The sequence below is a fragment of the Denticeps clupeoides genome, chromosome 14 (genome assembly GCF_900700375.1).
Source record: "Denticeps clupeoides chromosome 14, fDenClu1.1, whole genome shotgun sequence".
NCBI lineage: Eukaryota > Metazoa > Chordata > Actinopteri > Clupeiformes > Denticipitidae > Denticeps > Denticeps clupeoides.
In genome coordinates this window covers 2427150-2712534 of record NC_041720.1, presented here as the reverse complement: position 1 = coordinate 2712534, position 285385 = coordinate 2427150, and the positions used below count along the sequence as shown (strand labels likewise).

Sequence of the window (285385 nt, the reverse complement as noted above, 5' to 3'; positions counted from 1 at the left end):
ATATATTTTAGAGCAAATTAAAGGAGGAGAAATACTAGGTGAACTGGCGACTGAATTTTCCGTATGTGTGAGTCTGTGAGTGAGTGTAGCTATACATTGCCTATGTTGTTATATATTGCCTATATTGACTGCCTATATAGTGTAGTTAGTCTTTAAATCAACATATATTCTGTTCCTGTACGTAGGAGTTAGTACAGTTCACACTATGGTTGTATTTGTGCATTCAAAATGTACCAATCTGACAATTTAAGGCATAATATTTTTTAAGTGAAAGTGGGCCAATTTATTCACAAGAGGCATTGGCATAGTACATTTCAAATTAGTCTACTTACTGCACAAGATGTACTTGAACTGAAGGTCATTTCATTTCCAGGCTTATCAACCAGTCTCTGACACTTATGTGGATGGGGGTTTCATCATCACCCTGGAAAACCCACCAAGACAGAAACATTTCATCAATGAATAAACATCTTTTTATGAAAAAAAAAAAAAAAGGTTTTACTGCTCTTTTTCTCAAGTTCACCCATTTCTGCCCATGGCAATAACATGACTGACTATCTAATCTCACATTGGCCAAATAACATTATATTAATCGTGCCCTTTCAAACAAAATGAACCTATGATTCACTGATGTCCGCTACGTAATCAGAGAACGTGCCGTTGGTGAGATGAACGGTCCGGGACACCTTTGGGGTAAATGGATTACACAAATTTTTTGACACACAAAAAAAAGAAGCCTTCATTCCTGTTATAATGCACATTTTATCTTTCAAAAGCCATGGGAAGTGCGAACCAGGGGGAAAAAAAAGAAGATAGAACCAGATCGATAAAATGTGCAATGTTTGAACTCTGGCCCCGTTCCTCCTCCTGGGAAAAAATTGGAGTTGACGGAATTTCAACTCGCCCAGAGCCCGCAGCTGTTTTTGATACTCACTGCAGGTTAAAAATGCTAATGAGCTGGAATTCATGCAGGAAATAATTGATCCGGTGTCCACAGTGCAAAGAGCGTGGATATAAACGAATAACATTTAGTTTCTTGCGTAGATGAAAAACAGAATACCAATGCATTCTGCAGATGAATTATTTGCTGTACATGTTCTATACATAATGCACAGGACGATGAATAAACTATAGTGAATGTATCTAAATATAAGCCTAGCTGATCATGAAATATAATATAAAAAATATACATACGGTATATTCCTTTTTTCCGCTTGAAACCCAGACCCACCACTAGGAGATCAATAGAATCCTATAAACCAGTATGGATTTTTTCAAGTAATGAACGACAGGATTTATCCCATCTCCTGCTATCAGTGGCCCGAAAATCTTGATGGCTGTGTTTCTTAATGTTAACTTGTATTGCCTTGTTAAGAAGGTGCCGTTGTTTCTCAATCGCAAAAACATAACCACTCACCCAGACATAAAGCCGACTGTTTGGCCAATGACATTCGGTAAGATTGTATAAATGACTTTTATTGGCTGGCGTTTAAACAAATCCACTATTTTTAGCTTTCTGACTGTCTGCAAAGTGACAAACCCATAAATCGATATGGTGGCACATGACGTCAGTCCATTTAAAGTAAATGGGAAGTGCCTGCGTTGACATCTTCAGCACGAACGTTACAGCCTGAGCCTCTTTCCCACACTTGTCCCTGTGATCATTTTTAATATTTGTCCCAAACCTGAGTTTGTGGGGTGTTTCAGACCGGAGTTTTGTGTTTGTCTAATGTAGCCTAGGTGTCCTGATTGTGTTCAACTGTTGTTAAGTTTATAAATGTACCCGCATTGTGTCCAGTCCTTGTCAGGTCATTGTGTTTTTACCATGACCTGTGCGTCCCCTGTTTTTGTCATGCGAGTCATGCGAATGTTTTTTTTTTCCTACCTTGTCCTGCCATCATGACAATATTATAACAAGCTTAATTGCAAATAGTTGTGTTTTTTTCCCTTTTAATCACTGGACAAAACATTTTTGATCAATTTATATTCCTAATATGAATATGTTAAAAGTGTCTGACATGGCAGGATAGAGTGCAAAGGATAAAGGTTTTTTAAGGTATATTGAATGCACTAATGGGAATGCGCTATGCGGTTCCAGAACACGGCAGTGCTTGTTGATGGATAACTCACAGACACACACACAGAGTTCAAACTGGTTGCTGTTCCCTTTTTTGATAATTCAAAGCTTCTTGGAAACGCAACATACAGTATGCAGCCGGGTTTCTGGGTTTTTGGATCGCGCAGCTTAATCTCGGCGTGGTTCGAGTGGTGTGTTATTAGTTTCTTACTCACCATAACAAGAATGTGGCCCTTTTTACGAACGGACCGCTCACTTCTCCATTCTCTTTCATGTCTTTGAAATAAACGTATTGCTTTAATGCCGGTTTTGCAGATCGGACATTGATTCACGTCCCCCTCCGGCTCGTCAGGAAACATCAGATGGAGATGAAACGGCGGAGACGAGGACGCAGCTTTAAAAATGCACACGTCTGAACTCAGACATGGGCTAACAGACAAGAGTTCAAACAGGGGTCGCCACAGAACTCAGCGGTTGCCGGTCACGGGCAGCTGCTGACATCGGCGGAGGCTCTGCGGCTAAGGTGACCATAACGAGGCGCCATGCTGCGTCTGATAGAGCTGCGGAGCCCTGCGTAATCTTCAGCAAAACTAATAAATACCTGCTGGAGCATGTCAGCCTGGGCTTTTCTCCTTCGCATCTTCTCGTAATTGTTATCGGCCTCAGAATCTGCTGGTGCATTTCTACATTATCACTAATGAAAGCATGGGCATGCCAGTCCTTGCGCTGGTGAGAGGACAAGAACATTCCTGACCATGCACTACCTGGCAGACATCATTCTAATAAAATATAATAAAAATGATACCTCACGGACACATAGACAGTAGCACTGTCGATTGTTAAACGAGAGGATATAATCTCGTCTATTGCTTGTCAACGAAAATTTTTTTTATTTGGCAAAGCACATTCAGTTTTGTTTTTATTTGTCAACAATGTTATATATTTTGTTATAGTTATTGTCACATGACCAGCATCAACTTTTTTTTATCCCTTCATAAAGGTTTGTTGACGAAGATATTTCGTCCAAAATTTCGTTGACAAAAACAACACTAGGTGCAAGTGAGCATAAATATTTTGAATAAGCAGAAAATGCATTTTGAATAACCACTAAAAGGCCAAGAGAACATGCATTGCTCAATGAGATGCTCAGGCCTATGAAAAAAATCCTTCTCAGCAGCTGACCTGACCCAAAAATATAAATCTGTGCATTAAATTATGGTATAGAAAAATGTGTCAGCAAACCTGGCCAATGAACTTGGTTTGGATCCAAAATTGCTGTATTTCCTGTAATAAAGGGGCGGCATCTCTTGTGTGATGCCGGATGTCCTGCCATTCACTTAACATGCCACATCACATACGAAATGGCACACCGTGTAATATTTTCATTTAATGTGTCCCACTTTAGATACCATGCGGTCGAAAAGCAGGCTCATTGGGTTTGGTGCCGGACAGTTAATGTTACTCTGAATTGAAAAAATGAGCTGGCAATTCTCTCCCCGGAGGCGATACCTGGAATGCCAATACCAGCTGAAAAAGGCAGAACTTTCTCATTAATCCTCTCTGTGTGGCTGCCTGGGCTCCGGCCATTGGTCCTCGGCCAAGTCTCGGTGTTGGGTCCCTCGCCCCGCGTGTGGGGCCAAAGAATGAGCGGCTTGCGCGCATGTCCCTGGTCTCCTGTTGCCGCAAATTAGGACCTCACCTGGGATCCATCAGCGTCCAAGAAGGGGGGCACAAAAAAAAGTCAACTGTGTCAAACGCAGCCAAGTCCACCCAACATCAGTGCAGAGGGCTGCGACGCCCCGCGAGGGAGGCCTGAAAGGAAGTGTTGGCCAGGGCACTGGCAGTATGGAGGCTGGCACTGCATGGTAATCGTCCTGCTGGGGTTCCTCGTAGTCAACAGAACCCTCTTGAGAAACGATGGTCGCCCGATGGGAGCTCTTTCTAACTACTGTTAAACAACACAATTGCCCCTTTCCCTCTGTTACTACTAAAATACTGAGAACGCTGCGGAATAATTCCCACCAAATCCATAAAAAGAACACATTTGTCGAGCCTAACATGCATCGTTTGGACGTGGTTGACTTGTGCAGAGCTGTAGTTCGGGTTGTTGAAAGTGCGTGCTCCTTGTGCAAAACTGCGAAATTCGCAACATTTGTCTTTTTAATACTTCTTGTGTTGTTCTCTGGGGAAACTAACAAAAGGAATTCATGCCTCCCGGGTTTGTAAATTCCACAGAAAATCAGGCTTCCCGGGCACTCTGCCTCCTCGTCACAGGGGCTTTCTGAGAGTCGAGCGCCTTTTTTGTCACAAATGCAATACCAGCCTGTCCAGAATTATTGCTTTGTGATGTGCCATAAATTGTGCCATTTTCCGAGGACATCATGGGGACATTTGTCTTTTGCAAAAATGTATTAATTTGCAGCTGAGGGCGAAGCAAGGGCCGGGGAATCGATATCGCCTGCACAGGTTGCAATTAGGTAATAATTAATCAGAACCGCGGGGTCTGTGAGTCGTAAATAATCCTGGGGAGTCACCAGGGGAAACATGAATTTTTCAGATCAATCAAAATGCTTTTATTTTAAAGAGGGAAAAATAATTAGGAGCACTGACGCAATGGAGTGTGGCGGCGATCGATGCCTTTTGGGATGATTTATATCCGAGGGCTGGTTCTGGAAAATCTGCCAAGCTCCCATAGGCTTCGCACTATGATCATGTGCTCGTTCGGTCCTCTTCCACAGTCGCCGGAAGAGGCAGGAAACAATACTGTAACCCTGGGCAACAACCGGGATTTATTCTGTGTCTCATTTGTTTATCCACACCAAACCACAATCGATCTGTCAGTGGAAAAACTCAGTTAGGGCCTATTGATCACTAATGTTAATTTGATTCCTTGAAAACCATAATAGAACCACACAGAACGCAGGCATTATATGTGGTTGATTAACCCTCAAAATGAATATTACACACATTTGTAAATGTAAGAAAAAAGACTACTTGTAATATTACGTTTTGTTGGTACGGTTGTATCACCTAGCAGTAATATAGTCAAGGCAAGAGACGGTCTTGGTTACAGAAATATTGAATTAAAGTACATTTCAGTAGCTCAAATGAGTGAATTACACATATGGCTAATTACACGTTGTGAGTTGATTGATCTCTTCCAGCGAGGAGCCTGTAAGAATTACAATTTACAAGAAGCTATGATGTGAAGATATTTTCAGAGCACATCAATGTTCTACTTGGATTGTCAATATTTTGGAGTAGCACTAGATAGATTAAGCTAGCCTTTGTGCTAATTATATGTAGCATTAACTTAGCAAGGGATGCAATCTTGTTACATTAGTGGAGAGGGAAGTGACTCCTGGCGTGCAGATGAAGCAGAAATCCTTGGATTTAGAAGACATTCCCGAGATGTCAAAGGACTCGGAGTGCACGGGGTCCTTTGACATCTCGGGAATGTCTTCAGCCGAGTTCTTTGTAGTTCTTTGAGTTACCGGCAGTTTCATCACCGCTATGCTATGGCTGGTGGACGGGTGACAGGACAGTCTGGCCAGTTTGGCCTGATCTAACGAACATCAACCAATACTACAGAGAAAAAATACACTTTCTGTACCAGCAGAACATTTGTAACCTGGTTGGCTCCGACTCTTTAGGCGTTTTATTCACCGTAACATACAGACAGCAGCGTATCATGAACCAGGTCGTCACTCATGTTGACAGCGACATCTTCATATGGGGGTGAAACGTGACATCAGATAAGAAAAATGGCGGGTGTGCAGACATTTAATAGTATCGTAGGTGCCGTTGACAAGCAGAAATGACGGCTCCGTGTAAAAAAAAAAAAAAAAAAACGTGTCAAATCCGGACGCTTTGGTGGATAATGGTCTATGTTGTGAGCATTTTATTTCTTGGCAGCACAGGCTCTTGCCGCGTCACTTTTCCCCCCCCGTCATGTTAGCCCATGGCCAGACATATTTGGGCAGCCCTCCTTCCGTATTCAGCCAGGTCTCCGGAGGTCCTGGCGGGAAGGGCAGGTGTGACTCGGCAGAATCGTCCTTCACAAGAACTTCCTGTGTCAATCTGAGGTGAGGCTCCAGTCAAGGTGAGGCCCTCTGGATTTTTAATGCGGTTCGATCGGCTTTTCCTCCGCACAAGGCAGGAAGTTCTCCGCTCACCTTTCGCCTCTTCTCGCAGTTGACCTGGTCTACCGCCGCTCCCGTTATTTCCCTCGGACTCTTTGAAATTCAGCATATAACCCGGTGCGCGGCGGATTTCTTTTTCCTCGTGCTTGTTGCCTTTTTTGCGGATTCGGAGTGACAGGCGGTTTGTATAGGCCATTTAAAGAACCCTCATTTCCTACCACTGCCTTGGCGAGACCTCATTCTCCGCACCGGGTTCCTTGTTCCATGTCAGCGTCTGCCAAAATGAGTGGGCTTTAAATGGCTCTTTCTGCCACGTTCCAGAGGCTCGGCGCAATTTCATCCCCAACAAAACATTTGTCCTTTTCTCTCACGTCGGCTGCGGCGGATGTCGGCAGCTTTATCGCAGCTCCGCGCACACCCGAGGGAGCCTGCGGTGAATACAAATATCTCACTTAAACTCATCTGTTTTCCCAACACCTGCAAATCCTCGCCAAATGTTGGATGTCCACGGTCACAAATTCTTCGAGGGTTCTTGGAGAGAACGAAAGTTCTGTTGCATGAAAGTTGCAGAGGGAAAAATTCACCAGATATCTCGGGCCAACATTACTTTTTACGTGTGATTTCTATTTGCATCAGACATTAAAAGTTGGGCTGAAGCATATAATCAGTTTGTTGCATGCAAATAACAGCCGCTCCCACGGGTCAATCAGCATTGACATTAATAAAATGTAAGTAACAATGTAGATTTTGAAACATTCAAAGTTACATATTACTTGTCAATACTGTCAATTATAGCAATAACCCAGTTATTATAGCCCTAATATCAATGTTTGTGTTAGTTTTGTTGTCAGACATTATTTGCATCATGTCTCAACACAGGGAGAGAGAGACATTTGGAGGTAATGCTCAAGACAAAACAGGGTTTTCTGGACTGACCACTGCTCACTAAATACAGAGGACACATTTTGTTGCATCGCCACGTGCTGTGCTGCATTTCACAATGACAATCACTTTTCTAAATATTACGTGTGACATATGACCTAATTTGTTTAGCTTAAAGTAAAACATCTAGCTGCACTTGTGGAGCTAGAGCTGTGTGGTCTGGTTACAGTCATGGTGTCAAGATGGCAATGATCGCATGAGGCGCTCAACATGTTCACCATAAAAAGGGTTTTAATAATGAAACATAGAGCTCATTAGGATAAAGTTCAACAGGGAAGGGTGTGCTGAGCATGATATGGGACCCAACACGGATGGCTATCCTCTGGTGCTCCAGGAGCAGCTCCTCGTTGCAAAGCGAACGTTAACAGAGATGGAGGGAGGAGACAGTAATGTGTGCTTGGTGTTGCCTGATGCTTTTGAATTACTGAATAATTATGTGATACTTCTGTAAAAAATGCTTGACAAGAATGGGGTCTAGAGGAACCCAGTTATAATTTATGCATTATGTAGCTGTGGCACCTAAATACCAGATTTTGTTGTGTGTTTTTTGGTGCGTTGTGGCAGCTTTGGACTTAAACAACCAGGTATCTGGCAAGGTTTGGCCATGTTTGCCCCCGTGTGTTCCGCCGCATCTTCAGCACCGCAGCAGATTTCTGCCCCGTCTCCCAGCTCCCCTCAGTTCCCCCTCCAAGCACTTCTGCAGCCCCTGTCATCTCTGTCTGGGCTCATAACAAGTGGATGAGCGAGAAAGCCCACTGGTGATTGGAGAAGGTGTGGGTCTCCTCCGGAGCGCCGATCGTGCCTCCCGGGACACACGTGGCTTGCGGCCCACCAGCAGGCCGAACCCTTGCGTATCCTGACCAAGATTGGCCTCTGGCGACCAGGCGGGATGACAGGTTTCGCTTTGTGCTCGTGTTCTTGTGTATTGAGCTCCCTTGATGCCCTGGCAGATTTTGCGGTAAACGTATCGTCCAAACAACGAAAAAGAGGAAGGAAAGAAGCAAAGGGAACATCTGCAGATGACAGGCCGCCATTGTTGGCTGCCGGCTCTGTCGTTGGCGATAATTACGCGTGATCTGGGGCAACGATTCGACGCATTTCACCACTGACTCCTGCCCAGCCGTTGTGGCTTTAGCAGCAGTGCCCTTAATAAGGAAAAATTAAGCAAATTACCTGTGAAAAAAAACGGCTTCAGGGCCTGGGGCTGTTGGACACTCAGAATCGGCTGCGTTTCATGCACCAGCACATCGCATCGATTGGGATCTCCACAACCGGCACTAGATTGTTCATTAATGCTGCCAAACGCTAACAGTTGGCCATTTTCTTAATGCAACATCTACGATAATCATCATCTCTCACACATTCATAACCCGCAGCATGCCAGCGTACACAAACAGGGCTATCTGTGTTATCTGTTCCTGTCGACGCTGACAAATTGTTTAATGGCTTGTGGTCTGGCCACGGACCCACACTGACTGATACCTTTTATATTTCCTGCTTGGTGCACATGGTCCCGGCTCCTTCTGGGAACAGGGGAATCAGACGGGGGAGAGTCCAAACCAATGAGAGATCACAGGAGGGATGCATGCAGGAAGGCCTGTGCACCCCCCGCCAAAATCTGGCGAAGCCCACCCCTTTCCCGGTACCTGGCTCGCCTATCGCATACCTTGTGCACAGTGTGCCACCCATAGGACGGCCGTGGTACTGCGGCTCGTTGCACGGTGAGTTATGGGGCCACTTCAATTGGTCATAAAACTCGATTTTCGCCCAGATGTTAAGTCTGCTGTGTTGAATAGGATTCGCCCAGTTATGAGACAGCAGTCAGAGGGTAAGAAAAATCAATCAACCTTTTGGAATTTTCTTTATTTTTTTCGAATTCTTTTTTTCCCCGTCTCTCTCTGGCATGGGGAGAGAATACAGAGCAGCCCCGCAGCTATTGGCTTCAGACGTCGTGGGGATAATGCAAATGTTCACGTTTGTGATGGAGCACGCCCAGCACTGCAGGACCCATGTCTACGTCTGCCCGCTTTAAAGGTTATGCCGATAATAATGCGACCGAGATTGATAGAGATGCCAGCAGAATTGGCCTCAAGCAAACAAAAAAAATCTCTGAATAAATAGAATAAAATGTCACTTTTTAAAGTGGATACTGTCACTTTAGGAACAAATGCTGTGGAAAAAACGATCAATTTACGTAATAGACACAGGATCTGCTTAGCTGGCATGGTTTTACCTTCTTTTTTTTTTTTTGAGAGAGAGAGATGGGGGGGGGTTGCAATTATTTATTTCTTTTCCAGAGGAAATAACAAGAAATTCCCAGTGAGGAATGTATCAGCCATCCCCCGGAGTAATTGCTGTTGCCACCGATTGATCTGTCAGTCAGCCGGTGGAGAATATTTACATCTTTTTTACCTGTCGGCCTGATTCCCCTGTCGTGCCCCTCACCGCCATCATTTTACATTTCAATACCACCCAGAGCCACACACACACACACACACACACACACACACACACACACACCCACACTCGGCACATCGCCGCCCACTGCAACTTTGCGGCTCGTTGAGGGAAGGGAAGGGAGGGCCGTGCGCTGGGACTGATCCACCTGATATTAACTGTGAGAGCGACTCTATTTCTCTCTGTGATTGCATTAGCAGATTTCATTAGCAGTGTAATGGAATCAAATGGTCAGTAATTATCTCGTTTGCTTTGCTGAGGTTTTTTTTTTTTTTTTTTTTCCTTTTCAAAGCAAATGCTAAACAGAGTGAAAGTGCTATTCTACCACAGCGCTTCGGACCATGCAACAGCCTATAGTTCATTGTCATTTGTTCAGTTTCTTTATATATATAGCAATAAAGATAATAATATAATGTAATGGACTGGTCAATACAGTATTAATATAACTGAAATAATGTTGGCTATGGTGTATATTAGAGATGTAAATGTAAATGCGTTGATTATTTCTAACAATAAAGAGGAGCATTCGCCATTTCGGACGTGCTACGGTTGGTGGCTGCGTAATCAGCATCAACATTCAGAGGAGAAACCGGCAGCAGTCTATAATAACACCGCCCCTCTGCTACGTTCCCTCCACCGGCTCCCAGTAGCTGCACGCATCAGGTCCAAAATACTGATGCTGGCCTACAAAGCCAAACATGGAGTAACACCATCCTACCTCACAGCCCTTATTACACCTCTCACTGCACCTCGTATACTCCGAGCCTCCAGTACTGCTCGCCTGGTCCCTCCATCTCTGAAGGTAAAAGGAAGACGCTCATCTAGACTTTTCTCAGTCTTGCCCCCTCGGTGGTGGAATGAACTTCCCCTCGAGGTCAGAACAGCTCAGTCACTGAGCACCTTCACACGGCAGCTCAGGACCTTCCTCTTTAGAGAAGATTTAGATGAACTTGTAACTTTCTTGTTGTCGAACTTGTGTACAGAATCTACAACAGAGTGAATAAAAAGATTGTATTCATAGTTGGGGGTTCTAGTGAACCGGAATTGATCTCTTCATCCATGGTAACTTGAAAGCACGTTGTAAGTCGCTCTGGATAAGGGCGTAAATGTAAATGTACTCCCGTGACCATCCCGAACAAGCCCAGAGTCCAGTCGTCATTGTGTTTTGGGGCTTTCATTTTCTAATTATTTCGTTATGCACTGTAAATAGTCATCACCAAATACATGAGCATTGATCTGCTCATGTTGGCATTTGTCCGGGTTATTTGTGTACGTACTAGTTTAGTCCAACATTATGGCCACTTACACTGTCTCAGACCCCACATGGGGACATGACACATGTACATACGAAATAGCATGTCGGTGTGTTATTTTGGACACACAATCTTATCTGGAGCTTCATCTAGTGGCGATTCCTTAAATAACACTAAATGCTGGTATGTCTTTGCAGGTTTTTTTGCAAGTAATTCATGCATATTTATTTGTAATGTAAAACGTATAAATGCATGGAAAATTCTCCAAGTCTGGCATTTGTTGCAAGTCTGCCATTTGACAGGCGCCCGGGGAGCAGTGTGCGGGGACGGTGCTTTACTCAGTGGCACCTCAGTGGCACCTTGGCGGATCGGGATTCGAACCGGCAATTTCTGATTACAGGGCCGATTCCTTAATCGCTAGGCCACCACTGAAACTTAGTGAATAAAACTAAGAATTTAACAAGTGTAGGGTAAATTAAAAGTAAAAAGGAAATACATTTTTTGCATCATCTTTGCTTTTGCAATCGCTGTGTGTCTCTACCTGATGGCTACACTGAAAGGCTCTTGGCCACCGCACTGGGCAGTGCGGTGGGCAAGTGGTGGGGCAGTGGTGGCCTAGTGGTTAAGGAAGCGGCCCCGTAATCAGAAGGTTGCCGGTTCGAATCCTGATCTGCCAAGGTACCACTGAGGTGCCACTGAGTAAAGCACCGTCCCCACACACTGCTCCCCGGGCACCTGTCATGGCTGCCCACTGCTCACTCAGGGTGATGGGTTAAATGCAGAGGACAAATTTCACTGTGTGCTGTGCTGCTGTGTATCACGTGTGACAATCACTTCACTTTCACTTCACTTTCACTTTCACTGTGATTACATTCACATGGGCCGATGTCTTGAGGAAGCCCACAGGGTAGGGCCATAACCGCACTGTAATGGTTTTCCGAAACAGACCCCCCGGGACAAATTCTCTGTGTTTCGGGCAAATAATTTTCTTTCATTTCACTTTAAAAAGGATTCCGACATATTCAGACCATTTCGCCTTATTATGGCACTGCCTTGTCTGGAAAAACACCGCCCATTTGGACAGACCTGCCCTGCTGCCACCGCCTGAACCCTGGTAGATCCAATTAACACTATATCAGGGGCACAGAGAGCCGTCCCTCCACTGGGAGGAAAGTTTGGAAACTCGCCGCTAGTTATTAGGCAAGAGGACGAATTGTAATTGATCCTCCTCTCCCCTGGCTCGAGCTAGGCCACCTTTGCGATTTAGAGTATTGAGGAGCTACTTAGCCACTTATCTATCATTCCTGAAGGTCCAGAGTGTCGTTGGCTTAATGGGGGCATTATTGTCTAGACAATGAGCCAAAAGAGTTCAGTTATTCTCCTGGCAGCCGAGGTTCAGGCCTCACAACAGTGTTCTGTAATGGCAAGATGTAAAGGCTCGGCTTCATGCAGCCTTTACTCCTTGGTCTTGAAGACCTTATAGAGATCTGGAGGTCAGCACACACCATTCTAGTCACATTGCGCCAAAGCAGGGAGGAAACTTTGGGGTCAGTTTTCTTACAGCTTTTGCCTCATTTGGCCTGACTGGCGGCCAGCATGTAATCAGAATTCCTTTTAATTATTTCCAGTAGAGAGAGGAACGTTTCCAAACTGTGAACAATTGACACAGCGGGGCCTGCTAATCCTGTTTCCAAATGTGAGTCACTAGTCAAGGTCAGCCGCAAATCCGTTATTAATTTGTCCCGCGACAATAACTTCCTGGGGTATTCCCAGGCATCCTTCATCAAAAGGAGCCCAATCGCTCGGACTAACTGCTTTACAGAAATAGACGCCCGCAGACAGCCAATTGAATTCTTCGCCTGCCCCCCTTCCTCCCCACACCTCTCCAAATGAGTATGTTTTTTATTACGGACTGCAGCTCAGACACAATAAGACATTTCCGCTTGGAAACTGCTGAAGAAACCTAAGAGCGATAAAATACTCCAGCATTGTGACCATTATTAGAACATACATTTACGGCATTTACCAGACGCCCTTATCCAGAGCGACTTATATTTACATTTACGGCATTTGGCAGACGCCCTTATCCAGAGCGACTTACAACGTGCTTTCAAGTTCGACAACAAGAAAATTACAATTTAATCTAAATATTCTTTAAAGTGGAAGGTCTTGAGCTGTCGTTTGAAGGTGCTCAGTGACTGAGCTGTTCTGACCTCGAGGGGAAGTTCATTCCACCACCGAGGGGCCAAGACGGAGAAGAGTCTAGATGAAGCAATCAGTAGTTACAGGGACAGGAGACACTCAGGGTTAAGTGTCTTGCTCAGGGACACAATGGTAGTAAGTGGGGTTTGAACCTGGGTCTCCTGGTTCATAGTCGAGTGTCTTTCCCTCCAGGCTACTGCCATCCTCTATTTTGACTGTACATTGTGAAGAAGAAATGTATTTATCTGTTTTCTTTCTTTTTCACATAAAAATATAACGTTAATTGAACAATTTGCACAACCCAAGTGCTTTATGCAAGCAAAACCTTTATGGTTGCTTCTGCACTGTGGTCGCTTCTGAACACAGATGAATTTAAGTTCAAAGTTCAAAGTGAAGTGATTGTCACTTGTGATACACAGCAGCACAGCACACGGTGCACACAGTGAAATTTGTCCTCTGCATTTAACCATCACCCTGAGTGAGCAGTGGGCAGCCATGACAGGTGCCCGGGGAGCAGTGTGTGGGGACGGTGCTTTGCTCAGTGGCACCTCAGTGGCACCTTGGCAACCTTCTGATTACGGGGCCGCTTCCTTAACTGCTAGGCCACCACTGATCACTACACTACAAGTGTAGTGGCTAATTGAACATCGTGAATGGGAGTGAACATTAAATTGGGAAAATTTTACTTGACATTCTGGTCTGTTTAACATTGGAAACTTTTGTGTGAGAAATCACGCAGCCCAACACCCGGCGCTCCACAGCTGTCTGCGGCGTCGCCACTTTGTCCTCGAAGCCCATCAGGACAAATACTGCCATCCTGCACAGTTAGCAGGGCGGGTGACTCTGTGGTGAATCACGCCGCCAGATACTGAAGTCACTCTGGCCAAGAATTTTTGTCTGTAGGCTGGCTCGTTTCATTCAAGCAATCAAAAGCAGAATACCGGAGACCTGAAAAAGGCTCGTGCACAAACCACAGTCTCCATCATGCGGCGGAGTGACAGGGAGAAATCGCTCTTTTCATTTGCAGCGTTGTTACAGAGGAATAACCGTGGCACTCGTGATGCATTTCCACACCAACAAAGCCGCAATGTGGCTGCATTTTGCAGGCCTTGGAGGGAAAGGTACTACGTCTCACCAAGTTATTGCCACACTTTTCAGTTATTGAACACTGACAGAAGCAAAATACAATACAAAAAATCAAAGTAGGGCCACGCTGTGGTATGGCGGTTAGCGACGTGGCATACAAATGCATTTACACTAGGTGCAAAATGCGATTCTGAATATTCCATAAATGTGAGTGAATGGATGGTGTGTGTGTGTGTGTGTGTATTCTTCTAGCAGGTAGACTCATTTGAATTCATTACGTCCACCTGTAAATTGTACCATGTCAATAATTCCTGGAATTTCGTGAACTAAATGTACGGTGTGTTAATGTCCCCATTAAGCCAACGAGAGTCTGGATCCTCAGGAATGTATAGGAATAGTGTACATTATCACATCAAATAAATATACAAATACTGTACAGTAGCAGCTCAAACACAAACTACGGACTGTATTATAATAAGCAAGTGTCATAAAGGTAGGATGTGGAATTGTACAGAACATTGTACAGAAGAGCAGTGAATAACTCAACTGTCTGGAAGGTCAAAAGGAGATTAAACTCCTAAATTCCGCTAGATGTAGTTTAGCAAATATGAAACACTGCATTTTTTTTTTTTGTTTATGAAACATATTTTTTATTGTATTGAGTACATATAAGAATAATTTTTCATAAAACAATCATTAAATCAAGTTTGGGGATCTTTTAGATTCAATTGTCAAATAAAATGAAACTTGGTTTTATATTCGGGCCAATATGGTATATCAAAAATAAATGGTAAGCATAGTCACTTCTTGTAATAAATATATCAATAACAAGCATCTCAAGCTTAATTAATAAAGTTCAAGTTTTGCTTCAAAGCAGTTGTACCTCAGATATTAACATGCAGGAAATGTTGAGGGGTGAAAACATCATTAATTTTACTTAAATGCGTAAACTTCATAGTCTGGAAATCAATGGACATCAGTTGTTTCGGCGTCTCGTCTTCCCTCCCCAGAGATCTTTCAGAGAGCGCCGCCATTCGCCACGTCAATAAGACGAGGACATTCCATTCCAACTTTCCATTCGGCGGGGGTCCCGCCCAGCCATCAAATGGCCACTTTGCCTTAATAAATGGGCCGGTTCCTCTAATGTACTATCGAAGGATCCACCCGAGAGGGAGAGCTGGCTAAACGCGCGTGTTGTTTGCACATCGATTGCCACTCGGACCCGGCGGGCCCTGCGGCGGCACCACCTGATGCATATCTGCAGCCCCGCCCGCCCGGCCACGCTCGCACCCGCGCTGCCTGCCTGGAGGAAGGAGCTGCGGCATCAAAGGGAGCGGCGCAGGGCCCATTCCGAGCGGCCCGGTGTGCCGTGGTTTGATGCACCAGCCTGTTTTTTTGCTTGCTTTTATCGTGTTATGCAAATGGGGGTGATTTGTTTCTCACTATTTTCCTTTTTTTTTTTTATCCCCCAGACCCATCTTGACAAAAAAAAAAGGACACGGTGCCTCATGTGTAATGAACTCCAGTGTTTATCTAACACCGTGCCCCGGACAATGTGAGGACACGCTGCAATAATCAAACGGCTGTCTAAGCTTCGAATGAGTTATTACTCCACATCAGAATTAGGAGTGGAGAGGAAGATCCCTCCGGGTCCGGAGTGCTAATAAAAACCAACGTAACAAGCATCCCACAACACACTAGGGTAAGTGGCCAAGCTTGCGATGTGATTGGCTGGTGTCTTTTTGACATAGGACCGTAGATTTGACATTTACAGCGTTTTATAAATGCTGTAAATTTAGATTTAGTTTAATATTGCTGCAGACGCCACCCATAGAAACCTCTAAAAGTTAAAGTGATGAAGCGGCCAATCTGTACCCTCCGGTTTTGGCACGTTGTACTGATGCGCGGTACAGCACTCCCTCTTGTGTATTGTCGCTGAAACAAAACTCATTACAGTCCATCGTATCATCTTCTCTGGCTGAAAACCAAAGCAGACTTGTTACTCGACTCCTCTAGAACATAAAAATGAAAGAAGTGAAGATTTTGCAGAAAGCCCTGTGCGAGATTAAATTAAAATTGATCCAGTTTCGTTGAGATTGCAAGCACAGAACTGAAGTAATATGTGAATGTGTGTATATATAATGTATGTGAGGCAAATGTATCCATATCCACGCACAATACGTGTTCAAGTTTGTATAGGAAATATGGATACGGTTGCATTAATATGTTCAACGGCGAGCAATCAAAAGGTTGCCGGTTCGAATCCGGAACCACCAAGGTGGCACTGAGATGCCACTGAGCAAAGCACCGTCCCCACACACTGCTCCCCGGGCGCCTGTCATGGCTGCCCACTGCTCACCAAGGGTGATGGGTTACAGGCAGAGAACACGTTTCGTTGTGTTTCACAATGTCAATCACGTCACTTTCGCTCAACATGTTATTGACAATGTCTGCATATAAATTAGGATGGATTGTATTAAATTTACATTTACATTTACGGCATTTGGCAGACACCCTTATCCAGAGCGAAAATTTACATGAGTTATAAACATAGAGAGACCCTTCTTTGATAAGCATCAAAAGCAGCACAGAAGTGTGAACATGCTAATGAACCAATGCAAATCTAATGTGGAAGCCATAAGCTGCTGGGGGATACCTAAGGCTCCTGAAGGGGTCCCTGATGGGGGAAAAAGTTAAATTCAGGGTCATGAAGGGTCCCTGATGATGTTCTGCAGAGCCTTCCTGTCACCTATGGATGCCCACCACACAATGAATACAGAGACATCATGTTGAACCAGCTGATTTACCGGGAAATGCCCAAAATTACAAATGAATATGGTTTATGCAGTTAGTGAATGTTTTAGCAAATATTTTGATTCTTAAACATTTGCTATTTAACCTTACAATCAGATCAGATTTTACATATGTGAATAAGTAACGTACATGTGCAAATAAGGGTCCAGACAAACTGTCAAAAACAGCAGCAGAAAGGGCCAATTAGCGTGTAAAAAAGTGAAGAAAGGAAAAAGAGAAAAGCAGTACTGGTGGTTTGGTGGCTTCTAATGGACTTCGGGAATTCCTTTTAATTACATTGGAATTTGTAGCGCGCCGTATCGGATTGAAAATGCCGAATTGTTGCAGCCCATTCCGAGAGGCACATTAAAGCTCACACCATATATCAAGCGCCGGCAGTGGCGAGCCCAGTCTCAGGAGCTCAGGTCGTTAATGAGATAATGCCGTTGTAACTTCAAGGTGAAGACCACAGCGACACTGAATCCACCAAACCTCCTCGTCTCCGGTGGCGGCGAACCCTGGAGGCTCTGGCCGCCCTGTGCCGTGGAGATCTCAGCTGCCCCTGACTCCTGTCGAATTAATCAGTCGCTCCGCCAGAAAGCCATCTGAGGCTGAATTTAAGATGGCCTTTAACGTGCCCAGGTGGGACTGAGGGACGCTAGGGAGCGATGCGGCAGATACTCTCGCCGTGATGTAAATTGAAGTGCCGAGACGTAATAAAGAATTGATGCCGGAGCAGGAGTGTCATTAATCTGCGATCTCGTGGCCCTGAGTGTGGTGGAATATGTGATCAGGGGTCCTACCGGCACCGCCTTCGCCCCATCAAGCTCGAGAGTGGCCATTTTCAGTTGCCTGAAATGCCAAGCATCTGGCAAGATGCTCCTTGACGGCCCGGATTCTCGCACATCGGTTTCAACAGCTGATCCCCTCGATGGTCCTTTTAAAAAAAGCCCTCATCAGCTGTCACTATGTAGTGCACTGTACACTCCAAAATCCACACTATACATTTCATTCACTATGACATAATCTGCCACCATAGACCATCATGCACTGCAGTCTTCTGTGAGCTACAAAACCAGTATGTGACAACTTGCTTGTTCATTTTTAATAAAACTGTTACACCCACGCTACTTCAAGAGCAAATAATGTTAATTCACAATCAATTATGTACTGAGGATTGGTATTTAAAAGCAGTAACAGCTACAGCAATTCTAATATGTAAAAGAAAAGCATTATGTGTGGACTGTGGGTATAGGAGTTCCTCCAGAGTCGTGTTCTGCTGCAAAAAAAATTTCTTGTATTTGTCATCACTTCTGGCAACTACTACAACTATTCAACAATCTCAAATTGGTAACAATGTTTTATTTTCCAATTGTTTGGTTTCATACCTGCACGAATAACAATAACCCTTTATGCACTTTGTTGACAGTCCCTTACCACGCGCTGTACGGCCATGATTGGTGACACAATTAAACAGATTTTGACAAGACTTGTTTCATTTTTTATATCAATACAACAGAATTCATTTTTTCCATTTATTTTATGTTGATAAGGCCGAACTTGTCAAGAATAGAACATGCTAGGGAGTTAAGTGCTAGACGATTTTTTTTTTGTGCAGTGTGTGTGTGCGTGTGTTAGTGTTGGACTCGTTTGAAATATATTTTGAACAAGTGGGTTTTAAGATGTTTCTTAAAGGTGCTGGTAGTCTCGGCAAGTCGAATGGAGCAGGACAAGTCGTTCCACCAGCCAGGGACGGCAAAGGAGAACAGAGTCGATTGGGACCGGAGACCCCGTGAGGAGGGAATTTTTAGTCTCTTTTTAGTCTAGAATTTTTATGTGGTACACATTTAACTGCATTTTGACTTTCAAACAGTGTCCAAAATGTGTCAACATCTTTCAGCCCTTATTCCTTAACTTGTGCAAAAAATCCATGGATCTCTTGACTTGCCCACGTTTTTTACACCCTGCTCACCTGCAGAACCATTTTATCACTCCACCAAATGCCGCAGATCTACTGTGACCCTCGAGTTAGGCTGGCCAAGCCGGCGCGGTGACAGCTTTTGTGCTCCGCCCGTCCACTTGAACCGAGAGGCATGTTATTCTGTCCCTCCGCCGACTGCAGCAAGACAATGAGCTCACACCCAGCGGCGTCCCCGCAGGCCCCCGGGGGACCGGGGAGGGTGGCGCAACCGCCTCCAAATTACAGCAGCACTCCCTGCCGAGGCAGCCGACCCAGCTTCCCTTCACCGGGCGCCCACAAACCATTCGCTCCTCATTATTTTTTAAGCTTGACAACGATTGTCACTTTGGCTCTACAGAGTCAAAAATAAAATGCTTGTGGTGTTTTTTTTTTTTTTTTTTCCTCCTCCTCCTCCTCCTCTCGACACCAGTTCCCACAGTTTGGGTTGAGACGTCTTCATTATTCACCCAGAGCAGGTTCTCCGTGTGCATGAGGAGTAACTGCTCCTGACAGTCCAGGGGAGCAGCAATACCGAGAAATATTCCAACAAAAAAAAGGAGAAGATTAAAGACGCTCAAAACATACATTTTTAATAAAAAAAACGAGAAGTCGTGTGTTTCTCTCTTCCCCCGGGGTCACGGCGTCCTTGTTTGGCGTGGATGCTCGAGTTGTAATTAGCCGCCGCACCTCCTCCGCGCTCCTCTCCGGCGATCGATGCCTGAACAGGTGGAACGAGTCGCTCTGCGAGGACAGGACTGGGACTTGGAGGAGCGGCCGCTCCCACGGCGGGGCTGAAATTTTAATTAGCATCGCTTTCACTCTGGGTCACTAACACAGACATTCATCTGAGAGCACTCAATATTTAATTAAATGCTTCTTGCTTTACATCCACCGCCTCCCAACACACAATTCCCCACAACACCTTTTAACGCCCCTGCATCTCCATTAATCAGCGCAAACTGTATAACGAGGAATCCGGCTCCTCCATGTTGCTTTTTACCGTACTGACGGTATATCTGGTCCACGTACGCACGCCACGTAGGGCTCTGGTGCTTGCCGGCATCTTGCCAAGATTCCGCGGCACAAAACGCAACGTCTGACGGGACGCTAGCTACCCTGCATAATCCTTGTAGTCGTGTTGGTCACTAGCTACACGTTTTTTTTTTGGGGGGGGGGGGGGTTTGCATCTGTCAGTTACGTATCTGGATCTACGTGCACTGAGGACGCTCTCCTGACACTTGGTCCGCGCTGCAATGCTCTTCTAGTTTGTCCCTTTGGCTGATGGTAGGCTGGTGGGTAAGACACGTGCCAACTTCCTACGGCGACTGGTAAATGCCGCAGATGTAAATGTTGTTGTACATTTACAGCATTTACCAGACGCCCTTATCCAGAGCGACTTACAATCAGTAGTTACAGGGACAGTCCCCCCCTGGAGCAACTTAGGGTTAAGTGTCTTGCTCAGGGACACGATGGTAGTAAGTGGGATTTGAACCTGGATCTTCTGGTTCATAGGCGAGTGTGTTACCCACTAGGCTACTACCACCGATACATTCTGAGTGTACATTCTGAGTGAAACGTGGATCAGAGGGTAGTAGCGGCATAGCGGGTAACACACTCGCCTATGAACCAGAGGACCCAGGTTCAAACCCCAGTTACTACCATTGTGTCCCTGAGCAGGACACTTAACTCTGATTGTCTCCAGGGGGGGACTGTCCCTGTAACTACTGATGGTAAGTCACTCTGGATAAGGGCGTCTGGTAAATGCTGTAAATGTAAATGTCAAAACCACAGGGAACATAGCGTTTTGGTTCCCCAAATAAGATATAAGATACTCCAGCCGTAGAAGTTGGTCTTCCGTCACTATATACACAAAACACATTCCACTTTCCCGGGTTGTGACATAGAATTCTCCGAATAACGTCTTCGGAATAAAAAGGCATCGTTCAGAGAGCGCATTTAAAGGACATTAAGGGCAAGGAATTGAAAGAGTTGCCAAATGTTTGGTACATTTGCTATCTGGTACACTACTCAGCTTAAAGGATAGGTAAAGTGTTTTTACACCTAACAACCGAGTGCTTTCGTGTTTTTTAATGTTTGTGCAAATGCACATTGAGTAAATATAATGTAATGTGTGTATGCATGATCAGGCTGGTTGGTCCCCAACACAACTTTTTCAACGTAATGCTCGTGCTTCGTTCTGAGTGAAACATAAACTGAACACTCAGGTGAACGGTTCTCCGCATAACCCTCCCATCCTGCGCCTCAGAATAATAATGCAGCCACGGAGGCCAGTCTCCTGTCCCCACATTCGGCCTTAGTCGGCGTGGCCATTATATTTTTTAATAGACGTATTTCCGAGTGTTACACACCCCACGGACGACCGGGCCTTGACACGCTGGCGGGTCGCTGAACACTTTCCAGCGGCTCACGCGGCTTTGCAGGATGAAACGAGTTCATGAGAGGGGGGAGAGGGTTTCACCGGGCTCCCCTTGAGCCCGATCAGAAGAGAGCGGGACACAGGCCGACTTGCTCGGGTCCTTGTTATCTCCGTCGCACACACAAGAACTTTTGGCAGGGGTGCAGATTCCGGTGTTAAAAGCGGCCGTGCACGAGGACGCTATCAAAGCTCAAGCCGTTTAACTCGCGCCCCAGATAGCATCGGCATCTCAAGCGCAGGAATATCAAAGTGCGCCGCCGCAGACGAGACCAGTGTGGGCCCCGAACGTGAACGAAATCGCAGCGGAACGCTCGACGGACAAACGCACCTTTGTTGTCACCGGGCTCCATGAAAACGGCGTTGCAGCGAGACGGAGACTTTCATTAGTCTGATGTTTATTCGAACGCAGGGGTGGCCCTGCCATCGGCCAATATTCCCGGCGCCGAAAATCTAATTTGGAGGAAAAAATAAAGATGTGCAGCGCCGTGGCAACACGAAAGCGTTTCAGAACTTTTATTAAATGTCCGGCATTAACTGGCATAAACACCCTGCACTTCCTGTGCAGCGATATTAAACATTGACCCGCTCGCAGAGGCGAATATTTACTCTCTCGGAGGAAGCGACAGTCGGAAATATTGAGGGGGGGGGGGTGCAATGGGGAGAGGATATACAGTCCCGATAATGGAGCTATTAAAGGTCCCGGGGGGCATTCTTTACCTCATACCACTTGGTTCTTGGCGAGGACGAGCGTTTCATATGGCATGGGCTCCGAGTCATGATAAGCCTGTGAATTAATGTGGCACGGAACAATTCGGAAATGATGTCTGCGTTCCGACGATAAGGGAAGTGTATGTAAATAGAGTTATAGTCAAGCACTTGAAATGGACACGTTCAGGTGAAGAGGGCTTCTTGACATTTGGCGCGGTGACAGCTCAGAAATGGAATTTGGGATTTTATGCAGTCAAATGGCTGCTTCAGACACACAACGCGCAAACGCATACATAACACGCATGCGCTTTAGATCGTGGGATTGTCGAGACCAGAAGAGGCTGCAGGTTCCAGGCTGGAGGAAGAAGCATCAAATGAGCCGCGCAATGAATTAACCCTCGCGTTGCACAAACGCGTAGCTCGTAGTCTGGCCACGGCTAAAAGCGAAAAGCGTTTCACATCCCGCAGTGCCCGCCGGCTGAGTGCCAACCTCCCTCATGAGCAACAGTCATAAAACCCAAAGGTGACCCCTGGGACGGCTGCAAATCCTCGGAATGGCCCGGCCAATACGGGAAGGCCACAGGCCCGCAGCAGCCTTTATTAAATCGCGCCCACCTCCCTCAGCGTGTCTCCGCGCAGGTCCGCCTTATTTGTTACGAACGATATCCAGCGAGGGCCTTTTTCCGCCATGCCGGATGCTTCAGATGGGACATTAACGCATGGAGATGTCCTTGGCATGATGCACAGAGGCCGCTGAACATGGAAATCATTAATATTCATTTCCGTGGCCATGGATTATTACATTACAAGACTCGCGGTCCTGGCGGCGGTGCTGGCACATCATTAAACACGTTGGGGACCCGCCGGGGTCACCCATCAAACGTGTTGGTCATCCATCAGTGGTAAGATCCAACACTGGTTACCGGAATGGAGCGAAAGCGACAAGGGAGGGACGGTGGCGGCGGAAATGGAGCTTTCGACTCTTCCTCAATTACCACGAATGCGTCGTGAAGTGAGACGGAGGAAGTCGACTCGTTCGCGCTCGATCTCCTGCCGATCATCCTCTATTCAGAGCCTCAACATCTGCTCCAGCCGTCAGAGGAGAGGGGCGCTCTGCTTGTGTGTGTGTGTGTGTGTGTTTTTTTTTTTACTTCGTCTCCCGCGCCTCTGAATGAGATGAAGTCTCTCTTCGCTCTTTTGATTTTGTCAAAGCACTCTGTAATTACAGCGAAAGGAGCTCCGCGTAGCAGAAAAAGGACCTGATATTTGTTGCTATCTTTGAAACTCCCAGCTGCACTTGCAAAAAAAACACACACACACACTGCAGAAGAGTCATAAACTTGCATCAGCGATATCAGAGTGATGTCAGCAGCACTTGTCTTTTCCTGAGGGTTCAAAATTCTAATCTTTTATTCAGCCGCACAAGTTGCGTTTTGTTTTAAATCGGCTGCCCAGTGATGCCCAGTGACAAAATGTGTTTTCCCGGTTGCTGCTGCTGCTAATGCAGGGAGAATGCAATTCTACATACAAAGCTCATGAAAGTAGGTTTCTTAAAATGTCCAAATGTAAGTCTACTACACATCATGAAATATATTACATTATACATTATTACAGTAATCAAAATCATTCTGATTAAGACCGCCTGATTTTATTTTATGACAAATGAAATGTACTTAAATGGGAAATACACTTGACCAGCTGGTGAATTCATACTCAAATGTCAAATGGGGGGCAGTATATCACCAGGAACGTGCATAGACACGGTACACAGAGTGCAGACTCTTGACTCACTGCTGCCTCTTGTGGTACACAGTGGCATTACAAGACAAGCATGCTAACTTCACAAGCATGCTAACTGCACAATAAGCAGAGGTTTCAGGTTCATACGTGATGGTATTTAATGTTTTAATCTCACAAAATGCACATTTCAGATTTTGTATTTATGTTATTGGTTGCATTATTGTCTTGTGTGTAGCATATTGATGCAGAAACTAAACTTGTCGTGATTTACGCCTTTTCAAATGGTATTGGTATTATCCGCTGTTCGCTCAAAGTATTCTTTTCTTTATATAAGTGGGAAATATATTTGGCTTGTAGTTCTATGTTGACTAGTGTACAACTCACACCCTTTTATAAATATTTAAGCACAAATGTACTAATAGCATGAAAGAAATTAGAATACTTTTGCCATGTGGCTGAATTATACTTTTGTCCGACTGTAAATAAACACCGCTTGCAATATGAACTTGCTGAAACGTTTCGTATCACATCTCTAGTTTCACGTTGGTTTCTCTCCTAATCTTTTGCATCCAGACATTTGATGGATGGGTCTCCGCACACCCGCATTCTGCGCCTTTGACAGTGACTAAATCCAGACGAAGAGATTTCCTCCAGAAGACCTTGCCAATCATGTTGCCATGCAGCCATGTTATTTTTCACAGAGATGGTGTTTTGATTGTCCGGGTAGAAAATAGCACTATTTACCCTCAAATTGTCGCCTTCGATTCCCATTGGACGCTCCCGCATCTCCAGACTAAACACTGCGTGTCTCACATCCTCGCAGTGGATTTCAGGTAAGGTTCTGCCGACCAGCGAAAACAGCAGTCTTTAGAACTGAAGAACTCTCGGACGGATGGTTATGTCAAAGAGCTCAGGGAACGTTCACAACCAGCGGGTGTTAAGTCCATGGGTTCCGTAAAAAAAAAAAAAAAGCGCTGGACCAGGAGCATTATCTCTGACACCTGGACTTTGAAAAGCAATACAAATGCGTGCACACAACGGCGCATTGCGTGGCAACACAACGCCGCGTTCCCCGGCCCTCCATCCTGATTGCGCCGTTGCCGCTGTCAAAGGAGCATTCGTAATGACTAGAGAGAGGAAATAATGGGCCGTGTCTGATGATTGCACTTCTCCGTGGGAGTGGAGCCCGGTGCTGAGAGAGTGGGCCGCCTCGAACACTTAACTCAGTGACTCACACATGATTGGAGTGAAGTGGGCAACCCAGGAGCGCAAGCCAGCCAATTAAGTCGTTGGGAGAGGAAAGCAAATCAAAGAGCTTGCGATGCTCGGGGCACGTGAAGCTGGGTACGGTGGCACGTGAATGGCTGTGAACGGTTGAGTGAGCAGAACAGCACCTGAATGGGAGGATTTGTGTGTTTCTGTTTTGCTTAACTGCATTGTGACGAGTTGCATGGGAGCTACTAGAACTTTCCTGAACTACAACTTGTTGTATAAAAACCCTGACTGACAACAAGGGAGTCCCTAAAGTACTGAAGAATTAAATTATTGATGCCTTCACCGCACAGAGACGTCGACAAATAGATTGCAACGCATATTCTATTCGGTTAACTCTTCACAGTTTAGTGTTCCACCGTATAAGTACCCACGCGTGCAGACAAATGTCAAATTCAAGGTTAAAACAGAGTAAAAACCGAGAATTTTTGCAGGCATGGCAGGGGTCAGTGACTGAGCCGTTAGATCCCATGATGAAACATTCCTGATTGGAGTTCTGCAATGCTTGTACTTTTTAAAAGTCGAACTCATATGACCTTCGGTCAGATCAAGGCGTATGGGATTTTTTTGCTATGTGAAGAGGGATCACCGGAACAATGGTGCAACATTTAACGAAAAGTGCAGAGAACTGTCCAATGTAGGACAATATGACTCAATAGTCAGCTTGATCACAGCCAGTGCAGCCTAATTAATAGTGCAAAGAAATAGAACATTTATAGTGAATAGAGCTGAACAGAGAATGAAGAATGTGTGTCAAGGAGCAATGAAGAGCTCATAGTGACCCCCACATAGTGGTCTTTTTACATTATTATTTAATTTGCCTGTCTGTATCTCAATATGAACTTCTTAAATTGAGTTCAACGAGCCACTTTGATGCCTCGGAACATTTTTTCCAAGCCCAAGGCCGTTACCTGACTGAATGTGACAACTGAATCGGATTCAGTACAGGCAATATATTCCACCTTTAACATTTGTCCTCCTTTGCGTGCCACGTTTTCCCCTAACTACCGCCCAGATATAGGCTGAGGGACTGAGCAAATCTCCATGTTGTTTCTTCGCACTAGATTACCCATATTCAGCAATCAAACCGAAATTAGGGAGTTTGGAATATGGTCGCTTCAAGCAGGCAACAGACCAAAGGCCGATACCTGAGCTCACTCAGGAGGCTCCGGCAAGGCCATTCGTCTGGCCGTTACAAGGCAATTAGGCGGGGAGCTCGTTTGGCTCGTTTTCATGCAGGAACGAGACACGGCGGCAACTTTATGGGCGCAATTTGAGTGCATTATAACAAAATTGCATTCAGTGTTACGCGGGGCTCTTTCAAACGAAACCATTTCATTTCTGGTTCTTCGGCATATTAACCTCCTTATTTCACTGGAACGCGCTATAAATATGTAGCTTTAGTGCTCGTGCCATAAGCGCTAAATAATGAGCTTCCAGACATGTGAAGAGTTGTAAGTTCAAGTTAAATTAACTTCCAATCAGCCCTTTTAATGATCAATACAAGCAAAGCAGCAGTAATCCCTCTCTATTGGACCAACAAACCCATCGCGCCTGCTTAGCATTCCACCCGTGGAAATCAAGTGGCAATTAATTCCTAATAAGTTGTTCGAAATAGCGGAATTGCTTCTTGTGCCCCCTACGTCCCACTCAGCAGCCGCTCGTGACTGGGGACGAGTGAGAGACGCTCATGATGCCGGCTACAGCACAAAGCCGAGCCTCGGCACGGCCACTATCTGCTACACAGCCGTTGTGCTCAGCTCCAGTTCCGGGCCCCTGACAGCGTGTGGAATTCCCTCAGCGGCCAAATTAATTAAAACGTCGTGACCTACTTCGGCTGAGAAACTCAGAGAAACCGTCCCTTTAAAAACAAGCCGGTGTACGGTGGGAAATTCCAGGGCCACGACTTTAATGAAGACCCCCAATTAATCTCCAAGCTGTGACTTCTTGTTTGCGTCATCACCAGGCCAGCAAATGGCCTGAGGTGCCATGACAGAAGAGTCCACTATATGTTCTGATTGGACAAGTCAGAAACATCAGAGGACAGTCTGCTTGGTCTGTGGTGGCCTTTTTGTGATCCAAATGCTGAGTATAAAAGGGGTTCTCTCGAAGGCTATGGCCTCTCCCCCTGGGCCTTTTTCTCTCCATCCACCTCTCTCCTTTCCTTTCTCCTTTCTCTTTAATTTGGGTTTTTAATTTCAGTTACATGCAAATACAACATTTGCATGTAACTAAAGTAATAATATACCTGTGTAAACTGTTCATTCTGTATGCCCAGATAACATCAGATTAATGCTAACAATGAATGGAGTCAGATTAACAAGGTCAGTGCAATTCTCTGAGGTCTCCCCTTCATGGCTGGAAATATCCCTGTCCCCTGTGTTCACAGTGGCAACGATATCGTTTCGCGGCCAAAAATCAAGCGGCCACTTGAAAACACATATTGTATTTGTCACATACACGGTCATACACGATATGCAGTGAAATGCTTTAGCAACTGCTATAAACCACAGTATTGCAAATACTGCAAGTATACAGTGAACCAATATGCAAATATTAACATATAACATAACCAAATATTACACTTTTATGTTTTTAACATAAAATATGTGTAACGGGTAGGGTGAAGGTGTGCAAATGAGTAAAATGAAAGTAAAAGAGTCCAGAAGTGATTGAAAGTGAAAGTGGAGTAGAAAAAGCAGAGCAAAAAATACTACCTTCTCATGTAAACAATATGAAACAACTGGTTATTATTGGAGTGCTCCACTCAAGATAAAAAAAATGGCACGTATAACACAGTTTCTGAGAGTTTTAGGGCTATACCATTATGGTCATTAGATAGTCCCTTTTGGGTCAGGTCAGGTTAGGTCTGAAGGTCTTGAGTTTAGGCCCATACTGGACACTAGGCCTTGTCCCATCACCGTGGTGTGGGTAATGATTGTTACGTGAATACAGAGGTTAATATTATTCATGAGGATCTGCTGCCCTTTGAACCTCTCCTTCCTGGGAAGAGGAGGCAGATCCTCCATGGACATCAGAAATCCTACTTAAAGGCAGATGGGTAAAGGCTGCAAGCCACCAGCGGTCTTCTCAGTAAAACATGAACCGGATGGCATGCTTTTTGCAGGCACTCGGGTCATTGTGCCACTTTCGGGTGACTGGCTGTCTCCGTCTCTCTGTCTCCATCTCCCTCCCTGTCGTGCTCTTTGTGGTTGCATAATGTGAAGGGTCTCGGAAACCCTAGATGCTGCAAACAAAGGATCACAGGCTCACCCCCTCCGCCAGGCAACCGCAAGAAAAGGCAGGATTAAAGTTTCTGAAAGCTTTAATCCGCTGTGTTTCTCGGCCATATTTGATCTAATCCCTTCTTAGGTTTCCTCCTTTTCGAAGTGGCTTCAGTCAAGCCCAATGCTGAACTGTACCGTTTTCCCTCCATCCGCTCAAGTTCGTGCCGGGCTTTTAATGACGCTGCAGGTTTCACACTTGCCCACTTTTATGCAAATTGGCCTCTGCGTCTCATCGGCTCGAGGTACCCTTAAGGTTATTGTGTAATTAGTTGTAAAACTATTCAGAGGTCTGCCCGGAGTGTGTTACGCAACGGTTTATAAATATTAAACCCCAACATGGAAACGTTACGGTTATGCATGTACATGTATTATAAGTGTCAAGGGTTAAAAAATAAAGACACTATGCAAATTGGTGCCATACAGCGTGCACTGTGTGTTGGTAGGGTGCTCCTCATCGCAGGTTCTCCATGTTCATTTTGACGGCGGTAGGCATTAATTCACAACCTCTACACACTATACAGTAGATGTTGGGTTGATCTGAGATCTGGTGTAGACTCCAGTTCAATAAAAAGCAATAAAGTCATGTAGAGTGTGAATGCTGACAGATGTAGCGGACGTAGTGTTTTTTTTTTTTTTTGATGATAGAAAGGTCAGTTTTGTGAGTTTTTTTTTTTTTTTCATACTCAGCCATTCGGTGAATCTAATGTCCTGCGGATGGGCGGCATCATTTTCCCATAACATCCCATGAGGATGCAATAGCAGGATTGTTCATTTTTTTTTTTTTTTTTTACCTAAATCCTAAAGAACCACTTTGTTCGCTATTTATCAAGGTGTATTTTATAGTCTATAATAGACCTCAGGGCTATAATATCAAGAGTTTTCATGGATTTGGGTGCGGGACTCACCTCGGCCCACAGCGCATGAATACTCAAAGAGTAAAGGTATGCGGGATTGATTTGCTCGGTGCTGCCCTGTGTTTTTTCCGCGTTTTTGACAGGGAGGTGTAATTCTATCAGTGCTATATTGACTTTCCCACCAAATCCACCCCAGTGCGGCCTGACAGGTCTTCTTAAAAGTGCTGATTTATGACTTTTTGCTTGGGGAGCAAAACAAGATTTACTGTATGGCGGCCGCACAAGAGAACAATGCGTTTTTTCAGGGGAGGTGGGGGAACTCGGCTCGGGCCTTTTTTGCATCGGCCCTTCTACTCTGACCTTTGCTTGACAGATCTGCTGACTGCCTGCTGAGGCTGGAATGTATAAACGAATCTGAATTTCTTTTTGTATTAATTTTTCTTTGTCGTGACAAATTTGTTCTTAAAGATGCATGTCGGCTGAACAGAGCAAGAGGATGGTTTAATTAGCATTTCTACCTTTCTTCTGCATTCATGTTAGTCCTGTTAAAAATCCTTTATTTTGTTATGTATATTTTGTACCATTTACATTTACAGCATTTACCCAACGCCCTTATCCAGAGCGACTTACAATCAGTAGTTACAGGGACAGTCCCCCCCTGGAGACACTCAGGGTTAAGTGTCTTGCTCAGAGACACAATGGTAGTAAGTGGGGTTTGAACCTGGGTCTTCTGGTTCATAGGCGAGTGTGTTACCCACTAGGCTACTACCACCCTACCAATAAACTGAAACTGACTTGAATGTGTAATTATAAAATACCGTGCACTGGTCGTCAGTTGAACATATGGTGTCTCCACTTTACCTTGGCATGCAGAATTGGCATAAAATGCAGAAATGAGTTCTTCATCATGAACCTACCCTAGATTAATTTTCCACAAGGACCTAGATTGTGCTTCTCAATAAACTGAAACTGACTTGAATGTGAATATGAAATTATAAAGTAGAGCATTAACAACTTTCAAACTGACATCAACTTCGCATAAACAGCACACGGTGCACACAGTGAAATTTGTCTTCTGCATTTAACCCATCTCCCTGAATGAGCAGTGGGCAGCCATGTGTGGGGACAGTGCTTTGCTCAGTGTCACCTTGGCGGGTCGGGATTCGAACCAGCAACCTTCTGATTACGGGGTCGCTTCCTTAACCGTCAGGGACAGTCCCCCCTGGAGGCAGTGCGTGTTGCTCAGAGTGGTGTTTGAACCTGGTTCATAGGCGAGGATGTTACCCGCTAGGCGACTACCATTATATATCCCCATCTCCAACTGTCCTTTGTATGTCAAAAATATATAACATTTTATAATAAAAACAATAATACAGTAGCACACGCAATGGTAGTAGGTTGACAATTTTATTAGCAAGAGAACTGAATACTCACAACTGGGAAAAACAGGGATGACTTCCGGATCACTTCCGGTCATTTCCTTTTATTTTGTCCGCTTTGGTGTGCTGGGACAAAATAATCCATGCTGACCAGGTCCCTTTGGTAGGTGAAGAAAATGGGAGAAGGGTTTACGCACATCACCACAGGGAGTAATAATCCTAATAATCCTCCAGGACAGGTTCAGTTCTGCACCAGGCAGGGCGCACCAGGCTGCACACACCGCTGGAAGGGGTGGCCCACAACGCTGCACCTTTAGATGTTTAAAAAGACATCCAACCACTCAGTTTTGCACTGGTTAAACCAGAACTGCATATTTCCCCATAGTTTTCTGGTCCATAACCAAGGGTTCCAGTCACTCTTCCTTTTACAGTGATAAAGTGAAGTGATTGCCACTTGTGATACACAGCAGCACAGCACACGGTGCACACAGTAAAATTTGTCCTCTGCATTTAACCATCACCCTTGGTGAGCAGTGGGCAGCCATGACAGGCGCCCAGGGAGCAGTGAGTGGGGATGGTGCTTTGGTAAGTGGCGCCTCAGTGGCACCTTGGCGGATCGGGATTCGAACCGGCAACCTTCTGACTATGAGGGCCACTTCCTTAACCACTAGGCCACCACCAAGTTTAGTACCCATATGGCTGTGGAATGAGGTGAACCAACAACATTGAAAAGTGCTGATTGATAATCTGTTGAGAACCCTGGTGGTCTCAGAAGAAAGCATACGCCACTTCACCTTCTGCATGTTCCTTGTTGCACACATTTTCATCATTTCACATGATTTTGCATTCCCCAGTCACCGAAGAGCCTTCTGGATCTAGGCCACATCAGCGGTGTTGCAATATGTTGGCATTTCTAAGCTGCGGGGTTAAGAGTTCACACTGTTAAGTATGCACATACATCCGAGCGGAGGTCCTCGTCATTTTAATTCCGCCGCGCACCGAGCATAGCGTCTATTGTTCCCTTAAAAAATAAATAAAACGCTTTGCAGCAGCTCGGCACGTGATGGCCGCCGGTGGACAGGAATCAGTCCTGCCAAGAGCCGCTTCGCCCGGAGAGATGGAGGGAATAACTTTATTTGAGATATGATGGCAGCTGCCTCTCGGGCTGCAGGCTTCTCATTACAGGCACTTTCTTTGACTGGCCGCTCAGACGTCAGCTGTCATAGTTCATCAGACATGCCAAGGTAAAGGCAGAATAAACAGCTGCCAATTCGCCCGCGCCCCGGAAAACTGCTTAATTTACCACACGTGGTCCCGCTTCGATCGGGGACATGCGACGACCCGGTGTCACCGGGGTTTAATCGTGTCTGACAACTGTATCGCCAACCTGGGGTGAAGATCTGAGGATGTTCCTAAATTCAAAATCATTCATAAAGCTTAGCTTAGATTCCAGGTGCGATAATGCTTCAATAAATCGAAAGAAAAGACAGAAAATAGGATTAACTTTGTTGGGATTAATATATCAAGAGAATAATATTATCTGCATTAAGTAGAGTGCTTGTAGCTTGTAGCCAACTACGAACCAGACAACCACAACCACACTTACTGTGTCCCTGAGCAAGACACTTAACCCTGAGTGTCTCCAGGGTTAAGGGCATCTGGTAAATACCATGGATGTAAATTTAAATATATATGGAATAATATACCAGTTGCATCTTATTGAGGAATATGAAGTGATTGTCATGATCCGGTCCAGAAGGGGTTACTCGTTACTCCGGAGTTTCACGTTAGTCCTGTGTAATGTTTCCTCATCGTGTTCACCTGTGTCTGATGTATAAAGCTGCCCTTTTTGTGTCTGTTCACCGTCGGGTCATTGTTATGTTACATGTTAACCTGTTTGACTGTTACCAGATGTCTCCCCTGTCCTGTTCATCACAAATTAAACCCCTGTCTCGTGACGTCATGTGAATGTGTCCTTCTTCTTTGTCAAGTCTTGTCATCATTTCCGATTTTATTTTTCTGGAGAAACGCCGACAGGACTTCCTGTCCGCTTACTCCTATAGGCCGCTCTCCTCCTGGTCCCGCCTCTCTCCTCCTCGTTAGCATTTAAAGCTACAGACACAGAAACGGCACGTAGTGGAAAATCTCATTGTGGGACTGGATCAAAGTGGCTGTAATTCTGCTCCAAGAGACTTCAGATACAGAATTAGGAGACCAACAAGACCAAAATATATATAATCGGGAAGTTTTAATACACGCACCTACTTGTGTTTCTTTTATTATGAACTGTTTAGGTTATACACCATGTTAAAGGTGGGAAATTTTCTATTCGATCTGGCCATGTATCTAAATCCATGTGGACGGTGAAGCGTCTTTTTTTTTTTTTTTTTTTTTAATGAAAACGCTGACATATGAGCCCGACCTCCAATCTGACCTATGAGCCCAAATACATCCTACATACAGCAATGGTGGATAACCCGCTCAGGACGTTCTCTGCGTCTCTGTGTGGACGACGACATTTCAGAATAGGTTCCCGCGAGGACACAAGTTTTTAGAAACCTGAAACACGTTTTAGAAAAAAGCGTTCTCGTGTGGACGGGGCGTAAGAGATGTGGGTGACAAAAACCCACTGGCTTTTGGTGACTGTCCTCATTCCAAGGCTCAGTCCTCTCTCTCCACCTGACTACATTTTACATTTATATTTGCATCCTTTTTTCTGAGTGCCTATCAGTATTTACAGGGACAGTCCCCCCCTGGAGACACTCAGGGTTAAGTGTCTTGCTCAGGGACACAATGGTAGTAAGTGGGGCTCGAGCTTGGGGCTTCTTGTTTATAGGCGAGAGGGCCTATGAGGTAGGCTACTACCACCCTACTACATGTGACACCGCAGGCCCCCACCCACCCCGCCTACCGATGATCTTCCCAGCACATTCCACAAGCCCAGAGAGGAAAAGCTCCAGCTTTGCGCTGCCGTTTGCCGTTAAACTCAGTGGTCAGGTACCGAGCCGGAGCTAAGGGGTGGTCATGATCCCGCCAAATCCCCAAGAGCCTGTGGCCCCGAAAAAAAAAGAAATGACTTCCCAGGTCTATAAAGATTTTCTTCTGTCCCTTTTCTGTTCCGCCCAACTTAGTAGACGGCTGACGTATGGATCTCAGAAAGTCACAAATAGCAAGAGTGTCCTCTCCGGAATTGGCCTTGTTCTGCTGCCTCCTATCTGAAAGCTGTGGACATCATCCCATCCACCCTCAGCACATGCAAAGCTGGCCTTTTTGACTCACCCGATGGCTGCAGGACATTCGGGCCTCGTCACAGGGAAGGACCTTTGGCCTTGGACATAATGTGTGTGAGATAACGTCTGGACGGCAACCCGAGTGCTCAGGGCCTGTTGCACGAGACAAATGTCCCGGCGACAGATACGCTTCCCCCGACATCTCAGTACGTAAACCAGCAGCCCGTCAACATGATGAATTCAATCATTCACCCAAAACATGTAATCCAGACCACTGGCAAGAACTTTCTCATGATATAATCCTGCTTTTCTTTCCGTCTCTACTGGCCAAGCTCCTCCAATCCCCGTGGCGAATCGGTGTGCGCATATCAGTCTTTCTGCCGCCGACGCTGTGAGTAATTTGCTCCTGCAAAGGCCTTCGTAGGCCAAGATAACCAGAAAAAAAAAAAAAAAAAAGCAAAAGCGTTGACCCGTCTGCCCCGGACGGAGCAAGTGTTTACGAAAATGGATCCCCCGGGAGGGCTCCACAGAGCTAATCTCCAGCCCTGGACACTGTCCATGTGGCATAAATCATTGGGTGGGATGATTGATTCTCTTTGAATGGAGATATGGGTGCCCTGCAATAAGTGCAGCGGAGGGGGGAAGAGGGAAAAACGAGCAGATATTCCGCAGACGTGCTTCCTGGTGGGAGCTGATAATTGTGACGCCCTCTTCTCAGGTCACGTGATAATGGCTTCTCTGTACAGTGGCACGTTTTTTTTTTTTTTAAAGAAATGTTTCACATCACTACGCATGCTGCCACTAGGCTTCTGTACTACACTTCTCAATTTTTCATTTTATGTATTTCATTGTATTATATAACTTTACCATATATTTTCTTTATTATTAAATATTAAACTTTCTGAACGTTGGTGAGGCTGTCTGGTGTGATTTATCCGATTTTTTTCCTTTTTGCTGGATGCAATATGAATTAATATATGATTAATATATAAAAAAAAACAGTACTCCGTCCATTTGGAGCGAGAATAAATTACTTTCAATAGTTGGGGATCTTTTTCTGAACAGCCTTAAAGTTGAAAGAATGGGGAGAACCCCTGATCTGCAGCATTTACTGCATTTCACTTCATCTGCGCTGCGTCAAGACAGATCTTGAAAACGTCCTTCACAAAAATAATTTTATCAACCACCAATCTGATGAAAACTGGAAGGGCGATAAGAAAAAAGCTGCAGTTTGTGTTGCAAAAAGACAGAAAAGAAGTGGGGGGGAAGACGAGATATTTTTCATTGTAAACACTGAAATAATCGGTTTATAGGACCTGCTGAGCTGGAATTAGTCATACTGAAATATGACTTTATTCCGCCATTGCACACCCTTTATAACCCTCGCTGTAAAGAAGCAGCATTTTTATGCTAAAATAAGCGGTAAAGGAGGTTATTAAGACTGCTGTGTAATTAAAAAGTTATGAGGCATGCACAACAGAGGGCTTTATAAAGGATAAGCCCTTCTTGTCATGCATACTAAACACCATCCAGGGGGCAGAAACTATTTTTGTATGTCTGAAGTGTAAACCGTGGAATGAGGCGGCGCTCTGGTTGGACCGTCGAGAAAAATGAAAGGTCAGCCATGAGAACAATGCGGCCGCTATCGCGGGGATCTGGCGAAGGAAGGCCCGTGTGATGTTTCTGTTCCGGCTCCGGCCGCCTCGGCCCACACGCTCCGCGTCCCTTATCAAGCGCTGCTGTCTCCGAGCCCGGGGCGGAACGATCCGGAAAAGGTCACTCGCAGCTTGGGCCCCCTTCGCGCACCGGCCACCAGCTGTGCTGAGCGGCGGCGGCTTTGTCACCCGGCAACTTGTGAGGGGCGAAAGTGTATCGATGTCATCGCCGGATGCCCTAAAATGGAAAATTTGCAGGCTCACTGCATCCTTTCCAGCGATTTCCGGGAACAACTTCTGCATCTTTTTAAAATGGTGACGTGAGTCAGGACTCTTGAACCTGCTGCAGGCTTTATGAAATATGTCAGTATTTTTCATTACTATTGTACAAGGGCAGTAGTGGCCTAGTGGATAACACAACCAGAAGACCCGGGTTCAAACCCCACTTACTACCATCGTGTCCCCGAGCAAGACACTTAACCCTGAGTGTCTCCGGGGGGGGACTGTCCCTGTAACTACTGACTGTAAGTCGCTCTGGATAAGGGCGTCTGGTAAATGCAGTAAATGTAAATGTAATAATGCATCTACTGTGGAACTCTCCGAGATGACATATACAGCTCAGCACATATATGGTACTGCGGATTGATTATGAAACATCATTTGTTTCGATCAGGCCGGGGCGCTCCTCCGGTGGTACTAGCATTCTTTTGCCGCGTTGTTTTTTTTTCCAGCTGATTTATTTCGTCTGCAGGAGCCGAGCTCAGCACAAATGAACGGAGCGTTTAGATAAAGTTAAAATGATTAAGCAGAACGACGGCACGGCATTCCCCCGATGCCCGCCGTGTTTACTTGTCCACGGCAGGCCTGGGAATTGCTCTACTTTTATGCAAAATCCTTCACGTGAATTTTTTTGCGAGGAAGAAAGAAAGAACGTTTTCCCACTTGCTCCAAAGTAAACAGTCCGAGTCTTATTTTGGACGCTGGAGAGTTTGTGGCGACCGAAGGCCGTGAGCAAAAGGAGAGTAATGTTTGTCAGCTGCGTGCGCACCGCACAATCAATCTTGCGACTTATTAGAAAGGGACAAATAGTTTCCCTTTTTCAGAGAATGCTGATACTGGAATAAGGATATTAATGAATCCGGGCTAATTGCGGGAGAGCCGCGCCTGTACGTAAAAAAAAAAAAAAAAAAAAAAACAGCCCCGAAACGCCTCAGGCTTTTCACTCGTTACTTAATCATCAGGAGAGCAAGGCCGCGGTCCCAGAGGACGACTGAAGGAGACGTTCCGCAGACGAAAGTGCACCAGCATCACCCTGTGGTGACTAGAGGAACAGCAAGCACTCTGGGGACAATATTCTCCCAAGTCCAGAGATTTACTAGCTTTGTGTGTGTATATATGGGATATGTGTGTGTGTGTATATATATATATATAAATCTCTATATAAATCTCTCAGGATATAATGCAGATATTCATATTTATTTTTCTTCTTGGCATAATAATGAAAAATATCAAAAAAAATTTTAACGCAGGTTTAGTGCATGAATGAACAGCTCTGAAATGAAAAATATATGCATCTATGCCTGATGAGTGGGTCCCACACAGATGATTTGCAAGGTTTATGGGCCAGGCAGCACAGGGTAAACAAACGTTATCCACACCGAACACAGGTCCCCTACCATATGCCGGTTTCCAATACTCCCAGCAAACGGCCGTGGAAGAACATTTTAATGAGCCTTTCAGCTCAGCGATTAAAATAATTATTGCGCTGGGATTTAAACTGCCCGCGCATGCTAACAATGTGGCAGAACTGCGGCTTTTGTCAGGGACAGGTTTTTACCCACCTCTGGTGACTAATCCAGTCGGATGGGGAAAAACGTATTTGAAAGCAGTGTGATGACAGTGCAGATATGAGGTTCATAAGGAAGTTTTGTGGCCGCTGTTGTTTTCCTAATGCCATGGGGCCTTCTGAGTAATGGCCTCCGTAGCTGCTGTTGTCATTCGCTGCGCACTGCACACATAAGCATTTCGCACAAAGCACTCTGTCAAAGAACTGCACATCCGCCCTTCACATTACAGCCCAGCAAAGACACAATTTTGGACTTTTCTGGGGAGTCAGCTTGTCACAAAGTCAGTTTGAGTACCTATAGCCTTATTGTGCTCCAAGCGTACTGAAGAGAATAGGAGACAATTACATGGATGACAGGTCTAACATCTGTCCTCAGCTATACAAATTTTTTTTTTTATTTGGGATCATGCAAGTAAACTTAATATAACATTTTAAAGACAGAAAATGATATGAAATATTGCATATTGTTCATCATGCTATTTTTAATTGGTGTGTTGGAAATTGAATTATGAGACTTAATATGTGGATGATTTCCTCTTTGTTTAACGTAATCAAGGATAGTAACTTTCAGACCACAAGGGGGCAATATAAATTCTATTTGCCTCATTTGCTAACAGGTACAATCAGACAGTGCCATCTAGTGGTGCTTCCTTAAAACATCTACAGCATTTACCAGAAGCCCTTATCCAGAGCGACTTACAATCATTAGTTACAGGGACAGTCCCCCCCTGGAGCAACTTAGGGTTAAGTGTCTTGCTCAGGGAAACAATGGTAGTAAGCGGGATTTGAACCTGGGTCTTCTGGTTCATAGGCGAGTGTGTTACCCACTAGGCTACTACCTCCCTTAAAACTTCCAGCCTAGTACCCGTTGCAAAATATAGCCTGTCATCCAGTGCTCGAGTTGAGGGGGGATGAAAACAGTGAAAAGAGGAATACAGAGAGACTCAAAGTGCCAGGCTGGGTTGTACCATACCCCTGCTTTTCCCACTCCAGTCAACTACCACGCAACACTGCCTTTTTCCACCATATTCTGACAGGCAACCAATATGTCACATTTAACTCATTTTATATTATAGCTATTGCCAAAAACTGCAATTCTAGTTCAGACCACAAGACATCACATGGTACTATAGGACATTTTAATAATCAATCAGAGTAGTTTATCTATTAAGCTAATATATGAGTTAAGATAAGATCAACCTTTAATAGTCCCACAAGTTGGAAATTCCATTTGTTACAGCAGAAAGTGGATAGAAACAGAAGTAATAGCAGCAAAAACAGAGGTAAATAGCAGCATCAAAAAATAAATATGTATATGTATATATCTACAAATGTACAATTGAGATCTACACATGTGCAATGGGGAAAGTAATGGGTAAAATGGGTAAAGTGCAAAGGGTACACCTGAACAGTTGGTAAATTACCGTGATGTATTTGAAGTGTGTGTTTGTTTGTCTGTGTGTGTGGTCAACTGTGAGGTCTTTGTTATAGAGTCTGTCAGCAGTTGGAGGTGAAGACCTTCTGAACCTCTCCTTCCCACATCGTGGGTGCATTAGCCTGCCACTGAAGGAGCTGTTGGGAGATGTTGTCCAACAAGGACGACAGCTTAGCCACCATTCTCCTGTCACTCACCACCTCCACTGGGTCCAGAGGGCATCCTAGAACAGAGCCGGCCCTCCGGATCAGCCTGTTTAGTCTCTTTCTGTCCCAAGCGCTTCCCCAGCAGACCACATCGTAAAAGATGGCCGATGCCACTACAGAGTCATAAAAAGTCTTCAGGGGTGGCCCCTGTACTCCAAAAGACCTGAGCCTCCGCAGCAGGTACAGCCTGCTCTGCCCTTTTTTGTAGAGAGCATTTGTGTTATGAGTCCAGTCCAGTTTATTGTTCAGAGTCCCCACTTGAAAAAATACTGATTTATTGAGGCACGAAAAGCCTTGTGTTCCCAGTTCCCAATTGGTATTCCTAGCCTCCCTCATTGGCCGCGTTATATTTAAGCTTATCTCTGATTACTTTCCACAGCTTTTCTTTATTCACTTCTTCGGTTATTGGTTCTACCATCCTCCATCCATCCCACACTGTCAATTTGAGCAGCTCTTCATCTCTTATCTACTCTCTTCAGTTTATTCCCAAAGGTTTCCTTCATATCCATCTTTCTAGACATGGAATTACTATTCTTTTCTTCTGCTGCTTTGAGTGTCCATGTCTCAGCTCCATGTGTTGAGGTAACTGCCGTGTTCTTCGGGCAACATCCCTTCGGCCTTTACAATCAGCGGTTACAGGGACAGTCCCCTCCTAGGGACAGTCAGGGTTATGTGTCTTGCTCTTGGACACGATGGTAGTAAGTTGGGTTTGAACCTGGGACTTTGTGATCTTCTGGTTTGTAGGCAAGTATCTTACCCACTAGGCTACTAACACCCACATCTACATCTCTTTCTACTGATTCTGTCACAGCTCTTTACCATTTGAGGAGTCTTCTTTTTCTTCAAAATCCACATCATCTTTCCAGCGTTTTACTTGTTGCCACTCTGTGCATCATTATCCGAAGCCTGTGTGCTGCGTGCCAGAGTCATCAGCATGCCTGACATATTCCGGATCAGACTTTCTCCAACTCTTACTTCTGACATTCCTCCGGCGACTCCCCTCATGAGCATCTGAGTGTTCAGATTAAACGCAGGCGCTGCCTTTTTACCTTTTTTACAAGGTTCCGTGTTCCCCGCTGCTGTCTGAACTCTCTCTGTCTGATCCAGATTCAGTCTAGCTATCCCGATCCACCCCATCCCCCTGATCGTGCCCATCACCAGCCGTGTCAGAGGCCTTCACGTTGTCAGTGGTACACTTCTTCTCTCTCGACCTTCGTATACATACATCCTCTATTCCACCGCGAGCTCCTTTGTTCCCCCTGAATCCAATCCTCTCCACTTCCTTGCCGCCTTTGCTTCCCTTGCCTGTCTCACTGTGAGGCTGCCAGTATCTTCTCAAAACCCTCCTCCGCTCTTTAATATGATCTGACGTTGCTCATGCAATGCAGGTCGTTCGTTCGAGTTCGGCCATGAACTCCTCATTGACTTCATTCCTCAGTTCCGCAGTTGAATTGGTCTACCTCTCTTAATTACCTAGCATTTTCCATGTGCATTTGAGGTTCATATCGTCTCATAATGAACCAAGATAGGTGACCCATGGTCTGACTTGCAGATTATGTATGTCTGTCTTGGTGTTTTAATCACCAAGGGGATGGTTTTGGGGGTAACCAACATGTGTCCCAATGATCCCAATAGTAGGATCCATGAGAGAAATTTGTATAAGTTGTATAAGACCGTAGGGGGTTCATGTTCATTGCATGATTATAGGTTTGTATAGATTTTGTTTTATGCCATTGGTTCATAAGATAGTATTCCTTTCTTCTGCCTGTTGATGCAGGCATGAAAGCAGTAGTTCCTTTTTTACAGGTACTCCCATGTAGGTGATAGATTTTACAAACCAAGAAATGCTCATTTTGTTACAGGTAAGCCAATTTTAGGTGATGTAAAAAAAAAGGGCATTTCTTCAAGTTGCCCTAGGAACGCCTACAACCTAAAATGGCCATTCCTGTAACAAAATGGGCATTTCTTGTGTTGTAAAAAAAATGTCTATCACCTACATGGGAGTACCTGTAAAAAATGGGGGCGTTTCTTGTACTGTAAAAGAAACGCTTATCACCTAAATGGGTGTTCCTGTAAAAAACAAAATGGGCGTTTCTTGTACTGTAAAAGAAACACCTATCACCTAAAATGGGTGTTCCTGTAAAAAAGGGGGCGTTTCTTGTACTGTAAAAGAAATGCCTATCACCTCAAATGGGCGTTTCTCTAACAAAATAGGCGTTTCTTGTGCTGTAAAATAAATGCCTATCACCTAAAATGGGCGTTTCCCTAACAAGATGGGCGTTTCTTGTACTGTAAAAGAAATGCCTATCACCTAAATGGGTGTTCCTGTAAAAAAAGGGGGCGTTTCTTGTACTGTAAAAGAAATGCCTATCACCTCAAATGGGCGTTTCTCTAACAAAATAGGCGTTTCTTGTGCTGTAAAATAAAATGCCAATTACCTAAAATGGGCGTTTCTCTAACAAAATAGGCGTTTCTTGTGCTGTAAAATAAATGCCTATCACCTAAAATGGGCGTTTCTCTAACAAGATGGGCGTTTCTTGTACTGTAAAATAAATGCCTATCACCTAAAATGGGCGTTTCTCTAATAAAATAGGCGTTTCTTGTGCTGTAAAATAAATGCCTATCACCTAAAATGGGCGTTTCTCTAACAAGATGGGCGTTTCTTGTACTGTAAAAGAAACGCCTATCACCTAAAATGGGCGTTTCTTGTACTGTAAAAGAAACGCCTATCACCTAAAATGGGCGTTCCTCTAACAAAATGGGCGTTTCTTGGGCGCTATCTGAATTGCTGTGGTTTTCATCAATTAGTCGCCTTCGTGTTGTACTGGTCAAGTCGTCGTGTTTGCTGTGTCAGATGGAACCTCAGATTAATAAATGTTTTAATAAATTACGTGTCACTTGGCTTTTTCCTACGATAATAAATACATGAAGTAAATGGAGACCATGCGTCAGGCAGCCCGAGCCCGGAGGGCAGAGTTGAAGTGAACACGCACTTCCTGACGACGGCGGAAAGGCGCAGGCGAGCCGAGGAAGCCGTAACTTTAAAAGTGCCCAACACGGGAGGCCAGATGGGCCTGGGGAAAGTCGACTCGGACCCCGCGCCTGGGCTCTGCTCCGTCCGCCGCGCTGCTCTTCCCGCGGCCGAGTGAGGCCCATGTCCGACGGCGCCAGCGACAGCTGCCTGTGCCTGGGCTCTCCGGCGCCTTCACGTCGCGCCCCGGGTCGCGGGATGGCGGCGGCTTAAAGTCCCCGGCACCGGCCTTCGTTTCCTCGGACGCCCGGGATATGAGCGGCTTTCCCGCGGCGAGGCCGTAGCAGACCTGCTAGCATTAGCCGCCTAGCCACTTTATGCTAACTTTCCAAAGTACTTTTTTTTTTTTTTACGATCAAGCCGACACTCGCTGCGTTTTTCTAAACTTTATATTACTTTAGATTACATGTCGGCCTTTTATTTCCCACCATAATAACAAAAAAAACGTTGTGGGGTTTTTTTGTTTTGTTTTTTTTGCTCCGTTGTTAATGAGACGCTAGCAACTTCAGCTAGCCGGCTAGCAATGTCCGTCCCCTCCGCAGATATGCTGGAAACTCCGCCGGGGTATCCGTTCGAGGAGATCGACTACGCGGACATCGAGGTGGAGGAGGTAAGGCGGAAAAAAGGGTGAAGCGTTGCTCCGGTTGGTCGCGTTTCTAGCCGCCGTACGCGCAGCGGACGCCGCGGGTGTAAAGATCGCCCTTAACCGCCCCAAACTCGGGACAAATACGATCGTGTAAATGTCGCGTCGGAATTGTGGTGACGGTGGTGTTTTTTCCGTTTGTAGGTGGTCGGCAGAGGTGCCTTCGGGGTGGTTTGCAAAGCCAAATGGAAAGGCAAGGATGTCGCAATCAAAACCATAGAAAGCGAGTCTGAAAGGAAGGCGTTCTTGGTGGAGGTAAACCTCGATGTCAACGATTTTCAATCGTTATTCATTTTGTTACTGTGATTTTTATTATTCTCGGCAGGGCGACACGCCTGCTCCTGTATTTGGTTTGAGTTAGGTTTTTTTTTTTCTTTTCTCCTCCCCATCCTCTCAAGCCCCAACTACATTTTACATTTACATTTATGGCATTTACCAGACGCCCTTATCCAGAGCGACTTGAAATCAGTTGTTACAGGGACAGTCCCCCCCCCTGGAGACACTCAAGTGTCTTGTTCAGGGACGCGAAGGTAGTAAGTGGGATTTGAACCTGGGTCTTCTGGTTCGTAGGCGAGTGTGTTGCCCCACTAGGCTACTACCACCCAATGACGATTTGTCGGTAGTGATGAATTATTTTACATTTTTTACATTTACAAAAGTGACCCTAACCCTGCACTCCTCTGCCAGCTTCGGCAGCTCTCGCGCGTCAACCACCCCAACATCGTGAAGCTGTACGGCTCCTGCAGCAACCCGGTAAGGCCGGCATCATCCTCCCCACCAGACCTTTATCTTTATTTTTTTACTTTGTCATTATGGCGTCCGGCGTTGATCTGCCCTGTGACCCCCCCACTTCCAGGTGTGTCTGGTCATGGAGTACGCGGAGGGAGGATCCCTGTACAACGGTGAGTTTCTGGCCGAGCGCGGTGGATTATTTAATCACTCAGGCCGACGTTTCGTGTCATGATGTCAATATCCAGTCTGTTGCTCGGCGTACCTTCCTGCGGCCATTAAAAACCTGGAAAAGTAGTGGAATTTGGAAAGTTTTGGAATACGACATAAACATATGAAGTTCTGGAAAAGCCATTGAAATCTGTTTGACACACGAATGTATAATGACGTACCTAGTTCTCGTAAAACTGCGCGAGGAACTGTAGTGAGGTCTGTAGTATCTCTGCTGGCTTTACGTAGTGAGCCGCGTATTCCAGAACTGCTTTTTAAAAGTCGTGTGCATTACAGCTGATGGTCTGTTACTCGGGCTGTGCAAACTTGGAGGAAGAAACGCTGCTTTTCAGGGTTGCCATACGTTTAGTTTAACAATATTTTGGCAATTCTTTTCTTTCCCCCTTTCTTCCTTTCAAATTTGCAGACATGTCAGACAACGTATGGTCACAAAACTTAACTTAGAGTAAACGAGAGTAAAAGTCATGGAAATTGTGGAGAAAATGTGTAAGAACCCTGGTTCCTGTTACTTTCCCGCTCCCTGTCAAACGTTTACGTCCTAGTCTTGAGTGGAAAATGAGTTTGACTAGAACTGTTTGCTGAGCTAGTGGTCCAAGAAACAAATCGAACCAACTTTAACTGATCTTCCAGATACTCAACTAGTGTGAACGAATTTTAACTTTTTCTGTTGTACTAAGATCACTGCAAAAGGGTTTGGTGACAGACATTGCATTAGGGAACCCAGCATCGTCCCATTGGAGGTCAAGGCTAATTGTTCCATTCTACGCCATATTCCATCGTTTACGCCACCAGAGTCATTTATAACGCAAGCGTTTTGCGTTGTTTTTCGTCATCAAAATTTATGACTAAATATCTCTTTTTAACTCGATTGAGAAGTTTAGGTCTGTGCTGGGCGTGTAAAAGTGAAGTGATTGTCATTGTGATGCACAGCATACAGTGACACAGTGAAATGTGTCGTCTGCATTTAACCTTGATCAAGGGGACCTCGGTGGCACCTTGACAGTTCGGGATTCGAACCAATTACGAGTCCCCTTACTTAACAGCTCGGCAGCCACTGCCTCAATGTGACTAACCACAGCTTAATAAATCCTGAAATTTTATTGACTAATGAAAATGAGACTAAATATGGTTTACAAGATTAATTTTCGTTGATGAAAAAGAGACCTTTAATCACGCTATAATATCATGTTTTCATCTCCCAAGGTAACAATAATATAATATCCTTGTTTTTGGGGAAACCCACTTCATAATTGAAAGAAAATGTTCTACTAGGTATATGTACTGTATTGTCTGCGTTAAATAAAAAAAAAAAATCAGGTTAAAGTACAATTTTCATTGACTATTTTAGTCTAGTTTTAGTCATCAGTTCTCGTTGACTAAAACTAGACTTAAATATTATTGTTTCCTATCAGAACTGAGTGTTTCTAAATGACCGTAAACTTTTGAAAGGGTGCGTATGTGTATATTTTTGTTTAGCATTTGTGTGGTAGCCTCTGTGTGTGTGTGTGTGTGTGTGTGTGTGTGTGTGTGTGTGTGTCTGACTGTGTTCTCTGTTCACAGTGCTGCATGGTGCCGAACCCCTCCCCCATTACACGGCATCCCATGCCATGAGCTGGTGTTTACAGTGCTCCCAGGGAGTCTCCTATCTCCATGGCATGAAGCCGAAGGCTCTCATTCACAGGGACCTCAAGCCACCCAAGTACGCTCCTCCTGACGTTCTCCCCCTCGTCCTCCTCGACTGCTAAATTGCTAACCACGCCTCGTCCTGTGCCTTTTTTGTTTTTTTTTCCTGGATCATATCACTGTGTGTGTGCATGCTGGGTGTGAGTCTACACTGAGTGTTGTCATGCACAGCATCACCTGCTACTTGTCTACGTGTTTAGTGCGTGACCTCCCCGGCGTTATTTATTAGGCTCTGATGGTTAAGAGTCCCTGGCATGGCCAGCTGGTTCATTTCCTAGAGGCCTGAGTTCCTGGGAAGAGCCGGGTCACGATGACCGCTTGTGACCTTTTTATTCCTTTTATTTAATTATTTATTTATTTATTTAGATTATTGTTTATTTGTTTGTTTGTTTTTCTTGCTCAGCCTCCTCCTCGTAGCCCACGGCACGGTGCTGAAAATCTGCGACTTCGGGACGGCGTGCGACATCCAGACGCACATGACCAACAATAAAGGCAGCGCGGCGTGGATGGCGCCCGAGGTGTTCGAAGGCGAGTATGAAATCGCTTGGGGGGCACGGGCGCCAGACATTATCTCTCGGCCTGGACGGTGGCGCGAGAGCGTGCCAGCTGGACGCCGGTCTCCGCGCCACGCCAGCGGCGTAATTTACTGTCTCGCCACAGGTGACGCCGGCTATCGACAACATTTCACGGTTAGCTGATCGAATACGCGTGTCGCTTCTAGTGATGTGTTGGTCGCAAAAACCAAAACTCCTCCTGCCAGAGAGAGAGAGAGAGTTTTTATTTATTTATTTTTTTGGTGAAACTGCACAGAATTGGCCAACTTCATCGAGCAGGAGGGGAGGGGCTGCGCTTCGGCTTCTTTTAGTCTTTCTCTCGCGAGGATTTTGTACCATGTGGCGGCCGGTGACATTTTGAAGTGCCCGCTGATGTCGGAGGGCAAAAAAAAAAAAAAACGCACCCACAGACAAATACAGTAATCGCATGCGCAGAAACGGGACACGCGTGTTAAATAAGTGACTGCGGGCTCTACAAATAACCTCCATCGGCACATGACGACTATACACCCATCTGTGCAGTGGGTGGGAAAAAAAAAATAAAAATATTCAAAATTCCCAAATTGAGATGGTTTGGTTTTTGTACCTTAAAATTCATTAATCTTTACCATGCTACAAGCCATGTAATTAATACAAATTTGATGTAATGTAAACTTTGTATGTTTGTCACTCATTTCACTTTATTATTTTACATTTAAATTAATTATTTCCAAAAAAATAAGCAGTAAAATCCATTCAAAGTCCCTTCGTTGGCTAAATTCACGAGTCTGGCTTGTAAAGGTTTTATTTATAGTGTTTAAATGCTGCCCATCACTTGAGGGTTCTAGATTCTGTAGGTTCTCTGTAGGGTTACTGGCCCTGAGACCTTATTATTCTTAATATTTTCAGTGTAGTACATTGTAGCTGTGTTTGGTGTATGTCAGTGAACGACTGTCAATAATGCACAATTGTATATTGAATATGAAAAAATTCTCTCATGTAAACTAGTTTAAACTTGGTCTGTCGTAAATGATATATTTAGAGTTTTTCCAGTTTTGGGAAAATATATATATATATATATATTTATTTATTTATTTTTATTTATTTTTTTTTTTTTTTAAGGAATCATTTTCCAGGCATTCCAGAGTTTTGGTCTTTTTTTTTTTATTATTATTTCATTCTTTCGGGAGGAGCTCTGCTGTCTACGTTCATGTGAGCGCCGTTATTGCCTCATAATATCCAGCAACCATAACACAACATAGCAAATTCCACCGGTGACAAAGTTTTCCCCCCTTCAAGATAAATGAAAGCATTACGATTTAATGCTTCAATTCCCACAGCAACTAATGTACTTCATTGTACAGAACCAATTTAAAAGCACCCCCTCCATCGTGGGGTCAGGAGGAGCCGTAAATTAGGAATTAGTCATTATCTTGTTTGTTGAGGGAGCAACGCGACTCCCACGCAATTAAACAACTTTCCTCCCCGAGACCCCGGACTGCTCGGCGCTCATTTGCATCACTGACAAAACAAATTATCCGAAGGCCCCGGCGCTTCGGAGAGCACCTCCACCGCGCCACCGCGCGCAGCGCTAATTTAACGTCTTGGGAAAATCGCCTCCGTGGTTTACCCCTCCCTTCTTCCGTGTCCTGACGTGGTGCTGTTTTTGTGTGTGTGTGTGTGTGTGTGTTTGCAGGCAGCAACTACAGCGAGAAGTGCGACGTGTTCAGCTGGGGCATCATTCTCTGGGAGGTGATCACGCGCAGGAAGCCCTTCGACGAGATCGGCGGCCCCGCCTTCCGCATCATGTGGGCCGTGCACAACGGTGAGTCGGGCGCGGCGGCGCGCCGGGGCGCTGACCTGTCAGTCATGTCCCAGACTGCCGCCTCCTCCGCAACGGTTGCCTTCGCGGAATGAAAAAGGGGCGCCTGCGGGGAAACGAAATGAATTTACGGGCTAATGGAGCGGCAGCAATTAGCAGGCCTCACCTGTGCGCCGCGGTGGCTCCGGCTCTGAAAGCGTCGGGGCGGAATGTTCATTCGGGCGGACTTTAAATCTGGAGCGATGCGGTATTTATCAGACACCCTTATCCCGAGCGACTTACAGTCAGTAGTTACAGGGACAGTCCCCCCCTGGAGACACTCAGGGTTAAGTGTCCTGCTCAGGGACACGATGGTAGTAAGTGGGGTTTGAACCCGGGTCTTCTGGTTCATAGGTGAGTGTGTTACTCACTAGGCTACTACCACCTACCAATAAACTGAAACTGACTTGAATGTGAATATGAAATTATAAAAGACAACAGAAGACCATGGGCAAACACATCTCAAGTCGTCCCCACTTACAGATTGAACTTGGTTGTACTGAAAAGTCCATTAACCATGAAACTTGAGCATGTGTGTTGTCCTCAACGGAAAACTGAAACGGGCAAATCAAACGAAGACTCGTATACGGTCATCTGTGTGTTTTAAAGAAGTCTTACGGTCATTAAAAACCGGGAATTTTCCAGGATTTGAAACGTTTTGGAATGCGAAGTAAGCACGGTCGTTGTAATCTGATTGACACATGAATATTTAACGAAGTCCATAGTTTCCGTAAGACTGTGAGAACCACATCACGTAGTGAACCACATCACGTGGTGGTGCGTGCGTTGCTTCCATATTCCAGAACTTTCTCAGCCACGTGTCTCCTTTTCAAAGTCTAGTGAATTACAGCTGGTGATCTGATGCCCAAACATGATTGGTCCGTTTTACTCTGCTCGGGCTGCGCAAACTTGGAGGAAGAAACACTGTGGTTTAAGTTCCTTCACTTTGAAGGTCTGCTAGATGTGCAACAATTGAAAGTCATGTGATTGTCATTGTGAAACACAGCACAGCGAAACGTGTCCTCTGCATTTAACCATCACGCTTGGTGAGCAGTGGGCACCATGACAGGCGCCCGGGGACCAGTGTGTGGGGACGGTGCTTTGCTCGGTGGAACCATGGCAGTTTGGGATTTGACCCTCAATGCCTTCACCCTCAGGGACCCGCCCACCTCTCATCAAGAATCTGCCCAAGCCCATTGAGAGTCTGATGACCCGCTGCTGGTCCAAAGATCCTTCCCAACGTCCCTCCATGGAGGAGATTGTGAAGATCATGACCCACCTCATGAAGGTACTGGCCCGCGAGGGCCCTGCCGACGGACGTGATTGCGACGTCAGCCAAAATTGCCCCCCCCCCCCCCCCCCCCCCCCCCCCCCCCCCCCCCCCCTGCTCACGGCTCAATGTTTCCACAGTACTTTCCGGGTCACGAGGAGCCCCTGCAGTACCCCTACCAGTATACAGACGAAGGGCAGAGCAGCTCCGCCACCAGCACAGGTACGACTCCTCAGCGATGTGCGTCTTGCGCCTGGGGGTGGTGGGACAAACCCCCAAAAATCTCGTAACTGTAGTAACTGTGTGTTTATGTACTGGTCGGTCACTACAGAATTGTATTTTTTTGGAGTATTGTTGAGGCTTGAAATTGGTCTCTTGATAACTTTCCTTTAAAAATGAGTACATTTCAGTTTTTTTGTTTATTTTGCTGTGTAGTTATGTGAAAGTGGGAAATTAGTATTCTGGTTTTTGTATATCTGCGATGTAGGAGGCTCGTTCGCAGACTACACCAACAGGAGCGATGCCAACATGGAGCACGGCGACTCGCCGGGAAACAACGACACCATCAAGAGCATGGAGACGAAGTACACGCCGTTCAAGCCCAAGGTAGTTCAGCAGATTAAATGGGGACGAAGGGGACACCGTTTGAGCATCAGCGTCACAGCCGCCATTTCCCTCCGCTCCGTTGCCAGGCGGAGACTTTGCGACCCGGCCTGTCCAGACGGGGCAGCGTGGAGAGCTTGTCGGTGAGGAATCAGTGCCTGTCCTCCGCCGACGGCAAGCGAATGAGTGCAGACCTGAGCGAGCTGGAGCCCAAGATGGCCTTCGCTCCTCCAGGTAACACGCGCACACGACCTCGGCACAAGGCCGACTCCCTTAACGTCGTTGACGTGTCCTTGACACGAGGGCATTCCAGCAAATCCGAACCTCTGGCTTGGCCCGAAAGCCTTCGCTCAGGAAGAAGAAGCAAGGCTTCCATCCGTGTTTACGGGCCAAGGACCCTTCCAGGTCCTCCGCACAGATACAACAAACAAGTACATTTCCAGATAGCTTCTGTGCAGCTAGGCGTCTGCTGAGCGATAATTAAAGTGGGATTTTTCTTGTTTAATTCCCCCTTTTGTGTTTTTATGATTGTATTTTTTATTTATTTTTTTTTTTTTTTGTACGTTTCAATTGACCTCCCGTCCGTGCAAATCCATTGCAACTAATGTTGTTTCCTGTGTTCAGCGATCCGAACTGTGACTTTCTGCAGTCATTTTTAAACACGCTCACCCGTTCTCTGATTTGGTAACTCTCTTACTACGCTGCCCTGAGATCATTTGAGATCATGGCGTCCGTCACTTTCTGGGCACCTACACTTCACCTTCACGTGGTCCCATCACCTTCGTGAGCCAAGAGCGCATGTGCCACGCCCAGTTGCAACCCACCTGCTGCTGCTGCTGCTGCTACTACTGTGCATGTTTTTTTTTTGTCGTGCATGTCCATCAGAGTGCCAAAGAGAGGTGGAGGGAGGCAGAGGGCGGCAAGAGGGGTGGCCTTGCATGCTTGTCCACGTGGCAGTGCGTGTGTGTGCGTGCGTGGGGGTGTATGTGTGCGGGTATGTACGTGTATGTATGTGTGTTTTTGCAGCACGCCCCCAGTATAAACGAGGCCACCGTAAAACGGCGTCCTTTGGCACCATTCTGGATGTCCCCAAGATCGTCGTCACAGGTACCGGCAGCGCGCCGCCAGGCTTCTGGTGCCTGGCCATCTGGCTCTAACCCCCAAGCCCCCGGCCGAAGGGCTCCTCTGAGCCGGGTCTGCAGTGGCTGTTACTCCAGGCTGACGTTTTATTCAAATTAATTAAGTCAAATTGAGCTCAATGTGGTCATCATTTTAGTTACAGGATTACAGATGGTTCATTGTGTCAATATGGGAAATTAATTGAAGCTTTTAAAAATAAATTTTTGGAAAAGATCTGATTGACACATGAACGTTTAGCATTAAGCATGTGGTTCCCGTAAGACAGCGTAGGAAACTACGTTTAAAAATACAATGTTTAATATGGTGAGAAATTTGCCTTCGAGTAGAGCAAGTCATGGAAATTATTTTCTAAAAGGCGTAAGAACCATGTAAATTGAAGATTTCTGGCTCTAGGACTAATAATAATGATAAATTGCAGAATAAATTGAAAGTTTGCCTAATTGATAGGGAAAAATGTGCACACACACACAAAAAAAAAACAGAAAATGAAGTAAAACCAGCATTCATCTTCAGTCGAACCATGCAAATGAGATCAAAAACGTAAACATTTTTAACATGTCCATTCCACGTTAATCCCATATGTGGACATCTGAACGTAAACTTGGAGTAACCCCCCCACTCAAACTCGTTTCCTTTCCTTCCCTTGTGTGGTGGTAGAGAACTCGAGGCAGGCACATGAGTTACTGCGGCGCAAAACTGCGGCCACAAGGTGGCGGTAAAGAGACAGTAAATACATTTTAAAATATTCCAGTTTCATCACCAGACGCTGGTCATAATGAAGTGATGATCGTGTTCAATTGCCCTCTGGGCCCTGGTGGAGAGTTCAGCGTTCCTGTTTGTAACTCATGACCCTGCCTGCCAGCTTGTCTCTGGCTTTGCTGGAATTTCGAATAAACTGGAGGAATTAATTGGCTTGTTGCTCTGAATTTGTTTGTCCTTGTCTCTTGTTGCGTTTTTTTTTTCCCCCATTCATTTAAATAATTCTTTCAAATCCATTTTGATTCATTTCCTTTGCGTTGAGGGTCATTGCTACCATTACCTTGCTGAGAAAGAGGAAGGAATTGGGGTCGGTAAAGTTTAGGCAAGACAGAAGCCACTGCTCTTTCTGGAATGGATCTGCATGGAGTGTATTGGGAGTTTTAATAATATGGGTTTGTATTTATTAATTGTTTGTGCATGACCCCCCCCCCTTCAAATCTTTAAATCAAGGCGACTTTGCACAAAATTAGTGTCGGGTCTGGAATTTTTCTTTCTGATCTAATCTAATGTTGGAAGTTTGGGGGTTATTTCTGAATAAATGTATGCTTTATATAGTTGTTATACATATGCAAAAATCAGCCATAGCTTTAGAAACGCACAGGGGGATAATTCATCTATACTGGACACGTGTATTGCACCGCTTACGTTTTTTTACGTTTTGGTAAGTTAACATTTTTGAAGGAGGATTTAATGACTGCAAACAATCGAAGGATCAGCAGCAATGTGGTATTGTCGCTAAGGGCAACGCAGTCAGTCACATCTCAATTCCTGAAGTTCATGTGGAATAATAAGATGCTTATAGACACATGCAGAACACTGGTAGAACAGCATTCAGTTGATCAGCCTCTGCCTTCTAGAGCAGTCAGCCTTTTTTTTATTTTTTTTTACTCTATAAATATTCTAAAGTCCACAGAAAATGTAGAAACAGCTGATATTCAATGCTGTGTACGATCACATTATATTAATAATTCAATTTTGGTCAATTTAAATACAAATATATTGATGATGATTTATCAATACAGGGAAATATCACCACATAATATCACTATATATTGCTGTATCAATATTTTCTAACACCCCTACTTTCACTTTCTTTGTAAAAAAAATAAATAAATTACATTTTATAATTTACTGCGGTAAAAGAAGATAAATGTCTCTTAGCATAAGTGTGAAAAATGCTGCAGAAGGTCTGGAGCGTCGTGTGTCCATCAGCTCTTCATTTATGTTCCTCCGTGGCTCCGGAGGGCTTCTTCTCCCCAACCACCACCATCTGACTGTCCTGCTCCTCTCTCCCCTGCTCTCTGTCCCTCCTGTCCCCTGCTCAGCCTCCTGCGAGCCACAGAGACGCAGGTCTGTCCAGGACCTCCCGGCGGTGGGCGCCGAGTCCAGCCAGGTAAGGTTGATGGTGACGAGGACGACTCATTTATTCTTGTGACGTGGTGTGTTGTGCGCTGCGGGGAGAAGGGACGTCTCTCGTTGCGACTCTGAGACTCCGGCAATTGCTGGCAGGGTGACGGCCGATATTGACAGCTCTGTGAAGGGAGTTCCCATAGTTCTCAAACGTGTCCGCCGCTGTTTACACGAGTATGCGGGTCACCCCGCAGCAGGAGTCTCAACCGAGCCGACTTGCATGCTTGTTTTCTCAAACCTGATTGGCTCCCGCCAGGTTACGGTTCCGCCGATTATTCTGAGTCCCGTTTAGATGGAGCTCTCTGATTGGCTGTGCCGTCGATTAACCACGCTCTTGTCCAATTGCAGGGAAGCAGGAGCGGCAGCAGGTCTTCCAGCCCCAGCGTGAGGATGGTCACGTCAGACAAACCAGGCAAGAGCTTCTGTCCCGCTGTACACGGCACAAGAAATATTACCAAAGACAGTAACACTATCACTTTTTTTTATATAATCATGGTAACGTTCCCCTAAAATAGTGGTTTAAAAATGGGTGGCAGTGGCCTTGTGGTAAGACACTATAAACCAGATGGTTCAGGGAATTTCTGGAATATCAAGGAAATTCAGTAAAGGTATTCCCAGGCAGGGAAAGTCAGTGAAATTGATCATTTGGGTGTCAAGTGAGGGAATTTTCAGGGACTTTTGTTAATAGTTTGTTATAGTGTAGTAGCCAAAACCTGACTTAAGCGTCTTTGTTCCCACTGAGGGTTTTTTACAGCAGCTTACAATCAGTAGTTACAGGGACAGTCCCCCTCTAAGTGTCTTGCTCAGGGACACGATGGTAGTAAGTGGGGTTTGAACCTGGGTCTTCTGGTTCTGAGGCGAGTGTGTTACCCACACTTGCCAACTCTCCAAATATGCCAGGCAACTTTTAAATTTCAAGATATTGGGCTTGAAATTGAATAATTTAGAGACTGGCTCACCCAAGAGGATGTGAGAGATTGAGTTGAGGTTTTGGTTTGTTCCATTCAACACGCCGAGCTGCCGATATTCAACCGCAATGATGTGAATGCAGTTTTGATTTCTGTAACCACTTTTAAATGCCCTTTTCTGCCCAGCACCCAAACGTTAAATTGGACGTTTCTTTGGAAAAGTCAGGGAGTTTTATGTCTTGATTTAGAGCGGAACCCTGTATTACCATTTGTGTCTATTACCTGACCAAGACACTTAACCCTGAGTGTCTCCAGGGGGACTGTCCCTGTAACTACTTGATAATGGCTGGTAAATGCTGTAAATACACTGCTAATAAATAAATAAATAAAGGTAACAGTTCAACAACACAATGCAACTCCAAGTCAGTCGCACTTCTGTGAAATCAAACTGTTCACTTAGGAAGCAACTTCACATACTGTTGTGCAAGTGGCTCAAGTAGTGCAGCTCATCCAGGATGCCACATCAATGCAAGCTGTGGCAAGAAGTTTTGCTGTGTCTGTCATCGTAGTGTCCAGAACATGGAGGCTCTACCAGGAGACAGATCAGTATAACATCCTCCGGCATGACTGGTTTGTCAGTGGCCCAGTAATGGTGGGGGGGTGGCCATTCCTCCTAATACAAGACCTCATGTTGCCTGGAGTTTGTCTTGCTCCATCCACCAACAGACTGTTTTACCACAGACTGTCCAGGAGTTGGTGGTTGCTTCAGTTCAGGTCTGGGAGGAGATCCCTGAAGAGACCATCCACCCACCTCATCAGGATCATGCCCAGGCATTGTAGGGAGGTCATACAGCCACATGGAGGCCACATACACTGCTGAGCCTCATTTTGACTGGTTTTAAGGACATCAAAGTTGGATCCGCCTGTAATGTGATTTCCAACTTTAATGACGCAAAATCCAGACCTCCATGGATTGATTAATTTGATTTCCATTAATGTTTTGTGTGATTTTCTTGTCAGGATGTTCAAAAAACAAAGTATTTAATAGCAATATTTCATTCTTTCAGATCTAGGATGTCTTATTCTTGTGTTCCTATTATTATTTTTTTGGAGCAGTGTGTAAAATAATTGTTCTAAAGCATGCAATAATAAGAAAGTGAAGAATTTGTCAGACTTTTAGTAGAATAATTCAGATTTTGTCTTTTGTGGCAGGAGGCGGGACTTGAACTGGTTTCATTAGAGCATTTTTAAATGATCTTTCATCTCATGACACCCATTCCCCTCCTGCGATTTGACGACTACTGATCACTGTACTGTGTACATTATCATATTAATTGAAGGTCCCACGGTGAAGTGGTGTTTTAGCTCCTTTGTATGGTTGGAATGGAGCGCCACAATCATTAAAAAAAATTATAAATAAATAAATTTGACCATGTCTCCCCAGATACCAACGGCTCCGACAACTCCATACCCATGGCGTATCTCACGCTGGACCACCAACTGCAGGTACGAACCGGTCCCAGAGTTACACCAACTCCCTTAATTACGCTTTAATTGCCTGTTCATAGTACTACTATCTAATTCACCCATCAGAGCACTTCAAATAAAGCGCTGATAATACGTGTGCTGTTCTGAGTAGTGACATTAGCGAACATGCCCCTTTTTTGGCACCGGTAAGACATGGTCCCACAAATTTCTGATTTCCTTCTGTTTATTTATTTATTTATTTGCTTAATGGATTATGAATAATAACTAATACATTCTACAGCACATTAATTCATAGCTCATTCCCATCTGGGATGTTAACAGGCATTTAATCAACCATCAGCTGCCCTTGTGCTTATTTCCAGCCCCTCGCTCCCTGCCCCAACTCCAAAGAGTCCATGGCCGTGTTCGAGCAGCACTGCAAAATGGCCCAGGAATACCTGAAAGTGCAGACCGAAATCGCCTTGCTGATACAAAGGAAGTAAGTGAAGCTTTCTCTTTTTTTCATCTTTTTAGGCAACGTTCCTGCAGTGAATGGAGTGTAGTGTATATACAGTGTAATGGACAGTGTTTTGTGTTTTATCACACACTAGAAAAGCATAGCATTGCATCTTCAGATGAATTCACGAATTCAGCTCAGATATTTCAGCTCAACCATTCCATTCTAATTTCCATTATCATTCATTCATAATAGGCAATAATTACAGGTTTATGTACTTTTTTTGCATCTGTAATGAGTTCCAGATGTTGATGCTGTTACTACATGAGTTGAAATTCCTCTCAGCCAATCACAACGTGACTCATTGGCCGTCATTATTAGACATTAATAACCGAGACCTTAATCAATCAATTTTTTTTATCCTGTGCTGCATAGGATGTCAAGCTGTCATCAGATTTGCCCCCCAAGTGATTTCTAGTGATTTATAGAACATCTGACTGGTCCATGTGCTTTGTCCCATCTTGTATTTACAATTTTTTATTTTTTTTTATTTTTTTTTTTTTGGTCTTCCAGGAACGAGCTCATCGCCGAACTGGACCAGGATGAGAAAGATCAGCAGAACACATCCCGTCTGGTGCAGGAGCACAAGAAGCTGCTTGAGGAGAACAAGTCCCTGTCCACCTACTTCCAGAACTGCAAAAAGCAGCTGGATCTGATCCGAGCGCAGCAGCAGAAGAGGCAGGGAACCTCCTGATCTCAACATCCCAACGTCCTTCTCGCCAACCCCTGAAGAGCCCCGCCTGTCATCAAGCTGCTTTTAAAGAGTCACGTGAAACCCCGCGCCTGCTGCCCGCGTTGGTCCGGTCCAGAATCCCCAGTCCTTTCCCGCCACGCCACATGCCATTAGTCCTCAAGAATGTGAAACCGGATGGGCAGTGACCGCAAATCCTGACGTTCAGCCTTCGTCTCATCGCCATGGGACGCGTGTTTTAGTGTTTTAAACTGGGGACGTACCGGGGACATGTCTTGGTCCTCGGTCCCACTCTGTCCGGACGATGGGCCTGGTGGGAGTTCTGCTGGTCAAGTGCACGGACTGCCCATTATTTAGTCCCCCTTGTATCTTTTTACCGTTCCTGAGGTCATTTTCTTAAGCGAGTAGGTCAGTGGATGTGTTACCTGCTTAAGACAAATATGCTTTTATGGGTTTGTTTTTTGTGGGTTTGGAATTTTAATCTATTTCCCCCTAGTATTTTAATCATTTGTTTGTTATAATTCATTTTCATTGTACACCTTGTAGTTCCATCGGTTTTCTTCATGTATGTATGTCTGGATGGACTGATGTCGCGCCCTCTCCTGTATGTTTTATGTACTTTAGTTCACATGTTGCCTTAGATTTTAATTGTATTTACTTGATTGTATTTACTTTTTTTTATTTTATTTTTTTTCGCGCTTACACCTCATTTGACGTCTCATGACGTTTGTGAGGAATTGTGGGGATTTTTCTGTGCAAGTGATTTTTGATTTTTTTTTTTTTTTTTTTTTTTAGGAGGCAGGTTTCCAACAATGGTCTGTCCCTGCTGACCTTTCACCTTATATTTTCCCAGCCTAAAATCGTATTTCCGCATCATTTGACTTGTACTGATAAAAAGGTGTCAAATATTTTGCACAATCAGAGGGTTTCTCAGAATCCATCAGTGTTATCTGACCTTTTTTCATATTATTATTTTTATTTTATTTTTTTAAATGAAGCAGTCTATCAATTTTTTCTTTCTTTTTGGGGTGTACTGTATTGTGTACTGTATAAATATTTTTTCAGCTGATGATCCGGAGGAGACCACATCATTAAAATAAAAACGCAGTAACTGTTCTGTGTTTTTTTTTTTTTTTAAAAAAAAAAAAAACCCTGCTCCTCTCTTACCCTCAAGACGAGGTCTGTAATTTCCTACCTGGGAGAATGAAGTCTGCTGTGGTGACTGCAGTTAACTTAATACATAAACCCAGTGAACTTAGGCGTTAAAATGGCTCACAACTGTACAAGATCTGCTTTAATCAATCTTGTTTCACCTTTTAAATATATTCACATAAATAACTTAATGCAAAAGAATTATTGTCGTTTATGCGATCTCCTTGCTCTACCAGCAGGTGGCGCGGTTTCACCAGCTCTCCGTCATTGGAGGAGAAACTGAGCTGAGCGCTTTTTTTTTTTTTTCTTGTTTTCTACAGACAAAACACATTTTCCTTCACCTGCACCGTGCGCCTCAGACAAAGCTTCTCACAAATTATTACTTTGTGGGTTTTAATCGATAAAAGTTGCATTCGGGGTCCATGTGGCTCAGCTTATTTTTTTATTTACATTTTTTTTTAAGAGTCTGATGTACAGTAGTGTTCATGCTGATTTGACAGAGAACTAACCATCACCAGTCCGCACGAAGAATTCCGTCGATTGTGCAACGAACAGCCGGGCTGGATGAGTCTCTGTGTGGGATCGAGTCTCACACCTCCTCTACTTCGACAGACAGTTACGTAACGAATCTTCTTTATGTGCCGGTTATTGTTTCTTTCCTCCTCCTTTGTTCCTGTTTTTTTTTTTTTTACTCTACAATCTTGTGGAGGCAGGTGGCATCATCATTGCCTTTCTTCTTCTTCTTCTTCTTCTTTTTTTTTTTTTGCTGGAAAGAAAAGTTCTCTTGAAATTTGCATCGGACTCGTGTCTCTCTCCCGGTAACCATGGAAACTGCCTGGAAATAGGCTGGGAAGTGGCGGAGATGTTGCAGTTTTTAGCGGCGGGCAGAATTTGGGTCACGATATCTGCTCTATAAATTGCACGGCGCTCCAGTTACGTATTCCATTAATCAGAATGAGTCCCTGGCCGGGGCCGGTGCCGGAGCCGGAGGTGGCCCCGGGCTGTTATTTAAAAGCCGCCTCCGCTCCGGCCTGCTCCGGCGGCACCCGTCCGTTCCTCGCTCTGACATCCCGGCTGAGGGTGAGATGGGTGGCGGTGGCCTGGCGGGCCAGACACCCCGAGCGTCTCCGGGGGGACCGTAAACGGCGTAAAACGCAAACCTCCGCTCTTTATTCTGAAAAGTGAAAGGGAGAGCGTCTCGATTCCTAGATGTAATTACAGGGCTGCGGGACGCACAGACAGAGTGACAAAGACCAGCTGTCCCCACCCTGTCCTAGTGTAAGATGGTCCCAGTGGCAGTAGGTCCACAGGCCTCAATGGTTTCATTTTGCATTACATTTACATTTACAGCGTTTACCAGACGCCCTTATCCAGAGCGACTTACAATCAGTAGTTACAGGGACAGTCTCCCTGGAGCAATTTAGGGTTAAGTGTCTTGCTCAGGGACACAATGGTAGTAAGTGGGATTCGAACCCGGGTCTTCTGGTTCATAGGCGAGTGTGTTACCCGCTAGGCTACTACTACCCTATAAATTTTGCAATCAGAAGCGCGGGAACCGGGTGAGATTATTATCCGTTATTTACACCACAGGGCGTATGATTTTGGATTTTTTTGATTCCAGATCGGCGACGAATGTTTAAGCTGAAAAGACTGAAGCGGCTCGGAAACATCTTGCAGGAGGCCTGGTGGCCGGCCTGGATGTGACAGGCGTTTCCAGGCGGCGCGCGACGCGCCATCAGCCCATCCCTGGCACGTGGGCCGGTGGGGAAAGGTCATTTGCCTGCGGTGACGACGCCCTCGCTACGCCGGATGTGAGAACGCAGAACTGATGATTCATGTCACCGTGTCACTCGCTCTTTCTGTTTTTGTTTTTTTAACCGTGTCTGTCCCGGGTGCTGTGACACCAGGGTGACTACGGCTGAGGTTAATAATATGCGTAGAAGATGACCGGTTTCGCCGTCCGGTCTCTTCCTGTCCGGACTCATGTCAGCGGTTCGGTGGCCATTTTCCTTCCTTGGACCACTGCAGACTGGCAACTGGAGAAGCCATGACCCAAGCCATCCAGACGGCCAGATTTGGTCCTGGTCAAATTTGATCACTATTCAGTGTCCAACACATCAGCGTTGTTCTCTAATATATTCCACCTGCTGCCATGACATTTTAACAACACAATCCGTGATAATAAAGGTCCCCTGACATGAAAATGGGACTGTGAGATGATTTAATGTTAATAGGAGTTCCCCGAGTCTGTCTATGGTCCTGCAGTGGCTAGAAATGGTGATGGGTGTAAAGAGTGTTTGGTTATTCTGTCTCACCGTCCAGAGAGCGGCAGCCCAGACGGTCGGACCGGGAATTTGTCCCCTTATGATGTCATAAGGGGAAAGGCCCATGCTTTTTTTCTGCCCAGACAATTTCCCGCCCCTCCCCTAAAACATTGTCTCCACCAACCGTCATGGCTGTAAGCGTTGCAGTTGCCCGGTGATGGGATGTCAAAATTAACTTTTTTTTTTGGTTCCGTCATGTGAGACTCTGAAGACCCAGACACACCTTCCTGTCTGCACCAAACATTGTGGTTGGTGAATGGTGCTGATGACGCAAGTTCCACGAACGTCAGGTTCAAACCCCACTTACAAACCTCACCATCGCGTCCCTGAGCAGGACACTGAACCCTGAGTGTCTCCAGGGCGGGACTGTCCCAGTCACTACTGACTGTAGGTCGCTCTGGATAAGGGCGTCTGCTAAATAAGGTGAATGTAAAAATGTGAACTGTGTGTGTGTGTGTGTGTGTGCGTTACCTACCTGTCCTCATGGTAACCTGAGACGAGCTTCTGTTATGAATGGCGGTTAGGAGAGTCCCCGGAGTGCCGTTAGCGCCGCGGTAATTGACGTAATCAAGGCATTTGGCTTGGCGGGCCACGTCGGCTGGGAACGGCCTACCGGCGCTGCCGTTGCGTCTTTGCGCCCTGCCCGGACTTGCGATTCCTCCTTAGCCAGCAGAAATTGGCGGAGCTTCTCTTGGCAGGCGCGTCTGTCTTCGCCGCGACCGCGAAGGAGCAATTAATCACCGGCGGGGACGGAGAATGAGTCATCGGGCCCCGAAGGTGACGCCTTGATTGCGCAGGGACCTGTTTTGGCCGCCGCCGGTGTGAGTCGCGAGTCGTGCACCCGGGATGCGTTCATGAAGACGCACGCGGGTCTCCACCAAGAACCCGGGGCAGAAGGTGCAAGAGGCGCCGCAATTTCATTCCACGTGCGGAATCAGTTTTAATCAGTTCGTCCAGAGCAACATTTCAAAGTCGAGGCGTTTTCAGCAGAGACATTGTGCTTTTTGTAACGTTGCACGTTTATTTATTATTCTCCTTCTCGCAGACTCGGTTCTTTTAGCCCCACACATCCCAAAAAAGTCATAACCGAGACCGGTTTCGACCCGGGCGCAACAGCGCCACCTAACGCATTCACCCTTCCGGTGCATGCACACCAAAATTTACATGAAAGAAAGGAAGTGAAGCAATTGTCATTGTGAAACACTGCAGCACAGCAGACGGTGACACGGTGAAAGGTGTCCTTTTCATTTAACCATCACCCTTGGTGAGCGGTGGGCAGCCATGACAGGGGTCCGGGGAGCACTTAAACACCAGAGCGTCGCCTCCCCTTCTAGAAAATCGAACCCCAGTCTCCCGCGTGACACAAACAAGGAGATGGCATGTGTATCTCAATTTAGACAAACTTACGATACACTCAGACTAAATAGCTCCGCCCAACAGGAAGTGAGACAATCCTCGTTCTTTTTATTTTCTCATACAAAGGAACTAGACCCTTTGTCCGATTTACTCCGACTTTGACTTGCATGTCGCTTTTTCTGATAACTCGATAATGTATGTGTCACTTTTTGCGGAATAAAAAACTTCACGAATTACACTAAACACTGAGTAATCAAGATGAAACTCCATAGAAATGGTCAGTCTCACATCAGATGAATTGCTTGGTATGATTCCGTGGTATAAAGCCACCAACTGGCAAAAAAAGCAATTTTTTCTAATTGTCTAATTGTAAAAATAAAATTTGGTCAGTGTGTTGAGAACATGTTCCTTATGAAGTGTTTCGTTTTCTTGCCTACGCCATCTCAAATGCAGGCCACAAGTTACGGTTTTGGATAAAACCGTTTTTTGTATCCAGTGGGAATACAATGTAACTCCAAACGTGGTCAACGTGTGTGTCAATACAATATGAACAAATTTCCATTTTTACATTTTTTAACATTACATGCATTTTCTCACGTCGCAGGCTCAGCCAATTAACGCAACATCCAACTCACACCAAAAATTGCTGAGCATCAAGGCAACAAGTTCGACATTTCACGCGTTAACAAAAATCTTATTTCTATCTTTGACGGCGTTGCCGTGCGCCGGTGTTAAATTCACCTGTTACTAAGTCAGGCTGCTGTGCGGGTTCCTGTGCTCGGGTCTCTCCTCTAGGCTAAAAGGGGCGGGGCTTAGCTTGCTCCGAGAGAGAAAAGGGGGGCGGGACCTCTGTCACCGAAGCACAGGAATCAGACGGCTGACGGCTCCAATGAATACTGCATTTGGTAAAATCACTTTTTTTTTCAGTGACATCGGAGGGCGTGGCACCACGTTTGCGAGGGCCCGTTAATCACCGCCTCCGCTTGTATTTTAGCATTGTTTCACCTCAAAGGAAACGGAAAGTGTTACTGCACTGCAACAAACGCGTGATTACATAATAATGTATAAAAAAAGCAAGAGTTCATGCCAAGCCGCTGATTTAATGGGAAGAAATTTGACCTTTGACCTTTGCCCCCATAACTGTTGAAAGTGGCCAGGTGAGCCTGGAGTAGCGCTGGTGACGGAGATGCTCTGGGCGGAAGAACACGCTGTACTCGTGCAACTCGCGGCCCGTGCTTCTTTCAGCGGCGTGATTGACGGGAGGCCTCTGCGCCGTAACCGCGTGCGTGCCCCGGCGTGCCGGCCCGACTCCCATCCCGCTCCCTCCTTCTCCCCGTTTTCACCCGGCGAGGAAATACTTCCTCACTCCCGTGCGAGGGACAGCCGAGTGCGCACGGTAACGGGCGGCGGAGGTCCTCCTCCGCGGCCCCGACGGCAGACGCCGCACATGCTGTTTATACGCGCTCTAATTAGACTTCCCGCCGCATCGCGCCGGCCGCATCGCACCCTCCTTCCCAGGGCCTTGGGGCAAAGGTCACGGAGCACAAGAATGCGAGTGAAAGAGCTCCTACCCCCCGTGCGAAGTGAACACACCTCACGGGCGGGGGCTGATTTCCCGATCTTTCGGGGCGCAGGAAATTCCTGGCTGACAGGATATTCCAAACTCTGGGAGCTCGTTTCTTGACACGCGGAGCGGCGGGCGAGATGTGATGTCAAAGGTCAAGTTGGGCTTCAGCCCGGTGCCCCCCCCCCCATGTTGTGGACGTTGTTGTTGTGGTACGAGCTGCTAGGAGACGGCGAGGAGAGCGATAGGCTGATTATTACACGCTCGCCCGCCCCGGGGCGACGAATTCTGCTTGAGAAATGAATAATATTTCCAGCCCATCTGCATGAATAAAGATTGCATTCTTATTATGTTACAGATTTTTACATAGAAGTCATCAGGTCAATATTAGTATTATAAGTGTAAATAACACTTAGTAAGAATAAATAACAATTAACACAACAATAATATGTTTCAGATTACTATTAATATTAGTTGTAGTGTTATATGTTAATATGTTATTTGCATTGTTATTATTATTCATTTTTGCAGCAGTGGTGGAAGTATTGCTCCATTAATTAAGATGATTTGTTTAGAACATTTCGTAACAATAATGTTTGCGTAATGTTATCAATGTCAAATATCAACAACAACAACGTTATTTATTGTTGTTATACGACATTATTCTACAATATTAGTAATAGTACTAGAAACAAAAATTCCAGGGGGAAATTTTGATGGGTCTGTCCGGGCATTGGTCACAGCTGCGGGCATGTTATTTGTAAAATGGGAATTCTTTAATGTGGTACTGCCTTCGGACTGACCACTCCGTTGTTTCTTTACGTTTGACGGTCTTCGCGTGGCGGTCTTTAACGTAAGACATGTTCTTTTTTGCCATTCTCAGCACAATAATAAATGGTCTGTCTTTCTGACAGACCCAATTATACAACATTTTATGGTGGCATTATTAATATTTTAGTAGCAGAAAGATGTAGTGAGGTTACAGTGTACCTCAACTTTGTGTTAGTACTCTAATATAAGTATATAGCAGCATTATTGGTAGTAGCCTAGTGGGTAACACACTCGCGTATGAACCAGAGGACCCAGGTTCAAATCCCGCTTACTACCATTGTGTCCCTGAGCAGGACACTTAACCCTAAATTGCTCCAGGGGGGGGCTGTCCCTGTAACTACTGATTGTAAATCGCTCTGGATAAGGGCGTCTGATAAATGCTGTAAATGTAAATGTAAAATGTAAATTATTATTTTCTTCATGGTTGTGTTTGTTATTATGATGTTATTGTGTTATTACTCAGCTGTAATAATCAGAATCGCGTTTATAGGCCTATGAACCAGAAGACCCAGGTTCGAACCCCACTTACTACCATCGTGTCCCCGAGCAAGACACTCCAGGGGGGGACTGTCCCTGTAACTACTGATTGCAAGTCGCTCTGGATAAGGGCGTCTGGTAAATGCTGTAAATGTAAAACGACGACATTACACGAAATTAAAAAAAAAAATCTCATTTGTGGCGATTTTATCGTACTTTGCAGCGTTACATATTGACACCGTGAACGGTGACGTGTGCACATTTCCAGGACGCACGGCGATCACCATGACGCGCCCGCGCGCTCCCGCGCGATGTTGTGAATGGGGGCCCGGGGGGGTGGGAGGTGGGGTGGGGGGGGTGACGTCATCGCGCGAATGTCAACAGTGCGGCGCGCGCGCGCGAGCGAGTAGGCGTTCCGTCCGAGCGGAGCGAGCAGCGGAGAGACGCCGCGGAGGAGAAGAAGCAGAAGAAGAAGAAGAAGAAGAAGAAGGAGGCGGAGGAGGAGGAGAAGAAGAAGAGGAAGAGGAGCCCCCACGCGGACCCCCCCTGCAGCCCGGCGGCCTTTAAACTGCGGGGACGTCACCATGTGAAGAGAAAAGCTGGAGCGACGACAGCAGCAGAAGCGACGCGACGTTCGGCCGGATTACGGGCACCGAGAGGCGCGGCGTGAAGGTCGGTGGCGCGCTTTCCTGCTCCCGCTGCGGCTCGCGTCGTGCGTGGAGGAGCGGGGGTCTGTCACTTCCACGGACTTCGGCCGCGAGTGGGCAGGGCAGCGTGGCGTTCTGCGTCGCGTAGCAGTCCCACTCGTGCAGTTATCGAAGCGGCTTTATTGCAGTCGTTTGTTTTCTTTCTATTTTTTAACTGGAGCACACACACACACACACACACACACACACACAGGCAGCACAGTAGCCCCGTGCATCCTCCACCCCCTCCACTAATCCACGGGAAATCAGCAGAATATTTGCTGTGTAAGGGACCCGCGGTCCCGCCGCAGCGCCGGAATGTCACGCCGCTCCGTTTCCAACGAGAAGTCGGGGCTTTTGCACGATTTAAAACGACTTGCTTTAAATCTCCCGGTCCCTCTTTCTCTGTTCATACAGGAAATACAGAAAACAGACATATATACATACATATGTGTGTGTTTATGTATGTATATATATACACACATGCGCGTCTATATACGTTTATGTATATATGTGTGTGTGTGTGTGCATTTATATATGCGTGTATGTGTGTGCGTGTTTATGTGTGTATTTATATATATATGTGTGTGTGTATATGTATGCGTGTGTGCGTGTATATGTGTGTATTTATATATATGTGTGTGTGTGTGCGTGTATATGTATGCGTGTGTGTGTGTGTGTGTGTGTGTGTGTGTGTGTGCGGTGGATGACTCGGCGCCTTTTGTTTTCGCCGCTGCAGAAAACAGCCCACGCAGGACGTCTATCGTGGACGCGAACGCGGTCCAATCAGCAGCAGCAACAACAGCAGCAGTAATAAATAAACACCACTCCTTAGTAAATAGTAATAACATGTAAATAAAGGTCCGAGCGCGGCGGGTGATGCAGCACTTCTCCACATTCCTTTGTCTCCGCGCTTTCTCGCCGGTGATGAAATATGACGCGCGGCGCGGAGGGAAAACAGAAAAACAACCGCCGGCCATTGTCCCCGTTATGTCCCCCGAAATGTCCACTTTACACACGCGTGCTCGGTGCGGCTCCTTCGTCGCTCGTCAGCTCGCCGATAGTTTTTTTTTTTTTTTTTAATTATTTTTAATTTTTCGATCCGTTCCCGCCAAATAAAAACGAGCGCCGCACTTTTCGCGGGTTCTTTTTTTTTTTTTTTTTTTTTGGTTCTTATTGCTGCCGCAATGTTGGTTGAGCCCACTGGACCCCGTGTTCAGTGGCCGTGGGGTCGTGGGGGAGAACGAATTTGAGCTAAAAAAAAAAAATAAAAACCTCTTCTCCCCCCCCCCAGCACACACGTTCCCACAGCTCTCCCACGTCAGCAGATAGGCATGCTTGACATGGCTCCAGCTCCGGCTCCGGCTCCAGGCTCGGAGGGACGAGCCGGGCCTGGGACGGGAGGCCGAGGGGGGCTTTTGTTTCCCCGACTCTCGGCTCAGATGCTGAGAGCTGGCGTTGCCGCGTCCCACGGGCGGCAGAGAAAAGAAGGAGGCCACGCCACCGGAGAGGGACTGAAGACCGATTTCTGTCTGTCCCCTTGTCCCCTTGTTGTCGCCTTTCGGCGAAAGTCGGTGCGAGATCGCCCTCCGTCACCGCCGGTTTCAGGAAGGTCACGAAGGTTCTGCCGTCTCTGGGGGTCAACAACAACAGCGGCGGGAACCAGGAAGTCTCAGGGCGGGACTGGGGAAGCGTTACGTTACGAAGGAAAGGGAAACGCCGCCACGACGTAATGTTTCCACCTCTACAAAGGTCCAGAACTCCAGGTGGACGTACTGGGATTCCGTTGTGATGTTCGACTTGTCCATTTACCTTTACCTTATCCAGAGCGACTTACAACCAGTAGTTACAGGGACAGTCCCCCCTGGAGACACTCAGGCTTCAGTGTCTAGCTCAGGGACACAATGGTTGTAAGTGGGGTTTGAGCCTGGGTCTTCTGGTTCATAGACGAGTGTGTTACCCACCAGGCTACTAGAACCCCCGAAACGGCATATGGACCCTGCGGATTGAATTCTCGATTAATATCAGACTCTTCAGTGGACAAACAGACATCATGTGGACTATTTTTTGCGTAGAGAATGTCCTCGAAAGACGATTTCGCTGCGGCAATCTGGGCAAATTCCAATTTTCGCGTCGCCGTCTCGTGTTGTGTCGGCTCCAATTGTGCAAACTTTACCAAAACCCGACTGCATGTAAATATTCGGAAATAAAACGCTTCGCAGCGCTCATTTAATGGCGTGGCGGAACATTTCGGTGCTGCACCATATGTGAGCGAATTCGTTACGGGTTCATTGTGCAAAACCGATTGGCACAATACACGCTGCGCTATTTATAATTCAGATTGTCCCGAAAACAACATTCCGAAGAGGCGTTTTTACGAAACGGACGACCGACAAACTGCCCATTTAGATTGTCAGGGACTTTAAAAAGTCTGTCGAATGCAGTTAGTTAGGGTGGTAGTAACACGCTCTTTACCAAAAACACAACACTCGTCTGTGACCCAGAAGACCCGGGTTCGAATCCCGCTTTCTACCATCATGTCCCTGAGCAGGACACTTAACCCTGAGTGTCTCCAGGGGGGGACTGTCCCTGTAACTACTGACTGTAAGTCGCTCTGGATAAGGGCGTCTGGTAAATGCTGTAAATACCTGCCGTTGGCGCACGTTCGAGAAATTCCCTCCAGGTTTTCCCGAACGGTCCTCCATGGCCTAGTAGGCTGCTAGCCGGCGGTCAGCCTTTATCTCGATTGTGAAATTTGTGTTTATTTTACGCTTTTTGTCTCGTAAAAACCGGGAGCGATCTGGAAACACGCCGGCCCAAGCCCGAGAGAACACCGCGGAACATAAACCTCGCTCGGTCGACGATGACGGATCAAATGGCATAAATGCAAAACATGGCTTTTTATTCCCATTCGCTCATTTGTGCCTCGTTTCTTTTAGAACGGCGAAGGTAAATGTGCTGTTTTAGTAAGAATTTCTCTGCACCCTTAAGGGGCAGTGGTGTCCTAGCGGTCCCGTAATCAGAAGGTTGCCGATCCGGCAAGTTGCCACTGAGCAAAGCACCGTCCCCACACACTGCTCCCCGGGCGCCTGTCACGGCCGCCCACTGCTCACCGAGGGTGATGGGTTAAATACAGAGGACACATTTCACCGTGTGCACCGTGTGCTGTGCTGCTCTGTATCACAAGTGACAAATCACTTCACTCTTATTTTGATTTTATTCCAGCCGTTTTTCTCCTCTTAAATCGAATTTATTATGTAGTAAAGAGGAATGCGAATGAAAGGTGTTTTCTGCTCCAGCCGGCTGCGTCTGTGGGTGATTTGAATCCTTGTTTGCTGTTGCCTTGCTGCCTTGTTCAGCGGCCATGCATGTGACGGCCGTGTCGCACGTGAGTTAGCGAGATTGATCGTTTTAATCGTTGCCGTAGGAGGCAGGGCCGGGTTTGCCGAAGTTCTGCAGCAGCTCCCCGCTTTGTTAGTCTGGGACCTGTTGGAACAGCGGGCGGAACGCGTGCCGCTTGTGTTGATCTCGGGAGATAAGGGGGAGTCTGCGTCAGCGGCGGCGAAAGGGCTGAGGGACGCGGCCACCTGTCAGCGTTCCGCTGTACAGCTGCTGAGTCACATGTGGAGCTCGAGTAGAGAACCACACACACACACACACACACACACACACACACGTCGCTCATGCATGCATTCACACACATTCTCCCTCATATGCAAACGTATTAATTCACATTAGTCACAAGGTCCTAAACTTAAACAGGATAATACGACAGGTGGTATGTGCCAAAAACACTGTGTAAATAGCATAATAATATAATGATAGCTGTTAACTATTCAGAACATAACTATTTGTAGATTCTCACATACTAATTGATGCTGAAAACTGATACAAACATTTACATTTACGGCATTTACCAGGCGCCCTTATCAAGAGCGACTTACAATCAGTAGTTACAGGGACAGTCCCCCCCTGGAGACACTCAGGGTTAAGTGTCTTGCTCAGGGACACGATGGTAGTAAGTGGGAGTTGAACCTGGGTCTTCTGGTTCATAGGCGAGTGTGTTACCCCACTAGGCTACTGCCACCCTATTTAGCGATTAACATTGGTATCGATACTTAAGTTCCCGTTCTGCATCTGCCGGTACATTGAAATCTCTGACAGACAGTTTTCTTTTTTTTTTTTATTTAGTTTTTATTGACATTCTGTATCAATTGTTGTCTTAAGTATTAATCACAAAGTATCAACATGAATGTCTGTTTTCCAGAAATAAATAGATAAATAAAGCTAACAAAACAAAAACGAACAACTTGAACACTTAGGGAGTGAAGTATGGTTACTGCTACATATACAACATATTATTGTGACAGACAATTTTCAACAGGCGTTGCAGCGGGCAGCCCCCTCGCCCAACTACCTGGAGGACCCTACGTTTACATGAAAGACACTTTAAACATAATTCCGCAGCGCCATGCTTGTAAAAAGCAAGAGCGCTGTCTGAAAGTATTTCAGATGTTCAGATGTTTTCAGATGAAGGATGTGGACCAGTTTGCGAGAAGCGCTTCAAAGTTGTCGCCGTCAGAGCGAGCAGCACGACAAATTTAGTGCAGCACTTATGAATTATACATGTTTCGACAGGGGTAAAGTTGTTCAATGCGAATATTTTAATTGCCACTGTCAAGCAATTCTGTTGAAGTAAGTTAACTATAAGAATGGCTCTGTCTTCGTCTCTCTCTCCGCATTTTACACTTATTTTTCCCTCCCGCGGCATGAGAAGCGAGGAATGCTTTTTTGTTTGGCTCAGAAACATTACATTTTTTATTTTATTCATTTATTTATTCGTCCATTAATTTTTTATCTATTTATTTTTTCATTTTCTTTATACTACATTTCTTTATGTAGTGTGTGTGTGTGTGTGTGTGTGTGTGTGTGTGTGTGTGTGTGTGTGTGTGTGTGTGTATATATATATATATATATATATATATATATATATGTGGCGTTCTGGTTTTAAAAGTACCCCTGTAGCATCAAAAAAAGAGTTTGAAATTTCAGTATCATGGCAAACTTAGTCTATAGGCACCCTGATCAAGGATATTCAAACTAATGATGGTGTGTATCATTTCCACCTACATTGACTCTCTCGTTCATATCCATTCGCATTGAAGCACTCACTATGTCTCTTAGTTATGTGCCATATATTTCAGATTTACGATTGATTCAGTTTTGATGACCTTAGTCAGAGGTGGATTTAATTTTTTATTTTATTTTTTTTACTTTGCTACAGTTCATCAACGTTCGAGCGCCTAGACACTCCTCCGCCATCCCTCTTTCTCATATTAAATAAAGAACAAAGGTGGGGTGTCGTTAAATGGGACAGGCGATGTGCAGATTCATACGGCAGTAATATTTATAGACGGGTAAAGCATGGCTGCTGTTGACTGCGTTGTGTCCGCATTCCAACGGGTATTCCAATGGGGTTTAGCCGTCCATACTTTAGCGCCGTGCCATATTTTTCAGCCACGTTGCTTAGCCCACCGGCGCATACGCCCCGCATGCTGCATGCTGCATGCTGCGCTGCACCAAGATCTAGGAAACCTGTGAGGGAGGACAAGAGCGTCGCTGGCTTCTGGCGGCACAGATGAGCCACACACACCACATGTTAATATTAGAATCAGTCTAAATTTACCCGAAACAGTTTGCAGGGCAGTGAAGCGGAGATGGTCATCGGCCATGGTGGAAAATACTGTATTGTTGATAAAAGTGCAGTCAAAATGGCCCTTTTGTAACTTTAGCCATATATGATTTATTTGTTCCTACATTCGTTCTGAAATATTTTTAATTAGATTAGATTATTCCATTAATAAACACAACGGAATGTGCAAACTGAGCTATGAAATAGAGGAATTAAATTAGCAATACCAATTTGCAATTGGATATAATAAAATAACGAATACTTAAGTTAATAACGTTTTTTACTAAATGAAGTAGATAATGAACTAATTGCAAAATCAATATATATCCATTAGCAATGATTTGTCCGGCTTTAGTAGCTATAGGGCAGCAAATCTGTGTTATTTTTATTAGATTTTATTTTAAGTTTCTAAAAGAAAAAAACATTTTTTTTCGATGCAATCTCTGAGTGTTAGCGATAATGTTAGAATAATGATAGAATCACATTAATATGGAGAGAAACATAAACGTAGCAGGACATGACATGATTTGACATAGCACACGATGTAAAAAAGGAAATAACCTTTTATACATGCCACTTCATCACTTGCAGATAATACACCTTACGCAGGTTGGTCCTGAATATTTACTGCTGCCGAGCTGCCGCGTCTTTTCTCCTCCGCTCTGAGGACCCAGGCCAACGTACCAGCGTTTGCCCGGGCCTCGGCAGGAAATGAACGTCACCTCGGCGGAGTCCCGAGCTCAGGCCCTTCCTGGCAAGGTCCCTCCGACCCCTCCCATCTTTCCAGGACCGCTGGGAGCAGCAGTCACTCAAGTACACAAGAGTGGAAGGTATTTAAAACAATCAGCGGATTCCTGGTAAGAGGGTGAGGTCACTGCCTCGGAGCGAGGAGGGCGGGGGGATGGTCGCGCTGAGAGGCGTCGGCCGGAGCGATGGAGGGAGGGAGGGAGCGGGGACGACCCCTTGGCAGCCTGTTGTTGTTGTCCGGCTCCGGCCACCGCTCCTCCAGAGTGCCGTTTCCATCATGCTGGGCGCGGGACGTCAGGCGAAGGACAGAACGGAGGTTCTCCAGCACTCTACATTTCAGGATCAATCACTTTTCACGAAGGACTGAATGAAGATTGTGGCTTCTTTTTTCACAAATGTGAAAAACTGCCTCGTCAATACTGGATGATTTGGATGAACCCGATGATTTGTTGGGTTAACTTAATTCAATTATGACACCTATTTCCACACATTTAAATTGTGCTATTTGAAGGCAGGCAAATAGGACCCTTCAGTTTGGTCTATTTAGTTTCAAATAGCATCATTCAAATGTGTGGAAATAGGTGTCATAATTGAATTTAGTTAACCCAGCCAATCATTTTTTTGAGTGCACCATTATATTTATCACTCATGGATGCATCACAATAGATAGATAGATAGATAGATAGATAGATAGATAGATAGATAGATTGTCATTGTCACAACCAGCAACGTGGGATATTAGCTGATAAAGTGATTACTGTTCCCCCATCAGCTCAGGTTCAAGTGATTACAGGACGTAATATGAATTTGCGAAGCGGCTGTTCGGTATTTTAGAAGCAGTGGAGTGTAGAAGGTGCGGTTGTTATTCTGCAGCTGAAGATGCTGCCTGTCTCGCGCGTTAGAGTGTGTGTGTGTGTGTGTGTGTGTGTGTGCGCGCGCTTGCATCCTGTGAGACCAGCACAGGTGCTTGTGAGGAGAGTTGAAGGTGGGCGTGGAAGAGCAGAGGCGCGTTTGCCCACTTCCTGTGCCATGTAACCTGTTCCCGTCGGTTCTCATTGGTCCACGTTCGTTTCATGTGGCTCCCTCGCTTGTGCACGCGCTGCTTTTTCTGTGCAACAGGCAGCTTTTTACTGCAACGTCAAATTGCCCCGAGCTGCAGACAGACGTGTTTATGTGGCATTCTGTGCGTGTGGCAGATTTGGGGTTTTAGGGGTGAGTGTGTGTTAGTGGGAGTCCTCGGAATGCCGGCTCTCCTGCGCAGGATTGCTCGGTGTGCGGCCGAAAGTTCCCAAACCTGAGGTGGACCCCGGTGGAGGTGCGAGCGAAGCAGATCTGCCCCCTGTCCCCACCCCGGACAGCTTCATGTGCCGGCGGTCACGCGTGGACCATCAATCCAGCGCGCAAGAATTCATGAGGAATTCCCAACTTTCATCTCAGCTCTGCCATGTTGATTCAGCTCGCACGGTTTAAGTCTCCTTCAGGACTGACCTGAAATAACCCTTGGAAAGTTTACCAGCTTTTCCGTTCACGCTCAGAAATGTGGAGGCAGATTAAAACAGCAATTTTTTCCCCCTTTGTTTTAATCTAACTTTATCCACGTTACACATTTTACAGGAATAGGCATCAAACCACGACTATGCAGTTTTATTCATGAATAAAAAAAAGTACATATTCTAATACACTCCTTGTGTAATGCATGCAGCATGCAGTGCACTGGGGGAAAAAACGGATTTATGTATGTATGTATGTATTTATTTATTTGTTCTTTTGCATAAATTCTCAGGTCACCGAGCCTTTTCCTGTGTAATAAATGGGAGTCTTTAAGAACGCTTGCTCTCTTATGATGCATAAAAGGTCAAAGATAATGCACAAAGTTTATTTGACAACCAATATTGATAGAGAGAAGGGCAAGTCTCGAAATGCTGGAACTCGTGACCTTTGTTTGAGTTCCTCCAGGGCAAATATTGCTGTTTACTTTGAGTGCGAGCAGAAAAATGGCTACGTTGACGTAGTCCCGTTCCGTTCTTGTTGCTCAGCTTATATAATGCGAGTTATGCGTGGAGTTATTGGTTATAATACACCATTGTTGTTGTTCGCGTGGCGAGCACTTTCTTCGGTTTGCTCAAACTTTAATTCATCATTTCAAATGTATTAATCATAGTTCAATCAGCCCTTTTGTTCACAGTCCAATAATATACATGCCTTTTGGAAGAGCATAAACATATATTAAACTAATTATAAACTTCTAAACTAATTTAAAGAATAATTTGTATAAATGTAAGTTCTCTTACATTAGACAAATACTGAGGAAAAAATGCAATATATAGTGAAAATGTGCAGTGCTGTATGTGTAAAAGTTTAATATTAATTTCATATTAATTCATAGTAATAACCAATTTCATGTGATCACACTGTGATAGTCTAAATACAGAATCTCTTTGCGTTTTCGCCCTTTTTGTTGTCTATTCTAACATTTCTATTTAATAAGTACATCATACAGCATATTTTTCTCTTGTTATACTTATTAATTTTGTAACACAGTGGCTATTATAATAAAATGTGATATCGTTTGATGCAAATGACCTAATAGTTACTAGTAGTTAATTTTTTTGTAGTCAAGCTTTTACTGAGATGCACGGAACTGGTTCTTTATTGGGACTTTTCGCAGCACATTTCGGTCGTTTGTGGTAGGATTGATGCACCGTCACTGGTCGTTGCCGGTGGTGAACACGAGGCAGCGAGGAGGAAGTCGGGCTGAGAAGATCTGGCAGTGAGTGAGTGAGGGGCGGGGCAGAAGACGTTTGTGCCAATAACACCTTTCTTGAAGGAGGGTGGTGGCGGGTGGGTGTGTGTGTGTGTGGGGGGGGGGGGTCCGGCCATGTACCAATCAGCGCACCCCCACAGAGACACGACACAGAACCAAACGCCCGGAGCCGCCGGCTCCGAGGCTCAGACGTCAGTCAGCCCCGGCCCCGCGCACAATGCAGCAGACCAGTGTAAGTGTAACTTTCGCTTTTAACACCAACTTTCACTTTTTTTTTACCCCCCGCGCCTGCTTCACGTATTTAATGACGTATTTAATTACAATTTTTACACTTAGGAAAATTTGAACGTTTTCGAGCTGTGACTAAACAATAGGGTGGTCCCCATGTTTAACGTGCCGGCGTCAATGCGTAGCTAATGTGCATTTTCAAATATTGGACGAAGAAAAAAAAAGGGCTTCCTCTGTCACTTCCTCTGCAGGTGCTCTTATTTGCTGTCTTAATGCAGTTTGCGCTGGTGGAGAAAAGGTCGGCCTGCCTAGACGCCCCGAATTAGCGGCCCCCTTCCAACATTCAGCCCCTCGATTCTCTTCATTAATGGGTGTAGTGGGCGGGGTCGCGCGTGCAAAAGTCAAACTGGCGTCCTGGCGTCGTTAGTGGCCTTATTACGCGGCACAATGGGCCGCTCTGTGCGGCCCGCGTTTAGTCTCATGGTTCGCGGCGCAAGGCTTAAGGTTAATGCCGCAGTTAATGCCGCCGTGGCCGGTGCTGTGGGGCATGTGGCAGCTTAGCCCTGGCAGTCGGGCCGGCAGGAAGAAAGTCCTCAGTGTGGCGAAGGGTCAGGAGGGCACCGAGTCACCGGGAGGATGCCGGCTGTGTTCCTTTACTTATTTAGTTGCTGCATTTGCAGAGCAAGGAACTTGATAACTATGCAAAGTGGTGATTATACCGTATTTAATTGTTTATTGTCAGTTATTTATACCTTTATTTACACATTTGCACAAGTATGTTTTCGTATGTTTTATAGATACATTGGCTTGCCACATGAAATCAGGTTTACCCTACATATGTGTTCATTTCGTCTTCAGACTCGTGCACCAATTTTTTTACTTTTTACACTGACTTCACTCATTTGCACACCTCAACCCTACGTGTTACACATATTTTATGTTTTATGTTTAAAAACATAAAAGTGTAATATTTGGCTATGTTTGCAATATTTGCATATTGGTTCTTTGTATACTTGCAATATTTGCAATACTGTGGTCTGTAGCGGTCGCTAAAAGCATTTGACTGCATATCATACCGTGTATGACTGTGTACGTGACAAATGAAATTTTGAATTTGAATTTGAATTTGAATTTGAGAGGTGCCTCGAGGTCCGGTGTTGTATATTTTACCTTGAGGAACATTAATGGACGACAACGCCCCATTTTTGCCAGTGTGATTGCGAGTGAATGCATGCTAATGCTGAACGCAGTTGCCGTGTGGTCGTAAGGCCATCTGGGTTCTGCAGCATACGTTTCGGGAGGCGATGAAGCAGAAATGGTGGACGCATGGGTTCTGCGCCCCCAAAAACTGAACTACTGAGTCAACCCATGCGAGCGGCCGACCCTTTTATTGCCAGGGAAGCATGTGACTCGGCTGCAGATGTTCCGGCGTTTTAAGTGACAGCGCACTGTACCCACGGACTGGCCCGTCTGGCTCCCATGATGCACCTCTCTGCAGCGAGGGGCGGGGGGCTGGGTGAAAGAGGCCTTTGTTCCTTCCTCTCCGTGGCATGTTGCGTGCACTTAGAACGAGTGGGAAGGAACTCGGCCCATTCTGCATTTGGAATGCGTGTGAATGCGTGGATTGTGTGGAGTGGAGGGGCAGGGGGCTGCCTGCATCTTTTGTCTTCCCTCTGTGTCTTGCCTGCAAATTTTTACACCAGTTCAGCATCAACTTTAGGCTCAATTTTAATATCCGAAGATAAGGAGGGTCTGGAAATTATTGCAAAGTGTCAATAGGGTCAGTCATGTGAAGGAAAATTTTCTCAACGTTCGACACAGAATTTTGCATGCACACTGAGATGCGCAAACAAGGAGAAAAATAAAACTGTAATGGTCCCAATGTAATGAGAAAAATAAATCTGTAAAGTTTTTATTATGCATTGTGGAAAATGTTTTTAAAAATTACGCCTTTATAGTGTTACTTGCAGGCCACCGGAGATCTATATATGCTTTTTTATGGTTTGGGCACGGTGTTACTGATTCCAGTTCTGCTTATTGGTTCTCAGTCAGGATGTCAATATGGTTGCCCAAACATTTATGCCAATTCTGGGTCTGAACTGTCCACCTCTGTGTATTATAAAACTGGCACAAACTACACCAGAAAACCAGAACCGTGAACCAGTGGGCCGCATGGAGAAGGGAATGGGTGGCGGCAGGACATGCAAAGTTGAAGCCCCGCCCACTTCTTCTATTAGTCGTTGGGTCATATTTATATTTATATATTTAACAGTTTATTGTGAGCGTTCAGTTGTATTCCATCAGAAGTCTTTACAGATGACACAACTGAAAATGCAACTGATTGCAGAATCAAAATTTCAATTCTAGAACTGTGGGATTGTTTTTTTCCAAATTGTGAAGTGAAGTGATTGTCATTGTGATACACAGCAGCACAGCACACGGTGCACTCAGTGAAATTTGTCCTCTGCATTTAACCCATCACCCTTGGTGAGCAGTGGGCAGCCATGACAGGCGCCCGGGGAGCAGTGTGTGGGGACCTTCTGATTACGGGGCCGCTTCCTTAACCGCTAGGCCACCACTGGGGCTTTCCTTGGGAAAACCTTGTCTTGTAAAACTTTGTGAACCCCCTGCCTACAGCACTAATTTACAGTCATCTTTAGTAGGAAATTAAAGATTGCTGTGTGCTTCGCATTGGTAGCTGTGGATTAATTCCGTTTGAGTAAGTGTATATTTTATGTGACGGTAATCCGTAGTGGGTAAAGTCAGCACTGCAACGCAAACGCAGACGTCCCCGGTCCCCTATAAACTCAGAAGCGGGTAGATGTTCAGTATTCCTCACTTTTTCCCCACGTCAATGGCTCATTTTATAGCATGAGTCAGTGTTCCTTGTTTGCGGGCCTCAGAATGACTTGTGTGAGACCACCTCCGGAGTGTGAATCAGACGCCTGATCCATTGAACCCGGCACTCCGCTAAGTCCTGAAAAAACAGGCACATTCAGCTCTTTCTCTGCGCCGCGCGCATTCTTCCTGCTGAAAAGCCCTTGATTGATTAAGTCACACAGGGAAAGAGTTGCTCTCCTCCAGCGGAGATTCTCCACACATGATGTAATGTGTTGATGCTCTCAAACCAGCCAAATCTACATTTGAAGAAAGAAAGAAGGAAAGAAAGGAGGGAAAAAGAAAAAAAAAATGGTGCAAATAGGCATCCTGTAGTGCAACAATTACGGAAGGCATGCAGGTTCCCAGTTTTTCAAAAGTACACAATTATGTGTTGTTACAGCAAATCATTATTTCCATGCAAATTAGTTGTGGAAAATGTTTCCTTGGTTTTGGTTAAATTCGTTAAAAATCTTCTTTTTTTTTTTTTCAAACTAATGTCCATATGTTGGAAAAGCAAAATCTGAGCGAATGTCTGTTAAGCTGACTGACGACTCGATTAATAATCATACGGGCAATGTGAACAATGTGAAATACAGCTTTGCACGGGAGGGAGGGTGAATATTAACATTACGTTAATCGAATTCTTGTGCAATAGAGCTGGTTTTGGAACCAGTATAGAGTGATTTGATTAGAAAACACGTTTTTTCCCCAAACTGTTTTAAAGTGGACGTCGTTCTTTGATTTATCATCACTCAGTGACACAGATATCATGCTCGCATAACAGTGCACCGTCTCATCTGTTGCCCGTTTTGTGACGCCATGGCTATCGTGTGGCAGGATTCACTGCTCATCACAGGTGACTTTGATGATACGCCGTGATTAATTCTACTGAATTAAATTTTTATTTGAGAGAGGAACACTCAGCAGTGAGAAGCAGAACAAAACCGATTCAGTGTGCATGGATGGCTTCGGTTTTCCCAATTTTCTTGTAATCGGAGTATTGTGTAAAAAAGCAGCCATTAATTGAGCGCTTATAATTTTTTTGCATGATATAAACATATTTATTCACCTAAAAACGATCTAAGTATGTACTGGATGGGTGAAAAACAATGATACAATAGGGAAAACATTGCATGAATTGCATATTAAACTTTAAGAAAGTGCTTGGGTTCAAATGTAAACAAAAAAAAACATTTTTGTACAAAACAAAGATAATTATTTTACATTATAATAGTTATTACACTGCTTCACATTTAAGATCAACATTTTTAAAATGTATAAAATAAAACAAGATTGAGAAGACCCAAAATGTTGTGCCCGCTTGCGTAATTTTTAATTCTTCAGTCTTCAACATCCAAATCAAAACCACACATGATTGTCAGCTTCTGTTTGTTATTCTCTCTTCGAGCAGGCGGGAAACCAATCCACTACCACGAGTGTAAATGAATATGCCTGTAGGATGCCCATGATGGAAAAAAAATGGACAATTCTAGAAAGTCGTTCCCCCGGCTTTGTTCCGCTTGAAACTTAACTCTTGGAGTCGAATTACGTAATTTTTTGGAGGACTGTGGCTGTGTTGACTGTCTTGTTAGCAGTCAGCAGGTGACACGTACAGCAGTCAAAATTCATTTACATTATTTACATTATTTATCAGACGCCCTTATCCAGAGCGACGTACAATCAGTTACAGGGACAGTCTCCCTGGAGCAACTTAAGGTTAAGTGTCTTGCTCAGGGACACAATGGTAGTAAGTGGGATTTGAACCCAGGTCTCCTGGTTCACAGGCGAGTGTCTTACCCACTAGGCTACTACCACCCTCAAAATTCATCAGAAAGCTTGGCTTTGCTTTGCCCAGGCACCGATATCGGAGAACTTTATGCCATTCCGCGTTTTACAATGGATACGATTTTATTAGATCTAGCGAATCTGTCCGCGTATTTTTCACGAAAATCATGGGCCCTATAGATGAGAATCAAGTCTCATGCGGCCCCAGTCGGACAAGAGAATGGACTCGGCAGGGTTTGGTAAGTAGATCCTGCCTGATGTATAATGCATGTTTCCTGATCTGCATGTAATACGCTGTAAGCGTGGAAGTGATAAGTCAGGTGACCCGTAGCTTCGGTGTAATCGGAAGGGGCCGGGTCGTTTCGGCCTGTGATGAGCGCCACGCACCGTTGGAGGCCGGGCTTCACCGCCGGGTGTGTAAGCCGAGTGCGGCCCTCACCGTATCGCCCTCCCATGGCAGGGTTCTATTTTTGTCCAGACTATATCACGTATCGCCTCACACCACTCTGGTCTTTTGTTAACCGAGAGCGGGGTATTTTGAGCCGCTATCGGGTGTCCACCAAAACGAGAGATGCGGCGGGACTTCTCAGCTCGTCTGCCACCTAACTCCCATTGAAGGGTGGTTGAAGAGTTCGGAGTCTTTGGACCTTGCAACAAGGGTCAGACAGGTGTTGATGTGGAGACATGTTGGAACTCAGCTAATGGAAGATTTGTGGAATATCGCAAAAGCATTCCTAACATTCTGTGTGTTAAGGATATGTTTATGAGACGTAAGATGCTTTGCAAACGGCGATATAATCGACACCGAACAGCTGGTTGAGCCGGATCAGCTCACAAATCATCTGTTGGTTTCAAACTGAATAAGGAGAGACAACCTTACAAAATGTTTTTGGTTGAAAACAGCTCAGAGTTCCTGTACTTGCTGTTTGATGCCATGTAAAATGATGCCATGCACCATTCGTACAGCATTACATTAATGTTTATGCACTTGACATAACGTTCCCACAACCTTTCTACAATGCCCTTCACTATCCCAGAATTCCTGAAGGTCCCAGGATGCTGAAGTTATTCAAAATAGTGTTCCCATAACCTAAAGGGAACCTTATGAAAACACACGCAGAACTAGGAACATTGGGGTATCCAGGCTCGGATTCAGGCAGCTCCGCTGCACTGCGGACCCACTTCAGATAGGAACCAGATGGCAGGCTGGAACACCCATGCAGACCTCTTAGGTGCTGAGCATATGGTAAACAGCTATGGAATATTTTAAAGCAAATCAGAACTTTGCGCTGCCGCCACGTGCGTTGCCAGTTCTGCTCGGTGTGTATTTGTACTGTATTACAATACCATACTCGTGGTACAAAACTATACTTGCCGCAGCATGCAGAACATTCTCAATATTTCTTTGAATCCAAGTGTTTTGAGACATGTTTACATTTTAGAAGAAACCTAACGGCTCAAAACAGGGTCATTGGAGGCCTAGCGGTTGAGGAAGCGGCCCCGTAATCAGAAGGTTGCCGGTTCGAATCCTGATACACCAAGGTGCCACTGAGGTGCACCGTCCCCACACACTGCTCCCCTGTCACGGCTGCCCTTTGCTCACCAAGGGTCATGGTTAAATACAGAGGACACGTGTCACTGTGTCACCGTGTGCTGTGCTGCAGTGTTTCCTTTCACCCTTTTTTCACTATGGCAATAAATATGAGGTTGTGTATTAAACTGATACACAATACTCTTCAAAGCTTTGGTGCCGGCATTTCACACTCTTGGCTTCTCTTTGCTCATGCATAAAAATTAATGCCAGTTGTGTAATAATGATCAATTTGTGAGCGTGTGGAATGTAAATGCGAAGTAGGGCTCTAAATCTTGGTGGTAAATGGTGATATGATCATTTGATTTGTAATTCTCGCCCACCGTCGTCAGGTGATGCCTTTTAGTTATCGCGAGATATACGGATGCTGAGGAGGTGAAACGGAGGCCATAATCTGGTGATTATGTTTTAAACCCTTGCGTTTCCTGCATGCTCAGACCGATTACAGCTCTAACGAAACGTATTTAGGGTTTGTCGCTGTATTGAAGTGACTTGTGTTTTATGACTGGGTGCTAGTAGCCTAGTGGGTAACACACTCGCCTATGAACCAGAAGACCCAGGTTCAAATCCCATTTACTACCATCGTGTCCCTGAGTGTCTCCAGGGTGGGGACTGTCCCTGTAACTACTGATTGTAAGTCGCTGTGGATAAGGGCGTCTGGTAAATGCTGTAACTGTAAATGTAAATGATCGCAGTTCTAAACTCCTCTCTGGCTCGTTCGGGTGATCTTGTTGCCAGGTCTTTCACTCCGGTTGCCAGGTCTGTTTGCGGTTCTGTCTGGAGACTCTTTCGTCTTGTGTAAGTTTATGAAGGGAAAGCGATTCGGAAGGCGAGGCGGAGTGGCAGCAGAGGAATTCCCTCTCACTCCACGTCCGTGTCGCATCCTCCCGCCCCTCCTGGTAAAATCCCTTCTCACCGCCTCCCACCTCCATGGTGGCCCCTCCCCTTTCTTCCCCCGGCCTCCTCGCTCGCTGTTGGGGAAAAAGGGAACATTTGTTTCAGGAATGCGAACGCTCTCAGCCGTGCCTGGCATTAGAACATCTTTGTTTCCGGAAAAAAGAGGGGGTCCCTGAGACGCCGCGGGCATTTTTAAGGGAGAGTAAGGGGTGGTTGTGTGTGTGTGTGTGGGGGGGGGTGTGTGGAAGGCCCACCGGCTTCATTCATCTGCCTGTCGCCCACCCACCCCCCCGCCGCACTTTCTTTTATTTTTAGCCAAATCCATCAGGGCTGACAAGCGGGTAATTTGAGCCAGCGTGAGGGCAGCGCTTCGGGTCCCCTCCACAAAGTCGTTCTCCTCTCCCCTCCTGGGAACGGCTCCGCACCCCGACTTCGGCTCCCCGGCCCCCCGGGACCTGTCGAGTCATGCGAGCTCGTGCACGCGGAGACACCGCAGCCGGTGAAAGTCTGTCCTGGGGTCTCCGGCCAGGCCATTTTTCTTACGGTAACGTCTGCTGGCCGTGACGGGGAGGGGGGTCCGCCAGCCAGCCGCTGCGCCCCTGAGACCGAGCGGTCAAGCGTCAAAAAAACCCCCCGAAAAAACGGCGGCGCAGCTGAAACAAAAGCCACAGGAAAGAGGCAAGTTGTGACCGTTGTGGCCTTCGCATGATTCGCAGATGGATGGATTTTCACCCCTCCCCCACCCCCACCGACACCCGAATGGTTTGAGTTCAGTGCCCGCTAGACAAATATGGATTTGGCATTCGGCTGTGCCGCGGTGAACGGAGGGCTGATAACCCCCGAGGTGTTTTTTTGCGCAACGCTAGTAGTTCGCCGGTGTCACGTTGCCTCATAATCCCGTCTCGCGCCGGCACGCAGATTTCACACCGATAAGCGCGAAAACGCAGCTCGTCCACTAAAAATACCCCGCCTCGTGCGAAAGTGGCCCCGAAAGAAGTAGGGGTTTCTCGGAGCGCGGCGTGGCCATCTATAGACGCTGCCGCGCTCCGGTGACCCGGTGACCCGGGGGCCGGGTCCCAGATGGGGACCACATAGAACCCCGTGCGGCGAGTGAAAGAGGCTAAGCGGCTCCTGTGTGCAGTACTTTGTTGAGTGAGTAATCATGTACTTTACGCCGCATTCCATTTGCATGCAATAAATCTGCGGTTTTCTACACAAGTATGCAGTTCGTTCGTTAAAATTGACTAGCAATTAATGTGTGATAAATCATATGCTGTGCATTATTTAGTATAAATGTTATATAGCCTCTATAAGGGCATTTTACTGTTATTCACAGTAAAATAGAAGACAAGAGACCTTAAATCAGCATTTTTTTGCAACGAGTTGATTACGTACATGCATGCATTTCGTGTTGTAAATTACAGAGCCACTTTCCAGGTAAATTTGTATTGCAGAATTCAGTGTTATTAATGTACATTTTTTTTTTATTGCCGATTGCAACCTCGCGCAACTCTTGCAAAAAGCCATGGAACACTGAGCTCCGATGAACTCGGCCCAATCCCGCGTTTTCACCCGTCGCTGTTTTGCTAAAAGTGAATTATTGACGAGGTCGGGAGGAGCAACCGCTGGGAGTCCACGATCTCTCCCGGCACTCTAATCACTCTGTACCGCGACCATGGCTCCAGACCATCCGGTCCAGCTTTCCGCGGGTGAAGCTGCAGGTTGAGAGGAAGGGTGCCCTCTTGATCATGCTCATGTTGGGATGATTTCGGGTGGCGCCATCTGTTTCTGCAATGGCCGTTAATTGCCGATGACTTCATACCATCAGCAGTGAGTGGATGATGGGATTTTTTTTTGATCAGTGGGTAAATGGCGTTTTAATTGTTAAAATGCATCACTTGCTTTCCCTTCATCGTTGGGTTGAAAATAAAGCATCTGCACTGCAACTGCGATCACTATTTTGATAATGGAACTTATACTCTGTAATAATTTAAATCACTCTAAATCACACGGGAATATAAAAAAAGTTTTTTAATTGAGATTTAACCTTAAGATTTGCCCTGAACCCTGTGAAGAGTCAAGGCTTCTAAGAAAGCTGGAATTTTTATTTATTCATGTTCTATTATGCAATTCAGGAGGCGGGCCTCCTGAGCTCGTAGCTTCCTACGAGGCGATCCTGATAGGCGGTCCCGGCGGACGGTCAGCTGGCAGGAGCGCCGGTGATGAAGTGCTGGAGGTGCAGCTAACGAGTCCTGCAATTTGGGATCCATTAGGGGCGCAGCTCTGGCCCACTGTGATCCTGTCAGCGGCATTTTAATTTCCTTCCTGTGCATTAGCTCCTTTGTGCATATATTTAGTGCACGCGGCACAATAAATCACATATTGATCACTATAACTAATACAAATATTATAAATTGCAAATATATTAAAAATGTGGAACAAATCACTTTGCGTGGCACTTAGTGACATGTACCAAGTGACATTTAGTGCTCTATTACATGGACTCAAGATGGTTAAAAATATAAAGTGGACGTGCTAATTTCTCAACGATCCGTACACGCGCCGCCACATGAACCGGCGTTTAGTAAAAAAAAAAAAAAAACACCCAAGGATTTTCCTCGGGGAATCCAGGTTTAGCTTCACTTGGGCTCTGCAGCTAATCACGCATGCTGATCTGTGGCCCGGGCTGAAGACGGCTTTTGATGCGTGCAAAACTCCTGCTTTCCCCGGGGAAACCTGGGTGCTGCATCCGATGCACGCGGGAAAGGTAATTTTACTCTTTTTTTTTTTTTTTTTTTTTCTTCCGCAGGAACCATCCGAACTCTTTAGATGGAGCTTTCCCGTTTCACTCCACTTCGTTTGAAGGGGACGCCTATTAGCTCCTGGATGCTGGGTGCTACATAGATCCTCTAATCTCGCTTCAGTTAGGTCACTGTGCTCCAAGATTGAATTCCAGCTCTTGATCTGAATACCCATCGCCATGGTTACCATGATGTGGGGCGGTTGCCAACGGACTACTTAAGAATTCTCCCGACTGCGTCGGCAGGCTGTTGCGTTCGCGCGCTAATCGCCTCCGGTCCCCCTCCGTCTTTTTCTGTGGTCCGTTTCTGCCCCTCTGTCGGCCCCTTAATAGAAGACTGGAGGCCTGTGCGGTCGCCAAGCGGTTTGCAATCAAAGGGGTGCAGCCACCTTTTCTCCTGACTCGGCGAAACATTTCAATGGGAATGTTCCCCGGACATTCCCGTTTTCCTGACACCCATTCGCTGAAATGGAAATGGAAGGAAGCGTTTCCTTGGTAGTCGCCTATGAACCAGGAGTCCCAGGTTCAAACCCCACTACTCTCCTGGTAAATTACATTAACATTTACAGCATGTACCAGACGCCCTTATCCAGAGCGACTTACAGTCAGTAGTGACAGGGACAGTCCCACCCTGGAGACACTCAGGGTTAAGTGTCTTGCTCAGGGACACAATGGTAGTAAGTGGGATTTGAACCTGGGTCTTCTGGTTCACAGGCGAGTGTGTTACCCACTAGGCTCGTGTCCCTGAGCAAGACACTTGACCCTGAGTGTGTCCAGGGGGGACTTTCTGATTGGCTGTGACACTCAAGGTGCCCTTCCGGAAACAGAAATACTTTTGAGTTGTAGAACATCTTTCTGGAGGTTGGCACCTCACCTACCGTACCAGCGATACGCCGCGGTCATGCAAATTCCCACCAGTCCCACCCCACTTTCGGAAGTGCAGCAGACGTGCCCACGTTTGGCGCGGCGCAAAAAAACAACCCTTCAAAAGATCTGCTCGCCCATCTGGGTGAAGTGATTAGCGGAGACCCGGGCAGATGGTGCCGCGGACAGATTCCTCGTGGCTTCGGGGGCGTGGTAATCTGCATGCACCTCTTGACAGGCTCGCCGGGCCCCCATTATTGTTTTTGGCAGGGCCCAAAGGCTCGGTCCTTGTCCACTTCCCCTTGTTCCCTGCAGCGGCGCGCGCGGGACGCGTCCCGCCGCAGCCCGGCGCGTAGCCGGCGCTCCGGAGTGGCCCAAGGAAGGCCGGAAAACAGCCCCGTCCCTGCCATTCTCCCCCTCCCCCAGCCCCGCCGCACCCCGCCCCCCATCGCCGATCGACTCTCAAGCTGCTAATGCCTGGGCTTTCTGGCCACCGGCAAAACAAGCAGCCCCCTCCCGGCCCCCTCACGCACTGTTTACGCGCCGCCGCCGGTCCGCGTCCGGGTCAGGACCGGCGGCGGCCGATAAAAATAGACAACCGAAAGGCCTAATCTGTGTCGCGGATCGGCCGTAAATCACAGCGTCCGCGGACAAAGGCCGCAGACGGGGGAGAGGCGTAATCGGACCGCTCGCCGCCTCGCACTCTGATAGGCGCGGCGCCCCGACGCCCACCGACCCCCCCCGGCCGCCCTGCCGCGTCTTTTTTAAACCCCAACAATCTGGTCCTTGACCTTCACAGCCACTCCTCTCACGGCACGTCTGGAATGGCCCGCGGGGCCACGTCCCGGTCCCGTCCCTGCACTACCTTCACCATTACATTACCATTACGTTTTATATTTTATCTAATTTTATGTTAGATTTTCACGTATTTCTTAAACGTACATATTTGGTGCTATAATTTGAAAGTGAAGTGAAAGTGAAGTGATTGTCACTTGTGATGCACAGCAGCACAGCACACCCTGCAGACGGTAAAGTGTGTCCTCTGCATTTAGTGTGTCCTTGGTGAGCAGTGGGCAGCCATGACAGCAGTGTGTGGGGACGGGGCTTTTGACCTTCTGATTACGGGGCCGCTTCCTTAACGGCTAGGCCCACTGGCCCAGTGGTTTGATTCTTAAAGGGGACTTTTTTTATAGGTTTTACTGGTTATAATGGACTCCCCATGGCTGGTTTTGGTTAAGACCATGTGCCGTACATCACCCCAAAAGACTCTTTATGAGACCCCCCCCCCCATCGCTGTTTGCGAAAGGCTCATGCCGGAACAAACACGGTCGGGGCCGCCGTGCCGCGCAGTCGATATTAGACGGAAGTTACTTGGGCTCAGAAGTGGTGCACCTGCCGGAGAGAGCGAGCGAGGGGAGAGATGGGGAGGAGAGGGACGATTAATCGCCCGTCTTCGTCTCCCTCGGCTGACTGCCGCTTATCCATGACTCTGCAGGAATGTGCTGCACCTGTCCGAGGCACTTTTAACCGGGAGCAAAAATGTCGGCAATCTAATTTGATCGGTCAGCCGCTGAGCCTGAATGGACAGAATTATGTTTTGAATGAAACCAAGGCTGTCATGGCTGCTCGCTGCTCACTGAGGTGACGGTTCAATACAGAGGACACGTTTCACCGTGTCACCGCGTGCTGTGCTGCAGTGTTTCACAATGTTTCAAAACCAATCATTTTTGCTTTAAATTGTGGGTGCAGTACCACTGGTTGCCACCATACTTCATGCTTATACCTGCCAAATTCTGGAGTGGGCCGAACACTTCCGTCTGTAGTTCTTTTACACTGGCGTCGATGCTGAACAATCCAACCTGGCAACGCGTTTTACTGCAGGGTTTAATGCATGAATGCAGTGTGTCGTGTTGGACTGCCGGTGTGCTGTGAGCGCCAGTTAATGGCATCAGGCCCTATAGAGCCGCCCTGTTCGTCTGCAAGCGAAAGTTGCAATTATGGGGAGAAAATTGACAGGATGTGGTAACTGGAGACGTGCCTATGTATAGATGGAGAAGGTGGCGAGGTGTAGGTCTTCCAGCTCGGTGTTAAGTTGGTTCTTTGTGTTTAATTAACACCAGAGAACTGTTAAGCCGGCGTTAGCGAGTGCAGGTTCTCTGTGCATAATGGCTGTGTTGCCAGTTCTGAATGAATGGATTCATGTGAAATAAAAAGAGGAAAATATATATGTATATATATATATATATATATATGATGAATTTAATGTTTTTTTTTTTTTTTAGAGAATGTTGTTAGTAAATGTCTGGGCGTTTTTATTAGGCACCGCAATAAAAAAAAATTCTGATCTTTCACGCCTTTAACATGCATTTAACATGCAATCTGTCTCTGGGTATGAACAGCATGAAGGATGCAGGCATGCATTTGTGTGCAATTAATGCAATTAATATGCATTCCTTTTTTCAGATCAGGTCTTACTTTGGTGTTGTTTTTTTAAATGGTTGACTTCGCTTTTTCCATGTACGTTACATGAATTCTCATTGCCGGAGGGTTCCTGTAACTTCAGGCCGTTGTGCTGCAAAGCGGAGAGGACACTCTACCGTGGTATTACACTAGTAACCGAGCCGCCGGGGACGATCAGGCGTGCCCTGCGTTGTTTTTATTTTGGTTTTGCATGTGTGTCTATCTCTCTCACACACACACACACACACACACACAGAGTCACACTCTCACACACGCGCTGGAAAGTAGGTCAGCGAGTGGCCGAGGTAAAGAATGAGCCAGCAGTTTAGCGGCTCGCCCCAGAGAGAGGCCGCCTCCAGCTTCAGGAAGCTCGTTGCAGGGAGAACGTTTAAACACCGAGTTCCTGTTCGACATCTGTTTCCACCGAGCCCGGCAGACCGGCCCCTCTCTCTCTCTCTCTCTCTCTCTCTCTCTCTCTCGATGGCAGGCAGTCAGGAGGGTCGACCCGCGGAGAAGAACGACGCGCCGTAGGCCAGCGTAGGAGGGCCTCAGCCGCTCCGTGACCTCTCCCCACACCCTCCCGAAAACAAAAAACCAGAAAAAAATGTCTGATGACGCTCCTGCGCGCTGAGCCCGCGCCCAGAATAACGAAGGGCTCCGAGATAAACATCGGGCGAGACGGGTCCGTACAGATACGGCCGGCCTGCCAGACGAAGCAGCCCGCGGCCCGTGAATAATTAACCAGGTGGATATCGAGAGAGAGAGAGAGAGAAGTGGGAAAATATGCAGCAGTCTCCAGCGTTTCGCACGTCTAATTGTTCGCCGCGGCTGATTGATTGCGTTGCGGCAATTAGGCGCCTCGCCGAATTCTTTTTTTTTTTCGTCCCCGTTTCCAGATAAACATCGAGCGGGGCCGTAATTAAAACCTGTCCGCGTATAAATCACGCGGCTCGACGTGCAGCCTGATCCAAAGCATCTTTTCTTTAAATTGATCCATTGAAAAAAATTGCTCCGGATCGTCGCTGTTTCGTAACGCATTTCCTAACGTTCGCACCTTCCTGAGACCGAGGGGGTTCTTTCTGCCGGTTGCCCCGTCTCAACACTTCGCGGGATTATTTACATTGACGGTAATTTTAGAAGACCTGGGTGGTAGTAGCCTAGTGGGTAACACACTCGCCTATGAACCAGAAGTCCCAGGTTCAAACCCCACTTACTACCATCGTGTCCCTGAACAAGACACTTAACCCTGAGTGTCTCCAGGGGGGGACTGTCCCTGTAAATACTGACCGTAAGTCGCTCTGGATAAGGGTATCTGGTAAATGCTGTAAAATAGTAGTAGTTCCAGTAGTTCCTGGAGACACTCAGGGTTAAGGGACACAATGGTAGTAAGTGGGGTTTGAACCCGGGACTTTGTGCTCTTCGGCTCCACTAGGCCACTTCCACCCCTTATCGGTCCGTCCCATTTGCGGCTTGGCCTTTTTTTTCTGGATTCCTCCCCACTCGCACGTGCCCGCGAGGGCTATCCGCCGGGTTATTTTTAGCCCCGGCTTGGGTGTCGGGACGAACAGCGAACGAGACGCACCGTAGCGCGGACGAAACCGTATACCGGGCGTAGAGGGCGGGCCTGACGTCAGGGTGCGGAGGGGCCGGCAATCTGCGGCGGAGACCCACCTTTTCTTCTTACGAGAAACCAGACTCCAAAAGACCTGTACACGAAAAAAAAGAATGAGGCCACGTTCTTCAAAAAGATTTCTTAGAACCACGCGGCCCGCCTGGTTTCACTTTCACTGCTGCGCAGTCGTGTTTTTATCAAGTGTGAGACTGGGAGGTCCACCTCTACGTACCATCCGACCTCTACAACTCATACAAAATGCAGCAGCACGACTGATCTTCAACCTTCCCAAGTTCTCCACACCGCCCCTCTGCTACGTTCCCTCCACTGATGCTGGCCTACAAAGCCAAACATGGAGCAGCACCATCCTACCTCACAGCCCTTATTACACCTCGCACTGCACCTGGTATACTCCGAGCCTCCAGTACTGCTCGCCTGGTCCCTCCATCTCTGAAGGTAAAAGGAAGACGCTCATCTAGACTCTTCTCCGTCTTGGCCCCTCGGTGGTGGAATGAACTTCCAGCTCAGTCACTGAGCACCTTCACACGGCAGCTCAACACCTTCCTCTTTAGAGAATATTTAGATGAACTTGGAACCTTCTTCTCGTCTGACTTCTGTATAGAAACTAGAACAGAGTGAATAAAAAGATTGTATTCATAGTTGGGGGTCCTAGTGAACCAGAACCGATCACTTCATCCATGGTAACATGGAAGCACCTTGTAAGTCGCTCTGGATACGGGCGTCTGCCTAACGCCTTAAATGTAAATGTACATGTTAATGGGAGGACTTTTCTTGCGTGGTCTGGACCCCTGGCTTCGGCGGGGCCCGAGTGTCGCCGGCGTTAGACGTTCCTCGCACGTTCTCCCACTTTCCTCTCCCAGAGACTCTCTTACAGGTTTTTCTTTTGCGGAAAATGCTGGGGGCAAGGCCCAGCTCACGTTTCCACATTAATGTCTCTCTCTCTCTCTCTCTCTCTCTCTCTCTGTATTTAATTACGTTTTTTTTTTTTTTTTTCCTTTTTCGTTACTCACGACTTGGAGTGAGTCAGAGTTTCCATGCATGAGGCGTTTGTAGCTGGCGAGGATCCTTCTGGTCGCGTTAAATCGCCTCTGCCCCCGACACTTCGCTTCCCCCCCGGAAGGGAACATCGTTCCGTTTAATGTGCGGCCCGAGATGTCGCGCGGCGATATTAAAAAACGGCGCGAGGTGTGCGGCATTAGCGCCTCTTAAAGGGCCGCCGCGGCGGGCCGCGCCCGCTCATGCCCCCTCGGCTTCATTAATGAGCGGCTCTAATGGAGTGCGGGAGCCTGAGAAGGCTGCCGGGTGCCTGGGGGACCGCCGCAGAGATGGAGGGAGTGGACTGGAGAACAGAAGGCAGGAGTAGATGGAGTAAATGGCCTCCAGGGGCCTGCATGTGGATCCGGTTTGGAAAGAGAGAACGAGGGAGAGAGAATGAAACGTATACTGAACCTCAGACAACGTCCTCTCCTCCGTTTAGGAGTGGAGTGGTTGTGCTCTACTCTAATTCATTCGTAAAAACAAGTCATTCCTCAAATTTGTCTGATCGTTTTTGTCGCGCACGTTTTTGACGTTCCCACTCTGGATGTTACATTGTTATTATTATTATTATTATAATTATTATGTTAGAATGTTGCTGAACAGGTTTGGAATGTGTCTCGAGAGTCTCCCCGGATGGATGTTTTCTTCATCTGATGTTCTGTATTTTTCTGCCACATTTGATGATGGAAACATCACTTGTTTCACGCGAACTATCCTGAAGATGACAGGTCGTAATCACACGTGGACTCAATGGGACACGGTCCAGACCCTGTTCTTTCTGTCCTCGCATATAGCATCACCAGGTGGCATCAAGATGTAAAAAAAATCGGAATATTCCAAACATGGGTGTTGGAAGCCTGGTGGGTGAGACACTGGCCTATGAACCAGAAGACCCAGGTTCAAACCCCCCACTTACTACCATCGTGTCCCTGAGCAAGACACTTAACCCTGAGTGTCTCTAGGGGGGGACTGTCCCTGTAACTACTGATTGTATTGGATAAGGGCATCTAATAAATGCCGGAAATGTAATGGTAATGGTAAAAGCCATTAATATCATTAATAACATGCTATTATTATCTTGTTAGAGGGTTCTGGAACATGTTTGTAACAGATGTTCTCACTTTTTTTGTAAATATACGTTTGTCTTCTTCGATGTCCCATGTTCCCCTGGTCTGTTGCATGATTGTGAACATTTGAGAAGATGGCTGTCCGTGTTGACCATCTTCTGGAAGGTTCCAGACGTCCAGCATGTTATTCAAGCATCACCAGGTGGCATGTAGATGTAAAAAAAAACCTTGATCATGATTTTTGGTTATGAATACTGTCTCGGCTGATGAGCCTCGAGTTTGACGGAGAGAGAGGCCCCGCAGGCCGGGATCGGGCCAATCAGGAAGAGGGGTGATGTGGGCATGACATCAATATCAGGCGCGTAGCCCTCCATTGTGCCTCCACCAGCGCCGCCCGTCACCCCGGCCAACGGCGGCGCTCCACAGAGAAAGAGGGGCCTTGATGTCGAGTCGGGGGGGGTGGGGCCTTTGTGCATTGTTCAGACGCCGAGCTTCATGCCGCCGTCACTCGCTGGCCGACCCCCTCGCTACCTGTCCCGTGATGGGCCGCCACGCTTGTGGTGACGAGGAGTCGCAGGCCTGTCCTCCTGGAAAATTACAAAAAAAAAACCCAGAAACGCTACCCATGATGCAATTGTGCTCGGATTTCCACCAGACGACCGCTTTACTGTATTTTTTGTTTTTTTACGAAAGACACTAACGCAGTGAACAGCGGTAAAGACAGCAGTAAATTACAGATATACTTTAAGGGAAGGCCCTTCTTTGCCAGGATAACCACCTCATGAGCCTCAGCTCCTTATCGCGTTGAAGATCGGGGGATTTTAAGAGGTGACGATGCAAATTGTTGGCAAAAAGCTCCCGGGGACCTGAACATCCACGGTTAAAGAAGCGACAGGAGATAAATCACCCGCACGTCGGGCATGTTTAGTTTGGATTATTCCAAGAACGCCTCCACAGTTGCGCGGCATCTGAAGGCTGAAGAGCCTGTCCCGTTCAGGAAAACGCCCAGCACCGCAGACGGCTTCCCTCGCCGGCGCGGACAAAAGCCCCCTTTCACGTCCTGCCGACTGATCCTTATTCCTTTTCCCTCTATTTTCCCTCCCTCGCCCCTAAATTCCGGCCCGGCATCATCCGAACAGCGGGGCTAGGGGCCGCCCCAGGTTGGATGAGTGGGCAGCAGCGATCTCACCGCTCCGCTCGCGCCCATTGCCCGTCTAATCCGTCCCCGCGGCGCCTTCCTGCCGATTGAAATGAAGAATGAAACCACCCGTGGGTGCGTCGGGAGTCCCGCTTTGAGGAACTAAATTGAAAGAAACCTTCCTTATTGGGTCGCAATAAATAATTACCGACATATTCAGTCGCGTACACGGCCCTCTTCAGACCAAGGTGGCGCATTTACACGAGTTAAACGCGGTTTCTTTCCAGTAAAATGTTAAATGATATAATAACCCAAGCATTCCAGTGTGGGGTCGTGTTAGGATGTTATGGAAGTGTCGTGTCAAGTTTTTTTTTTTATATATTTTGAACACGATGGTACAGCAGTAGAACGATCTGGAAAATGTCATGAAATTGAGCCTGTCAAACTACATTTGTATATTTTAGAATGTTATAACGTTCTTGAACGTTCCTTGGACGTAGCAGTAGACAATATCCGGGTGTATTGTGCGGTGATAATCGGAGCAGCCACGCCCTCATCGTCAGCCTCTCGTTCGTTTTGTCCTAATCGAAGACGCCGCCCATCGCTCAGCTATCAGCTATCGTCTCCGAAAGCCAATTAATTTCTTTTTTGCGTGAAGGTGAATTTCAGCGAACAAGCTAATGTTGTATCGTTCAATTAAATACGTTTTTTTTTGTGAACGAACATTGCTGACTGTGGGAAAAACAGAAAGTGTGTGTTTTTTTATCCAACGCAATTAAACGTGCGATAATATGCGTTCCGTCTGCAGCGAGTAATGGTGCTGCCTTTGATAAACGGGAACAAGCGGCCGTATTTCCACCGTCATTCATGCATTACGGCAGACTGTACTATTAGGGTTGTGGAACATTTTCTGAGTCACTCCTGGCACCGTCTGTGAAATTATGACTCAGAGTGGGAGGAACTGTTCAGAACATTCTTTACTGTGTGTGTGTGTGTGTGTGTGTGTGTGTGTGTGTGTGAAGGAAATATATCTTGATAGTGTGCGTCTGTAGACAGAATTCCTGCACACGTCTGCATACAGTGTGTGTTTATGTGTGTGAAAGGGCTCACACACACACACACACACACACACCAGCGTATATGCCTGACGTAACGTAAGGTCGGCCGCGTGGTCCGGGACATGCAGGTGTGTGTGTTCTCTCCGTCTGAAGCGCCGTGCACCCTTCTCCTTACGCGACCCCGGTGATTCACGGCGCCGTGACTCACCTCTCCTCCACAGCCCAGCGCTCAAGGCGCTCGAGTGGCGTGTGTGTGTGTGTGTGTGTGTGTGTGTGTGTGTGTGGGGCGATAAGACCATTCATACTGCAACCGGTGAGGGTTTACGGGGCGGTCGCACCGTCAGGCCTGCCGCGGTGAACCCTGGGTCAAGTGGACCCCTGGATCTCGGGAGGAATGGCCACGCGCAATCTCTGGAGATCATCCTGGAAATTTACATTTACATTTGCAGCATTTATCAGACGCCCTTATCCAGAGCGACTTACAGTCAGTAGTGACAGGGACAGTCCCCCCCTGGAGACACTCAGGGTTAAGTGTCTTGCTCAGGGACACAATGGTAGTAAGTGGGATTCGAACCCGGGTCTTCTGGTTCATAGGCGAGTGTGTTACCCACTAGGCTACTACCACCCTGTGGAAATCCACTCTGGCACCGTAGAAGTGAATCCAGCTGGACGTTTATCGCGTCTTTTCGGAAACGGCGGGTTTACAAGAAGACCTTTAAAGGAATCGCACGAGGGTCGCCGGCCAAATGCACCTCGTTTCATTATCGCCACAAACAGACAGATTTGAATCTGCCTGCGTGTTTTTCCCCCCGATTACCGCTACAAAACTGATCTTACGAAACGGTCTCGGGCGACCTGGCTCTGTTCCCAGCAGGCGCTGCGTCTTCACCAGCCGACGGAGGTGTTGCGACATCTCCGTGTCGCGGGTCGTGCTGCGGCCTCCAGAAACCACCTATTGCGCGCGGAAATAAGCTCAGGGATTTTCGCGTTTCGACACGAACACGCCTCCTTCTGCCCGATGAGCTGCTGATGAGATGATAAGCTCAGAGAAGATCTCGCCTAACAAGGAAAGCGCCGAGAACTTAACCCTCCGATTTGCTCGGCCCCGTAAGATAAAGGTGGAATCATTTTAAAATGATTACTTAATAGCGGGTATAATTTTATTCGCTTATTGTAACATGTGCATCTTACAGCCATGACCCCCCATCAGTCGAGAAATGGCCGGAAAAAAACGTATCTTTCAATATAAAACCACTTTTTTACCTTCACGGCGGCTGTGTTCACTACTGTCATCTTCACAAACCGCTCGATGAGACGCTCATTAACGTGAGTGAATGACAAGTGTTCAGCATAAACCCTCAGTCCCCGTTGTCCAACTGAATGACGCAAATCTCCAACTTTTTCCCTTGTTTGCCTCACGTGTGGTATTTCATAGTCTCGTTCCATAATGTAAAAAATGCAAGACCCACAAATGAGTAGAAGCATCCCAACCATCGACTGGCCGGGACCATGATGAGTTGGTACGTCCCATAAAATGTGTGTCCAACCACCGAGGGCGCTCAGCCTATGTAGGGAAATCGATGGCGCGAGTGCATGTGAGGTCTTCGGGGGGGACGGACGTATCGAACCGGGATCGTGGGCCATATGATGCGCGCCGGTTTGAACAAGGTTCCATTTGGGCACCAACATTGGGCTCAATGTTGGGCTCGTTTCCAGCGAGGTGGAGGTAGGTAGGGTCAAGTGTCTTCTCCACATCTGAAAGGTGAAAGGTGTCATGCCGCGCGGAATGTGTCCCATTCGTCATACGCTGGCGGAGACGTCCGTATCATCTGCATCTCATCACTTCTCTTTTTAAGAACGAAACAGCTCTGTTATCATGCGTGGCATGAAGCTGTTTCTGGTGTGTGTGTGTGTGTGTCCTTTGAGACCGCAAGTTTTCCTGCAGGATCGGGCTGATTCATTACAGCGCTGATGATCCAAAGGGCATCTCTGTCCAAGTAGGACGGGTCCAGCTCTCACTTTGGGCTGTGACTGTGTGTATGTGTGTGTCATTCTGAAGTGTAGCTAATGCCTTGCATGGGAACTATCGTCCCCGTTTAATAACGCTGATGGTCCCGCCCTGGGCTGGGCTCCGGAGGGCGGTTCCGTCTGAGTGTCCAGCACCTGTGAAACGCAGGATTTGCGAATCAGTTTAGGTTCGTCTCCACACGCCTGATCATCAGATTCACCAACGCATCATACATTTACATTTATGACATTTACCAGACGCCCTTATCCAGAGCGACTTACAATCAGTAGTTACAGGGACAGCCCCCCCCTGGAGACACTCAGGGTTAAGTGTCTTGCTCAGGGACACGATGGTAGTAAGTGGGGTTTGAACCTGGGTCTCCTGGTTCATAGACGAGTGTGTTACTCACCAGGCTACTACCACTCGGTCAGATTGAATGGACTAGTATTTTTTACACAGGTTGCCAAATTCTGATGAAATTCAGCCAAAAGATGCTGCCATTATATGGTGGGATTTAGCTTTTTTTTCTATGCACGAGTAAAGAGGTTTTGAAGTGGAGCCGGTTTGTTGCATTTGAAAATGTGAGACCCAACATAAAAGTATTAATACAACTGGGCGCATGTAATTATGCAAACGTCTTATTTCCTCCCGATTTCAGGCTGCGCGTAATTGCACTGCAATACAATCTCGGCGCTCTCTGGGTCTCAGCGCGCCACCAGCGGGCCTGAGGAATGGCGTATTTTTAGACGCGGCAAATAATGAAAGATCAGACAAAAACCGTGGACACCCACTGTCGTCCGGCCGCCTCATCGTGCCGGGTTCCCTTCTCTCTCTCTCTCGCTCTCTCTCTTTCTTTTCACGTCTGGCTTCCTACGAATCTATTGTAGGGTTCGGAGGTTAAAAATAGGCTCTTGCGCGGGACGAGGGGGGGGGGAGTCAGTTCACCGCCTGAACCATAAACAAACACGACGTCTGACTGCGGCGCATGGAGTCATTAGTGGCTTGTGGGAGAGCTGACCTGGGATCAGGACAAGACGGGCCGGTCCTCGAAAAAAAAAAAAAAAAAGGCAGAGGAGCACAACAGGATGCCGTACTGGCGTGGCGGCCTTCCAGGAGCTGACCCAGAAAGACCCTCGCTCTCGTCCCTGCCTCTGCTCGACCTCCGCACCCGTCCCAGAATGCCCTTGGCTCGCGTGCAGAGCCTGAACTGCCTCGCGCCGCGGGAAAGGCCTTTGTTTTGTTGTAAAGCCTGTCGTTTTTCCACGCGGTCTAATTGGACCAAAACGAACGCTCATTGACAGGCCCGGCGCGTAATTAAATACTTTCCACGGGCCGCCTGCCAGTGTCCCGCTTCGGGCCGGACCCACGCGACTGATAATCACCGGGAACGTCTCATGGCGGCCGAACAACCGCTGGCCTCGCCTTTTCCGGCTTCATCCCGCTCTGTCAGGTGCGCGTTCGGGGCGAAGGGGGCTGGGCGGTTAAAATTCATTGTTTTAATCAAGGCCCCGATCGATAGCCGCTGAGATACGTATTGATTTCTTTTGGCCTCTCTGGAGTCGAGTGTGGAAGTGCTGTCCCTGCACAACGGGCCGGGCGACGGAGGCGGAGCTCACAACGCACACCGGGGCAGTCACGTGACACGTCACAATGTCCCGTTTACATTTGATTTTTTATCATAATTATTAATAGTAGTATTATTATAGTTTGAAGGCGGTGATAATTGATATTTCTGGATTTCTTCTGAGGTCGCCACAGCAGATCCACCAGACCGGATGTCCGCACAAAGATTATGGCAAAAACCCCAAGAAATGCTTGGTCACGTTATGACTTCAATGGTTTATTAATGAAGTTAAATTTCTTTGCGAATGTAATTTTTAAGAGAATAAAATGTCATTTTTAGAAAAAAAAAAGATATTTAATTTCTGTGACTTTTTCTCACTATCTGGAAAGCTGTCTGGATTGTGATATTTTTAAAAATGCTGAATGTTTATTTGACATGTCAAGGTAACAGAAAGAGAAGAATGTCATGGAAATTACTGTGACCTTTTGTGGGCCTCTGGTGCCAGAAGTTAAAATACATACACAAAACACATCATATAAAATCAAATCAGTCCATTTTGTCTAACAAAATATGACATATGAGCTGTTTGTAATTAATTAATTTATTTTATTTCATACTAAGGACAATTTCATACTAACTATTCGTCCGCCTTGCTTTTCCCATTGAACTCACTGTTGCTATGGTAACCAAGTGTAAAAAAAAAAAAAAAAAATCCTACAACAATGGCCTCAAAGGATATAGATTTCTGAAGACAGAACTCCCACTGAATATGCTGATTGGTGGCATGAGGCCGTCCCCGCCCTCGGATAATTTCCACCGTGAGCAGAACAGCCCAGTCAGATATTGCTCCGCTTTCTCCTCTCCGTTTGAGTCATCCTCGTCTCGGTGGCAAACCGCAGCCTGCCACATACATAAACTGTTAACCTTTCCCCGCCCGCGCCCGCCTCTCGGGTCGGGCCGCGAACTCGGCCCGCGGCTTCGCCTTTTTCGGGCCCGGACGTGCGAAAATCGATCGCGCACGAGGCTGAATGGGGAAAAGAGGTGCTGCCTGCTGTGTGGGAGGAGCTTGTTTGGAACAAGAGCGTCACGACAGCGCGTGAGTCCGCTACGCCACGCCGCCAAACACGCTCTGTGCGGAACGTCTGATGAAGGCGATGCGGAATATGTGATGAGTGCAGGACGAGGCAGCGTGAACGGAGGCACACTCACGTCCCAAATTAGCCCTTCAGACCGCGTCACCTGACTGGTCAGCTGACTGTCGAACAGGCCCGGGCCCTGTTGCCGTTATCTGAAATCCCGCCCGGAGCCGCCCTTGTCATCGTTCCCCCCCTGCTTCCAGGTCCGTTACGTGCTCTGAATTGTGGGCGCCGCCGTTTCCTGCGCCTGCCATCGCTCCATCCCGGCCGGCATTCGCTCCTGCCAGCAAGAGGAAGCAGACGCGCGGTTTCAAAACTGAGAGGCTGAAACTGCAGCCGTGACGAGGCAAAAAAAAAAAAAATTATGAATGAGTCGAACTCAAACCTCATAAACTGCATGCATATGCATAACTTCATATGCATAATTTCTCCAGGCTCCTTTTTAATATCGTTTTGGTCTTTTTTTCTCTTCATTTCGCGAATTATGCATAGCTGCATTGTTAATGACCGCATCACGTTAATCGCTGCAAACGCTGTTTCTTTTTATATTGTTATGCATACGGAATGGGGCAGCGGTGGCCTAGCGGTTAAGGAAGCGACCCCGTAATCAGAAGGTTGCCGGTTCGAATCCCGATCCGCCAAGGTACCACTGAGGTGCCACTGAGCAAAGCACCGTCCCCACACACTGCTCCCCGGGCGCCGGTCATGGCTGCCCACTGCTCACTCAGGGTGATGGGTTAAATGCAGAGGACAAATTTCACTGTGTGCACCGTGTGCTGTGCTGCTGTGTATCACATGTGACAATCACTTCACTTAAAAAAGGAATGAAATTACAATAAGGCTTTGATTTGATTGGCTCTCGCCTACTTCAGAGGACACAGATGTACAAATGCAATTTGCATTTTTGCAATTTTTGCATGTCAGGAGCACGTCAGGTTGTTTGCAAATGTGCTTTCTTTGGTGGAGCTTGTGGAACTTTAAGGGTCCCGGAGAGACCGTCACCGTTTCCCACGCTCCCTCTCCGCGTCTGCGGCGCGACTCGCCCGGCCTTCTCGTGCTTTGTGGCAGGGCCGGACGGCCGATCGCGCGTGAACCGGGGGAGGCTCGCCCCACGCGGGCGGCTTTGTGTGTCACGTCCTTCCTATGGGGAGCGTTGGGTTTTTTTTTTTTTTCCATTCGCCGACACTTCCTGTGCCGCGTCTGCCGGTTTCCTGCAGAGCAGAAGGAGAGAAACGTCGACGTGGCCGCCGTTACGGCGCGCACACTTCTGCAGGAAAGAGGCGGGGCCTCTGCCGGCCGCAGGACGGCGGCAGAAGAACGCGGGGCCCGAGGTGGCCCTTTTCTTCGTCCTAGCGGGCGGAGCGCGCTCGGGCCCGGCAGGGCCGGCGCTATAGATAACCGCCGGACGGTGTCACATGTCCCCAGCGTTACCATATAAGACCGGGCCATGAGTCACCCCGGCTCTCTGACCCGCAGCGAGGGAAGTCATGATTCATGCACGCCGCCCAAAAATACTCCGGCATGCCACCCCGCCGACACACACACACACACACACACACACCGCTCGCGGCGAACGGCCCCTCGCCGTGTTTTTACTCCTTCTCCTCTGCACTCGGCGAACCCTCGCCGCAGCCGGAATGCGGCTACCTTCCCTCTGACGGCGGGCCGGCGGGATGTTGACCTCTGAGGTAAACGGCGGCGCGCTCGGCCCGCGCGGGGAGCACTCTCTTGCAGGAAGTGGCGGAACGGCGTCCTCAGCGCGGCTCGCGTTTATCGCAGGTTAGCAGCCGATGGCACAGATTGGGGTTCCGGCGTCTTCACTCCTCACGCCGCTTTCATGGGAGAAATACGTTCACAGAAATACGAAATTGTGGCTCAGTCCTTTTAAAAAATCCGAAAAAAATCTAGCAAATAATGGCATTGTTTTTTTATGCTATCAATATGTACTATGTCAACGGTATAAAAATACTCTATATCAATAAAAACAGTATACACTATTTTTATGGTATAATATGGATAAATGTATACTCATTTCAATAATGTACTACTATGTAAAACATAATTGTTTTTTCTTACATTTCATATTGGATTTAAGGATATAAGATGCATACTAATAATTTAGACCAATCATATATTATTGGGCAGATGCGTAGATATTCAAATACAACAATTATTGTGCTCAACACTGGGACGTGTTTTATTCCAGGACTAGCCTCAATCCAAGAACAGGAAACTGACCTTGAGAGCGTCGCATATTGACAGGGAGGGTGTTTAAATTGTCCCGAATGAGGAAGTAGGGCGTGTGACAGCTGTCAATCACGCCTACAGGCTCCTCCTTCTTTAAACCCACCTTCTGGACGTCAGAAATAATAACACACCAACACGTAGGGGTCTGGGTGGGTAGCAAGTTCCTCCTCAGCTACAAAACACATAACCAGCGAGCAGTCACGTCTTTTTTTTTTTTTTTATCTGTTTATTTCCGTAAACCCTGAAGGCGCATTATGAGGTCACGTTTGTGAACATTTGGGGTTTATTTCCATGCGTTTCCTATTCAGCTATTCCGCTCTGGTCTATTTATAAGCTGTGATTCAGCCCTTTGGACTCATTAATAAGATGGTGGGAGCGTAATCTCTCCTATTGACGCCCCACTTTGTAATAACATGTTTTATTGGACCCCTGCGTTGGCCGCGGGCGCGGTGTAATCTCCAGTCGCGCTCTCTCACTCTCTCTCTCTCTCTCTCCCTCTCTCTCCCTCTACCTGCGTTTTCAATTAGCAGCGCGTCACGCGCCCGCGGTGGGTCGAGCAGAGTCGCAGGCATGAATATTTAAAGCGCCCTGACGCCGTCGGATGAAAATTGATGATGCGCTGTTTCTCTCTCTCTCTCTCTCTCGCTCTCTGTATCCCCCCCCTCACTCGCCCGCTCTCGTTCTCCTGAGATCGAAGCCAGGCAGACACCGCTATTGATTTCCGCGTTGATGAAAGGCTTTGGACTGGTCGCGGTGGCCTGACCTCTCTCACCTTCCGGGGTTCAAGGTGAACCCCGGCCCTCCGTTAATACAGACGCCACGTCGGGTCGCGAAAGGGAAAAAAAAAACGTGAGAGAACGTGAGAAATAAGAAAAGCGTCAAATATGCGGTCAGTCAGGCCCCACGTCAGACGCAGCCTCAGAATCAATATCGGCATCTCGGTGACCTCCTGGCAGCCAGACTGTCCTCCCTTATCTGCAGCCTCGCTCTGCGACTGATGTCATCGTCCCGTCTGCGTCCGCCGACAGGCGCTGGAAAGCCCCTCCTGAGCATCGCTCTCTCTTTTTTTTTTTTGCTCTCCTTGCCGCGCTCGCTCGGTCCCTGGCCGTGTTCTGCCCTGACGTCCTCGGTCTGCGTGCTGTGGTAGCTGCGGGACCTCTTGAACTGCAGCTGTCCCTTCCAGTGGCCCATAAAATGCCCGGCAGTGGAAAAAACTGTGGGAAACCCCCTCCAGATGGTATCTACAAAATGATTTTGTCCAGAAACACCTCTTCTGCAGAAGATCGCCGCCTTGGATGCTCCACCTTCCGTTAGGCTGTGGGTGAAGTCATTTCATTGTGAATCTAGATCACTGTTAGTGGGGACGGTACCTGGTTGAGTGGCACCTCAGTGGCAATTTTGGCCCTTTTTGAGCTGATTAGGAAGGTCCTGTTTGTAGTAGGGGTGATAGGGGTGATAAAGGGGTGATAGTAGCCTAGTGGGTAACACACTCGCCTATGAACCAGAAGACCCGGGTTCGAACCCCACTTACTACCATCGTGTCCCTGAGTGTCCCTGAGTGTCTCCAGGGGGGGACTGTCCCTGTCGCTACTGATTGTAAGTCACTCTGGATAAGGGCGTCTGGTAAATGCTGTAAATGTAAATGTAAATATAGTAGCCAACGAGGACCTCAGTGGAAACCGACGTGCTGCCGAGCTCCGAGGATGTTCTTCAAGGTGTTTTGAGAGCAGGTGTGTCAAACCGGAGTCAAATCCGATTCTTCTTGGGTGGAAGCCTTGCTCAGATCACAGACTTGTTTGGCCCATCGTGTTTAACATCTAGACGCCACGCTCGCTTCGAAATGTGCAGATCTTCAGAGCTTGAGAGTGATGATGAAGGTAGCGCCTCAGCTCACCCATGTCGGGGTGGTGAGGAGGTTTGAGGTGGCGAGAATCCGTTTTTGAACACAGTCAAAACTGCAGCCTGGAATCCGGATGTTTTCGTGCTCTTTGCGCCGACCGCACTGGAATCGTTTGTCCCCGACAGTCGGACCAGCGTGACTCGGCAGCGTGACTCCGGATCTTCCAGAGTGTCTACTCAACATTCCGCCTCATCTTAAACAGATGTTCGCGGACGTCCATGGCAGCATCTGGATGCGCGGCCAAAGTGCTTAATGGTCGGTTTGAGGAGAGGTTGGAAGAGCTTGGTGGCAGGACGCCGCATCCGTTAACCAATTGCTCGTTACCAGGCTGGAGTTGGGACACTGATAGCGGCAGCATCTGGCCAGAGTTCCTTTTGTGTCGGGCTGCGGATGAGCGTATTCCCAGCACTCCTGTTGTCTCGTTTGCCTCAAGTGCTCATGGCGGCTGACGTGTATCTGGAGGACCATCCACTTTCATTACCGGAGTCTAGGGTGTCGCACAAGTAATGCTGTCTTTGCTGGAGTGGCTTGTTTTTGCCGTGGCAAATGTTGAACGGACCCTCGTTCCTCAAAAGTGAATCACATCGGGCATTCCGGGCTTATCCAGAGCGACTTACAATGTGCTTCCATGTCACCATGGATGAAGTGATCAGTTCTGGTTCACTAGGACCCCCAACTATGAATACAACCTTTTTATTCACTCTTTTGTAGATTCTGTACATAAGTCAGACAATAAGAAGGTCACAAGTTCATCTAAATCTTCTCTAAAGAGGAAGGTCTTGAGCTGCCGTGTGAAGGTGCTCAGTGACTGAGCTGGAAGTTCATTCCACCACCGAGGGGCCAAGACGGAGAAGAGTCTAGATGAGTATCTTCCTTTTACCTTCAGAGATGGAGGGACCAGGCGAGCAGTACTGGAGGTGTAAGGTGTAGTGCGAGGTGTAATAAGGGCTGTGAGGTAGGATGGTGCTACTCCATGTTTGGCTTTGTAGGCCAGCATCAGTATTTTGAACCTGATGCATGCAGCTACTAGGAGCCGGTGGAGGGAACATAGCAGAGGGGCGGTGTGGAGAACATGGTTGAAGATCAGTCGTGCTGCTGCATTTTGTATGAGTTGTAGAGGTCGGATGGACTCCCTCCAGTCGTGAGGTGACTAAGGACTGAACCTGTATCTGGGTGGCCTGTGTTGACAGATAAGGGCGGATTCGTCTGATATTGTAGAGAAGGAATCTACAGGAGCGGGAAAGATTGCTGATGTTTGAGGCACAAACACGGTGTCCCAGGACCCGTGCAGTTTAATGCCGGCGGAACAGTGGGATTAGATGCCCAGTGACGCTTCGGCGTAATGAGGCGTCAAGCCGGACGGTGTGTCAGCGCGGCCGAGGGTTCCTTAAATACGAATCCGATGACCATGCAGATTCACCTAAAGGGACGTGTTTGGTGTACAGCTGATTATATTTCCAATTACTGATAACCAACATATCAGTATTTTCACATTTCATTTAGGCTTCAGCACACGTACGGTTATACTTGGTTATAGTCGTGATGGTGTACAAACAGAGCTAAAGCACGCTGTATCCAGACGCCAGGAACCAAAAGCACCCTGAGACAGATGTTTATGAGTACGGTGAGCAACGGCGTTTCATAAATCGAAGGAGGAAGTGATGTAATTGAAGGGAAGTGTTCCAAAAACTTGAAAAGGCTTCTGTCAGTCGTCTTAACTCAAATTATTTGAGGATTTAGAGAAGTTCAGTGTCTGAACGGCATTGTATCGGCAGGATTTAGGTAAAAGGTGTAATTAATTGCTGGTTTATGTATGCTGATGCAGCGTTTGTATTGATTCGGGGACGATATGAAAGCCCGGGGGTATGGCTGCAGTGTGGGACTCCTGTTTTAGCGGCGTGTGTGTTTATGTTTAGGCCTGAAACCAGATGCCGCGTATCCTGCGGTGCCGTCTGAGGTAACTGGGTGCAGTGGGCATCTGGTGGTGCACTGTCAGGTTTGGCGTGAGGGGCAGGGCCACAAATAGAGGATAAATACAAATACAACGTGCAGTGTCTCACAGCGGTGATTTATTTTTTATTAATTCAAGATAATTGAACCATGCAATTTTAATAAAATGTGTATATTAATCATAGTCTCTAATTAGAATATTGTTTGTGAATATGCTTTTTTTATGCATATTTGTTTAACATTGCTCCACGTGTTCAGGAATGTCTAGATCTGTGGAAGATAGATAGCCTAGTGGCTCACAGAAACATTTCTTAATATACCTAGATTCTTAACCAGACCCTTAATTAGAAAGTATCGATACTGCAATATGCTGGCAATTTGCTGGCACTCAAGATCATTAGAGAGCCCTCACACCCTCTGAACTCTGAACCTTGAGTGGCTCCCCTCCTGCCACCGGCTGCAGGACACTAAAGCCGTCCTTCTATTGAACTCTGGACATCCCCCCGAAAACAACCATTATCACCTGACACAGGTGATAAACAATGCGCCTTACTGCTCCGGTTATGTACAGTTATTTATCGCTGTTCATAGTGCAATACAAGGAATATTTTATTGTGTGTCATATGTTGTGTCTATTGTGACAAGTGTAATATGTGAGATGCTCCACTGTGCCTTCTAAATAGCCCCTCGGGGACAAATAAAGTCCTTCGAAATTTAAATATATATCGCAAAATTTTATCTGGTGATATTGTATGGATAGACGGGACATCAAATATCGATTCTTTGTATGCAACACTTTCTTTAGTGAGGTCAGTAGAGATGAGAATCAGCATGCAACTACAACCTCCACTCCTGTAGATGGCGCTGTACAGCTGGGTACTTTGAATTAGTACTTGGCAACTCAGGCAGAGTGAAATCGCAGATCGCAGCATGTACATTATCACAATATATTGTGGTGTAGTCGTCTCGTGACCCGTGTATTGCGATACGTATCGTATCGTGAGATCCTTGTCAATCCCTGGTAGCTAACAAGTGTTTTAATTAGTCTCGTAAAGGGGTAGGGAGGCGATGTATTTCTCGTATCATTTTCAGGAGACATCGCTCAGCCCTACCAGGACACGTTCATGTTTATTGTATTTGTCACAGTGACTGAGGCCTTTTAGAATCGAATTAGCGCCTCTCAGATCACCGCCATTCCCCGAGACGTCCTGGGCGGCACAACACAACGTGGTAAACTCAAGTCAGAGCTGCTTTTTTTTCCATCATTCCCGTCTTTTCCCGATCTGTGTAGGAGTGTTTGCAGCGAAAGCTGGTTAGCCGCTGGTCCTAGCGGAGGAAGAGAGGCAGCATGTTGCATCCCTCAGCAGTTCTAATCATGCCTCAGCCACAGGCCGGTCATTTGTGGCGTCGCACCATCCCTCCTGTCCATCGCAACGTATCGCCTGGAATACGCGGAACGCCGAGCACGCAGAAATAGACGAATGTTTTGATCGTTACGATCCTCGCGACCACATCTGGTAACGTTATTCTTGGGAGACAGGTCATTATCCACCGAGAACCGGTGTTTGGAGGAGGAAAACGCTGAGGGGAGGGGGGTAAGCCGAACTATAATTGGACCGGCCACTCGGACGGATGCCGTACGTAGCCGGGCCGTAGCAAGAATGCGCGAAGGAGTGAGATGCGGAACACACATTCACGAACCCACGACGATACCCGACACGCGTCGTTATCTCTCGGAACGGCTTTTCGACCCCAGCCAATTAAAATGTCTCTCTCTCTCTCTCTCTCTCTCTCTCTCTCTCTCTCTGTCTCTGATGATAAACCACAGAGCGCGTGGCAGGGAAAGTGGGGGCTCGTGGCAAGCGGGGGCCCGATCCGCAGCCCAGGCCTTTTTCCGTTCGCAGCGGAAGACATTTCCATTAGCAGAGGAGTGCCTTTTTTCCATCTTCACGCCCCGGTGTGCTGATAGCCGGGACTGCGGTGGTCGCGGCCGGGCAGGCTTTCTGAAATGGTGTGTGCTGAAAGACAGGACTCGTCAGGCCCTGTTTTTACGTGCGGGGGGGGGTAATAAGCGAAGGAGTGTGTGTTGAGTGGAGGTGGGAATGCATCTTTCATCTTTTTCATGCCGTTCCCTCCCTTCTCTCTCTCCTCCAGGAAAGCGTAGCGCTACCTCGACTGTCGGGTCGCTTACTTTCCCTCATTTCTCACTTACAGCAACACTTTAGACGCGAAGATGAGCGATTGAGCCAACAAAGGATGATCTCGAAATCGATTATGTAGACATAAATCAGTGGCTCCCAATTTTTGTCTCCAGGGTCTCCATTTTGTAGATCATAACCCCACCCCCAATCCCCATTGGAAATTATAGAAATGTGCATGCAAAAAAAAACCAGCAGCATTCATTACTTTCAACAGTTTTGTGGTAACTCTGTGTGGAATATTGAAAATGTGGAAATTACCTTTAACTTAACTAATACATATAAACATTATCAGATCACTGAATTATTGAAAAATCTCATCAGACTGATTCAAAATTGACTCCAGAAAACAACAATGCAAACATGTTTTTGCCATAATAGTTCAAATACGAAACTCCATATCCTTCCAATTGGGCTCTTTACATTCCATTCCATTTACCATTAATTACCGAAGCAGCTCAGGGCCGAGCAACAGAGACTCAGGGATATAATGGTAGGAGGCGGGGCTTTGTCCACGACTTTGTAATTTGTGGCCACGTTGCCATCCTGGTGACGATCTGCATGTGCCACCTTCATCCTCGGACGCCTACTTGGCCATTCGCTTGGCTCACGACCCTCCAATTTATTCGCGGCTTATGAATAAATGAGTGCAATTGTGGGGGCGGCCGTGCTGATCAAGGGGCGGCTCTTTCTTAAAAAAAAAAGACCCCTGCAGAGTTCCACGCACGAGTGAGGGCCGTCTGTGTGTGTGTGTGTGTGTGTGTGTGTGTGTTCTTTCTTTCGTTTTTCTTGCTTATCTGTGATATTTTAGATGTGTTTCAGTGAGATTGCACTTGTGTGTCTGTGTGGGTGTGCGGTGAGCTTAAAGAGTCTGTGTTTGTGCATGTGTGTGTGTGTGTGTGTGTGTGTGCGCGCGCTCATTTGCTTGCTTCAGCTTATGTGAAAGCTGCGTGGGACGTGTTTTTTTTCTCTTCTTTCCTCTTGTGTTGCATTGTAAGGGTGTGTGTGTGTGGGGGGGGTGTTATGTGACAGTGTGTGTGTGTGTGTGTGTTTGTGAGCGTGCGTGGGAGTGTGTTTATTTACTCCAGGAGCCGCTAAAGCTGTGCGGAGGTGGAGACGCTGCGCGTGCTAAATCGCGGCGTCATGCTGCCCGTGTGCTGTTTCAGGTCTGGCTGAACGTGTGTGTGTGTGTCTGTGTGTGTGTGTTGACCCTCTCTCCGTGTCTCTGGCCACAGGGTGTGAGCGGAATGTCCCTGAATGAGAAGCCTGGAGCTCCCATGTACGTGTATGAGTCCACCGTTCACTGCGCCAACATCCTCCTGGGCCTCAACGACCAGCGCAAGCAGGACATCCTGTGTGATGTGACCGTCCGGGCGGAGGGCAGGGAATTCCGCGGCCACCGGGCCGTGCTGGCCGCCTGCAGCGAGTACTTCCTACAGGCGCTGGTGGGACAGGCCGACAATGAGCTGGTGGTCAGCCTGCCGGAGGAGGTAGGACACGTTTCATACAATTAACATCTACATTAACATTTACGGCATTTACCAGACGCCCTTATCCAGAGCGACTTACAGCCAGTAGTTACAGGGACAGTCCCCCCCCGGAGACACTCAGGGTTAAGTGTCTTGCTCAGGGACACAATGGTAGTAAGTGGGGTTTGAACCTGGGTCTTCTGGTCCATAGGCGAGTGTGTTACCCGCTAGACTACTACCACCCCAAACTCATTACCGCACAACTGTTAGTCGGAGGTGACATCGCCGCTGGGTCTTCGCACGGTAGTGCGGGCAAAGAAATAAGAATCCTCCATTTTCAGCAAATCTCAACCAATCAAAGCGGAACCCAAAATTCACTCAAAGAAATCCTGGAGGGGCTGGTCTACGGAAAAGTACGGCAAGGCTAAAACAACAGATCTAATCGCGTTTTCGTTCGTCGTTTTGCCGCGTGACGCGTCCGCGCGTGTGTGTCTCTCATTTAGGAGGACTATATCTGGTGTGCGTGCTGCATTATTAACGAGACCCTGTGGTGTGGCGGCGGTGTGAACCGTAGAGGTCCGACGTCCGCCATATTCCTCCACTTGCGTTAAACATGTATTGGCTTAAGTTGCTGAGTTACAGTTTACAACCTGTTTTGAACAAAGTTGAGTCTTGTTTTTTTATCTCATCAGTTATTTTATAATGTTGGAAAACTGCAGAACACGCTTTTGGCTTGGTAGTAAGTGTGGTAAAATGGACGGGTAAAAAAACTGTGGAAAATTCCTTCAGAATATTGCATATTGTCAGGCCCGTATTTAAACGTTTTGTCGTGAAGAAAGGATGTGTAGGGTGGTAGGGTGGTAGTAGAAGACCACAAACCCACAAAGTTCAAACCTCACCTACTACCATCGTGTCCCTGAGCCAGACACTTAACCCTGAGTGTCTCCAGAGGGACTGTCCCTGTAACTACTGATTGTAAGGCGCCCTGGATAAGGGGGCGTCTGGTAATTTTCCATAAGGCACAACGCGTGACCTTTTTCCACCGCCTCTTGGCATTTGACTTGCCCGCCGTCCCTCGCTTTTCACACGCAGCGGCATCTGAGGAGTCTGTTCTCGTCCATCCTGGGAACCACCGGTGTAGGGGAACCACGCGACCCCGAGCCTCCAGGTCGGCTTCTGGTGTATCGGAGAAGCCCTGCGACGGGCGGCACACTTCCGACAGAACGTTTTTGTCATGATCTTTTGTCGTAGGCCGGCTGTAGCCGCGTGGGCGGACAGTGTGCGCGTGTGTCTATTTATACTTGTGCGTAGGTGCCTGCATGACCGTGATGTGTGGGTTTGTGTGTGTGTGTGTAATGTGTGTTAATGCAGTTGCAGGTGCATGTAGGCATAGAGCAGATACGTGTGTGTGTCGTGTGCCGAATGGGCAGTGGTGACCTATGGAGACTTTAGTGGCACCTTGGCGGTTCGCCCCGCTGCTCCCCGGGCGCCTGTCATGGCTGCCCACTGGTCACCAAGGGTGACGGTTAAAAACAGAGGACACATTTCACCGCGTCACCGTCACTTCACTTTTATAGTATATGTTTCCGCTGCAGAAATAAGTGGTAAGATGTAGTTTAGGGTTGGGCTTTTTTTTTTTATAAATTAATAACATAGTTATTACCATGGTGTTGACATTTTTATGAAGGAACAGAGAGTGTCTTTGTGTGTATGTGTGTGTGTGTGTGTGTGTGTGTGTGTGTCGTAAACCGTAACAGACAGGGTGTGATACTGCAGGCCTGTAATCACCAATTATCACCTCTCCTCCAGCACCCAGTAGGTGCTGCCGTGAGCAACGCCCAGTGCTCTCTCTCACTCACCTGTAACACCTTAGTAGCTCCGCCTCCCGAGCAACAGTTCTTCGTGCCTAATTCACACTCCCAACCAGTGAAGTGAAAGTGACGTGATTGTCATTGTGATACACTGCAGCACAGCACACGGTGACACGGTGAAACGTGTCCTCTGCATTTAACCATCACCCTGAGTGAGCAGTGGGCACCATGACAGGCGCCCGGGGAGCAGTGTGTGGGGACGGTGCTTTGCTCAGTGGCACCTTGGCAGATCGGGATTCGAACCGGCAACCGGCCGCTTCCTTAACCGCTGGGCCACCGCCGCCCCAAAGATTGTGTCAGTGTCGGTGAATTGCCACATCCGGGCCCCATAGATACCTACACACAAACAGAGTGAAAAGTAGGGCACCGAACGAGGAATCCCGCCTCCTTCAACCCAAACGCAGCCTAAATAAAATCCTCCCCCCGCCCCCTTCTCTCGATTGCCGCTCCTGCTGGTGAATTATTCATCGCCCGGCGCGCCTCTCAGGTGCGAGTGACGCGGAGGGTGACAGCTCGCGCGCGGGCAAGTGTGAGCGCCTCCAACGGCTCTTTCTGCTCCATCAGATGATGTCACCAGGAAAAAAAAAAAACGGCGTTGCCTCCGTACGGTGATACCTATTAATAGCTAACGTCTCGGTAAAAAAAACAAAAAAACGACTTTTTCATAGGCTTGTTTTTCGTGAAGACGAAGCGGCGTGAGCCGATGTGACAGTTTCATTCGAAAATCTTCTCATTCTGAAACCGGGGGCATGAACGCGGTTCTTGGCCCTTATTCAGGACGAGGGACGTGCGTCTCGGGATGCGTACGTGAAGATCAGTGCAGTCGGTGCGGTGAAAGCTCTTCATTCAGAGACGCTTCTAGCCATAGTCCAGGAACGGGAGACCGACCCATAGACCCCACCTAATATTTCACATCACCACGATGGACCTGGACCCAACACACCTGCTGTCAGCAGCTGTTACGTATGCACGTGGGGAGTGTAAAAGCGTGTCGTATTTGCGCGTGTTTACTCAGCAACAGCAAACATAACAGTATGTGGGGCAGTGGTGGCCTAGCGGTTAATGAAGCGGCCCCGTAATCAGAAGGTTGGCGGTTCGAATCCCGATCCACCAAGGTGCCACTGAGGTGCCACTGAGCAAAGCACCGTCCCCACACACTGCTCCCCGGGCGCCTGTCATGGCCGCCCACTGCTCACTCAGGGTGATGGGTTAAATGCAGAGGACAAATTTCACTGTGTGCACCGTGTGCTGTGCTGCTGTTTATCACATGTGACAATCACAGCCTTATAGTAATGAAAAAAATTTTAATAAGCGAAGTAATATTTTATAGTGCAGCACAGTGCGATGAGAAGAAACACTCCGGCTAGAGTTTACTTTTATCGGCGTATGATGAAGTATTTTCAGTTTCAGGCCACCTGTAACGTAATCTGGATGTAAATTGCGGCATTTAATGCCGTAATAATTCCAATTCGCCGTGCAACGAGTCTGGCGTTGCTCCTCGCACCTGGACCAGGAACCGCAGGCCGGCTCTCCTCATTAGACGGGCAGAGAGAGAACGAGGGAGAGAGGGAGAGAGAGAGCGAGGAAGGGGGGGGGGGGGGTGGGTTGGGTGAGGAGCCGGGGAGCGATGGGGGGAGAGGCGGCGGGTGAGGAGGCGCACTGCAGATGAAACGTGAAACAAAGACCGTCCTCCTCCTCCTCCTCCTCCTCCTCCCGGCCCTTCTCTCCAACACCCCCCTCCCTGATGACCTTGTTATTCTCGAGTCGCGGGGCCGCGTCGGGTTAGTGACATCATGCGCGGACGCTGCGCCTGGTCCTCGCATCCTTTGTTAGCGGCTGGGACGTAAAGCTCGAGTTGTCTCCACGTGCGATACAGGGGGGACAGGAAATGGATCCTCGATCCGACTTTTCAACTCCCTTTTGTCTAACGTGGAACGGACCTGCGCTAAAGAGGCAGGTTTGTGTTCAGGTGACATTGACATTGGGACACTGGACATGTCCTCCGTCCCCTCACGACGGCGGTGGTGGTGGAGCTGGTGCAGACGATGAGACGGATGAAAGAGACCCCTCCTCAAAACCCCGCCCCCCTCTCCCACTCTCATGATGAAACCGCATGTAAGCGCAGTCTCGGGCACCATCGCGGTCCCCCGATCATTGGCGGCGAGCTGTGACCTACTTGTGGGCCGTTGGCGCGCTGCACCGTCGCCCGCCACCCCCTGACGACATCACACACACACACACACACACACACCCCAGCTCCCGCGCAGGCCGCAGTTAGGCACGGGCCGGCCGCCCGCGGAACGGCGTCAAGCGCGACCGGGGTGCGGCAGGAAGGGCGGGGCGTCCCACGCAGCTATCGCGATGACTCACGAGCGCTCGCCGCTTAATGAGAGCGATTAGCGGTGACACCGATTTAACCTCCCCCCCCGGTTAATTCCCCGTTCACGCAGCCATACAATTACGCACGCGTCTGTTTGGCCGCCGGTTTATTTATGATTTTGTTTAATCTTCTTTGCCCCCCCCCCCCCCCCCCCCCCCCCATGCACCATCCATTTACTGGCTGCCTGCGTAATCTGAGTAGATAACACACACACACACACACACACACACACACACACACACAGGGTGATAAGGCCTTAACAATTAAATCATGTTACGTCTGAAATTAATCAGCGCTTCAATATTGGTGTAAAGTGCAGCAGATGTATAAATTACACATTGTACGTAACAGTTTCAGAATCAAAATACTTGCCATTTGATAAATAATTCAATCTAATTAGTGCATTTGAGGTGATAATTGTTCTTTTATTATGAATGTCTTTATTGTATTCTGCATGTAAACACAATATTCACCAAAAAATGATAGCTGAATATCAGGGGGGTGGGAAATATTTGGCGGCATCTCTCAGTCTGGAGGGTTAAGTCGTCGTTTGAGCGACTCTGCGGTTCCGCACGCCCGGGACCTTGTAATATATGTTTTGTCGGGATGATGAATTGCCCGGATCTGTTCGTTTCGCACGCCTCTCCCCTGCATGTTCGTTTCCTTTTCGCGGCGAGCCCTGAATGAAGGGGAGGTGGAGGGGGCGGGGGCCGGGCCGGGCTGGTGATAGATTCCAGATGCACTCGCGTCGCGGTGGAGGAGGTGTGGCGGGACGCTCGGTAGCTACGTCCAGATATGCGAGTGGAGAAAAAAGAAAACAAAGCCCAGAATGAAAAGCGGACGGAGCCGTCAGCCGCGATTTAGCACCGGCTCGGCCCGAGAACTCAAACCACCTCCTGTACCGGGGCCATGTTGGTCAGGGGACAAGGGGAGAAGCACCGACAGACAGCGGGTGAGAAAGTGTGAGGAGAAGATGGAGGCGTGCTTAGCGGGCATTACGGTTAATAGGTGACGCCTCCCCACCTCCGCTGGCTCCTGTCCCGGACGGGACCTGCTGTGGGACTAATCCGATTGCGCACGGGGCGGAAACAGCGGCAGCGGCCTCGTGTAAACAGCCGTCCCCAACCCTGCCACGCTCACACATTCCCGGCTCATTAGACAGATGGCAGGAGCCCTGTGCAGGAGCCGTGGGGAGGGAGGGGTTAACTCCGCCCCGTGGTCCTTCTGCTGGAGGGAACATCGAGTTCTAGGCTCCATGTGAGGGGTCTGGGGCCTGGAGGAGGGTGCTCCTTCTTGTCCATTTACATCCAGAGCGACTTACAGCCAGTAGTTACAGGGACAGTCCCCCCTGGAGACACTCAGGGTTAAGTGTCCTGTTCAGGGACTTGATGGTAGTAAGTGGGATTTGAACCTGGGTCTTCTGGTTCATAGGCGAGTGTGTTACCCACTAGGCTACTAAACACGACAACCAAGCGTCTTTTTTGACTCAAAGTGCAGCGCCAGGGAGTCGGAGACCAAGGTGCAAGACTTTCAACCGGGGTCACGCAGACAGCCCTAAACATGAAGGGGGTGCAGGGTCGTCCCCCAACGTCTCGGCGTGTACAGTAAGCCCCACGCTGAGCAGATTAGTCGGTACAGTATCTGTTTTAATCCGCCAACAAAGACAGGCTTTGTTTACTCACTGACTAGACGGTTGGAAAAAAAAAATTAAATATCGAGAAATATCGAGACAAGACCTGGAGGAAAAGAGCGGGGATCAGTTCTTTTTATTAAAAGCAAAAAATAATGATTCATTCCCTTGCGTCGATTAATTCAGCAGCTACTTTGGAATCCCCCAACCAAACGGGGCAGTGGTGGCCTAGCGGTTAAGGAAGCGGCCCCGTAATCAGAAGGTTGCCGGTTCGAATCCTGATCCGCAAAGGTGCCACTGAGCAAAGCACCGTCCCCACACACTGCTCCCCGGGCGCCTGTCATGGCTGCCCACTGCTCACCAACGGTGATGGTTAAATGCAGAGGACACATTTCACTGTGTGCACCGTGTGCTGTGCTGCTTGTGTATCACATGTGACAATCACATCACTTCACTTCAAATAATAATTCTGGTCGCGATCGTGCGAATCCCAAGGTTAATGACAAGTTAGTCAGCAAATTCAACGCCACGTCCGTGTCTCCCGCCGTGCCGGAGCATTCCATTGTCATGCCTGGCGGTCGGTTCATTAAGATGCCTGACATGCAGGAATTTGGCAGAGTTCATTTGCATAAATTAGCCATCTCTCTTTCTTTCTCGGGGGAAAGGAGGTGTGGGGCGTGGGGTGATGGGTGTGTGGGTTTTTTTTTTTTGTGCAATTTGGCAGATATCCCGAATGCAGCTCGCAAACCGATGGAGAAATGTGACGCGAACGTGATAGAATTTCCTTTCGCGGCAACGATCCGGCCTCAGTAGACGTGAAAATGTGCCGGGCCAGGTCCGAAAGCTGGCATTAGCATAAAATGGCCCAAATCTGTCACTTTGATTAATTTATCCCTTTGTTTTCACGCCATTCAATAAGTGGCGCTAACGGCTGAAACGCCTCGAATGTCAGCGCCCTGCCCACTAATGACTGGCAATTGCCGTTTTATTTTTTTGTTCCTTCCCTTGTTCTCTTTTCATTTTTTCCTGCCGTGCGCTTGAGACTTCCACTCCCTCTCACCATTCTCATCCTGTCTGTCGCCCCTCTGCCCTTCTTCGTCTCTCTCTCTCTCTCCCTCCTGTTTGAAGTCCCTCCCTCGCCCCTTCGTTAAGCTGCAGCGTTGCCGGTATCGTCGGCGGAGTAATCGCGCCCGGCGCGGGGCGGCGGCTGCTGACGCAAGCTGGAAGCGAGCGCACGGGCCTCACTCAGCACTTTTTCCCCCCCATCAACCCCGTCTGTTTACCAGGCTGGCCCCCGGCACGCCGGGCCAGATTCCTCCCGCTCCTCGGCTTTAAAGGCGCCGTCCGGCCTGCTCGCGCCAGAGATCGGTGGGGGACGTCCGTCCCAGGGCTCTGTCTGGAGGGCAACCCGGCCTTGCACTGACCCCCCCAAGTCCCCGCCGAGACCTGGAGGCTGCGCGAAGGGTCTGAGATGCGGCGTCTCCCCTCCCCCCGCAGAGATTACGAGTCAGCAGCTTCTTCTCAACAATGAATGATGGCCGCTGTTGTGCCGTCAGTGGGCCGCTGGAGAAAGCCTCTCCGCCCGCGCCCGGCCACCCAGGTCACCGTGCCAACGGAGCAGCACAGCCTTTGCTCTGTGTTTGTTGTTGTCTGCAGAAGCGTGCTGCACAGGGTTGCTCTGGCAAGTCACTCGGCACGCATGGTGCATCGTTTAGCCTGTGTTCTTGAGGTGACACTGAGACCAAAGAGCCAAAGGAAAAAGCTGCGATTCGTGGAAATATAATCAGAAGGTTGCCGGTTCGAATCCTGATCCGCCAAGGTGCCACTGAGCAAAGTCACCGTCCCCACACACTGTTACCTGGGCGCCTGTCACAGCTGCCCACTGCTCACTCAGGGTGATGGTTAAATGCAGAGGACACATTTCACTCTGTGCACCGTGTGCTGTGCTGCTGTGAATCACAATAACAATCACTTAACTTTTTTTTTTTGTTTGTTTTTAAGAAAGTTGTGTCAGGCTTGTTCTTTCCACGCTGGGAAGAAAAATAGACCATTTTTATGTCCCTTGAATTCGATATTTGGTGTTGGGGAAATTCTGTTTTTCCAGGGTGCCTGGCACGGGTGAACCTCAGAGTATTTTCATTCTACCCGGGGAAATTTGGCTTGTGCTGTTTGCCACCCACCCCAACAATAGGCACAAACAGGCAGTAAACAGGGGGCCTTTTCCCTGCCCATTAAAACCACATTGTTCCTCGAGCTCCCCACATCTGTCTCATTGTGGCGACTTTTACATCATTCCGCCCCTGAGCGAGGGCTTTGTCAAACAAACACAATGCTGGCCCAGATGAAAGTTGAGCCGTCATGATGCGTTACTCTTGGAGCACCTAGCACGTCGTGCCTTGGTTTGTTCGCCAGTCACGTTTCTATCAGTGAGCTCTTCCGTTAGCAGAGTCGGCCCGGTGCGGCAGCACAGTCAGACGCGGTCCAAACGCGGCGAGTATCAAACGAGCCTCGTCACCACGTCCTCTCGGACCCGTCGCAATGTTAACTGCTACCAAGAGGGCGGGCCGAGCTCGTGCCTAATTATCCGGTATTAAGTCCCAACAGAAGACTTCCTCCTCCCCTCATCCCGCTCCTCGGATAAGCTGGCGGGCTTAGACGGCCTCGGTCCGTCCCGCCGCTTCACCTTTCACGTCGGACCGTCTGCCGATTGCGGCTGTGGCGCAAATCTGATCGCCTCCTATGACTGTCCGTGACCAACCCGTTGTTCGTGGCCACGGCCCGGCGGGTCAGAGAGTGTTGGAGCCTGGGGTGACATGCCACTGGGGAGTTTATTGTTCTGAAAACGGCCTGGACGCGCCGCCGAGTGCCGGGTCAGGGTTTTATTTACCGCCGCACAGAATGTTCGTTGCTGACCCAATAAAAGATTAACCGGTACTTTGCACTGTTTGTTTATGGCCATTAGAGCTGTCGGGTTGCCTCAGCACACTCCGAGGGCCGCGAACAATCGCAGTGCTGATGGTAACGCTGGCAATTTCCCTGTTTTCTTTTCGCAGGTCACTGCCAGGGGATTCGCCCCATTGTTGCAGTTTGCCTACACCGCTAAGCTGTTACTCAGCAGAGAAAACATCCAGGAGGTCATCCGCTGTGCCGAATTCCTGCGCATGCACAACCTGGAGGACTCCTGCTTCCGCTTCCTGGAGGCCCAGCTGCGCAGCGAGGAGGACGGGCTGCTGCTGTGCCGGAAGGTGGCGGCTGGGGACAGCCGCTCCGAGGACGAGAGCATGCAGTCGGAAGCCGTGTCGTTGTCAGCGTCGACGAAGGCCGCCGTCTCGACGTCCCCCAGGTCGAGGCGACATGCCTCAGAATGCCTCGGCTCCCTTCAGCAGTCAGATGACGAAAGGTTAGAACCCTCGGCGACCGGGGTCTCGGCCGACTTTTCCGACGGCCATCTGGACTTTGACGGGCACCACGGCACGTCGGACCTCCCCCGCTGCCCCAAGTACAGGAAGTACCAGTGGGCCTGCACCAAGCACAATAATGACACCTCCTCATTACACACCAGTACCTCAGGTTTTCCAAGCACATTCACAGAGACCGGCAGCAGCGGGGTCCGCCCAACCGTCACCCAGATCAAGTTGGAGCCGCAGGGGGAGGACGAGCCCGTCTCACTGTGCCTGTTTGGGGACGAGCCGGAGGGGGGAGACCAGGATGGTGTGGCCGAGATGGAGCTGGACGGACGGGAGCACAGCCCGATGGTGGTGGATCGCCCTAAGAGCGCCAAGTCACCGACCTGCCTCCGAGCACTCTTCAAGAAGGACCTGCCGGGCCTGCCTAACACTTCGCAGCAGCTATTTGCCAACAGCCTTGTCTCTGCCCAAGACAAAGGTACCACTCAGGGAGACCACAAAAAAGACTACAGGCCTTTTGCAGGGGAGCTGGGTGTGCCCGTTGCCTTTTCAAAAGATGTAGATGGTTTCCCGGCGGGACTCTCATTGAAGTCGGCGTCTTGTGATGGAGTTTGTAAGCAAGAGGTGGAGTTGGACCGTCGTAGTGTCATCTTCTCATCTTCAGGGGCCTGCGAGCGCGTTGCAGCACCGGCACACTCCTACCCCGGTGGGAACTCGGTGGAGAAGGAGCTGTCTGAACACATGCCAAAGGGCTTGTGGGCTGGGTCTAGCCACTCGCTACCAAGTTCCCAAACCTACTCATCTGGAGCATCGTCCGCCGAGCCCCCACTACTCTGCCGACCACGGCCCAACACCAGCTGCCCAGTGCCAATCAAGGTGTGCGCACGCTCGCCGCCTCCCGAGACCCGGACCCGCACCTCCAGCTCCTGTTCCTCCTACTCGTACGCCGAGGACGGCAGCGGCGGGTCCCCGTGTAGCCTGCCCCAGTTTGAATTCTCGTCCTCGCCCTCAAATGTCACGCGCTGCCTGCCTACCGACCAGCCTGACCCCGCTGGGGGGCCAGACGCCCTCTTCAGCCAAGTTAGGCCCAAGATCAAATGTGAGCAGTCGTACGGCACCAACTCCAGCGATGACTCTGGCTCCTCGTCCGAGGGAGACAGCGAGTCCTGTCACGTCCAGGTGCAGGGGCCAGAGGTGAGTGCTTCATGCTCTCAAACACTTGACCTTCAACTTAGGGCCCATAAAGATCCTCAGAATGACCACACATCTTGAAGCCACAAAACCAACGGTCGTAAAGCTGTTTTTTTTCCTGTAATGATTTGAGAACCAAGACATATGGCGTGTGCATAGAAAGTAGGTACGATGCTGGATCCAAGAAAGGGGGTAGAGACACGGCAGAGGGCTGTGATTGGGTGAGTTTGTGCTCTTGTTAGGGCAGCTTTTGCTCAAGCTCTGCTCCAGAGGGTTTATCTCAGGGCAGGAAAGCGATCTGAAGCCCCCCCACCCCGCTCCGCTCCCTCTCTCTCCCCTGCCGCCAACACGCCACCCCCACCCGTCACAGCGTAGGCGGTGGATTGCAGCTTTGGCCGGGGGGCCCTTCTAGTTCATCTCATCATTGAATAAATTAAAGATTTATAGCTAATTTACTGCCTTGCCTATGCACACAATCCATCTCTATGGATCTTTTGGATGCTTCGTGTGTCCAGCAGGATATTAATCACTTGTGCGCTGGTTTTATGTACGCATAACACTGTGTAGCACAATTAAAAAGAAATCCTCCAGACGGTGCAAGAGTAGTGATGTAAAAGTGCTGCGGTTGCTCTGTCAGTGCCTTCAGTATCAGCGAACCGAGGTTCTCTCTGGTGAGACGAGTGGATAAGCAGTCCTCTAGTTATCCCATAATCCACCTGGCCAGACAGTCAGCGGAGGATTGTTTACTCTGAGATCTTAGCGTTTGAGAGACTGGATTTTATTCTGAGCACCTATCCCCGCGTAATTTCGGAATAACACCAGATACCGTCCTTATTTGCTCACGTTTTAAAAGGAGCTCTTGGTTTTGTTCGGAAGAGGCCTTGACTTGCACCCCTCGATGAGCATGTAAGCAGGGAAACTGGTGCGTTGCCATGGCAATGGGATTCACAGAGCAGCCCCCGTTTCGCCACTCCGAGCGCCATGACGGGAGCGAGCCGCCGACTGTGGAGAGCCTCCAGCCGCTCCGCAACCGAACGCGGTAGCAAGATGAACAGCGCAGGCAGTAATGTGTAATTATTACCGCGATAAAATTGCCCCGCACCCCCCAGCCACCCCAGCCATACCGTGTGATTTATGTGCCTCGCTGCCTCCTGCGCCCGTGGCCGTAAACCACGCCGGCTTTCCCTCGCAATGCACGTGTTGCTCAATGGCCGTGGTTGTTGCAAGGGAGCGCAGTCGTTGCACGCGCGCCTTTAATTTCTGCAATTAACACGCAGCGCGCGCTTCGTAGCCCTGAACGTGAAAATGCTGCTTCATCCTTCCCAGGGTCTTCGGCGAGCCGGCTGAACGAATAAACAGAGCCGGCGGGGAACGGGCCGAGCGCCGCCTCTGTGTGTTTGCACAGCAAATGGCAAGCCCACTCAGCGCCGCGCCGCTGGGATATAAATACCGCGCCGGCCGGCGGCATAAAAGAGCGAGTGAGTCGCCGGGTACACCTGCAGGCCACACCCCTGACTACCCATTGGCCCACGATCGGGTCTTCGGGCAGGTTTTTTTTTTTTCTGTTTTAGTGCTGGAGCGTCTCGTTGACAGTCCCCACCCACGCGTAATGGCTGAGCGAGTGGTCCTTGCCGGCGGTGGAAGGCCTCGCCTCGTGTGCACCAGATACCAGTCGCCTTGCAGCTCTCTCGATCTCGATCTGAAGCGTCTGTGGTCTGGATATTATTGTGTCAGGCACCGTGTTGGTGAGCTGAGAAAACCGCATGGTGCCGTTTTGGGGATCCTGTTCAGGCCGGGGAGCGTGAGTCGAATTTCAGTGAATGGGTGTCTGTGTTGTGAATGGACCGCTAACAGAAACATGCTAATTGGCCGCAGTTCTTAACGCATTTGACGCTTTATTAGAACTGCCTATTAAACAGGCACACGCGTTAACTGAACGAATGGTCAGCCCCGTGCTTCGGCAAGAGCTGCAACCCGGGTCCTCAAGCACTAGGGGGGCCTTTAAGGTTCAACCTTGAAGATATTTCCTAATTGCCTTTTAATGAGCCCTGCCCTATATAGCTTTCCCTAGCATTGGTATACATCTCTCTGCTGGTCCTGGCACCCCAGTTAGAGCTTACAGCAGCCTGCACATTAATGATCTGCTATCAGGACATGTGAATGGGGCTTTTGGTGTTGCCTTGATGATGCTTCACTATAGTTGTTTTTGGCGGCTTGTCTTAATTTTAGTTTTAGTCTATTCTTTGCGTCAAGTGGTCATTTTACTTTTTATTAGTCTTAGTTACGTCCATCCTCATATTAGTCTAGTCAAGTTTTAGTGTTTTAGTCAATTTGTATTTTAGTCTCTTTTTTTAACCAGTCAATATAGTTCAAGAGCCTAGTACAATAGACAAAAACATTTTCTTTTAGTCAGACCTATTTCATAATATTGTTACCTTATAGCCACATTATAGCCATGTTTTTTGACCACATCTTCAGTTTTTTTTTTTTTACACTTCATTGTAAAGAATGTTGCTTCGTCTTTTTCTCCCAGCCATCTGATAACCCACCACCATATATCTATCACCCACCACAAGCTTTCTGAAATATTAATAATGCGCAAACGGGAATTGAGGAGGTGACGTCATCTGTGCAACTGAATGGGAGACACGGGAGACAGAAATACTGCATAATAATAATAACGCAATTAAACGGAAGGAAAAAAACGCCTTGTCTTGTTTTAGTTTAGTTTTTATTTGTCAACAATATTACATTATATATTTCATTATAGTTATCGTCACATGACCAGCATTTACATCTTGATGAACATATGTGTTCATTCATAGTTTTGATGCCTTCAGTGAGAATCTACCAACGTAAATGGTCATGAGAATAAAGAAAACACACTGAATGAGAAGGTGTCCAAACTTCTGGCCTGTACAGTATATATACACACACACACTTTAATAGAAACCATTAGCCTGTGTGAAGCATCCTCTATTATATATAATGTGGTATGAAAGAGATTCTTAAGGGTGGTCAGAGCCGTTTTGTTGTGGTGGAGAAGAAGCATGGGCGACATGGAGTGTTGTCTGAGGTGTGGCACCGCTACACGGGAGCCTGATGGATCTGAAATTCCACAGTAACCACAAGTCCACCCTGTTTTTCCATTACGACCTGTTTTCCCAGCTAGCGCCGAACCTTCACATAAAGCCGATAAGTGTGCACTAGCATGCCACGTGGGTGGGAACGAATAAAAACGCTAGTGGGCCATGGACCGGTGATACAGGGGAGTGGATTTCAGACACTGCAGCATATCCGTGCCCTCAAGTGCCGACGGGGTCCCGGTGACCCAGCCGAGAGGCTCTGTAACAGATGAGCCCTACTTTTCGCGCCGGACCCCATTTGGCGGGTAACGGAGGGAAAAGGGAGCGAGGAAATCCAGAGCGGGCGGATCTGAATTTACGACTGCCATCGCCCGCTCACTCTGTCATCTCAGCCTTGTTACTGGACTGGCGCTCCTGCCGGAGCGGCTAAATATAGCCGTCCCCCTCGCGCGGCGGAGAAAGAGGAAAAGCGAGAGGGAGAGACGCCGGCAAGGTCGAGGAGGAGAGGTGGCCGACTCTGCCATCTTTCCTGCCTGACAGCGTGCCACCGCCGAGGGTCTTTAACAAGCCCATAAATCGGCTCCGACTCGGCCAACATAAATTCCGCACAACAACACCGGCGTCGCCACACCACAGCCGCTCCCCTCCTAATTGATGTCCTGCGAGGGAGGCTAATGTTTGGAGGACCCCTCTCTGGGCCCGGCCTGACCCGGGGCCGGTTTTCGGCCATCTGTGCTGCTGGAAGCAGGGGACGGGCCCCATCACTTATTCATGCGGCCGCCTGCAGATGTGGGCCAGCGACCGCGGGGTCCTCGGGGGACCTTCACCTGGACACATCATCGCTGAGCATCGCGGGGTGCGCTCTCTGATCCGGGCTCCGCCGCGAAGGCCATTTTATACCGGGCAGCATGTACTTTCTTTTTCCTGGAACCGGCAATAATTACACTGCTTCGGCGACTTCCTGTTTTATAATGACCTGGTCTGGAAAAGATACTAAAACGTACTAAAACGTCCTAATTTTAATGTTAATTATCTTAGAGCTACATTTTATACAGTTTTTGTCTAATAGGTAAAAATTTCCCCTTTTTGCTGTCATATGTTCACGGTTTTTAAAATAATGCTGGCATGTACAGCGCAGCCTCATTTGCATTTCGAGGAACAAAAAGTCCTAAATTTGGGCCAATACACTAATAAAAACACTCAAAGTAGGAATAGTTGAGGACCTTGTCATGAACACGGTCCTTTTTAGAAAAGCACCATGTCGGTTCTTCACGTGCGTGTCCCAGGTCAGGTTTGGTGGGAGCTTGCAGCAGGTAGAAACCGCACAACACACTTTGTTCTTCACACGCTCCGCCGAGGCAGCCAGGGGGCACGCCAGAGAAAGGGGGTGTCGGGGCTCGGCTCGGCTCCTCTCATCTCACCCCCCAGCCTTCTCCGGCAGCCTTCCCTCTCTTTTGTTATTCCCCTCCTCCCGCTGCCATCTTCTCCCCCGGAGCGAGGGCTCCCTGGTGCAGGCAGATATCGGCGGGCATCAGCCGGCACCAAAAGATATGATTCCAGCGTTTAATAGATGACGCCGGACCCGCCACCTTTACGATTTTATGCATGAAACAGTCAAAATGATAGCACGAGAAGGAGGGAAAAGAGAGTGAAAGTGGCAACAAACGTCAGAAGGTTCCCAGAACTCCCACGCATGAGCAATGCTGATTTACATGTGCTCCGTCCCTGAAGAAATCACCTGCCACCGTGAGCGGCCCACAAGGCGGCGGTGACGGCATGCCGACAGTGACCCCGCCCCCACGCCCCCCTCCTCTCTGAATGACACTGGCATGTTCTGTCCCATTCAGCCCTCTGCCTGTTAACAATGGGTTGTATGTTAACCGCTCTGGGTCGACACCGTCGGGGGAAATCAAAGCGGCACAGAAACGGAAGGCCATCGTGCGCCACCTAGTGGCGGAACGGAGCGCACGCTGCTGAGATTTATCGGTTTATATTGTCTTCCCGCCCGCAGGTCAAGCTTCCTTTCCCTGTCGATCAAATCACAAATCTTCCACGGAACGATTTCCAAATGATGGTGAAAATGCACAAACTGACCTCAGAGCAGCTGGAGTTCATTCACGACATCCGGCGCAGGAGTAAGAACCGGATCGCGGCCCAGCGGTGCCGCAAGCGGAAGCTGGACTGCATCCTGAACCTGGAGTGTGAGATTCGCAAGCTGGTAGGTTGCACAGACTTCAGTCCCACATAAATCGATAATATTTTAGCATTGTAAATAGAGCTTAGCATATGAAACAGTTCACTTATGTTTATTGTATTTATGTTTATTGCCAAATTCCTACATTCCAGGTTTTTGAATATGAATAGAATATGACATTGCCACCAAAAAAATCTTTGAAAAATCTTACCATCCAATCACAAGATTGGAAATGACTGTAGTAAAGTTGACTCAAATCTGTAATTGGAAACAAATTAGCATTGTCACTGCAGGGCAAATGCATAGTAACTGTGGTGTAAATAATAAAGATACATTTGAGTCAAACATATTTACTCTATGACCTAAAAAGAGTTTGAAATAATGCTAAAATCTGATAAAATCAAATTGAATGCAAACCGATTAATTTAGAGTACAGTAGTAGCATTTCATTGTTACATTAGGTTCTTGTTTTGAACTGTAACATGTTAATTATGGTCAAATACAAGTGGTTTGTGTGAGTAGAATCGCAGTCTGGATCACTTGGTCGATGCTCAGGCCACTCATTACTGGCCGCCGCTTAACAGAGGGGCGGGGCTGATGGCCCTTTGATGCTCTGCATCGTCTGCCGCTCCGAGGTTTACTGGCGAATGCTGACAAGGGCATTCGAGACAACATCAGAGACTCATGACTGACAAGGGCATCCCAGATAATATCAGAGGGACGCTCGCGAGACTCATGACAGACAAGGGCACCAGCGTACCTGTCCAATGATGGGACTAATTGTATGCGTTCATTTCCTGTTCTCCAGCGGTAAAGTGTAATAAAAGTAATGGCTACTCCTCCCACCCCCATACGCTACACCTTCATTCTGTAATCTATATTTAATGTATTAATAATGATGACGATATAGGTATTTTAATGGTCGCCTAGCAACATACTTAAGTCATACAAATACATGAAAATGTCATTTACAGTCATCAACTGTTGCCAGATGACTACACCTCCTATATGGTGTAGTATAAGGCGCTCATGGGTATGTGTACATATGTGCACATGAACGCCTATTTATAGAAGCACCCGCTGGGTATTTGAAACTGGCACATCCACGGAACTTTGAGTGACTTTGAAGGCCCGCGTAGTGCCAGTGCTGGGAACTTACGTCAAGGTCAAATCTCTCCAGCTGGGTTGAGCAGAGCCATGCAGTGCTGCTTTTATGCTGTCTTGCTTTGTGTAGCTATGGGACATGACTAATAATAATAGTGTGTGTGTGTGTGTGTGTACATGCAGGTCTGTGAGAAGGAAAAGCTGCTGACAGAGAGGAACCAGCTGAAGGCCTGCATGGGAGAACTGTGGGAGAACTTCTCCTGCCTGTCACAGGAGGTCTACAAAGATGTGCAGCTGAGTCCCGAGCAGGTCCACCACTACTGCCCCGTGCTGCGGCCGGGCGGGGCCAACGCCACCTCCACAGGCCCCGCCTCCAACCCGGCGGCCTGCATCTCCACCAGCATCGACCTCACCGCCAACTCCCGCTCGGCCACGCCCGAACCCTGCTTCCTCAAATCCCCCGGGTCGTCGGAGGCGGAGCTGGGGTCGGGGGCGGAGCGGGTGAGGAACGGAAACGGGGGTCCAGACTCCTCAGAACAGTGTAGCCAGACGGTGACAGTAGACTTCTGTCAGGAAATGACGGATAAATGTACGACCGACGAACAGCCTAGGAAAGACTGTTCCTAGTGCCGGGGGATTCAAGTGTTTTACACCATTTTTTTTAAGTTCTGTTTCAAAAATTTTTGTTAATATTTTTTTATTATTTAATTTTTAAGAGTTATTGTGTTCTGACAAACCCCAAAAAGGGTTTAAACGATGGTCAGCCTCTGCCAGTGTTCTTCTATTTATGTCTTTTATTGTCTTTTTTTTTTTTTAAGGTTGACACTACAGTGGTCTTAACAGCAGCAATACTGTTCTCCAGGTGTTTAATTTTTCTGTTCTTTTTCTCCTTTAAAAAAAAAAAAAAAAAGACGAAACAGTGACAGCATAGTTGCAAATTCTAAAAAGAAAAAAACAACTCGATGGTGCTACACCTTTCCCTGTCAACGACCTCCACAGTGGTGACACTGTTCTCTATGTATTATGGACCCGCCCAGTCCGGGACGGGTTCCGAGCGCATCTCCCATGATAACCTCTATGGACCTAACAGCAGCTCAATTCCCTCTATATATTTCTGTCACTTCTTCTTTCCCAGATTCCCGAATTCTATCCCAAATTCTTCCCTCTTCCCATTTCTTCCCCTCCTTTGGCGTTCTAAACTCTTTTCAGTGGCCCTTGTCACAGAAAGCGCAAAACTCAGGAAATACTCTGAATGTTCAATATTATTCATAGGATAAAAAAAGCATACAGATTCTGTACATTTTTTACAGCAGCTAGACTGTAAATGTTCATATGCAAAAAAAAAAAAAGAAAAACGTCTTCTGCATTTCGCTCAGTTTTTTTTTTTTTGTTTTTTGTTCTTGCACTGCAACACTTCCATTTTTTTGTAAAGACAGTCGTATCTAAACATTCCTCCTTTGCCTTCTACAGCACTGAACCGAATGCGAGGAAAGAACGTAACGGCCTGGTTCTCAAGCTATGTCCCCCGCGCATCAGCAATACTGTTGTGTTCTCGGTGGTGGTTATATAAGCGCTTGCGTGGCAGAACGTGTAATGTATATAAAATGGAGCATGGAGGCTGTCAGTCATGTACAGGTAGAGCTTTAGGATTTTTCCTTTTCTTTTCTCTCTCTTCTGGGGTTGTGTATCAAACGCCGTTTGTTTTTTTGGCAAAGGGAAGACATTTTTTTCGTTCTGCTGTTTCCTGTCTAAAGTAAAATCCCCACGAAAGGTGGGTGTTCTTAAACTCAGGAAGTCGGCTTTACAGTCACACACAAATACACTTGCACCCCTCCCTCCCCCCCCGTACACACAATCACTATAAACCACGTTCACATACACCACCAACACCCCATTAACACACAAATCTTTGAGCCCCGTGCATGTAGATTGGATGTTGCTAGAAATAAAAAAAAAAAAAATGTACAGAATTTGCCATTGGCGGCATCAGTTTAGAACAAGTTGACACCTCTCTAAATGTGAAAGAAGTCACAGCTTGCTTATTTTTCTTTTTCGTTCCTCTCAGTATTTAAAAATACTTTATGTAAATGTGTAACTCACTGACAGCTTTTTTTTAATCTGTCATTTCTACAGTATTATGTCGAGGATTGTGAAACACCTTTTACTGAGCTTGAGGGGCAATCGCAGATTTTTTTTTCCGTTGTCGTTCGTCTTATGTCGTTTATTTGCCCGCTGAACCCCCCTCTCTCACTCCCCGCACTTTCTGTCCAGCGTCACGCGTTGCACTCACTTACCAATTAGCACTTCGCCGTGGGTACTCTTCAGTCTCAGAACCCCGAAAAAATTCTGCGGACGAAGCACTTACGTTGGCACTTACAAAGTGCTCCTGTGAACAGTTCATGCAAGAAGAGAGTCTTCTCGCAATCTTTTGAAGAACCCTAGAGCTCTGATCCACCAGTGCAGGACGAGGGAGCGGTTGAACGACATATTAATAAGCTAAACCTGCTAGAACACAGACATGTGTAAGGACGGTAAAGAACAGGCCTCTGTTCACTGTAACTGTACATTAGTTGGAAGAGTCCAGTATGGAATTGCATGCTGCTTGTGTGTTTTTTATATATTTCGTCTAGCCTTGCCTCTAGTCGTCCCACTTTTCTTTTTCCGTGATGCTCAGATTTGTTCAAGAGGAATCAAAATCAAATGGCGCCATGGCAGCATTGTGATCAGAATACAATGTTTGGCCAACATGGGAAATGTATAGTAAATGCTAGCTAGATATGCTGGCGGAGTGCTAGGAAAGCTACCCAGATAGTCGAGGTCAACTGGGCCAACGTTAACGTGAATTAGCAGCTACTTTACAAGTGCTGCCTTCAAGTGCTCGTTGTAAGATCTACATGCAAGCTCAAAATTTGCTCCAAAAATTGATGGCTTGCCAGTTAAGCATGCTGATGTAAAATGACATTCATTAACTTTAACAAAATGAGATGCACACAGGTTCAGGAACTATAAATGGAATATATAACATGTACAGCATGTTGTTTTTAAATGACCATCTTGTGATGGCCTGCCGTAGATGTTGTTCATACATCGCAACTCAAATTTGCGACTGGAACGTGTAGTTCTGATACTTCCAACAGCACATGAAGGCAGCATAGTCCAAGAGCACAACATGTTAGCCCGATATCCCAAAACTTTCAGCATTCTCTGAAGATCTCTTACACAAAATGGTCCTGGAATCCCGGAATCCCAGATTCAGTTCTGTTCTGAAATGTAGACTTCCCTGCCAGTCTAGTTGTTCTTGCTAACTGGGTACGTTCCTTCGCTTAGAACAAAAAGAAACTCTGCTCCATCCTCCCGGAATGTCCTCAAACACACACACACACACACACACTGAAAACACACAAAACGTGCAACTGATTTAGAAGCTAGAGCTGTTGTAATTGCTAGTAGAGTAATAGTTCCTGTGTGGTTAATTTCCTTAGCGTTGTTGGTGTTAAAAAAGAATAACTACAAAAAATAACATACATGCCATTTTTTTTGATAATTGTAATCAGGTACCAAATGAGAAACTAAAGATTCATGGGTCCAACTGGACATTTGCGTAAAAAACATATGCAAGTCATCCCTATAAATTTGCTTTTTTTTCTCGTGCATTGTTGTTTGGCATCGAAAGTGGAAGAGCATGACGTTCCACACAAAGAGCACACGCACTCACACACACATTGGACTTATTTCTACAGCTCTGTCCTGCAGAAATGCTATAACAATGAAATATTGATATCAATGATGTCTGTTTTCCCCATCTCATTCTAGTGCTTTTATGAGTACTATTGTTATTGTTCTATTGGATAGCAATGAGTGCATAGCATATTTCAGGATTGTATTTTATATCTTTTTGCTCTGTTCAAAGTGTTCCTGGATGTGTTTAGGTAATGGTAATAAGGGTTTATTTTGGAGTAGGATGCTACAACGCCACCGAAAGCCCCCGGGTTTCGTCTCAATCATGCTGCACCAAGGTGTTTCTTTGTAAAATTATTATCAACTTCACTGTTGCTCTTGCATAATGTCTCAGGGTGCCAATGGTTTTTATCATTATTCTCTTCACCACAACCTTTGTTGGGCTGGAAGCTAGTTCATTCGTCTTTTTTCTCATAGTCGCTTAAGCTAATGTGTACACACATTTCTGAGAAGCTACCATAGAAACAACTGTCTTTGGTTGACTAAGCTAACTACGATCAATGGAGAATGAAAACCCACAATTTGCACAAAGCTGATAAAACAATGGCTGCAGACTCTTTATTGGAGACCTAATTGAATAGGAAGTAGTTTTGACAAAAATTACATAAATTTTTTTATTGGTTTGCACAGCTGGAAAAACTGAAAAAAATCTGTATTTCCTGGCTGTGGAGATCACTGTTGGTGGTGGTAAAGTCTGTGTGTCCTATTTAAAATGTCACATTTTGGACTTTTAAAACCAGGTTCAGAAGGAAAATACACCTCACTGGCATTTTGCTTTATGGCTGGAACAAAATGGCAATGAGATTTTTTTAGTTTATGAACCTGAATGATGATTGGATTTATTTTAATTTTTTTTGCAGTTTTCATATTGTTCAGCTTAGAAAAAAAGCAACCATAGGAAATGAATTATTGGGTTTTACATTTTTTTTACAATTTCAGTACAAATAAAATATGTTTTTTTTGCACATCAACTGTATGCTAAACATTATACATGTTGCAATGTACCAAAATGTACAAGAAATTGTTCTTTGTGAAGCTTGTGTCTTGTGCTGATTTAATTTTGCTTTGTCCTGCCTCTCTGAAACATTTACACTGGCTCTCCAAAGGTTACCCTCATGCCGATGAATAAAACATGCCTTTTTCACAATTTGCTTAACTTTATACTGATATTCTAGTCGAACACACAGGCTGAGATCATTCTGATGAGTAAAACAAAAAGCAAGATGTTTACAAAAAAATGTGTCACGTCATGTGTTTATTGAATACGTCATGTATATAGAATTTGATAGGTAAAATTGGATTGATAGTATTATTCTCTTTTTTTTTTTACAAAAAAAGAAAGAACAAAAGGACAAAAAAGTGAAATGCCCACTGATAACTATGCGTTTTCTCAAGTTGTCTTTTTCAACCAACGGGGATGTTTCAGAGTATAATGGATACAAGTGCACCTCCAATTTTTGCCTTAGAACTTGCAGAGGCCATAGTTCACATTCAAGTGATGCGAGTGTATGCAGGGGGCTGTGCCCCCCCCCCGTCCCTGGGTCAACAGAGCGGACTTTCTCACACTTATCTACCTGTGAAATCCTTCATACCTCTCATGACTGGTCAATGACTGTATCAGCAAACTGCATCAGGTGTTTTTTCTACATGCTTTTTACACAGATTATATGGATTATTGTATTAGTAGGTTTGGTGCATCATTTTTAATGTTATAGCTCTTCGGCTTGTAGTCACAAAGATGTTTTTTTTCTCTCTCTCTCTCGTATTTTTTTTCTAGAAGATTGTTTTGTGTCAAATTGAGATAGCTGTAACTTGCTTATTCTCTATTAAGAGTTTTTACCTTTTTAATTTCTCAATGCTACATGATCCTAATTAATTAAATGACTTAACATTGTACATATGGTATTGTGCAAACTCATTTCCGTGCATTTCAATTGCTAGTGTTATAAATGACAGATTTTTTTGTCTAGACACCATTTCTGTTTATGAAATAAAGAAACATATCATGTACAAGGCTGTGCATTCACACAATCTATTAAGTTTGCATTTGTACAAACATATTCACAAAACATTTTTTTTATCATAATAAAAATATGCAAATTGTACACAATCACACAGGGGGCAGTATATCACCAGAAACGGTGGGTGTCATGTTTATATGGTTAATTATTCATTCTTTCCACTGAGGACAGGTTGGATGAAGCTTTCACCTTTTGTTGCACACAGTGCTATTATGAGATAGTAAATGTTCAGTATATATGTTATATGTTTACACAATATCTTTGCAACAAAATACATAGTTATTTTTGACTAAATACTTTCTACATTGCAAACAAACAAAAAAAGCAATGCAACAAGGTCCTTTGCAATGTAAAGTTTTATTGAGAGCAACACAGTTATTTTTTTATTTTTTTATATGTCTAATGGAAGTAGACCTTGGGCACGGTGAATGAGGTCAGTAGATCCGATGTACCACCAAAAGCCATTCGGAGATCCTGATAAGCCCTTATTCTTTTGCCCCCAATAATTACAAAGAATCTTGACCATCAATGAAGGAAAAGGGGCTTTGGCAACAGTCTGAGACGCTATGTATACCTACGGGGTACAGTTTTCCTATAAAACTGCCTGATGAGGGTATATACGACAAAAGTGCTGCAAATCATAATCTGCACCAATGCAATTTGTGTACTTTGTACAAAGTGCTTGTCATATAAACCAGTTTGCCATTAGCAGTGTACATTATACATTGTTCACTCCAAGTTCATATTCAGCTGTAGTGCTGGTTTAAAACTTAAACTTATAGAGTGTTCTATTACAAAAAAATGAAGTGTGTGTTGTGGAAAAAAAAATGTTACGTAATCGGTATTACATTGCAGGACAAGCCGTAGCTGCGTGCCAAAAAAATGCCAATAACTGCATCATGAAGAAAAGGTTGCGTAAAGCCAGGCTCTCATTGGCGGTCTGAGATAAATTCGTCTTGAGCATCTGCCCTCCTTAATCCAGACTTACTTTTTCATGATGGACGACAGTTCCAGAATCATGCTCTGAAAAGAGTGAGATGCCCACATCTTACTTTCATTCGCACGGTGCACTCGGAACATCTCAAGGTACAACGGTACGGTATGGGAATTCTGAACTCACCATGGACATCCTCCGGCCACTGGCTGGGGGCGGGGTCACTGCAGGGCTCTCCCCCTGGGTCAGGCGCTTGGCCTCGCTGTCCGAGCCACTCTTTGAGCTCGGAGAGTCCGGCGGGCTGGCCAGTTTGCTCTCGGAAAGGCCGCGGGACATGAAGCTTGCTTTCCTGGCGGTGGGGTAGTGGTCGCTGTCCGGCGAATCGCTCAGGTCCTCGCTGAGGTGGCCCATGCTGACTCGGCTCGGCTTGCGCCCGGCGTTGCGCAGGGCGGCCGGGATTTCGATATGGCCGGCCGTCAGCGTGGCCCGAGGTTGTTGGCCCGCCACTCTCGGGGGGACGGGGCCCTTGGCCCCGTTTGAGTCGTCGCTACTGCAGGAGTGCTGCCGATTGTCCGAGGCGTCACGCCGCTCAGGGCCTCCGAGCTGTCTGAAGCCGTGGACCTCTTTCTGACTCGGCAGACAGGGCGGTCTCGAGTTCTGGTCCGAGCTGCTGTTTGCTTCAGGGTGGAACGCCTCTTGGGGAGCATAAGAAGGCATGTACATGGGCGGAGCGTCCACCTGACCATCTGGCGCAATGGCACTGTGGGTCAGCTGTATCACTTTCTGAGGGGACGAGTTTGTGAGAATGCACACCTGCTGCACCATGGAGTTTTTCTTGGACCTGTAGACACTGTCATCATCTCCAAATTTGCTTCCATAGAGGCTCTCTTTGATTTTCTTCACACCAAGGTGGAAGATCTCCAGGAGGTTCAAAAACAAGGACACCCCAGCAATGACCAGCATAAAGATCATGAAGATGTTTTTCTCGGTCGGCCTGGACACAAAGCAGTCCACGCTGTTTGGGCAGGGCATCCTCTCACACTTATACAACGGGTCCAAGCCAATGCCGTACAGGGCATACTGTCCTACAATGAAGCCAACCTCAACAACCGACCTGGTTAAGATATGGAGAACGTACGTGCGCAGCAAAGAGCCCCTCAGAGGTGCTTTCCTCACCTTCTTCTGCTCTTCAAGCTTTCTCAGTTCCCTCTCGATCCGCTTGTGCTCTTCCACGAAGGCGTCCTTCTCCTCCAGCTCCGCCTTCAGCTGGGCTTTTTTCTTATGCCTCTGCTTCTCCAGCGCCCTGAGGCGGAACAGAGCATGTCCCATGTAGACCAGCGAGGGAGAGGAGACAAAGATGATCTGCAGAACCCAGTAGCGTATGAGCGAGATTGGGAACGCTTTGTCGTAGCACACGTTCTTGCAGCCGGGCTGGTCCGTGTTGCAGACGAACTCGCTCTGCTCGTCGTCCCACACGTCCTCGGCCGCCACGCCGAGGACCAGCATCCGGAAGATGAAGAGGATGGTGAGCCAGATCTTCCCCACGATGGTGGAGTGAACGTGGACCTCTTCTAAAATGCTCCCCAACAGGTTCCAGTCTCCCATTGTGCTTGTTGCATATCCTTACGCTGCACAACAAAATGTACTATTTAGATCTCTACGTTTTCTTAAGACGCGGCTCCAAATGCGCTCACCTTTAAGTGGGATTCTCATCATTTACAGATCTTCTGCGAGTCCATTCTGGGGGGCGAAGCGTGGAACCATCCCAACGGCGCGTGGCGAATGAATCCAGAGCGCTGCGCAGTGATCTCATGAAATACGATTATCGATCGGCCCGCCGACTGGACAATTGCTCCGGGCCAGACTAGTACGCAACTGTTGACAGCAGCGCACCAAAAATAACGCGTTAGCAGCGACGCCAACACCCAGGTGGCGGGCGGCCAGATGTCAATAAACCATTTCGCATACGCGCCCGTCACACTGTTTGGGTCCCTGCTTGAATTATACAGTTTAAATATTTCTGCAGGAACCATAGATCAAGACCAAAGAATCAATAGGTGCCATCCAAAGACCAAGACAAATAGACTTTTAGCTATTTATGCCAATAAAAATGGCACAAACGTACCCCCAAAAAAGACAAGAGACAAGAGCATGACCCCAGCACAACTCTTCCAAATTTCAGGGGTTTTTTTGTTTTTGTTTTAGTGTGTTATGGCCCACATCTAGGGCCATTGGAGGTAAGTGCCGCCGCAGGCGGTGACCTGAATTCCTCTGCTTGCCAAATGTAGCTCACTGCACAACATAGTGAAGAAAGTTCATTTTAATAAAAAAAAAAAAAAAAAAAAAAAAAAAACATTGCAAAGAAAATGCCAGAGCCGTAAATAAATAAGCTTTATTTAAAACATGGGAAGGGGCTCAATGTACAGTATTTACAGTGCAAATTTGTTGAATGCTTTACAGATCGATCAAAAATAAACATAAAGCCACTTACTTTAGTTACAAAAGAAAATTAGAGCGATAAGATTCCAATTAAAGTAATACAGTACTTCCTCACACAAAACCACACACCGGTCATTTAATGGAAAAACCAAAAAAAAAAAAAAAAAGGAAAGGAATGGGCAAATTCAGGAAACTTACTCGGTCGATCGTATCTGTTCATGTTGGTGCATCTAGGTGACTTACAGTAAAGTTGGTGCCACAGAACAGTATGTCTGATCATTGACCAGAACAAAAACATATTTGATAATTGGCGGCCACCGAAGTGGCCGTGGCTGGTTGTACTGCCTTTGCTTATTGGCAACGTGATTCAGACACACACCTTGACATTCACACAGCCCACCAATGTTTGTAACCCAAGAAAACTGGGTGATGAGTTTATGTCGCCATTTATCCAGGAAATGTATTGAGGTAGAGCCGAGAAGGCCACTGTTGCACATATTGCACATTGCATTATGCCTGAACGACCGTGAAACGCTTTTCTTTTTCTTTACTTTAAGAATGAGAACTGTGCGTGGCTGCCTTGCCCCTTTCACACTCCTTGATAAAAAAGATCAACCGGTGCCAAAAATGTCCTCTTTCCCTTTCGATGATCCGAGTTTGACCGACGAGGAAGAAACAGGCACTGAACTCCAGAGGCCAACAACCTCCCGTTCTATGAACTCTCCATTTTCTCTTTCTTCTTGAAAAGCTTCATCAGCTGGGAGAACCTCTCCGCAATCTGCAAAGAAGCGAAATATCAACACGGGCAATTCTACACTAGGAGAGACGGGGTGAAAAAAAGAGTCCTCTGCATTCGCTGGATTGTAATACCTGCGACGGAGACTTCTTCAGCTTTTCGGACAAGGCCGAGAAGGTTTGTGAAGAGGAACCTTTGGTTTTCAGTTCGACAAGGATGTCCCGGTCCTCATCCCTTCAAAAGGAAAAATATATATAAATTTAATTAGGACATAAAACAATAAAAAAAAATCAAGGCAACCCAAAAAACAGCCATCTAAACCCACCTGGTCCACGTCACCACCACTTCTCCTCGTTTTCGGATCACATTCTTAGCAGACAGACCAGGAGATGTCTGTGGCGATGCGGCGTGGCTTTTCAGCTTCGAGTGCTTTTCCTCTCTGGATTTTGGCTGCTTCTTGTGCTTCCGTTTACGGCGTTGTTCTTCAGCCACCTCTGATTTCGCCCGTTTGGCCTTTTCGGGTTCTGAAGAGCTCTTTTTCCGTTTTCTGGTCTGGTTGTTCGGAGTGGCATGTTCTGCGGGTTTGACACACGGCTCCTCCACCTGAGAAGCAGCTTCTACATGTTGAACATGAACATCTGCTTCACTAGGCAGTTCCGGTAAGATCTGAGACTCTGGAGAAGAGCTGAGGGCCCCATCATCTTTACTAGAGGCAGCAGAGGAGCCCATTGCAGATTGGCACGTTTCAGGTTCATCTACTCGACGTTGTGGTGTTCTACACAGGAAACCATTCTTCTCTGTTCTGGAATGACCTTTTGCATTATTCAAAACATCCAGATGCCCTGAAGAACCTGAGTTTTCTCTCCATCCAGCTGTAGGGCTGTCACTCAGATTAATGGCAGCGCTTGGCGATGTGTGTCTTATCTTCACGATAAAGTGATCATTGGACCTCTCGGTCACCACTGCCTGCATTGGCAAGTGAGGGTTGAACTGGAAAGCCGGGGGCTCCTGGTCTCCCCATCTTTTGCCAGCGCTCGATCCAGAACTGGAGTTGTCACTGTCAAGTGCCAAGTGGATGTCCTGCTCCGAAGCGTCTTCCTCGCTCAGAAGGGCATCTTCACTATAGTGAGCGCTGATGACGCTATCTGGGGTAGCCAGCAGGTCACCACCATTGACCGGACACAAAAAGCTCAAGTGACCTTCCGATTTAAGAGGCGAGGGGATAGTGAGAGAAACGGCCAGATCTTCAGCCAAGATGGAATAGGCTGATTTCAAAGGACTCTCTCCAACTAGCATTGGAGGCCCTTTGGGCACATGGCTTGACGGCACCTCCATCAAGCAACTTTCATCCAGCAGTGCTGGATTTAAGGTGACCTGAACTTTGCCATTTGGGGACGTCAACTTGAATGGCGAGATCCACGTGGTGATTACTTTTGACGGCGTACCAAACTTGCTGGGTGTTAGCATCCCTGTTAAGGTACCTCCATCAGGTAGCTGCTTCCTAGGTGTTCCAGGTGGCCTGCTTGGCTGTTCCCCAACTGAAATGCTACTGTCTAACAGATCCGAGCCTTGCAAGAGACACTTGAAGATCTCGCCCATCTGGGAATCGGTGACCAAGTTGAAGGTCAAGCTTGAGGTCTGCTGCTCGGTAAGGAGCTCAAAGTCAGACTTATCCAGTATTGAGCCGTGTGAAAGCCGACGAGCAGGTCGGAAGGGGCTACCTAGCGAAGGCGCGAAACCCTCCATGGGCGTGACTTCTGACGAGGAGCTTGCCAAGGACTGGTTGGTCACCGCACTCGATTCCTCGTCAGGGTTCTCAACCGATAACGTAATGTCCTTGCCTCTGCTGCCAAGACCAGTTCGGAAAGGGCTGCTTCTCACAGGAGAAGCACTCTCGAGTCGAGCATCCAGTGGCGACGCTCCTTTCACTTTGTTGGTTTCGCTTGTTGTGGTCAGAGGAGGCTTTCCTTGAAGCTTCCTCACCTCGTTCTCCTCGCGAGTGTCCTCCTTAGCTTCCTTTCCTTTGGGACGGTCCTTCAATGGCTTGCATGCGCTAGCAAGAGCCGCCTTTATCTCCTTGAACAGGAAATCGAACTGTCCATCCACAAAGTTCCACAACTTCTGCTTCAAGCAATGCGACTGTTGTTCAAATATCCGATTGACAATGCCATTGTTGGAGATCTTCTTCATGACGCTGGAAATAATCTTGTTCAGCTTGTCTTTGAGATCTTCGGACTGAGGGCACATCTTGCTGAGATTTGCATTGTTTACCAAGTCTGTAAACGAAAGCTGGGACATTTCAATAATGCTGCTAAAGCACTTCTTGGGGAAACTTTTGTGAAGCTTCATATACTTTTTCCTCAGCTGAAAGCGTATCGTTTTAAACATGTCCATGACCTCCTCTGTGCTACGAAGGCTGTTTTTATGGTCTGGAGGAAGAACTATTTTGAAGCGCCTCTTGGAACTGGGGCTTTGTTTGGAGATCATGGGTTTTTGGGCATCCCTGGCTCTCAGCTGGGCTGCTTTCTTTGCAAGTCGTGGAGACCTTGGACTTCGCTCAGTGTTGGCCACTGCTGGCATTTCGCTCTCCTTCGGGTTCTTGGGACTTTTGGAGCTGCACAGAAGTTCGCCTTCGTCGTTCTCACTGACTATTTCGCCATCTTCCAGCTCGTCCTCCTCAGTGCTGCTGGGAAGCGTGCACTGAGCCACCAGAGGTGGCGGGGAATCGGGTTTCTTGTTCTCTTTGTTCACGTCTAGCACGGAGCTGGTACCAGCAGTAAGTGATGTTCTGGAGAAATCTAAATAAAAAACAAACATAGATTAAGACATGCAAATTCATAGAAATGCAATAATGACTGAAAAGAGAACAGAGTATAAAAGTCTCAGGCCCGTCCACATAAGAACGCTTTTCTCTAGAACGGCTTTTTGGTTTGTAAAAAAAACCCGCGTCCACAAGGGAGCGTTACCAGGGTGGTAGTAGCCTAGCGGGTAACACACTCGCCTATGAACCAGAAGACCCAGGTTCAAACCCCACTTACTACCATTGTGTCCCTGAGCAGGACACTTATCCCTGAGTGTCTCCAGGGGGGGACTGTCCCTGTAACTACTGATTGTAAGTCGCTCTGGATGAGGGCGTCTGATAAATGCTGAAACTGTAATCAGAAGGTTGCCGGTTCGAATCCCGATCCACCAAGGTGCCACTGAGCAAAGCACCGTCCCCACACACTGCTCACCGGGCGCCTGTCCTGACTGCCCACTGCTCACCAAGGGTGATGGTTAAATGCAGAGGACAAATTTCACTGTGTGCACCGTGTACAGTTCTCCTCTGCGGCGAGTTGAACACCTCCTTGTTTCATAAGAAATGTGCGGCATGGAGAGGATATATTAACACAATGGCACATGTATGGGGTTAAAGGTCAGGTTGGTGGGTCGGCTAATAAGGCAGCATTTTCCCCAAAAACCCAGACGGGAAAAAGAGAAATTCTCCCTGGAACCCGTTTTAGAAAGGAAACGGGAAGGTTAAATATTTATTTATTCCTTGCTTACCCTTCGAAAGGCTTTTGACGTGCGCCTGCTTTCCCTTCAGCGGGAGGTGGGACCGTTTCACCGGTCGCACGGGGCTGGTGAGAGGGCTGATGGCGTCGGGGATGAGGCTGATGCTTTTCAGGGTGAGCGTCATCGAGTCTTCGTCGTGGGCCACCGCGACGGAGCCGGACGGCTCGCCGCGCGGCTCGGCGTTCTCCGTGGAGTCCGGCTCCAGGTCGGAGTGTCCCGCCGCCGGCTCGGCGCGCGCGGGCGAGACTTTGTCGGGGGTCTCGGACTCCTTCCTGCTGGTGCTGCTGACCTTGGGCGTGTCCGGGAGAGCCCCCTCCGCCGGGCCGCGCGGCGTCGCCGGGCTTTTCTCGCCGCTCAGGGATCCGGCGTCTATGTTGACCGTGCTGGACACGGAATGAATGGACACGCTCTCTCGGCTGACCTGTACAGCGGCAGACGCCCCCGAAGGCGGCGCCTCAAGGCCACTCCCGCCGATAACGAATTTTTGCCCGTCTTCGTGACAAGCGCCTGGTTCTCCTGCGTCCAAAACTGCGGTGCCGGAGTCCGCATCTTCGGGACCGGGTTCATTCGTCCAATTACTGGACGGCGCATCTACACGAACGTGACCGTTGCACGTCGAGGCATCGGTTAGTGACGCCGGCAGAGCGCACGCCACGCCTTCGTCGCAAGAAGCCACCTTCGCGGCTTCGCCAGCAACAACTTCGCTTTCTCCGTCCTCGCCGCCGGCACGTTCAGGAGGATCTTCTTCCAGCTCGCCGGCTTCCTCCGTCCGCCCATCGTCCTGCTCCTGCGCCTCGGCGAGCTGGGCCGGTTTCTTGACCGGTGAAAGAGTGAGGTTCAACGTCTCCATGAAGCTTAACTTCCTGTTCGGACTACTGTCCTCCGTGGCGTCAGCAGGTCCACCTTCTTCAACAGGTGCTTCCTGTGGTTCGTCTTCATCTCGCTTTGAGTTTTTGTCGTCTTTACGGTTTTGTGGCAAGACAGATTTGTCTTGTCCGAGTCCCACCGGAGACCCCATTTTGTCCTTCTTACCGCTTTTTTCTTCTGCTCTGCTTGCCTCCGGTCCCTTGGAGCGTTTGTTCTTGTCGTGACAGCGGCCACCGGTACTTCCAGACGAAGGGCGTCCCTCGTCTCTGGAATCGGCGCCGCTCACCGATTTCCTGTCCCGCGCCGTGGACTTCTCAGGCCTTTCAGTTGGCCGCCTGCACCGCCTATCGCCTTCCTTGCCGTGATCTGTCTTACTAGGCCAGCGGTCGTAAGGACGTCCATGTCGGCCGGAAGAGCCGCGCCCACCTTCGCCAGCATCGGAGTCCCTCGGTTTCCTGTCCTCGGGCTTGTCCCTCTCGGCCTGGCGGCCGGCCTCCTTGCCGCTCGGCCGCCTCTCGCCGTCTTTCCGGTGTTCGCGCTCTCGCCTTCGGCTCTCCCCCTGGCTCCTGCTCTCATGCTCTCGCCGTTTTTCCTCCGTTCTCCGGCGGTCCCGGCTTGGACTACTTTCCGCCGTTCGGCCGGAAGCGTCGCCGGACTTCTCAGCCGCGTTGCTCGGATCGGACGTTTCCGCCGATCTGGTTTTAGCAGCCTCGTCTGCACCTCTGCCAACCCAACTTCGCTCCCTCGGGCCGCAACTGCCCCATTTGCCCCTACAGGAGACAAAAACCATTACAACGATTGCTAAGCACCGCAGAAACGCCGCTTCACAATCTGCATTTTCGCCGAGCAATCAGTTACCTCTGACTCAGTCGTTGTATTTCCTCATCCTTCCGCACGATCTCACTCTGAGCCGTCTTCAGGAGTGAACAAATGTTCTTCTTAAGGCGCGTGTTCTCCGCTTGCAAACTCGTATTCTTTAACAGCGTGCAGAAAACACATCATGACCAAAATTCCCATCGGTCTCCAACACCAGCGATCGTGGCAATTTCATTAACAGACCTGCGCTTCAACGTGATGCATCTTCTGCATTAACTCCTGCAGCTGGTTCTGGACCGTAGAAAAGTTCTGCCTCAGCTGCAGTTACAGGGTAAATAAATAAATAAATATCTGAATAAAAATTACTCAATTCGAGAGTTAAAGGTCCCCTAAGATGAATTTTTTTTTTTTTTTTGCTTTTATATCAGTCTTAGCGGTGCCCTAATACTGTATCATCCAATCACCGAGCGTTTCCAAGCCGTGGCGGTCTGTGGAGATTATGTAGGTGAAAAAAGCACGAGAAACGGGAGGTAACCTTTCCCCTTATGACATCATAAGGGGACAATTTCCAGATCGAACCATCTGAGCGGTGAAGCAGAATGACCAAAGCACTCTTTACACCTATCGCCACTTCTAGCCACTGCAGGACCCTAGACACTCGGGGAATTCCTATTAATGTTAAATTATCTCACGGAGTCCCATTTTCATGATAGGGGACCTTTAAGGAACAGACTTTTTACAATCTGAAACCATCTGACCTCGTTGTAAGATGCCTCCTTCTCCTGCTGCTCCTCGGTGAGAAGTTGCTCGTATAAATCCATGGACTCGCCACAGCTTTTCTTGGGGGAAGCGAAAGTGCCGTTTCTTGCTGAAAGGGGGAAAGAAGCGTCAACCGAGAACAGAAGACGAGGGCGGAGAGGAGGGGAGACACGAGAACACAACTTACCCGAGATCTCCATACCGTTAGGGCTGAGCCCCGAGTAAATGTCCACCGAATCCTCATTACAGCCGGCGTGGGTGCCTGTCGCATAAAATCAAGTGTCCATAAGAGAGCAGCAAATTTTTCCAGCATTATTTGCAGCTACCTGCAAACGCAAATAAACAGCAACGCTTAACGCTTTTAAAACTACATTATCCACGCAAAATAATAATAATAAATTATATTAGTAGTAGTGTTTGTGGCTTTTGAAGGACCTTACTCGTGAATATAATAACAAGCACGTAACGTACCAGCAGGCTCGAAGTCGCCATACAAGGTGTCCAGGACGTCTTCTTCCATCGTGCTACGTGAAAATAAATAAGTGCGGCACTTCCGTTAAAATGCCTTTTCATGAGCCACCACACGGCAACGTTGAAGACAAGCACGACGGCGACAGAGCACGGAAAACCGCCGCCAACAAAGGCAGCTACGCGTCCGGACCGGAGACGAGGGGGCGGCCGGCTGACCGACCGGCACCTCCGGCTCGTACGGCGATTAAAACGCGGCCGCGACGGGGGTCGCGCATGGAGAAAACGGGGGAGCGCGGAGGGGGACGCGTTTACCGTCAAAATCCCGCCATACGGACGTTAACAAGCCGCCTGCCCGGGACGTCGCGCCAAACCCGCCATACTGCGCCCGACAGCCGGAAGTGACGCGATTTTCCCGCGCTGGCGCGCTGCCTCCTGCCTGGTATTAAATGACCGCCGGGCCAGTTGTGGGCAGTGTGCGAATATGCACCTTCAAGGCGAAAAGAGAACCGGCCGAGCGTCAAGAGAATAATAAAATAATTGGTCATGCTTTGGAATAAAGTGCTGAATTAAACCATGTATTAATGTCACGATAGGAAATGATTAACTGAGATTGAAAGACATATTGGTTACATACAGTCGTTGAACTCAGTGCTGTAACGCTTTCTATTCTGGATAGAAGTAAAACAGCAATACGAAATGTACAGTTCTGTATAAAAGGTTCTGGTAATTTAGGAATTTAGGATGCAGTCCAGACGTTGTTGGCGTTGTGAATGACAACGCCAAACGTCACCGTGTGCTGTGCTGCAATGTATCCCCATGACAACCACGTCACTTTCACTGTGCCACTTTAAAGTCTGTCACTTTAAAAGCTTCATTCCTTGTTACAAATGCCTTTACAGTTATTTTAGTGGAGTTGAAAACATTTGGGCCGATTAAATAAACCTGGTCAAATTCACACTGGCTTACTGTTCACTGCTGTTACTGTTAGTATTACACTGGTCATTGCACAATGCACTTTGGCAGAATACAATTTTTTGAGGTATAATAACACGATAACCATACAGCTAGGTGGAGAATTACTTTATTATAACAATATCGGAGGTTAGTCGTGTTTAGTATGAAACGTGGTAAAAACGTGTATTTTTGAGGTATAATAACACGATAACCGCACAGTTCGGTGGGGAATTATTTTTTATAAGGATATCGGAGGTTAGTCGTGTTTAGTATGAAACGTGGTAAAAGCGTGTATTTTTGAGGTATAATAACACGATAACCGCACAGCTCGGTGGGGAATTATTTTTTATAAGGATATCGGAGGTTAGTCGTGTTTAGTATGAAGCGTGGTAAAAGCGTGTATTTTTGAGGTAATGTAACATGATAACCGCACAGCTCGGTGGATAATTATTTTATTATAACGATATCTGAGGTTAGTCGTGTTTAGTATGAAGCGTGGTAAAAGCGTGTATTTTTGAGGTAATGTAACATGATAACCGCACGGCTCGGTGACACTCTGTCCGCGCGTAATCGGCGCGACCCGGAAGTGCTTCTTCTCTCCGCTCACATGGTGGACTTGGCATTTTAACGGCGCGGAGAGTCCGGCGTGTGACGGCGCCTGCGATGCCCGCCGCCGAGTGACAAAATAAAGGAGGAAAAAAAAAAAACAGAAGAAGAAGAAGAAGGAGCCGCGATGGAGAATTTGGAGCTCAGCTTGGCGTCGCTGGGCACCATCTCGAGGCACATCGAGAAAAGTCACAACGAACTCGGCAAATATTTGTCCAAGCAGGTAAGGCCACTGCTCTTTATTATACTATATATGTCTGCTCTTTATTAAAATATATATGTGTATATTTTAAGATGTAGTTATTCATGTTTGGCTGGAAACACCGAGGCAGCGGCGTCACGTGTGTTCCGAGTCCGCCACGCGTGGTCCAGCTGTGCCTCGTTTCCATGCGCAAATGTGGATGTTACCCAGATCCCCAGACGACCCTTGACCCCCGTCTCTCTCCCCCCCCCTGTAGATATGGAGCCAGCAGGACAGGCAGGGCATCCTGGCGTGTCTGGCTCAGCTGCTCCTGGAGAAGGACTACACCCTGCTGGTCGGCCGCCACCTACGACCCCTGACCCTGGAGCTGCTGGAGAGGAGCGCCGAGCGCGTCAAGGCCGAGGGCCGGCTGAATCACGACCTGCACGAGCGCCTGTGCGTGGCTCTCAGCAAGCTGCTCAACGTCAGCCCGGACGCCCAGGCGTGAGTCAGGTTTGCGGTTTGTCCCCTTTCGCCTGGTCGCTCCAGTCTTACTCTTGTGCGTAATTGTCCCTCCGATCAGGTTCGCCACTCGGTATTTCGGCGGCGCCCCTCCAGTGTTCCAGAGGCTCTACTTCACCAGCGAGGAGGCCTCGTCGGTCCACTACGGCCCGCGGCGGATGAAGCTGCGCGACCTGATGGGAGCCACGCTGCGCTTCCTGCAGAGCGACTGCGCCCAGTACCGCGTCCTCTGGGACTGGAGCGCCTGTGTGTCCCAGCTGTTCACCAGCGACGCGGCGGTGCGCTGGTACGGGACGTCCTGACGACTTGCCATTGCCTCACGTTGTTTCCGATTCTGTGGGTTTACGTCGGGGCTCTTTTTGTCTTTCCTTGCTCAGTTACACGGCGCAGTGCCTGGCTTTGGTGTCCCACATGACTGACAATCAGAAGACGATATTCCTGAGAAAGGTCTTATCAAGTGAAGAGATTCTGCATCTCAAAATGAAGTATGTCTGTTTCTTTTTTTCGCGTGTATTGGCGAGGATCTCACGATATGATACGCATCACGATCTACAGGGTGGGCCATTTATATGGATCACCTTAATAAAATGGGAATGGTTGGTGACATTAACGTCCTGTTTGTGGCACATATGTGAGGGGGCAAACTTTCATGATGGTTGGTGACCATAGTGGCCATTTTGAAGTCGGTCATCTTGGATCCAACTTTTGTTTTTTCAATAGGAAGAGGGTCATGAGTTATTTAACCACAGTTATGTTCAATGTCACCAACCATTCCCATTTTATTAAGGTGTATCCATGTAAATGGCCCACCCTGTATATTGTGATACTGTACATATTCTACAGTTCACTGAAAATGTTGAAACAGCTTATACAAGATGCGGTGTGCGATTTGGATGGATCACATTACATAATTAATTCAGCCAAAACAACGTAACTCAGAACTGAATTTGTATACAAAACATTTAATGTTTGATGTGTTTAAACAAGCACATAGTCACCTACATTTACATTTACAGCATTTATCAGACGCCCTTATCCAGAGAGACTTACGATGAGTAGTTACAGGGACAGTCCCCCTGGAGCAACTTAAGGTTAAGTGTCTTGCTCAGGGACACAATGGTAGTAAGTGGGATTTGAACCCGGGTCTTCTGGTTCACAGGCGAGTGTCTTACCCACTAGACTACTACCACCTGTATGTCCCTGTATCAATACAATATCAGCAAGTAAAATATCACAATATGTTGCTGTATCGATATTTTCGTAACACCCCTAGTGTTGAGTAAGTGAGAAAGTGAAGTGATTGTCACTTGTGATACACAGCAGCACAGCACACGGTGCACACAGTGAAATTTGTCCTCTGCATTTAACCCATCACCCTCGGTGAGCAGTGGGCAGCCGTGACAGGCGCCCGGGGAGCAGTGTGTGGGGATGGTGCTTTTTGCTCAAGTTACTTGTAGGACCTACACTAGTCCTCAACCTACGGCCTACTGTGTCATTTTCATGCAGCGATTTGTGTCTGGCCATCGGCCGTGCTGTACACTGGTCCAATATACATATAAGTTCCCCTATTTTGTTCTTCATAGCAATTATTTACTGGGTAAATTTCAGTGTCGTGCTAGACCACACTGGAACAGAACCAGGCCAGGACTCAAACAAACTGGCTTCATCACGAAATGGCTTAGCAGAAATGATGTATTTTTAATTTCTATTATAAATAATTGTTATTGTTTTATTCATGTTGCCATCAGGACCACAATGCTAATTTGTTTTTGTCTGTAACCCACAATCTAAAATTTTGTGTGGCAATTAATATACACAATCTCACATGCACAAATTTTTCAAGAATTTGAGTTTCAAGAGTTTGTTCTCCGTCCTCAGATCGCTTGAGGAGATGCAGCAGCTGGAAGTGGAGAAAGCTCTGGTTTTGGCGAACCAGGGCTCGGTCATGTGGCGCAAGGAGAAGCCCAACAAATTCACCAGAGGTCAGGTGGTGTCCGAGGACCTGTCCCGGAACGTGGTGGCCGTCTGCGGTGTCGTTCTGCCCAGGATTAGAGCGCAGCAGGATTTGGTACGAAATATTCTTATGAATGTCCTGTCTTCCACAGTGGATAAGTGATGTGAACCCTGAGAAATGTCCCTCAACCTTAGGCTTGCACCACAGACCTGGTGCTGGTGGACTCCACGTGTCGAAACCTGAGGCGACTTGCCATCGCAGTGGCGTCCCAGAAGGCAGTTCTTCTGGAGGGGCCCATTGGCTGTGGTAAAACGGCCCTGGTGGAGTACCTGGCTGCTGTCACTGGGCACGTCAAAGCCCCAGAAGTCCTCAAAATTCAACTGGGAGATCAGACCGATAGCAAGGTTAGTAAACGGTCAACTTTTTAAATCTTAATAATCGATTAATTGCGAGGCAGACGTGGACGAATCAAATTGAATATATGGTAATGACTTTGCTTGGTGATTTTCTGGCTGTTTCTAGTTAAAAAGTAGTGCCAGTAGTGACTGTGGCAGCCTGATCTGAGTACAGCCATATGCGTTCAGAGCTGCGTTCGATTGCAGCGTCACTGGCGTTCGTTTGTCGTTTGTTTTATGCTGGTTGGGATTTGGGGAGAAATTAATTTATTCAGCGTTTATTTGACGTTGACCGAACGCTGAATTCTCATCTGAACGCTGAAAACATAATGTACAGGGTGGGCCATTTATATGGATACACCTTAATAAATTGGGAATGGTTGGTGACATTAAACACATTTTATAAGTGGTCAGAAACTTGTAAATAACTCATGACAGAATAAAGTTACGTTAAAACCAAAAACCACCATTGTTTTTCTTGTGAAATTACCAATAAATTTGATGTCACATGACCCTCTTCCTATTGAAAAAACAAAAGGTGGATCCGATGGCCGACTTCAAAATAGCCACTATGGTCACCACCCATCTTGAAAAATGTAAATGAAAAATTTGCGGCCTCACATGTACTAATGTGCCACAAACAGGACATTAATATCACCAACCATTCCCATTTTATTAAGGTGTATCCATATAAATGGCCTATCCTGTAGAAAAATGTATGGGATGCACCGATAATCGTTATTGAATCGTGAGACCATTGAAGGTTTACACCTGTGTCACATGTTATACAAAGTTCTCTTCATGGCTGGTCATTGATGTCCCTTTTTGCACCTGTAGATGCTGCTCGGCATGTACCGCTGCACCGACGTTCCTGGGAAGTTCGTGTGGCAACCAGGCTCCCTCACTCAGGCGGTGTCGAAGGGCTACTGGATCCTGCTGGAGGACATTGACCATGCGCCGCTTGACGTGGTGAGTCTGACACGCGCGATAGCAGAAATGCGCTTTTGATGACTCTTCTGCTAATGTGTCGTGTTCCTTTCCAGATCTCTGTACTCCTTCCTTTAATGGAGAACAGGAAACTGACCGTCCCGGGGCGCGAAGACTGCATTCAGGTGGCTCCCGGCTTTCAGTTTTTTGCAACGAGAAGGTACGAGATCTTTTCACTCTATGGACCACGTGGTGCCTCATTAAGGAAGTCACGCAACAGTAGACAGGAGGCTGCATAATTATCAGAAATATACATAAGTACTATGCAAAAGTCACCAGTACAAACCAATGAAATTAAAACATTGATGAAATATGGTTTTAACTAAACTGTTAAATGTTTAGAATGTTCTACAGTGGTGGAAGCTGGCACAGGCCACAGAGCACACATGCAACGCTTCTGGACAAATATTGGACCAAGCTGCAGATCGGAAACATGTCTAGAGAGGAACTGAAACAGGTGGGTGGAATTCTAAGATTCCGGGAGTCTCTTGTCCTGCGCTGCCTTTGCTCAACCACGGTTGTGTGTTCACTCTAAAAGGTCCTGCAGAAGAAGTACTCCACCCTGTCGGTGGTGGTGGACCGTCTTCTGGACATTTACTGCCAGCTGACTGGAGACAGACACCAGGGCCCGGCCTCGTCTGTAGTGGCTCCCAGCCGGCAGAGTCCAGATGAGGCTCCGCAGAAACTGGAGGACAGGGCGTCCATTCTGGAGGGGAGGGGTCTGTCCCTGAGGTACAATGTCACAATCGATTGATTGACCCTGTATCTGTGCTCATGTATCTGCAGTGTCAGTGTTTTATTCATAGCTGATGGATATCCACTAACTGCTGAAGGCAGTGTTAAAAAAAAAAAAAAAAATGCTCTATTACGATTTAAAATAATGATTCCTGTTATTATAATTTTGCACACTTTTAACAGCATTAACTGTTGGGTTATTCATTACTACAACTTGTGATTGAACAGCGTACTTTGGGAATTAGTTTCATTTTTATTTCCAATATCAAAGGTGAACTGTGTAAGGATTTGACACCTGAAGATTTTCAGCACCTTCAGATAGGGGGCAGTATTTCACCTGAAAGCTGTCGAGAAATTGGGATATGAACAAATGTCGTTTCTTGACATTCTTAAAATGTTTTAAAGCTAGAATCTTACACATCGCACCTTTTTTAAATTGAACCGTCACAGTTTTGCATTTAGTTTGCTGCTCTGTGTATGTAAGCAACAATTTGCTTATGATATATAGATATAGTAGGTGTATTACCCCATCGTCTTTAACATTTCTTCCTCAGCCCTACGTCTGTATGTAAACAGAAAGAGAAAAAGACTCCATGCATCTGTCGATACGTAACTGGCGTTAAGTTTCCACGCCTTGTCCATGGACGATGCCTCGATCGGCCATTGCCAGGGAATGCACAGGGTGTTAAATGTACCCGCCGCCAGTGTAGAACCGAGCTGGGCGCATGGCCCCCACACCCCCCGCTGCCCCTCAGGCCGTTCATTAGCTTTCCACTGGCCGCTGGCGCTGTCGATGGAGCATCGACCAGACTGTCCTCTGTCGGCAGCGCGGACCTCGAGGGGGAAGCATTAGATAACGGATTTACAAATAAATATTAAGTATATTTTTATTTGTTGTTGTACAGCACTTTTTTATATTTATTTGTTTGTTTGTTTGTTTGTTTGACTTGACACTTGCTGCCTTAGCAGTAATTCTTAAATCCAGAAAGTTATGACCGTCCATCACCATGATTTTAGGATTCGCGAGAGGAGAAATTTTCTTGTCATGTCACGGTTTTGTTTTTACAGGCTTTAAAATGGCACAAATGAAAATACAAATAAATCTGTTTTTTTAGTATGGGTTAAAAAAAAAAATCCCTTTTTTGGGGGGTCGTCCGCTTTGCTTTTGGCAACGTCGAATCATGGGTGTGGGTTGAAGATTTAGTTTGTTTGCGTCTGGCAGGGACCTGCTGAAATGGTGTGAGAGGATGTGCCAGAACTTCAACAGCGCCTCGTCCGCCACTGCGCAGAAGGTCTTCCTGGAGGTGAGCCGCCGTGTCACTGTGTCAGGGCACCATTTGGGTGATTTAACATGCCCGCCCCCTCTCATTTATCCGGCTAATGGGGGTTTCCTGGACGTGCCACGACCTAAAATCATTGTGCTCCAGTAATCATAGCAAGGGGAACCTCTCCCACGGGGTATTTGTCATTTTTGAGGTCAGAGTGGCCTTGATTGGCATGCGTTCCCTGCCCTCGACACGAATGACTGTACTAAAGGTCATTTATTTCCACACCACGGTACTTCCTTTGCTGCCACAGTTTTCATCTAAATGAAAATCCAGCTCTGTGTGTAATCGGATGGCAAAATTGCTAAAAAAAAAATCATCATATTGTTTATTGAACAAGTGTCAGGTTTCAGTTATCTCGACTATCTGCATAGTCCACCGTGAAATGAGACTCCTTTCGTCTGGGACCATGGCACAACCTGACACTAGCAGTCAGACGTTTGGACCCACCTGCCCTGCCAAGCAGCTTCACGAGCAAAGGACCAGCCTGCTCAACCTAGGAGCAGTTGGAAAACCATCTCCTTTGGTCGAGAGAAGCCCAGAGTGAAGCCATCTTGGAGCAACAGTTCTCCAACCATTCCTGAGCTGCTGTCCCTGCTCTCTGGAATTACTTTTGTTTGTCCACTTTTTTTACATTTACATTTACAGCATTTATCAGACGCCCTTATCCAGAGCGACTTACAGTCAGTAGTTACAGGGACAGTCCCCCTGGAGCAACTTAAGGTTAAGTGTCTTGCTCAGGGACACAATGGTAGTAAGTGGGATTCGAACCCGGGTCTTCTGGTTCATAGGCGAGTGTGTTACCCACTAGGCTACTACCACCCTATTTTTTAAACAATATGTTTTCCTTGACAACAAAGACAAAAGACAAAAAAAAAAAAATTATCTCTGCTCACTATTTGACACAGGGACATACAGAAATTCCTTTTTTTTTTTTTCACTGTAGCAAACAAAGCAGTAAAAACAATATGTGATAAGTAGCATTCCTTACTCCAGTCCTACAACTCAACAAACGAGACCTGAACCTTCACTGGTCTCAAGATTCGGTTACGATTATCAGTGCATCCCATACATTTTCTACATTACTTTGCGTAGTCTTTTTCAAATACAAGAGTTAAGGTCTCGTTCACCTGTGCAGACGCCATGGGCGTTCAGGCCGACTGTTTTTCTGCTGATTAAAGCCGCTTTCAGACCGAATGCTTGCCATGAAGGTTGCGCTTCTTCTTAAATAAATAAATAAATAAATAAAAGCAGCGAGTTTGGCACAATGCGCCGTGGTCGCCACCTGGTTTTCTAAACTCCTGGTTAGACGATAGTGTCATGTTATAGATCTCTGGACATTCAGAGACCGATTAGATCACTTTTTCCTCCATTTCGAAGGGTGGACCGAACATCAGCACGCTTCAATTGGTCGTGAGAAAATGAATCACTGTGTTCAACATTTCAACTCTGACCGCGGTACATACACAAGACCGCAGAGTACCGCACCGCACAGTATGAAACTCCAACACGGAGCGGCGCTCCTCAGATCAGGCCTTTTTTACCAAAACTTTTTATACCGCAGCCAGAAAATCACTAAGCAACTTCATTATGATATAATCCATTATGCAGAATCGTCCACGTCTGCAACACGATGCATCGATTATACAATTCATATCGACCCCCCCTATAACAAACAGCCTCGTAAATATATTTGCAATATCCGGTCCACTTTATGACAAAACATTCCTATATTCTATGAAACTTTGTTCATTTGTCATGCACTACATGTTAGATGGTCCAAAGATATATATTATATTATCGCTTTTTTTGTAGTTTAAGGACGTACAAAAGACAATATATGTAATTGCAATACGCTTTCTCCCTGGTAGGCTCTAGACTGCTTCACTGCCATGCTGTCCAAAGCCGAGAGCCGTCTGAGAATGGCAGAGATCATCGGCAGCAAGCTTAACATCTCACGGGAGAAGGTATATTGAATGAACGAACTGTAGAATATAGTATTTTTTGTTATATATATATATATATATATATATGTGTGTGTGTGTGTGTGTGTGTGTGTGTGTGTGTGTGTGTGTGTGTGTGTGTGTGTAAAATCACAGTAATTCCTTCAGTGAAGTAATGAGATGTGCATAAATGTTGCCACACCCAGGCCCAGCATTTCTGCCAGATGTACCAGCCAGCCATGGGCATGACTGAGCTGGAGGTGATGGTGGGCCGAGCCACGGTGCCCAGGAAGCCGAGCGAGGTTGTCCGACTCTGCATGTGAGTAGGGTGGCTTCGGCCCTGTCCCCTTGTTGCCCTCTGGTAATTTGTTACAACATTCTGGGTGCCAGTCGCTGTGCCAGGGTTTGCCAAGCCGTGATTGACACCCCGCTGGTAAATTGAATAAACATTGAATTGATCGTTAACTGCATGACAGCAAATGGCGCAGCACTGCGTTGCCACTAAGTGTGCCCACCCTCACCGGTGAGATATTGGTGGGGTCTTTGTTACTGTGGGTGACGGTGACCGACAGTGTCACACAGAGACAAGATCTCACCTTTCAAACCGCTGCTATCGCTGTCAACAGGTTTTTTTTTTTTTTTTTTTTTTTTTAATTACCGTACCTCTAAAAGCAGAGAAGCTGCGCTTTCCAGTGATATTAGTCAGTCCACCACACGGAGTCACTGCAACCTCGGGAATACGAAGGTTGTGTTATTACACTTCTTGTACTACTAAAGGGACATACGCTCAGCAGGTTTTATGACTCTAACAGCTAAAAAAACAAAATAGAATTATAGGATATAGTGAGTTAATCTGGAATTCTTTACAACTTCCTGAATATGATATTCATTAATTATTGACTAATTACTTTCACAACATGATGCACGTCACAATACAGGGAGAATCCTATTTTTTTCCAACATTTTAATGACTTTCTGGATGTTAGTAGTACAGCAGGGCCACAGAGGCATGGCCGTCAGCGATGTAGCCTCTCACCCCCCAAGGTCGTGAGTTTGAGTCTGGCTTCATGTGGGCGGAACTTGGTGTTGGCTAAAGGAGTACTGAGGTTCACGCAGAGTTTGTGTCGATACAATTGAATGCATTTTTTTTTTTTTTTAATCATTTGTCATTAGCATTAAAAATAGGGTAATAGTAGCCTAGTGGGTAAGACACTCAGCACAGGTTCAGACTAGGTGAATACGTTCTCCAGATCCTGCAGGTTCACGCTCTACAACATTCGCAAGATTAGGCCTTTTCTTTCACAACAGGCTACGCAGCTCCTCTTCCAGGCAACGGTCATCTCTAAACTTGACTATTGTAACTCTCCTGGCTCTCCTCATCTTCAACCAGCCGAAACACACCCATGTCACGCCTCTTCTCACCTCTCTCCACTGGCTCCCGGTAGCTGCTCGCATTGAGTTTAAATCCTTGATGCTGCCTAAAGGGCTGTAAATGGAAGTGCACCCTCTCATAACAACACACTACTAGCCAGCTACACTCCTCTCAGATCTGCACGCCCTCACAGATCTGCAAATGAAACGAGACTGAAAATCCCCTCTTCACAGGGTCACCGATCCCAATCGACTCGGTTCTCCTTTGTTGTCCCTGGCTGGTGGAACAACTTGTCCTGCTCCCTTTCGACTAGCCGAGACTACTACCACCTTTAAGAAGCAGTTGAAAACCCACTTGTTCAAAAAGTATTTCAGACGAATCTAACACTAACACACACACATGCACACACACACACACACACACACACTGCACAAAAAAAATAAAAAAAATAAAATAAATAATAATAAAAAAAATTTCTTCGTCTAGCACTTAAAATTTTTTCCGAGCATGTTCTTTTTCTGACAAGTTCGACCTTATCAGGGCTCTTAGTTTTGTAAACTCAAAATCTATAGAAATCGAATGAGAATTGCTGGTGTCTTCCTGTAAGTCGCTTTGGATAAAAGCATCTGCTAAGCAAAGTAAAGTACGTTCTGTGTCAATTTTAGTGTCTGGGGTTGTGACCGGTGTATTACAACAGAGCTCATCATGTGGGGCTTGCATTGCGTTGAACTTATAATAATCGATTACGTTGTTGCTAACTTAATACGTTGTCCACTGCAGCGAGAACCAGACGTTTGCGGCGACACGTCCCTCCTCTGTGCTGCTGGAGCAGCTGGCAGTGTGTGTGAGTCGGGCGGAGCCTGTGCTGCTGGTGGGGGAGACGGGAACAGGAAAGACCTCCACGGTGCAGTATCTGGCTGGCCTGACTGGTGAGTGAGTGACCTGACCTCACTGTGTGTGTATAATACATACTTAGGACCAAATTGTAGCAAAATAGCAGAATCATAATGAGCCTATTTCACGCTTACTGTCTCATTTATAATATGTTATGTATTTATTGTCATGGACATCACAAAAGTAGGTATGTGTGTAAAAGGTCCCCTGAAATTTTTTTTGCTTTTATATCTGTCTTAGTCGTCCCCTAATACTGTATCTAAAGTGTCTTTCCGAAATTCATCTTTGGTGCAGAATTACATCAAAAGGACAAATTCCAGATCCGACCGTCTGAGCTGCCGCTCTCTGAATGGCGAAGCAGAATGAGCAAAAGCGCTCTTTACACCTATGGCCATTTCTAGCCACTGCAGGACCATAGACAGGCTAGGGGAACTCGTATTAATGTTAAATCATCTCACAAAGTCACATTTTCATGATGGGGACCTTTAAAGTAGATATTTGAAATCTATTGTGAAATCTGCTGTGATTTATAACAAGGGATGTAACAAAATGTCATTCGAGATGATTCATGATTTTAAGCTTTCTCACAATTTTTATCCAAATGAGCTGCAGACAAATTATGGAGTAAAATTGTGTTTTATAACAGAAGATTAATGATTAAATAATACACACGCATAAATCAATAATATTTTAAAATATGCGTGCATGCACACACACACACACACACACGCATGTTTTGTGCCTGTTTCTGGATTCCAACAACATACGCATATGTGGTGAAAGAAGGATGCGACTCCGCAGAGGCGTGGTGCAGGAGCTCCTGCCTGCTAAAACGTGATTGTTTCACACGTTATGTACATAATGGCTTTTTGTGGATTGGACACATCCCATTCTGCGAACTAGTGCTCTAAGAAGTAGTGCGACAAGATTATGAAATCTCAACCAGTTTTAATCCTTTTATTGCCGATCATGTGACATTGTTGCATCCCATAATATTGCTAATGTGAACGTTGCATAAAAGTTGAGCCTTAAAAAAGTATTATTCTCTTTTCTTTCTGCACAATTCTCTTCCTATGCTAAAACAGTCACTGACCCAACTCTCAACTCTCACCCCCCTCTCAGGCCATCGGCTGCGAGTCGTGAACATGAACCAGCAGAGTGACACGGCCGACCTTTTAGGAGGGTACGTCCTTAACCGCCCGTCTGTGTTTCACTGTGACCAGTGTCCTCACAGTTCTCCACTACTACACCGGCCAAATCAATCATATCATTATCGCAGGTTTTGTACTTGATGTCAATTAGCCTGGCCCCTTTGGTGATAATGTCTCTAATTTTATTGGTGTGATTAGTGCGCGTCCTGGTTTGACCTTTTAGTCCACATATGTTGCTTGTGTGGTTAGCTGCAGTTTTGTTCATTATAGCTTTCGGACTTGATGTTTTCTGATAATAAAGTCAATGCATTCAGAATGAACATGTTAATTGCTGTGATTGTAATTTTAAATATTTTAACATTTAACATGTCTGGCTTTTGCGGTAGGCAATATGAATAAATGAATGCTTGAACCACTTTCTCACGCTTTTAAATATCCTAGTCAAGTTTCAGTCTACTAAAAGTCTGAGCTTTTGAGTAATATTTTTATCAGAATTATCCATTAATATTTTAGTCTAGTTGTAGTCAACAAAAACTTTTTATTTTTTGCATTTGTATTTAACCAAGTCAGTATAGTCAGTATAGTGGAACAGACAAAATTGGATCAGACAGAAGTCAAACTCATTTCATAATTATAACAAGGTTATCTTGTTACCTTATGGGTACAATACTCTATATCCATTCCAGACATGGGAGATGCTCTGATTTGTTTTTTTTGACCACACTTTTGGGTTTTTGAAATATAAATAATGTCACAAATGCATATTGAGGAAGTGACTTCATCTGTGCGACTGAATGGCAGATACAGGAAACAGAAATACAGTCTCCTTTTTCAAAACGTTAGTCTAGTTTTTTGTCAGCAACATTACATGAGCTATTTCGTTATAGTTAGTAAAAATGTTGGAGAAAAAAAATGCCTAGTTCAGACATGACAATTTCAAAGTGGAGCAAAGCACCACCACAAAAAAATATAAATAAAAATGTTACTATGTGACCCTGGTAAAGACAAAAAAAAAAAAAATGCACAGGCAGATGCACATTATTTTCTATTCCTAAGCTGCAGACCTTGGTGAATTGTGTGTGTTGGTACCTCGTCAGGTATAAACCGGTGGACCACAAGCTGATCCTCCTGCCGCTGCGTGAAGCCTTTGAGGACCTGTTCTCGCAGACGTACTCCCGCAAGCAGAACCTCACCTTCCTGGGCCACGTTCAGACCTGCTTCCGGGGCAAGCGCTGGCAGGACCTGCTCAAGCTCATGGACCACGTCTGCAAGTCCGCCCTCACCAAGGAGCTTCAGGACAAGCCTAATGGTAGCCATATGACAGCCAGTTATGTTGATACATTTGAGAAACTGCCTTGTTTCCTCGTATTCTCAAAACGGCGTAGTATGTACAACAGTCACTTGATAATATTTTTTTGTTATAAAGGAAGAAGTCTTAATTAAGATTCAAGAGAGGTTTAGTCAGTACAACAGTATGCATAGTATACAGTGCATTTGTAATGATATAAAATGATTGCACATAAATATGAATTTAGGATAATTTCACTAAAATGATAAACTGTACACTCTACACTAATCACATAAGACACTTCAAAGTGGCTTTAAGTGAGGGTATGGGCTATTGGGTATGGAATTAATGCAACTGGTTTAAATATAATTTTATTAAGTCAAGTATGATTTTTATTAGGTCTGGTTTGGGTTAAACCCTTCAGAACCAGGACTGACTTACTGAATGGTGAATGTGCATAAATATGACTCTCATCGTTAAGGCACAGACAAATAAATGAAGATGTTGAAAATTGAGAGTTGTGTAAAAATAAGTATTATCATATATGCCTCCACCTTCATGACATGGCAAAAAATGGGGTAATATATGTACTTTTTTTCCTCTCTCTGTAATATAGTGCACAATACTCATAAGTTCAAAAAGTATAAAAAATAATTACTATAATTATTATGAAATCAGTTATTGGCCAAGTATGTGAGTGACCACATACAAGGAATTTGACAAGGATTCCAGTCAATATATACAATATGTTAAAATATGTTTCTATATAAAAAAAAACAGAGATTACAGCAAAATATAATCAACAATCGAACTGTATGCCAACAAAATGTGCAGCTGCTGTGGGAAAAATTAACGTTGTGTGTATGCCACCATGAATATTTGTGTTTTAGTTACTTGTGCCTTGTCTGTGTGTCCTTGTCGGATAGTGGCCTTGCTGCAGGAACAGTGGGAATCTCTGGCCTCAAGGCTAAGTCAGACACAGGAGCAGATCAGAGCGTGCGAATCAGCCCTGGTCTTCGCGTTTGTGGAGGGAACGCTGGCCCAGGCGGTGAAGAAGGGCGAGTGGGTGCTGCTGGACGAGATTAATCTGGCGGCGCCAGAGACTCTGGAGTGTCTCAGCGGTCTGCTGGAGGGCAGCAGCGGTTCTCTGGTGCTGCTGGATCGGGGCGACACTGGTGAGTTCTCGCCATAACTGCCCATAGATTTTTTTTAATTGAGTGTGCATATTGATGAAGCATTTCTCATTCTTTATTCAGAACCCCTGGTGCGCCACCCAGACTTCCGCCTGTTTGCCTGCATGAACCCTGCTACAGACGTTGGGAAGAGAAACCTGCCTCTGGGCATCAGGAACAGGTGAATGATCCGGGAATAATCGGTATTATGACAACAACATATTTTTATCTGATGGGAGAATATAGGCAGAAAAATTACCAATCAATTATATCATAAAAATATCAAAATTCTAGTTAAAAAGTAGTGCCAGTAGAGACTGTGGTGGCCTGATCTGAGTACAGAGCCGCTCAGGGTAGGAGTTCAGCCTCATCCACATGGACTTGGACATGGATGCCATACGCAGGTTTTGAACAGTCAAGGTGCCATTGAGGTCCCCTTGATCAAAATACTGTCCCCACACACTGCTCCCTGGGTGCCTTTCGTGACTGCTCACTGAAGCCAGAAATATACTTGTGTATCCGTACACAGTTGGGTCCTTACTGTGCACCATAATATGTAGTGTGTACTCCATACCAGCAGGAGTCAGTGTTGAGGTCGCAAACAAAATGAATGCATCCATATCAGTTTCGTTTTTTTTTTTTCATTTTGAGTTCGTGCTCATAGTATACGGAGTATACGGACCGCGGCTGTACGTACATAAATACAAATGTAGTTAACAGCAAGTATATTGATACCTTAAGGGTGATTGGTTAAAAGGTTTCACAATGACGGTCTCTTCACTTTCGTCCCTCAGGTTCACAGAGCTGTTTGTGGAGGAGCTCGAGAGCGAGTCAGACCTGCGCATCCTCGTGGTCGACTACCTGAAAGGCCTCAACCTCAACAAGGGCGTCATCAATGGCATCATAAGGTCGGCCCCTCCCCTAGACCCATAGCCTGCTAGATTGATTGTAAAAGATAGAATTGCATCCCTTCCCTTTGGACTGAGGGACCTATGTCTCAACGTGCAGAATAAAGTGGTGTAAATTCTTATTCTTGTCACATCCGTCCAGTTTCTACCTGACTGTCCGCAAAGAAGCACTCACTCGGCTGGTGGACGGTACGGGCCACAGGCCGCACTACAGCCTGCGTACGCTGTGCAGAGCCCTGAGGTACGTCGCTGCCAACCCCTGCGGCAGCGTCCAGCGCTCCATCTACGAGGTGCGTCATGTCCTGACATGTTTTACACTTTTAAACGTGGTGGGATTTAACGCTTTATTACAGCACTTTTTTTTTTTTGTCTTCTTCAGGGCTTCTGCTTGAGTTTTCTAACTCAGCTGGACCGGAGCTCCCACCCATTGGTGCAGAAACTGGTGGCCCAGCACATCCTGGGGGGAAATGTGAAGTGTTTGAAACAGGTAAAAGTTTTTTTTTTTTTTTTTTTCTCGTGTGTGTGTGTGTATGGTTAGCATGCTGCCTTTTTTCTCATTACTATCTCTCACTCATCTCTGTATTTTTTTTTTACCTCAGCCGATGCCGCAGCCCACCGGCCGGCGGTGCGTCCAGATGGAGGAGTACTGGCTGACCCAGGGGGAGATGGAGCCGGCGCTGGACCCCAGCTACATCCTCACCCCCTCGGTCAAGCTCAACCTCCATGACCTGGCCAGGGTGGTGTCCGCCGGGTAGGAAAAGCATCCCTCGATCGTTGGGCTCATCAATACTTATTCCTCTAATTGATCTGCTCTTAGGCTTTATTTTGGCTAGGAAGAATCATTTGCAAATGGGTTCGAAAAGATCACCGATCCAAGTCAAATAGATAGCTGAATCCATCGTATCACATTGTGTCACCCCTTCTTTCACAAAGCCAAAAATCACAATGATATTAGGGATGCAAGGAAGAACAAATGACCTTTGCCCTCCTTAACGAGGTTCATTCACTCGTTCTCAATTGCTCATGTAGGAGCCACCCGGTTCTCATCCAGGGAGAGACGTCGGTGGGAAAGACCAGCCTCGTCAAGTGGCTTGCGGCAGCCACGGGCAACCAGTGCGTGCGGATCAACAACCACGAGCACACGGACATTCAGGAGTACATCGGCTGCTACTCCTCAGACGACAGGGGGAAGCTGGTCTTTAAAGAAGGTAAAGGGCTGGTGCCGTTTCTGGGGAAGGTAAAGTTTGAAAAGAGAATGCACAGCGAGTTGTTCTCAAAGTTGATGTCACTGATTTTCTACAACTCAATGCCTTCTTAAATGTTCTTACCGTGCTCTTATAGCTTTCTTTTTTACCTTTTGCTTTGTATGTTAGCTTTCTGTTGCTCAAATTGGCAATATAAGCAAGAAATTTTGGGAAAATATATTTGTTTCTTTTTACCCAGCCCTGTGTGTGGGTTTTTTTTTTTTTTTTTTTTTTTTAAGGTGTGCTGATTGACGCCATGCGTAAAGGCTATTGGATCGTTCTTGACGAGTTGAACCTCGCCCCCACCGATGTCCTGGAGGCCCTGAATCGGCTGCTGGATGACAACAGAGAGCTGTTGGTTGCTGAGACGCAGGAGGTGGTGAAGGCTCACCCCAGGTTCATGCTGTTTGCCACCCAGAACCCTCCGGGCCTCTATGGAGGCAGAAAGGTAGATATGAATGAAATTGGAACAGTGTTTTGTGTTAGAAGGGAAGGGAATTCAGGTGAGTCTGTGTCTTGGCATTCAGGTTTTGTCCAGGGCCTTCAGGAATCGGTTTGTGGAGCTGCACTTCGACGAGCTGCCCAGCGCCGAGCTGGAAACCATTCTGCACAAGAGGTGCAGCCTCCCCCCCTCATACTGCACAAAGCTAGTGAGCGTCATGCAACACCTCCAGGTGAGCAGCTTTCAATTTCCTTGGAGGGTCACATCAGTTAACACAGTCATACAACTTTTTTTCGTCTAAGCACTGCAGCCTTTCAGCAAATTTGAACAATAAAGGTCCTCTCTTGTGAGCTTCACCAATCGGCGCAGACTCAATTGCACCATAGAAACGTCTAAAAATATCAAAACTGTGCCTTCCGACACATCAATCACCACAAATGCCTGTGAAATCCCGGATGAACTGAAGGGTGTGTGTGTGTGTGTGTGTGTGTGTGTGTGTGTTTGTTTGTGTGTGTAGTCTCTGCGCAGGGGCTCCAGCGTATTTGCAGGGAAGCACGGCTTCATCACTCTCAGGGACCTCTTCCGGTGGGCGGAGCGATACCGGTTGGAAGAGCAGACAGATTCTGCACGTGATTGGCTACAGCACCTGGCTGATGATGGTGAGGCCCAATCATGACGATTTATAAATCACATAATATTTTGATTTTTTTTATACAAAATATATACAGTTGCAGCTAAAGGTTTGGATGCCCATGCTTGTTTGTCGATCTTGCGATTTTTACATTATAGAACAAAACTGCAGAAACATAACTGAAATACTACACGTGAAGTTATGTAATTAAACATACTTCACTTTCTCCTCATACAACAAATACTAAATATGATTCTTATATTGGATTCTTAATCACCATAACCAACACAGAATAGGGGCATCCAGACTTTTAACTGGCAGTGTGTTTATTTAACCAGCCATTCAGAATCAAGCATAATTAAGATAGATTTAATTTGCTCTGTAACATATCGTGTAGTGCGGCTTTCAACTGTGCCGATGTCTCTCAGGATACATGTTGTTGGCTGGCCGTGTGAGGAAACCAGAGGAGGCGCAGACCATCCAAACCATCCTGGAGAAGCACTTCAAGAGGAGAGTGAACCCAGACACCCTGTTTACAGAGGGCCAGGTCACCACCCAGTTCAGTGAGTGCATTTATCCCCCCGCCTAGCTCAACCCGGAGGTCAATCTGCAAATGTTCATTGTGCATTTTTCCCCCACGATGATGAATTCTGCATGTAATGACACAAACCTCATTCCATGGTTGGTTTTCGTTCGCATGTCTTTCCCTTGGCATGTATGTCTGCATGTTTTGTCTAATGCTCTTCAGCGAGCCACTTTTTAATTCTTGCCTCTGTCCGCAGGTCCCTTTGTAGACAGCATCGCGGGCGTGCCGGAGGAGTTCGGCCACGTGGTGTGGACGCAGAGCATGAGGCGGCTGGCCGTGCTCGTGGGTCGGGCTCTCAGGTTCGGAGAGTCGGTCCTGCTGGTTGGGGACACCGGGTAAGGTCACCTAAAGTTCTCCACTGGGAACATGTCAAATTGTGTGGAAAGCACACAGTTTCTTAAATGCATTGGAAATATTACAGTATTGGAAAAATACTTATTTCATCTTCTAAATAGCCTAAAATCAAGTTCAAGTGAGTTTTATTGTCATTTCAGCTACATACATTTTAGACAGTACATAGTGAAATGAAGCAGCTTTTCTCTTCGAACCTGGTGCTACATCTAACATTTAAACAAAGTCACATACTGACATAAAGTGCATGTGTGCGACATTGACAAGCCAGGCTACATATAGGGCAACCATGGAAACACGGGCAGTACAAGACAAGCATTCAGCATTTATATTGTGCTTTTATTATACTGCTGTGTGTTTTTTTTTTTTTTTTTTTTTTTTTTGAAGAGTTGAAGACCTTAAACTTTGCCTCAATTGCAGATGCGGTAAGACGACCATCTGCCAGTTGTTTGCTGCCCTGGCTGGGCAGAAATTCTTCACCCTGAACTGCCACCTGCACATGGAGACGTCCGACTTCCTTGGCGGGCTGCGTCCTGTTCGACATGGAGCTGGAACGCATGGGGCGAGTTCACCGAACGGCCATGTTCAGCGTCCTGGTCCTGTGTCTTCTTCTGCTTTTATGTCATTGTGTTTTTTTTTGGGGGGGGTCCCGCAGGCAGAAGACGGATGCCTGTTTGAGTGGCACGATGGCCCTCTGGTGCAGGCCATGAAACAGGAGGGCATCTTTCTCATGGATGAGATCTCTCTGGCAGACGACTCTGTGCTGGAACGACTCAATAGGTGAAGAAAATAAGTGCTCTATTTATCCATCTCACTTACTTATCACCAGTCTCTCATGTTGTCTACATACCAATAGAATAGAATAGAATAGAATAGAATAGGATCGGTGATTGTTAGGTGACCTAGGATGATACGATCTACACATGCTGAAGACACAGATGAGTGAATTCTACAGTTATAACAGTGTAATAAACACAAGTTTAAAAAATGAGGGTGTAAAAGCTCAGTTCAACACGGAACCCCATGTTAAGTGACGTGTTCTCTGCTTTGTGTTCTTAGCGTGCTGGAGACTGAGAAGTCCCTGGTGCTGTCTGAGAAAGGCAGTGGTGACAATGACGATGTGGAGCTCATTGTTGCGGGTGACAAGTTCCGTCTGGTCGCTACGATGAACCCTGGAGGAGATTTTGGGAAAAAGGAGGTCAGTTCAGGACTCCTGAGAATAAGAGTCATGCAGAAACCAATGCTAATTTTCTCAAAAGCCATTAACTTGCATGCTTAATAATGCATCAACCTCATGTTAGTGTGAAATTTTGTTTCAGAGATTTTTGAAACCTTATTTTAGAATATTATTGGTTAATTACATATCACGTTAATGTGTTCATTTAAGTTATGCCGGATGCAGAGGCTCAGTTCTGTTCGGCATTCTGTTGCACATTGTCTCATTGCTACAATGACTATGAAGCAGAAGGAATGTATTACTTATTGTGATTAGTCACAGACATTCATGTGATTTAATCACAATTACTTGGTTCTGCAATCCAGAATACAGCATTACAGATAACCGCTCATTTATTGTTACATAATAGATCCTTTTGCTCAAAGGTAGGTGGATTGTTTTATAATTTTTTGGTGGTTTGTCTACAGCTGTCCCCAGCACTTCGAAACCGGTTCACCGAGATCTGGTGCCCCCAGAACAACAGCCGGTCGGACCTCTTGCAGATTGTCCAGCACAACCTACGCTCCGGCCTCTCCCTGGACGAACACGACCATCAAGGTCTTCATTCGAGCCGCCCTCCCCTTATTGGCTAGTCGCTGCTGTCCTGTTCTTGTCCGCTGGTCAATATCAAGTTTTGTTCCCTGGCAGGTAGAGACATCTCTGAGCTCATGCTGGACTTCATCGACTGGCTGACCAATCAGGACTTTGGGCGCCATTGCATCCTGAGCGTACGAGACATCTTGTCTTGGGTGAACTTCCTGAACCAGGTGTGTGAGAAAGACGTTGATGGCTTCATGACTATGGGAGAGGACGAGGAGGAGGAGGAAGTTGAGTGGGACCTCAGGCTAGACACGGTCACCGCGTTTGTCCATGCCGCCTGTCTGGTGTACGTGGATGGAATCGGCTCAGGTGTGAATGTCATATTTTCTTATGTTCGTTGTCATCATTTTCATTAGTATTAACTGTTCACTCATTATCCTCTCAGTTCTTGTAATAACAATTAGTTGAAAACTATCAGAAGTATGGTTGGGGGACGTGTTTCATTTTATTTATTGGGTCTGCAGTATTTTTAAGGATTACTAGTCATTTTTAATGATATTTAAGGCCTTATTTTTTGGCAATTCGAATTTAGGACATTTTACATTTACATTTACAGCATTTATCAGACGCCCTTATCCAGAGCGACTTACAATCAGTAGTTACAGGGACAGCTCTGTTCGCTCTGTGCTCTTGCCAAAAATGAATGGTTCATGCTGCAAGTAGGTGTGTTTTTGAGCAGGTTGTCATTTTCAAAGGGACCGTATAATCAAAATCTCTCCTGTTGGCCAAATTTATATCAAATCTACTTCAAAGATCATTCTATTTTTTATTTTTTTTTTTAAGTAGATCAGTCTTTTTTTGTTTTGTTTTAGTCTCAATCTGTTGTCACGGTTTTCACAGGTTTGACTGCGTTAGCTGCGGAAAACGCCTTCCTGGCCAGGCGGGCGTGTCTGGACTTCTTGAAGCAGCGGCTGAGCCGCATCACCCAACTGGACGACGAGATGCTGGACGCCCTGCGCATCTATGACACCTGTCTGCCCCGAGAGCCGCAGTGGGGGGATGATTTCTTTGGGATAGACCCCTTCTACCTGCCTGCAGGTGGGTCTGCTGCTTCGGTTTTCACATCTGGGTCTTACTATTGAATTTGTAATTATGACCTGTTTAATCTGGGGATGTGTATGCATACCAGGTTGTGAGTCCGAGGCCCGGAGTCTGTCCGATTACGCCCTCGGTGCGGGCACCACGGCCATGAACACACAGCGGCTGCTGCGCGCCCTGAAGCTGCAGAGGCCTGTCCTGCTGGAGGGATCCCCAGGGGTGGGCAAGACCAGCCTGGTGGCAGCGCTGGCCAAAGCTTCAGGGAACACCCTTGTCCGAATTAACCTCTCTGAACAGACTGTAATTAGCCTAGTTTTTTTTTTTTTTTTTTTTATCATGGTCATACATTTTATAGTTGCCCCTTGTCTGAAAATGTGTTTTTTGACCAATTTGATTTGTTCTCGCAGGACGTCACTGACCTGTTTGGTACTGACCTGCCAGTTGAGGGAGGGAAGGGAGGGGAGTTTGCGTGGCGTGACGGCCCCCTGCTGGCGGCTCTGAAGGCCGGCCACTGGGTTGTCCTGGATGAGGTGTGTGTCTGTGTTTTTTTGCTTGTGAAGACAGTTTAACTACAACTGAAAGAATCGAATTATTGAGATTTTATTTAACAAGGCAAGTTAAGTCAGTCATTTTTATCACAAGTTGCAAAGAATAATACCTTTGTTACTATTACAGAGCTATTACCAGTGGTTAATAAAACATGTGTGTTGCAGCTGAATCTGGCATCTCAGTCCGTGCTGGAGGGTTTGAACGCCTGCTTTGACCACAGAGCGGAGATCTACATCCCCGAGCTGGGAATGACCTTTCAGGTTCAGCATGAAAAGACCAAAATCTTTGGCTGCCAGAACCCCTTCACCCAGGGTGGTGGCCGCAAGGGCCTCCCCAAATCCTTCCTGAACAGGTTCACCCAGGTGGGAGTCAAATCACGGATCTAATAGATCCGGACACGGCAAACAGGTTTCCTGCTTTCACGCACCGTCATTCCTGTGCAGGTGTATGTGGATCAGCTGACCAGCACAGACATGGTGTTCATTGGGGAGTCAGTCTTCCCGACCATCGACAAGCGGATCATTGGCAAGATGGTGCAGTTCAACAATCAGGTAGGTGGAGTTTTCCTGTATGTAGAACTGGACGGAGAACGAGCAGAGCTTGGGTACCTCAGCGGGTGTCACAAATGTGACCGAAAAGTGATAAATTTGTCCCTTTCCTAAATATGATCCAAACTCTATGTTTATTCATATAGTTCCTATTTGATTAAAGTTTTTTACAGATTATTGTAATTTTTTTATCGCATCATTACGATCAACTATTTTTGTGCTTTTGTAGATTGTACATCGTTATGTTTTTTGGTCATGCCATGTAAAACTTTCAATAAAAAAGATTTGATCCAAAAACATAGCTAGTATAGCTAATAAACATATTATTTTGTCAGCTTGTCCAAGAGGTCATGGTGGAGAGGAAGTGGGGACAGAAAGGAGACCCATGGGAGTTTAACCTGCGAGACGTGTTCCGTTGGTGTCAGCTGATGCAGGCTGACCAATCGCCTGGGTTCTTTAACCCAGGCCAACATGTGGGACTGGTGTACGCTGACCGGATGAGGGCTGAGCCCGACAAGGCTCAGGTAACCCCGCCTTACCGATGATGTGTATGGGGGGTGTTCAGTGTTTTTCTGAAACTCGTGTCAGCAGGGGTTTGTGTACAGGTGCTGACCACGTTCAGGAAAGTGTTTGGCGGGGAATTTGAGCCATACACTGGATCCAGGCAGTTTCACATCACTCCACTAAACCTCCAGGTCTGGAAAGTCTGAAAATGTTCTTTGTTTGTTTGTTTGTTTGTTTGTTTGTTTATTTATTTAGGCCTAAATTTCAGATGGTTGAGCTCCATTTCTCTCCCCATCAGGTGGGCTTTTCCGTCGTCACCCGCAGCGGTGGGGCTCCTGTGGCTCTGGACCCCCCCCTTTCCATCACCCACCAGGCCCTGCGGCCGCTGGAGTCCCTGATGAAGTGCGTGGAGCGGGGGTGGATGGCCATCTTGGTGGGCCCCACCACCAGCGGCAAGACCAGCTTGGTCCAGCTTCTGGCCCTGCTGACCGGCCACCGGCTCCGCGTCATGGCAATGAACAGCGCCATGGACACCACCGAACTGCTGGGGGGCTTCGAGCAGGTAAACCACAGAGGGGCGGGGTCTACCAGTATGTTTGCCACAGGCGTGAACCTTTACTGGTCTCATTCGATTTAATTTACAATAATCGACGCATCCAGTCTGAACCTTTTCTTTTTGTGGCGTCGGGTGAGTGCGGACTGAACGCCGACTGTTTTTCAAAGTGTCCACACAGGCGTTCAGCACCAGCGTTTGATGTGTACGGCTTTCAGCGGGCGTTCATTTCAAACGTCCACGTGGATGAGGTCGAACTCCTCCCCAGAGTGACAGTCACTACCGGCACTACTTTTTAACTAGAATTTTACCGCCGCTAGAAAATCATTGTCATTATGATTAAATTGATTGTGTTCTACACTCAACCATGCAGAATCGTCCACCTCTGCAAGAGTTTAATAGGGAATTGCTTCGTCCTCGTCCAGGTGGACATCATCCGGCCATGGCAGCAGGTGCTGGAGAGCGTGGACTACGTGGTCGCCATGGTGACGAGACGTGGGTTGATGTCGCTGGACAGTAGTGTTCAGGACACGGAGTTCCTGCTGCGGACATGGAGCGCGTTCCGCTGCTGGCTGAAGGAGGAGGGGCTGGACCGCACAGAGGGCACAGTCACGTCGGAGGCGCTCAACAAGCTGGAGGTCATCATCGTCCTGCTTCAGAAACTCAACACCAAACTCAAGGTCTTCATAGGTGTGTGGAAAGACGCAGATTCAGCTTTTATCCACGGTCTTTATAATGTCGCATTTAAATGTGAATCTTGGTGCATCCAGACACATCCAAGCTCCAGATGGACTTCACCATCCTGAAAGAGCGCCTGGCACAGATGCAGGACGGCTGGAGCCATGGAGGCTTCGAGTGGCTGGACGGCATGCTGGTGCAGGCGCTGCAGGCAGGAGACTGGCTGCTCATGGACAACGTCAACTTCTGCAGGTGATTGATTCGTGCTCAAACGGTTTCATTTACATTTACAGCATTTATCAGACGCCCTTATCCAGAGCGCCTTACAATCAGTAGACACCCCAAGTTTTTTCATTTTCAGACCATGACTGATCATGTAAAAAAAATTAGACAAATCTAAAAATTATATAAAAAATAATAATAATCTGAAACCCCCTTCAAAAATGTGTTTTGAGTGGGGATGCTATTATTTTGCAGGCAAATGAAAGATACCATGCAAGATATTTAATATATTTATTAATAGGAATTATGTGGTTTATATTCTAGATCAGATTTTAACCCCCCCCCTTGTAAATTACACCTATGAACGTAGACACTAAATATGATGAACAAGATGATTAGTAAGTATGATAATCTCTTATATATTTTTTTTTGTGTGTGTGTGAAGCGCATCGGTACTGGACCGATTGAATGCATTGCTGGAACCTGGTGGCTCACTGACCATTAACGAGAGGGGGGTCATCGATGGCACAACCCCTAGCATCACACCGCATCCCAACTTCAGGTTCAGCCCCCCACCACCCAGGAGCTGTTTTAAAGTCCTGCCTCAGGATGTAAAACGTCTCATGAACGCTGAGAATCTGTCTTCGTCTAGGTTGTTTCTGGCTATGGACCCTATCCACGGCGAGATCTCGCGAGCCATGAGGAACCGGGGCGTGGAGATCTACATCCCGGGCGAGCACGAGGGGACGTGCTGGGACCAGATGGACGTGAAGACCCTGTTGCGCACGGCGGGGGTGACTGGGGACTGCGTCTGCGACCTGCTGATTACCGTCCACTCTGAGATAAAGGCCACTATTTGGGGTGAGTTGTGACCCCTCCAGCCTGATTACGTTTGACGTTGTTTCATTTATTTTAGGGGTAAAACGAGATACCACGTCCAGTCACTTGATGTTGCATAATTCCTTTTTCTCTTGTAGATTCCCCTGCATCCTCCATCTCATCTCTGCTCCACGCCGCCACCCTGCTGTCCAGCCAGCTGCAGAGGGGGGTGGACCTGCCCAGTGCCCTGCTGCAGGCCTGTGGGGAGGCGTACTCACTCTGCCAGCGCAGCACCGCCAGCCAGCAGGTACCAGAGAGGGAAAAAGGACAATATTGAGCGCAGACCGGAATGTTTGCTTTACTCTGCTCTCTCGCCCCTGCAGCTGGCCCAGGAGGTGGTCGAGCGTCAGCTGGCAGTGCTTGATGCTGAGGACTGGGGCAGCAGGCTGCTCTGTGCGGGGGTGTGGCCAGACAGCATCCCATCCGCCCTGTTCTCCACCGTGGACTCCTGCTTCTCTAGTTTGTTGAGGGACGGGCAGGTCCTGTCCTACTGTCTCAACAACCTCAGCCAGCAGGGCAAAAGGTAGAGCTGGTAGAGCTGTAAATCTTGGCCTTGAGTCTGACCCAAGCCTGATCTGCTTAATCTCTATCATTTAGTTTGGTCAGGTTGGGTCAAGCTCAATGGTAAATATTCGTCTATAGGGTGGTAGTAGCCTATTGAGTAACACACTTGCCTATGAACCAGAAGACCCAGGTTCAAATCCCACTTATTACCATTGTGTCCCTGAGCAAGACACTTAACCCTGAGTGTCTCCAGGGGGGGACTGTCCCTGTAACTACTGATTGTAAGTCGCTCTGGATAAGGGCGTCTGATAAATGCTGTAAATGTAGTGCCATATGATAGTGTGTTTTGATCCAGGAATCGTCCACTGAGCCTAACGGACCTGCAGAGGGCGATGCAGAGTGGAGCGGCACATGAAGGACAGCTGTTCCTGGGCGAAGGCGGGGATGTGGGTGCCGACGGTGCCCTGCGTGTCCTGCCCACCGCAGTCAGGATCCTGACTGAGAGAGCCTCCCACAGTGACTGGATCCTCCGTACCAGCTGGCTGGCCCACCTGGCCAAGAGCTACAAACATGCGCCAGGTAGGACTGTTTTTAGAAATAACTAAATAAATCATTTTAAATAGTCACTGAGTATTAGAGGTGTGTATCGGCAAGGATATGTATCTCAATACATGGGTCATGATACGATTATATCATGATATATTGTGACACTGTACATTTTAAGATATTCTACAGTTCACTTAAAATGTAAAAACAGAGCTGAAATACAAGATGGAATACAGTACGATGTGTTTGCATACCATTATATTAATAATTCAACCAAAACAACTCAGAACTGAATTTTGAACTAAATTTGAATATTTGATATTTAATGTCTCTGTATTGTTGCAATATCACCATGTGAAAGTGAAGTGATTGTCATTGTGTTACACAGCACAGCACACGGTGTCAAAACGAAATATGTCCTCTGCTTTTAACCATCACCCTTGGTGAGCAGTTGGCAGTCATGGGGAGCAGTGTGTGGGGACGGTGCTTTGCTCAGTGGCACCTTGGCGGCTCGGGATTCGAACCTGCAACCTACTGATTACGGAGCTGCTTCCTTAACTGCTAGGCCACCACTGCCCCCACGATGTATTGCTGTTATCTAACACTCGTACTGAGTATATATTAATATTGTATTACTTTGAATGGTAATTTAATTGGCTTTCAACAGTAAATGCATTAGTGCGTTGGTTCCCAAGCTTTTTTCCCTGAAGCCCCCCTGTCTGTGTCCAGGACAAGCCAGGACCCCAATTCCCTCCCACATACATGCATTAAAAGTGCAAATAGAAGTTTGTAATTTAACAGCAGTTGTAGGTTTTTGATGTTGGGTATAGGGTGGGGCTGTATATAGCCTACATGATTATACAGAGTTTTGATGATCTTATTGGGATTTTATAAATTTATAAACTTCTGGTAACCTCAGTGCAGATGAAGTTGTGTGGACCCCCTGCGATCTCTAGGGTACTAGTCGACATCACTGCTCACTTGCAGTTTCAGGGGAAAATATTGCCAGGTTGCAGGTAATGATACTACTAGAGTTCCATGGTCCAAACCAAACTTCTGCATCCAGCCGGAAGACTTTCTGAGAGAGGTAAAAGCAGCAGTGTGATTTTTAGTTTCTTTTTCTGTCCCAGATGCAGCCCTTCTCCAGCTGGAAGCAGGGACCAGGGCTTTAAAGGCCGTGTTCAGCAGTAAACTCACAGTGAAGGGAAAAGGCCTTACTGAGCTGCTGCAGCCTCATAGCACAGGTAAAAAAAAACAAAACAAAAAAACACGTGTTTGTTAATGCATCATTCTTCTAGTGCATTTCATTGTGTGATTTGGTGCACAGATGATCACAGGATCCTGGTAGACATGCGATGGAATAAACAGTATCTTGACATCCTGGCCAACAACTGTAATTTTGAGGATGAGGAGAGGTACGCGGAGTTCATGGATGCGCTGAACGCCGTGGCCAACAGGTATGAGATCAGTTCGGGCTAGTTTTTCATGGTGGCAGCAATAAGGATGGTCTAGAATGTTCCATCTTTTTTATTTATTTATTTATTTTTTTATTTAGGGTTATACTGCTGATGGACCGAGAGGAGCGAGCTGCAGTCGGAGCCAGCACTGCAAACACATCTCCTCACAATAGTGCCCTCAGACTGGCAACCGCATTTTCGAAAGGTCTGCAACGCCAACACACGCACTTCACTCAAACAGTGGTCATTACGGGCATTACGGGTTTGACGTAATCTGCTCTTCCTCTCATCTTTGTGTATATCTGAAGGCTCCGTGGACATTGGTCACCTGCCCCACCCTGTCCTGGTACACCTGCGATCCTTCTTTGACCTGTGGGATGCCTTTGTGCTGCAGGCGGTGCAGACTGGGCAGCCCTACATCTCAGACCATCTCATGTTTGAGGTCGGTGTCTACACTTCTTTACATGTACACTAGAGCTGTGATTGGGCCTTAAAAGCCCTGACACAATCTGAAACTAGAGTTGTTTTTTTTTTTTTTTTTTTTTTTTTAAAAAGCCCAACTTTCTTTGTGCATTACAAGCACTAGACTGAAAAGGAAAGGAAATTATGGGTTTTAAAACATAATTGGCATTAGCTATAAATTTTTGTCACCGTCCACTTTTGCATTTCTGTCGCATCAATAATTAAAACTAATCACCTGACGACGCATCACCTGGCCGAGAATTGCAAATAAAATCAATATTTCATTAAAAAATTAACATTCAATATAATATCATGCACAACATGCAAAAACACTCTTACCAAACACTGAAACAAATTTGCAAGCAGCATATCTCATAGAAAGGATAGGTACTATAGACCGTAATTTCATGTTTGCTGACCAATAATTTAGTGCACGAGCAAAGATTTACAGATCTACTGCTCTCGAGATTGTTTCAGATGACCACGAAGTTGTTCATCCACAGATCCTGCAGCTGCTGCAGTGGAGAGACCGTTTCTGGCACGTATGTAACTCCATGGCGGCAGACGCCAGAGGGGTGTGTGTCATGTCTCTGCACTGGCAGTGGGTCCACAAGCACCTAATCCTCCGTCTACCCCAGCTGCTGTTGGGAGAGGGAACCTACGAGTGAGTATAGAGACCGATAGATGGGGGGACAAAAATGTTTTTGTCTATGGGCACCATGGATTTTGTACCTTTTTTTTTTTGTTTGTTTTTTTGTGACCCAGCGGTCAGCAGGAGCTGCAGGCGGTAACCACGGCCATTCAGAACACTCTGTGCAACTCTGCCATAGTAGCATCTTCTTTAAAGGGGGTTCAGAAGTCACTTGGAAGGCCGCTTCCGTTCAAGGTAAAGAATGGACTCCCGCTGTCCCCTCTTACAGGGATGTGCAGAGATCAAACTATTTGTGTTTGTATCTGTCTTTGTGTGGCAAATACCTAAACATATATAACTGGAAATGCACATGGAGGTTGAAATTTTTTAAAACTGCTTAGTGTTGCAAATCGGGCTTTTTCCCCTGTATTTTGGGCAAAATTGCTTGAATAGGCATTGAGGAACCCATTTCCCTATTAATATCTAAACCAGTGCCAAGCCACACAAGTCATTTTCATGCTGAAAGTGGTGCTTCACCCAATGCTCAGTTTTTGAAATACTGCTCAACCTCATGTTGTTTTTCAGTTGGACACGGTGGCTGGGTGTGCCTCTCAGCTCCTGGTCCTAACCAGGACTCTGGATGTTGGAGATTTGCAGCTGGACAACACGTCCCCGCTGTGGAGGAGGGACATGGCGAGGCTCCAGGGGGCCGTACTGGGGCTGGACTCGAAGGAGAGCTTGCTCGAGGCTTTAGGGCTGGTCCTAAAAGCCAATCACCAGCTGGAGTCACAGCAGTCAGGTGAAAGGTTCTTCATTCATTGTTGGCTGTGCAGCAGTGCATGAGGATGGTACCTTGATCAAGGGGACCTCAGTGGCACCTTGATGGTTCATGATTACTGAGCACTGCCCAGTAATGTACTGTGATCAGTACAATAATGTCTGACTCATTTCACTTTTCATGTGCCAAGTGGCATATTGACCTGGTACATATTAATGCAGTGTGATTCATGACACACCTGGGTTAAACACCTGGCTCCTTTAAATATCTCCTGAGTCACGAATCTGAGCTCTCCATTGAAACAAAGTCCTAACTACACCATATCTAAATTGTAAACTGTCACATAAATACATCTTATAATCATTAAAACATCAATTACTACCCCTCACAGAGATGTTAACGCTACTAAAATACGTGCTTTCTGTGGTTCCCCTGGTCGGAAACGTAACCGAATCTGAATCGCTCAGAGATCCTTTTCCTTGGGTGATTTTTTTATTTTTTTTTTTATTATTATTATTTTTTTTATTTTAATTTTTTTTTAAAGAATACATTGACCTATTTGTGACCTACTGGGTAAGGAAGCGGACTCATAACTGAAGGGTTGTGGGTTTCAAATCTTGAACCGCCAAGGTGCCCTTGATCAAGGTACAGCATTTATCAGAAATTTACCCGAATCTGATTCGCTGCCCGCTGCCCACTAAGGTCATGATCACGGTGACTGGTCTTATGAAGTGGTCTTCAGTAACTGGTTTGTTGCTCCTGTAGTGCTGGAGAGGCTCGTTTCCTGTGTGAGTCAGCAGCAGGCCCATCTGACATCTTGTGGCCTGCTAGACTCCACGTCTGAGACGCGGGGTGACGAGGACAGCACCCCTCCCTGCAGGGAGGTTTTACTGCAGCTCTTCCACAGGGCTCAGCTCTGGCCCTTGCTGGAGGAGTTGGCGGTGCTCAACCAGCTAAGAGTCACTGCAGACCTCCTGCAGCTCTCAGTCACACCGAGGTACAGCAGCTCAATTCTTATAATGTTGATGTTTTCATGGTGTTTTATTAACTATGTGGCTGGATTACAGTGCTTTTAATAAAAGATTTGGTTTTACTATATATTGAATGATTGATTTGAAACAACAAGATTGCATGGATTGGTTTGGCCAGAACGCAGTGTTTTTTTTTTTTACTAGCACCAATATGCCGATGACATAAAAAATGTTTAATCAACCCAGACAAGTCTTCAAACCCTGCCAGACATGTTCGGGGAAAAGAGGAGATCTGGGGACTCATTTATAAAACTTTAAACCTCTAGTGTATGTGTGATCAAAAGACAAAAAATGAACCACACAAATAAAATATCTATGAAAATATAATGACACCATAGAAGCCTATCCTGGTTTTATCAGAGCAAAGGCTGATCTAGGAAAATGTGCGCACACGCACTACCTGGGATCATTTGCACGTAGATTTGCAATATATTCTGCCCTCTACGTGCCTCCCTTCAACATTAAATAGTAAATGCAAATCACTTCATGAATATGTAAGCCTCCGATGTAAACCTGGAAAAAAAATGCACAAGAAAAGATTTTTTTCTGAAACTGAAATAGATGTGCTTGTGAAATGGAAAGCCAAAAAGAAAGGCAGTGAGTAGGAACAGGTAATGAATGTTTAATGAATTTTTTGACTATAATTAAAAAAACAATGGTTAAAAATAAAATACACTTCAATAATTTTTTTCATAAACCCACAGCCACCATTAAATTGCTGAAAAGATTGACATTTTAATATTGTATTATTTACTGCTGCATTCACAAATACTCTTTCAGCCTCGCATTGGACTAAATGTAAATTGAACTTCTTTTCTTCTTCTGTTCATAGGGACAGGGAAACTGTAAATGCTGTCCGTAGTGCTGTGTCCCAGCACCTTCGCTTCTGTCTTCAGTCAACCCCCATCAGCATAAGGCAGCTTCACCCACTATGGTTCCTCCTGGGCAGTGAAAGGGTCCGAATTGCATTCACACCGCATGATGCACAAGATTTTGTCTACTTCACGTCAATACAGATTGTTTGGCGGGATGCAGACGGGCCTGACTTGTGTAATTCCTCTCTCAGCCTGTGGAGGCGCTGCAGTTTGTCTGGTGTGAGCTGATCTCAGAAAGCCTGGGGGCGTTTTGGCGCTGCAGTGTGACTTCTGACCCTGAGCGCTGGTTAAAGTGGAGCCCACTGCGCCCTGATGAGCAAAAAGTGTCCCGCTCACTGCTGAGCCCCTCAGATACGGTGGGAGAGGTTGTGTGTGTCTGTGTCTGGGATGTACTTAAATATCTGTATGCAGATACTTAAATATCTGTATATCTGTCACGACTGATATTTCAGGGCCCTGGAATGCTCAGTCGTGCTGTTTGGTCTCGGTGCATGCTGGGAGCTCTAAGCAGCAGTGACTCGGGAAGTAGGTGGGACCCATCTGGAGCGGCGTTCCTCTCGTCCTCGCGTGTCACCCTGGGCGAGTGGAGGGAGAGGACATCCCAGCTACAGGACCTCCGGGCTGTGCTGTGGGACAACATGGCTCTGCCTAGCCTAGCGGACTTCAGGTAAAACTCAGACCGATTCAGGCCCCACCCGCTGTGGCCTGAATAGATGAGACGGCCGATGGCATGCTCTTTAGAATACAGAACTCATGTCTGGTTCCAGGGTTTTTTTTTTTCATGCATGGTCATATTTTCAAGGTTTCTCATCAGGAATCAATTGCAGGGAATACAGGACAAAAACCATGTGTCCTGTTTTGATTTTTAACCCCAATCAGTGATAAGCAGGCAGTTTCAGATGGTATAAAACCAGGAAGTAGAGAGTCACCAAACTCCGGTCCCTCAGAGATGAAAATACGAGGTTCAATTTAAAGCATCTACACAGCCATACCTTATAGATAGAAATATGATTTTTGACAAGTGGAATGCTGAAAGTGAAGTGAAGTGATTGTCATTGTGATACACAGCAGAACAGTACACGGTGCACACAGTGAAATGTGTTCTCTGCATTTGAAGATCACCCTTAGTGAGCAGTGGGCAGCCATGACAGGCGCCCCGGGGAGCAGTGTGTGGGGACAGTGCTTTGCTCAGTGGCACCTTGGCGGCTCGGGATTCGAACCAGCAACGTTCTTGGGCCGCTTCCTTAACCACTAGGCTACCACTGCCCCTTGTTGTCTTGATGCAGAACAATTTTCTCATACATTTTAGTGTTGGGATGTCCATTAGAAAATGTGTTAAATGTCTTAAGACAGACAACACATGTGTACCAGATTTGGTGCATGCAGGTTAAACTGTCTTTCCACTGGAAGAAAAAAAACACTTCATGTTTGAATTGTTGACATTAAGACACGGTTCAGCCTATGATAAAGTCCTTATCAGTCCTTCAAATGGAACTTCTTGACTACATCCTGGCCAAATTTCACATGGTTTTGATTATCCGTGTCTGAGCACAATATGTTAAACTAAAATCTCACACTTTCTGTGAACCCTTGGTGGCGCTATAAAAAATATTTTGTGTAACCAGGGCGTCACCCTAACTATATGACTGTGAAATTTGAGGATGTTTGGATAATGTTTACTGCATTAAAATATTTTTTTTATTCTGTCAAATTATTTCTTTCATATGCCAGGAAAGGTGCAACGTTTGTTATAAATTTCATTTAAAGTGGTCTTAAAAAGTCTAAAATTGAAGGTTAAAAATCCTGGGGGTACCCTCTAATTAATGACAATTGATTAATTGATTTGAAAAAATCAATTTGAAAAGGTTTCCTGTTTCTGTGCATCCCAGGAGTACAGACAGTCGTCTGCAGGGATTGGTTCTCTGCCGGCAGCTACACTCCCTCTCTGACCTGCTTCCTCCCGGGCTGCAGGAGAGCTACACCCAGAGCTGTGAGAACCTCACTGAGGGTCAGGACCCTGTAAGGGCAGCTCAGGAAGTCCAGGCCACCATCAGAAACGGCTTGCCTGGAAACCTTCTGCCGGAGGGCTTCCTGGATACCCTTGTGACCTGCATGCAGCAGTTTGTTCAGAACCAGGGGTCTAGCTTGATCCAGCAGGCCTGCGGTGGCATATTCTGGGTCCACATGGGCCTGCTGCAGATCCAGGTGTGGACCCCGCAGACTATATTTGATCCGGCAGTCAAACGGGCCTACAAACTCAACTACGCCAAAGAAGAGGTGAGTGGAAAAGAGAACCTTCCATCCATAAAAATGCATTCAAATCACTTTCACCTGTTTTTGTTTTGTTTGATTTTGTCTAGCTGGCTCTGCTGCAAGAAGAGTGGAGGGGGCGGAGCCTTTCGGCTCAGCTGCTGACAGGGGCGGGTCTTGAGGAAAGCAGCACAACTGATGGTTTACAGCACCCACGCATTAGGTGAGGTTTTGAAGAGAAATCTCAATCTCACCAGTGTACCAACAATGATGTTTCACAATTCACTCTTGAATATATATATTTTTTATTTAAATATACACTAAAATAAGACATCCTAGATCTGGATGAATGAAATATTCTTATTAAATACTTACATAGTTGCAGAGAACAAAATCACACATAAATGACCTCCATACAATGCCTGGGCATGCTCCTGATGAGGTGGCTGATGGTCTTCTGAGGGATCTCCTCTCAGACCTGGATTAAAGCATCCGCCAACTACTGGACAGTCTGTGGTGCAATGTGGCATTGGTGGATGGAGTGAGACATGATGTCCCAGATGTGCTCAATTGGATTCAGGTCTGGGGAACAGGCGGGCCATCATGTTTCCTGATGTGCTGGCCTGTATCCTGGTAGCGCCTCCATGCTTTGGGCCAACTTTCTTGCCACAGCTCGCATTGACGTTCCATCCTGGATGAGCTGCACTACCTGAGCCACTTGTGTGGGTTGTAGCCTCAGTTTCATGCTACAACTAGAGTGAAAGCACCGCCAGCATTCAAAACTGACCAACACATCCGCCATAAAGCATTGGAACTGAGAAGTGGTCTGTGGTCACTACCTGCAAGTACCTTTATTGGGGATGTCTTGCTAATCGCCTATAATTTCCACCTGTTTTCTATTCCACTTGCACAACAGCATGTGAAATTGATTGTAAATCAGAGTTGCTACTTTGAATAGTGTATTTATTTATCATTATTGGCATCAACAATTAGAAAACCATATAAAATAAAAACCATATAAAATAACAAGGCAATACCTAATACCAATAATAGTTTTAAATACATGATCCCAAATGTAACCCAAAATATTTTACAAATAATACAAAATTAAAACAACAATTATTATTATAATGGTCATAATACTGATAGGGTCTGTCCACAGGGCCAACGAAATGTGTCCTCTGCCTTTAACCCATCACCTTTTGAGAGCAGTGGGCAGCCTTCTGATTATGGGGCCGCTTCCTCAACCACTAGGCCACCACTGCCCCATTCTGTGTAATGATTTATATATTTTGCAGTATGTTTATTTGGATTCTTGCTCCTGACTGCTATGAGTTTTTCAGGTACCTGTGGATCCGAATGCAGCAGGTGACCGAGCAGATCTCCGAACTGTCCAGGAAGCAGGCCTGCCGGCCCAGCGAGCCGCAGTATGGTCGCCTGTACCAGGAGCTCCAGCACTACCTTTGCAGCATTGGCCAGCCTGCCGCCATCCGAGACCTGCTGTCCCACCTGCTGAAAGCCCTGCATGATTCCCGCTCCAAACCCAGGCCACGGGTCCTGGGACTGCTGAAGGAGGAGGCGGTGTGGCAGGCCTCCCAGAAGCGCTTTGCCCAGCGGCTGGCTGAGGAGTATCCTCTCTACCCCGATGTGGTGGGGCCGCTGCGAGCCGCCATCCTGCAGATCCAACATGGTATGAGGCTGGTGGCCTCGCAGGTCTCCACCTCCCTCACGTCTGTGCCCAACCTGGCAAAGCTGGTGTCCTGCCTGCTGGCGTTCCCCACCCTGGGCACCAGTCAGGCCTCCTATCTGGCCCGGGCTGACTACTTGTGCTCCAGGGCCAGTGTGGACGTTCTCAGGGCCCTGAGCAAGCTGCTACCACAAGGGGAATCTCCAGGAAGTCACGGGGTTCCAGAACCCTCCATCCTGCTACTCAACGCGCTGCTGTATGTGCAGTGCCACGCCTTGTCCATAGGACAGCTGGGGCCAGAGGCGCGAAGAATCTTCAGGCACATCTGCCAGGTGGGGTGCTGGGTAGATCTGTAAACCTCGGGCCAAGCAAACACAAACTACCGATCTATAGTACCTATCCTTTCCGTATGATTCGGGGATGGGGAAAAGTGTTTCACATGTTGTCATTAAATGAAATATTAATTTGATTCGCAATTCTCAGCCACCGTCATCAGGTGATGCATTTTAATTATTGTCAGAGAGATGCGAAAATGAATGCTGAGGAGTGCATGCAGAGGCTAGCCTCTGGCGATTATGCATTAAACCAGATTATTATCCTGCACATTTTTCCCCTCTTAGTCTAGTAGGGTTTGTACTTGTTTAGTCAGGCTTGGGTCGAATTTGGTCAGGCTTGGACCGGGTCCAATTTAGGCCCAATTTCAGCTCTAGTGCTGTTCTTCTTGTCACAGTGATTTTACTTTAATCTAATTTAATGAACACTCATTTTAGCTGACTTGTCCCTGCAGGCTCTGGTGAATGAGTGGGACGAACAGGAGAGGCGGGCGAGGGAGAAGGAGCAGATGGAGGCCAGTTTGTACCGTAGCCGCAGCAAGCAGCACGGCTCCGGCCTCACCGAGGAGCAGGAGGAGGAGAAGGACTTCAGACGAGCCTTCCCACAATACAACAAGGTTAGAGCAGAGAGTAATTTTACCTTCTTAGGTCCCTTCTGTGGCTCTTGTGGCTGAATATTTTGCTTTGGTTTTGGTCAGGACTTTGCAGATATCATCTCCGAGCCCACCCTGGAACAGCCAGTACCACTGGAGGAAGAGGAGGAAGTAGGGGCGGAGTCTGGTGAAGGTGGCTTCCTTTCCCCAGCCTGTCTGCAGACGGTGGTTAAAGTCCATGGGAGGCTTTGTCTGGCCTATTCACGCTCACTCTGGTACAAGAGTAGCTCTCCAGCCAATCAGAGCACAGAACATATCAGCGCTCTCGTCTCTTCCTATCAGATCACTGCTCCTGTCATATCACGCTTCTATCATCTAATGGGTGTGTTGGCATTATTTGTCTGTTCTCTATAATCAATGACCATTTATGGATTGATAATTCTCAATAAACATCCTTCTATTTAACATATTCAATAGGAATTATATTTTTATTGTTTTTTAAACACATTTTTGGAAAATTGGCCTCTTTTTGTCTTGAACCTCAAAAAAGGGCATACCAGTAGATGGTGGCAAATACAATAGTTTGTGATGATGGTGGCCATAAATTGTTTTCATAAGTTAAATACACATAAATTTTTTGTACAGATTTTACTGTTTTAATTATTTCATTTGTTATGCACCGCCTACCTTGTCACCATTGCTTTTGATACAAAAATTTTCCTGCATAAAATCATTAATGTTGTTTTTCCTCAGAACCCGAGATGGACTCCCAGCTCCTGGGCTCTCATCTGCTGCTCTGCTCTCTGCTGGAGAACACGGTGCGTGGCTCGGCCACCCAGGCCGGCCTCAGCCTGCGCTGTGATGGGCCCTACGACTTCTACCAGCAGCCCAACATGAGCCAGGCCCGCCTCTGCCTGCCCGTTCTGGAGCTGCTGGGCAGGGCTGTGCGGCAGCGGTTGGAGGAGTGGCCCGAGCACCCGGCCCTTGTGCAGGTCTGTCGCTTCTGACCTTATTAATTAAATTTTGAGTCAAAGAGCTTGTAGAATGATCCAATTTGGAATTACTTGGAATTGTGCCACTTTGAATTAATCACATTATAAAGAGAGAATTACACAATACAGCTAGTTCTGAATCACGTCTTTTAAATTATGAGTCTTATATTAATTTTGCCTCTTCTGTAGCTAATGGTGGTTGTGGAGCGCATAATGAGTTTCAGCCTGTCCAGCCCACTGTCCAAATTCCTTAACGGCCTGGAGATCCTGCTGAGCAAAGCTCAGGTGAGTGATTCTGAGTGTGTGTGTGTGTGTGTATGTATGTATATGAGTGTGTGTGTGATCCTCATCCAGCCATGACTCCGCCCCCTGTATCCTCAGGACTGGGAGAATAACGCCAGCCGCTCTGTGTCCCTGAAGAGGGAGCTGGAGGAGATCACACAACTCATCATTCAGTGGAGGAAGCTGGAGCTCAAGTAAGACTACAGGCTAGAAGCACAAGAAAAAAAAACTGATATCTAATATATATATGTAATATATATATTTTTTCTTTCTCACCTTACGGTAGTTGCTGGTCATGCAGTCTGGACAATGCCATGCAGCGCCATGCAGGGAAATCTACCAAACATTGGTTTTCCATCCATCAGCTGTTGGAGAGATACCTGCTAGAGCAGAGGGCGGAGCCTACAGCTGGTCAGTACCTGCTATTTATTCAGACTGGCTTGAATATGTACTATGATGGAGTGTTAATTTTGACAGACTGATTTGATTTGGTGGTTTTTAGATGATTCCACGCGACAGGAGCTGTCTCTGGCCTCGGTGTCCTCCACCCTGCAGGCATTTATGGAAGGCTCCACCCTCGGCGAGTACAGCACCCGCCTGGACATGCTGCTCAGCTTTCACTGCCACCTCCTGCTTGTCCCGGAACAGGAAGGTCAAGGTAATAGACTTTATACTATAAGCATTATGGCAGAAATTTACTTGGTGTATGCATATTAATATTAATATGCATACACCATATACTATTAATATACTATTCCATATCTTTTAACAGTTGCGTTGTTAACGTTTGTGATATACTGGCATCCATACTGTCCGTCGTAATCTGTACTGTTGTGTTGAGTGTTGAGCCCGCAAACCAAATAAGTTTATGAATGAATACCTGTATCTTAATACGTGGACATCTTCACAACACTCACCATACTGCCCCTATAAAATTACACTGGCATTGCATCTCTCTATACGTATACCAGTATTAACAGGGTTCCCACGGGTCAGGGAATTTCAGTAAAGGTATTTCCCAGCAGGAAGAGACAAGGAATTTGATCATTTGGGTGCCAAGTGAAGTGATTGTCAATTTGAAGCACAGCAAAGCACACTGTGACACAACAAGCAGCCTGGGTAGCAGTGTGTTGGGACAGTACTTTGGCAGTTCGGGACTCGAACCGGCAACCTTCCGATTGTGGGTCCGTTTCCTTACCCGCTAGGCAAACCACAGTGCCTTAAAAAAAACAAAAAAAAAAAGTGAAGAAAACTATCAGGGAATTTTGTTAATAGCATATAGTGCTGTAGCTAAAACCTGAACACATCTTTGTTCCCAGTGAGGGTTTTTCTCCTGCTGAAAAATGTGCAACATTTTAGAATGCGAAATCTATGGAAAGTCTGTGTCGATGTACGTCCTTACACTTACACTTGCCTGGCATATTTGGTGAGTTGGCAAATTTCAAAATATTGTGCTTGAAAGTGAAGAATTTAAGGACTTGCTCACCCAAAGTGATAAAAATGATTTAAATTTTAAGTCTGATTTAGAGTGGGAACACTGTATTCAAAATTGCACTTGATGTGTCCATCTCAGCGCCCTTATGCAGTCTGCTGTGGAACCTGCATAAGTACTACTCTCAGTTCTGTGAAAGTGTGCAGGCCAGAGTCACCAAGCTGCGGCAGCCCATCGATAAGGAACTCAAGGTAAGAGGAAGTCAATAGGCTTTGGCCATAATTTATGATTTTTGTGTGTATTTTGCCATTTCGACAGTTGTTCTTTTGTTTTGTAGGACTTTGTTAAGATCTCGAAATGGAATGACGTCAGTTTCTGGTCCATCAAGCAGTCCGTGGAAAAGACGCATCGGTGAGGGTCCTTTAACGTTTCCAGGCAGCCGTGATTCCCCCAAAAGTACAAAATTTAATGTTCGTCCTCCGCGCTGCACAGGACCCTGTTCAAGTTTGTGAAGAAGTTCGAGGCGGCACTGAACGAACCCTGCCGGCCGGCACTGGTGGAGCAGGGCAATGTTGCCGTCCCTGACTATATAGATGCCACCGCTGAGGACACCCCCCTCCACTGTGTTCACAGGGCACTGAAGAGCGCCATCCCTGGGAAGGCCAGAGACCTGCAGGCAAGATTGGGCTCTTCTTAATGCTCCATCACACCAGTAATTCGCCATTCATTCATTTTGATGTTCTTTTTTTCTTTTTCTAAGACTGATGGTCCTGATGAGGCCAGTTCGGTCCTGCAGCCCTCATCGCTCCAGGGCCGTCTCCCAGTCCTCATCAGGAGGATGAGGAAGATGTGTGTCCAGCTGGTGAAGAAGTGTCCTGTGCCTAGCCTGTCTGAGGACCTGGACCAGTTTACAGGTTGGGGCTGTGTTTTTTTTTTTTTTTTTTTTTCGTTTTTTTTCCTCTTTCCCCCTACCCCCATGTCCATAGGCATTTTGGTGAAATGATTCTCACCTTTCGATTTCATTGCAGCGGAGGTCATCTCCAACGTGAAGGACCTTCAGAACCTCTCAGTCGACATGTCTGCAGACAAGGAGCGTCAGAAGGCGGAGGTGAAGCATATCCTGCAGCAGAAGCAGCGTGGTCTGGTGGACCTCTTTAAGATGCTGTCTCAGATCGGTGAGTTAGGAAGTTGATGAAGTAATTCTAACGAGTAATAACATTATAATTAATAATGCAACACTGGTGTGTGTGTCTTTTGTATAGGGCTGTCATTCCGGAAAGGCCTGACATGGACCCGGATGGCCAATCCAGAGGAGACATTGTGTCTGCAGCCGATGGAGATGGACGTGGCTCTGTCCACAGTCAGGACACAGGACCAGATGGAGAACATGTAATGCTTCTGTTTTTTTTTTTAAATATATATATAAATATCACACACACACCATGGCATTTGTGAAACATGGATTCCTTTACTTGTGCTTCTGTTCCAATCTCCAATCTGATTGGATCATATGCTGTGTTCAAAATCAACTGGTATTTCAGAATGAATGAATTCTAATTAAGATAAATCCTACTCTATTTTGGTCAACACTGATTTAAACATTTTACGTCAGCTACTACTACTTTTTCTGATGTTACCTGGACATACAGAGGCATGGCACAAGAGAAGTTACAGTCTTATTTATTATCACAGGTATATTACTATTGCAATGTTTCAGAAAGTACTGGATCTTGGAAAAGCAGGGGAAAGAAGACAAGAAGAGGCCAGGAGCCTCTTTTCATTAAAGCCTGTATCATTTCTCTGGGAACTGATCAATGATCACTACTGAACTCTAGAATACAGGGCCTACAGATTTTATATCAACCTCCCCCTTGTGGCAGCATTAAATGTGACAAATGATTAGTGTGCATATTACCTGTCTAATTTAAGATCTAACCGCAGACACCCACACGTGTAGATACAATAGTGAGATTTATTCTTTTTATTTTCCTCCTCAGTTTGTTCACTGAGATGACACGGGCGTGGGAGGGCTGTCAGAAGTATTTCTACCGTTCTTGGGCTAGAAGGACCGCCTTGCTGACTGCCCTTCAGAGCGCCTCGAAGGTGGGAAACCGCATCAAGATTTGCCGCGACGCATGTTATGCACGAAAATCACAAAACGCTCCTGCTCTGTGTTTCAGGAGTTGGGATTGGGTAATATCGAGCGTTGCAGGGGCTTCTCCTCGCACCTCTTCAAATTCCTGCTCAGGCAGAGGAGACGTCTGGCCAGACTGTCTGAGCAGTGGGTTCACCTCAGGTATTTATTCATTTTACATATCAGACAAATGCATTTGCATATATTTAAAGTAGTAGCATCTGTTTCATGAAAAGGGTATGACACACAATAAAGTTTAATAAAAGAATGGCATTATTAGTTGCTTGTATGGTTGTTGCCATATCTTAGACTTTTTGTTTTCTGGATTATTACATTCATGGAATACTGAGATCTGTTATGGACCTATATTCTCTAGGCATCTGATAGGCAGCGTACAGAATCTCCAGACTCACCTGGATCTCACCAGGCCGGACAACAGCCGTCTACCCCCTCAAGAGACTCTGCACTGCTGGCTCCTGCGGGCCCAGGCTCTGACTGCCCGGTGCTCCATGGCATTCCAGGAGGTGACCTGGGCGCTCCAGTGCTGCCCAGAAGGGCCAGCATTAGCCGGGAATAGCTGCAGTGAGGGACTAGGGATGCCGGAGGAGCCCACGTTGAGACAGTCCTCTCCCTTGGACACCCACAGTCAGCCCCCCGTGTGCCTGATGAGGAAAGGAGACCCGGCCTGGAGCCAGTTGTCTCAGAGGGTGGAGAGCATGTTCACAGAGAGCAGGAATCTGAAGGAGCAGCTGGATGGACTAGAACAGAGTCCAGAGACAACACTGCTTACTTGGTTAGTAGAATATTAGCATATTCGCTCTGCGTTAATGCATTCATTCCTTCCTGTTCATGCTTGTCATATGTGGAAGCACCATTAGGTGGATCTGCCTGGGGGTAAAAATGCTAAGGAGGTGTCAGATTAACAAGAAAATAATCAGCGTTAGTTTTTATTAGTCCACAATTCATTAGTGTACATTTTTTGTTGCTTGTGTCATAGGGGCCATTTTCAGCTGTGTTGTACTGCACTGGATGGACTGGGCTCTGTTATGGCACAGATGCCCTCGGTAGAGCAGGCCTTTACCCCTGAGGGGCATGTGAGCCGCCACACCCACCCTGCATTGACCCGCGGACTGCAGAACGTGCGGAAGGAGGTGGAGGATACCCTGACTGAGTTTGCCACCTGGAAAACACAGCTGCTGTCCCTGGGCCCGACACGAACCGGTGGGTATTTATACTTTAAAGCCACTTTGAACCAGACCCACAAAGAGATTTCCCAGGACGCGCCGTTTCAGTGTCTGTAGCTTTAAATGCTAATGAGAGAGAGGCAGGATGAGGAGGAGAGCGGCCTATATAAGATGAGCGGGCGTTCGCGGAAATGACGTCATCAACACCATTCACCAACCACGATGTTTGCCGGAGACAGGAAGTTGTCAGTGTTCTTCCGGAAAAAATAAAATTAACCCACTGGTTCTTCAGAGTCTCGTAAGACTGAACTAAAAAAAAATACAGTTGTACTCATTTTTTTACATCCAATCACAGAGTAACTGCTTCCCACGTTTGGAAGCCATGGCGGTAGGTGGAGAAGGGGTGGGAAATTCTCTGGGTGGAAAAGGCAAGAGAAACGGGTGGTAACCTTTCCCCTTATGATGAAGGGGACAAATTCCAGATCTGACCGTCTGAGCTGCTGCTCTCTAAACAGTGAAGCAGAATGACCAAAGCTCTCTTTACACCTATCAGCATTTCTTGCCAATGCAGGACCAAAGACAGGCCAGGGGACCTTGTATTAATGTTAAATAATCTCACAAAGTCACATTCATATTAGGGGACCTTTTAAAAGACACATTCTGACCTTGTCATGTTTTTAGGATCGACTTCCACGTTCCTGTCAGAGTTCTCTGAACAGTTGGAAAAGGCTATCAACATGGTGCTGTGTGCGGTACAGAGTCTGGTGAAGAGGAGGGAGTCCAGGCAAGAGGAGGAAGGTCACCAAGAGCAGCAGCCAGAGAGCAGGAGAGGTACCTCTTTCTTTTTCTCCAAAAATGCGATGTTTTTATAAAATATACAAAAACTTCAAAAACAGCCTCGGTTCAGAGGGGAAGTATAATTTGGAACGTTTGATCTCGTCTCAGAGGGTGACGAGGAGCCGCCTGAGGACCTGCTGAAACCCGCCCATCTGAGCCGCCTGCTGGAGGAGGACCTGGCTGCGGAGGTGACTAGTTTATCCCTCCCAGAGGTCAGCGGGGTTGTGGAGCAGCTGCTGAAGAGGCTCAAAGCTCAGAGTGATACCTGCCCAGCCGTGCAGTTTGAGGTACCGACCTTCTTGCAGGTCTCAGGGCTCAGACGCAATTCTGCTTGTTAGTTGCGTTTTGACGCATCTTTGCGTTTAGGAGCTGAACGATGCAGTTGGGCTCTTGGTGCGTTTGGAGCCCATGCTGGCGGTCTACTCTGATCTGGTGCGCTACTACATGACCGTGTCCCTGGGATCCCACCGGAGCACTGGAAAGCTGCTCTCTGTTCTGTCCAACATCTTCACTGAACTGGCACAAAAGGTGCAACCTCTAACTGTTTTAACAAAATTAGAGGCACAATGGAAAACCATGGCTGAGCCTTTATGGAAAAATGTGAAATTAATGTGTAATTTTTTGTCAGAGGTCAGTCTGTGTCTGTACAGGAAGTTTTTTTTTTTTTTTTTTTTTTTTAATTCACCCTTATGTGGTCCTGCAGGGCTTCTGTCTGCCTCAGGAACTGATGGAGGGTGGAGACGGTGAAGGCGCGACAGAGTTCCACGACTACGAGGGCGGCGGCATTGGAGAAGGCGAGGGTGTCAAAGACGTCAGTGACAAGATTGAGAATGAAGAACAGGTAACGTCACCCAATCTGGTTTGTCAAGACATTTTATTGCCTCCTATTTGGTAGAAGACCATGTAAAATGTGGCGGTCGAATCTATGCAGGGAATTTTAGAAGACCGGGTGAAAGTGAAACAGTTTCTGTTATCGATCAGAATGGTTTGAAGTGAGATAGAAGGAAGCATCATGTAAATGAGAAAAGGGAGAAAATTGCCAGGTTATTTCACTGAAGCATGTTAGGATGGGTGGACCAAAATAAAAAGTCCTGCAACCAGCCAGGAGGGGCGCTAGACCTGTGCTGGCTTCAGAATTGATAAAAAGTCCTTGTATTTTTGCTTTTTTTTCCTCATCTTTGATTGAAACAGGTTGAAGACACCTTCCAAGAAGGACAGGAGAGGAAAGAGGAAGAAGAGGACAAAAGGGACATAAAGGAGGAGGACAATGCTATAGAGATGTCTGAGGACTTTGATGGAAAGGTCCACGACGGAGAAAATAGGGAACCAGGTCTGCATGATTACTTCAGTAGAGTTGGTCTTCAGTAGTGACCTCCAGCTTCTTAGTCTGAACTTTCATCTTTTTGTTTGTTTCCATTGCATTTGTCTTTAGGTGAAGATGATGAAGAGGAGTCAGACAAAGATGACGACGAAGAACTTGACAAGAAAATGGGTGACCTGGGCGAAGGTAAAACGGACACGCTGGATGAGAGGATGTGGGGTGACGACGAAGAGGATGATGAGGACCTGGAAGACAGCGACAAAGAGGAGGAGTCAGGAGCAGGAATGGATCAGGTTGGTAGAAGGGTGGAATTAATGAATGTGACAATGCAAGATGTCCTGATTTGGGGATGAATTTCAGGGAGAGTCTGAGCTGGTCGCTAAAGATGACAACCTGGATGCCAGCGAGCCCAACAAAGAGAAGAACAGAGATAAAGAGCAGCCCAGGGACGAGGAGGAAAGCACTGAGAAGATCCACGAGCAGCAGGATGAGGTCAGAAAGCTTTAATTAAAACGCCAGATAACCTACGTGTTCGTGTACAAGTGCACTAATGGTATTTGGAGTGTAGAGAAGGGAGGAAAACTGGAGAAAGGGAGGAGATGGATGCTGCACTACACCTGGGCGGGTCACGTATTGACAGGAGGGGGTTTAAATCCTCCGGAATGAGGAAGTTGGGTGTGTGAGAGCTGTCAATCATGCCTACACCAGAAAAAGGGCTGGGTCGGCAGTTACTTCGTCCTCTCCAAAATGCTAGATGACTAACAAGATAACGAAAAGTCCTTCCTGGTTTATGTAAGTTTGAATTGTTGATTGTTTGTAGCGCGAGTTTGATGAGAACGAGGTGGACCCGTACCACGGCAAACAGGAAAAGAATCTAGAACCTGAGAACATGGACCTTTCTGAGGAGCTCAACCTGGACCAGGATGAGGACGGAGGAGAGGAAGAGGGTAGAGAAGGAGATGGTAGAGACACGTCCCTGACACTTTTGTTACAATCTCTGTTGATTGCTGTGTTTATTCACTGATTTCTTATTTATTTATTTATTTATCCATTTATCCACCCCTGAAGAGGAGAACCCGTACAACATCGAGGAGCAGACAGGGGATCTGGAGGAGAAGGACAGCGCCCAGAAGGATGGAGAGGAGGAGGACTTGTCCCATGAGAACCCAGAGGAGCAGCAGGATGGATCAAGTGATGAGCAGGGCAATGAACAGAAGATGGAGGAGGAAGGAGAACCGATGGAAGAAGACAAAGACCCCACTGGGGATGAGTCAGAAAGAGGAGAGGAGGCGAAGGAGGAGGAGGAGGGTGAGGAGAATAAAGGAGAAGACGCTGGGAAAGACGAAGACAAGGCCATTCAGGCTGATCAAGGACCGAAAACAAAGGTTGTTAACTACCTACCTACACTACTACACACTCACTCACAGCGAGCTTTAGACAGGTGTAGCTTTCTGAGAGACAACTTGATGGGTTTTGTCTCACAAGGAGGAAGAGGAAGGAGGCGGAGAAGATGAAGATCAGCTTGAGTCTGCTGAGAGGAAGGAGCATGACGCCGACGGTCAGACCGGAGAGGAGAATGTCCAGAGCGATACGGCCGTGGAGTTGGCTGGAGCTGCGTCAGAGAGAGACAAGGCCAAAGAGGTGTGTGTGTGTGTGTGTGTGTGTGTGTGTGTGTGTGTGTGTGTGTGTGTGTGTGTGTGTGTGTGTGTGTGTGTGTGTGTGTGTGTGTGTGTGTGTGTGTGTGCGCGTGAGCGTGACACTAATGGCAGCATCTACAGATCCTCACTATGTTCTTTCACGTTGTGTAGGAACATGGAACCGGCACGGCGGATGCCAGTCAGTCTGAGGGACACGACTCCAAGCTGATGGCACAAGTCTCAGCTATGAAACAGCAGCAGAGTAAGACGCAGGTGAGGAGGAGGTGGTGGTGGTCCTGGTGGTGGCCCAGTGGTGGTTTACTGTAGAAGACCCACCAGACTGACTCTGTGACTCTCTGGTTCAAGAGCAATCTTTCATGTTCTGCTGAGGCTAAATTGGTTAAATTCAACTGGTTGTGAAATACTTTAGTGTTTGTCCGGATAGTTTATCAGTGCATATACGGAAACTAAATATGAAGGCGTGATCTTAACGAAAGCATAAAGAAGAATGTGCGTTAATCCGGCCGAGCCCCGCCTGGTCACAACCAATGAATTATTTCATAATATTTCAGTTTTTCATAATAAACATAAATGTAATTCTAAATTCTTTGTCTTATGAAACCGTACCTCTAACCCAAAATAATATTTTCAGCATAATGGCTATGCCTTGGTGTTAAATAGGTGGTTTTAAATACATTTTATTATTATTCTTACTAATAAAGAAAATAAGTTCAGTTTGAGAGTTTATGTACAACCTGTTAACAGCCGGGGTGTGCTACCTGTAATATGATTGCTAGGGAGTTCGATTACAGATATATCTCTACAACACATTAACGCTCTTCACATTCTGTTGATGATTATAGTTATTATTTTAACCTCTCTGGCCTTTCAGAGCTTCAAGAGGAAACCAGGCCAGGCGGACAACGAACGATCGATGGGCGACTACAACGAGCGCATCAACAAGCGTCTGCGCACCGTGGCGAGCGGACTGGAGCGTCAGCAGGAGCGCAGTGAGCCCCGCGGCCAGCAGGAGGCCGACCTGTACGAACACATCAAACAGGGCGAGCAGGCCTACGACGCGCAGACGTATGGTACGCAGGCTCAACAGGACCAAGTTAGGGAGCGTCTAACAACTACTGTGCAACCTGTGCAATACATTTACATGGAAAGAAACTTGCACAATTATCTTCTGGAGGCAGTTTGAGTTATATAAATTTAACATTGCTGTAGAACAACTGAAATTAATCTAAACTATGACACATATTCAAGGCCAAGGTACCCATGGATCCTTAAAATGTCTTAAATTTAATTTTCATCATTTAGGCCTTAAATATCATTAATAATTACCAGTAATCCTGAAATCCGGAGTTTAAATGAGCTAGACTGCGAAATTTTGTACTCCTTCGATTTGTCAGTAACCCATCAGTTACTTTATAAAATTATAAAATAATAATTATTTTATGGTGATTTTTTTTTTTTTTTTTTTTTTAAATTAATTAATTTATTTATTTATTTATTTTTACTGATTTTAAGAAGTTTATTCATCTCAATCATACAATGAGGTATGAAACTGGAGGCGGCCTAGTTTGGTTCAGTGATTTATGGAATTCCCAAAGTGCAGTTGACTTCTTTCTTGACAACTTCACTCTAAACTTGAGGTTTTAGGACCTGATTCTTTATAGAGTTTGTGTGAAACGGACACCCTTGTTGTTGACAGACGTGGCAAGCACTGAGCAGCAGAAGCCGGTTGGATCACAACAGCAACAGGAGGAGGAAGAGGATATCAGCATGGATGCGGCAGAAGAGGAGAAGGACCTGCAGGCCGTGGATGCCCCCGAGCTGAAGCCAGAGCAGATGGAATCGACTAAAGCTGCACAGAAAGGTGCTGTCAATAATAAAAATACGCATCTAATCCAGGTTCTCAGTCATTTAAAAAACGGTTTCTGGTACTGATTGGCCAGAGCAGTCAGTCCTTCATGAAAGGAAATTTCAAGTTAGCAGGCGCCATCTTAACTCTCCCTGGTGCTGCAGGTCTGGAGAGCATGGAGCTGGAACCTCAGAGGCAGGGTGAGGAGGACCAGAAGGAACAACAGAAGAGTTCAGAGGGTGGAAACTCTGGCAAAGGAGAGGATTCTGGGCGGAGCTCGGAGTCCACCATCCACACCGTTCCAGAGCTGCTCACCGAAGTGCAGCAGGTAAACTAACTGGAAGAAGTCAAAAACACAAAGCGGTCTCCTTGTTCAGAGTGAATGGAAGGTGGTACTTTAATTACAGATTCCAGTCAGAGACCCGGAGGAGCTGAGGAGGGAGCTTGAGCAGCAGTTGGAGGCGTGGCAGAAGCAGACTCCAGTGTCGCAGGAAGAGGTGCTTTCCTGAGCCCCACTGCTCTTCTCGGTCCTCAGGTTCCCTCAGCTTTGTTTGTGTGACGCGCTGTTGTGATTTTTCCCAGGAGAGCACGGCGTCAGCCATGTGGCACCAGTACCAGGCCCTGACTTCTGGCCTCTCCCAGCAGCTCTGTGAACAGCTCCGCCTCATCCTGGAGCCCACGCAGGCCGCCAAGCTCAAGTGAGTTTTTCTGCCAGCTTACTGGTACTGAACGCTTGGAGGTTGACTGTCCCGTCCACCTTTCCAGCCTGGTAACATCAGATTCATTCAGAGGTTTTTTAAAAAAGAATCCAACTTTATTTCAGTTTAAAGTAGTATTTGAATCAATTAGACATCTGTGAAAATTCCTAAATTTGTTCATAATGAAACATTTTTGTAGTCATATTAACACACAAAGTTTAGAAATTTTGAAAGGCTAAATTGCTAAATGCACATGAGCTGCTACCATTTGTTATTTCTCACTCGCATGGCTTAATCAACCTGATTAGCGAACAATTGTGTTAGGTCATTTGCATAAATGGCACTGATTTGCAGATCAATTGTAAAATGTGTGAAATTTGTATTTATTTATTTTAGTTTTAATTTATCGACAGCCATAAACTTTCCACTTAATTAATAATTTACTTATGTTACATTTATCATTGTTATTGAGAAAGTGGAGAGTTTTGGTTCTGCTTCTTAGTCTTTTGTAAAATACCTTCAGTAATTTAATTTATACCCCCCCAGAGGAGATTTCCGCACCGGGAAGAGGTTAAACATGCGTAAGGTCATTCCGTACATCGCCAGCCAGTTTCGCAAAGACAAGATCTGGCTGAGGAGAACCAAGCCCAGCAAGAGGGAGTACCGGATCTGCCTGGCTGTGGACGACTCGTCCAGTATGGTCGACAACCACTCCAAACAGGTGAGTTTTGGTTCTGCTTCTTAAGCAGATGGGAATGAAAAAAAAAATGAAATACTGAGCTGAACAAATTTACTTATTTATTTGTTTTTATTTTTTTTTAAAGCTGGCGTTTGAATCTGTCTCGGTGATAGTGAACGCTCTAACTCTGCTGGAGGTTGGCCAGGTGTCGGTGTGCAGGTGAGTCCAGGCACCGAAGGATGTCTGTTGTTATATAATTTTTTGACTAAAATAAGACTAAAATAGACATTTAGTTGTCTGAAACTTGACTTGACTTGAATATGGACGCGACTAAGACTAATAAAAACTTGAATGACAGCTTGACGAGCAGCAGAAGCCAGGCCTCCAAAAATTGCTATACGAATAAATCTAATGAAAGCGAAACCTCTGAACCCCCTTTAGCTTCGGAGAGACCGTACAGCTGCTCCATCCTTTCCACCAACAGTTCAGTGACCAGTCAGGTGCCACGGTACTCCGGCTCTGTCAGTTCCAGCAGAAGAAGACCAGGATAGCCCAGGTGGGTTGTAACGATCTGTCCAAGGCATCGACTATAGAAGCGAAGTGAGACTTGACGTGATGTCCCTTTCTCCTCACTTGTTCTCCTCTTCTAGTTTTTGGAGGCTTCGGCAGGGATGTTTGCGGCAGCGCGACAGCAGTCTCCAGGCTCTGCAAGCACAGGTACGAGCTCACCTTCCGCCTCTCTGCTGCTATGGAAGGCATTGTGGGCCGGCATTGACCGAACTCTCTCTGGATGTTGTGCCTTCGCAGAGACAGCCCAGCTGTTGCTGATCGTGTCGGATGGGAGGGGTCTCTTCCTGGAGGGGAAGGACCGGGTCACGGCCGCCGTGCAGGCCGCTCGCAGTGCCAACATCTTCGTCATTTTCGTGGTGCTCGACAACCCCAACTCCAGGGTAAATCACATTTCTGTTATTATATATAGTGTTTGACTGCAAAACAACTTTCTACAAAAAATATATGAGAATATTGTCAGAGGACTGTCACCAGAAGTTTTATTGTAGAAAAAAAAAATAATGCTTGTTTTATTTCACCAAATTGCATTCCAAAAAGAATAAAATGAGCTGAAAATCAGTCAACTTTGAGGTGGATGGAGTCAAGAGTCTCCAACAATAACATTTATTTCTTATAAAGCCCATAATCACATACAGTATGTCTCAGTGGGCTTTGACAGGCCCTACAGTTGACACCCCCAATTTGACCCTTGTGCACACAAAAAAAAAAAAAAAAAAGAGAGAGAAAAAGAAAGGTATAAACCTTGGGAAGGGGTGATCCAGAGAGGGGGACCCTCTTCCGGGGTTGAGTGAGCAGTGTGTGGGGACGGTGCTTTGCTCAGTGGCACCTTGGCGGATTGGGATTCGGCAACATTCTGATTACGTGGCCGCTTCTGCCTTGTGATTTGTCCAATACAAGAACAAGACAAACAAGAAAAAATGTCCTAAACTTCCCAATCCTACTTCTGACAATCATGTTTTGAGGGGCAGTGGTGGCCTAGCGGTTAAGGAAGTGGCCCCGTAATCAGAAGGTGCCACTAAGCAAAGCACCGTCCCCACACACTGCTCCCCGGGCACCTGTCATGGCTGCCCACTGCTCACTCAGGGTGATGGTTCAATGCAGAGGACAAATTTCACTGTGTGCACCGTGTGCTGTGCTGCTGTGTATCACATGTGACCATCACTTCACTTTATTTGAAGTTGTAGTGGTGGAAATGTGTAGTATAGAGCATCTGTCCATGTTTGGAATATTGGACAGTGCAGACTAGGTTTTATATACTAAGTTCTATTTTTCTTTACGTGTGCAGGACTCCATCCTGGACATCAAAGTACCCATCTTTAAAGGCCCGGGAGAGATGCCAGAGATCCGCTCGTACATGGAGGAGTTCCCGTTCCCCTTCTACGTCATCCTGCGGGACGTCAACGCCCTGCCTGGGACACTGAGCGACGCCCTGAGGCAGTGGTTCGAGCTGGTCACGGCAACCGACCAATAGCTGACCCCGTGCCACCCTGCTGCTAGACCCTCCCGACTCCGGAATCTAGAACTCTCGACAAGGACCTGCTGCTGTACATGTGCCTTTTTTTTATTTTCGTTTCATATCAATGTACATTTCTCTGGTCCTTCGAAAAAGACATAGCGGGGACCAGGGCCCGCAGAAGAGGTCATTGGCCGCTCGCATGTCTCCTCAGCAGCGGGTGAAACCGGTGCGACTCCCTTGACTGTGTGGTGTCTCCCGCAGACGTCCCCGTTCCTCGCTCGCGCCGGCACGGATCTCCGTTATGAGTTAATGGCACTGCCGGTGTTTAACAAATGCATGTTGATCCATTAAAAAAAAAAAAAAATGTGCCTTGAGATCTGAATTCATTACTGAACATCATAATTTCAGCAACACATTCAAAACAAGAATGCTTTTATCCTTTTTCCGTTTTTATGCAGAATAAGAGCATAGTGTTTTGAAATTTATTGAAAAAATACTTTGATGTGTGTGAAGTCGACACCATTAGTCACTGACCTCGGACATTTAAGTCCACGAAGAATTGCTTGTTTTGCCCATGGGCATAGAAGGACTTAATTCTGTGTCTGTACTAGTCTTAGCTAAATCTCAAAAATGATTGTTCATTTCATCCATACACCATGGTCCAGTAAACATACTTTTCTGACAAGTGTAATAATAATAATAATAATAATAATAAATGACGTGGAAAAACAACCTTTTGGATGCGTGATTCATTATCTTTTTGCTTATTGCGCCCATGAAACATACTCTGTTTTCTACCCTGTTCCGGAATAACAGAATTTTTAGTTTTATCTACTTATTCATTAATTAACTATAATGAATACATTATACGAGAATTCAGAAACCCATTTTCAACCTGTGATTTCATCTGTGCATAGACGTTGCCAAGAGCGCTTGTTGTTCGTGCATTCGGGGCGTATGAAATGTGTTGTTTTTAAAGCAATGCAACTTTTTTTTGTTTTGGGGGGTTCCCCATAGATACCTGGGCTTCCCTGCTGATAGACCACCTCTCATGTAGGGTGGGTTTAAGATGGTCAAATATACCCAGCGCTGTTATTCTCAGGAGGTGATGCCTGGATTCTCGTGATCAAAGCTCAATTTTTTTACTAGAAAAATGAACAATTACAATAACTGGAGAAGTTACCTGTAGCATTCAGTACTGCGCCAAGGTCAGCCAGTTAAACCCCGCCCACCCCTGACGTAGCACGGATTTATATCGCGGATTTGTCCACATTTTATATCGCTATACTGAGAGTAAATCAGCAAAAAAATGTCTAAGTTTGAGGGATGTCATCTGTAAGTATTTTGGTTGGTGAATCACTCTTTTAATCAGTTGACACACTGATTCAGGTTTTTTCATTTTTAACAAATTTGGCAAAGTACATTTTTTCACGTTGTCATTTTGGGGTGTTGAGTCCATTTTGGAATAAGGCTGTGGAAAAAGAGGAGGTGCCAGGTATATACCGGAAAAGCCACCGACGGAGGTCCGGAGATGGGCCAAGAAAAGAGAGACGTCCGGGACATGACTGAAGGTCATCAAGGGTGTCACGGTTATTTCGTTCTCACTTGCCCAGGAGCTTCTGAGGAAGAAAATGGTCCTGGTAGGGACCATCTGGGCCAACAAGCCTGAACTGCCCCCCCAAATTGAAGCAGAAAAGGGCAAAGCTGTCTTCTCTTCTCCACATGTCCTCCTTCTGAACAGCCAACTGAAGCAGAACCCACAAATCATGAAAATTTGAAAAAAATATTATTATTTATTTTTTTTACATTTTTGAAAACGATGGGAGAAAACGATCCCAGAGTATGGGTCACATATAAGAGTTAAAAACACTTGATTTAAATTCGGAATTTTCTGCAGAAATTCATGCCACAAGCTCTAACACAGGCAGAATGATCACCAAATAAATAAAAAAAAATGTACAAACATGCCTGGAGAGGGCATAAAAGATAAATCTAATGAATTATGTTTTCCTTTCTAATGGACTCTTGAGGAAGAGATTGAATATTGATCATAGTAACTGCTTATATTGCAGTGATGAGTTAAAAAACACTGTCCATTTATTATTTTTGCCATGGTTGTTCATACTTCCCCCCTTTACTCTAGAGAATTTAAAGATTTTGTGTTCAGTATAGATTTGACATCTAGTTTTTGTTCGTTTTCTTTTATGTGCAAATTTATGCATCTGTTCTGCTTTAATATGAAGCCCAGTTGTGACGTCAGGCAGGCGTATGCGCATGCGCGCACCGAGCGGCCAGCCCACGCCACTTCCGCACCATGGCGGCGCGCAGGAACCTGGTCCAGTACGTGGTGGTCCGCTCGGACCTGGTGCATCAGCTGTCGTGGCCCCTGGGAGCGGTGATCGCGCAGGCGTGCCACGCAGCCACCGCCGCCATCCACCTGCACTACCTTGACCCCGACACGCAGGAGTACCTGGCCGAGCTGGACGCCATGCACAAAGTGGTGCTGCAGGTGACGTCATCGCGCAACAGCAACACGCTGAACGGGGCGCCTATTGGAACGAGTGCGTCAACAGAGCCGCCATATTGGGAGGGGCTAGAACGCCTATCAGGGCTAAAGTGGAATAAAGAATTAAAGCACCGTAAACCGGCAAATTTGAGAAGCGTTTTTCATTGTCTTGGAGCGTCAGACATGTATTTACGACCTAGCCGAGAATAATTTGATAGAGAAGCGATTATTTAAAATACGTTCAAAATGTAATCTGCATATGGGTCTTTTTTCATTCGAAATAATCCTAAAGTACACTTCTACTACATGCAGAATAATGCAAATACAAACGCCACAAAAACGGCAGCAATGTTCACTGAAAGACCCCGGCAGTCTTCAAGATAACTTCTGTAGCATTACCACTCATACATTTATATTTACGCTTTTATCCAAAGTATGGATTGTAGAGAACTATAGACAATGAGCTGTACACAATACATTTTTCAGACAAGAAAAATATTTTTTATATTTAATATGAAAGATGAACATCCATTTACCTGCTTATTTCTGCTTATCTCTATAGACCGGGAAGGTACGTACACAGAGGCATCTTGTATAGATTTGTCAAGAACTGCAATATATAGAGGTGACAGAACAGAAGCTGTTCCTTTACAATGGGGTGGGGGTGAGAAAACAGATGTTCTGGTCTGTAACACGAATAACGTGTTTGAATGAGCTTGGATCCCCATCCAGATGTGGTGGCCATACTGACGCCTGCTGAGAGGTTGAATGTGACATCCAGTGATGCTCTGGTGGTGGTTGTTCTGCAGGCTCCGGACCAGGCATCCCTCTCCAGCCTGGCGCGTGCGCTGACAGAGAAGGGCGTGTCGCACAAGCTTTGGGTGGAGCAGCCGGAGGACGTGCCCACCTGCCTGGCCCTGAAGCCCTACCCCAAAGAGCAGGTGCAGCCGCTCCTGCGGGACTTCAAGCTCTTCAGATGAGCCGCTCCTGGGTGGCCAGAGTGGGGCGTTCACATCTTCCCATCCATTTTCAATAAAAAAAAAAAAAAAGAAGCTGATTCCGCAGCTGCTGTTTGTACCCGGCTCTGAAAGATACCCACAGAACTGGCCAGGTTTCAAAATCAAATTTTATTTGTCACGTACACAGTCATACGTGCGACTGCTATAGACCACAATATTACAAATATACAAGTATTACAGATATGCAAATATTACAGATTTATATTTTTAAACAATATTTGTTGTATAGAGAAGATGTGCAAATGTGTAAAGTGTTGAATTGACCTTTAATTAGTGAAATGTGTTCTCAGCATTCAGCCCTGTCCCCTGGGGAGCAGTGGGCAGCCATGAAAGGCAGATTTTTCCCACACCACTCCACTGCTGCTTTCCCTCCACTGGTTTCCCGTATCTAAAATCCCGATGCTGGCCTATGAAGCCAATGAAAGGCCCACGCCCTCTGACCTCAGATACCTCATCACTCCTCGCTCTGCACTGGTGCTCCACTGGCACCAACAAAGCGTTCATCTAGGCTCTTACCTGTCTTGGAGACGAGCTGGTGGAACCAACTTACACTAAGTGTCCGAACAGCCGAGTCGTGCAAACTGAAAACCTTCCTGTTTAGAAAATATATAGGTCTTGCATACACTTTCAATATTATAAGCCTGCAAACTTTCGATTGCACGCCCGTTTTTGTACCCGCTGGGGCAAAAAAATAAGTATTAAGATTTTTTCTGACAAGTGAAAAAGGTGAAAAACTACGTTTAGTGTTCCATTGTCTGTTTGCTTAATAATAAAATAAAGTGAAGTGATTGTCACATGTGTCCTCTGCATTTAACCATGCCAGGCGCCCGGGGAGCAGTGTGTGGGGATTCGAACCCGATCCGCTTCCTTAACCGCTAGGCCACATCTGCCTCACCACTGCTTATTGCATCCAGGACATTTTCATATTCATTTATACCCTGTTCCTGAATAACTGTTCGCCGACAACACTTCTTTCTTTCCTGCAGGGGGCGCTGTCGGTTTTCAGCGGTACACAAATGTTGCCAAGATCACTACCGGAGCGTATTAAATGTTAATAAACAAATGATTGATTGCTAATAAATATCTAAGTAATCAGCGAATCATGTCAGTTCCAAATAAATGTTCCAAAAAATATGCTTTCCGAGAGTTAAATTCGTTTAAACGTTTGTATTATGTCAATCGTCGCGTCTTCGTGCCGTTGGATCTGGCAACACGGCTTCCCACGTCTGATTACGGAGCCCAGGCTGGACGTGGCCGTAAAACGCGTTCTTCTCTCCTGCTTTTGTGGCAGGTTGGCTTGTGTGTCGAGCTGATGGCGGCGTCCAAGCTACCGGCGGCAGCGTTCACGCTAAAGCAGGTGAGCGGGAGGGCGGAGAAACGGAGGACGTTAGCATGTTGCTAGCAGCAGCGACGAGGACGTCCTTGCAGAGTTAATTCTGTGTCACGTTTCCCACACAAACTTATGACAATAAACAAGATTGCCCTTGTCCAGAGATCCTCCCGATCACCCACCCCGCGAGATCACTTAATGTAGATCTGATTTTATGGCGCGGCGATGTTAGGCGCTGATAACGCTCGAACTCCAGATCCCACAATGCACTGCGCACTTTGTTGACAAACTGAGCGCACGCCGCTTTGGTGACTTGGAAGCGCGAAAAAGGGAATTTCGAGTCGCTTCTCAACCCAGTGGAAACCGCTCCTGTAAAGATTCAGCTGCGGTGTAAAGATCGCGTTCGGCGAGGCAACTGGAGCGCTGCATTATGGGATCTGTAGTTTGTGTGTTATCAGCGCTTCATATCGCCGGGCACCCCTGCTCCAGATTCTGACAGTGTTTTTGCACATTATGCGTTGAAGAACTTTCTGCCTGTTTACGCATGTGTGTGTGCAACTTTACAGTTTCTGCAGAGGCAGAAAGTGATTGGCCTGTACAGGAACATGCTGAGAACCATTCGAGACGTGCCAGACGATGCTGACCGCCAATATCTGAGGGACTGGGCAAGAGGAGAGTTCAAGAGGAATAAAAATGCCACCAGCCAGGTCCCTTTCTCCGATTCCGCATTTTTCTAACGAAATGGGTCGTACGTGCAGTGGTGTTCTGCCCCTCTGAAGTTCCGTGTTGTTCACAGGATGCCATACGCATGATGATAACCCAAGCCAACATGCATCTGGAGGAGCTGAAGAAATCCCTGGCCCTGGCTAAGAGCTAGGAGAACTGGAGCCCTGGAACAGCGCTGCAGAGTGTACAACCCAAAGGTCCTTTGAGTGGAACGTGTGGATTCTCCATATTGTTCGGGCGCCTTGAAGGAGCATCAGACGAGAATTTCGACCGCGAACCAGGAGGATGAAGAGAAATCCACGATTTGGGATCATCTTCAGTCGACGATGAAGCAAAGAATGGATCTGCGTCGGTCAGCAGAAGGCTCAGCCCTGCAAAATGAAAAATGCTGAAGACAAAAACTCTGTGGATTAAATGCTACTACAATGAATGTAATTAATCAGCCGTTTCTGTTATATAGCTCTCATCTCTTCTAAATACCTCACAATGAACCATAACCCAGTACTAGATGATTTAAAAAATTCTAATTGTCTTTTGAACACTTCTGGTTTCTGGCAGCACAGGACCTAAAGGGCTAGACACCAATTATGAAAAAGGAAGCGATCTTAGATGACCTCTGAACTCCTGCCAGCCACACCCACTTTCAACCACACATCAGCCTTTGTTCTTGCCAATATTTTTTTTAATATAAAATACATATATAACCAGTCCATCATGAAAAATAACACATACATGAGGCCATTTTATATGTACATATAAAATGAAGGGGAAAAAATTTAAAGCACTGTAGCGTGCGAGCTGGGAGCTACGTTTTCTTTCATTAGAGGGTGGAAGCGCTTTTGTCAAGTTTATTCAGTTAAGACCACGACAACAGGGTAAAAATGGCGCTGGTGGAAGAACCTTGGTACAAGAACAGTGTAGACCAACCAATCATCTGTAAACCATATTGCTCATTTCCTCTGTAGGTACTCTGTACTGTAAATAATCAATAATCATGCAGCAAGTCAGCATTAATAGCATCTGGGTGAGTGGGGCAATTTTACCCCATGACCTAAACCAGGAATTACCATGTAGTATAAACTAGTGCGCCTAAAAAAAATAAAAAAATAAAAAAAAAATATATATATATATATATACACACACACACACACACACATACACACATGTATATATATATATATGTGTGTGTGTGTGTGTGTGTATTGCAGAAAATTTAGTAATTTACCCAAAAAGGTCAAGCTTTACATGGAGAAATGAACAGGTTATTACCTATGATCAATTTAAAAATCATTCATGATACAGAAATATTTTGATGTCTTGGTAGGGACTGAAGTTTTTTAGTGAAAGAAGTGGAGGGCGTGGGCGGGGCTTCCATGATATCGGGTCATGTCGCCCCGCCCTTAATTAAACAAAATACTTTCATTCCAACCACCCTGTGCACGTTGGGCTTTTTGTCCAGTCAAAAAAAATGGCAGAATAAAGTGGAGATTCCTTTATGGCAACTTGGTGTCCAGCTCCGTATGTCTTACAGTCCGAATCCACAGAAATATGGAGCAAAATCCCGAGCCCCTCAGCTGTCCTCCTGTCTTTTGGTCCGGAGCGTGCGCAGCTCCTGCTCCAGGTAGGCGATGCGCTGGATGAGGGCTGAGCGGTCGGCCTGCGCCCTCTGGTCCGCCTGCCAGCGCGCCTCCTTGATCTTGCGCTCGTACCAGCGCTCCATCTGCGTGGACACGGCCTCGAAGAAGTACTGCGTCACCTCCAGCGCGTGCATGTTGTCCCGCTCCTGGGCGAAGGAGGGCTCCGCCGGCCCGTCCCCGAACACCTCCAGGGTCCGGGTCCCGCCGCTGGCCTCCTTGGCTTTCGTCCTGCCGCGGGAGTGTCTCTTGTGGTGGCGTCCCCGGTCCCTCTCGCGGTGGTCCCAGTCGCGGTCTCGGTCCCGCCGGCCGCTGCAGCGCCGCTCGGTGGCCGGGGACAGGCTGCTGGCCCGGGCAGAGGACTCCGGCGGATCCGGCTCCTGCAGTTCCGTCCCCGTCCCCCGGGGGTCGGCAGAGGGCAGCGCGCGTTCTTTAGGTCGCACCACGAGAGGGGAGGATGGCAGCGACTTGTTTTGCTGCTTGTCATCTTCAAATGGACACATAAAAAATGACACAAAATAATCAACAAAAATAATTCCCGATGCAAACTTGTTTTAATTATTTAAGTTCAGGGTAAATTGGGGCAAAGCCGAGTTTCAAAGCTCCCGCGTTTACCCCAAAGGCAAGCGGGGAGTAACGCACTTAGATTATATAAAGAGTTACGTAACCCTGAACCAGAACGCTGCAGCTCAGACGCGCATCCTACCTGGAGAACTGTCCACCTGAACCACGAAGTAGTGGCTGGTCGAGGCGTCAGCGGCCGCTCTGTCGGTGCCGGGGTCCCCGGGGTCCCCCTCAGGCCGGGCCTCCGTCTCGGAGGCGGAGGAAGACCTGCGCGGCTTGCCGTCCCTGGTGAGACGCACTTCCAGGTTCTGGATCTTGGACAGACACCAGTTCTTCAGGTCGTTCATCGCGGCCGCCTGCTTAGATAAAGAAGCAGCAGTGTCCCGCGCCGTCCTCCCCCCGAGGACAGAGGGCGGCTCGGTTACCTGTCTCTTCTCCCCCTCCTGCCGCTCCAGCATGGCCCGCTGGTCGATTCGGTGGAGACACTCCGTCCTTTCAGCCGACACCCTCTCTAACGTCATCTTGTCCAGCGCCCGGACCTGCAATGAAGATCCGTTCAAAACGTAAAAACTCAAGATTCTAACCGCGGTTCATTCCGAACCTGGCAGGTCTGCATCCCACTTCCCGGCCAACAAATGAAGAATTTGAGAGATTTGCCGGAGCCGGAGACACCTCTACGAACCGGACCACCTCTCCCAAACACTTTTTTTTATTATTTATTGCAAATTACAGTAACTTTCAGTTCACGAAACGCATTTGGTCCGAACTTATCATTGGAAATTACTGTCCCGGTACCATGTTTCACAACCCGAGTGTCCCACTCTAGTACACTCGACTTGAACCATTCATGTGTTCATCATGGGAATTCATCGTTCTAATATTTCCAATGGTGCTTGAATGTGGCATTCTGATTGGCTGAGGGAAATCCTTCGTCAAACCAGCATTTGCTGGCTTCATAATGTTCTAAAGTTATAGCCCCGCGGCTGAACTCGCTATTTTTTAAGAAGAAGCGACTGAGCACAGAACGTTTTTCTGTCCACACAGGTGAACGAGACCTTAACTGTTGTTAAAATAAATCTATGGTAGGAATCGGGACGTATCGATAATCGAGACATTGATAATCGTAATCGAATCGAATCGCGAGACCAGTGAAGGTTCTCACCACTACACGACATTGTCTAAACGTTCTAAAGATTGGCAGACGTGGTTCTTCTTGGCTCCTCCACTGCACCTGGTGTTTGTTCTTGCGCTCCAGCTGACCCAGTTTGTTGTTCATCAGCTCCTGGACGGTGTGGATCTCCGACTTCATCTCCTCCTTGGTGGCCTCCAGCTGGTTCTCCAGCCTGTTGATGAGCGGCTCGCACCGGCAGCCATTCAGCGGGGCCTGGGACGACGCCACAAGCTCAGAGCCAATCAGATCCCACCAAAAAAAAAGAAAAGAGAGGAGCAGTCTTGATGCGCACCTGCATTATTTTGCCGTCCTTGCCGCGGTACAGGGTGTACAGCTGATACGCCTTGTAGTTGTGGGGCGGCGGAGGCGAAGCAGCGTGAGGGGAGGAGCCTTTGCTCTTCTTCTTGTCGCCTCGCTTGTTTTCTCGACGAGAGAGCGGGTCCGACAGCGATGGCTGGAAAAGGCAAGAATCACTTTTTAACCCTAAAATTCATTCTAAATCATTCTAATCATTTCCAAAATCGGTTTTTATTAGAAATAATGGAATTTAAACATTGCATGTAACTTTTGACGTGTACATGAGTTTAATGTCCAGAATTGCAATGAAAATGGTAGAATGAATAAGAATGTCTGGGTGGAGAGACTTTTACCTTCTCTTTGACCTTCCTGTTCCTGCTCCTCCTGGTGCCCACTTCCACCGTCGTCTCGGGTGGGTCCCCTCTCACCTCGCCGTGTTTGTGCACCACCTGGTCGCTGCTGTGCGTGTCGTCGGCGACCGACACACTCTCCTGACACACACACACATACCAACTCCATTTACAGCATTTACCAGACGCCCTTATCCAGAGCGACTTACAATCAGTAGTTACGGGGACAGTCCCCCCCTGGAGACACTCAGGGTTTAGTGTCTTGCTCAGGGACACGATGGTAGTAAGTGGGGTTCGAACCTGGGACTTCTGGTTCATAGGCGAGTGTGTTACCCGCTAGGCTACTGGGTGGGTGACACACTCATCTTTCGGTCCTTTATTAAAACTCATCGGCTCCGGAATATTCCTCACTGCGTACCTTGCTGGGCAGCATTTCATCCCGCGGTACGGACTGCGCCCGTCCTTCCGCCTTCAGCTTCTCTCTCCTCCTCCGGACGCTCCTGCCGCGAGTGAAGCTCTGGACCTGAGCGCGAGAAAAAGCAGCGTCGAAGATCTGCAACCGCACGACTGTTCAAACATCATTAATTTAACAGGCGAACGGAACCTTTCTCCCCCACATTCAAACCGGCCCAACATCTAAAATTGGATCGATCCAGAGAAGATTAGCATGGCCCCTGCAAAAGGATGACACGCAAATCCGTGAAGCGCTCCATATTTTTTGGGGCAGTGGTGGCCTAGCGGTTAAGGAGGCGGCCCCGTAATCAGAAGGTTGCCGGTTCCCCACACACTGCTCCCCGGGCGCATGTCATGGCTGCCCACTGCTCACTCAGGGTGACGGGTTAGATGCAGAGGACAAATTTCACTGTGTGCACCGTGTGCTGTGCTGCTGTGTATCACATGTGACAATCACTTCACTTCACAAATCAAGTGATGGCAAGAGCCATGAGTCAAATTTGGCTGCTATATTTTCTTGTAATGTGCCGTCTGAACTGGTGGAAGATTGGTTGTAGATTGGTTGTAGATTGGTTGTAGATTGGTTGTATGATTGACGGCTGGTAAGTCGCTGCCTACCTGGGGCGCTTTGGTCAGAAGCAGAGCCACGTCTGGGTTGTTGAACTCCCTGGCCTGCTCCAGCGCCGTCTGTCCCGCCTGCAACCCGGACGAGAGGAGACGCGGAGCCGCGGTTACGCCCTGTCCGGTTCGGCGCTCGTCTCGTGCAAAGCGTACTCACGTTGTTGCAGAGGCTGCCGTCGGTCCCGGCCTCCAGGAGCAGCCGCGCCGTTTTCTTGTGATTCAGAGCGGCTGCCACGTGCAGCGCCGTGTCCCCAGCCTGTCACCCCGAGAGCCGCGTTAACGCCGCAACAGAACCTGAATCTGCATCCATGCATCGGCTGGAAAGTAACTAATTCTACTTTAATTCTGAATAAAAATGCTGTAAAATGATATTTTGTAAACTCGATCATTTAAATATTTCCTGCAGCTGCTAAAAATCACACCGAGTCGTGAACCGGATCGTTTGGACACCGACGCACTAACCTGGTTCCTCTCCGTCACGGAGCAGAAGGCGCCCAGGAGGATCCGGATCATGGGCACGTGGTTGTAACGCGCGGCGACGTGCAGACACGTGTCCCCGACCTGAAAAGGAGCGCGGGAACCACAAGCTCAGCTTCTCCGCCCCGCCACGACTCCGCTGGAACGTCCCCTGTCTCTCTCTCTCTCTCTCTCTCTCTCTGGGCCGTTATGTGTGTGTGTGTGTGTGTATTCACCCCCACAGAACCGCTGATCCGTGAACAGAGTCGGCGTTCGGCGTTTCATAATTAAATGACCCACTACACCATGCGGATCGCTCTAGAACGCAGACGAGGGCTCGGGACCGTAGGCGACTCACGTTGTTCCTGCCGTCTGGCCGGGAGCCTCCCAGCAGCAGAACCTTGGCGCTCTGAGCGTGGCCGTTCTGGCAGGCCAGGTGGAGGGCCGTGTTCCCCGCCTGAGACGGGAGAGAAGGGGGTCAGGTTCCCTGCCGAGGACAATACAGCTGATCCCTCGCTTATAAATGGGGCGAAGGGGTCCAATTACTAGAGCAAAGATTAAAAAAACGGAACGCAGCTCCGGGCAGGTTCTACGCAGAGCATGCAGAGCCCCTCCATATTCACCACCTTGTTTTTGGCGTGAACGTTGGCTCCGGCTTTGACCAGCTGTTTGACGGACTGGCTGAAGCCGTGCCAGGCGACCTCGTGCAGTGCCGTGTTGCCTTCCTAAAGGAGAGCAAGGAACACACCAAAAAAAATCCTTATACACACACACACATATCAAACCAAAAAATACCTATAGAGTTGCATGATTACCGTCATGGACGTTAATATGGTGTAAAATTGAATGCTCTCAAGTGCAGAAACATATTTATTCATATTTTTCCTTCCACCTCTTCTGTGTGCAAGTGAATTTTTATGCAATTCTGTTTCATATGCAAGACGCACCCGGTGTCCTTAATTATGGCATTTATGGGTCGTGATTCATGCCGTTGACTGGACACTCATGGTTTTACTAGAACAGTTTCCTCATGTTCGTCCCAAAAGCCAGTCCATAGATCGGGATTCGAACCGGCAACCTTCTGCTTATGGGGCCACTTCCTTAACCGCCAGGCCACCCCTGCCCCGTATGCTTCATGCATTCACTGTGCTAGTGTTAGGATTTTTGGTTTTGGTGTCCGTGTGGGTTACCTTGTCTTGTCTGTCCAGAGCGCACCCTTCCTGGACGAGGGCAGCGATGACATCACCGTTTCCCACCATGGCAGCTCGGTGTAAGGCTGTCTGGTCACCCTGGCAACGGCAGTAACATGGTGAACCCCGAGTCAACACCCGTCAGGGGATGATGGTGACAGAGAGGAGGAAGGAAGGTGACGAAGACAATAAAAACCAGGAGATCATTATATGATTCTGAAGTTTGTTTTAGCGAGATTTTGGACATGCACTTCAACCTGGTGTGGACAATAGCTTGTCTCTACCACTATGCTTCGAAAAGACTGGTCTAAATGAGGCAGAAAATCTTTATTACTTGGGGATTTGAGGATTGTGCGGTGACCACAGGGAGGAATGGACAACATCTCAAGCATCATAAACAGGGAGAACTCTGTCCAGGAGGGAGGATTTTTACCAAATGCTGAGACAAATCTACAAGCAGCGAATCACGCGGAAAGGATCATACGGTACTACAGACCGGAGGTTCACGTTTGCCGAACGATCATTTGCCGCGCGATCTTGACTTAAATGATACAAGGTGGTTGGGTCGGGCCATGTTCCTCACGTTCCTCCTCCCCCACCTCCCTGGGCTTCCTGATGGAGGTCGAACAGGAGGCTGCTGGTACCATCAAGCTCCCAGTTAAAACAGGAGGTCAGTAAAGCCCCCTACAGGGGTGGGGCGGGGTCTGTGGGGGATAAATCACTGTAATAGAAGCCAGACTCGTCCATCACGCATTTACTTTATCTATATGTCTGTAGGGACGCTCCAATCAGGCTTTTACAGGCTTTCTCACTCTTTACTGTCATTCAAATCCCTCCTGTTTTACATGGAATTAATGGCAAAACACAGCCTGGACACAAACAGAGATTTATATCTGAGGGTTGGACTTACATTTGAAGAAAAAAATGTTTTTGTGGCAAGAGTAAAATTGGAACAGCATTTCTGTTTTCTGGATATATAGAAACGAACAGATAGAAACAAGACGTGCTTGATAGTTATGTTGGCACATTGAACCAGCATATGTGACATTAAATCATTCATGGGACTGTCTGTCCAAAGTGCCTTCATCAGGGCTAAAATGTGGGCAAATGGAATGGATCGGACCATCCATGGTTATAAGCAAACCTCACAGACCGTTATTACGCAAAAGTAAAAATCAATGTGTAGAATAAAAAAGTGGCACATTTCTGCAGTCGTGCCGGAGCTGACAGCGTTACTCTGAGAGGTAAGGAGAGGGCGCTTCAGCACTCACATCGTCCTGGATGTCCAGGTCGCAGCCGGCCTTCAGCAGGATCTTCACCACCTCGATGTGGCCCTTGTAGCAGGCCAGGTGTAGCGGAGTCCGGCCGTACTGCGAGCAGGAACACACACACACACACACACACACACACACACACACAGACGGTCGCTCAGCACCCAGAGACCAACCCTGCAACCCTGGATTGAAGCACCGCGGCACAGAGGGCGAAATAAACCCGCCACACAGCCCATCGCGGCTCAGGGGCGGGGCTAAGCCTGCCATTATCAACATCCGCGTCCACCCTGGCCCGACAATAAACAAAGAGTCTTAGTGGTTTAACGTTGGCCGCCGCACACTCCGGGTCACAGATTCATTCTCAACATCTCCCCTCGCTGGGATCTCATTCGAGCCACAACCGCTGATCCTACTTCCAGACGGAGCTACAATTTGAATATCACAAATAAGGTCGTTTGTTTTAAAAATTACATTTAAAAAAAAAGCACAACCCTTCACCCCCAGAACTGAGTGTATAAATGAACATACGTTTCAAACGTTGGATAAAAAAATCAATCAATGCTGTTTGCTGTTTTTGATATATATCCGATAAATTACCAGATAAATCCAGGCACTCAAATAGAGCAATATAAATAATAGTGCTTAATTTGTCATGATTTCCACATTGAATTTTTTCATAATGATATAAATAATGAGGGAATCTGGTGACGCTGGGGTTACGACGCTCACAAGAGTGAGATCTGTTTTTCTTGCCGTGATGGATTCATCGCGTGCCGCCTTCTCCCTGTGGCTGGCGGCCGTGATTTATCTGGGACGGGGGGAGAGAGAGAGAGAGAGAAAATAGAACGCTCTCTCTCTCTCTCTCTCCCCTGCACAACCCCGTAAACCCTTTCATTGCAGGAAGCGAGCAGGCCCGAGGGTTCACAGGTCGCCTGGCATCAGTGGGCGTGTCGGAGCGGCGCTGCCCCCCCGGGGGTCCGCTTTCACTTGGCACGCTGAAAAGCTGCTTGGCCGAGGGAGTTAGACGTCTCCGAGGTTACCGGAGCTGGGCCGACTCCAACTTGCACGGCCCGGTACGCCCTCGGCGGGGTGGGCTGATACCGATCTCCTTCACATGCACAGTCTCTCCATTTATCTCCGCTACCCAGAGCAGAACTTATGGCTGAAATGCAACCCTGCCGTCGCTCCGATGAAGTATTCGTCACGTTCTACAGCCAAGACAGGCGCTGGCACTCTCTCAAACCGATCCTTTCTACGGTAAATGTGTGGAACCGGAGTGATTTTATTTTCCCTTTTAATTCCTCCGCTCAAACTCATGGCCGCCTCTCGTCCGGCTGCCGAAACCCCTGCAGGGGATTGGGCTAAATAAGCACAAGCGCTGCAAATCGCGTCTAATGCAGAGGCCTGCGTCGTGTGCGGCGCGGCGCGTGCGTCCAGATGTTGGACTCCCCAGCTGGGTGTGTGCGGAGCAGACAGATGGGGCTGCTGACAAAGCCCCTGATCAACCACTCCGCTACACCCAGGCTGAACTATCTCTTCATTATGGCATGTTTTCAGGACGTCGGCAGCAATTACGAAAGGACGGGCTGTTGGGGACACTTGGGGACACCGCATAGGCACTGGATGGGGTGAAGGTTTGGGTGGGTGTCCACCTGTCCACCACCTCTTCTGAACATAAGCCACAAGCAATTGTAATTATGTCATGGTTTGGATTCATTTTTAGGCAATAAAGTAAAAAAAAACTATTTTCAGTATGCATCCAAAATGGCCTAAATATTTCATCAGTTAACAACCAGAATTGTTGCAGTATGAAATAAAATGCATGAAGTAAATAATACATGAAGCATGGTGCTTTTTTAAACGGATGTAGATATAAGTTTACCCAGACAGTAAAATGGAACATTAAGAATGGAGTGTAGAATGGTGACACCACTGACCTTGGTGACAGCTACTTTGGCACCCTTGTTGATGAGCTGGACCACATTGTCGGCCTGGCCCTTGTGTGAGGCTACGAGGAGCCGCTCGGACAGCGCGTGCACCGCAGCCGCATCCTGCTGGCTCATGAATCAGGAGGAAGTGAGGTCGTCCCCAGACGTCTTGCTCCCCGGCGGGACCCCCCCAGGACCTCTAACTCATGTCTGCCGCGTGGCGAGGCGTCGGCAGAAGAGCGGAGCGCTCCACCGTCAGGCCTGGGCCAGGCCCGTCCCTCATGCCCTCCTCCGGCCCTGAAGCGGGACAGGAAACCGGCAGACATCACAGCTGTCCTCCAAACAGGAAGCAGGGAACAAGTGAAGCAGGAAGTGAATGAATATTTCAGTAGGAACGGCGCCCCAAACCACAGACTGGCAGTCGGTACTGAGGTCAGGCGTAACAGAATAGAAGCCGAGGCCGTACACGCTCATTACAACCTCTCAACGCGTCAAGCTGTCAACCGTGACGCTTCCAGAGATAAAACCGCAGCGCCATTTCCACCGTGTCGTTCAACTTTATTCTTGTAGCCACGCCTTTTTCGAACCCCATTGTTCCTCTTCTTTCCCCCCCCCTTGTTAATCTCGGCAGCTCGTATTACCTGCGGTGTTTTGACAGCGTGCCGGTGTTTGATCACAGCGAGGAATGATGTCCGTGTCTCGGGTAACAAGTCGGGAACGGCAGCCCCATGTAACCACCAGCACTTAACCCAAACAGTGATTACTGCTGTCCTACGTCTCCTTCTTTCATTTCTGTTTTTTGTGGGGAGGGAGGGTGTGAACAGTTTACTCGAATTTTAACAAAATAATAATACTAATATCTAATATTCGCATCATTTTATCATCCATTGTTCCTCACGCACACACACACACACACACACACACACACACACACACAAATACATCAAGTATCTATGGACTCTATACAGGGATTTATAAAATTTGAATAAATAAATACATAAATAAAACAAACAAATAAACTATATATATATATATATATACACACACACACACACACACACACACACACACACACACACACACACACACAAAGGGATGTCATATACTGTTCGCTGACTCTTTGGAGACCACAAGGGGGCGATATCAAATCTACAGGCTTTCTACACCTGGCAAATCGTCATCTGACGTTCTGGTCAAAAACAGTCTAGACCCGAGCCTGAGGATATACATAAACTCACCACTAATACGCGGTTTACTAATGTGATTGTCCAGCTACTCGGTCGTTTATGCAGATTTGGCAGATTCCGCACAAATCTAATAGAGGCTTACAAGATCCCCAGTGTCTCAAATCTGTGGTGTGTAATCTCTGAACTGCATGTCCCATGTTGGCTCTGCTATTTACCCACATTGTCCGGAATTTTCCTTTCTCCCCAAAGCCCGAGACATCACATAAAAGACCCCAATTACGCCTGCACCACCGAACTTCAATGGCACAGGATTCCTGCAAGCCGAGGACAGTTTGGCTAATCGTTAAGGAGCCGAGCCCATGGAGGTTTGGCCCGGCCATGACCATCCTTTGTAGAGTTATCCCACACATCAGATTGCGGGGCAGCAATGGATCATATGTCTGCTGATAACAGATGAAAGCAGATGAAATCAAAGGCCTGCATGCCGCAATAATCCTACAGGGCTCCTACGTGGCCCAAAAGGTCACGACGGAGGGGCTTAGCACCAAAGATCTTCCTTTTCAAGAAGACTGCATCCACTGTTCAGTTCTGAGGTGGCCCCGCACCACGCTGGCATACTTGCCCCTCAGCCTCTTTATCGGCCCGCTCCCTGCACAGCGAGGGTCTAATCGAGTTTCTCCCACACCCGGCTCCTTCAATTAACAGGATTACCGTGGGAGATTGTGGGCGCATAATGCGGCGCGCAGATTTAAACTGGCATCCCAGGGGTGCCTCTAATCCTGCGGCCATCTGATCTGGATCCTGCCTTTCACCGTGCTCCTCCACACTTGGCCTGAACCCATGAACTGCCCGTCATCCCCAGCAGTCCACTGTCAGGTGTACAGGGTGTATCTAATGCTGTTAAAATCTTCTGCTAAACTCTACTTGTGGTGCACTGTTAAAAGTGTTGAGCCAAGAACTGACACCCTGGAGTGTTGCAATATTTTTATCTATATATCTATAGATGTGTGTACGTAGAAAACACCACAGGCGCAATTTTTAACAAGCGCGGCTTGTTCGGTCGCGTAAGGCGTCCTCGGTACTAACTAATAGCCCATTTTGTGGGTGTCTAAATACCTCCGTCGCCCAGAACATGATCTTAAATGACCTTTACAGACCGTTTAAAATGGCATGCAGCTTTGATGCACCTTACAACGAACACAATCTGTTTACGTGAACACTAGTGGAGAAGTAGTGCATAGCGGGTCCAATATTTGTTCTCAATAAATAACTATATAGTCAATAGTCAATGACTAGGGCTGTGCCATACATTAACATCACCATAAAGCGAGATAGAAATTACAATCCACTTGCCTGTTAGCGGTCAACGTTCAGCCCAGCCCCGCAGGGGATGAGGAACGTCCGCTGGCTCGAGATACTAGGACAACCACTGTTCACGCGCTCTCAAGGTGCAAGGGCATTAGTTATGGTGCAAGAACCACATCAGCAGCGACTCCACTGGAGACCAAATCTGGCTTTGACCCAAGACGGAATAAAAAATATCACAGAGAGATGACCGCAAAACCTATTCATCGGCGACAAACAAAAATCTTACCAGTTCCTTCACACCATCGCAGCCTTCTACCCGATGGCACCTGATGCATCATCCATACACTTTAGCCATCTGATCTCCTGAAAACCTCTCTACAGGGGAGGTTTGCACGTATGAAACTGCCGTGATTTCATTACAGTTATATTAGGGTGGGTGGGTTTGTCACCAAATCAAATTCCCAAATACCCATCAGCAGGAGTAGAAAACTGACCATGGGCCGTTCGACGATCCAGTTGGGGACGACTGTGAGACCACTCAGGTCCTGAGATCAGAAAATCCTGCGGAACAGAGCAGACTTATTCCCGTCTGAGTTCCTGTCTGACTGTATGGAAATGCGTCCTTGATTTAGGCTGAGATGACTGTAGTGAAAACCGCCATTTCTGTGTGGGGAATTCGTACAGACGCTCTATGGCAACGTCTGAAAGACCCCCCCCAGAAATGAATGAGATTAAGTGGGGAAACTTTCTCCCCTCCCTGTGCTCTTAGGGGGTCTCCATACAAGGTCTGTTCAGTCAAACTGAAAGGCGCACAAAAGCCGGGAATGCTGGGATGGGGATGCAGCTAGGCAACGGGGCCTTTTGTGAAAAACCCTCGCTCAAATACTCTCCCGTGCTCTGTGTGAAGAAACAGCAGATGCCAGCTGAGAAGTGAGATGACTGTGGTGCATTAAATGCTACAAATCGAGGTTCCTATTTGAAAACCAGAATGCTGAATTAATGACGGTGTCATGTGGCTTACAGGTCAGGGTCGATGGCAATTATTCTGATGTGATCCTGATACTAGGAATCAGCTAAATATCGCTATAAATATTTGACGATTAAAACTGATTGTTGTAAAAAGGCCCGTAATGGGAAGAACTATTTCACAAATACCATAGATATTGGTATAATTACCCCCCTTTTTTAAATTAAAACTGCCAACAACAACTTCATTCAATTTTGACAGCTGGAAAATGTAGGACAAAGAATTACTACCATTACGTGAAGTCAGAAAAATCAGATAAAAGTCTGTTACTGGACCTTTAAAAAAAACCCGTACACATGTCCATCTGAAATTGTAATACACAGGACTAGCAACCCCCCCCCAAAAAATCCTCGGAGTCAAGCTACTCCTGCATCTACTGCTTATATTGGTTCCAAACTGGCCAGGGTGCACTGAGCACGCTCCACAATTTCCTCTCCAGGCCTCGTCTGGCTCCAGAACAGAAGGGATAAATCTGAATTGTTTGCCTGTTGATTCATGGTCCGTCATTTAATAAGTTAACTGGAAAAAGTGCAACGCTAAACCTGGTGGGGTTTGAAGTTTTGTGCCATTTGCAGGATTGTAAGACCAAAGTTAATTTGTAAATCCACCCATTGACTTGCTCTAAAATTTAATATGTTCTTCTTCGCCTCAATCTACATCTGTCCACCAAGTTTAATTAAATTAGCTGAATAATCAGATTTCTTTCACATATTAATATCTTTCAGCTTAATAACCTTTTAAGGTGTGAATTGTCTAGATTTATATTGCAATTACAGGACCAAATAGGTTGCATCCAAATAAGTGAACTTTTGAACTCTTGGGAATTCCTTCTGTTATTCAGGCAGCGGTGGGAATACCTGTATAACCCCCCGTGCAATACCTCTCCAAGTGCTGGACTTCAAACAGGAAAGCATGACATTACATGCGAGGGGGCGGCCGTGTTTCTCGCTCGCTGCCGCGCCCGAGACTCCAGCCATGCCAGGAATTCCACTTTCAGCGCTGAATGCCACTCGCATGCAAATGCAATTCAAAAGGCTGTCCCCAACAGACAGACAGGGTCAATGTGGAGATTCAGCCCACACTAAACCGACAGCATCCTGGCTATAGGCCACGTAAAACCGAGTGAACTCAGTCTGCTAAATTATGCATAAACCATGCTTGATAACGTATCTGGCCCATTTTTTTGCAAGCAGAAACAAACGCATCCCACGAGACTCCGCCGTGGTGTTCTGACACCTGGCACCGGGAGCAGAAGTGTGTGCCATCGCTGCAAGCCTTTAAACCGCAGCCTGAGTTACGCTCACAAACATCTCGTAATAAAAAATTATATCTGCACAATTAGGCAGATTCAGCCCCCCCTCTTGTGCACAGCGTTTTTCATTATTTTTTTAAGCAAACAATCTTCAATCTATTGGTTTAAGTTGCTTTAATAATATTATTAGAATAATTGTGAATTGTACGACAGTAATAAATCATGATTAGAAATTGTTTTTAATTTTTACGAGTTTTGCAGGGTCAGTGTGGGAATCGCAGGTTTAAAGTCCGCAGAGAACAGGTTGAGGCGAGACACTGTGGGTGCTGAGAGGCTCTTCTCTGTGGATGCGTAGTCTGACCTCCTCAGCGTCATAGCATCAATCTGCCACCTGATTGGCGGATACTGAAGAAAGGGCACCCCCAGGTCCCCCACCTTTAGACCGAGCCACCTGTCCCTCCCCACACACAGCCATTTCCAGGCTCGGCAGGGTCGTGACGGGGCGACTTTTCTCACTAATAATAACCGGGCAGTTTAGCGGCAAAATATTATTACAAGGGCACGAAGGCCGTCATACAGACATGGCACATTGACACAAAAAAACATGATGAAGGACAAATGACTGGACAAGGTCAAGGCACGTCAAGGACACTAACAGGAGCGCACAATCAGGAAATTTACATTTACAGCATTTACCAGACGCCCTTATCCAGAGCGACTTACAATCAGTATTTACAGGGACAGTCCCCCCCTGGAGACACTCTTCTTGCTCGTCTTGCTCAGGGACATGATGGTAGTAAGTGGGATTTGAACCTGGGTCTTCTTTAATAGTGAAGTGTTTGTCACATGTGATACACAGCAGCACAGCACACGGTGCACACAGTGAAATTTGTCCTCTGCATTTAACCCATCACCCTGAGTGAGCAGTGGGCAGCCATGACAGGCGCCCGGGGAGCAGTGTGTGGGGATGGTGCTTTTGCTCAGTGGCACCTCAGTGGCACCTTGGCGAATCGGGATTCGAACCGGCAACCTTCTGATTACGGGGCCGCTTCCTTAATCGCTAGGCCACCACTGCCCCTTCTGGTTCATAGGCGAGTGTGTTACCTACTAGGCCACTACCACCCAATCTGAAATTGAAATGCACCACAGGGAACATGAAACCCTGGTTCGGAACTTCCAAAAAATTGCATTTATTATGAAGATGACTAATATTAGGGTGCAGATGAATAATGGCGTTGTAAGTCAGGGCGTCTACCAAATGCCTTAAATGAAAATGTAATAATGATGCATTGTTTGATTACTACATAGAGTGGATTAATATCGAGGGATTATCAACCAGCGATCCATATAATACAGTGTTAGTGGAAATGTATCGAATCGCCATGATTCGGGCCTCATAAGTGACCGGAGAGGGACGGCCACCCAAATTGTCTGCGCCACCGTTTAGACATCCTCGAAAAGGACAATAATCTCTCCCTTTCATAAATCACCTCAGATCTTTATTGTTCATCAGTCAGGTTTTCAGACGTACTTAACATCAAAAGGTCGAAAGGTTTTTTTATTGGCCCGTGGTCTGTTTAAAACGGCAACGCCACTAACAGCCCTGTCATCTTTCAAATTATGTCTACGACTGCAATTAGTTTCGTGTTACTAATTTTCCCCCAAATTGGAAAACTGGCCTCCTGCTAGGGTCCTGCTTTTTTTTTTTAAAAAAAGATCTTCATCTCACCACCTGGGAAAAAAAGCGTGCCAGCCAATCAGAGATCTCCCCCGTCTGCATATCTGGTTTCTGCATCTCCTCTCGGCGTTTAATGGGTGCCCCGACCCCAGCGTCCATTAAAGGCCGTGACGGGGTCCTGTCCCACACCTGGTGCCCCCAGTCCTCCCCCACCCGGCACACTGGGCTTCTAATCGCCCAACCCCACCCGACCCCGGTGACCTCAACACGCCCTGGGTGCACGACAAACGACTGGCACTCTGCAAAGTGTAACTGCTGAAAAAGGAAAAACGGTGCAAAAACGGTGCATTAATTAAAACAACGGGTTCAGCGTCCCTCCTTGTGAGTTTTTGCTGTTAATTAAGTCCTCTCTCATTAAGTCCAGTGGTAATTGACTCAGGCCACAAGCCCGCTCCTCTGCAGACATGTCAGCACTTGGGACGTAAAAAAAAAACTGAACATTTGACTAATTGCTGCTTTTATTATTCGCCGCCGGTGGCTTTAGAAACAAAGTGAACACTTTCCATGCGTTTCATTATTTCCCCACGGAAGCTGCATTTCAGGGGCATTAGTTTTAAAATAAATTAAAAAAAAAAAACATATACCCATATAACGAATAAACGGAGTGAAAGGCGGCGGGATACTTACTGCCCGGCGTGAGGGTATAAACCCGCGTCTTTATTAATATATCCAGACAGACCGGGAGCGCGCGGAGACGCGACGCGGCGGCCCGACAGAACGCGCGCGCCGTCTGCGGGTCTCGCGCCGGGCGGCGGGTCTGCGCATGCGCGTCCGCCGCCGCCGCCTTCAGGCCCTTTGAGCGACCAGCTGTCGCCCTGCTGTACCGCGACACGGAAAGGACCCGTTAAATACCGTAAAAAAACACGTTTCTTTTGTGTGTTCGGGTGTCCCATGGTTGTTGGAGACTCTGTCTGTCCGTCAGTAAACAAGCCGTAAAATCCTTGCATTAAACGTGCTTAAGGATTTAAAAATAAAAAAAAATCAAATAAAACTCTTGCATAATCAACTCATTTTAGGTGAAAAGACAGTAATGTCACTTCTGTCACAACCGAGTTTTAACAGAATGTCATGAAGTCTGACAAACAAAAACAGGCGGGGTTTTGGTTTAAACTATATTCGTAACTTTGCATTAGTATGCATGAACAGAAACTGGATAAGTCAGACTGACTACAATACGAACTGTTTGTGTTTGTTCAGAGGAACGACACGCGTGACGTCACTGGGCGGGGCTTGCAGTGTTAGTGGGCGTGGTGTTCGCCTGCTGACCCTGAAGCTTTGTGTGCTGCCATCAACACTGGAGCAGGGTTAGAGTGGAATCCTTCTTTCGTTGGGTTCACCAGATTTTAATAGTCCCACGATAAGAAACAGTAGAGCCGTGATGTCACCACAATTTACAATAATGATGAAAAAGGAACGACAGATTTTACAAGATGTGAAAATACTCACAAATTACACTCAACCACTTCTCTGCATTTACATTTTTACATTTACATTTATGGCATTTATCAGACGCTCTTATCCAGAGCGACTTACAATCAGTAGTTACAGGGACAGTCCCCCTGGAGCAACTTAGGGTTAAGTGTCTTGCTCAGGGACACAATGGTAGTAAGTGGGATTTGAACCTGTGACTCTGTAGTCTTCTGGTTCATAGGCAAGTGTGTTACCCACTAGGCTACTACCATCCCATCTAGTTGCATCTGCATCATCTAGTTATGTACACATGTGCATAATTCTTTTTTCATTTTAAAATATAATTAAATGTTTTATTTTATTATATCAAAGTGTACCATCTCATGAGTTTCTACTGTTTCCAAGATCTCATTTGTTCACACGAATAAAAAGCACATGATCTGATCGTTGCTACCAAACGCTGCAAGGAGAGGGAAATGAAATGCACAGAACAGGGGACACATTCCTGCAGTCTCCCCTCCAGCCGAACAACACAGAAACTCCGAGATTCATTCCGGGGGCGGACCTGGAGCCGCCGAGACGTTGGTGGGGGTCGGGCGGAGGTTAAGGCCAGGCTTGGCCGCGGTCACTGTTTATGTGTTTTCACACTCCATTCCAACTGGCTTAGGAGTTCCTCTGCCCCCTCGCAGACTCATCTAAGGCTTAATCTGGTTTTTATTTCAAGGGCCGTGGCCTGGACTAAAAGGCTTATCTGCTTGTAAACCAAAAAAAGTCGAAATGAGTTTCTGACTTCATTTACAAGACAAAAAAAAAAAAAAAAACACTGAATCAGGATCCCGAATCCGTTCGTAACTCTGCGTGATTACAGGTGGCATTATGATATACGAGCTGGGCTACGCTCTCCAGTCATCGCCGACTCCCGGCATCTGCCTCGCCCCGGGGCACAGAGACCGGAGATGAGGCCCGGCGCAGGGGTGCATGGGCGCGTCTCGGGAAAGCAGGGAGGATCTCGACTCCGAGCCCGGTCATGACACACAGGCAGATTAAGACATTGGCGTCCGGAACCCGCAATTCAGGAAATAAACGGATAACCGTGAACATAACACCCTTCACAAGCCGAATCGCTATAAAAATGACCCGCGACCGCTGCTGCAAGCGCATGATGAATGTCCCCTCGTGGCGATGCGTGGCAGGACAATGCGTGCGGCTGGTTTTTTATTCTATTGTCGTTGTGACGTATTGCTTTCTTGCCGGGGGGTGGCTATTCTGATCTAACCGCAAAACTATGGGCCTCAAGAATCTTAAATTACGAGTTCCGGGGGGCTTCGTCTGACAAGTTGAGAATGATGTACAATAATGGACAATATTTTTATAATGATAGACCATAGATAGATCATTACATTATTATATTTTGGTATAGACTATATTATAATCATTTATACATTATAATTATACAGGACACCTTACCAAGTGGCACCTGAGTGTCACCTTTATGTCTCTCATTGTCCCGGAGACTGAATTTAAGTCGTCGTTTGTGACTCACCGTGGATAAAAGACTCTGGGAACTGAATGTAATATAATCTGATGTAATGTTTACGCCGCAGTTCCGAGCCTGGCGCTCTGATTGGCTAAAAAAGGAATTCTGTAGCGATAGCATCTCTTTCAACATCATTCCAATTCTGCCCCGGTTACATTGTTTCGCGGTCTAAAGGTCACGTGACTGGCTGCGGCCGAATGACGTTGCTTGGCGACAACTTTCATCACAGAGCCACAAGTAAAATATTAATATTAGGACTTTCACTGAATCCGCCAAACACTCCCAACATTCATCAAATTGGCAGGATCTGTAAAATAACGGCTAATTGGTCGTTTCTGGAATATTTTGGCTCGGTGTGCCCTTGGTAGTTTTTCTGCGCCACGCCTCATACGTCTCTCACACCCGAGAGCGTCACACGTCACATTTAATTAACCGCACAGCAGGAAACGTCACGTAGAAAAAGAGACGGGGGGGACTGTCGCGCCGTCTGGGGGTCTCGGGATCTGGTTCAGGTTACTTATTTACTGCCAACCAGCATTCCAGATGGGGAGGGGCGACCATCACCAACCCGGGGCGCAGGAAAGACCCCTGACAAGGAGACCAGCAGAGTGTGGAACCTGGCAAATATCTAAACTGCTTCACATGCAGAGAACATGAAAAAGTAACATCAAACTTGGGTCCTCCTCATGTTCCAGAGGAAAAGGGAGAACCCAGCTGACCCAACCCTCACTGGAGCTTTTTTTGTATATGGCAGCTGTTCAAATGCATCTAATTATTGTCGCTCTTCATATGGCCCACATATATTTTTCAGAAAATTGAACACCATCTAATGTACAGAGGGCAAAAATGTCACTTTTTTCATGCTTAAAATCTAATTTTTGTCTTTTTGTAAAGCACCTCATATAACAATAATAATATCAAATATTAACATTAATGGCATTTGGCAGACAAAGTTAATCCAGAGTGATTTACGATTGTGCTTTGAAGTCTCTAGAGTGCTAATCCAAGTATTTCTGAAAGAGGAAGGTCTTTAGTCGTCTTTTGAAGATACTCAGTGACTCAGCTACTCAAACAGCAATCAACATAAAATAATAATAATTAAAGTATTATTACTATTATAGTTAGAGGTAGTAGTGCTGCTGGTGGCATTATATTTATATACTTAACATTTGTTATCAGTCTTGTTGTTATATGTTTTACATTTACAGCATTTACCAAACGCCCTTATCCAGAGCGACTTACAGTCAGTAGTTACAGGGACAGTCCCCCCCTGGAGACACTCAGGGTTAAGTGTCTTGCTCAGGGACACAATGGTAGTAAGTGGGGTTTAAATCTATGACTTCTGGTTAATAGGCAAGTGTCTAGGCTACTAGAACCTCTACTGCTCTCTGAATATAGAAAAACGGAGGTTTTTTCCATTATTCCATCTTCGCTCTGCCCGTAACGCTCCGCCCGCAGGATTTCCTTACAGCGCTGCCCTCTTTGACTTCATTCTGCCGATCTGTGGAACATGGTCTACACCTGGCAACACAGCCCTCACTCAGTCACAAGAGGCCAATAATTACTCATTCATATACAGGACCATCTTCCCAACAATAACTCTGAAGTTGTTCAGAAAGGGACCGTCTACGCGCTTAAAACATAAAGCTTAAATTATAATGATATATAATAATATATTATAATAAGAAGAACAGGGAGTTGGTCTCTCCCAAGTCTGTAATCTAAAGAATGATCTAGAAGCAAAAGTCTACAGATGGAAAACAATATAGTACTGCTGCTCAGTCTCTTGTTCAAAAGAAATCAGTCATGAAAAGAAGGAAATTCTGCAATAAACATTTCAGGTAAATCAACATCTGATCAAGTATTGGTGACACACACACACACACATAGTTCTATAAACTATAAGGTTGTGACAAGGTGAAATAGGAGTAAAGTCTGCAGCCTGGAGGCCGGGGACACACAGGGAAGTCGACAGATCAAAGGCGAAATAGGCCAAATTCCAGTAACCAACACATGCGTGTGGGTGTGTTCCCTCACACACACACACACACACACACACACACACAACAAAAGTGCACTCCACCAACCCAACCTATTTCTAGGTCTTCACCATAAAAACCTTTGAGAACGATTCCCATTAAAGTATGTAAGGAAGCACATTCACGTCACATTTCAACACCAGAAGTGATTTCTGATCGCGGCTCAGACGCTCCGCGTGATGCAAGTTGTTCCGAATGCGGAGTCCAGGGTCACATTTCCTGCAGGAAGAGTTCTACAACAGCCCGAGAGCAAGCGTGACCCCCAAAGCCCTACAGCCTTAACGGAGGCGTTAAAAGGCCGTCTCGATCCGCTCGGTTATTTCTGGTGCGTCACGGCAGCCCGCGACGCGCGGAGGCGGAGAGGTGCGTGAAAAGTGCGCAGACGCGCGTACAGGTGGAGAGTGGAGGCAGAGTCCCGCGATCCGGCCACGCAGGCGCCGCGTCAGGCGCGTCCGAGAAGTGAAAGCCGGCGACGTACCTGCGTCCGGAGACTCGGAGACGCGCCGCGCCGCGCCGCGCCACGACGCGCAGGGGGAACCGAGCTGCGCCGCCTCGCCTGGAGTCGCTGGGAGTGAAACGCGGCTCCGGCTCCGGCTCCGGCTGCTGTTCCCGCGGCTGATCCGATCTGGTCCGCCTGCGCCATCGTGTGGTAGACACGAGAACCACGGAGAACCGCGGTCACTAGAACATCCACATCCAAAAGGTTTACATTCAAAGAAAAAAGAAGGAAAGACAACATATATTATATCGAAAAAATATACATACTTTTATAATAACTTTACTTTACTGTACTTGCCAGACGCTTTTATCCAAAGCAACTTACAAGAGGAGGACACCAGCAATTCTCATTCGGTTTCTATAGATTTTGAGTTACAAAACTGAGAGCCCTGATAAGGCCGAACTTGTCAAGAATAGAACATGCATACATACACACACACATACACACACACACACACACACACACACACACACACACACACACACACACACACACATATATATATATATATATATGTGTGTATATGTTCTATTCTTGACAAGTTCGGCCTTATCAAGGCTCTCAGTTTTGTAACTCAAAATCTATAGAAACCGAATGATATATATATATATTTTGTGTGTGTGTTAGTGTTAGACTCATCTGAAATACTTTTTGAACAAGGGGGTTTTCAGCTGCTTCTTAAAGATGCTGGTAGTCTCAGCTAGTCGAATGGAGCAGGACAAGTCGTCCCACCAGCCAGGGAAAACAAAGGAGAACAGAGTCGGAGACCCCCTGAAGAGGGACTTTTTAGTAACTGTTGAAAGTTTTTTTTACCAAAAAATGGTTATTATAATTATCAACAGGAATTGATGCATTTCTCCTGTGGGATTTAGGTGTAGACTCCAGTTTAAGTCCTGATGTTGCTGAAGGTATGTCTGGGACCACTATTTTGTCCAAACACAGAATTCCGGTCGTTCGTGCTGAACAAGATGTCGAGAATTTTCTGCTGATCCATGTTTTCCAGCCAGTAATGTCGTGAAACCTCTGCAATCAGCAAAGGGGTCCAAGGCTCCCTATATTTCAGGAGGAAATCCATTTCCCCACTTTTCTTTTAATTGATTTCTTCAAACACCTTTGTTCCTGGGTTGGACACTCAGGAGAATTCACAAAAACGAATTAACTTGATTAGATGAAGCATTAATTAAAGCAGCGTGTCTTACAGGGCACAGAACTTTGACAAGCTGTGGTTGAACTTTTCCTAATTTCTCGGCAGGTCCTTCTCATTTAAACAGACTTGTCTTTAATCACCCAGTCAGTTTTTTATTAAATAAATCATTTGTGGGACGCATGGTGACACGGCGGCCAGCGATCGTGAGTTCGAACCGCTCTCCCCGTGGTGGCGCGGGTCTCCTCCGGGCCCTCCAGTTTCCTCCGGCCGCCCTGGAGGAGGGTCCTGGGATGGATAACGGAACCATGGAAAGTGAAAGGGTGGGTAAAGCATTTGCTGCGATGGCAAAAACGGCCCAGACGGTGGGGCTGTGCACTCGGTTTTTACTTAAAAAAAAAAAAACTAAAACTAAAACGCGTTTCATTAGGAATTTGGTCCGTTTGACTACAAAAAGCTGAATTACTAGGTTACAATGACAGAGAAAGGGGCGAAAATGTTGCGAACATCTCAGGAATATGGGACGCACGTGACGCACGTGACGTCACACGTGACGCAGCACAGCGCAGCACCCGGTGCACACGGTCGAACGTGCCCTCTGTATTCGGTGAGCAGTGGGCAGCCATGAAAGGCGCCCGGGGAGCAGTGTGTGGGGACGGGGACCTCGGTGGCACCTTCGAAGGCCACCACTACCAGTGACATTTGCCGGCGCTCTCCACGTCGCGTTTCAGAACGCGTCTCCATCACGCACGGTTCCCTCTCCGAGCGAGCTGAAACCCGTTCTCACCCCGCCTGCACCGCACAGCGCAAACTCGGGCAAGGAAGGAGTAGGAGCCGCTGCGAGGTGACATGTTGCGTAACGGCGGACGACTGGCGCGCTCCTCTGTTGTCCCTCGGTCCCCGGAGAGGCAGCGGCGGATGACAGGCTGCCCGATGTGCTGTGACACCTCTGCCCCCCCCCCCCCCAGCCCGGCATTTACGAGCCACCAGCCTCTCCTCCTCCTCCTCGTCCCTTTCATGTCTGTTTGTGTGGAGGAGCAGCGTTATTTATTCATCCCGCCTCCCCGCTGGGCCTGATGCCGAGTGTTTTTTTGGCACGTCGACGTCCCCACTTTGCTCATTTTTGACCTCTCACCCCTGAGGCAGACAGGGGGGGCCAGCTAAAGGTCGTGCTGTTAATTCAATTAAAGAGCAATAGTGCTGATTGGACGTGACCAGTGGGCTCGGGTCCCCGCAACTTCCAGGTGTCAGAAAGCATCAAGCAAACACGTCACTCGCACAAACGCCAGTTAATTATGGCGTTTAACGCCAGCGTGGATCCCCAGACACCCGCTTGACCTTTACATGTAAGAACATGTGCTGGGACGCTGCTGTCCTGCTGCAATGGAAGAGGGGTGGGGGTGGGGTGCACATCTGGGCCCGTGGGCTTAAATATGATCCACTTGGTTTCATTAGACTTACAGCTAAAAACGTCCGCGTGGTTTAGCGACAGGAAAGACTGGAAGCGTCCTATCCGAATGGACTTGAACCAGAACTAAAGGAAATATCACCGTTTTTATTACGGATGTCAAAAATGAACAATCACCATGATTTCATTTTTACTTTTTACCGCATTTGCCCGACGCCCCTCATCCAGAGCGCCATACCGTCAGTAGTGACAGGGACAGTCCCCCTAGGGTGGTAGTGGCCTAGTGGGTAACACACTTGGGGCAGTGGTGGCCTAGTGGTTAAGGAAGCGGCCCCGTAATCAGAAGGTTGCCGGTTCGAATCCCGATCTGCCAAGGTACCACTGAGGTGCCACTGAGCAAAGCACCGTCCCCACACACTGCTCCCCGGGCGCCTGTCATGGCTGCCCACTGCTCACTCAGGGTGATGGTTAAATGCAGAGGACAAATTTCACTGTGTGCACCGTGTGCTGTGCTGCTGTGTATCACGTGTGACAATCACTTCCACTTTCACTCGCCTGTGAACCAGAGGACCCAGGTTCAAATCCCACTTACTACCATTGTGTCCCTGAGCCGGACACTCAACCCTAAGTTGCTCCAGGTGGGGACTGTCCCTGTAACTACTGATTGTAAGTCGCTCTGGATAAGGGCGTCTGAAAAATGCTGTAAATGTAAGTGACGATCACTTCACTTTATTATTTTATTATTATTATTTTCACATTAAGACACATTAATACTAACCTGTTTGAATGGGGATGGAATGGTGACCTAATTATTTGCCTGTATTGCCTATATTTGGCATGTTGGAACCTGTTGTCAACATGGCGGCGCCGAGCCACCACGGTCAGTCCGGTCAGCTGCCGGGCTTCTGCACATGCACAGCATCAAATATCGAGCCGCTCCCCAAGGTGCCCGCCGTGCTTGTCTCAGCCAGAGGCATCCTTGACACAAAATTATAATCATATTTAGATTTATTTAATGATTTGACACTATTTCTTCCATTGTTTTTTTGGTTGAGTTGGCGTCTGGGACCAGCTGAAGCAGAGACCAGATGATCGTACCCCCCTCACGTGACCTGGCAGAACCACGTGTAGCACTTGTGGAAGAGTGGAACGCATTGCCTCAGAACAACATCATGAGGCTGGTGAGGAGCACGAGACGTCGCTGTCATTGCGGAAAATGGTGGAAACGCCCTTCTACTGACATTGTCATTTTTTGTTATTTGGGGCTATCCCCGTTATTGTCAACATTTTTGGGGTAATAAAAATTAAACTAGTGAAAATGGTGTTTCTTCTCATACTGTCATGATCCGGTCCGGAAGGGGTTACTCCAGACCTGAGTTTCACGTTAGTCCTGTGTAATGTTTCCTCATCGTGTTCACCTGTGTCTGATGTATAAAGCTGCCCTGTTCGTGTCTGTTCACCGTCGTTGTTATGTTACATGTTAACCTGTTACCGGATGTCTCCCCTGTCCTGTTCATCACATATTAAACCCCTGTCTCATGACGTCGTGCGAATGCGTCCTTCTTCATCGTCAAGTCTTGTCACCATCTCAGTTCACCTGCCTCGCCATGCCAAATGGCCACAACACATACATTATTAGTAATATCAAAGGGAACTTTGACTTATTTCATTAAAATTCTGAGCAAATAGGAAAAGCACTCATGTAAATAAAAATACCCCTAACTTATTGTGAGTAGTGCATATACTAACTCTAAACTGTCCTTATGTAATATAACAGTTTACGGCATGTTATTTCCAGCACAGTCACGCTCCTACGTTTGATCAGTGTATATCTGATTCATAATTCAGTAATAATATTTCGTTATGTTTCAGGCAACAAGAAAATGCAGGCACAGGAAGAAGGATGAGAAAAGGGAGAAAGGGGGAAAGCACAGGAACATAAGACCACAACCTTTACCTGGTCACAAACGAAACAAGGGACGATTTGTAATCTGCATTAGGATCACATCCGCACTGTGGGGGGGTGGAGACATATTCTCCCAAATTCTGTCAATTTATATATATATATATATATTTTTTTTTTTTTGCGAGATGCTGTAGGGAGAGGTGGATTCCTTTACACTCAGCATGTGTGCACATTTGAGAGGGATGATAGGCTGTAAAATTAATTCGGCCAGATTTTTTTGGGGGGCAAGAGAGAGCTTTTCTCGGGCTAATTTGATATAATGAAGATTAAAATTAGTTTTTAGGACCCAGATGCAAGTTGGCAGGACAGGCTGGGGGACAGCTGGCCTGTCAGACCATATTCACTAAGAGGCAAAATTCTGTCGAGATGAAATGGCATTTAGAGCCCCTGCCATCACGCCAAGGTCTTTAATCCTGTTTCCACGGCAGTCATATTTTAACGTTTGTGTTAGATTGCCTTTAAATATTTCAAAAGCGTTATTGGAGGCCTGCTCCAAATGGTTTTGGTTGACTTGTGTCTCATTTTATCTCAAGGTGATAAATAATCCATCAAAGGTTTCTTTGATGTTATATGAAGTTGATATTATTTCACAAACACGTGTTGTGCCAGAAATCGCACACTTTTTAATACTTTAAAACAGTTTGGTATTGATAATCGATGGATGTTCGGATTGATGTTATTATCGATTATTATTATTATTTTATTTACTTATTGAGTTTGCTGAATTTATGCTGGATTAGTTTTCATGTGTTTGTGTCTTGTTAGTTCCAATGGAAAAAAAACCACAAATACACATGTATTTTATATATTATGAACACACACATATACAGTACAGGCCAAAGGTTTGGACACACCTTCTCATTCAATGTGTGTTCTTTAATTTCATGACCATTTACGTTGGTAGATTCTCACTGAAGGCATCAAAACTATGAATGAACACATGTGGAGTTCTGTACTTAACAAAAAGTGGAGACCTGACCTCCACAGTCACCGGACCTGAACCCAGTCCAGATGGTTTGGGGTGAGCTGGACCAACAAGTGCTAAACACCTCTGGGAACTCCTTCAAGACTGTTGGAGAAGCATTTCAGGTGACGACCTCTTGAAGCCCATCGAGAGAATGGCAAGAGTGTGCAAAGCAGTAATCAGAGCAAAGAAACTAGAATATAAAACATGTGAAGGAATAAATTTGTGAGATTATTGGTCTTCTCCGCGGGTCCTTCAACCCAGGTTCTTTGTTGGAGGATGCATTGCTCAAGGCTGAGAAAGAATGAAGACTCAAGACTCAGTCTGCGCAGAAGGGGGAATCTTTAATGTTCACAGAAGACAACCACTAGCACTCTGTGTACAGATTCCGATGTTTCAGTGCGTGCTCAGCTCTTTTATAGGTACTGACAAACAAAGTCTTTTGGGGTGGGGTCTTCTTTTGGGGTCTTCTGGTTGTTTGTACTGTCTTCTGGCAGGGGCAGATAACCCCTTCAGCAGGGTCAAACCACAAGGTGCGAAGTTGACAGTTTTAACACGGTCGGGTACGGTTGTCTTGTTTCACTTCCTCTTTGAGTGATATGTTCCACTTCCTCTTTGAGTGAGTCTTTTGTTCCTTTGTTTGCACGACATCTGATAACAGATGTTTTACCAGTCTTTAGCAAAGTAACATATGTCAAAGCAGTATATTTCTACACATGTTTTCACTTATTTCACCGTTTTTTGTTAAGTACAGAACTTTTTTGTTAAGTCCAAACTTTTGGCCTGTACTGTATATATACACACACAATTTGTCACAATTATAACATTTATCAAACTCTGGTGAGATATTGCAGTTTCCTTCTTTTTGTGTATCGATGTGTGACGTGTGTAGATAACAGACTCTGTAGATCGTCGCTTGCAGGAGATCAGTCATTATTTTACAGAGTTGGGAGAGTTCTTCTCGCGCCATCTCTGCATAGCAACATCTGCATTATTACCGTCACTGTTGGGAAGGTGAAGAACTATCACCAGCACCGTCACCCTAAAACGTGTGCACATGACCCGAGCACATAGAACGCAGGTTTTAAATAAAGCTTCCGCGTTTCAAAATCGGCCGCCCGCCCACTTCCTGTTTTCGCGCGTCACGCAGCGCCGCCGCCGCCGCTGAGGGGAAGAAGGACGCAGGACCGAGAGCCACGTCAGGACATGCGAGGCGACGCGGCTCCCCTCCTGCCCGGCTAGCTCGATCCGAACCGAACCGAACCGAACCGCGCGGCGGAGCCCCGACATGGAGGGCCAGTACAACCTGAGGAGCCCAGGTGCGTCTGCGCCGGCGCCGGTGCCGGTCGCTTCGAGGGCGGCCCGGTTCCAGCAGAGCCGCTCTTTCCGTTTTAACCCGTCCATAATGAGACCTTTTAAAAGAGGGCCTTTTATTCTAATGGGCTCCGTACGTTCCACTCGCGGTTCGTATCGGCAGCGAGTTGTGAGAAGCAAGTGGTTTCCTGAGGAGACGGACAGCAGGTTCAGGTTATTTTTAATATATGTAGTTCTCACGCTCGAATGTTATTCAATTAAAATAATCTGCCTTTTATATATATTTAATTAGGTGACTATGTGATACTTATTAATACGAGGTCCCCGAGCCTGCCTACGGTCCTGCACTGGCCGGAAATGGCGGCAGGTGTAAACAAGAGCTGCGGCCATTCTGCATTCGGTCAGTTCGGACAGTCGGATCTGGACAGGAATAAAATAATCTGCCTTTTATATCTGGATGGTGACGCGTGTCCTCTGTATTCAACCGTCACCCTTGGTGAGCAGTGGGCGGCCATGACAGGTGCGTGGGGACGGTGCCTTCATCATGGGGACCCCAGTTCAGGATTCGAACCAGCAAACCTTCCGATTACGGGTCCGTTTCCTCGCCCGCTAGGCCAACACTGTCCCGGTGGACGCATATTGTACGGTACTTGATCAATATCACACTATTTCAGTGTGTATTTAACAGTTTTCACCTCGTTTCTGAATATAAAGCGGAATGCCATTTCAACCTAGACCTCCCCGGGTTTGAGGGATTTCGAACGATTTTGGGTTCCAGCCTGGAGCCGCACCTCCCACATGGTTCCATGAAAGGCCTTGCGCGAGGGGCTTAAATAGATCTGGTGTAATCCACAGGTACGCTCTTTCCATTTCCATACTCTCAGGCATATCCAAGACACGGAGAAGCGGAGCGCCGGTGGTGACCCCGTTACGTAATGGCGAGAACGGCCGACTACAGCAGACGCCGCGGCGGGTTATGTAACGCGGGGATGTTTTTAGGACCATAATCCCCCCCCGAAGCCATTGACTGGAGCCGGGGCATCTATTCGGGGGAAGAAGGACTTCTCCTTCACTTTTATTACACAGAAATTCAGCCTGCTAGATACCATTACCAATACATTTTAAATACCAAAATAAACCCACAACTACAAAATATCTTTATGTACAGAATTATATTGTAGGCAAACTCCCAACACTTTCTTTCCTGTCAATCACCATAATCTATTAAATATGTACATTTTAATACATGGGGTGCGATACACAAAATAATGTCGACAGTGTTCAGCAAAACAGAATATTACGTCCGCCAATATTTATAATCTAAAGTCACTTTCCAAAATTCAGCCGTGGTGCAGAATTACAGCCACTTTGATCCGGTCCCGTGATGAGATTTCCCAGGATGCATTGTTTTGGTGTCTGCAGCTTTAAATGCTAATGAGGAGGAGAAAGGCGGGACCAGGTGGATGGTGGCCTATAGAAGTGGAGGGAGAATTTGTGGAAATGACGTCATCAACACCGTTCACCGACAAAAATGAACTCGCTGGACCTCGTGTGACTGAACTAAAAAAAAATACATTTGTGCTCATTTTTACATCCAATGCTTTGCACGTTTGGAAGCCATGACGGTCGGTGGAGAATCTTTTAGGGGAGGGGCGGGAATTTCTCTGGGCGTAAAAAGCATGAGAAACGGTAGGTAACCTTTCCCCTTATGACGTCATAAGGGGACAAATTCCCAGATAAGACCCTCTGAGCTGCCACACTCTGAACGGTGAAGCAGAGCGACCCAAACTCTCTTTACACCTATCGCCATTTCTAGCCACTGCAGGACCACAGACAGACCCTTCCTTCTGACTCTGCAATGCACAGCATGAAGTCAGGTCCACGTAGCAGGTCCTGACGGATAAGTGTGTCTTGCAAAATTCTCATTTCGGGTTGACTTGAGCGCATGACTGAAATGTGCAGAATTTAGGAACCGAAGCGCAGCATGGAAACGCGCGTGTCTTGTCGAATCCTCGAAATCCGCCTCGACTCCGTCCACTTGATGGAACCACAGCTTTATATATGCAAATATAACATCAAAGATATATTTTCTCCCCAAAATGCTGCCACAGTGTCCTCTGTGATTCATGTAAAACCACCGCAGAACCCTGGCTGCGCTGTCTTTACGAGTTGTATGTTCGTCCGGGGGGGGGGGCTTGAACGCATGTGCATAATAATTAGAAGATGTCCCCTTTCAGGCAGTTAATTTTGGGTTGATTAACGTTGCCTGACTTGAGGCGAGTTAGTTTTAGCGGAATAATCGTACTTGCAAATGGCACTCGATTAACCTGAAGTTGACACGGAGCAGGAAAAATGTCACTTTCTCACAGTCAGTACTGATTTGAATGTTCAAGTATTTGAATAATCAGCGACGACTGCTGATTGGCCCCTACATTCATAATATTTTTGATATAATGTCATTTTGACTGTCTAGATGATATGTTTTTAGATCATTTATGACATTGCCTGGGTCAGAGTACTTTATTTGATTGGTTGAAAATTTTTAATTTTAATACTATATATTTTACGATGACCGAACATTTAGAATAGATCTTTCAGGAAATTATTTCTGGCTCCATATTCATTGCGTAAACAGTGTGCTGATTATCCAAGGACAGTTGAATCCTCACTACATGCTCCCATGTTCAGATTTGCCCAATAAAAGGAACTCACGCAGAGCGTCTGAGGCGAAACCTGCGACGTTTTGTGTTTTATTCCAAGCCGATTTGACCGCCCACGCGTTCAGCAAAAGTAAAACAAACTCCTTAGGCCGTGCTCCGCCCCTCCCCTGTCAAAGGCGTTTGAGGCTCTCGTCCCTTTCAGAAGAAATCCTCACACTGAAAGAATCTGACTCGAGGACATGTGGCGCTCTGAGCAGCGCGTGGTGGTTCTCCGTGCCCCAGCGTTCACATGGCAGCGTGATATCTTCCACGAGTGTAATGCCCCCAATTAATTGCACCAGACTAGAATTCTTTTTGTCTTAATTAGCAATGTTTGAGCGTAGGGTTACACATTTAAGCCTTCGGTGCTGCAATGCGAATAAACTCGCCTATTTACCCGCCTTGTCACGGCTGTGTGGACTCAACGCGGTGGAAAATGGAACGTTGTTAACACCCTCGACTCTTGTTGGTCTGTGGGTTAGCCCAGGGGTCATTTTAATAAGAATGCTCTATGTGGAGCAGAAGTGCTTATGCAAATATTTGTGCGGTGAGTGTGTTTGTATGGAAGGGTGTTTGCAACACAACCCTGGTCTTCACTGAGGGTTTGTGGCATCTGCGGGCCGATATTTAGTTATGTTCAAAAGTCTTAAAATTTGCATTACAAACTCGCAAAGCATCAAATAGTTGAAGAAAAATGCTTTTTAGCAAGTTGTAGCAAATATTTGATGGAATATTGCAAAAATGCAACCAGTCACACTGCTTGACATTTCAGATTAAAATAGAAATTGACAAGCATGAAGGGAAATAAGTAAGTTCTTGACCTTGGTATTTTTAATTAAATGCTTCTGTTCCTACTTCTTGACATTTTTCAGTTATGAGGCTGAAAAGGGCTTTTATATTCACCACTGTTCCTTTTGGGGTTCTTCGTTAAGCTCTGCCCACAGTGGGTTTCTGGGTAATGTAAATTTATGCTTTTGCTTCTTGCAATTAATTTTTTTTTGCGGGGGGATTTTTGAGAGGTTTTGCCCCGAGTTCTGATGTTAAAAAGTGTGAAATAACCTTCAAAAATATATCAGACCTTTCAGTTTCCCAGCAAAATGGATGAAGGTGCAGATATAGTGTCTTTACATGCTAGATATTTATTGCTTATTCTTGTCTGACTTAGGGCAAGCGTCAGTCCACAAGATATGGAGATATGGCCTTAATGTAATTTTTTTAGAAGTCCGTGTTTCCAGCCGTAGGCAGACCCCAAGTTCTGGCCTCTTCTCAGCCTTATGAGCGTGATGTATTAACTGTGTCATCTGTGTCCCTGGACCGTTTCAGTTTAAAGTGTAAAGTTCAGATGAGGCTGCGGAACAGCGGACGGGTAACATTTACATCTATATGGCGGTTATGGAAAGAGTTTTTCAGTTACTGCCGAAATATAAGACCGCAGACGTTTAATTTTTCAAATGGTCAACCCCCCCCCCCCAAATCGATCAAACCTTAACGTTTTGAATGTGCTAGTAATTTCACAACAGTGAGAACTTTTGGTTTTAGTGCATTGAAAATATACAGAATAATATTCGCAGCTTAAACTTGACTCACCAGGCACGTTCACCTGCATTAATGACAAATAAATGCACCGATGCTATTAAATGGGCGGTGCATAATTTTATCGGAGATAAATCTGCACTATGTTTCTTGCGATTGTGAACAATTGCCATCTAACGAACTAGTCGCTCCTCACTAATTCAGAAAGACAGTTTAAAACGCCACCTGGTTAATGGGAAATTATCGTAACATATAGAACTTATCCTGACCTTTAATCTGGTTACTGCCATAAACTCTGAAGTTGTGTTGAGTTCGAGTGGCTCTTTTTTAAAAATTTTTTTTTGAATTGATTGCCACATGTGATACACAGCAGCACAGCACACGTTGCACACAGTGAAATTTGTCCTCTGCATTTAACCATCACCCTGAGTGAGCAGTGGGCAGCCATGACAGGCGCCCGGGGAGCAGTGTGTGGGGACGGTGCTTTGCTCAGTGGCACCTTGGCAGATCGGGATTCGAACCGGCAACCTCCTGATTACGGTGCAGCTTCCTTAACCGCTAGACCACCACTGCCCCTTTCCTGGACCAACTGGATATTATAGTCCTGTAATATAGTAATTTTCCTTGCCATCTTCGGCCGCCCGTCATCCACGCTGTCTTGTCCTCTGGCGGTTCGGAAATCCAGGATGACGGTACGGTAGTTGCCAGGATACTGATTTGGAGGGAATGGAAGTCACCTTCTCCATCCTCTGACAGATGACTTGCATGTAGTGGAGAAGATTTCACGCTTGCTTTGAAGACCGTCCTGTTCCTCTCACCAGAAGCTAAGTCCAATCGTTACAAGTAATTAATTAGGCGGGTTTTGTTCCCCGCGTCCGGTCCCTGTACGTATAAAACGTAAGATATAAAAGGAAAGAGCGAGACGTCTCCGTTTCTCGCGGCCCTGATCCCTGTCAGTCACCGGCTGCCAGCCCTGGCGCTCACGTGGCAGGACTCCAGGCGTTTGGAGCTTTGTGCCGCGCGGCCCGTCAGGCCCGACGCGGGCCCCGGTGATCAAAGCGCCGGCGCCCGGCACCCGCGGCTGGTTAAGGGGGGCTGGGGAGGAGGGATGAGTGACGGGTGCAGCGGCTCGCGGCGTATGCTCCGCGCGCGGCGGGGGGCGCCCCGTAATGAGTGTGTGTGCGAGGCGGCGGTTTCATCAGCGCTGCGTTTCATGTAAAAAAAATAAGCTGCGGCGCTCTCATAAACGCACTCCAGGGACCCTTCATTGTGTGTGTGTTTGTGTGTGTGTTTCTGTGCCCTCCTCTGCAGTGTGTTGGTAAACACTCACTGGATCTCATTGTGTGTGTGTGTGCGTGTGTGTGTGTGTGTGTGTGTGTGTTTCTGTGCCCTCCTCTGCAGTGTGTTGGTAAACACTCACTGGATCTCATTGTGTGTGCGTGTGTTTGTGCGTGCGTGTGTGCGTGTGTGTTTCTGTGCCCTCCTCTGCAGTGTGTTGGTAAACACTCACTGGATCTTGCTGTTTGTGTGTGTGTGCGTGTGTGTGTGTGTTTCTTTGCCCTCCTCTGCAATATGTTGGTAAACACTCACTGGATCTTGCTGTGTGTGCGTGTGTTTTTGTGTGTGTGCATTTCTGTGCCCTCCTCTGCAGTGTGTTGGTAAACACTTGCTGGATCTCGGTGTGTGTGTGTGTGTGTGTGTGTGTAGGTGGGAACAGCACAACTGTTGCTGCTGCAGGAACAAAGGCGCAGTCTGTGGGCATGCTGGGAAACCGTGGCCCACTGTGGGCCGAGCCGCGGCGGATCTGTCGCCGGGCAGTGGGGGAGTGTATGATCGGCGCACCTGTCTGTCATTCCGCGTACCGACTATTTCTGTCGACCTCTCTCTCTCTCTCTCTCTCTCTCTCTCTCTCTCTCTCCCGTCTCGCCGTAGTTGTGCCGATCATTCCCCCTCAGACTGTCTGTCAGTCTGCATTTTTAAAACCGCGCCCGTCTGCTCTGCCAGTCCAACCTATTTCCGTCCGTCAGTCTCGCCGACTGAGCGCTGGCGCCTAATAACGCGAATCGGCCATCGGTTTTGTCACGATGGACGGCGGCGTGCGAGTCGTTCTCTGTTCCGCGGGGGGTCCAGTGTAGCTCGTTCTCCTGATCATGGCCGCCCCGGGGCCGCCACGATGTCTCATCACCTCCGTTAAAACGCTTTTCTGTTTTACTGCCGTTCAGTATTTGGTTCTGCCGTATAAAGCCAAGCTGGTTGGCCTTTCAGGAGAAAATGGTGGCAGCGGTGGCCTGGCGGTTAAAGGAAGCGGCCCCGTAATCGGAAGGTTGCCGGTTCGAATCCCGATCCGCCAAGGTGCCACTGAGCAAAGCACCGTCCCCACACGCTGCTCCCCGGGCGCCTGTCATGGCTGCCCACTGCTCACTCAGGGTGATGGGTTAAATGCAGAGGACCCATTTCACTGTGTGCACCGTGTGCTGTGCTGCTGTGGCTCACAAGTTAAAAGCGTAATTGGTTTTTGCCGCATCGCGCTCGGTTTAAATCCTCAGCACGCGGGCTGTTCGGCTCTTCATTTGCCCAATCTGTATATTTAACCGACCCAACAGATTGTGAACGTACGCGGCGGCGAGGAGTAAACATCCGAACCTAATCTGGCCGCGACGAGCGTCGGAGGGATGATTGCTTCGTAATTTACAGGCCGAACGGCCGCGCCGCATCGACTCCGGTGCTCTGCTGACCGCCGGGCTGATTAAGTCTCACGGTCGGCAAGAGGTCCCTCTGGCCGCTCGGATCAATCTGGAAAGTGCTGGAAAGCTCATCTGCCGCGTGCATCTAGCTTTAATAACGAACGCGCCGGACGGGGCCAACCAGGCGGCCCCAAGTCTCTACTGAGGAGTACGGTGCTGGATAATAAACCATGAAATATCAGACGTTATTTAATAATACAATTTTCACAATGATCAGTGTTTATGTATATTCATTTCTAAGAAAGTAAGTCTTATTTCTGATCAAAATAGAAAAATTATCTTTTCAAACTCACGTAAGTTTTAAGTCGGATTTTTTTTTTTTTTTAAGCATAGAAATCTGCCAGTGTGATGATAAAAAATTACTTGGCTAGAATTCTCAAAACTTTTTTAAGAATTCTAGAAAAGCCCCCAATTTTTGAAGAAAAAAAAACTTGTAATGTCAGTATCTATTTGGGATTCGTTGTGCTATTAACTAACACGACCATTTGTAGGAACCAAATTTCCATAGCAACGTGTATATTAATAACTAACAAGCCCCTGTGTGTGTTGCAGGATGCTTTTAAGCAAGTATATGCTTATTTTACACATTCTGTAAATTAGTTATTATACAATACATGTCTTAACAAGAGACCCCTGGTGTGGACGATCCAAAGTAATTCTCACTAAAAAGTAATTATCACTTCACTGTACTTTTCCAGCACAGGGATCTGTAACAGAGGCCTGGTTGGCCCAGGTTGAAGTCTGCAGTCATTTCCATTTTATTACATGATTTTGATTGGCTTTTGCTTGAAAAGCAGCACCCACAATTCATTCATTCATTCATTCATTCATTCATTCGTTCATTGCCCATTTGTCTGACCAATAACCAGAGCAGCACCCAGCCCAGGCCTGTCGCCGCTAGTTTACTTTCTTCCTGCCTCCCGTTCTCCTTCGAAGTTAGTCTCATTTTGCACCATATCAGTCCCTTCAATTGGCCCTCTGGAGCGGCTTTTCATTCGGAGAACTCGCGCCCACCCCCAATTACTCCCCAATTTCTGCAGCGTGGGACAGCTCTGTGACAAAAGCCGGCGCACAATGCAGACATTTCGCAAGGCTTCTGAGGGGATTTTCTGATGAGGACATCTCTGCCGGGCTCGGAGACTCACGCTCGTCCGACTCGGCGCTCGGCAAGCTAATGAGAAATTGATGCACCCCCCCCCCCCCAATTCAGGACTCTGCGCTAAATCATCCAAATGATTTATTCTGGAGTCTTACGGATGAAACATGGTAAACATCAGATTCGGGCTTGTTGATGCCAGCTTCCTCCCAGCGCCGGCCAGCAGCACCCAGCCGTGAGCGTGAGCCTCCCATCATGCGGCCATGAACTCATGATTAAACTCTCAATCCTCCGGAAACTCTACTCATTTCAATCGGATTAAGTGAAAGTGAAGTGATTGACACTGCAGCACAGCGCGCGGTGAAACGTGTCCTCTGCATTTAACCGTCAGCCTTGGTGAGCAGTGTGCAGCCATGACGGGCGCCCGGGGAGCAGCGTGTGGGGAAACGTTAATTAATGTGTTTAATTCCAAAGTCAATTATAAAAAATTTAATTAAAAACACTTCTGAAATTCTCTCAGAAATCTCGTCAAGTGTTCTTAACTTGTGCCGTTCTGTTCGCAGTGATGAATAAGTACGTTGTACCAAGGAAGTAGAGTGTCAGTCATGCCTACACTGTGTAGGCGTGGTTAATGGGGTTAGGGCGGGGTTAACTCTTAATTTGCTTTCTGTGATGTTGGTCCAAAGCCTCTCTCCTCCTTCCTGTTGTCTCCTCGAATTCAGGTCCAGTCACTTTATTTCTCAGAACTCGTGGTTGAATGGCCTCTGTTTTGTGTTTTTAAGCATTTTGAACAATTCCTTGAACTGTTGTGTTCTGTTTACGACAGCTGTGAAGAGGCTGATGAAAGAGGCAGCGGAACTCCGAGAGCCCACAGAACATTATCACGCCCAACCACTTGAGGTAATCAACGTCATTCTTCACCATGTAATGGATGTTGGGAGGCAGAACCCGGGCGCTGGTGACAGTGCATTTCTTGGTGGGTGTTTTGGGGAAACGAAAACAAATAATCACGCACCATGTGCTACAGTGCTCAGCATAAATGAGTACACCCCTTTTAAAAAGTACGAATTTAATCAGCAGCTCAATGACATTTCACAAGGCTGGGTTTTATTGAACACTTGTTTAACTCCATAACATGAAATTAAGGTTAATAATATAACTTAGGTTGCAATCTTCAACTTTACTAAAATTCGTTGAAGCAAAAATGGGTACACCCTGCAAGAAAAACTACTACATCTAGTCATTTTTATGATCACCGTGATTTTCAAGCACCGCACCAAGTCTTCTAGGCATGGAATGAACAAGTTGGCGACATATTGCAACATCCATCTTTTTGGATTCTTCAAGAACAACCTCTTTTACAGCCTGGATGCTGGATGGAGAGTGATGCTCAACTTGCCGCTTCAGAATTGCCCACAGGGGTTCGATTGGGTTCAGGAGACAAACACCTTCGCCCTGTTCTTCTTCAGAAATGCAACAGTAGCTTTAGATGTGGGTTTTGGATCATTGTTGTGTTGGAAAAGTGCACGACGACCAAGTGCACGGAGTGATGGCAGCATCTTCTTCAGTATAGGGCAATGCATTGTTGAGTTCATGATACTATCAATGAAATGCGACACTCATGCAGTGGTGGCCTAGCGGTTAAGGAAGTGGCCCCGTAATCATAAGGTTGCCGGTTTGAATCCCGATCCACCAAGGTGCCACTGAGGTGCCACTGAGCAAAGCACCGTCCCCACACACTGCTCCCCGGGCGCCTGTCATGGCTGCCCACTGCTCACTCAGGGTGGTGGGTTAAATGCAGAGGACAAATTTCACTGTGTGCACCGTGTGCTGTGCTGCTGTGTATCACATGTGACAATCACTTCACTTTACTTCATGCATCTCATTCAGTCTGATTTCTTCAGAGTATAGAATCCCAGTAGTCTTCATCTCCTTCAACATGGACCCTAGCAAATACTAGGCATGCTTTTTTGTGCATGGGCTCTGTCCATGGCAGGCTTCCTTCATGGACTATACCCATGCATGCATTCCTCTGCAGTGTGCGTCGTATGGTGTCACAGGAAACGGTCACTCCAGTTTGGCTTTCCACTGCTTTAGCTAACGGCAGCGAACTTGCATGCGGATTTTCTTCGACCCTTCTCATTAGAAGACGCTCCTGAACGTCTTCCGTGAACGGCCTGGACGTCTGTCTAAGATGGTTGCAGTTCCATCTTTCCTAAATTTTTGGATCACTTTTGCTATTGTACATAGCATTTTACATGCACTATCTACTATATAGCATCCGCAGTGCAACATATATATACTATATACCATCTGCCGTGGATAGAATACCATTCCTCACCCACTATATATATATTATATACCATCTGGTGTGCACTATTTACTATGCCACGTGTTACATGTGTACATCCGCCGTGCACTATATAATATATATAGCTTTGTGCTATATACTATATACACTGTACACTGTATTATCCACCATGCACTATATACCATACGCTACGCACTGTATAATATATACTCTCCGCACTATATACTTGTACTATATACCACACACTGTGTGAAAGTGAAGTGATTGTATTGTGAAACACTGCAGGACATGGTGCACACAACGAAATGTGTTTAACCATCACCCTTGGTGAGCAGTGGGCAGCCATGACAGGCGCCCGGGGAGCAGTGTGTGGGGACGGTGCTTTGCTCAGTGGCACCTTGGCAGATCAGGATTCGAACCGGCAACCTTCTGACTACGGAGCTTGTTTACATGCTTATATTCTTATACTATACACAAATGAATCACTATATATGGATAGCCTGTCCATTACTTCTTTAAATTTTTATATATATATATATAAAATCGTAAATTATCATGTAGACAAAAATACACTAATTAAAATACTAGTGTCTTCCTGCTCAATAAAATTGACTTTTTTTATTTTTAAGTAAGAAAGCCCCTGAACCCTGATGTGTTCTGGAATACCCTAAAATGTCTCATCTTCACATCCAGGACAACCTTTTTGAGTGGCACTTCTCTGTCAGGGGACCTCCCGATTCTGATTTCGATGGCGGGGTGTACCACGGCAGGATAGTCCTGCCCCCCGAGTACCCCATGAAGCCCCCCAGCATCATCCTTCTAACGGTAAGTGCGGGCGATTCTGCTCATCTCCGGCTGATCTGTCACACTCTGCCTCTGAAGTAACGTGTGAGATGAAAAGGCAACCTGACGTGACGGAGAGCCGCGGTGATCAAAGCGGCGCCGGCTGGCAGGTGTGATGTTAACGTTTCATCTCGACCGGCCTGTGCCGTGCCACGCGGAGCGGAGCGACGGATGCCACCTCCGCAGAGGCGCTCCCCAACTGCACCCCCGACAAATGTGCACGTTGACTTCTGTAATTGCCTGTTGTCTGATTATTTGTCTCTTTTTGCCTTACCGCTTTCGGGTCAAGTTTTGCAGGTAGTATGGCAAAGGCGTGCCATCATAATCAGTCCATTATCCTTAACTTCCTTTCAAGTCTTCCACCCTGCCTTTATCTGCCTTTGTCTTTGAAGACATGTCACGCCATGCCTACTTCCCCCTCCTCTTGTTCTGTTTGGTTTGATCTTGAAAGCGAGCAGCGTTTTCCGCCTTGTCGCGCTCCCGCTCCATCGTGACCTGAGAATCTTTCCTTCCGCAGCCCAATGGGAGGTTCGAGGTGGGCAAGAAGATCTGTCTGAGCATCTCGGGCCATCACCCGGAGACCTGGCAGCCATCTTGGAGCAGTAGGTACCCCTGTAGCAAGGAGCCGTGCTGGTTACTTGCACACATAGGACTTGCTTTAATGTCCACTAGTGTAGGATTTATATAAGTGTGTGTGTTTGTGTTATATATGAGAGTTATCTATCTCTGCCTTTTTGTTGGTGTGTAATTATTTCTGTAACTCATCCGCCAACTCAGAACGTGACACCTCTCATCCACCCTGCTTTCTCATTTAAACTTTTTATTTTCAATTGGTCAACATGCTCAGTATGGCGCGCACACACAGACAAACACACACACACACACTTCAAATACACCACGGTAATTTACCAACTCTTCAGGTGTACCCATTGCACTTTCCCCATATTACCCATTACTTTCCCCATTGCACATGTGTAGATCTCGATTGTACATTTGAAGATTTATACATATTTATTTTCCTGCTGCTATTTACCTCAGTTTTTGCTGTTATTACTTCTGTTTCTATCCACTTTCTGCCATAACAAATGCAATTTCCCACTTGTGGGACTAATAAAGGTTGATCTTATCTTATCTTCGTGTTGCCAGGTACGTTGCTATTTCAACTATGCACCAAAGCACGGACTAAATGTGATCTGATTTAATGTCTGTGACTAGTGAGAAATGAGAATTGAGCTCCTGTACCTCTTCTCCATTTTCCCCCCAAATCTGGCAACACTGGAGTGCTTGAGTGTCTTCTGCCTGCACCTCTGTTTACCTCCGTTTTTTAGCCTCATAACAAGACTTGTTCACGACACCATGAGACATCACAAGCACGATCGGTCGGGTCCAAACATTCAGGTAGATTACCAGTGGTTGAATTAGAGAATTCTGATTGGTGGAATTGGTGGGGCCGACTTTCTGAGCACATACAATGTCCTATTTTAAATTCTACCTCCATGTCTCAAGGGGCTGTAACAGAACCCTTACAGATGACACCTGCCAATCATGACAAACAGTGAAATATTTAGACTGATATGGCATTGAGTCATGTGAATAAAATAAATATATTCAGACTGCATATCATATTACACATGCCTTATTAAACTCAGACAGTTTGAAATAACAGGGAAATGAAACGTGGCTTATTTCAGTTTGTGAATCATGACTACTGGTAAACCATGGAGATTATTTAATGTGTGTCCGTGTGCTGTTTTTGAGTTGGGCAACATCAGTGTTGGGCACGTTACTAAAAAAAGTAATTAGTTAGTTTTTTTAAAAAGCATTATAACAGGGAAAGTAAAATGCTCAAATATGTAATATGTGGACATCGTGGATTCTGCCGCCTTCTTCATTAGCGGGAATATTCCACAGCAAAACCGCTTCTTTTCAACTCGCCATGGCAGTGTGGTTGGCCTCACCATGAAGTCAACCTTAGTCGTCATCACTTGTGCAGTCATCTGCCCCCCTCGACAAAGAAAATAAAAATAAAAAGTGGATCGTCTCAGGGTCTTCAGACACATGAGCGCATACTTCTGTGAACTCTCTCTCGCTCTCTAACGGCTTCCCCCAACGTTCGGCACTAAACTTGGCGCTCCCTCTTTGCCTGGCGGGAATGAGCGGATTATGGGTCCCATTTGAATTTAAATGAAGGCGATATGCAAATGCCCCTTTTTCCTCTGCCATTTTTTACTTGCCTGATAGTTCTATGCTGTTTATGCCCCCCCTTCACTCCACTAATTGAAATGAGACGAGAGGAAAAAAAATGAAGTGTTATCCTGAAGGCATCGCAGAAGCAAGGTGCAAAGCACGTTGAGTGTTCTTCGTGGAAATCGATGCGCCCTTCATACAAGTTATTTTGTGTTTTTTTATCCACTGATTTGCTGGCTTTATTATTAGAGCACAGCACGGCACCAAAAAAAAATGTTTTCAAAGGGTTCCGCACAGTAACTTTGCTTATCATGACAACCACTATTTTGGGATATATGTCTGTATAGAATTATGTGCAAATAGTGGATGCAAAAAATGTTTTTGTGATCCTCAACGTTAAAACCACCTGCTTTAATATAGAGCAGATATAGAGTTGGTTTGGCCACCATTTACATTTACAGAGCGACCATTTACTTATCCAGAGCGACTCCGGGGGTCCCCCCCTGGAGACACTCAGGGTTAAGTGTCTTGCTCTGGGACACAATGGTAGTAACCATTCACTCCACCCTACCGTGGTATTCATATGTTGTGGCTGGAGGTTGCAACGATCTCTATGATGCTTCTCGGAAGTGAAGGTTTCTGGCGTAGCGCTAATATTGCCGTTCAGTTGTTCCGGATCTCCTGCCGTGCCACCATTCGGTGAATTCTGAAAAGTTGACGTTGAACCAGTCCATCACCTGTCAGCGATTTCTTGTTGCGCGTGTTGCTCTGTGTTCGGACTGATTTGACAGTTTGAGGTCGTTTCCTGTGGAAAAATGTCTCCGAGGCGTTTACATTCACAAAGAAGAAGTGTGTAATCTCTCCTCCTCTCTCTTCCTCCCACCTTCCAATTATACCGCGCCACGAGCAGTGTCATAAATATCATTAACGACTGCACAAGTTGCACTTGAATAAACGAAAAGACATCAAATATTTCTCTATAAATTTTTTTTTACAGTTGCCACGACTACAGCATGCTCAGTGTAGATTAAAGGTCCCTTTTAAGATGACTTCCTTTGTTGTTTCTATTGTTCTGCTCGTTTCCTTTAGCAAAAAGACACAAAGAAGAAACGTGGGGATTTACCCGCCACGGTGCATGAGCGAGTATCACTGTTCAAATGGAATAGCAGATATTATTTTATCCCCCTCCCGCTCAGCTGGAACTGTCCGGATAACACTGCTTCTGTGACCTCCACGGCGGACGTATCGGGAGGGGTGTCCCGTGTCGACCGCAGAAAATCCTGTCTTAAACGGGGTGGGGTGAACGGAGCGTTTCCCACGGTTACGCAACATAGTTGGCCGCCTATTAATTCATTTATCTACTTACAAATAAATCTGTGCGGCCTCATCTACAGATAACTGCAGTTTTTTTTTTTTATTTTATTTATAACTATATCTAAAAAGACATTTCTTCACACCCCCTTTTCTTTTTTCGTCCCCAGTAAGGACCGCTCTAATAGCCATCATCGGCTTCATGCCAACCAAAGGAGAGGGCGCAATCGGATCCCTTGATTACACTCCGGAGGAGAGACGAGCCCTGGCCAAAAAGTAAGATTTACCGGATTAAACCTCCACCCTCCCCTCCGCAGGTGGCAAGCGAGACGTTCGCCGCCTCGGGTCAGAAGAACCCACGTGTTCGGACGGATGCTGCCTTGTGGAGCTTTCTGTTGTGTGTTTGTGTGTGTTACTAATCCTCTGCATGCACACAAACACTTCCATCATATGACTGACAGTTCTGTAATAACAGAAATCATTAACGCAACCCGTTTTTCCCTTTTATTGCTCCGACTGTAAATGATGAAATAATGGCAGTTCGCCACGTTAGAAACAGCCACTCTGGGCGTCTTATTTTTGAATGCTGTTCAAAGTTTAAGTAAGTTGCATCAAAGTTTAAACATTTTATATTAAAATCTAATTGGATTTTATGTGTGTGTGTGTGTGTGTGTGTGTGTATATATATATATATATATATATATATATATATATATATTTACAAGTAGAAAGCTTTCTTCAATATATTCTTCAGTAAAGGATTTCTGTCAAATGCAGTATATAATGTACCTAGTTTATATTTCAAGCATATTGTAATGATTTTAATTTTTTAATTTAATTTTTTTTTTTCATTTATTCGTTATATCGAACCACCATGATAATGACTTAAAAAAACATTTACCCCAGCGTAAGGAATGTATCGGCACGTTATTAGAGATTTTATCAATTCTAGCGTATCTCTTGGCTTTATTCCTTTATTCCCCCACCCACCGGGCATATAAACGAGCGGCCGGTGATGGCCACACAGCCATCAAACTCTGCCGGCCCGTTCGGCCCCCGGGGGCCCGCTGTCGTTTCATTAGTGGGTGAGAATGGCAGTCTCGCTCGGGCACGTTCCTCCGCTTGAACTGGGGACAAAAGAACGCGCGACAGGAGCGGCGGCCCGTGTGACTGACCCGCCCGTTAACGCGAGTGGATGTGGGCTCTTTAGCGAGCGCAGTTCTCATTAGCACGCGGAAATTGGAAGTGACGGGAGGAACTCTCTCGTCGTCTATAAATAACGCGCACGCCTCACAGGGTGAAAAACGTACGTGGGTTCTGTGGTCTGGGGCGCTCTCTCTTGTTCCAGGTGATTTGTGTGCCGAGGTTCAGGAAAAAAAAAACATTTGGGAACCCCCCCCCCCCCCCCCCCCCCCCCCACACACACACACACACACACACACCAATATCCAAATGCCACGAATCTGGTGGGTTGTGGTTACCGTACGGTGATAAAAACAAGGTGTGTGGTTTGCGCCGAGACGCCCTACCGTCCCCAATTCTGTCTTCCTGTCCGCGTCCCAGCACCTCTGTTCTAACGGTTACAGTACAGGATGAGACGCACACACGCCTGGTTCTTCTCTTCATCGCGTGATCTTTATTTAAGACCCAACAGAACTCTCTGAAATGGAAGATAAAAATGGCATGCATTTCAGCTCCTAGTGTCGGACATGTTCATTAATGTCACATCACAAGTGTCTGCACACAGGATATCTGCAGGCGAGGAGGAACTAAGGACCAACCCAGCCCCCTTTTTGTTTGTGTGTAATTATTTCTGACGCCCAGAAGATGAATTTTTGTGATGTTTTTATCAACACACGTTTTAAAGGCAAGGAGACTGTAGATGTGACTTGTATAGAGCCTGTCCTAATTTTTTGTTTATTCTTTATTAGTCTTACTCACGTTTAGACTCATTTTATTCTAGTTAAGTTTCAGTTTATTTAGTTTAGTTATTTATTTTCTTCAATCATATTCAATTATATTTAACCCAGTCAAGATAGTGAACTGATTGTCATTGTTACACGGTGACACAGTGAAATGTGTCTTCTGCTTCTAACCATCACCCTTGGTGAGCAGTGGGCAGCCAATAATGTCGCATAGGGGGGACTGTCAAGGGGACCTCGGTTGACCCAGTAGATCAGACAAAAACTACATCCATTCCATACAGGAAGACGCTCTGATTTGTTCCGTGTTTTTCGACACATTTTCACCCACCCATCTGCTCATCCATCAGAAGTCTCCTGAAAAGTCATTAATTCCACGATTGCGTATTACGGAATATGGGAGATCCAGGAAACAGAAACCACGATATGATAACGATTACGTTGTCTCCTATTTTTTTTATGGTAGTTTTTAATCTTGTAAACCATATTTTGACTTGTTTTTATTTGTCAACAATATTACATGATATATTTCGTTATAGTTATTGTCACATGACCAGCATTTAAGTCTTTACTCGTCTTCATCACGTCATCAGATTTATCACGTCAAAAGTTCATTGACTGAGATATTTCCCTATTTTCCCTTGTACACAAACGTGACCACGCCCACCACCATCACCAATGAACGAATGTGACTACTGAACACTGCGTATAAATGTGCGTAAATGAATATCGCAGGGTGTGCGTGTATCTGCAGGACTTTTATTCCTCCTCCTCTTCGCCAGGTCTGAGGACTTCAGCTGTGACGCGTGCGGCTGCTGCATGCGCGCCGCTCTGCTGCCCCTCTCCGCCAACAGCGCCCCCCGGCCAGAGGACCAGCAGGCTGCAGCGCTCGCGCAGCAGATCAGCTTCAAGGTACGGCCCTCCGCCCACAATCCCCCGGCCACGCGCCTCACGCTGACCTCTGATGCAACGTGAGGCCAGGTCAACATGTGCGGCCCTGACTCCACCCAGATTAAGTGTGTGTGTGTGTGTGTGTGTGTGTGTGTGTGTGTGTGTTAAAAATAAATAAATATATAAACAAATCTATTAAATAAGTTCAGCGCAGATCTGTGGTGTGTGGCTGGGCTGTGACCGCAGTGGGCGTGTCTTTCGTGCAGGCGGAGTCCAGCACACCCAGAAGCGCCAGTCTGAGTGGAGGCGCTGAGGTCGAGTCAGGAGACGCTCAGGAGACCACACCCCCCCTGGAGGAAAGAGTAAGGAGACCAATCACACACACACACACACACACACACACACATAATGCCAACAGCTGAATTGCCACGATCCTATCGTCGATAGGACAGACACACACACACACACACACACACACACACACACACACACACGGACACTATGAGGATTATTTACTTATTGCCGTAGTGGTTTTCAGTGGCAGATGGTTTGCTTGGCAGCTCATGATTATACCACCTTGTTTTTGGCTGTTTTTTTTTTTTTTACCGTACCCATTAAACTGTATTGAATGTGGGGAAAAAAAGGAATTGCGAGTCACAGTGGGGAGTCCGGAGAGTTCGGGGATGACCGCGTCTGGTGATTTGGGCCCCATGCGGCTCTGCAGCTGGGACACTCGCATGCCTGAGGTGACGGGCCACCAACGCCAACCTCAGATCTTCGGTTACCCTTCATTTTACGAGAGATTATTCCACCTGTTATACTGTTATTAAATATCATATTGATTATTGGTTAATGGTAGGGTGTGTGAGTTACAGACTCCTTCCCTTTTTAACTTCTTCATAAAGCTGTATTATAAATGATAAATAATAACGAATGATTGAAATTACAGACCCATTTACTGAAATTATATGGAATATAATATGAAATGCTAATAATTTTTAGCTGGTTTATGGTATTCAAATTATAGGTTTGTGTCAATATTTAAGTGAATGTGAAGTGATGGTCATTGTGAAGCACAGCACACGGTGACACGATGAAACGTGTCCTCTGTATTTAACCATCTCCCTTGGTGAGGGAGGCACTCAGGGTTAAGTGTCTTGCTCAGGGACACGATGGTAGTAAGTGGGGTTTGAACCTGTGACTTCTGGTTCATGGAGGAGTTTGATGTTCTGGTCTGGGATACATGTATGCATTCTCTGATCCTCCATGCCATTGTCTCCTCAGGCCGATGCCAATTCTCCAGCTGACCATGAGGAGCCGCCCGCTTCTGAAGCCCCTCCTACTCCGGGCCCCGATGGCGGCAGCAACTCCCGATCGATGAGCCCTCGGCAGCGGCGCCAGCAGCAGCCGCCTCGCCGGCCGCCCACCTTCCCGGCATTTCCCGCCACCCCTCACCCCCCGGCTGACGGCAGCCACACCGGCTCGGCCGTGCTCATCGTCCTCCTCACCCTGGCCCTTGCCGTGCTCATCTTCCGTCGCGTCTACCTGGCCAACGAGTACAAGTTCGACTACGAGCTGTGACCACGCCCACCCCGGCAAACGTCAGACTTGATGCCCCTCCCCCAGCTGCCGAAAGTGACATCGTGGCCAGCTGGGAGGGGCGTACTATTACAGTAATGAAAGATATCATTCTTCAAGAAGTCCAGATACACTTTATATACACACACACACACACATACATAATATATATAGTATATGTGGATAGTTTTGATACCGTTCAATCGGTTTAGCAAAGTTTATAAGGCAGGACCATTGCAGATATGGAGACGTCGTTCATGGCGGTTGGTGGTTAGCCGCGGCTCGTTTAATACTTGGTGCGAGCTGAAGTGTGCGCGCACCATCACCACCACCACCACCACCTTCTCGGCTCTTTCCCACGGCCGTCTGGCCGAAATGAGCACAGTAGCAACAGATCAGCAGATCGTTTTCTAATCCCGGCTTGGCTCTGTAAAATGTGCGATTTTGGGACGAATGAAGATGGTCATTTTAATGTAGTCATCGTCATTTCTGAATTTCTTCAAAATTCCATGCAGTGTTCAGGATAGATTTTACTGTTAAACCAGATTTAATTGCCCAGTTATGTTTTATTAGTGGCTCATCGGTAAGATGCTACTCATGAATGTTGGTGAGGACATAAATGATCTCAAACACGATGTAGTTTTATTGTTTTAGCATTTAAAAAAAAAAAAAGTCATCTGCTTTTTTGAGGCGAAGAAAAAAAAAAATCAATCTTCAACCCACTGGACCCAACCAAGTACTGGAATAGCAGAAGATTTTTATTAATTTTGCGAAGCACTTTTTGCTAATTGCTCCTCCAGTTAATGGGCAGAGGTCAACTGTATTATTTTACATGTCGTAATTCCTGTACTTTACTTAGACAAAAATTCTAAATAAAGAAAAATATCGAAGCAAAAAAAGTCTATTCGTGGTTATAATAACTGTTATTTGATGTGTGTGAGTGTGTTCAGCCTCTGCATTTCGTTGTGTCTGAAAGTGGCCGCTGGACGGTCGTGCGTGTTACGTCACGACACGGAACGCGACCCCGCGGACCAATCCCGTCCGCGTCCCGTCGGTACCCCCCCCCCCCCCCCCCCCCCCCCACCCTCGGCGCGGTACAGGAGCCGCCAGCGTCTCCGCGGCGCGCCAGTGTGGCTGCGCTGCGCCGGGAACGGGAGGATGTGGCTGCGCTCCGGACACGACGGCTCGCTGCGCGCCGCTTTTCCCGAGAACCTACGCGCTGTTTCCCGTTTTTAAAGTAGGGCGCGATGCCTTATTTTACGAAGGCGGCGTTTGTGCTGTTCGGTCTGATTCTGATCGGAGGCTGCGCGAAGCTCAGAAGCGGCAGAACCAGGCGGTGGACCGGAGCCGGAGAGGCTCACAAGCACGGCGCGTAAGCGTTTCCTTCTCTCTCTTTCTTTCTTTCTTTTTTTTTAAGTGCATTTCTCACTGTGATCAACTTTTGCTCTGGTCCGAAATCGTCCCGATGGCGATATCGGAGCGCGCTGCGTGGAGACGACCGTGCGTAAAACGCACCGGCCCGTTGCGTTACCGCGCACGGCGACGCAGCGAGAGTCCCCGGTTCTGGCTGCGTGGGCCGCCTTCTGCCCGCCCCCTAATCAGGTCGCCGTTTCCAGACACGCGTGGCGAGCGACACCAAGCCCCCCCCGCACGACGGCAGCATCGCGCGTACTGCGCGCCGTGAACGTTGGCAGCGCCAGCACACGGATCCTAGAAAAGCCAGCCTGGCCCCCGAATCACGAACGTGTGACCAGTGTGATCCGGCTCATGGTTCCGTTTTCTTGTCTCTCAGGGGTGCAAGAGCGCCCCCGGTGACCCCGCACGCTCCCCACGGGCCAATCGGCGTCAAGCGCGCTGAGGAGAGGGGTGCGCAATCTCATTCCGCGACCAGTGAAATTGGTCTGAGGTAAATAATAATAATAATTAAAAAGTGACATTTTAAATCTGTGTTATCCATCCCGCCATAAAATGTGACGCTCCAGGCTGAGCCGTGAAGATAATGATGGAATATCTGCATACACGTAGAGTGGAACTTTATTAGCAATTATTCCAGTGGAAGTCCCAGCTTCGTTCATTATTAGAAAGCCTTCTCAGTTATTACAATACAGCTTGAGAACAGTTGAAAAAAAGCAATTAAACTGGCCATGTAAACCAGTACGAGGGTGCTAGTAGCCTAGTGGGTAACACACTCAAGGCCGTTCCCTAAATCACCCTAAACATTTGGACGGGCGTGTGTGTCATTTACATTTACAGCATTTACCAGACAGCATTTATCCAGCACGACTTACAATCAGTAGTTACAGGGACAGTCCCCCCGTGGAGACACTCAGGGTTAAGTGTCCTGCTCAGGGACACGATGGTAGTAAGTGGGGTTTGAACCTGGGTCTTCTGGTTCATAGGCGAGTGTGTTACCCGCTAGGCTACTACCACCTACTACCGGCTGGAAAACGAACATTAACACCCAATGCAAGGTAACGTCTGAATTCTACATACGTGTTCTTTTAAAGTTGAGGGGGCTCTGAGGGTCCAGGAGTTTGATTATAGTAGGGAGGTAGTAGCCTAGTGGTTAAGACACTCACCTGTGAACCAGAAGACCCAGGTTCAAATCCTGCTTACTACCAATGTGTCCCTGAGCAAGACACTTAACCCTACGTTGCTCCAGGGGGGGACTGTCCCTGTAACTACTGATTGTAAGTCGCTCTGGATAAGGGCGTTTGGTAAATGCTGTAAATGTAAATGTAAATTATGGGAGAGAACGTGGATCAGAGCCTGGAGCGTCCACCAGTGAATGGAATCTGTCTTTGCAGTCTACTGTCCAAGAAGGCGGTCGATATGACCAAGACGCGCAAGGTGAAAACAGACCACCTGCTGCGAGTGGACGACCATGACTTCACCATGAGACCAGCTTTCGCAGGTACGTGGCTTCGTGTTCATGCTTCACCTGCTCGTGCCACATTCTAACGTCCATGGTAAACATCTACTTTCATAGGAAAAAAAGTATACATCTGCAATGGTGTTTGCCATCATGTCCATATGCTGGCGAAACGATGACGGCATCTGCTGAGATCTAAACGAAGTGTGATTGACTGTTTGAGGTGTTGCGACAGATGGAGCATCGTTCCTGTTCATCCCGGTTCTTTACCAATTACAGTTAGAACGTTACTGAGTGCCGGTTTGTGCTCTGGGCCTCAGTTCTCGAACTGTGGTTCTCTCTAAGGACGATATTCACTGGGCCTTCACTGCGGTTTCTTCGTAAAGTAAAGTCATTGTTTTTGTCATTGTGGAACACTGCAGCACAACACACGGTGACACGGTGAAACGTGTCCCCTGTATTCAACCATCTCCCTCGGTGAGCATTAGGCACCATGACAGGTACCCGGGGAGCAGTGTGTGGGGACAGTACCTTGATCGAGGGGACCTCAGTGGCGCCTTGGCGATTTGAACCGGCAACCTTATGACTGCAGTGCTGCTTCCTTAACTGCTTAATGCCCCTTAATGGTGGCCATGATGGTGGTACTTGGTGGTTCTCGACCTTTTTCCACTTGATAAGGTATCGTTGTCACATTGGATAAAATCATCCGGCAAACAAGTGTCTACATCTATTAATTCGACGTACAAAATAAGGTGTTGGGGTCCACAAATGCTCCACTTTTATTTTCGACTTCGGCTGCCTGACGTCCCCCTGAGAAGCGCTCTTACGTGTCTGGAATCGCTTGGACGGCGTTTCCCGCCTGCTTCGAGAGGCACAGACGTGCAGTGTTACTAATGAAAGCCTCTTGTGGGGATGCTCCACGCTTCCAGAAGGAATCGTTATCTGCGCCAACAGGGGGTCTCGGGAAAGGAAGGGGGGGCGCGGCGAGGCAAAACAACAATCACGCAAATCCTGCTGGTGGAGCCCCACAATGTCCCCTCACTCCCGGTAAGCCTCCTTATCGCCCAACAGCGTCTCGTTCTCTTGTTTGGTTAAAATGGAAGCGTAAGGTGTCTCCTGCTCTCACAGACAGCGCTTTATTCTTCAAGCCGGGGGGGCGTCGGTGGGAAGGAAGCCTTTTAAATTGTAAATAAAAGGGGGGGGGACGCTCTGCTCTCCTGCCTCACGTTCATATATTCATATTTGTTTGTGAAAGTAGGGCCGTGGTACGTTTATGCTGTAAAAAGCCTGTGGGTCCAGTAGAATCAGTGTCAGTAGTTTGGGGGGCTTGAAAGACCCCATATGCAAAGTGCATTGTCATTGTGACACACAGTAGCACCGCACAAAGTGCAGTAAAAGTGCGTACGGCATTTCGAATGTCCGTATGGACAAGGCCCCGTATGGAGCAAGGCCCCCGAGAATTTTTATGACGTCATTATGATGTAATCGATTATGTTCTGCACCGCATCCATGCAGAATCGTCTGCATCGCGATGCATCGATTAGGAGATTCGTTTCAGCACCCCTAATAAAAAAGTGGAAAAAAAAAAGTGATAAAGTGAAGTGATTGTCACTTGTGATGCACAGCACACAGTGCTCATGTAGCGGTTCTTCTTCTGCGTTGTGTAATTTTTTGATTCCTTTTCTCGAACCGTAATTGACGAGCTGACACCCAAGAAATTTTCCGTGCAAAGTGTATTCTAAAAGCAAGGTCACGCCAGAACATCGCGTCACAACTCGCGTCTCTCTGCACCTCTCTCACAGCTCATGCCATGTGTCTAAGAGAACTAAACATTAACATAAAGTATTTACAATTTAAAATATTGCATACCTGTACAAACTGCATCTCTCTACAATATACAGTATTAATGGAACATAAAAAAAAAATATTCACAAAATAACACACATGCAAAATATTCCGAATTTGTACATAAATTAAAATAGAAGAAATAACTTTTTACACACAAACCCCACACACCTCTCACAGCTCATGCCATGTGTCTAAGAGAACTAAACCGGGTCTCCAACCCACTAACCCAAGGGCACGGCCGCATCCAACCACTTTTCGGGGGTGATCAAAGTTTTAGAACCCACATAACTTTTTATAATAATCATAAATTGAACAAAAAAAAATACAGAAACATATTTGACATAACCAGAAACATTAACACATTTTAACATTCTACAATTAAACAAACACCCTGATTGTTGTTATAATTCCCTCACCCACATCAGAATACAGGTGAACAAAATAAAAGTCTTTAGAAAATAAGAAAATAAAAGACACAAGAAAAGAAGAAATACATTTATAAATCTAGTGTAACCATTTAACTCGGGCACACTCACAGTGAAATGTGTCCTCTGTATTTAACCTTCACCCTTGGTGAGCAGTGGGCAGCCATGACAGGCGCCCAGGGAGCACTGTGTGGGGACGGTGCTTTGCTCAGTGGCGCCTTGGCGGATCGGGATTTGAACCGGCAACCTTCTGATTACGAGGCCGCTTCCTTAACCGCTATGCCACCACGGCACACCCCGCCTCGAGCCCCACGGATAGTCACAGAATGTCTCCACTTCTCTGGAGTGTCAGCAGCCGCAATCTGGCCGGTGGAATTATAACCGCTAATCCACGAGAAAGGGAGCACTCCGCCGCCATTAGGTGTGATGGATGGGGTGGCTTTTCTTTTCTTACCGGCAAAAAAAAAAATCTCGGTTGTACAGCAGTGCAATACCTTTAATATGATATTTATTGCTTTTCCTGTATCCATTACAGAAATTTATTACAGAAAAAAAAAAATCTAGAATTCAGTTTAATTTGGTTTTGCTATTAATTTTAGCCAAATATTTAGTGTTCGGTCTTTAGAAATGTTTGACTCTATCCATAAATTCAGCGGTTTGACTGTTATTTATTTTTTTGCACTTATTGTGAAGAGTTTGAGAACTTCTGCTCTAAATTCTAACATCCAACCTAGAATTGAAATGAACAGGCCCGATGGGACGTCATGACGATTGCAGAACATGAAATGTGGATCACATCCAAAAGCCCAGGGCAATTAAACAATTTAGAAAAATGAAAATAAACCTTTGAAGTAATAATCGAGACGCTTTATTGTTGGACTTCGGGAGTGATTTTCACTCTTTGATATTTGGTTATAGTTGGATGTTTGATCCAGCTGTTCCTCAAGCAGCAGTAAAATACGGCAAAAAGTTGTAATGTGTTTTTAAATGAAACCTTCACCGGTGTTGAGGGTGTAGTATTGCTGGTTAAAATTAAAATGAAAGTTAATTAACGTACGAGAAACGCCTCTGAAAGTAAGGCCTCTCTATGCATAACAACCAGGAGTTCGTTGGTAAAGACAAAAAGGTGCGAGCGAGGTCCTCAGAGTGCCGGGCTTCTGTCTGTGTCTGACTGTCTGTCTGTCTGTGAGCTCTAGACTGTGGGATGATTTAAGGCGCGGAGGACTCTCATGTAGCCGTCAGTCTCCCGACCCTCATGGCCCAGTGACAGCTGCAACCTTCCAGGCAGGAACCATCTCTCCAGGAAGGATCTGACTTGGTCTGCAGACATCTCACCGAAATGAAACCGAATAGAAAATACACAGTAGTGGCATTATTAATAAGCAATCACACTTATTAGTACAGTCAACTGTGAGGTATTGACACCTAGACAGAAAGTAAGGTTTCAGAATATAACTTCATATATAACAAGATTTTTCTTTCAACCACATTTATGAAATTCTAAAACCTGATTTTCAGTCATCTCCATGAATTTAATAAATAGTGTATCTAAGTACAGAGCACACGATGCACACAGTGAAATTTGTCCTCTGCATTTAACCCATCACCCTGAGTGAGCAGTGGGCAGCCATGATAGGCGCCCGGGGAGCAGTGTGTGGGGACCTCAGTGGCACCTTGGCGGATCGGGATTCGAACTGGCAACCTTCTGATTACGGGGCCGCTTCCTTAACCACTCGGCCACCGCTGCCCCATTAGGAGGCAGTCGTTGATTATTAGCTACAGAAACATACCACTGGATCAAAAAAATAAGGATCATTTACTTCAGTAAGATGCTGCAAAATTTTTCACAATTTTGAAAAGAATGGGGCGGGGGGTTTATATGGTTCTTCCTCAGCTCCAGACAACGGGTTTTTCCAACCGTGGCCAACGGGGTTCTTGAGTTCGAACTTGTAGTGAAAGGCCTGTTTGGCTGGGCAGATATATGGAACCTTATAAACGTGAATCATGTCACCCTGTACGCTGAACAATGTTACTTTCAGTCCAGGAGTCATTCATGTAGCCCTGGCTCGAACCCTTTGAAAGCAGCGGTGTCACCTTTTTGAGGTGAGGTTTCGGCAGGCTGCCGGGGACGTACTGTTGATTCCATACGTGGGGTTCGAGTCAGAATCCTCAGACTCGTATCTGCGGCAGAGAAACGAACTTCTGCAATAAAAAGCCGCTCTCTGTACGACCCAGCTGTTGCTAAGCAACTTTCGTTCAGCCAGTCGTGGTTATGTGACATCTTGATTGGTGTAATAATGACGATGGTATTTAATAAATGTCCCTCCGCCATGGCTCTCTGAGGTTGCAGAAATTATTGGATGATTGCTGAACAAAAGACAACCTTCCTCTTCCTCACCATCCCAGCCGCCCAATTCTTCTTTCCGCAACTAGAAGCCCGAGTTGCCGGATTTATCCCGTCCTTTGCCGCGCAGCAGCTGCTTTTCCTCTTGGCAGGTGACAGGTGACAGGTGTGTGTGTGTTCCATGCCGAGATGGCGCAGCATATGGTGCCAGTCGAGGATGCGCCACGCAGACAGCTGGTACCAGATGATGAGTTAATACCCGGCCTGCCAAGTAACAGACAAGCTAATGGGCGCCGCGGCGTTGCGTAACCCGCCGCTGACACCCGCCGCCGATTAAAGGGTCGCGACCTCGCAACACAGCCTCTGATTACAGAGCATTGATGAGAAGTGATGAGAGAGCATCGGTTAATGCTACCGAACACCATAAATACGTTAAAGAGATGGAAGTCCCTGCTCATTTTTATATTAACTCGGCCAGCATCTTTTCAAGCATCGAAGCGAATGAAGTGAAGTGATTCGCAGCAGCACAGCACACGGTGCACACAGTGAAATGTGTCCTCTGCATTTAACCCATCACCCTGAGTGAGCTGTGGGCGGCCATGACAGGCGCCCGGGGAGCAGTGTGTGGGGACGGTGTTTTGCTCAGTGGCACCTCAGTGGCACCTTGGCGGATCGGGATTCGAACCGGCAACCTTCTGATTACGGGGCCGCTTCCTCAACCGCTAGGCCACCGCTGGCCCGTGTCCATGTACCAAAAACACGCAACGTCCCGACGTTCTCTCCTCGTGCGGTTTTTAAGGAAGAGGAGGCCCAATATCTCGGCAATCCAAGATGAAAGATAACGAGACCTTCAGACCAGGGACCCGGGCTGTGATCTCCACCGTGTCAGGGTTTCGACCGAGATCTCGTCACTAAGCTCCGTGTCCTGGCTGGACGGCCACGGCCTGGGTGCCGACTGGAAGCGATTTTGTCGGGCTCTTAAATGTTGTTCCTTCAGAACGCCGCCGAGGCCTTCAGATATTAAAATATTGACCACGACACCCGCAGCTTTAATCGTGGTTTTTGCAGCGGAATCACCCCTCGCCGTTCTCGGCATGACGCGTGCGATGCCCGCAGCGCCTCCTTTTCCTGCCCTGTTGGTTACAAGTCACCCCGGGCCGAGCGGCGCTGCTTTCAGAACGTCAGCTTTCTGTAGGGATATCGTCATGCTTTCCTTTCCTCGCCCTGCAGGCCCCGCTGTTCCTGTGGGAGTGGACGTACAAGTGGAGAGCTTGGACAGTATTTCAGAAGTAGATATGGTAAGCGTGATTTTTTAATCATTATTTTTTTAATACTTGAACCAGGAATAGACATCCATTGCAGTCATTCGGCTATTGTGAGAACATCCGAGCTACATGCTTCTGGGTGCAGTAGCTTGAATAACGTAGGCTGGGTGCATCAAATAAATCGGAGGTGGGCTGAAAAATAGCAAATAATTATATTCATTATTGACATCATGCAGGCAAGTGGCGCGTAATGCAATTAAATCGATAAGGGCCCTGAATCCAGAGGTTAACAGAGGAGGGGGGAGCATTCCGTGTTGTCAGATTGCAATGTTATTTTAAGTTGAAATTTGTCTTGAGATGTGATTTTCCACACGTTCATCGCAGAGCCCCAGCCGAGGAGCGAATGTGTCTGTGCTGGACGTCCGAGCCAATGGACTGGCAAAAGGAAACCTGTTCGCGCTGTGCGATCATTAGTGTAATTTCACGCACGAAAAAGAGTCAGTTCTTTTCCGCGACGAGAGATCGGCTGTGCTGGAAACATGGCCAATGTTTAATTTAATTACTTGTCTAGTCTGTTCACTGCTAGGGAGCTGGACCCAGAACAACTCGAATGTTGTGTTAGAGACGAAGGATCGTGTCTAATTTTAATGTCTGGATTTGAAAACGGGGCACCAGGCCGTTGGCTCCCATGTAGCCCTCTTGACCTTTAAACACACAAGAGCAGGCCAGAAGGACGCCATCATGGCATCTGTCACCATGGTTTTGGCGATTTTTCTACATTTATATTACAAACGTCGTGTAATACTTGACAGTTATTTTTTTTATTATTGTATTGGAGCCTGTGTCTATGAGCCGTATCAGGGATTTATTCTTACGTAATGCGCGTTAGAGATGATCTGCTTAGGTGACGGAGGAAACAAGTCTCTGTCAGTAGTGGACCAGTGTTAAACTAAAATTAGCATTTTGCCCAAACCGACGCCCAGCAGATCAACTTTTGTTTTTTTATGAGCAACATTTGAAAAGGGGAGGAGCCTGTAGGCTCTGCTGTCGGGACCACGCCCACTGCCAACACCACCATGCTGATCGCCGTTGCTTTAATTGAAGCGCTCTGATGGGTGACCTGGTGAATTGGAAACATGCTACGTCTTAAATAGTGTCCTCAAATTTTTCATTCTGTAGTGAATCTTTTTAAAGTCCTGGTACTTGTCTGTAGACCATGTGTTTCTGATCATTTTCAAGAAACGTTTCCTTCTGATCATTCTGCTTTTGATATGGAGCAAACAATGCAATTCTTGGAATCCTGCAGTGGCCAATAACTTTCACATAAAATAGTGTCCAGCTCCGGGCTTGGAGTGCTGCTGCGTTCATAATGTTCCCTGCTCCACCGCACCTGATTACTCGATTCACTCCTGAATGAAGCCATTCAGCAGCAGATATATATATATATATATATGTGTGTGTGTGTGTGTGTGTGTGTGTGTGTGTTGTTTCCTTGTGCAGGACTTCACCATGACTCTCTACCTCCGACATTACTGGAAAGATGAGCGCCTCTCCTTCCCCAGCACCACCAACAAGAGCATGACGTTCGACGGGCGCCTGGTGAAGAAGATCTGGGTCCCCGACGTGTTCTTCGTCCACTCCAAAAGATCCTTCATCCACGACACCACCACGGAGAACATCATGCTCCGAGTGTACCCTGATGGCCACGTGCTTTACAGCCTGAGGTGATGGAATTCTCCGAATCGATCCGGGTGGCTCTCCACATCCTAACTTCTGCCTTAGTGTTGCAACCCACCCCCATGTGATTCTGTGAAGGACCCGCCTCCCTGGCTCAGCAGTGTTTTGTGCTGAGAAAAACGCAAAGCAATAGTGGAAACCGAAAAGTTGAGTTCATTTTATTTCCCGCTTTGACATATTTCAAAGCCAGGAGGTGGAAAATAATCATTTAAACATATAGATCATATTTACAGTAGCTTTTACTGGGCAGAAACCTGAGTAGAAACGCTGAGCAAATCTACACCACCTTCTGTTAAATATCCCTCTGTCCAGGCAGCAGAAAAATGCAGAAAAAGTGGCATTAAGTCAAGTCTGCAGCTTGCTAGACGCCAGGGGACAAAATCTGAAAGCCTGTGGTGACCTAGCGGCCAGGGAAGAGGACGGGTAATCGAAAGGTTGATGGTTCCAATCCCGAGCTGCCAAGGTACCGTCCCCACACACCGCGTCGCACAGTGACCACCACTTCACCCTCATGTCAGTGACGTCTTGTCTGCACCTGGGCAGAGGGAGATGTCAGGAGGAAGGAATAATCTAGAGCAATTTTCTCAGTTGTTATTGCAGTTCCATTCTGAAATATTTTTTTTGGTCCAGATGTTTGTTTGCACTCGAACTGAGAACCATTACACGGACCGCAGTAAGACGTGGGCCATAATTTTAAAGTAAAGTGATTGTCACATGTGATACACAGCAGCACAGCACACGGTGCACACAGTGAAATTTGTCCCCTGCATTTAACCCATCACCCTGAGTGAGCAGTGGGCAGCCATGACAGGCGCCCGGGGAGCAGTGTGTGGGGACGGTGCTTTGCTCAGTGGCACCTCAGTGGCACCTTGGCGGATCGGCAACCTTCTGATTACAGGGCCGCTTCCTTAACCGCTAGTTCACCACTGCCCCATAATTTACAAAAGTCCTGGACGCTTCAGTGACATTTCAAGGACATTGAGGGTTCTTCAGGAGGTGTCATGTATTTTGATGCTGTCGCGAGAATCAGCTTTATTTCTGTCTTTATTTATTTATTTAGCCCTGCGCATACGTTGGTTTGTTTGACGCGCCTTTTCAGCCTCTCTTATGCACACAGCGGAGATGGAAGTCCATGAGCTGCCGCGCGAGCTCTTTTGTGGCGTGTGCATGGTTCTTTCTTTTACATTTTTTTGATTATTGTGCTGCCAGGGTCACCGTGACTGCAGCCTGCAACATGGATTTCAGCCGCTTTCCGTTGGACTCGCAGACGTGCACTCTGGAGCTGGAGAGCTGTAAGTCCGTAGTAATACGCACAAAAACACGTCTGACCCACTTTACGCAAGTAAAACCGCAAAGGAGGAAGATCTTTCTGTGATGTTGGAATCAGAGGAGGCCATAAAAGAGAATAATCTGCGCGCTACGCAGACAGCGCTCAGGCCATGAATGATGAATGAACGGTTTTTAAGAGACCCTGGTCCCCCCGCTTTCAGATGCATACACTGACGAGGACCTCATGCTGTACTGGAAGAGCGGCGACGAGTCCTTGAGCACGGACGACAAGATCTCGCTCTCGCAGTTCCTCATCCAGAAGTTCCACACCAGCTCCCGGCTGGCGTTCTACAGCAGCACAGGTTACGTTTTTTACTTCTTTTTACGTTAAATGGCTGAACCTGCCGAAACACGACCACTGTGTGGCTATTCAACTGAACATAATGTCGTCCACGTCAAACTCTGAGACGGCTGAGGTCGTCCCTGAGCCTCTGACGGTTGTAGGTCTTCTCATGTGGAAAAAAAACGTTGATTTCTGGCTTTTTTCCCCCCCTTCTTCTCCAGGTTGGTACAACCGCCTCTACATCAACTTCACCCTCCGGCGCCACATTTTCTTCTTCCTGCTCCAGACCTACTTCCCGGCCACGCTGATGGTCATGCTGTCCTGGGTGTCCTTCTGGATCGACAGGCGGGCCGTTCCTGCCCGGGTATCCTTAGGTACAGCCTGATCTGTCCGTCTGTCCTCATATCTATGCCGGGTGTGACCTTCTGCTTCTCACGTCCACTGTCATTAATGCATCGTGCCCAGGCATCACCACGGTGCTGACCATGTCCACCATCATCACGGGCGTGAACGCCTCCATGCCGCGAGTGTCCTACATCAAGGCGGTGGACATCTACCTCTGGGTCAGCTTCGTGTTCGTCTTCTTATCGGTGCTGGAGTACGCGGCCGTCAACTACCTGACCACGGTGAAGGACGGGAAAGATAAGAAGCTGCGGGAGAGGGCCAAGGAGCAGGTAGGAGCATTCTGTTAACGTTACATTTATATAATGGAACATCGTCTGATTTATGGCATAATTTGAATATTCTACTGTTCAGCTTTTAAAATTTCTTCCATTTTTTTCCATTCAGATTACTTATTATCTTCGTAATTGTATAATTTGTCAACTTATTTTGGCTGTTATAGTCGTTAACTGTTGATAAAAATGAATGTTCGCCAGAATCATTAAAGCTCAAAGATTTTATCTTAGATATTGTAAGTAAATTCCTAGAAATTATTAGAAAAAGTGCATCAGACTGGGATGAAATATTACTCGCCTATGGATGCTGTGGTCCATTTCGGTTTAGAAAATCTAATGCTGGTCCATAATATGGGATATGAGCAGACATATTATCGCCCTATATAGAGGCCACTGATTTCTCCAGAACGTAAATCCTAAAACAACGATCTCCCTTCTTTCAGTCCTTGCCCTGCACTTGTGGCATGTCCCACGCCAGGACGATGATGCTGGATGGCACGTACAGCGAGGCCGACAACAACAGCCTGGCAGGCTACGCCCAGCCCCCCATGGGGGCCGAGGTCCCCCAGGAGAAGCAGGAACGCATGGTGGTCCACCTCTCCCTGGACAACGAATCCACCGGGACCAAGAAGAAGGGCATCCGGGGCTTTCGCATCATTCAGAACACCCACACCATCGACACATACTCCCGCATGATCTTTCCTGGAGCCTACATCATCTTCAACCTCATTTACTGGTGCGTGTACTGCTGAGGGCGCCGGTACGGGAACCCACGGCCGGAACGTCTACGCAGCACTCGATGTGTAACGCTGGAGTAAAGCTCGTGGAGAGTTCAGGAGAGGATCGACGCATCACACGACCTCCGGACCCCATGTGTAGTGTCGTTATCGGGGACCTGATCAAGGACCTGCCCTGTTCCGCGGACTCCGCGTTTCGCCGGCAGGAGCCGAGCTGCTGGCACCGGAAGCGATGAGGATGTTTCTAGTGCCGTCTTTGTAGATTTTAGAACTTGGCAGAAACAGCCAGCGTGCTAGATAAACGTGCGGCCTGGACGCGTTCACCACGGAGGGACCTCATTACCTGCATATGATTCACATGCCATTGTACCTTAATTGTAATGTAGTTTTTTTGGTACCGCTTCATAAGACTGGAGTCCATGTAGCGACGGTCGCTTCGTGGGCAAGTGGAGTCCTTGCGAAAGGCCACAGGCATGTAGATGGGCTTTAAATGAACTGGACCAGCCTTAATCTGGAGTCTCCAGGTATTTCCCCTCGACGTCTGTCCTCGTGTCTCTTTTCACATCTCATGTCTTCGTCAACGTCCACTCGTTCCACTCGTCGAATAGACAACGTGACAAAGTTCCCAGCTTCAGTGTGACCGTGTTGCTCCGCCCCCTTTCCCGACCGCGGCAACCAATCCCCCTTCGGCTCCTCGTTTTGCCTCTGTTGCCGTGGCAACGCACACGGACTCACCTCAGCGTTCCATCCAAGGACCAATCTCTCCATCAGGTCGAACACACACACAGTGTAAAGAATGTATGCTTCTTGAAGCAGGTCTTAAGTACACACACAAATATTAATATTGAGAATGCGGGGCATGTTTTGTATAGAATTTTGTGACCTTTTGACCTTTTTTTCTTTCATTTAAAAAGAAAAAGTAGCTTTCCTGAATAAAGATTTTGTTCATTTTCTAACCGAGCGAGTGTTGCTGTTGAATGTTTCCTTCTCTCGACAGACAAGAGTTTCTAAGAATAGAAAAGCCCGGTTCCTGACACCGTCTCTGAGAGTGGAGCGTTTGGAATGGGGGGAAAAAAGGAAAAAAGCCCTAATCCCGGTCGGAGCGTGTGCGATACAACCCAGCAAACAAATGACATTAAATTCCGCTCTGTGCAGGAATCTTGTGTTCGTATGTAGGCCAACTGTCAAAAATTCTGCCGAGGATCTCAGGCCCAGACGTCGCTTCGGTCGAGGAAACCGAACGTGTATTTATCATAAACCTGCTGAATGTGCCAAACTGAATAAAAACTGGTAAATGTGAAATGGGAATCAAACTTGAAGGAACTGGACATGGGTGTAAGTTCTGAGTAATTAGACATAATGACTGAATCACATAGAATCATGAATATGATCATTGATCTTCTTATTATCATTAATAATAAGTTGTTTTTCTCGATTTTTAATTAGCTTTCCATACATGGAGGGCTAGTTAAAGTGTCTAACTCTGTCTGGAACCATAATAACCACCATTTTTATCGTGTGCTGGCCACGACCCGGTGAACTGCACAGATAGATTGTGGGGGAATAACAGAACAGTTATTCATTTCATGCGTTATTACCTCCTGCCAATATGGCCAGATGTGAAATAAGTGAAAATAGCCCCGTTTCCTCCAGGTATGACCCTGTCCCAGCTTCGTAAGTTGGGAGCTGCAGCGTATCTGGTCAGGTTCCACCGTAGGGATGATCTCATAACGCCATAACCGGTATTGGGGTTAGATTTCTATTATTATTATTTACATTATTGGTAGTGTTGTGTTAATAATGTCAGTAGTAACTGTGGGCAGTATAGACCTCTCTGGTCTTTATAGATTTCCCCTCGTTCCTTCACGAAGGACTTAGCGGTGCTACTCGGACTAATCTTCTTATCTCTACCATAAGTGCTTTTCTAGAACCTTACCCACAATCCACCAGGCCTCCTCGCTTATTATATATGCATTTATTTCCTTCTATTCTTGAACTTGAACTGTCTGGAACACGCCCTTTCCTGGGCGGCTGGGGGGGGCGATGTGAAGGGTTTCTTCAGTCTTTTCCTCCAAGGCAGCCCTGCACTCTACCGTCCTCATCATGAGCAGAGGAACGTTGAAGATCTGAGAAACTATGAAGCTTTTCATCTGTTTCGTCGACCTCATGTGCTTTTTCATCATTTGGAGTCAGAAAAGAATTTAAATTAGAGTCACAACTACTGTACAGCTACTGTAATCTGTTGAATCTTACTTTATAAATGATTGCAACCTTAACTTTAACAATTTTTTTTGGTAAATTATAAGTACTAACTTAAAACATTTGATGTATTTAGCCGTAATATTTGATGTGCCTTAGAGTGAAATAAACCCCGGCACTTCATAGAGAGCAGAGTCATAATCGTGCCAGGCCGACGACAAAAACCAACACTGCGTTACGCAACGTGGCCACAGATGGGAGGTCTGCTGCTCCCACCTGACCTCTGACCCCTGGCCATGTGGCGCCGCGTCTAATGGAGGGGGGAGCGGGGCCAGGCTGCGTTATGTGTAAATACTGGCCCGGCTTTACCCAGGACCGCGGTTCTTAGAAAACGCCGCACCGTCCCGGCGACGCACGCGGTTAAACTTTGGCCCCTCTGTGTCCGCAGGAAACCTTTATGTTTCTGCAATTCTCGATTTGCGATTCAACTCTTTCAGCAGTTCACGTTTAATTAGCATAAACGACGTGGCAAAGGTCACGTCTCCACTGTCCAGAAAAGCGACAAGATGACACGACGACAAAAGGAGAGAGAATAATAACGGAAACCGGGCGCGTTGGTCAGAAACAGTCACCGTTCGGTCGGTTGGACGGTTGGTTAGTCGAGTTTATCGCCTAATGAGGAGGAACAGTTGGGCGAGAGAGAGAGAGAAAAAACCCTTTATGTAATGTGGTTGGCTTTGCATCAAGTGCTGCAATCTTCCACCCACCAAATCCAGATTAATTCTGTGCACAGAGAAGGGATCTTTTTTTTTTTTTTTTTTTAATCTGCCAGTTTGAAGTTTAAGGAAAAATTATAATAATTATAATAATAATAATAATGACACAGGGGCGGCGGTGGCCTAGCGGTTAAGGAAGCGGCCCCATAATCAGAAGGTTGCCGGTTCTAGCCTGCCACTGAGCAAAGCACCTCGGGCGCCTGTCATGGCTGCCCACTGCTCACACAGGGTGATGTGTTAAATGCAGAGGACACATTACACTGTGTGCACCGTGTGCTGTGCTGCAGTGTTTCACAATGACTAATCACTTCACTTTCACTTAAAACACCATCGGTGACAGCACCGTAATGTAATTTCAAGGGTGGGACCGGGGGCTACATTTACATTTACGCCATTTACCAGGCGCCCTTATCCAGAGTGACCATCAGTAGTTACAGGGACAGTCCCCCCCTGGAGACACTCAGGGTTAAGTGTCTTGCTCAGGACACAATGGTAGTAAGTGGGGTTCGAACCTGGGTCTTCTGGTTCATTGGCGAGTATGTTACCCACTAGGCTACTACCACCCTGATGGCTGCTGACGTTAGTGCAGTGTGAGTGTGAGTAAAATGAATGTACAAGGACGTGCTGGGGAAAACATACTAAGTGGGTGGATTTCTTTTCCGGTGGCCTTGTCTCAACAAGTGGGCGGGCGGGTAGTTCTTCACCCACCGCAGGCCCGTTTACATCAAAGGAACCCTCTTATCTTGGAGGTGCGAGTCCCCCCGATCCAGCCGTCCTGCACCCAGCTAACAGGCATTTTAACTTCCCATGTCGGGTACAATTCGTTGAAATTGCAGCCGATCAAGAGGCTTTTGCTTTTGTTACGAATGTGAAACGAATGCTGCTGCTAACCGCTGCCACACTGAAATCCCGTTTCTCGCTTTGTCACCATAACTCCTCCTGGTTCACAGAACGTTGTTCATGTACGACGAAAATAAAAAGCTATGATGGCAAATTACTAGCAATTTGTTTTTGGTATTTTTTGAGAGATGGAGTCAAATGTGGTGGGAAAAAATTCCAAATGGAGGCCAATGCTGCCATCTGCTGTCTCTATACAAGCATGGCAGAAATCATGGCACTTCAGTGAAGTGAAGTGATTGTCACATGTGATACACAGCAGCACAGCACACGGTGCACACAATGCAGAGCACCGTCTCCACACACTGCTCCCCGGGCGCCTGTCATGGCTGCCCACTGCTCACTCAGGGTATTGGGTTAAATGCAGAGGACAAATTTCACTGTGTGCACCGTGTGCTGTGCTGTTGTGTATCATAATGTCATAATCACTTCATTTTTTTTTTGTACTTCATTTTGTACTTCAACAATCATTAATGGCAACAAGATGGAAAATGATGCGCTTGAAGTCTGAAAGCTTGCTTTGCCACCTTGCTCTTTAACCGCAGGAAGTAATGGACAATTGTTTTCCCTGAAAACGCTAATCTTTTTCATTAAATCTACTTCCGCCCGGTTGAGATACAGATGATATAACACACTGAGAAGAGACACGGCCCACTTTAAAATGTAAGAGATACGGCCCATAAGCCAGTGGTTTTCCACACGTTCCAAGCAGCTGCCCATCTAGTCCGGGGTTTATGACGACCCGAAGCTGATGCTGGGACCGTAATAAACTCCTTTAAGCACCATCATCACGGCAACGCGGTGGAACGATGGCCACATTCGCACAACTTTCACAAACGGGGTTTATTTTCAAAGACCCCGGGCATGCACCAAGACAAGACGACGTGCAGAAGGCGAACAGTAGGTGGTAGTCGCCTAGTGGGTAAGACACTCGCCTGTGAACCAGAAGACCCAGGTTCAAATCCCACTTACCATTGTGTCCCTGAGCAAGACACTTAACCCTAAGTTGCTCCAGGGGGGACTGTCCCTGTAAATACTGATTGTAAGTCGCTCTGGATAAGGGCGTCTGATAAATGCTGTAAATGTAAATGTAAATGTAAATGAACACTTCTACGTAGAAACCAGCTGCACACCATCAGGGTGATGAGGAATACAGACAATATAAACCTCCGGAGCACCCCTCCAGAGTCAGTTCCTGACAAACACAACTACATGATTTGATTGGAAAATCATCATATATGGAACCAATTGAATATATAATATTGTGTTCATTTGCAGGTTCTGAAATCAGATTCAGAATTACATGCAAGGAAAAGCAAGTATTTTTATATATTTATTAAAGCCTTCGATACTTTTGCATATTTCCTGCCTAAATTTACATTTACAGCATTTACCAGACACCCTTACAAACAGTAGTTACAGGGACAGTCCCCCCTGGAGACACTGAGAATTAAGTGCTTAGGGACACGATAGTAGTAGGTGGGGTTTGAACCAGGGACTGGTCTGTGGGACTGGTTGATAGGCAGGCCACCCTCTTCATCATTGTCACATTGGTTGGGTGCCATTCCATATGAATGAAAAATAATTTGTACGTACCACAACTTTCCATTATAAACTGTTTCAGTGACTGTAATAAATATAATGTACAATTGTACTGTAATGCAATAATGCAATAACTGGACCATTAATGATCACATTAAATTTAATGTCTCTCTTTTTTTTGTTATGATCTATTTATAGCAAATACATTAAAGGTTATATTAATATAATAAATGGTTCATTTTCTGTAATGAATATACTTGATGATAGTACTGTAATGCACAGATGCAATAATCGCACCACTCAATCCCTTTTTTTTGTTATACTAAAGCAATAAAGGACAGTAAGAACGCAACCGTCTACCGCATGTAAAAAATAATATTAATATGTCAGCACTCACTACAGCACGCTCTCTTATTACATCATCTGCCACATGTGGTTTGTTTGTTTTCGAGTACGGCAGCCAGTGGCGTGGCTCCGCCCAGTGCCACATGTTGGTGGCGGGCCCAGGCCAGATGCGGTGCTTGAGTGGGGGACCTTTTTTCATGCGTTAATCCTTGATGGCCACGATGGGATCCTGTTCACGTCGCCGCCGCCGCCGCCATGTCTATAAATGTGCCTCTCGGCTGCATTTTTAGAATTTTTAGAATGAATGGCCTATAAGCAGATTACGGCGGGGAGCCCAAGCCATGTCGCGTTTGAAAGGACACCTGCGGGCAGGGCTGTCTGCTGGGACAACGCGAAACGGCGACGTAGCGCTGTGGACGGTTTACATTTATGATTATGGCATTTTCCAGCCAGCAGTTACAGGGACAGTCCCCCTTGGAGACGCTCAGAGACACAATCGTAGATGGCGGTCCAAGATGGCAGCGTGTATGGACACAGTGTCTCACAGCGCTTCTTGTCAGTGCACCTTTTTAAAACACTTTTGTTCCGTTACACCCACCAGAACCTTATGGACTTTGGAGAGGAAGCAGAAATGGGGTTAATGCATGGTTAAAAGCACTTTCGCGCACAACTGTGGTCCGGCCCACAACAACAACACAGGTTTGCTGCCGACACCACCGTGGTTGGACTTATCTCAAAGGGAGACGAGGCAGCTTATAAAAAGTAGGTCCTGAAGTTGGCAGCCTGGTGTTCAAAAAACAACCTGGCTCTGAACACCGAAAAATCCAAGGACGTCATTGTCGGCTTTAGCCCTTTACATCAACGGCGAATGTGTGGAGAGGGTCTGTACCTTCCGCTTTGTTGGCGTCCTTCTATCTGCTGACATCTCTTGGACCCACAACATCTCAGCAGTCATCAGGAAGGCTCAGCAGCGGCTACACTTCCGGCTGGCCTTCTACCACTCGTCCTTTGACAGCGTGCTGCACTGAAGATCATTGGCTGGCTTCTCCCCTCCCTGATGGACATCTCGATGCCTCATCATCAAGGACAGCTCCCACCCTGGCTTTCATCAGTTTGACCTGTTGCCCACACAACAAGGACAAACTGACTCAAGAACAGTTTTTTCCCAAAAGCCACAACCACTCTAAACTCACACATGCACGGTCGAACCCCCAAACCCCCAGACTTCCTTCATTCTAACCTACAGCTGTGAAATATCAATATTAATATTTTTTTTGCATTGAATACTGTGCAATATCTGTATACTGTTCAATAACATTATTCTCATTGTCCGTCCATTACTCACTACACACTCATCATTATTGAAAATATCTTGAAATCAATGTGCAATAATATAATATCTAATAACATGCAACCCATATGCACACATAAAACCTTACACAGTAATTTATTCTTCCCATGTGTGTATAGCAAGAGGGCAACCACTTTGTAATTCCTCACACCTTATTGTATTTAGTGTTTTTCTGGTTCTGTTTCCTACATTCATGTCTGCACTGAAGAAGCTGCTTTTAAACTCATTGTACATGCATATAGTGACAATAGAACACATTCTATTCTATTCTATTCTATTCTATTCTATTCTATTCTATTCTACCACCCCATGAAAGGCAGATGAACTGGGCCAAAAGAAAAACGAGAGTCCTCTGGTGAATGTGCATCCAACAAACACATAAAACAACATGAAATCCCACTCCGGAATACTGTGGCATGTTGGGAAGTGATCTAAGGGCCTGCATTTGTCGCCCTGATAATGGTAATGATGATGTAACACGTGGTTCATATAACGCTAATGTTTTAATGTGCCAATGTACTTAGTAAAAAGCGATGTACCAATAAAAAATGACTGATTATGAGGGGCTCAGCCATAAAAAAGACTTGAGGGACGCCTCCCTCGAGCTTGAAAAAACTTCTGTTCTTGCCTCTGTTATTGTGTGCATGCCAACATCAGGCCAGTCGACGTAGCTTTGGTCACTATCTAATCAAATTCTGCCTTATAAGTGTTGAGTTGGAAAATTTAGAAAGAAAAACATTTTGGTGTTCTTGGTACTCCTGCCATTTAACCAGATAAAGGTAGAAAAAGGAATACAAGGTCATATCAGGCAGCACTGAGGTGTCACTGGTTCCCTCTGTGCAATACTTTATGGTCTAAAATAAATCGTTTTAAATTCTAGAACTACGTTTCCTATTGGCGCTTACTGCCACTCGCCTCCGCATAATACCCAAAAGGACTTCTCCCCCTGCGCCCTGGCTCTCCGATACATTGCGTAGCAATCGAAGAGTTCTTCGAGCAGCGGAGAGAAAATACAAGAAATCTCAACTTGACTCAGACCTACTGGATTACCAGAATCTTCTGCGCAAATTATCTACTAACCTCACTACTGCTAAAACTGCTTTCTACAAAACAAAACCAGAAGCCTCTGCCCACAACCCTCAAAAACTCCACAACATCTTCTTATCCCTACTCAACCCCCCGACTTCCCCTGCCCCAACTTCATTAACAGCTGATGATTTTGCCAACTTCTTCACAGGGAAGATTGAAAAAATCTGTGAGACATTCTCCACCACTAATCCTACTCTTCCTTCTGAAAATCCAACAACTACTCTAAATCAATTTTCTAAAATCACATCTGATGAAATCATTCAGATTATATCCACAGGCAACCCAACCACCTGTCCACTAGATCCAATACCTTCTGCAATGTTTCAAACTATCTCCCCTGACCTCATCCCTTTCGTTTCTTATATCATAAACAGCTCAATCTCATCTGGCCACGTACCATCCGCCTTCAAAACAGCCAGGGTTCTTCCAATCCTAAAGAAACCCACTGCTGATCCTACAGACATTAACAATTACAGACCAGTTTCCCTCCTCTCATTTCTATCCAAAATCCTTGAGCGCTGTGTCTACAACCAGCTATCACTCCATTTATCACAGAACAACCTCCTGGATCCTAACCAGTCTGGCTTCAGAACAGCTCATTCCACCGAGACTGCCCTTTTGGCGGTTACCGAGCAGCTACATGCAGCCAGATTGGCAAAACTGTCATCAGTTCTTATTCTCCTCGACCTATCTGCTGCATTTGACACAGTTAACCACAATACTCTCTTGGCAATCCTGAAGAGGTTTGGAATTCAGGGCTCAGCATGGCAGTGGTTTGCTTCCTACCTTGATGAGCGATCTTACCAAGTGACTTGGAAAGGATCCACCTCTACCTCACGTAGACTCTCCACTGGTGTCCCTCAAGGCTCGGTGCTAGGTCCTCTCCTTTTCTCCCTCTACACGAGATCACTTGGTGAGGTCATTTCCTCACATGGATTATCCTACCACTGCTATGCTGACGACACACAACTCCTCTTCTCCTTTCCTCCCTCTGATCTTCATGCTGCTTCCAAAATCTCTGCATGTCTAACAGACATCTCGTCTTGGATGGCAGCCCATCACCTCCAACTCAATCCCACCAAAACTGAACTAATATTCATTCCAGCAGAGTCTTCACCACATCAGGATCTTGCTATTTACCTAGACAACTCGCAGCTCTCTCCTTCTGCAACAGCCCGCAACCTTGGCGTAACAATAGACAACCAACTCTCCTTCTCAACTCACATCAGCAATCTTTCCCGCTCATGCAGATTCCTTCTCTACAATATCAGATGAATCCGCCCTTACCTGTCAACCCAGGCCACCCAACTACTGGTTCAGTCCTTAGTAATCTCACGACTGGACTACTGCAACTCCCTTCTAGCTGGTCTACCACTATGTACCATCCGACCTCTTCAACTCATACAAAATGCAGCAGCACGACTGATCTTCAACCTTCCCAAATTCTCCCACACCGCCCCTCTGCTACGTTCCCTCCACCGGCTCCCAGTAGCTGCACGCATCAGGTTCAAAATACTGATGCTGGCCAACAAAGCCAAACATGGAGTAGCACCATCCTACCTCACAGCCCTTATTACACCTTGCACTGCACCTCATATACTCCGAGCCTCCAGTACTGCTCGCCTGGTCCCTCCATCTCTGAAGGTAAAACATTTACATTTACATTTACGGCATTTATCAGACGCCCTTATCCAGAGCGACTTACAATCAGTAGTTACAGGGACAGTCCCCCCCGGAGCAACTCAGGGTTAAGTGTCTTGCTCAGGGACACAATGGTAGTAAGTGGGATTTGAACCCGGGTCTTCTGGTTCATAGGCGAGTGTGTTACCCACTAGGCTACTAGGAAGACGCTCATCTAGACTCTTCTCCCTCTTGGCCCCTCGGTGGTGGAATGAACTTCCCCTCGAGGTCAGAACAGCTCAGTCACTGAGCACCTTCAAACGACAGCTCAAGACCTTCCTCTTTAAAGAATATTTAGATTAAATTGTAATTTTCTTGTTGTCGAACTTTGTGTACAGAATCTACAACAGAGTGAATAAAATAGATGTATTCATAGTTGGGGTCCTAGTGAACCGGAATTGATCTCTTCATCGATGGTAACTTGAAAGCACGTTGTAAGTCGCTCTGGATAAGGGCGTCTGCCAAATGCCGTAAATGTAAATGTAAATGTAAATAATAACGCTAATTTTTTTAAAAAAGGGGGGGGTTGCCAGATCGAGCGGTATTCTGTAAAATACGTTTTAGGGAAATCTCTTGTCGAGTGTCAACACCAAGGAACCGAAATCCTATTTCCCTTCACCGTGGTGCGCAGCTGGGGAGGGGTTCGTTCTTATCGGTCTTGGCAGTGGCTGATTGAGAGTGTTTTGAGCTTGAAACGGACAGAGATCTGGCAACGCCGTTCACGCCCACAGAGCGCAACTCAATGCATAATTCATACAGGAGTCTTTTTTTCTGAAGAAAAACACAATCAACACAACACAACACAAAAACACAATGCTTAAAATGCCAAGAATGAAGGTGGTGGTGAATAAAACTGCCACCCACCACAGGAGGGATGGGGAGAGAGAGAGAGAGAGAGAGAGAGAGAGTGAGGGAGAATGGTAATCTGACTTTAGGATTTATGGAGTGTGAACAGCACCACTTGGTCGCTCCAGTGTGCGCGTCTCCCTTGTCGTGGACCATGTCCAGGGGTGGAGCGCAACTCTGAGCTCGGCACCATGTGGACGGCCGCGCTGATGCTGATGCTGATGCTGATGATGCTGCCCGGCGCCTCCTGCACCGTCGCCCGGTCCCGGGGACGCAAGCTGCAGACCTACACCCAGATCCGGTAAATCCTCCACCCTTCTTACACCCTTCCCTGCCACTCCAGTCCAGCAATTCATATTAATAATCACCTGACTTTTTGTAGAATATAATAAGAGCGTATAATAAGGGTATATAATAAGGGGTATGTTGATGTGTGTTGTTATTGTCATGATGCAACGTAATCTCTCTCTTTTTTAATGGATTAAACCATAGAATGCATCGGCATTGCATCACTTCAAATAAAAAAAAAAAACACACATTTTGATTCCACCTGTGAATTTTTTCTATTACTATTGTTTCAGCGCATGTTTAGGCAGCGGTGCATGGCCAGGATTACATAATACTTAATTTGAGATTAGAGGTGTTCTGTGATGTGCCATTTGCTTTATTGTTACTGGCATCACTTGGGCGTGAAAAGTGCCCCATATTTCTAGGTGAGAATGGATTCATTAGTAAGCAGGCCATGCAGATATGAACTTTTATGCCTATATTATGTGAGTCGAATATTCTTTCCTTCTTGTCTAATCACCAGTTCTTCTTTACCGACATCCTCACAGTTGAGGAAGGGTCTTCAAACGAACCTTGCATCGCTCCCATCACCTTCATGCCCATCATGTCACCCCTGTACAGTTGCATTCATCACTGATGGAACCAACGTCAGGACGTTTAGCCGCCCGCCACGGTTCATCTCCGGGCCTTTGTCACAGATAATTACCTCAATTCTCCAAGGCCGCTTTCGAGCTGCCAGTGCTGCTTTCAGCAGTGGCTGTCCGCTCTGTCCACCTCCCTCCGCTGGCCGGGATTCTACACAAGTCATCACTGTCCAACCATACTTTTACCTGAACACGTTCTAGTTCTACGCCAGATGCTGTATTTCTGTGGCATGGTGAGCTTCTGATTAGATGACCAGGACTTTCATCCCGTTTTGATCGTTGAACCATCCTAATTTTTATACCATTTTACTACACTATTATTACTGTGTATGTATTATTAGCATATTACTGAATAGTGCCATAGTTCAGATTAGGAATTTTGAAGAAGCATGTTGTGGAATATGGCGTTCTTTAGATCGAAGTAGAGTTTTATAAATGTAATTCCGTTTTTTGATGTTTTAGAGTCACCTAATGTTTTCCAGCAGCAGGGCTGCATTGATCCCAAACCCATTAACCTATTAACCAATAAGTGAAAAATGGACGCGCTGGCGCTCTTCCCGGGAAAGACAATTAAATGGAGTTTGGGACAAGGTGTGCACCACATGTTCAGTCCGGAAAAAGGCAGGGGAAAAAAAATTGGGGTTTATGGTTAATCTGGTGCCCCGTTCGAATGGTGGTCTTATTGGTAAATGGCGGCCGTGCCTGATTAACTTGTTTGGCGAGGCTCAGTTGGTGACGTCACCTCAGGTGTCCTGCCCTGCGCCGCCGGATTTGAGCTGCCCTTTGACCTCGTTCCATGCCCCCTACCTGCAGGATACCCACACTAATTGTTGGTGACCTTGCCGGCTGAAGCAGGAATTGGCATGGTTCCTTCATGAGACAACTCTGGTGGAATTCAGGTCTTGGGTCGTCACCACAACGATTCCATTTTTGGCTAAATCTTTGTATGAATAATTAATGACAGACCCACTGACATGCAAATCAACGATCAAACCAATTACAGGATTTGAAAACATTTTCATTTTCACGATAATAGTAATTCCAGATTAGAAAAAGGGATTAACCTGTTTCATAAAAAAAGAAGGAAACTGGCAATATGGCAGCCAGATTTGAATCCATTAGGTCATGAAAAATCTGTCTGGAAGCCTCCTGGCCACCGCTGGTCTCGCTAAAAGCTTTTCTCTGACAGTCTGCCAAGTCACATTAAAGGATCTGGGCCTGGTTGACACAAGAACTGTGTGACTGTGGACGTGACCTGTGGGCCATCAGTGTTGGCCAGCAGCAGCAGTGGTGACGTCGATTAGTGTCCAAATAAAAACATTCTGTCAGGATGTGCAGCATAATGGGATTTTTGTCAAAAACCTTTCCATAGTTTGATCATTTAAAAGCTCCTTCACCTTTGAATTTTTTTTTTTTAAAGGTTCTCATCTTGAGAATTATAGAAAAGTGATTTCACTGAACAATTCTGAAACTTTACTCTTTTTTTTCAGGTCTAAAAGAGAGACCATCCAGCAGGAAGGGAAAGGGCACAAAGTTGGCAGGTGAGCACAGACAGGTGGATTCGGAGAGAACTATCATCGGTGGGTCCCATCATGGGATGAAAACAGCCACAACTTTGTATAAAAATTGGGTTGTAGGGTGCTAGTAGACTAGTGGGTAACACACTCGCCTATAAAATATCTGTACATTCGTGTTTGGCAGATTTAATGCAGTTTTGTTGGTATTTAAAATATAAACACCAAGATGACTGATCCATTTGGAATTTCAACCGGACTGAAATATGGACAAATTGTGTTTAATAACCACCACCACGCGCTCATTAAACGTACATCTCACAAAAAAAAAAAAACGATTTTGGGATTATATCTCTCCATTTATAGTACAGGCCAAAACTTTGGACACACCTCCACATTCAATGTGTTTTCTTTATTTTCATGATGTCGTGGAAGTTGTTTCCATCACCGAGCGTCTGAGGAGTCACAATGAGAAACAGAAACGACTTTTTTGCAGGCTTAGGATGAGAAGTACATAAAAGAAACACTTTTCTTTTACATTAAAACACTTTGATTTAACATTTCCCTCACACATGACCATTTAAGTTGGTAGATTCTCACTGAAGGCATGAATGAACACATGTGGAGTTCTGTACTTAACAAAAAGTGGAGACCTGACCTCCACAGTCACCGGACCTGAACCCAATCCAGATGGTTTGGGGTGAGCTGGACCAACAAGTACTAAACACCTCTGGGAACTCCTTCAAGACTGTTGGAGAAGCATTTCAGGTGACGACCTCTTGAAGCTCATCGAGAGAATGCCAAGAGTGTACAAAGCAGTAATCAGAGCAAAGAAACTAGAATATAAAACATGTTTTCACTTATTTCAGTACATAACTCCACATGTGTTCATTCATAGTTTTGATGCCTTCAGTGAGAATCTACCAATGTAAATGGTCATGAAGATAAAGAAAACACATTGAATGAGAAGGTGTGTCCAAAATTTTGGCCTGTACAGTACATGTATATGATGTTCTTGGCCAGTTGGTTTTATTTTGTTAATAGTCCATGTTCAGTCAATGTTTAAGTGCGCTACTTTAAAATTAGTTTTTATGCAGCATGGACCATCAAATATCATGTCTGCACATCTCTAACTGCCAGCATGTAAGTGTCTGGAATTTTTAAATTTGTGCAGACCCATTCTAAAAAGGAGTCCCGACTTGACCAAGTCCTCATCGACCAAGTCTGAACAGCTCCTCCGGATAGACGACCACGACTTCACCATGAGGCCAGGCTTTGGAGGTGAGACCTGCTCTGGCGCTTTTCATAATTTCATAAGTCTCCGGATCAGTGGATTTGCACTGTGACATAAGTAAAGGTCCGACACCGCTGGGATCCCGGGGTCCTTTGTGTGACTTAGAGAACATGTGGATATCCTATGTCGGGCTCTGGGTAGGTGACGCAACTGCGATGGGATTATTGTTTGTTGGAGCAGGCGAATAATTACAAACTGGTGCCAGTGTGGGGCTCAGAGTAGCGATAACCTCTGCTTGGCTGCTCTAATCTTCAGCATCCTTGGGATCGAGAGTCTGGCAGATGTTTACGAATATGGACATTTCCGGTTGTGGGCTGTTCTAACTTAATATCTTTTTAAGATTGCAAACACATGTCTCTTCATACTATGACAATTTATCTTAATATGTTGGACGCTGAAAATGCAAATTAACCACCTACCACCATCATAAGGTTAAACTGAAGAAAATCTGTATGCAAAGCATACAAATTATGTGAATTTATTTTGTTTGTTTTCCGTGGCAATGGTATGGGGATTTATTCGAGGCTTTGTACCGTGAAGGATTATGGGATGCACTGCAGATCTTTATGATATGGAGGATTACAGAGAAATGTGACATGCTGTCAGGCTGTGACTGAATGCACTGGTACGCCCAAATATTAGAGCACAGCAAAAGCCCCTGGCCAGAATCCGCTGGAAACAGCCTCCTTATGTAATATAATTAATGAAAAGACAATGAAAATATATTAGAGCAGCAAAATGAAGAAATAGTCATTAGTCAAATTCAAGTAAACTTTGCTGTCATCTCTCCTATATACAGTACAGGTATATAAAGAGACAATGCGACGTTGCTGCAGGATCCAAACACACAATTTAGCATGAGGGAGACAGCAGTAGGTAAAGAAAAGGGTGCTTTTACATAGATGAATAGGAGAAATCCAGTGCCTATATGAGGTATTTTACCTCATATAGGGGGTCGTGGTGACCTAGCGGTTAAGGAAACAGGCCTGTAATCAGAAGTTCGAACTCCGATGAATGCTTTTATGTAGATTAATAAATGAATAGATGAGAAATGAGAATAGATCAGAGGGTGATGGTTAAAAGCAGAGGACACATTTCATTGTGTCACCGTGTGCTGTGCTGCCGTGTTTCACAATGACAATCACTTAACTTTAACGAACAGTAAAAAAAAAAAAACGATTTCACGACACAGATATGCGCAATGTAATTTGGTTCTATTACCTTTTCAAATTAAACAACCAAAACAAAAAAGCTTTTTAACTATATTGCATTTTCCACCAGTAGCAGTAAAAATCACAAAAAGATGCCAAAACATCTTATTAAATTTTTTTGCGTGAATCCAGAGAGCAGGAAAACTTTTAAAATATTCTGAAAAATTTAAGGCAGCCTGGTGCAAAGTTCTCTCAACACAACTACATGGGCATGAAATTGAGAAATTAAAAAAATGCTTTGCAGCAGGTTGCCTTAAATCTTTATGTTTCCCCAACGTTTTGTGTTTTTTTTTTTTTTACAGTGTTTGTGTTTGTCAAGTTGAAATTGTATTGAATGAAGGCAGATGTGAAATATGAATCGGCTTTGCTGACATGAAAACTCTGAACGTTGCAGGACCCGCCATCCCCGTGGGAGTGGACGTCCAAGTCGAGAGTCTGGACACCATTTCGGAAGTCGACATGGTACATCTGTATGCACTGATAATGTGTCCCCAAATTACCAACGAGCTAAAAATGAGTCACCGTCACAAAATCAAGGAAGATGTGGAACAATCCTATTACAAAAAAAAAAAATTACCCCAAAATTGCTTGGCGGCTTTTCATTATGGATAAATGGATCACAATTCACATCTACTGCAGATAAAAATCTCTTTGATGGAAGACTTTGAAGGATAATTGAAAAGAGGAAATCAATTAACTTTCCTGCCATGGCTGGACCCTCATGAAACATCTAGAGAACCAGCAGATGAAAAAAAGGGGTATAATCTCGATCTGGGGGGGGGGTTCAAATGCATGCAGTTGAGATGGGGCTGTGCACTTTGATATCAGGCGATGTTTCTGAAGTGCTCCTCACCCCCTGCAGGACTTCACCATGACCCTGTACCTGCGACACTACTGGAAGGACGAGCGCCTGTCCTTCCCCAGCAACAACAACCAGAGCATGACCTTCGATGGGCGCCTGGTGAAGAAGATCTGGGTGCCGGACATGTTCTTCGTCCATTCCAAGAGGTCCTTCACCCACGACACCACCACGGACAATGTCATGCTGAGGGTCTACCCTGACGGCAAAGTGCTCTACAGCCTGAGGTAGGGCTCCTGAGGCGCTGTTTTTTAATCCCCTGGAATTGTGTAACGCCAACTCAATGGACGCCAGCTCAAATACCCTTCCAACCAACGGGCAACAAGATAAGCAACAATGGCTGCCAAATCGACCGAAATCGGTTGGAAGAGTCATTTCCTGTAGATTAAAACAACAACCAGGCAAAGGGAGCACGTGGTGAGCCTTTGCATCACCCATTAAAGCATGAAACATTTTGCATTTTTGAAGGGATCTGCTGGGCAGCTCTTCAGTAAAAAGCTTGAGTGTATTTAAAAAACAATGAGTGGTTTCGTTCACCGATCTCCGACCAAGTCAAGCTTTTTCAGTGGTCACCAAGCAGGACGGAGAGAACAATCCCATCATAACCCCCCCTGTAATCCCAGTCTTGGTGTGGATTATTGTTTTTTTTTTTATTGTCCAGATGTGTGGCTGTGCAGGATGAAGGATGGAGTCCACGTGGAACGTGGCCCGGTGTGGATGGAGGCTGGCTGGGGTTAATCTCCCGGCGCTGGAGACCCGCCACGCCGGGGGGGGTGTATACATTGGACTCAGAGAGATTTCTAGGGTTTCTATCCTGTCTGTCAGGAACCTTCTAATGTCCAGGAATGAGAGTAGGCCGCAATGGTCCAGAATTATTTATATGGAGCAATGTTCTGAATCAATTTTGAACAATTGGATTTAACAACAGTGTGAAAATTTTTTCAGAATCACTTCTGAACACTAATGGATTATTATAACAGTATAAAAACGATATCTGATGCCAGATCAGCCCCATTTGCTTTCAAGTGGAAGAGTTCATGCAAATTATGGTGGTAGTAGCCTAGTGGGTAACACACTCGCCTATGAACCAGAAGACCCAGGTTCAAATCCCACTTACTACCATCGTGTCCCAGAGCAAGACACTTAACCTTGAGTTAAGAGGACTGTCTCTGTAACTACTGATTGTAAGTTGCTCTGGATAAGGGCGTCTGATAAATGCTGTAAATGCGTACACGTAAATGTAAATGAACAAATTCATAGATACAATTTTGGACCAATGCAACGTCACCCAGTTTGAGGTAAAAAAAAAAAACTCTCTAATATCGATCAAATCAGCCAACCAGAAATTCATTGATAAATGACTGAATATTTAAAAAAGTAAGTGAATTCGTCCAATTTTTGTTTTGCTAGGGTGACAGTCACAGCGATGTGTAACATGGATCTGAGTCGGTTTCCCCTCGACACACAGACGTGCTCGCTGGAAATTGAGAGCTGTGAGTTTTCACATGTAATCTATAAATGAATACATTTTATTCCTTATATTTATATTTATTCATCAGCACCTTCTTTTGTATTGATTCTGTTATTAATCATAGATTTTTTCATAGATGAAAATAAACACCCTTAAATGTAATCTTTTTGTGACGCTAGGTCTTAAGAGACCCAATTTTATATTTCATAAGTTTGAAAAGCCTACAAAAATATACATTTACTCACCGTTACAGGTCAGTTTTTTACTTAAGTAAATAGGTTAAAAGTTACTGTGACATAATGTGACACGTGATCCGATTTAAAACGTGATATTTTTGAGGCTAAAAAATTAAACAGGAACGGAATCTACCATAAAATATTGAAACAAACGTGCCAATTGGGTTCTGCCAATCTAATTACTCTCCGTGTTCATTTCAGATGCATACACAGACGATGACCTGATGCTGTACTGGAAGAAAGGCAATGATTCGCTCAAAACAGACGAGAGGATCTCTCTTTCTCAGTTCCGCATCCAGAAGTTCCACACCACCACAAAGTTAGCCTTCTACAGCAGCACGGGTACAGGCTAACGTCTTCATGTCGCAGGTAGCTTTTTGTAACATGCCCACATTTTCTTGTCTGAAAACATTTTTTTTTTCTTCTCCCAGGTTGGTACAACCGCCTGTACATCACCTTCACCCTCCGGCGCCACATTTTCTTCTTCCTGCTCCAGACCTACTTCCCGGCCACGCTGATGGTCATGCTGTCCTGGGTGTCCTTCTGGATCGACAGGCGGGCCGTTCCAGCCCGGGTTCCTTTAGGCAAGTTGGGGCGGCCTTTTCAGTTTCTGATGTTGGTCGAACGCCAGGACCCTTCGATCAGGGCGGTTGGCGGTAATTTGCACCGAGAGGGACACCGTGCCACTGGAATATGAAGGCACGGCAGGTGACCTAAGCGTGACCAGAATACTGAACACAGTCAAAAAGCCCTGGAGATATTGGTGACATTGCCTTTCGCGGTGGCCTGCTGCACGCACGCATAAGGCACTCTGGGAAATGTGCAAAATGACTGCTAAAGCGATAATAAAAATAGCAAAGCGTGAGCATCCACTGTTCCTGACCTATGTTCTCCAAGCACATGGTGTTCTGGGCCGGTGCTGAAATAGGTTCTAGTCCAAATGTGTTCTGTGCAACATCTGCTTAGTACATTGAACATTTACAAAAATGTTCATTTACATCATATAACGAGTTCTTGTTTGGGTGGAATTCTGTTTTGTGGTCAGAATTCTGTATATATATTGAACATTTTGGGGTGGTTTTGTACAGTTCCAGTTGTCTTTATTAGGTTTCTTAAAGGTCCCCTGACCTTTTATATCGATCTTGTTGCAAAATTCCAGCCACTTTGATCCAGTATATGTATATACTGGATGAGATTTCCCAGGATGCACCATTTCTGTGCCTGTAGCTTTAAATGCTAATGAGGAGGAGAAAGGCGGGACGAGGAGGAGAGCGGCCTATAGAAGTTGAAATGACGTCATCAACACCATTCACCAACGACAATGCTTGGCGCAGACAGGAAGTCGTGTCGACGTTCTTCCAGAAAAATAAAATTAACCTGCTGGATCTTCAGAGTCTCGCATAACGGAACAAAAAAAATACATTTGTTCTCATTTTTACATCTAATCACTGAGCGACTGCAATGCTTTGCACGTTTGGAAGCCATGACGATCGGTGGAGATAATGTTTTAGGGGAGGGGCTGGAATTTCTCTGGGTGGAAAAAACATAAGAAACGGGAGGTAACCTTTCCACTTATGACGTCATAAGGGGGCAAATTCCAGTGCTGACCGTCCGAGCTGCCGCTCTCTGAACGGTGAAGCAGAATGACCAAAGCTCTCTTTACACCTATTGCCATTTCTAGCTACTGCAGGACCATGTCACAATGTCCCATTTTCATGATAGGGGACCTAAATTGAAATGCGGCGCGTTTGTCCCCCACACCAGGCATCACCACGGTGCTGACCATGTCCACCATCATCACGGGCGTGAACGCCTCCATGCCGCGGGTCTCCTACATCAAGGCGGTGGACATCTACCTGTGGGTCAGCTTCGTGTTCGTGTTCCTGTCGGTGATCGAGTACGCGGCCGTCAACTACCTGTCGACGGTGCAGGAGCGGAAAGAGAGGAAGCTGCGGGAGAGGGTAAGAACTGGAACAATAAAAATACACGCAGAGGTGGACATTTCAGGATAAAAGAGTAAAAATCCGGGACATCTGCTTTCGTAGCTAGTCGGATGAAATAAAATCTTCATCATTGTTGTTCCTTCAGCTAATGAATCGTCTAGATCAGGGTTTTTCAAGTCGGGCCTTCTGGATCACTACAAATTCAACATCATTTCTCCATTTCCCAGGCCTGTCCAACAATTTAGCAGCAACTAACGCAAATCTAGCCAATCGGCGCAAATTATTTGCGTTTTGCACATTCACAGCCACTTTGTGACAGTTTTGCGTCACTGAAACGTAATCAGTTTTACTTCCGTGTCAGGGGAGATACTGTGATCAAGAAGGCGGTTCACCCAGGGCAAGGCTCGGCCATTGCACTTCGGCTATGCTGACCCCTGCAAATTCCCCAAATGTGGGAATATCGACTGCATAATTTCTGGTAGTGGGGGACTGCGTTCGCACTCTCCCCTGATTATTTGGGGCGGTGGTGGCCCTAACAGTTAAGGAAGCGGCCCCGTAATCAGACCGTTGCCGGTTCGGATCCCGATCCGCCAAGGTGCCAATGAGGTGCCACTGAGCAAAGCAGCGTCCCCACACACTGCTCACTCAGGGTGATGGGTTAAATGCAGAGGACAAATTTCACTGTGTGCACCGTGTGCTGTGCTGCTGTGTATCACACGTGACAATCACTTCACTTCACTGAGGTGCCACTGAGCAAAGCACCGTCCCCACACACTGCTCCCCTGGCGCCTGTCATGGCTGCCCACTCTTCAGGATTGACAAGAGAGTCTTGTGGTTAACGGTGTCAAATGCAGCAGATAGGTCAAGGAGAATAAGAACTGATGACAGTTTTGCCAATCTGGCTGCATGTAGCTTCTCGGTAACCGCCAAAAGGGCAGTCTCGGTGGAATGAGCTGTTCTGAAGCCAGACTGATTAGGATCCAGGAGGTTGTTCTGTGATAGATAGCTGGAGTGATAGCTGGTTGTAGACACAGCGCTCAAGGATTTTGTTAAATGCAGAGGACAAATTTCACTGTGTGCACTGTGTGCTGTGACAATCACTTCACTTAAAAAAAAACAACAGTTCCCAAGTGTTCTGCATATTGTTGCGTGTCCCTTTTCCTTATAATGGCTGCTAATGGCGGCTAAGAGACGATATTCACTGGGCTTACCGGGCGGCTCTAAGAGCGTACTGACGCTGCTATGATGTCATATGGATGCCAACGCCAACGTCACTGTTTCGGAACGCATGCAACGTTGTGGAGGAACAAGTTGTCAACTGAAAAACTGTTTCTACCACAAAAAGCACTTGCGGAGAGTTGCAGATATGCACGACCAGCCAAGTCTCACTTATTTCAGCAGTTTTACATCAAGATTCAAGATTCATGTAGGATGCTTGTAAGTGGATATGTTGGATATTTCTAACAGGTCACACAAAAGTGAAGTGATTGTCACTTGTGATACACAGCAGCACAGCACACGGTGCACACAGTGAAATTTGTCCTCTGCATTTAACCCATCATCCTTGGTGAGCAGTGGGCGGCCACCCGGGGAGCAGTGTGTGGGGATGGTGCTTTGCTCAGTGGGACCTTGGCGGATCAGGATTCGAACCGGCAACCTTCTGATTACGGGGCTGCTTCCTTAACTGCTAGGTCACTGCACTACCCCACAAGACAAGACAAACATGTGCGAGAGGTCAAAGGTCGACATGGCAGAATCGCAGTTGATGTAAAGGAGGGGGGTGAATAATCATGAACGTGTCGCCGCAGCTTCCCTGCACCTGCGGCCTGACCCACCCAGACGACATGATGATGAGCAACAGCTACAGCGACATGGACGTCAACACCACGGGCAACTACGGCCTCGGCGAGGAGAGCGGGGACAAGCGGGAGCGCATCCTGGTGCAGTTGGCGCTGGGGGAGCAGCGGGGTGGCGGCCGGTCGCGCAGCCCCCGCGCCTACAGCAGCATCTGGATTGACACCCACACCATAGACAAGTACTCGCGGGTCATCTTCCCCGGGTCCTACGCCCTCTTCAACGTCATCTACTGGTCCATTTACTTGTAGCGGCTGCGGTGACCCTCTGCGGTGACCATACGCCGACTCATCATAATGAAAGAACCTGGACTGTTCGTCTCGTCAGGTCAGGGAGTGGCGCCGTGTGGGTCACTCCGATCAAAGCACACAGGGACCTGATGTTATGCAATTTGTTACCAAACCACACGACACTTTCAGGTTCCATCTGTCGTGCAGTAAACGGGAGAAAGTGCCGCAGCGGTACCGCCCGCAGCGAGAGGAATGCATGATTACAAACACACACACACAAAAAGGATTTCCACCATCTGGCTTCTTTGTGGCCGAGGGGCACGGATCGATTGTCACCTCGTCCGTTTATTCACACTAATTGAAATAGTGGCAACACTTATTATGGTAAAAAATAATTTGTAATTATTGCAATTATTATATAATTGCAAGGTTTTTGTTAAATGGCACAGAGAGACTCCGATCGTGCGATCAGGACGGCTGAACAGAATTGCGGCCCAGCAGAATTTAAAACTGTGCAGCGGTGCCCCCTATAGGTCGGCGGCGCCACACGCACCTTCTTGTGATTCACTTTCTGGAGACAGATGTCGTTTAGATTTACATGAACTGAGATTTTTCACACAAAAAATGGAAAAACGAATAAATAAAACAATTTGTGGTCAAACTGTTTTGCATGAAACTCACGTGACGGAAACCAGTGAAACAATAAAGGTTGCATGTGTTTTTCATTCTTCTGCATTTACACTCCAGCATAGACTCTCCTCCTTCTGCTTGGCATCTCTGAAGTCCTCCTTCACCTGCTGCATCAGCTGTGGGCAGAAGAAGGGCTCTCATCGCCAGGGCCTTTGCTGCCCTACGCGTGTAGAACTGGACTTCTTCTGAACCTGAAAGGGGTTTTGTAGACGTAGAAAGCAGAAAATATAGACTCTAGTTCTCCACGTACGGCGGTTTGAGGAGGACCTAGATTACACACGCCAGATGCTGCTGCGCACTCCTCCGTGTGGTTCAAGGCTTCGGTAACGATGTAGAAGTTGGGATGAATTCCAGGCACCACGAACGACACATTGCCAGAATCCGTGGAGCCTGCTTCGAGAAAAAGGAACATCACGAAATTACCTATATAAACACCGTGTAGGACCATCAAGTTGGCATGGTCTGTCATTCGATGGCTGGGTTTCCATCATAATCTTAATTTCTTAAAGGTCCCCTATCATGAAAATTTGACATTACGAGACTATTATACATTAATATGAGAATAATAGAAATGCTGATAGGTGCAAAGAGTGCTTCGCCGTTCAGAGAGCGGCAGCTCAGGTGGTTGGATCTGAAATATGTCCCCTTATGACATCATACAGGGAAAGGTTACCTCCCGTTTCTCATGCTTTTTCCGGCCAGAGAATTTCCCACCAATTTCTGCACCAAGGCTGAATTTCGGAAAGCGACTTCAGATACAGTATTAGGGGACCAATAAGACCGATATAAAAAAAAAAAAAAAATGATGTCAGGGAACCTTTCATTTAGTCACTTGCAGAGTTGGATTTGCAGATTTTGTTGATGTCTGAATAAAAATATGAATTTTCTTTAACCTTCTGATCCACTTTGTTCCACTACGAACTTCATCCCCAACAATCTTCCATTCTCCTCAACAGCCTCTCCAAGGTGGGATTGCGAAGCAGGTTGGGAAGTTAATTTTTTGCAAACTGGACTTCAACCTTCAAAATAATTAAAGCAACATTGTTTTTTTAATCTCCTGAAATAAATGATTTTATAAAAAATGAATCTTACCCGACAGCCAGTGCCTAGAGATGCAGCTTAGAAGCAGCTCTCAGCCTTGGCTTTGATGGAGGGCAAGTCTTTGCGGGATGGAGTACGCAGGTAATACTCCAGCTCAGAAAAGTCTGGGATGATGTGCGGCTTTACTGATGTGACGGATGACTCCTAGAATAACAAACCTTCCAGAATCTGTAACGCCTCATCTGAAGACGGTAAAAAAAAAAAACAAAAAAAAAAACACTGCTTTTTACCGTGGACTCTCCAGTCTGGCCTCATCTGCTGGTGGAGCGCTGAGACATTGTGAGACCTCACTAGAACGCTGAGGACGAAATGTGACAAACGCTCACATGCACCACCGTCCATCCCCCATTTGCATCCCGTTTGGGACAGTGGTGGCCTAGCGGGCGAGGAAGCAGACTCAGAAGCGTGCCAATTTGCCACTGAGGTCCCACTGACCAAGGTACCGTCATTGCTATTTTTATTTTTGGAGGCCTGATTTAATTTCAGCTTTAGTCAAGTCTTTACGTCCAGTGTACATAAGAAGATAAAAAATGCACCATCACATGCGTGCTTTCCACTAAAGAACCATTTACATTTAC

The 285385-nt window shown here is 46.7% G+C and overlaps 11 protein-coding genes, 1 non-coding gene and 1 pseudogene across 26 annotated transcripts; 10 read left to right on the top strand and 3 right to left on the bottom strand.

The window, feature by feature from the left end:
* The first annotated feature begins 41942 nt into the window (after window positions 1-41942).
* Window positions 41943-57554, top strand: map3k7 (mitogen-activated protein kinase kinase kinase 7). Of its 3 annotated transcripts, XM_029002663.1 has the most exons (17): window positions 41943-42602; window positions 42780-42890; window positions 43323-43388; window positions 43492-43537; window positions 45156-45294; window positions 45682-45806; window positions 47508-47636; window positions 48830-48960; window positions 49083-49164; window positions 49430-49548; window positions 49635-49779; window positions 50572-50652; window positions 52770-52837; window positions 53203-53266; window positions 55207-55268; window positions 55613-55728; window positions 56260-57554. In XM_029002663.1, the coding sequence occupies exons 1-17, from the start codon at window positions 42516-42518 to the stop codon at window positions 56438-56440; spliced, it is 1752 nt and encodes a 583-aa protein (XP_028858496.1). In that variant the 5' UTR covers window positions 41943-42515; the 3' UTR covers window positions 56441-57554. The 3 variants fall into 3 exon arrangements, with proteins under 3 accessions (XP_028858496.1, XP_028858497.1, XP_028858498.1); XM_029002664.1 differs by lacking the exon at window positions 50572-50652 and having other exon boundaries at window positions 41944-42602; XM_029002665.1 differs by lacking the exons at window positions 41943-42602; window positions 42780-42890; window positions 43323-43388; ... (7 more) ...; window positions 49635-49779; window positions 50572-50652 and adding an exon at window positions 50659-51836.
* A 7020-nt stretch (window positions 57555-64574) lies between these two features.
* Window positions 64575-129577, top strand: bach2b (BTB and CNC homology 1, basic leucine zipper transcription factor 2b). Of its 5 annotated transcripts, none has more exons than XM_029002659.1 (5): window positions 64575-64813; window positions 107708-107962; window positions 116876-118423; window positions 123518-123724; window positions 124988-129577. In XM_029002659.1, the coding sequence occupies exons 2-5, from the start codon at window positions 107720-107722 to the stop codon at window positions 125429-125431; spliced, it is 2442 nt and encodes an 813-aa protein (XP_028858492.1). In that variant the 5' UTR covers window positions 64575-64813; window positions 107708-107719; the 3' UTR covers window positions 125432-129577. The 5 variants fall into 5 exon arrangements, with proteins under 5 accessions (XP_028858492.1, XP_028858495.1, XP_028858491.1 ...); XM_029002658.1 differs by lacking the exon at window positions 64575-64813 and adding an exon at window positions 99752-99865; XM_029002660.1 differs by lacking the exon at window positions 64575-64813 and adding an exon at window positions 99904-99956.
* A 1324-nt stretch (window positions 129578-130901) lies between these two features.
* gja10b (gap junction protein alpha 10 b) lies at window positions 130902-133267 on the bottom strand. 2 transcript variants are annotated; one of them, XM_029002429.1, is made up of 3 exons: window positions 133192-133267; window positions 131684-133125; window positions 130902-131586 (listed from the first exon to the last, which is right to left on the bottom strand). In XM_029002429.1, exons 2-3 carry the CDS (start codon window positions 133100-133102, stop codon window positions 131548-131550), a joined length of 1458 nt encoding a protein of 485 aa, XP_028858262.1. In that variant the 5' UTR covers window positions 133103-133125; window positions 133192-133267; the 3' UTR covers window positions 130902-131547. The 2 variants fall into 2 exon arrangements, with proteins under 2 accessions (XP_028858262.1, XP_028858263.1); XM_029002430.1 differs by having other exon boundaries at window positions 131684-133256.
* Window positions 133268-133912: 645 nt separating this feature from the next.
* On the bottom strand, window positions 133913-141532 carry casp8ap2 (caspase 8 associated protein 2). The gene is made up of 10 exons (XM_029002815.1): window positions 141453-141532; window positions 141141-141193; window positions 140857-140931; window positions 140669-140778; window positions 140154-140228; window positions 139953-140068; window positions 138219-139864; window positions 134998-137470; window positions 134807-134906; window positions 133913-134714 (listed from the first exon to the last, which is right to left on the bottom strand). Exons 2-10 carry the CDS (start codon window positions 141187-141189, stop codon window positions 134649-134651), a joined length of 4710 nt encoding a protein of 1569 aa, XP_028858648.1. The 5' UTR covers window positions 141190-141193; window positions 141453-141532; the 3' UTR covers window positions 133913-134648.
* A 1139-nt stretch (window positions 141533-142671) lies between these two features.
* Window positions 142672-194521, top strand: mdn1 (midasin AAA ATPase 1). The gene is made up of 101 exons (XM_029002407.1): window positions 142672-142923; window positions 143159-143385; window positions 143465-143689; window positions 143781-143888; window positions 145282-145471; window positions 145552-145761; window positions 146590-146721; window positions 146796-146899; window positions 147082-147196; window positions 147278-147471; window positions 148697-148778; window positions 150671-150766; window positions 150949-151061; window positions 152895-153043; window positions 154131-154191; window positions 155257-155468; window positions 156374-156622; window positions 156704-156800; window positions 157414-157527; window positions 157670-157817; window positions 157907-158014; window positions 158127-158278; window positions 158557-158735; window positions 159011-159219; window positions 159299-159445; window positions 159731-159872; window positions 160273-160407; window positions 160627-160765; window positions 161202-161343; window positions 161437-161561; window positions 161841-161979; window positions 162426-162555; window positions 162646-162906; window positions 163438-163635; window positions 163727-163935; window positions 164043-164165; window positions 164349-164546; window positions 164628-164735; window positions 165068-165256; window positions 165338-165427; window positions 165535-165798; window positions 166215-166479; window positions 166560-166719; window positions 167135-167251; window positions 167342-167550; window positions 167667-167815; window positions 167892-168091; window positions 168428-168651; window positions 169749-169862; window positions 169946-170075; window positions 170174-170280; window positions 170384-170517; window positions 171041-171201; window positions 171303-171423; window positions 171754-171967; window positions 172712-172943; window positions 173810-173933; window positions 174044-174208; window positions 174305-174519; window positions 175742-176129; window positions 176213-176325; window positions 177446-178121; window positions 178577-178738; window positions 178820-179096; window positions 179468-179706; window positions 179896-179991; window positions 180088-180182; window positions 180275-180399; window positions 180491-180646; window positions 181562-181671; window positions 181758-181831; window positions 181913-182096; window positions 182181-182334; window positions 182449-182595; window positions 182683-182809; window positions 183418-183523; window positions 183601-183716; window positions 183931-184347; window positions 184552-184775; window positions 185420-185569; window positions 185684-185862; window positions 185942-186103; window positions 186279-186416; window positions 186767-186905; window positions 187008-187189; window positions 187257-187388; window positions 187717-187858; window positions 187965-188281; window positions 188382-188537; window positions 188705-188806; window positions 189426-189624; window positions 190251-190415; window positions 190565-190728; window positions 190808-190897; window positions 190983-191098; window positions 191645-191819; window positions 191923-191996; window positions 192219-192333; window positions 192428-192494; window positions 192585-192727; window positions 193633-194521. The coding sequence occupies exons 1-101, from the start codon at window positions 142828-142830 to the stop codon at window positions 193816-193818; spliced, it is 16629 nt and encodes a 5542-aa protein (XP_028858240.1). The 5' UTR covers window positions 142672-142827; the 3' UTR covers window positions 193819-194521.
* Window positions 194522-196093: 1572 nt separating this feature from the next.
* Window positions 196094-197473, top strand: ptrhd1 (peptidyl-tRNA hydrolase domain containing 1). Its single transcript, XM_029002385.1, has 2 exons — window positions 196094-196312; window positions 197119-197473. Exons 1-2 carry the CDS (start codon window positions 196118-196120, stop codon window positions 197287-197289), a joined length of 366 nt encoding a protein of 121 aa, XP_028858218.1. The 5' UTR covers window positions 196094-196117; the 3' UTR covers window positions 197290-197473.
* Window positions 197474-198520: 1047 nt separating this feature from the next.
* lyrm2 (LYR motif containing 2) lies at window positions 198521-199819 on the top strand. The gene is made up of 3 exons (XM_029002384.1): window positions 198521-198685; window positions 199225-199365; window positions 199455-199819. The coding sequence occupies exons 1-3, from the start codon at window positions 198641-198643 to the stop codon at window positions 199533-199535; spliced, it is 267 nt and encodes an 88-aa protein (XP_028858217.1). The 5' UTR covers window positions 198521-198640; the 3' UTR covers window positions 199536-199819.
* A 229-nt stretch (window positions 199820-200048) lies between these two features.
* On the bottom strand, window positions 200049-221447 carry ankrd6b (ankyrin repeat domain 6b). 8 transcript variants are annotated; one of them, XM_029002381.1, is made up of 16 exons: window positions 221299-221447; window positions 209332-209619; window positions 207392-207490; window positions 206121-206219; window positions 205557-205655; window positions 205289-205387; window positions 204937-205035; window positions 204632-204730; window positions 204472-204549; window positions 203819-203923; window positions 203404-203541; window positions 203046-203207; window positions 202814-202966; window positions 202008-202121; window positions 201725-201941; window positions 200049-201505 (listed from the first exon to the last, which is right to left on the bottom strand). In XM_029002381.1, exons 2-16 carry the CDS (start codon window positions 209455-209457, stop codon window positions 200955-200957), a joined length of 2238 nt encoding a protein of 745 aa, XP_028858214.1. In that variant the 5' UTR covers window positions 209458-209619; window positions 221299-221447; the 3' UTR covers window positions 200049-200954. The 8 variants fall into 8 exon arrangements, with proteins under 8 accessions (XP_028858214.1, XP_028858215.1, XP_028858216.1 ...); XM_029002382.1 differs by having other exon boundaries at window positions 201725-201938; XM_029002383.1 differs by having other exon boundaries at window positions 201725-201896.
* LOC114763994 (uncharacterized) lies at window positions 204027-204119 on the top strand (annotated as a pseudogene).
* A 6481-nt stretch (window positions 221448-227928) lies between the features above and the next one.
* ube2j1 (ubiquitin-conjugating enzyme E2, J1) lies at window positions 227929-248129 on the top strand. Its single transcript, XM_029002130.1, has 8 exons — window positions 227929-228120; window positions 237014-237087; window positions 239192-239323; window positions 239859-239943; window positions 243010-243115; window positions 245544-245673; window positions 245919-246014; window positions 246937-248129. The coding sequence occupies exons 1-8, from the start codon at window positions 228090-228092 to the stop codon at window positions 247231-247233; spliced, it is 951 nt and encodes a 316-aa protein (XP_028857963.1). The 5' UTR covers window positions 227929-228089; the 3' UTR covers window positions 247234-248129.
* A 235-nt stretch (window positions 248130-248364) lies between these two features.
* Window positions 248365-261707, top strand: LOC114802959 (gamma-aminobutyric acid receptor subunit rho-2-like). Its single transcript, XM_029002129.1, has 10 exons — window positions 248365-248602; window positions 249023-249136; window positions 250038-250144; window positions 255950-256017; window positions 257485-257708; window positions 258931-259013; window positions 259212-259352; window positions 259555-259707; window positions 259799-260007; window positions 260454-261707. The coding sequence occupies exons 1-10, from the start codon at window positions 248478-248480 to the stop codon at window positions 260760-260762; spliced, it is 1533 nt and encodes a 510-aa protein (XP_028857962.1). The 5' UTR covers window positions 248365-248477; the 3' UTR covers window positions 260763-261707.
* A 9814-nt stretch (window positions 261708-271521) lies between these two features.
* Window positions 271522-283677, top strand: LOC114763564 (gamma-aminobutyric acid receptor subunit rho-1-like). The gene is made up of 10 exons (XM_028953323.1): window positions 271522-271773; window positions 273895-273945; window positions 275093-275199; window positions 276818-276885; window positions 277286-277509; window positions 278693-278775; window positions 279191-279331; window positions 279421-279573; window positions 280754-280950; window positions 282741-283677. The coding sequence occupies exons 1-10, from the start codon at window positions 271664-271666 to the stop codon at window positions 283035-283037; spliced, it is 1431 nt and encodes a 476-aa protein (XP_028809156.1). The 5' UTR covers window positions 271522-271663; the 3' UTR covers window positions 283038-283677.
* Window positions 281279-281442, top strand: LOC114763906 (U1 spliceosomal RNA). The gene has a single exon (XR_003742403.1). It is a non-coding gene; the product is annotated as a U1 spliceosomal RNA (small nuclear RNA).
* Window positions 283678-285385: the final 1708 nt, after the last annotated feature.

Coding starts and splice junctions, on each gene's coding strand:
- map3k7 (XM_029002663.1), top strand. CDS start 42,516: ATGTCCGTCCCCTCCGCAGATATGCTGGAAACTCCGCCGGGGTATCCG. Junction 45,807..47,507: donor GGCGCCCGAGGTGTTCGAAG/GCGAGTATGAAA, acceptor GTGTGTTTGCAG/GCAGCAACTACAGCGAGAAG. Junction 53,267..55,206: donor GGTCACGTCAGACAAACCAG/GCAAGAGCTTCT, acceptor ATGTCTCCCCAG/ATACCAACGGCTCCGACAAC.
- bach2b (XM_029002658.1), top strand. Junction 107,963..116,875: donor TGGTCAGCCTGCCGGAGGAG/GTAGGACACGTT, acceptor TTCTTTTCGCAG/GTCACTGCCAGGGGATTCGC. Junction 123,725..124,987: donor AGTGTGAGATTCGCAAGCTG/GTAGGTTGCACA, acceptor GTGTACATGCAG/GTCTGTGAGAAGGAAAAGCT.
- gja10b (XM_029002429.1), bottom strand. CDS start 133,102: ATGGGAGACTGGAACCTGTTGGGGAGCATTTTAGAAGAGGTCCACGTT. Junction 131,587..131,683: donor GTGGCCGGAGGATGTCCATG/GTGAGTTCAGAA, acceptor CACTCTTTTCAG/AGCATGATTCTGGAACTGTC.
- casp8ap2 (XM_029002815.1), bottom strand. CDS start 141,189: ATGGAAGAAGACGTCCTGGACACCTTGTATGGCGACTTCGAGCCTGCT. Junction 140,779..140,856: donor TAACGGTATGGAGATCTCGG/GTAAGTTGTGTT, acceptor TCCCCCTTTCAG/CAAGAAACGGCACTTTCGCT. Junction 134,715..134,806: donor TGAAGAAGTCTCCGTCGCAG/GTATTACAATCC, acceptor GCTTCTTTGCAG/ATTGCGGAGAGGTTCTCCCA.
- mdn1 (XM_029002407.1), top strand. CDS start 142,828: ATGGAGAATTTGGAGCTCAGCTTGGCGTCGCTGGGCACCATCTCGAGG. Junction 182,810..183,417: donor CAGGACCAGATGGAGAACAT/GTAATGCTTCTG, acceptor TTTCCTCCTCAG/TTTGTTCACTGAGATGACAC. Junction 192,495..192,584: donor TCCAGGCTCTGCAAGCACAG/GTACGAGCTCAC, acceptor GTGCCTTCGCAG/AGACAGCCCAGCTGTTGCTG.
- ptrhd1 (XM_029002385.1), top strand. CDS start 196,118: ATGGCGGCGCGCAGGAACCTGGTCCAGTACGTGGTGGTCCGCTCGGAC. Junction 196,313..197,118: donor TGCACAAAGTGGTGCTGCAG/GTGACGTCATCG, acceptor GTTGTTCTGCAG/GCTCCGGACCAGGCATCCCT.
- lyrm2 (XM_029002384.1), top strand. CDS start 198,641: ATGGCGGCGTCCAAGCTACCGGCGGCAGCGTTCACGCTAAAGCAG. Junction 198,686..199,224: donor CAGCGTTCACGCTAAAGCAG/GTGAGCGGGAGG, acceptor GCAACTTTACAG/TTTCTGCAGAGGCAGAAAGT. Junction 199,366..199,454: donor ATAAAAATGCCACCAGCCAG/GTCCCTTTCTCC, acceptor TGTTGTTCACAG/GATGCCATACGCATGATGAT.
- ankrd6b (XM_029002376.1), bottom strand. CDS start 209,457: ATGAGCCAGCAGGATGCGGCTGCGGTGCACGCGCTGTCCGAGCGGCTC. Junction 205,388..205,556: donor ACGTTCACGCCAAAAACAAG/GTGGTGAATATG, acceptor CTCCCGTCTCAG/GCGGGGAACACGGCCCTCCA. Junction 205,036..205,288: donor GGCCAGACGGCAGGAACAAC/GTGAGTCGCCTA, acceptor GCTCCTTTTCAG/GTCGGGGACACGTGTCTGCA.
- ube2j1 (XM_029002130.1), top strand. CDS start 228,090: ATGGAGGGCCAGTACAACCTGAGGAGCCCAG. Junction 237,088..239,191: donor ATCACGCCCAACCACTTGAG/GTAATCAACGTC, acceptor CTTCACATCCAG/GACAACCTTTTTGAGTGGCA. Junction 239,944..243,009: donor CTGGCAGCCATCTTGGAGCA/GTAGGTACCCCT, acceptor TTTCGTCCCCAG/TAAGGACCGCTCTAATAGCC.
- LOC114802959 (XM_029002129.1), top strand. CDS start 248,478: ATGCCTTATTTTACGAAGGCGGCGTTTGTGCTGTTCGGTCTGATTCTG. Junction 249,137..250,037: donor ACCAGTGAAATTGGTCTGAG/GTAAATAATAAT, acceptor CTGTCTTTGCAG/TCTACTGTCCAAGAAGGCGG. Junction 260,008..260,453: donor GGGAGAGGGCCAAGGAGCAG/GTAGGAGCATTC, acceptor CCCTTCTTTCAG/TCCTTGCCCTGCACTTGTGG.
- LOC114763564 (XM_028953323.1), top strand. CDS start 271,664: ATGTGGACGGCCGCGCTGATGCTGATGCTGATGCTGATGATGCTGCCC. Junction 271,774..273,894: donor CAGACCTACACCCAGATCCG/GTAAATCCTCCA, acceptor CTTTTTTTTCAG/GTCTAAAAGAGAGACCATCC. Junction 279,332..279,420: donor AGCCTTCTACAGCAGCACGG/GTACAGGCTAAC, acceptor TTCTTCTCCCAG/GTTGGTACAACCGCCTGTAC.